This window comes from Phocoena phocoena, chromosome 11, assembly GCF_963924675.1.
Source record: "Phocoena phocoena chromosome 11, mPhoPho1.1, whole genome shotgun sequence".
Lineage (NCBI taxonomy): Eukaryota > Metazoa > Chordata > Mammalia > Artiodactyla > Phocoenidae > Phocoena > Phocoena phocoena.
In genome coordinates, this window is record NC_089229.1 from 41,626,611 (window position 1) to 41,914,968 (window position 288,358).

Sequence of the window (288,358 nt, forward strand, 5' to 3'; positions counted from 1 at the left end):
CAAACACAAACATACACACACAGAATTAGAGGTTGCTGGTTTTTGTTTTTTTTTAAAGAATACTACCACCACCTTCTATTTTTGCCAATTTCTAGTCTTGCCACCTGATTCCTAGTTGACCCAGATATAAACATATAGAATAATCTTTTCATATCACAGGTACCACTACCCATGTTTCATCAATTTCTTGAAGAGAACTGAGCAAAAAACCAAACACACATTTAAGAGTCAATATTTATTCTGATTGATATTTTACAAAATTTTGACAGATTTAATTTATGTAAGGAGAGCTAATTTATTAAACACTTTACAGGTTTTTCTTTCCACAGAGTAACACGTTAAGTAGCAAAATAATACTTGGCACAGTTATAAATAAAGAAAATATAAAAAATATCCATAGCTTAAGTATAATAATGATGCTGTTTTATGCCTATTAATATTTCAAATAAATTCCTGGGAACAACAAAATAAGGAAAAAATTCCAAAGAAGTAATTCATGTTTAGAGCTGAGAAATAAGTTCCTATTTGCTAAAAGTATGCAATGAAGCTGATACGAACTACTCCCCAAAGGGTCACCTTCATACACAACTTTAGAACGGGGTTAAACTGGTTCCACACACAGACCTACAAAATAATTAGACAGTACACAGAGGCATGGTTGGCTCCTGACCATCAGACCATTTCTGAGTTATAAATTTCACTGGTACTATGAGATGGCTAGTACTAAAGCATTAACATTGCTAATATTTTCCATGTATACATCTAGAGTTTTGTTTTTTTCTGTCTAACTGAAAGACATCTCCTTTGCACTAGAAAGAATATTGTACCATAAAGAAAGGACATGGTAGCAACACTCTCATCCAAACTCTGAGAAAACCACCATTGTATTTGACTGTTAATAAAAATGTATTCGATAAAAACTGCAACTGAGTCTTCACGTGAAGTGGCTCAAAATACAAAAAATTAAAATGAATTCTAGCCTTTTATAAATAACTTTGAATTTAAAAATTATCTAAAATTTCCCCCAATTAGTAGTCAAAACTAGCAGAGACATCTGTAAAGTTAACCAATTTTGTACATTCTATGACAAAATGGCACAATGCTATTGCCACCCCACACCCATCTCTTCCCTTTTCAAAAATAAAGTACGTATGCCAATTTTCTAATATTAAAACACTCAAGTACACTAAGAGTAATTTTTCTGATGTATGACTTATGCTCAAAGAAACTACTATATAAAAATGGTACTTGGAAATACTGAACATCAACTATATATATTTTCACTGCTCCTCTTACTAAGGCAAGGGGCGGGTATACCACTAGACTGCTTTAATACCTGTAATCTGCATTTTACAGAGAATACTAATTTTACCAAGCATCAGACATGCAGTGAACTTGCAGGGTATAATGCTTATCAACAGCGATATTGAACATCACTAGAAGCTCATTAATTATCTCCCTTTTCTTTTTGGTTGGATAAAATGAAATGAGCAGCTTTAAATACACTAACACATAGAGACACAAAGAGAAAACTATTTGATAAATTATTTATATGCAGATACGCAATCTTTACACTGGTCTAGGATCTGTCATTGGTCGGACCACCCTTTTCCCACCCTCCCCTAGCCCATTTCCTCTCACAGGTTTCCCACAGGTTGCTCGAACCACAGTTTGCTATAGCGCTTAAGAGGACTAAACCTGTAAACAATAGTTATGGAAGCAGTGACCAACAGTTCACCATGAGAGTATGGAAATGCTGCAACAAAAATTGATCAGTGCATCATGTTTGACAATTCGAAAATCTTTCTGAAATTGTTTCAGACAGCATTAACAAATTTCAAAACATTCAATATTGGGAAAATTGAAACAATCTTAGGGATAAAATTCTTTCTGATAGGTCTTTCTTTAAAAACCAGAATATACCATTAGCTTTTCTTTTATTCACATGTGCTATATGTACAGAGATCATGCTCCATCTTTAGCTAGACTCCATTATTTTGTCTAGACTTTATTTTGCAGTATAGCCATTTATTTCTATTATTGAGAATTTTGCATTAACTTATTTGTTCTGTCTTTTCTTGAAAATAGCTCAACCCTTAAAAAACTGGACTATGTGCACATCAAATTAAATTCTAATTTATGCTTTACTGGATAGTGTGTGCCAGTATACATACTATGAGGTGTATCATGCACTTAGTAGGGCTTTTAAGTTGAACAAAATAACATGACTTACTATACTCATGCAAGTGCTTTATTATCAGACCATAAAACCTTAGAGCAAGGTTACTAAAAATTATTTCACTGAACTAGAAATATATCAGCATTGCCAACAGCTGATAGCAATAAAATATTGTTAGCACATTTTTTGGTGAATATTATTTTCTTGTGTCTTTGAAGACATATTACAGTAGATCCCTAATAAAACCACATGATTTTCATCACAGTATTTACATGTACATTCTAACACGTACATAATACTAGTCTGAAGCAATTTAAGACAACTTTCTTGGAATTAAATGCAATACTAGATTGCATCATAAAATTTAGCTGTATACCATAAATTTAATTTTAGCTAGAATCAAGCATTTCTGATCAGTATACCATGTCTGTCAACAGAATAAGTTCACTCTTTTTTCATGAAAAATGTTATGAGAACAAAACCAAAAAGTTGAGTATTTTGTGAATTCCCATATTAAGAACCATTAACATTCTTTTTAAGACCTTTATTCTTCCCAGAAGTGGCAGTGTGTTCTGTCCATGTTTACTTTTGTTAATAAAAGTGTTGAAAAAAAAGACTAAAATTCACAGTTAGCCCTACATATAGCATGCTATTTGTTCAAAGGATGTGGATTTGAGTGTGAGAGAGACACGGACAGACACAATTTTCAGGCACCACTCAGCAATATGCTTCATAGGATAAAGATGCTGCTACACGAGCTGGTACCCAGATCCTGATATTTGGTCATATTCTATGGTATACTGCCTGGTCCAGTCCACAATAACAGGACGAAAGAGGCCACAGCATCGAAATTCAAAGAAGTCTATAATATTCCTTACACATCCATGGCTAAACACCACCCCCAACAAAAAAGAAAAAGAAAAAGAAAAAAAAGTCTATTAGTACAATAATTTAATATGAGTTTAATATCATTTTAATGTTAAATATATTTTTTTCGAAACTTAAGAACTCAGGTTTCCTGCTAGAAAGAACCTGCTTATAACTCTACAAAATATGTATGCATTCATGTTTCTTCACGGCTCTGATTTTTCTCTTTTGCTAATACAATGGGTTACACAATTATATATTAAAGTTATTCAAATTTGCATTTCTTTCATTCCTGTGTAACACGCAATTTTTGATAAAACCTTTCCTTGACTGGTGGCTCTCTGGCAAGGAGACAAACTATATCCAAAATTGAGAGAGTAAAAGACAAAATAATATCAATAGCATAAACTTGACAGTGTACCCAAGAATAGCAATTTAAAAAAAGAAATATCAAGGAAAGTTCCCAAAATTTTAGAACTTCAAGAATACCTTTGGAAAAGCAGTTTTACACCTTACACAATTATTGTGCCTATGGGAGAATTCTCAAAACTACTCAACCGACTCTATTATTTTTGCTTTTATTTAAAGGTTTACATGCTTTCCACAAACATGCAACAATTAATAGCACCACAAAAGCTTGATGGCAGTAGATAAGCAGCTTGAGTAAAACTCAAAGTTTTAAATATTTCTATTATTAGGAAACTACTGTTTCTTAACTTTGAAGTGAATGCAAATTAAAAAGTATATATATAAATAAAAGAACAGAACAGTCTCTTCAATAAATGGTGTTGGGAAAACTGGATAGCCACATGCAAAATAATTAAACTGGACCACTATCTTATACCATACACAAAAATTAACTCAAAATGGATTAGACTTGAATGTAAGAACTGAAACCAGAAAACACAAGTGGTAAGCTCCTTGACATCAGTCTTGGTGATGAATTTGTGAATCTGATACCAAAAGCAAAGGCAACAAAAGCAAAAATAAATAAATGAGACTACATCAGACTAAAAAGGTTCTGAACAGCAAAGGAAACCCATCAACAAAATGAAAAGGCAACCTACTGAATGGGAGAAAGTATTTGCAAATCATACATCTGATAAGGGGTTAATATCCAAAATCTATAAAGAACTCACACAACTCAAGAGCAAAAAAGCAAACAATCCAACTAAAAAATAGGCAGATGATCTGAATAGACATTTTTCTAAGGAAGCCATACAGATGGCCAACAGACACGAGGAGATGCTCAACGTCACTAATTTTTAAGGAAATGCAAATCAAAACCACAATGAGATATCACCTCATACCTGTTTGAATGGCTATTATCAAAAAGACAAGAAAAGCAAGTGTCGGTGAGGATGTGTAGAAAAGGGAATTCTTGTGCACTGTTGGTGGGAATGTAAATTGGTGCAGCCGCTGTGGAAAACAGTATGGAGGTTCCTCAAAACATTAAAAATAGAACTACCATATGATCCAGCAATTCCACTTCTGGGTATTTATCCAAAGAAAATGAAAACGCTAACTTGAAAAGATATCTGCACCCCATGTTCATTACCGCATTATTTACAACAGGCAAGATATGGAAACAACCTAAGTGTCCATCGACAGATGAATAGATTGAAATAATGCGACACACACACACACACACACACACACACACACTGAAATAAAATTCAGCCATTGTAAAGAAGAAGGAAATATAGCCACTTGTGATAACATGGATGGACCGTGAGGGCATTATAAGTGAAATAAGTCAGACAAAGAAAGACAAATACCACATAATCTCACTTACATGGAATCTGAACAACCAAACTCAAGCTCACAGATACAGAGAACAGACTGGTAGAGGGCAGAGGCTGGGGGTGGGGCTGGGCGAAATAGGCGAGGGGGGTTCAAAACGTACAAACTTGCGGTTCTAAAATAAGTAAGCCCTGGGGATGCAGTATACAGCATGGTGACTATAGTTAATATTGTACTTCATATTTGAAAATGGCTAAGAGAATAGATCTTAAAAGTTCTCATGACAAGGAAAAAAAATTTGCAATTATGTATGGTGACAGACATTAACTAGATTTTAGCAGTGATCATTTTGCAGTGTATACAAGTATCAAACCATTATGTTGTATACCTGAAACTAATATAATGTCATATGTCAATTATACTTCAATTAAAAAAAAGAAAAAAGAAAACTAGGTGTGTGGAAATTTTTGTGTCATTCAGAGGGCAAATAAAGTAAGTAATTTGCACCAAAAAGTAGTTGCCCTAGCGTCTGGGAAATTTCCCTAAATAATGAATTTTAATCAACTGTATTTTTTAAAATCTTATTTCAATTTTCTGGATACATTCATTTTTGAATGAAAATTTATAAATTGATGGAAAGGTTAAAGAACAAATACTAAACGTTAGTAGGTCAATAAAGTTTGAATTGTATAATTAAGGAAAAAATGAATATCACAAATTTATATACAGTTAATGTGATAAATACTAAAGTTATGGTGAACTAACCAATGTTTCATCTGGCAGAAATCTTGGTATTCGGTATGTTTTATAAGCTATTTTACACATTGTTAAGTAAAATAAATATTCCCTGTTTCATGTATTATTGCCATTCTTAAAGAAAATACTTCTCTTTGATGTACTCACTAGATATTTGCTGAGTTTAGTTAGTAAGGAACTTTATATGTCAAGAGAAAATATTAAATTCATAGATATGTACGTACTTGAATGGGCTTTCAATAGATGTTGTTGTGACTTTAAAGTGCTTGTATCTTCTGGCATTCATTCTTTCATTTGTAGTAATACCTAAACATGATATCTAAGAGGCAAGAGAAAGCAAACCATTAACTCTCTGAATATTTAATATAAAACAAGTTAATTCTCAAGAGGATCAGGATGGAGTCTGTTTCTGGCTTTCCATCAGGAGATCATCAAGCGGGTTTACACAGTACCATCTGACTCTGTGGGAAGTAGCTGGTTAAACAGGGAAAATATTTAAAAACAGGTCACCTGGCACTGTGTATGTGCAGGCATGGACATTATGTACATACTACCTCTCCATCAGCCCCTTTAAGAAGGAGCTTTTTTAAAAATCCTAATGAAAAAAACTCTTGAATAAATACTGATATTTGTAGGTAATAAAATATTAAAACACACACAAAATTAAGGGAACCATCAGTCTAAGCTCACACTTATATCCAACTGGATGTATGTAAACCAGGAAAGAGAAAAAGTTTTGATGACAGTAGTACTGAAAGTTAAAAGTTCATAATATAAGAAGAGGGAGGAGAGGTGGAGAGAAAGAGTGAAGAAGAAAGGAACAGCAAACTGAAAATTTTAACTCTTGAAAAAATTTTAATTACTGAAAAGTAGGAATGGTTACAGAGAGAGAATACATTGTTAACTTTTAAGCTAGGAGTGAATTTTTAAAAGTTCTCTGCACACTAAAGAACAAATAATGCACTTGCACATACCTGATACATCTGACACATGAGTAATACAGCCACCCACATGAAATGAAAAACACTGTTCAGAAACATCCAAAACATCCAGGGTGAACATGTGGCAATTTGAGTAATATATGTCCAAAATCCATCCTTGGTATAACTGGTCTCACAGTGGAGTCCCCAGTCTAAAATCAGAGCAGAAGAACGCAAATTTACTCAATAATCATTCAAGCACCTCGTGTGGACATTTGTGGTAGGCACCACTTAGAAAACACGATCCAAGAATTTAAATGATGACTTTCAATGCAAGTATTTTCATACTCTTAAATAATCCCCTTGTACATTAGTGAAAAAACATATCAAAAGCAGAAATAGAAAAAGCAGCAGGCAATCCTAAAAACCAACAAACCTGTACTGTAACGATATACAGTTTTTATTTGATTGGTATTGCATACATACAATATGTAAAAAAACAATTCCTTTATACAAAGATAGGATGATACAGATATGTGAGACTTCTTTGGAGGGGAGGAACATAACACAAGATCACCTTGGTGAGGGGGGCTTTTTCCAAAACAAAATCTACTCTTTGAGAGCTGCTGCCATAAAGAACTGATGTTATTAGTAGGACTATGCTCTCTCTCTCAGGTGTGTTGGGCTGCCAGAAATTAGGTAAAGATCTCTGACAAAATCGTTCTCTCTGTTAATCCCTATTTGAGGAAGTAACCTCTTTTTTCATTAGGGCAATAACAGAGATTATTCTTAATATCTGTGGGAGTAGGAGGACTAGGAAATCATCCAAGACTTATTTTTAAGTCAGTATCTAATACATCTTTGTGCTAAATACCACCAAGCCCTGAAGGACAGTAACTAATATTTTCATTTAAATTCTTTCCAAATTATGTTCTCAGTGCAATAAAACCCCATCATTTCTTCTAAGATACTATACCCATATGATCACTGAATGACAACTTATTCTTAACCTTTTAAATATTCTCTAATAGGCAATAATTATACCTTACTCTTCAAAATATTTCAAGTTCTGTGCAAACTTAACTATATTTTCCCAGCTGTTTGGTAAGAAAGAGCAACTAGCACAATCACAAAATCTATAAACTACTAGAGTAAAGCAAGCATGTGATGTGAAAAATGTTGGTGTTTTTTACCCAGAAGCTTTTCAAAGCCTATTAAAAGATAATTAGCTGATAATTCTGTTTCTTATACTCTATGTTGAACATGTTTGACAGTTCTATATCTATTTTTTCTTTATGCTTCATTGTAGTGAGGTGCCCCAAACCATAATTTTTAGTTAAAACACATTTGTCTTTATCATATTTTTTGTTAATATGGTAAAGCATGAGTACACAAACACGTGTTTTAAGAAGATAAAAAACTAATTGTACTCACAAGAAATACAACCATAAATCATCCAGCAGATCATAAAAAGCAAGAAGAATAGGTAGCCCATAAAGTATCTATGGTTGCCTGCACCTAAAGAACAAAACAGAAGCAATTTTTTTTAGCTAAGAAAAAACAACTGGAAATATACCTAGGGGTGAGGTAGGGGTGGCGAAATTCCATGAAAAGTGAGATACACCTTGGACAATAATCACATACATTATTTATTTTACAAAATGTTCTTCAAGAAAATAAATGTTTTAATAAAATTGTTAAAATAAAAGAATGCTTATAATGACACACAAAGATGTAGTGACTGCAATGATATTCATTCAAAAGAGTCTTAATGAACCAAATAAATCACAAGTTTGAGCTTTAATTCTACTATTTGCCTTGAGGTTTAAATAATCCTATTTTATCTTTAGTTTTATAAACTTTAAAATCCTACTTTTTAAAGGCTTCTCCCCAACACAGTCATACAATCTTTGTAATGTTTCCCTGCTGTCCTCTCATAGAATCTCCAGGGCCACGTCTCAGACCACTTAGTTCATTTCCTCAGACTATGCCATTCTTGAACACTGAGATATGTAGAGTTCTTATCTGTCATCCTTCTCTGCCTCTGTACATAACAACCTTTAGATATTTTTTATTGCCTTACTTTCTTTAGTTTAACTAAAAAACAACACAATCTGCCTCTTTACTGATTTCACTGTTATCCAATGGAGAAAATAGGAAAGAGTAGGCACCAGAGAGAACTGATAGAGAAATTATATCAATCTTTTCTAGACACTGATTTTATGATGTCTTTTCCCCTCTCTCTTACAACTGAGTTGATGTTTTGCCACTCAGAAAATAATTGGGGGAACAAGGGGTATTGTAGGGTGCTAGAATGAACCTTCTACACCTACTTTAATATTGTACTTCATTAGTTACCTAGAGTAATTTAAATGAACAATATATTTAGAAATTACTCATAAAACTTACCTACACAGTTGCCCACCCATGGACAATGATGGTCGAATTTTGCAATACAGCGGTTGCACACACCACAATGTTTGGACCTCACTGGTTTCCGTATCTGTTAACAGGCATGTTAAAAGATTATGAAAGGCACTATACCTAAGAGAGGAAAGCCGAACATTTTATTTTCTCAAAATACAATATGAAAAAAACCCGGTATTTTTTGAAAAGGATTATACCAAGGTTTCCAAAGGAATAGAACCAAACAAAAATCACTTTTGTTTAATAAAATTTCAACTGCAACAACAAAGATGAAGAGGATAAGTCTACTCTAAAATATAAATTCGGGGCAGAATTTATATTTTATAAATTTTTATTAAAATTTTTATAGAAAAATTTTTTATAGAAAATTATTTTATAAACATTTTTATATAAAAATTTTATATAAATATTTATAAAAATATAAAGATGGGGCAGAACCATCAACTCACAAAAATAATTAAGAATCAAAGATCAACTTGCTGTTGCAATGAATGGTACTATATTTAATTCACAGCCCTCAAATTCCTCACATATCACTCTTCAGGCTTCTTAATGAAAATGTATTGCAATTAATGGTCATAATACTGGTTGTTGCTTAATAAAATGAAATTGGTTCCTTACTAAAAGGAAGGTCAATTTAGAAGTGAATAAAAGAGAGCTTTAAAAATTCGCATCATTAATAAAATGTCTTCCCAGAGTTTACAAATCCAGCAAAAAATCCCAGTAAGTGTACACGTCTTTCTTTTAGTGAAAGAAATCTGAGATCTCAGATTAAGGTACAGCACTTCCTCTGCTGAACTGCACGACCTTATCTAAGAAAGTACAACACGCTTAAGAAGTTTAGGCAGTCCCTGTTTGTTTTAAAAAACATAAAATACATTCTTCAGGTCTTCACAGGCAATAAAAAACTCATGTTTATGATGTTTTAAGTGTTATGAAATGTTTTTCTCTACATTACTCTAAAGCAACCAAGTGAATACAAGAACTCATTGGCGATCTTCAAAGAGCTGCTAGTCCCAATGCTGGATACATGACAAGAGCTACAGTTATTAACCCTTGCTAGAAACAAAATTTGTAATATCCTTTATTTGTGTTTCAATAAAAGCACTAACATTTCCCCAACAGTTTGCATAAATTACACACTATTCTGAGGTACTAAGAAAAAGGCATAGGTGCACTATGTGGTTCTTACATGTATTAAAAAATCTGTGGACTCAAGAAAAGGCTAAGTCATTCTTCACCACAGATATGAGACTAAACCTATTAGCAGAAAGAAGTAGGATATATCAAACAAATTTTATCCTTACTTCCAACTCTCAGCTAAGTCTCCTCTTTGGGCAACAGCTGTCAATGAATTCTGCACAAAAACTGACACAAGGCTCCTATACACAACAGTTGCCGTAGTTCACTTACAGAGCAATTCATTTCTGGAAAATTCTGATCTACATGTGTCTGTGTATTTTTCAAAGTAAAGATACCCATATAATGACAAAATACCTCTGTCAATTTGAATCATTTTATAATAGAACAAGCTCTTTATTTTACAATAACAAATTATCTATCCAGAATTATGCAGCTTATAACATAATATATAATAAAATGTTTATGCTATGATGAGAGAAAGTCTTGTTCTTACCATCAGATATTTACTTAATAATGAAACTGTATTGAGCAACTCTATATAAAGAACCTGTTTGCTGACTGCAAGACTGATGCCCTCACAATGAAAAAAGAAATGGTTAGAAAATGTGTTTTCCACTTGGGATATTCTTTCTACAATCATAATTTGGCTATATCTGATAAAAATGGGGGTACTTTTAGATAGAAAAGATTATGTTTCAATAGATGTTAAATTCTAGTTTTGTTAATTGAGGTCAGTATTTACCGTCTAAAACTCTCTTCCCAAATAGCTCTTTGTTACTATGTTATGTTATTGTAAAGCTTAACTGTTATGTTAACTTAACTATGTTATGTTATTGTAAAGCTTAGCTTAACTTATTAAGAAGATATCCTAAGCTTGTTTCTGAAGCTGATCACTGTAATCTATCTTTGGATGAAGATCAGGTGCCCCATGATCTATAACCAAGGGGTTATGCATACTGGAATAAGCACCATTTAAAGGACTGTCTCCAACCTAGATGAAAGGCTTCTTATCAGGTATTCTCAAGTACCTCATGCACAAGGAAACTGAAGAGAATCAACTCTTAAATTCATATTTCCCAATTAAGAAGGGCCTCTGCATTGAACTGTCTATAGAAAAGACTGCTGACCCCAAATGACAACCACACCAGGATAAGAAAACAACAGCAGTGGTAGGCAGCTGACCCAAGAATCTGTATCAGTCCTGAAGAACCATCCAACTAATTTAATTGAACTGTTTACCAAATGTTAGTCTTCCTATCAAAATGGAAAGTTATTGTTTTACTTCTGACCATACTTTTAACCCCAATGTTCAGGATGGAAAGAAAATTCTCTAGTGAAGTTGTCTAACTATTCATGACATGTATCACTGCTTGCTTTGAGTGTACTGCTAAAAGCACACGCACAATGTTTGAAAGACAATTTGGTATAATTGATTAAATGCATAGCCTATAAAGTGTTAAAAAAACAACAACCTGTTTGCTATATGGCAAGGATATCAGCAATGTATACCTGACTTTGTGGAACAGAATTATATTTTCACAGAATAGTAGAGTATAAAAATGTCCTAAATGTTAAGAATACAATTCTGTAAATTACCTATTGTAAAGCACAGAAACAAAAGCCTTTTTAAAGCATGCTTGAAAATACAAAAGAATCAGTCAGTACCCTAAAGTTGTTACCAAGAGTAAAGCAGTATATATTTCGAACATCCAAAATCATAACTGTTAGGTCAAAGAAACAAACAACCAAACAACTGTTTGGTTAAGTGAAACAACTTAAAAGAATCTGTAGAAGTAGAGCTTAGTTTCAAAAACTCATTCCAGAATCCTAAACTAAGTCAATTATTTTATTATTATTCAACTGTTAAGATATTAGTTCAGTTGTAGTGTATAACTTAAAAGTATAAAAGGGCATTTAGTTTCAAGCATGATTTGGGGATATTTCCATTTCCATGTAGAGAAATATGGTTTAACCACTGCGGCAGTCTGTATATTTTCCACAAGAACTAATTATACAAATTAAGCAGAAAATCATTAAAACACAAAACAGTATTATTCTATAGAAATTAGATGTCTATAGTAATAAAACAATGTCAGTATCACTATATCTGATTCCATAAGTAAATGCCATTTAATTTCATATATAGCTTTATCTATGACCTGGTTGAATATGACAATGTTTAATATCAATGATAAAATAGTGCTCTAAGTTGAATAAACACTCTAATACAGATGGATAACTGCTCTAATTGAACCAGTTTAGAGGCCATGTTGTCTTAAAAGTTATCTAATAATTTCCCACTGTGACCTTTAAATATAAGAATAAATTTTCTTAAAATATAATTAGGATAACAGTATATTAGGGAATCATAGTAAACTTTTGACTTTAAATACTTTTATTACTTAGTTTTTTATTTGTTGAATTACATTTTAAGAGAGAAAAAGAGAATAAGAATGAATACAAATGAATGGCACCACTGAATCATAAGTGTAGTTAAGGTCTACCATCGGGGGAATAAGCACATTGGAAAGGAGACATCTTTTCACCATCTTTCCTCCTGTACCATGATCTAAAAGGCATTTTGCAGGGGTGGGTCAAGAAATGTGCTCAGTGAAAGAAACTGTCCTGGTTTCCCAAACTCTCTACGCTATTCCACTGGTAGGGGAAGAGGGGAGAGGGAAGAATAAAGAAAAATATATTACCAAACAGGTACTGCAGAATATACTGAGGTCCAGACTTCCTGTCTCTGCAAGTTCAACTATTGTCTGTGAATTAAAAAAAAAAAAATTATTCAAAACAGAACAATACCAACTATTGTGCCATCAATATGAGTATCAATACACACTACTAAATATAAAATAGATAACCAACAAGGACCAACTGCATAGCACAGGGAACTATACTCAATATTTTGTAATAACCTATAAGGGAAAAGAATATGAAACAGAAAAAAAATATATATGTATAACTGAATCACTGTGCTGTACACCTGAAACTAACACGACACTGAAAATCAACTATACTTCAATAAAAATAAATATATGAGTATCAGCAAACACAATGCTCATTTTTAATTAACCAATGTTTTCAGCTAAAGATAATAAAATCTCTTTGCTTACTCCTGCTATTTCATTATAATATGAATACAGGAATTTTATTTCTTGGATATATGAAAAAGCAACCCTAAATTTAGTTACGGGAATATTTCTCTGAGAATAAAACTAAATGACCTATCCTAAGAACTAGTCTGTATAAGGTTTTGATGATTAAGGGACGAATGTAAACCTAAGTCCAATAAAGAACTGAATCTTCAGAACTGGATTATGACTAAGAAAACCTGGCAAATCAATAACCAGTAATGTCTAAAGAATACTGGAATATAAGGGTAGCACTCTTTATGCAGCCTAGAAAGGGGAAGATTAGACCGTAAGAACCTACTAGTGTTTTAATCCATGTGGATAGGAAATAATTCATCAGGATTTGTTCTGTTTTCAGAGACTGGATTAAATAGCTCTTAAAATGATCTAATTGCTTCTAATCCAATTCTCTACTTACCGTGACATCTTTGGATTATAAATTCAGTTTCCTACGTACCTCAGCTATAGATGAGGGGTGCCCTGGATCATATATACAAACATTTCAGTTATTAGAACAATATATCTACACTATCAACCAGTTTAGTGGCCTTCTAATTTACAGTCATTTAACAAACATTTACTGAATGCATATTTATTTGCTGAAGGTTTACAGAGATGTGTAAACTACTGTTATTTGTCCCTCAAAACAATCATAATCCTTATAAAGGAGAGAAACATGAAATTTTAAAATGTCATGGAACTGTAAGGACTGGCATCACAAGAACACCAAAGGTGAGCACCAACTACACATAATCTCAGTTTGGTTTGAAATTTCTAGCTTCCTTTTTTGTACTCTATTATCTGCTAAAAATACTGATAATCTGGCAATAAAACACAAGTGACTAGTTAGATTGTATCTTGCTACCTTTTTCTTTTGTTCCTCTGTAGCTTTAATAATCCCTGGATCTGATTTCCAAGATTTTCCAAAATGGTAGAAAAGTGCAATACTATTGACAAGGAATGGAAGATGGATAAATAAAAAGTTGAGATGTACCTAAAGTTAAGGAATCTAAAGAAGCAATGAAAACTAGTTATTATTATAGGTAAACTTATAATCTGTAAAATTTTATCACACATACACACAAAAACCTCCAAAAAAATACAAGATGGTTTATTTATTACATCAAAATAGATTACATCTATATATGTTAGTCTATCTATTACATCAAAATAAGTACATTTCCCATTCTGCTCATAAATAAGTGTAAAAACTAAAAATGTGAATTTTTTATGAACTTTAAATCATGTAGGGTTATCTGACACTTTTGAAAAGTCAGTGAATACATTATTTTTAAATGATCATTATTTCTTTTAACAAAAATGAAGGGACTTCTCATGTTCAAAGTAATTAGCATATTATATTTTATCTATATGCATTAAAATCTACCAAACACTTAGATATCACACCCATCTATTTAAAAGACTGTTTTTACATTCTCTCCGTTGCCATTTTTGCCCACATTCAAGGTGGCCTTAATTTTAGAAAAGGTACTTATAAACCTGCTTAAAACAGAAAAAGCTTCTATGTTTACATTTTTCTACCTAATGAAAATATAAGAAATGTACTAGGCACTTATAAGTGAAGAATCAAAGACTATTTTCAATAACACTGGGAGAAATAAATCAATGTTGCTAGAGCAACACATTTTTGGGACACAAAACATACCATTTTCAAGATTTTACGTAGGTACAAAAGCTATCCACAAAATTTCTCACGAGAATGGTGTCTTCCCTGTACCAGAGAAGAAAGGAAAGGCCTCATCACCAAAGCCTGGGAAGGACACTGACAGACAGGGACCTGTGTTTCACATACTGACTGCACTAACCCTTCTCTTCCACTAGTCTCCCCACACAGCTCCTAGTCACATCCCCATAACTGACTGCCCCTAGCTCAAACCCTCTGGCTTGTCATTTCTTCACAAATGTATCGTTTCTTTGCTAAAAGGCATAAAGATTCCTACTCTGGTCACTTCTTCAGGTCTTCATTATTTATGAAGGCCCCCATGTACATGTAAAAAAAAAAAAAACCAAAAGATTTAATAAAATGTTAGGCTGGGAATTCCCTGGTGGTCCAGCGGTTAGGACTCCTCACTCTCACTGCCGAGGGCCTGGGTTCGATCCCTGGTGAGGAAACTAAGATCCCACAAGCCACAGGGTGCGGCCAAAAACAAAGATTTTATGTAGTACAAGTATCATACAAACATTCTGTAAGACATTTGGACATTATCATGTATACACACTCTATATTTCTTATGAAGCACAGGTAAGAAAGAATAGCTTCGGGCTTCCCTGGTGGCGCAGTGGTTGAGAGTCTGCCTGCCGATGCAAGGGACACGGGTTCGTGCCCCGGTCCGGGAAGATCCCACATGCCGCGGAGTGGCTAGGCCCGTGAGCCATGGCCGCTGGGCCTGCGCGTCCTGAGCCTGTGCTCCGCAACAGGAGAGGCCACAACAGTGAAAGGCCCGCGTACCACAAAAAAAAAAAAAAAAGAAAAAAGAAAGAAAGAACAGCTTCATGAATGAAACAATCCTATATTTGTTTGGTAAATATGAAAACACTAAACAACCACTTAAAATACAAGAGGAAAAAAAGGAAGAAAGAGTAGTTAATATCACCTGCCATATATAAAAGTGATTTCTCTTTCTCCAGTCCCCTATTTATTCCCAACTTTCACCATCCTTATTCCCCAAAATCCATGGGTACAGCCAGAAGAGAATAAACAGAAAGTCAAATTTTCAGCTCTTCCAACAGCAAAATTCGCCTAAGAATAAAGCTGGATAAATGTATGTGCAATGAATGCCGAACCGTGGCATTTTTCAGGGCAGTATCTTATTATAACAGTTTCAAAAAGTGCTAACATATAAGTATATATAGGTCAGGTTCTTACAGCCTGGATTAAATTTGCAGAGAGCTAACTAGCAGCTTAGTAAATGACTACAGGTTTGAAAGGGATATTCAGGAATTAAATATCAGATGAACTTAAAGAATTTCTTTGCTTTCTTAAAGGGAAAGAGATTAGATATCTTCAAATGGTAGTTTAAACTTAGCTTTAGCAATAGATCAGTGCAGTTAATTTAAAGCATTTAACAGAAATAATTTTTGGGTATGGCTGTTTTTTGTAAACCTTTTTTCCTAATGAAAGTTAGAAAACATTAAAAAGCATAGACAAAAACAGTAACTCCACAACCCAGAGATAACTCCTTTTATTTTTGGTATTCTGCACTTTTAATCATAATTGAGATCATTGTGTATTTATTAACATTAATAAAATAACACTTATTTGTCACTGACTACAAGCCATTTATTTAGGCTGCACAAAAACCCTATGATAAAGCCTGCTGCTATACCCATGATAAAACTGAGGCAGAGGTTAATTAAGCAGTCTAAGATTAAAGAATGGATTAGAGGTGGAGCTGGTATTACAAGCTAGGCTCTTACTACCTATGCTATTCTGCCTCTCCAAAGTGCTCTGCAGTTTACCCTGGGTCATTAAATATTATGGGAACAATATCTTTGGGTATGAACATTTTTATTGCTTGATATATATTTTTGTTTGTTTGTTTGTTTGTTTGTTTTGTTTTTGCGGTACTTGGGCCTCTCACTGTTGTGGCCTCTCCCGTTGCGGAGCACAGGCTCCGGACGCGCAGGCTCAGCGGCCATGGCTCACGGGCCCAGCCGCTCCGCGGCATGTGGGATCTTCCCGGACCGGGGCACGAACCCGCGTCCCCTGCATCGGCAGGCGGACTCTCAACCACTGCGCCACCAGGGAAGCCCCTTGATATATATTTTTATACCACCAGATTATTTACAGAAAGATACACCAATTTACAACCCCACTAGCAATACACATTTGTTGATCACTATGTTTGCACTAGCATTGAGTAAAGGAAAAGAGCTGCAAATTTAGAAGCAAGAGAAGCACTATTTTATTCTTAATTTGTATTTGTTTTTATGCTTAAACAGTCCTCCAATTAGAAATAAAACAAATACTTGTCATCAACGTTTTCATTTAAATGTTTATGGAATCTTCTTTTTCCATTTAACTCTTTAATCTACTTGGATGTTATTTTGATGCCTGCTGTGAACTACAGCTCTAACTTACCATAATACCCCCAAAATGAACCAAAAACAGTCAATCAAACCAACCAAGTGATCTGCAAAATGCAAGCAACAACTTTGGAAAGAGGACAAGCCACACTATACCATAAAGTTCAAACTAGGGGTCAAGGAAAGAAGATGATTCTGGTGAGACAGGCCACCTGGGGTAGTTTAATCCCACCTCCATCTGTATTAGTAGTATGGGAAATGTGGATGAAAAGACAAAGTCAGAATTCTTATCAATCCCACCCTGGACTTCTGCTATGGACTGAATCATGTCTCCCCTCTTCCAAATTCATATGTTGAAGCCCTAACTTATAATGTGACTGTACCTGGAGATAGGCTCTTTAGGAGATAATTAGGTTAAATGAGGTCATAAGGGTGGGGCCCTAACCCAACAGGACTGTGGCTGTATAAGAAGAGGAAAGAAGAGATCTCTCTCACTCTCTTCCTGCCATGTGAGGACACAGGGAGAAAGTGACTGTCTGTAAGTCGGGAAGAGAGCCCTCACCTGAACACAACCGTGCAGGCATCCTGATCCAGAACTGTGAGAAAATTAATTTTTGTTGTTTAAGCCACCCACTCTAGGATATTCTGAAATAGCAAAGATCTAAATATCAGAAAGAAGTCATTTTTCTCTAAATTATTCTATAGCTTAAATAGAATTTCAATCAAAATTGCATTAGGCTTCCCATGGAACTTAAGGAGCTGATTTTTAAAAATTTAAGCAGAAGTGCGAAGGGCTAAAAAGAGGTAAGATATTACTGAGAAACAAAAAGTTGGGAAACTTGGCCTACCAGATATCATGAGTTAAGAATAAAGCTACAGTAATATGATAATACAGTACTGGTAAGGCACACAGATCAATAAACCGAATAGAATACAGGAAACTTGATAAATATCGAGGTTGGTACTGCAACTGAGTGAGGAAAGAGTGTGTTGGAGCAATGAGTTCTCTAATGAGCAAAAAGGAAGACACTGACCTCTCCCGTCACATCATTCGTTATACACAGTAGTCAAACACATGTGAACTAAGAACTTTTTTAAGAGTATCTTCAATGACTTCACAGAAACCTGCACATGTGCACAAAAAAAAGATATACAAGAATACTTATAGCAGTATTGTTGGAATTCACAGGTGATGACTGGATACCTAAAGATAGGGATTAAAAAGCTTAGAAAATATGAGAAGGAAACTAGCAGAGATACATGTAAAACTGAAGAAGTCCTAAGAGTAAACTACAGGAAAAAATGCTCAAGAGGAAAATGCATAGGAAAGAATGGCGAAAATGATAATTCTGCACTGTTTTCATTTTTACATATGTAATGATCCAGGTTCCATAAGTTTCTCACATCCACCTTTGGTTTAAGAAGCTTAAGACCTGATTGAAAAATAATTATTTTTAGATATAAAATTCCTAATAAGTTATTTCAAAAGTGTTGCCAATACAATAAACAGTAGACTCTACTGTTCACCACAGTGAATTTTAGAGTTGTTTGATTATTATAAAAGAAGTATGGTCAATGAACAAAATTTTCAAATAAATAAAAGCACAAGAAAATCACTCACAAATCTCACACCCAGAAATAACCACAGCTAAAATTACATGTACTCACTTCCGGCTCTTTTGCACGTTTTAAAATTAGAATCTCTCTGTAAATACAATTTAGTATTTTTTCATTTGTTATATTCTAATTATAAGCCCATATCACTAAGTCTTAGAAAAGCATTTTAATGGCTATTTTATCCTGTACCATATGTCACATAACTGAAAAATCTTTCCTCCTATTCAGGTTGGACATTTAGGTTATTTCCATTTTTTCCCTATTATATTGTAAATGGTACTATGATAAATATCCTTGTAAATAAATCTTTGATCTTATCTCTTATTATTTACTTATAAATAATTAAGAGATCAAAGGCCCTTTCTACAGGTTGCTAAATTGCTTTCTAAGAAGGTTTAGGAACTTAAAAATTATGTTCAGAGTAGAAAATAGGGCATTTGAAGACATACTGTATCAGGTCAAAGAGCTGGGTTCTATATCAGACTCTCGATAATTACCTAGCTATGTAACTCTGAGCAAGACATACAACTTCTCTGAACCTCAATTTTTCCATCAGTTAGAAAACAGCATTACGATTTGTGTGATTTATTTTTTTAATCTGAAAGGATTGTTCTGAGAACCAAGTAAAACAACATATCTGAAAGAACTATAAACCAGAAAGTCACTAAACAAATATAACATGTATATGGGGTAATACTTACCTAATGAATAGTAAAAAAGAAAAATAATTTATTATAACAAATGGTTTACATCAATATAATACTCATTACCACCACAAAAACACTTAAGTTGGGTAACATATTATGAGAACTAAAATAACTTTTATATAGTTGATCCTCATGCCTACTAGCTACAATTTATTTGTAACTCCAAAATCAATATTGACAGTGCTTTTGCAGTCATTTGTACGTGCAAAGCAGCAAGAAATATGAGTTGCCCTATGCACACATTCCCCGCTGAGTTACATGAGGCAATACTCTGCCTTCTTGTTTAGCATTTGTGTGCTTCTTTTGGTGATTTTGCTGTTTAAAATGGTCTCCAAGTGCTTAAGTGCCATCTGATGTTCCTAGGCACAAGTCTTTGTACACAGACTATATAAAACTCTCTGGCATAAAGTTTTCATTATTTGGTACTTTACTAATTATCCTGTTTTTCTCTACTTACATCCAAACAGATTAATAAGAGTACAGCAACAGTCTAAAATTATTTTGAGATGTGAATCTGACTTTTTTCCTTGAACATAAAATTTACTGTCCAATTTAGGAAGCAAAGTTAGAAAATATGTCTGGAATACTGAAGTCATTTCAGAGGTCAGTGCTTTTTTATAAATTTAAAATAATGAGGTACTGAAAAAGAGCAGATATGTTTTACGCATTAAATGTTCCAATAAGATAGTTCTAATGCTTAATAAATCCCTGAAGAACAATTTTTATATCAAAGTATAATACAAGCCTAGAATGAGCTAGTGAAAACTGCCACATGGAAAAATTTCAGTAGACACTATGCTAAGAAAGTATTTAAAAGTACTACACTTTCTAAAAGTAATCCTACAATGCTGTGAAAATATAAGAATTAGAAGTGTAGTTACAATTCTGAGGCTCCATTTCACAAAGAAAATTAGCATATTTTGCTTTTGTCTAATACACAAGACAACTTAAAAAGAATGCAATATTAAACCATGTAACACTGTGAAGTGAAACCAGCTATTAATTAATATTGTTCAGAACAGTTAAAAGTCACTGAATAATTCATACCATTTAAAATCTTATATACTTTTTATAGCAATGTCTTGAAAAATGATTAAGACATTTATGAAACATGTACCTTTAGTATAATAAAACAGACTGTCTTACTGGTTGACTTTTTTCTATTAAAAATATCAAAAATTGACATTGTCCTTATTTCTTGAGATGTGAATCTGACTTCTTGAGATGTGAGATCTGAATCTCACACATACACACACATTTACAATTTCAAATTATATTACTTTTTAAAAGTATAGTACATTGAAATAATATGCTGAAGTTAGCAACATTTGAAGATACAGCATTACATGTTTTTCATGAAGCAAAAGAGAAAACTGTTACCTATCACAGCAAAATATTAAGTTGTGATAATAAGAAAATATTTAGAGAAAATAATTTGACACTAAAACATGGAAATCACAGTTCAGTAGAAAGGTTCAGAGTAAGTGTTATAGAATAAAGACAAATATGTGTTTCTACCCTGCTTTATTAGAGACTAGCTGTGTGACCTTGGGCAAGAATAACAGCTTACCCTATTTAAGCCTAAATTGTCTCATCTATAAAATGGAGACAACAGTACTAACGTATAGGATGTATACTAAATGGAGCACAAAGTATTTAAGAAAATGCCCTTTAAAAAATCAATAAATGGTCACTATTATTATTATTACTGATATTATTAAAAGCAGCTTTGAAAAGCAATTTATTAAATATGAAACATTTAAAAACAATACATTAGTTCATACTTATTTTTCTAGGAATACTGTTTTACTGTAGCACGTTGTGAGTAGTTCAGCTCTTATGTTAAATTATTATTAAGCTAAGACCTTTATAACCAAAGGATATCATTCCAAAACCAGAAGAACCACGTCACATACATCCAGAATTTGGTTGCCAAATATATTCCAAGGGGCAATGCACTATGCATCGAATGATCAAAAAAGGATCTGTAAAACACAAGAAGTTTTATCGAATTTGAACTCCATATTTCATTGTAAAAAAGAATATTTATTTATTTAAATGAAAATCACATATATTCTGTATAGTATACTCTTAACAAAACCCAGAAATCCAGGATGCTTAAGTATCCATACTGTTTTCATAATATTCAATAAGAAATGAGTGCACAGCTGAATGACTCAGCAAGAGTCTTAAGCTACTTTTAATTCATCAGAATTAAAATTATATTCTATGTACTTTTCAACTTTAGAATTTCACTGTATTCCTATTCTCTTAAATCAATAACTCACTTTAGTATATACAGTAACTCTATCACCCAGCATATTACCCACCAAAGACATAATTTTAACAAATGAGCGCAAAGCAATCCCCAAGTTTTTCTCTACGTTTCATCATTACTTCTCCTTACCTACACATTCCCACTAAGCTTTCAGCACATCTTCTCAAAGAGAATGAACTGGCTAACTTGGAGGAATTAAAGGTCATTGTTTACAGAATTCAGGAAAAATAAATACTGATAAATTTTATTAAACATAAGCAGGATCAACCATCCATGTACACTAAGTAGGGAGTATTGGTGAATTCCTACCACACTACCCCTTGGAATGCCTAGAAACACTAAAATGAGATTAATTACCTAGAATTAAGCCTCTTCCTGAGAGTTACCACATTAGTGCATTACCAGCCATTCTCATCTCTCTCTGAATTATTTTCAGAACTCTCTTTTGAAATTCTGGTGAAAACAAGGTACTAAAGGAATAGAAATTAGGTGGGAAGTTCTGGATCATAAATGCCTGCCTAGTTTGCTGGATGGGCCACTTTAGGGGAATAGGATCTAGGGATAAGAAGAAAAGGGCATGATCACAATGTTTAAATAAAAAAGGAGAAAGAGAAAATTTTAAAACAAAACAAAACTGAGCATTACTTCATATGCTTAGACTCTACCTTGCGCTAAAATCAAACCTCTTTCTTGCACACTGCCTATGATCAAAGAAAATATAATTCCTATGGAAAGGTAAGCTCAAGCATTATAGCTACCCAGAAATAAGCAATGTATATTACATTTAGAGTTCAACAAACTTGAGTCTACTTCTATTGAAATGTCTTAAAGCTGCATTTTAGCCTTCAAAATTATATGTTAGACCTTGTCACTGGAAGTACCTTTAGAGTCATTTTTAACAACAATGTTAAAAATGTTAAAGATTTCAGATATAAATCTGCCAAAAATTCTTTAACATTAAATTAAGATCAAACAAGTTATATAAAGGCAGTGTTCTAAATATACAAAACATTAATTTTATATAGCCAGGTCCAAACTATATTCTTACATGTCCAGTTAAAAATATAGCTAAAAACAACACACTTACTTTGAAAGAAACTGTACTGTAGCCCAAACGCCACCATACATTAGCCCTTTAATGAGCCAAGAATCAATATTTAGGTCTGCTATAAACCCAACCAGCCAAATAACTAGGAAAGGAGTTCCCAGCATTACTTTCTGCCGAAATTCCTGTACAGAAAAAAAAAAAGAGAGAAACTTTTGCATGTTTCAAGTAACCTCAATGTGAATCACTGTTACCTGTGTGAAAACATAGAACAGGGGTGAAATTATTCATTCAAATATATCTACTATGTACAGATACTATTTAAGGTGCTAGTCTCTGTTTTCTAGAAAGAGGTATTAAATAAACAATTTAAAAGTTCTTGGTTAAAACTGTAGAAAATGAGAATAGAAGTTATAGGACTGGGTCTAGATAGTCAGATACAGAAGACAGCAGTACCACCTGCCAACACGTGGACAGGCTAGAAAACAGTTCATGAAAATACCACCCCATTTTAACAAAAGCATTGATAACTAAGGAGACAAGGGCAACCAGAATGACTGAAGTGGACAACAGCTATATCAGATAAGGAAACCTGAGTATGCTTAGCCTGGAGAAGATATTAATAATACATATAAACAGTATATTAAAACCTTAAAGTAAGATAAAGAATAAAATCAAACAATCTACAGGGTCCCAGAGACCATAGAATGGAGACGATGTGCCTCTGAACACATATCAAAGCAGAGTGCTTAATATTTCAGACGTAGTACCATTTCACTTTTGTACTGGTCTGTTAGAAATACTCATAAGTATAAAACCTGCCTGCTTCCCTGGTATCTTCAAAGCAACACAAAGTCTACTGCCACTCCTACATAACAGTCCTTCACAAACTTACAAGCAGCTGTTAAGTCTCTCGAGTTATCTTAAGTGACAAAGCTATATAAGATATTCCAGCTGTGATCCAACAAAGTTCAGAGTGTAAATATTACTCTCATCGTTGAATATTTACCTTTCTGAAGGCCAAGAATATATTATATTATGCCTCTTTTATTTTTAGCACACCTTTCATACCATTGGCTTCTACTGAAATAAATACTTTTTCATACAAATGACCATGTCTTCCCCAATGCAGCCACTGTAATTCATTTTCTGAACTAATTGTGTAATTTTAACTTAGACTTATAATTAAACATACTGACTTCAGAGTTTAATTTTATGCTGTAGTGAAATAACACCCTTCCAGTTTGTTTCTTCATCTCTATTATGTGTGAATTCCATATCAAGACATTAGAGAAAGTTTACAACTGGGAGGAGAGAGTGTATGACTAAAGGTGGGTATTGGTGGGAGAGAAGGTGGACATGTGCCATTTGAAAAAGTATTTTCTAAAATTATCTTTAACTTGGTTTGTTTTTAGTCAAGACACTTGTTCTCCCTCAGCGATGGCCATTTTTTCATTATTAATGGCCACACTTTTTCATTATTAAAAATTAAGACAATTTACATACAGTGAAATTCACCCTTTTTTGTGTACAGTTCTCAGTTTTGATGAATATACACAGTTGTGTAACAAGCATGAATATCAAGACACAGAACAGTCCCATCAAGCCCTGAAATACCCTCTGCCACCAGGCCCAAGCCCTGGCAACCACTAGTCTGATATCTGTCTTTTTACTTTTTCCTTTGCAGGAATGTCACATAAAAGGAGTCATACTGAATGCAGTCTTTTAAATCTGGCTTCTTTCACTTAGCAAATGCATTTGACATTCATCCATATTGTTACGTGTATTAGTAGTAAGTTCCTTTTTAATGCTGAGTAGTATTACATTACAGGATGTGTCACAGTCTGGTTATCCATTCCCCAGCTGAGGGATTAAGCTTGTTTCCAGTTTCTGACTGTAAATAAAGACATCATAAGTGTTCACATATAATTTTTTGTGTGAATATAGGCTCATTTCACCTGGTTAAATACTGATGTGTGTGATTTCTGGATTTATTTCAAGTTGTCATTTAATATACACATTATAATACTGTAAAGATGTAATGGTGATGCGCTGCATTTGTAAACATGAAAAATCTATTTTCTTGTATATTTCATTACAGAACGTTTCTAATATATAGTAAATTTGAAAGTATTTTATAGTGAATATCTGCATATCCACCACCCAGATTCTACAATTCAGTAATCTATTTTTTATTTTGAAATAATTGTAGATGCACATGCAGTTTTTTTTGTTGTTGGTTTTTTTTTTTTGCGGTACATGGGCCTCTCACTGTTGTGGCCTCACCCGTTGCAGAGCACAGGCTCCGGACGCGCAGGCTCAGCGGCCATGGCTCACGGGCCCAGCTGCTCCGCGGCATGCGGGATCTTCCCGAACAGGGGCACGAACCCGTGTCCCCTGCATCGGCAGGCGGACTCTCAACCACTGCGCCACCAGGGAAGCCCCACGTGCAGTTTTTTAAATCCATTTTTTAAACTGATGTACAGTTAATTTACAATGTTGTGTTAGCTTCAGGTGTACAGCAAAGTGACTCAGTCTTACATATAAAAGAATATATATACATATTCTTTTACAGATTCTTTTCCATTATAGGTTATTACAAGACATTGAATACAGTTCCCTGTGCTATATAGTAGGTCCTTGCTGTTTATCTGTTTTATACTTAGTAGTGTGTATATGTTAATCCCAAACTCCTAATTTATCTCCCCCTACCCCCTGTTAACCCTTCTGGTAACCATAAGTTTGTTTTCTATGTCTGTGAGTCTATTTCTGTTTTGCAAATAAGTTCATTTATATCATTTTTTAAGATTCCACATATAAGTGATATCATATGATATTTGTCTCTGACTTACTTCACTTAATATGACTTCTAGGTCCATCCATGTTGCAGCAAATGGCATTATTTCACTCTTTTTTATGGCTGAGTAATATTCCATTGTGTATATATACCACATCTTCTTTAGGTTGCTTCCATGTCTTGGCTATTGTAAACAGTGCTACTATGAAAATTGGGGTGCATGTATCTTTTCAGATTAGAGTTTTATCCAGATATATGTCCAGGAGTGGGATTCTTGGATCATATGGTAATTCTATTTTCAGTTTTGTAAGGAACCTCCATACTGTTCTCCACAGTAGCTGCACCAATTTACATTCTCACCAACAGTGTAGGAGGGTTCCTTTTTCTCCATACCCTCTCCAGCATTTATTGTTTGTAGACTTTTTATTGATGGCTATTCTGGTGTGAGGTGATACCGCATTGTAGTTTTGATTTGCATTTCTCTAATGATTAGCTATGTTGAGCATCTTTTCATGTGCCTGATGGCCATGTGTATGTCTTATTTGGAGAAATGTCTATTTAGGTCTTCTGCCCATTTTTTCATTGGGTTGTCTGTTTTTTTGATATTAAGCTGTATGAGTTGTTTGTATATTTTGGAAATTAATCGCTTCTCGGTAGCATCACTTGCAAATATTTTCTCCAATTCTGCAGGTTGTCTTTTTTTGTTTATGGTTTCCTTTGCAAAAGCTTTTAAGTTTAATTAGGTCTCAATTGTTTATTTTTGTATTTCCACTACTCTAGGAGACAGAGCCAAAAAAATATTGCTATGATTTATGTCAAAGAGTGTTCGGCATATGTTCTGCTCTAGGAGTACTATAGTATCCAGTTTTACATTTAGGTCTTTAATCCATTTTGAGTTTATTTTTTGATATGGTGTTAGAGAATGCTTGTTCTTTTTACCTGTAGGCATCCAGTTTTCCCAGCACCACTTACTGAAGAGACTGTCCTTTCTCCATTGCATATTCTTGCCTCCTTTGTCGTAGATTAATTGACCATAAGTGTATGGGTTTATTTCTGAGCTTTCTATCTTGTTCCATTGATCTATACAATCTGCTTTTGTGCCAATACCATACTGTTTTGATTACTGTAGCTGTTTTTTTTTTTATACAGCAGGTTCTTATTAGTTATCCATATTTACATATTAGTGTATATATGTCAATCCCAATCTCCCAATTCATCACAGCACCACCACCACCAGCCTCCGCCACTTTCCCCCTTGGTGTCCATACGTTTGTTCCCTACATATGTCTCAATTACTACCCTGCAAACCGGTTCATCCATACCATTTCTCTAGGTTCCACATATATGTGTTAATATACAATATCTGTTTTTCTCTTTCTGATTTACTTCACTCTGTATGACAGTCTCTAGATTCATCCATGTCCCAACAAATGACCCAATTCATTCTTTTTTATGGCTGAGTAATATTCAATTGTATATATTTACCACATCTTCTTTACTATTCGTCTCTTGATGGGCATTTAGGTTGCTTCCACGAACTGGCTGCTGTAAATAGTGCTGCAATGAACACTGGGGTGCACGTGTCTTTTTGAATTATTGTTTTCTCTGGGTATACACTCAGTAGTGGGATTGCTGGGTCATATGGTAATTCTATTTTTAGTTTTTGAAGGAACCTCCATACTGTTCTCTATAGTGGTTTATCAATTTACATTCCCACCAACAGTGCAAGAGGTTTCCCTTTTCTCCACACCCTCTCCAGCATCTGTTGTTTGTAGATTTTCTGATGATGGCCATTCTAACTGGGGTGAGGTGATACCTCATTGTAGTTTTGATTTGCATTTCTCTAATAATTAGTGATGTTGAGCAGCTTTTCATGTGCTTCTTGGCCATCTGTATGTCTTCTTTGGAGAAATGTCTATTTAGGTCTTCTGCCCTTTTCTGATTGGGTTGTTTTTTTAATATTGAGCTGCATGAGCTGTTCATATATTTTGGAGATTAATGCTTTGTCTGTTTGCAAATATTTTCTCCCATTCTGAGGGATGTCTTTTCGTCTTGCTTGTAGTCTCTATTGCTTTGCCAAAGCTTTTAAGTTTCATTAGGGCCCATTTGTTTATTTTTCTTTTTATTTCCATTACTCTAAGAGGTGGATCAACAAAGATCTTGCTGTGATTTATGTCAAAGAGTGTTCTTCCTATGTTTTCCTCTAAGAGTTTTATAGTGTCCAGTCTTACATTGAGGTCTCTAATCCATTTTGAGTTTATTTTTGTGTATGGTGTTAGGGAGTGTTCTAATTTCATTCTTTTACATGTGGCTGTCCACTTTTCCCAGCACCATTTATTGAAGAGACTGTATTTTCTCCATTGTATATCCTTGCCTCCTTTGTCATAGATCAGTTGACCATAGGTGCATGGGTTTATCTCTGGGCTTTCTATCCTGTTCCGTTGAACTATATTTCTGTTTTTGTGCCAGTACCATATTGTCTTGATTACTGCAGCTTTGTAGTACAGTCTGAAGTCAGGGAGTCTGATTCCTCCAGCTCCGTTTTTTTCCCTCAAGACTGCTTTGGCTATTCGGGGCCTTTTGTGTCTCCATACAAATTTTAAGATTTTTTCTTCTAGTTCTGTAAAAGTGCCATTGGTAATCTGATAGGGATTGCATTGAATCTCTAGATTGCTTTGGGTAGTAGAGTCATTTTCACAATATTGATTCTTCCAATCCAAGAACATGGTATATCTCTCCATCTGTTTGTATCATCTTTAATTTCTTTCATAAGTGTCTTATAGTTTTCTGCATACAGGTCTTCTGTCTCCCTAGGTAGATTTATTCCTAGGTATTTTATTCTTTTTGTTGCAGTGGTAAATGGGAGTGTTTCCTTAATTTCTCTTTCAGATTTTTCATCATTAGTGTATAGGAATGCAAGAGATTTCTGTGCGTTAATTTTGTATCCTGCAACTTTACCAGATTCATTAACTAGCTCTAGTAGTTTTCTGGTGGCCTCTTTAGGATTCTCTATGTATAGTATCATGTCATCTGCAAACAGTGACAGTTTTACTTCTTTTCCAATTTGGATTCCTTTTATTTCTTTTTCTTCTCTGATTGCCATGGCTAGGACTTCCAAAACTATGTTGAATAATAGTGGTGAGAGTGGACATCCTTGTCTTGTTCCTGATCTCAAAGGAAATGCTTACAGTTTTTCACCATTGAGACAGATGTTTGCTGTGGGTTTGTTGTATATGGCCTTTATTATGTTGAGGTTGACTCCCTGTATGCCCACTTTCTGGAGAGTTTTTATCATAAATGGGTGTTGAATTTTGTCAAAAGCTTTTTCTGCATCTAGTGAGATAATCATATGGTTTTTAGTCTTCAGTTTGTTAATATGGTGTATCACATTGATTGATTTGCATATACTGAAGATTCCTTGCAATCTTGGGATAAACCCCACTTGATCATGGTGTATGATCCTTTTAATGTGTTGTTGGATTCTGTTTGCTAGTATTTTGTTGAGGATTTTGGCATCTATATTCATCAGTGATATTGGTCTGTAATTTTCTTTTTTTGTAGTATCTTTGTCTGGTCTTGGTATCAGGGTGATGATGGCCTCACAAAATGAGTTTGGGAGTGTTTCTTACTCTGCAAATTTTTGGAAGAGTTTGGGAAGGACGGATGTTAGCTCTTCTCTAAATGTTTCACAGAATTCACCTGTGAAGCCATCTGGTCCGGGCTTTTGTTTGTTGGAAGATTTTTAATCACAGTTTCAATTTCATTACTTGTGTTTGGTCTGTTCATATTTGCTTTTTCTTCCTGGTTCAGTCTTGGAAGGATATACCTTTCTAAGAATTTGTCCATTTCTTCCAAGCTGTCCATTTTGTTGGCATAGAGCTGCTTGTAGTAGTCTCTTAGGATGCTTTGTATTTCTGTGGTGGCTGTTGTAAGTTCTCCTTTTTCCTTTCTAATTTTATTGATTTGAGTCCTCTCCCTCTTTTTCTTGATGAGTGTGGCTAATGGTTTATCAATTTTGCTTATCTTCTCAAAGAACCAGCTTTTAGTTTTATTGATCTTTGCTATTGTTTTCTTTGTTTCTATTCCATTTATTTCTGCTCTGATCTTTATAAATTCTTTCCCTCTACTAACTTTGGGTTTTGTTTGTTCTTCTTTCTCTAGTTCCTTTAGGTGTAAGGTTAGATTTTTTATTTGAGATGTTTCTTGTTTCTTGAGGTAGGCTTGTATTGCTATAAACTTCCCTCTTAGAACTGCTTTTGCTGCATCCCAAGGGCTTTGGATCATCGTGTTTTCATTGTCATTTGTCTCTAGGTATTTTTTGATTTCCTCTTTGATTTCTTCAGTGATCTCTTGGTTATTTAGTAATGTATTGCTTAGCCTCCATGTGTTTGTGCTTTTTACGTTTTTTTCTCCCTCTAATTGACTTCTAATCTCATAGTGTTGTGGTCAGAAAAGATGCTTGATATGATTTCAATTTTCTTAAATTTACTGAGGCTTGATTTGTGACCCAAGATGTGATCTATCCTGGAGAATGTTCCGTGTGCACTTGAGAAGAAAGTGTAATCTGCTGTTTTTGGATGGAATGTCCTATAAATATCAATTAAATCTATCTGGTCTATTGTGTCATTGAAAGCTTCTGTTTCCTTATTAATTTTCTGTTTGGATGACATGTCCATTGGTGTGAGGTGTTAAAGTCCCCCACTAGTGTTGTGTTACTGCTGATTCCCTCTTTTAGAGCTGTTAGCAGTTACTTTATGTATTGAGGTACTCCTATGTTGGGTGCATATAATTGTTATATCTTCTTCTTGGATTGATCCCTTGATCATTATGTAGTGTCCTTCTTTCCCTCTTGTAACATTCTTTATTTTAAAGTTTATTTTACCTGATATGAATATTGGAACTCCAGCTTTCTTTTGATTTCCATTTGCATGGAGTAGCTTTTTCCATCCCCTCACTTTCAGTCTGTATGTGTCCCTAGGTCTGAAGTGGGTCTCTTGTAGACAGCATATATATGCATCTTGTTTTTATATCCATTCAGTGACCCTGTGTCTTTTGGTTGGAGCATTTAATCCATTCACGTTTAAGGTAATTGTCGATACTTATGTTCCTATGACCATTTTCTTAATTGTTTTGGGTTTGTTTTTGTAGGTCCTTTCCTTCTCTTGTGTTTCCCACTTAGAGAAGTTCCTTTAACATTTGTTGTAGAGCTGGTTTGGTGGTGCTGAATTCTCTTAGCTTTTGCTTGTCTGTAAAGCTTTTGATTTCTCCATCGAATCTGAATGAGATCCTTGCCGGGTAGAGTAATCTTGCTTGTAGGTTCTTCCCTTTCATCACTTTAAATATGTCATGCCACTCCCTTCTGGCTTGGAGAGTTTCTGCTGAGAAATCAGCTGTTAATCTTATGGGCATTCCCTTGTATGTTATTTGCCATTTTTCCCTTGCTGCTTTCAATAATTTTTCTTTGTCTTTAATTTTTGCAAATTTGGTTACTATGTGTCTCAGCGTGTTTCTCATTGGGTTTATCCTGTATGGGACTCTCTGTGCCTCCTGGACTTGGGTGGCTATTTCCTTTCTCATGTTAGGAAAGTTTTTGACTATAATCTTTTCAAATATTTTCTCCGGTCCTTTCTCTCTCTTCTCCTTCTGGGACCCCCTATAATGCAAATTTGTTATGCTTAATATTGTCCCAGAGGTCTCTTAGGCTGTCTTCATTTCTTTTCATTCTTTGTTCTTTATTCTCTTCTGCAGCAGTGAATTCCACCATTCTGTCTTCCAGGTCACTTATCCGTTCTTCTGCCTCAGTTATTCTGCTATTGATTCCTTCTAGTGTAGTTTTCATTTCAGTTATTGTATTGTTCATCTCTGTTTGTTTGTTCTTTAATTCTTCTAGATCTTTGTTAAACATTTCGTGCATCTTCTCAATCTTTGCCTCCATTCTTTTTCTGAGGTCCTGGATCATCTTCACTATCATTATTCTGAATTTTTTTCCTGGAAGGTTGCCTATGTCCAATTTATTTAGTTTTTTTTTCTGGGGTTTTATCTTGTTCCTTCATCTGGTACATAGCCCTCTGCCTTTTCATCTTGTCTCTCTTTCTGTGAATGTGGTTTTTGTTCCACAGTCTCCAGGATTGTAGTTCTTCTTGCTTCTGCTGTCTGCCCTCTAAGGCTTCTTGACTGGAATTTTCTTCTTTTGATTGTAATGGTGCAGTCATCGGAGAAAGGCAGAAGGCAGACTGGAACATCTAAGGCAGCAACACTAACATTTTTCTGGCCTTTTAAAAGTATTTACAAAGAGGCTTTCAGAAGATGCTTAGAACACATAACTGCAGTGCTGAAAAGATGAAGAAATCGCAAAATTTTCTCCGCTTTTGCATCTCTTTTCTTAACTCCTGGGAATCACGAATGTTTGTCCAGTGTATTTCAGCTGTGATTTACTGAAGCCTCTCACCACAGCAATGGGTTAACCCCGAACTTTGTCTCAGAAGCTCTCTCTTTTCCCTTGTTGACGTTCCCGGCTTGGTTGGAATCTCCGATTACTGTAGCTTTGCAGTATAGTCTGAAGTCAGGGAGCATGATTCCTCCAGCTCCATTTTTCTTTCTGAAGATTGTTTTGGCTATTCTGGGTCTTTTGTGGTTCCATACAAATTTAAAAATATTTTGTTCTAGTTCTGTGAAAAATGCCATTGGTAATTTGATAGAGATTGTGTTGAAACTGTAGACTGCCTTGGATAGTATGGTCATTTTAACAATATTGATTCTTCCAATCCAAGAACATGGTATACCTTTCCATCTGTTTGTGACATCTTCAATTTCTTTCATTAGCATCTTACAGTTTTTAGAGTACAGGTGTTTTGCCTCCTTAGGTAGGTTTACTCCTAGGTATTTTATTCTTTTTTGATGTGATGGTAAATGGGATTGTTCCCTTAATTTCTATTTTTGATATTTCGCTGATAGTGCATAGAAATGAAATAGATTTCTGTATATTAATTTCGTATCCAGTAATCTTATTGAATTCACTGATGAGTGCTAGTAGTTCTCTGGTAACGTCTTTAGGGTTTTCTATGTATAGCATAATGTCATCTGAAAACAGTGACAATTTTACTTCTTCTTTTCCAATTTGGGTTCATTTTATTTCTTTTTCTTCTCTGATTGCTGTGGCTAGGAATTCCAAAACCATGTTGAATTAAAGTGGCAAGAGTAGGCATCCTTGTCTTGTTCCCAACCTTAGAAGGTATGCTTTCAGCTTTTCACCATTGAGAATGATGTTAGCTGTGGATCACGCAGTTTTAATAAAAAATGTGGACAGATCCCAAGTACTCATTACCCAAAGTTCCCAAATGGCTAATATCTTGCAAAAGCGTAGTATAATGTCACAACCAGGATATTGACACTGACACAATTAAGATACAGAATATTTCCATCACTACAAGGAATATTTCCATCCTTTTATAGCAATTTCCCTCATACCCTACTCCTCACTGCCATATTAACCTCTGCCAACTACTAATGTGTTCTACATTTCCATAATTTTGTCATTTCAAGCATTTTATATAAATGGAATTATACAGTATGTAACCTAATAGGATTGGCTTTTCACTCATAATAAAATTCTCCAAATATTCATTGGGTTATTGTACGTACCATTAGTTCATTCCTTTTTATTGCTGAGGAATACTCCACGGTATGAATGTGTCAGTTTGTTTAATCATTCACCCACTGAAGGACATTGGGGTTGTTTCTATTTTGGGTTATTATGAACAAAGCTGCTATAAACATTCACATACAAATTTTTGTGTGAATATAAGGTTCCATTTCTCTGGGATAAATGCTTAAGAGTACAGTTTCTGGGTTGTATGGTATTGCATGTTAAGCTTTTTAAAAGAAAATTCCAAACTGTTCTCCAGGTTGCTGTACTTTTTTACATATCCTTCAGCAGCAGATGAGTTTCTCAGCATCCTCATCAGCATTTGGTGTTGTTGCAACTTTTTATTTAGTTACTCTGACAGGTATAAAATAGTAAGTCACTGTGGTTTCAATTTGCATTTCCCTAATGACTAAAATGATGTTGAAGATCCTTTCACCTGCTTATCTGCCATTTTTATATCTTTTTTGGTGAAAATATCTCTTGTTTAGCCTATTTACTAATTGTATTGATTTTGCACTGCTGAGTTTTGAAAGTTCTTAATATATTTTGGAAACTAGTCCTTTGTTGGAAATGTAGCTTGTAAATACTTTCTCCCAGTCTGTAGTATGCCTTTTCATTCTAATCACAGGGTCATTCATAGAATGTAAGTTTAAAATTTTGATCCAAATCCAAATGATCAATTTTTACCTTATGGATCATACTTTTTGTGTCAAATCTCTTTGCCTAGTCCTAGATTTTTACAGTTTTTTTTTTTTTTTTTTGCAGTACATGGGCCTCTCACTGTTGTGGCCTCTCCCTTTGTGGAGCACAGGCTCAGTGGCCATGGCTCACGGGCCCAGCCGCCCCGCGGCATGTGGGATCTTCCTGGACCGGGGCACGAACCCATGTCCCCTGCATCGGCAGGCGGACTCCCAACCACTGCGCCACCAGGGAAGCCCGATTTTTACAGTTTTACATTTAAATCTTGAACAGTTTTGAGTTAATTTTTTAATACAGTGTGAGGTTTGAGCAGAGGTTTATTTTTTTTGCCTATGCATGTCCAAATGCTCCAATATCAATTGGTGAAAAGGCTGTCTTTCCTCCATTGAATTGCTTTTACACATCTGTCAAATGTCCGTGGGCATACCTCTGTGGTTCTACTTCTGGGCTCTCTATTTTGTTCCACTGATCACTTTATTCCTCCAGCAATACTACACAGTCTTGATTACTGAAGCTATACAGTAGGTCTTAAAACTGCAGAGAGTGATTCTTCTTTTTCAAAATAGTTTTAGCTATTCTAAGTCTACTGCCTTTCCATATAAATTTTGGAATAATCTTGTATATACTAATAAAAAAATTTTGCTGGAATTATTTAATTACATTAAACCTGTATATTAATTTGGGGACAACTGACATATTTACTAAGTTGTCTTCCAGTTCATGAACGCAGTATGTCTCTCCACTTATTTAGGTCATCCTTGATTTCCTTCATTGGCATTTAAAATGTTTCAGCATACAAGTACTTTACAACTATTTACAGAGCAACTCTCTAGGAAAATGACCTTTAGACTAGCAGAAAGGATTTTCCATAACTAAAGGCGGAACCACAATGAGATGGGTAGGAGGGGTGGAGACACGGTATAATCAGGGCTCACACCCCCAGGATCAGTGACCCACAAACGGAAGGAATATCACAATTGTGGAGGCCTTTCCTCTATGAGGGAGAAGGGGTCTGAGCCCCCTGTGGGACTCCTCAGCCAACGGGTCCTGCACTAGGAAGTAAAGCTCCCAGAATTCCTGGCTTTGGAAACCAGCAGCGCCCATGTTCAGGAGAGCTGGAGGGCTACAGGAAACAGAGACTCTGCTCTTAAAGGACACTGGAAAAATCTGAGATGCTCCAAGTCTCAGCACAAAGAGGCAGCAGTTAGAAGCCTGGAACAGATCTACTTGCTGATCTTGGAGAGTCCTCTGGAGAGGCAGGAGGCAAATGAGAGACCCCTGCTGATACAAAAGCTGGTAGCAGCCATTCTGGGAAACTTCTTCTACCCCAATAACACTAGGGTGGGCAAGCACCCTTTTAGAATCCTCCCTCTAGCCTATTAGTACCCAGAAACTGGCCCACCCTCCAGCTGGGTGGCACCAGCTCTGAGCACTGCCCCCCCTACCATCTGGGGCCACCCAAACAGCCAATCAATCAGCATGATATACTACATTAACAAACTGAAGAATAAAAACCATATGATTATCTCAGTAGATACATAAAAAGCTTTTGACAAAATTCAACATCCATTTATGATAAAAACTCTCAACAAAGTGGGTATAAAGGAAACATACCTCAACATAAAAAAGGCCATATATGACAACCCCACAGTTAACATCATACTCAGTGGTGAAAAGCTGAAAGCATTTCCTTTAAGATCAGGAACAAGACAAGGATGCACACTCTTCTACTTTTATTCAACACAGTATTAGAAGTCCTAGCCACAGCAATGAGATAAGAAAAAGAAATAAAGGGAATCCAAATTGGAAAGGAAGAAGTAAAACTGTCACTGTTTGCAGATGACATGACACTAGATACAGAAAATCCAGAAGACACCACCAAAAAACTACTAGAACTAATAAGTGAATTCAGTGAAATTGCAGGATACAAAATTAATAAAATAAACTCTGTTGTAATAACAAACCATTAAAAAGAAAAATTAAGAAGACAATCCCATTTACAAGTGCATCAAAAAAAATACAATACCTAGGAATAAATCTAACCAGAGAGGTAAAAGATTTGTACTCTGAAAACTATAAGACATTGATGAAAGAAACTGAAGACGACACAACAAATGGTAAAACATACCATTCTCAAAGACTGGAAGAATTAATATTGTTAAAATGACCACACTACCCAAGGCAATCTACAGATTCAGTGTGGTCCCTATCAAAATACCAATGGCATTTTTCACAGAACTAAAACAAGTAATTCTACAATTTGTATGGAAACATGAAAGACCCTGAATAGCCAAAGCAATCTTGAGAAAGAACAAACTGAAGTATCACAATCTGTGATTTCAAACTATATTGCAAAGTTAACAGTAATCAAAACAGTATGACACTGGCACAAAAACAGACACACAGATCAATGGAACAGAATGCAGAGCCCCAAAATAAACCCATGCTTATATGATCAATTAATCTACAACAAAGGAAGCAAGAATATAAAATGAGGGGAAAAAAACCTTTTCATTAAATGGTGTTGGGAAAACTGGACAGCTACATGTAAAAGAATCACACTGGACTAGTTTCTCACATCACACACAAAAATAAACTCAAAATGGATTAAAGACTTAAATGTAAAACCTGAAACATATAACTCCTAGAAGAAAACAGGCAGCATGCTCTTTGACATCAGTCTCAGCAATATTTTTTTGGCTCTGTCTCCTCAATCAAGGGAAACAAAACCAAAAGTAAACAAATGGGATTGCATGAAACTAAAAAGTTTTTCCACAGTAAAGGAAACTAACAACAACAAACCAAAAGGGCAGCTCACTGAATGGGAGAAGATATCTGCATATAATGCACCTGATAAGGGGTTAATATCCAAAATATACAAAGAACTCATATAACTCAACATCAAAAAACCAAACAACTCAATTATAAAGTGGGCAGAAGACCTGGAATAGACATTTTTTCAAAGAAGATATACAAATAGCCAACAGACACATGAAAAAAAGATGCTCAACATCACTAATCAGGGAAATGCAAATCAAAACCAAAACAGGATACCACCTCAGACCTGTGAGAATGGCTATCATCAAAAAAGACAAGAAATAACAAATGTTGGCAAGGATGTGAAGAAAAGGGAATCCTTGTGCGCTACTGGTAGAACTGTAAATTGGTACAGGCCCTCTGGAAAACAGTATGGAGGGTCTTCAAAAAATTAAAAATAGAACTGACACATGACCCAGCAATTTCACTTCTGGGTATTTACCCAAAGAAACAAAAAGACTAATTAGAAAATATATATACACCTCAATGTTCACTGCAGTATCATTTACAATAATGTAAATGGGCATTAGCAACTTAAATGCCCATTGATAGAGATGAATAGATACAGAAAATGTGATCTATATATACAATGGAATATTACTCAGCCATAAAAAAGAATGAAATCTTGCCATTTGTGACAACATGAATGGATCGAGAGGTATTATGCTAGGTGAAATAAGTCAGAGAAAGACAAATACCATATGGTCTCACTTATATGGGGAATAAAAAAACAAACCAAAAACAAACTCAGATACAAAGAACAGGTGGTTGCCAGAGGGGAGGGCGTTGGGGGTGAAAGAGATGAAGGGGATTAAGAGGTACAAACCTCCAGTTATAAAATAAATAAGCCATGGGATGTAATATATAGCATAAGGAATATGGTCAATAATATTGTAATAAATTTGTATAGGGACAAATGGTTACTAGACTCAATGTGGTGATCATTTCATAACTTATACAAATGTGAAATCACTACGTAGTACATCTGAAACTGACATAATATTGGACATCAACTACATTTCAATTTTAAAAAGTTATGTTTACACTATACTGTAGTCTATTAAGCATGCAATAGCATTATATCTAAAAAATCACTGTACACACTTTAAGTAAAAAATACTTTATTGCTAAAAAATGCTAACCATCATCTGAGCCTTCATCAAGTCATAATCTTTTTGCTGGTGGAGGGTTTGAAATATTGGGAGAATTACCAAAACGTGACATGGAGATACGAAGTAAAAAAATGCTGTTGGAAAGATGGCACTAACAAGACTTACTAGATGCAGATTGCCACAAACCTTCACTTTGCAAAAACAAACAAACAAACAAAAACAAAATATCTGTGAAATGCAATAAAATGAGGTACGCCTATAGTTTTCCTTTTTGTACTGTCTTTGCCTGCTTTTGGTATCATATGTCATTTCCATTCTGCTACTTGCCCATATAAGTAACTTGCCAATATTCTTGTATGTGAAGTGAGTTTCTTACAGACAGCATATAGTTGAGTCACACTTTGTAATCCACACTGCCAATATCTGTCTTTTAATTGGTATATTTAGACCATTTACAGTTACTCTAATTATTGATATGTTAGGGCTGAAATCTATAATTTTATTTTTTGTTTTTTTGTTTGTTCTGTGTCTTTGTTTCTGGTTTCTTTTTCCTGACTTCTTGTGGGTTACTGAAAAGCTTTTTAGAATTTTATTTTATCTATGGTGTTTTTGAGTATATCTCTCTGAATAGCTTTTTTAGTGGGTACTCTAAGTATTATATAAATATAACTTATCACAGTATACTAGTGTCATCATTTTACCAATTCAAGTGAGATGTGGAAACCTTACCTCCATTAATGTCCCTCTACCCTCCCCTGTTTACATTATAAATTGTCTCAAATATGTTTTCTACATACATTTAGATCCACATCAAACAGTATTATAATTTTGCTTCAACTGTCAAACATAATTTGGAAGACGTAGGATAAGAAGGAAAGTCTACTGTATTGACCCATAATTTTGCTTACCATGATCTTATGTTCCAAGGTTCTTTCTTTTATCATTTTCCTTCTGTCTTAAGAACTTCTCTTAGCCATTTTTTTAGGGCAGGTCTGCTGGCCACAAATTCTCTTACTTTTCCTTTATCTGAAAATGTGTTGACTTCTCCTTCATTGCTGAAAGATATTTTCACTGGATAAAGGATTCTGGATTGAAAGTTCTTTCCATCCAGCACGTGAAAAATGTGGCAGCTCCTTATGCCTCTACGGTTTCTGATGAGAAATCCAGTGTTCTTGAATAGTTTTACCCCTACTGGTAAGGGGACTTCAAGATTTTTATTTCGTAGTCTTTAGTTTCCAGAAGTTTGACTATGAGTGTTTGGTTTGGATTTGAGTTTATTCTGTTTAGGGTTTGCTCCACTTTTAATCTGCAGGTCTGTCTTTTGCCAAATTTGGGGGGTTTTTGGCCATCATATGTTTGAGAACTTTTTCAGCTCCACCCGCTTTTCTTCTTCTGGTACTCCAATCATATCAGTGTTAGATATTCTGTTATAACCACAGGTCCCTAAAGTTCTGTTCTGTTTTGCTTGTTTTTCTCAGTTTATTTCCTTTTGTTGTTGAAAACAGGTAATTTTTATCGTCTATCTTCAAGGTCATTGATTCTTTCCTCTGTCTCCTCTCTTCTGCTGTTGAGCTCATCCACTGACTTTTTTTTTATTTTGGCTATCATAATTTTCCGTTTTAAAATTTCCATTTGGTTCTTCTTTATTCTATTTCTATAGTTCTATTTCTTCGCTGAGACTCTATTTTTCAGTTGTTTCAAGCATGTTCGTAAGTATTCACTAAAGATTTTTTATGATGATTGTTAAATTCTTTTGTCAGATAATTCCAACATCTCTGTCATCACACTGGTTTTTACTGATCCTCTTTTCATTCAGTTAGATCTTATCGATTCTTGGTTTGATATGTGATTTTTGTTTGAAACCTAGACATTTTGGGTATTATGAGACACTGGATCTTATTTAAACCTTTTCTTTTATGTGGATTCCTCTGATGTAGGCAGGGGGAGGGAAGTGAGACACCTTCTCATTACTGGCAGGTGAGGTGAAAGTCCAAGATCCCAAGGAGGCCTTCACTGACACCTGAGGAGGGGTTTCCTCATTATGGACAGGCAAAGGTGGGACTTTCAGCTCTCCACTATACCTCTACTGGTATCTCCTTGACTGGGAGGGTTACAAGTGCCTCATTACTGTTTCCTATGTGGTCTCCACTGATAACAGCAGGGGATGGGACCTCATTAAGAGCTAGTGGGGATGGAAGTCCCAACTCTCCACTCCACCTTCCCTGACACCACCCCAGGAGAGTTGGGGCACATCATTATAGCCTGGTAAGGGTGAAGTCTAGGCCTTTGCTGTTGTGAGTCAAGGTGGAGCCATGTTTTTTTCTGTTGTGTTTGGCTGTAGTAGAAAGTTATTTTCTAAAAGTTTCTATCATGCTAAATAAGCTGCCTCTTTTGTGGTCCTGTGGCTAAAAAGCAGGTTTTTGGGGAGCATTTTTTTGTCTGTCCCGTTCATGATTCTGGGTTGTTGGCTTTGTCAGTTCCTCTTCTGGGAAATATGAGGCAAAAAAAAAAAGGCAGGGAACTCACCACCATGTCATTCTTTGGATCCTTAGCTCCCTACCTGCTCTGCCACCTTGTCTCCATCTTCAGTCTTCCTATATTTGTTTTGTACATAATGTCCAGGTTTTTTAGTTGCACTTGGCAGGAAGGAATAGGGAAAAAAATATATCTACTCCATCTTCCCAGATTTATTCTCAAATAATCAATAAACAACATTAAAAAGTAATACATGTGAGATTTCCACTGTTAACAAAAGGGATCGTGGGTTTCTAAATTCTGAGAAACACTGATTTAGAGATTTCCTTCTAACTCATTAATAAGCAAGTAACACTTATTTAACCATAAATCTGCCTAAAATCTTCTAATCTTAAAAATCAAACAGCTCTTAAAATAGTTTTCTAAAATCAAGACTCCTTTCATATCTGTCTACTATCACTGTCCAAAAATATCTTTTTTTTCCTTTTGGGATGACTTATTTTTAGTAAAAAGCTATCGAGTCCTGGGTGTTTTCTTGCTTAGTTTTAAATACAGAACATACTTCACAGGCTAGCAAACCAAGTCATGTTCATAATTTAAATTTTTCTAATGTGAGATGGAAAGAGAACAGTCTACACAAATATTTAATTACACAAAGCCCCAATCCATCATATATTTTTATCTAGTGACCTTTTTAGAATGCACAATATATTTAAAGCTACTAATGCAAAAAAACAAAACCCAAAAAACCAGGAATATGCAATTTCTGATCACAATAATATACACAAATGTTAATAAAATTGTGCTAAACTTTTAATGAGGCAATCTTTTTAAAAGAAACCATATCCAAACACATAACCCTGATATATAGTTCATTATTGCTATAATAAATAACTTTATATATTAATAAACATCTTGAATTTACAAAGTCATTTTCATCTGACAATACATTAAAAAAATACCCTTTAGCATATTTACACTAAGCAAAATGAACATATAAAGACAATGGGATTTTCCAGAGTAATAAAAGACATTTTTACTAGTAGCCTAGTTATTATGAGAAATTAGCCACTTTTTACTCTGTTGAGCAAAACTGCTCTAAATTCTAGAGGACAGAGCAACATCAAAGTAAATAAATAATTAACTATTTTTAATATATCTAATAGTGAAATGAAAAGTTGACATGACATGCAAAAACTGCTCCTTAGTCTCAAATATGGGACTGAAAATAGACATGTTTATAAACTATAAATATAATTCTTCTGAAGACTAAGTAATGGACCAGTGAACTTTTCAGCTCATTAAGGAAGTCTGAACTCCTACAAATAAATGAGACATGCTTTCAAGTCTATTTCCCTTTACCCAAAACTTATTTTGTTCCAGTAACAGATAGATCAATGTTAACTTTATACAAACAGTATTACCACTAGAGCAGCCTAAATAGGACATATATGATATCTAAGGCTTAATGCCATTCAAGTTGTGACTACTGACATGTTAGCAAATACCTTGTCAATTATTTTGGTATACAAAAAAACTGTCAGCTAATTTTTCCTTTTAAGGAAATAAATTTTTAAGAAATACAGACCTGCCTTTCAGGAAAATGTTCTTAGTTTTGAAATCATACAATTAGGCAACTGAGCCAATAGTCATACAGTTAAAAACTGAAGGTTTTATGGAAGATCTAAAATGAACTCTCTAAAAAGAAGTGAATAATATGTTTCTCCCTCTCTAATAAAAGTTATGACATATTATAAAAGAATGAAAAGCTTAAATTAACTATAGCTAGAGTTGTGAGTAGTTTTTAAAAAGATATACATATATTAGGACTAAGATTTTTCACAATTTATTACTACACTAAAAAATACACTTAAACAGGAAAAACTTTTATTATCTCTCTATTACTTAACAAAGGCCAGCTGAATTAATGCATTAAACCTTATGTTAGTAGCCTATGGAAATCTAAACAATTTCACATATACCATCTTTCTTAAACTTTGGTATCTACATTTATTTACTTGGGTGAAATAATGTTTTAAAAATTACACTGGCCAATGCCAAGATTAAAGGCTGTAAATGTAAATACTCATGCTAAGAAAATATGCTTATGAATCTTACTATATATTGAAAATCTTCAGTCATGAATTTACCTTATCAGCTTTCAACTTTCTAAGGAAAGATGGATTGTCATATCCCTTTGCTTGCCTTGCCTCTTGCAAATGGTTGATCATCCACACATTTTTTCTCTGCTTTGCCAAATCAAGTGCTGATTCACCCTGGTAATATAAGCAGAAGAAATTCACATTAAAAAAAATGAAAGGAAAAGCAGAATATTTTGGTTACTAACTTTTAAAGCACTTCCACAAAAATAAATTGACTGCAGTATTAGTTCATTAACATTGTTTTTACATTTGGCAAAGTCAATTACTAAAAGACTCTAAATCATATATTACTTATACCTTCCCATTCAAGGTACAATCAGAAAATGTATTTACACCTCTTATTCTACAGATTCTATATTTGCTTGCATTTTAACTTAGAGAGTAATCAAAAAGTAGGTATTTTAGCACCTGCTGGATCAGAGGCTACCATTAAGTTTATCCAGTTATTTCATATTCTTTAAGGGTTTCATTAGTAATAGTTATTGCTACAAACCATCCTGCTGTAATACCAAACTGCCAGAAATCTCTCAGTTTAATTTCAGTGATGAACGAAGTTTAAAGAAAAGAACAGGGAAGAAAAAGAAAAGTCAACTTCCACTCCTACTGTTATACTGGTATTCTTGATCATGTTAAATTCATTCACCCATCCAGAAATTTCCAAAGAGAACACGGGTAGTAACAAAAAATGGTTAATCTTACGTTATAGACTTGTAGCTCCCTTTAACTGCAAGAAGAAGAATTCCAAAGAGTATAACAGAACTAAAATGTTTTAAAGGCAGTAAGAAACAAGAAATGAGTGTCCCCAATTCTAGATCTATGCTTCTTTTTGCCTTTATTAATTTAAAATCTTATTTCTCCTTTTGCAAGTTAGATACCTACATTTTTATTCTATTTAATATTCTCCACTCTTTATCTCCTTCCTTAAACAGAAAAGTAAAATTAATAATTTTGTTTACCAAAATTTCAAGAATTATGGATGAATATTCAAAATTACTTTAAAAAAAGAAAAAAACATGTTAAAATTTTATTTTAAAAAACTGGATGAAAATAAAGAAATAAGGAGTCTTGGGTTCCTTACTTATGAGGGATAATTATTAATCAAGTATGGAGTACAATTTAATTTAAAAAAAAACACTGAAAAATAAAAAGAACCAAACAACAAAATAAACACACCACTACCACCAAGAGCAACAACAATAACAACACAACAATAAAAACAAAAAGCCTAACCAATCCTTTAATAAAAAGATCAATAGTATTTAATAAGAAATGGGCTAATCTAGGTGGGTCTTCCACAAATAGGGATATTTGTTTTAAAATATCTCCTTACCTATTCCAAAATTCTATGTCACCTAGGTTGTCAGAACCAGCTAATTAATCCAAACTAAAAGATTACCTGAAAAAAGCAATCCCTTGGGTAACAACTCCCAGAGAATATCCTGCAGTTGCCTCGGTCCAGCTGAGCATCCCTTCCACTAGAGGGCCATGTGACACCTAAGGATTGCCTAGATAAAAAGATGGAGGGAGCTTTAAGCAATCTTTCAACTACTCCTCTAGTCATCTGACTACTTTTATACAGTTCTTTTATTCAGCTGGTAAAATAAACAAGCAATTAATTTAAAGAATTATACTAAAACCAGGGTTCAAAATCAAGTCTATATTTAAACACTCCATGTGTCAGCCAAAAATAGTAAATTATAATAACAACAGCAGTAATAACAAGAATCATGGAGTATTTATAGACTATATAACTAACTGGTAATAAAAGAAATTCTTCAGGGGTTTGGTGTGATAAACATTATGGAACGTGGCAGGTGGAAGATCACTTTTTGCCTAAGTGAGGTGGAAATTCATTATTAAAATTAAGGAAAATTATTCCTTGGAGACCATCTAGGTGGGGTACTTAAGAGATATTTTCTGAAAATAGTTTTTTACCTCTTTTCAAGAAACCATATAAGCGTTTTTCAATATATTAATTAACAAAGCTCAGTAATTCTATATTTTGCACAAGCTAAAAGTTATGTCCTTTGATAACTTTAGAAAGAAAAATCATAAATGCGTAGGCAGCACTTGGATTAATTGCCCTCCCCAAACTCAATTCATCTAAACTTATCAACCAAAAACATGTGCAAGGGGGTGAAATATTCTTTAAATTCACAAATGAGATGCTACCATGAAAAGGGATTACTGCATAGGTCATTTTTCTTAAAGTCTTAGTATCCCAAATCATTCCCCCTCCTCACTGTTATTACTTCAGAAGATATGAATTTATTCTACGTAACCAGTATCTGGGGCCATGGTTTTTCAACTCATTTAAGTCATGTCTGATGAAAAGCCATTGACTCTCTCCCCAGAAAAGTGCTGATACTTTATTTATAACAATTTCAGAAGTCCATGGACCCACCCCCTAACCAAAATCCACTGCTGGGTCCCAGATTAAGAATCTCTAATCAAGGGTTTATGGCCATTCCTAATCCTTCTAAGGATCAAAGTAGTCATTTTAAAGTCACCTATCATTTAATATTTATTGTCTGCAAGATAAGTTCTTATTTTGATAAAATAATCATTTGTTTATATATTAAAAGAATTGAATCCCTTACTCAAATAACTAATTTACAAGGATATCAAGACAGATTTCTAAGAAACTTAAGCTTAATTTTATTTAGGAAATAGCTATTTTAGAAGAAATAGGGCCAATTAATAAATATTATAACTAAATATAATTTTTCATATTCTTTAAAGAATGTAACTTTTACTAGCTATTAAAGCCATATCCAGATTTACAGGCTCCATCTTGGTACAATTTATGGTTATCAACCAGATTTTCTTTCTCAAGACTTAAAATGAAAAATGGAAAAATACACAGCTATGAATCGACTTTATCAAATTCTAGGACAAAAAATCTAGGTTGGTTGTTTTTTATTTATTAATGAATTTTTCACTTTCAAAATTAAGTTTACTTAATTAGCTTGACATTCCACATAGCTAAAACGCACCACCTCAAATTATACATGACTGAAACAGAACCAATTTCTATTGCCTTCACTCCCAAAAAAGTCTGTTTCCTTCCATCTTCACAACTTCAATACATATCACAAGACACTCAGTTATTCAAACCAAAACCTAAGTCATCGATGTTTTTTTCTTTCACTTTCATTTCTAATCTACCTTTTCTTTTCTACTCTAAACTATCATTTCCAAATCCATTCATTTCACTCCATCACTACTTCTACAATCATAGGCTAAACTAACATCATCACTTGCCTGATTTATTATGAGAGCCTAACTGATCTTCATCTATCCCTTCCATTTTCTTTCTTTTTTTTTTTTTTTGCGGTACGCGGGCCTCTCACTGTTGTGGCCTCTCCCGTTGCTGAGCACAGGCTCCGGACGCACAGGCTCTGCGGCCATGGCTCACGGCCCCAGCCGATCTGCGGCATGTGGGATCTTCCCGGACTGGGGCACAAACCCGTGTCCCCTGCATCGGCAGGCAGACTCTCAACCACTGCGCCACCAGGGAAGCCCCTTTCCATTTTCTTAATTCTTCAATACATTCCCCAAATACCAAAGTAATTTTTAAAAAAATATTAAAAACACAAAGATTATATAACCATTCTACATAAATGCAACTATTTCTCATGACTGAGAATACAATTAAAGTTCCTTATCATGGCCTTGTACCTGTCTCTCTCTCTCACTGTCTCACTGCTTGGTCAAAGCTGTCATTTCTACACCTCTAACATGGTAAGCTTATTCCTGGCCTTGGGCCTTGCATGTGTAGGTTCCTCTACATCAGGGGTCCCCAACCCCCAGACCAGTACTGGTCTGTGGCCTGTTAGGAACCTGGCCGCACAGCAGGTAGTGAGCGGCAGGCAAGCGAGTCAAGTTTCATCTGTATTTACAGCCGCTCTCCATCGCTTGCATTACCGCCTGAGCTCCGCCTCCTGTCAGCATTATGGTGAGTTGTAGCACTATTTCATTATATATTACAATGTAATAATGATAATAATAATAAAGTGCACAATAAACGTAATGCACTTGAATTACATTTACTGCCCCCCACCCCACTCCGTGGAAAAATTGTCTTCCACAAAACTGTTCCCTGGTGCCAAAAAGGTTGGGGACCACTGTTCTACGTGGAAAGGTTTTTCCCATGTATCTTTGCATAACTGATCCCTTATCTGACAAGTCTGAAAGTAAATGTCATCTCAGAGGCATTCACAAATCACTCTCACCTGATGTGGCCCCCTTACCCCTCGTCATGACCACATTTGCCTATGTGTATGTGTTTTTAATTTATTTATTGTCCATTTCCTCAATACAGTATAAGTTCTGAGAGAATAGGGACTTCATCTATCTTAAACACTGACTCCCCAGCATTAAACAAATATCTGTTGAATGAATGAATGGTTTCCACTAGAAGGTGATGACTAGACTTCAGTATATTAGGAATCAGCCAGATTCCAGTAGAAAAGGTATTTGATACTTATTTCGTCCTTTTAATTACATTAAAAGTACATTTTTAAACAAAAATCTACTTTTTCACCAGTGTGGTTAAAAAAGATTATTTTTACTCTGAGAGTATAAATGTTCCCTGAGCAACTGAAGCAACTCCTTAGACTTTATTTCCTTTAAAAACAATGTCACTCTAAATAAGTCAAACAGAGAAAAACAAATACCATATATATCACTTATATGTGGGATCTAAAAAAAAAAATAAACAAACAACAACAACAACAAAACTCGAGCTCATAAATACAGAGAACAGATTGGTGATTGCCAGAGGTAGGCAGTGCACTGTGGGGAGTGAGGAAGATTAGTGAAGGGGGTCAAAGGTACAAACTTCCAGTTCTAAAAGAAATAAGTCACGGGGATGTAATGTACATAATGGCAACTATAGTTAATAATACTATAGTGCAGGTACTTCCCTGGTGGTCCAGTGGGTAAGACTCCATGCTCCCAATGCAGGGGGCCCCAGTTCGATCCCTGGTCGGGAAACTAAATGCCGCATGCATGCCGTAATTAGGAGTTCGTATGCCGCAATTAAGAAGAGTCCGCATGCTGCAACTAAGAGTCCTCATGCCGCAACTAAGAAGCCTGCATGCTGCAACTAAGAGAGTCCGCATGCCGCAACTAAGAGGGTCTGTATGCCGCAACAAAGATCCCGCATGCCGTAACTAAGACCCGGTGCAGCCAAAATTTTAAAAAAATATTAAAAAAATAATAATAATACTATAGTGCATATTCAGAAGTTGCTAAGAGCAAAGCTTGAGGGTTTGCATCACAAGAAAAAAGAAAATTTTGTGACTGTGTATGATGATGGATGTTGACTAGACTTGTTGGTCATTTTGCAATGTGTACAGATGTCAAATCATTATGTTGTACACCTGAAAGTTGTATAATGTTATATACCAATTATACCTCATAAAAAGTTAAAAAAAAATGTTACTCCAGAGCTAGCAAGGAATTATATTTAAAATAACTCCTTTTTGTTAATGGCCAACCTTGATGATACAGTCAGATAAAATTAAAACATTAATAAAAAGAAAGTTAACAAAAAAAATAGATGTATTTCAGTAAAAGTTCTATAGGTATAATAATTAGCTCAATTATTTGACACGATAGACTCTGGAAGGTCGTCACATGAACTGTACTAGTTAAGGAAGCTGCATTCCAGTTTATCCCATCTTGGTACCAAATAATTCATGTGCTGAGCCTATAAAACATTAAAAATACAAGGTTTGAACCATTTAAATCAGTTCAACTATCTCCATTCTTACCATTACCTTTCTGTTGAAATTCATTATAGATTATTTCTTTTACTGAGACTAATCAAAAGTTTATACAATGGTTAATGTGGAGTACAAGTTGAAAAGACATTAAACTTACAAACCACACCTCAAATACTTAAAGTTCATGAATGAAGAGAAGTTATCTAAAATTTTATATGGTAAGAAAAGATATTTTTAAATGCTCTGAAAATATACACTACTAGTGTATATTTGAAACTACTACTAGTTTCAAATTCCAAAACTGTGCAGTCATCTTGTCATAATTCTTTGGTACAAATGTAATTTCAATATATTTATATGACTTTTGGCAAACTCTATAGAGACTCACTATTTGCTGTAGTGAAATTGGTTCTATTTTTTCAAAAATATAACACTAAATACTAGAAATGTATTCCTGGGGCATGACTCACTTTAGGAATGGCTATCTAGTAGCTAAGAGATGAAAAAATAACACTCTAAAGCAATTCAGTTAATAAAACATAAGGTCAACTCATTAATTTTTTCTCATGGGGATATTGGTCAGGTTTAGTCAAACTCCTCCTTTCTTATACTTTAGGCCTTGGGGTCAGCCTAATTTACCAATCACAGTGTTATGAACTTTTCAGAACTTCCTATTTAAAAATGTTTGGAAAAGCAAAAATTTCTGTCTATGATTTCAGAAGTGGCAGAGAGTTATGCTAGCATAGTCATGAAAACCAGCTTAGAGTTAAAGCTCAAGACTACACAAATCTTCAGTCAGTCAACAAATACTTAGAGCGCCCATCACATGTCAGGCACTATGGTAAGTTGACTTTCCTCTTTCCATACATTTACTAGCAGATACTAGACCATTCTGATCACTTTGGGTAAAAACGTGAAGACTTGAAATTTTAAAAAAAGAAAAAAATACATGGTTTTCTCAATTTCTTACAGTTTCCAATAAGATATTTGATATTTACTTTTAACTAATTAGACTCATTTCTAAAAATCTGTTATAATCGTAAATAAATTTAAACTATTTTATTTTAGTAATTTAACCTTCTCTTCTTAGAGTAATCAAATAGAGGAAGAACTATTCATTGCAACATAAAAAGATGCCCTGATCCAGCAGGAGATAACCTACTTTTTGATTGGCATTTTAGATTATTATATGACTCGAACTCCTTTCATATTTAATTAGCACATATTCCTTACAAATTTAAGAAGCATGACTCAGAAAATACTACGGTCTATAGTCAAAATGAAAGAAAATTTGTCAATGGGCACAAAGATATTTATGAATGCACATTATTAAAAGATGATGTTTAAAACTTTAAAGTCATTTCACAGAAAGAGTCTGTTGCTGAAGACATGGTGGATTCTGAAGCTTTAAAAATGAGAATGGTTAACCAAAATTTAAGACTACCAATAGCATTTTCTTGCAGGTATTCATAAAATATTTATAAATTCCTAAATGCTCAGAGTGTAAATGTTAATTGTGCTTTGCTCTTAGATAATTTTGTATAATTTTTTGGTATATTTTTCCTGGATTAGTCCAGCATTTGGGGGAGAGGAGTTCTCCTATAAACATCATGAAGGTGATTATCAAATTTAAAGGTCTTGAACTTTAAAAAAATGAGACAATCAATGACCAAGTCAAAAAATTACTAAAAGTTATTATGCATACTTGTGATATAAACTTGTGCTTCTCTGCAATGATCTTCTTAAAGAAACCAGAAAACTATTCAGCTATAAAAACAGATTATGTAATTTAATTTCCAAAAGTCAGTAAGAATTCACTAATGAAAGGGCCACCAAAATCTGAAAATTACTCCAATACTAAAAAGACGAAAGTAAATAAACCAGTCTTTCAAAACAAATTCTTGCATGGAAGGGTTGAGCTTAAATGAGAAGTTTCTTCCATCTCTGAAAGTCTGTTAAAAAACCTATATTTTATCAAGGAATTCCCATCTTGGTAACCACATTTCACAAAGCACAATCAATACAGGCTAGTTTTACCTTGATATTCTGGGCATCGACATTAGCTCCAGCTTCCAGAAGAAGACTAATGACTGTGGTATTCCCTGCTAGTACTGCCCAATGCAGAGCAGTGTTTTTGTGATACTTGTCACCAAGGTTAACTGAAACATTGAATGTTAAAAGCAATCTAGTTGGATCCACACTGAAAAGGAAAAAAAAACACAACAACAACAACAACCCTAATTTCAATTATAGAAATCATTACAGATACTAAACTGATTGTGGTTGCATTCCATCTTGGAACACTTCTATTCTAACCTATTTTCAACAACTTTATAATGAGTAATGAGACAACATTCTTAATATGAAGTTTTAAATACATGCAACACCATATAACCTAAACTACTTGGAAGAGAGAGCACACTTCGTCCTGACATTTATTATTTTTCACCTAGGGATTAATGCCATTAATATCTATATAATTAAACAATTAAAAATTTAAATCTAGATTGTTCCAAAAATGATTTAAGGCAACTTACTAATTAGTATGTTAAACTTGCCAATATGCAAATCACATAAAAATGAGTCACTTTTTAAAAAGAAGGTAACGTCTTCCATTCTTGGAAATTGTTAAAAGAAGAATACCTTAAGGATACTACAATTACCAACATAAAGGTAAACACAGAAACTCAAAACATCCAAAAAGGTAATTTATGTTATATACTATGTATTTATTATAAGAATTTTAAATATTAGTAAGTATAACATTAATTGCTTTTTCTCATCACTTATTTTACATTTTATTATGCTGAAAATTATCTGAATAAGTATTTTATAAATGGTTACATACCTATGTGTTCTATAAGCTGCCCACATTAAAGGCGTCATCCCATTCTGATCCATCATATCTACATCCTGATAGAGTAAAAAGAAAGTCAGACAGTAAAAACTTTTAAGTTCCTGCCAAATTTCCTGAGAAAAATATAATTTACACATTACAGGAGAAGCCAGCGTAATAACAGTACTCAATCGAGGGTGATTTATGAAACTTTTTCTTTCTTAACTTTAAAATAAAACTATTATCACTGAATATTTTAATTAATGTGGATATAAGTATCTAATTGACATATATTAAGTATATATTCAATATTTAATTAACTTCTATTTCTCGTTTTCCCTTTTAAGATGCTTCACTCAGCCTTTCAATGTTTTCATTTAAAGACCTTAACATACTCTTGATCTTTCACCCACGAAGGATCGATTAAATAAATGACTTATGTCTCTGAAAAACTTATTTATACTAATTCATGATAGGAGGAAATAATAAAACCCTGTTTATTCCTAGGCATCTTAAAACAAAGAATAAATCCAATAGACTTCAACAGATTCAAAAAAGTTTGTTTGCTTTTTATCACTATCACTACGCATAAATATTTTTAGAATTAACTAATTCTACAAAGTTTGTGGTGAAAAAGCAAGGTAATAAAGCAATTCTCTGTCTTACTTCCCACGATTTTCACTTTTTTTAGCTCATTATTTTGGTCTTTACCTCCACATGTTTAAAATAAGATACCTGAATTGCTACTTTTTGATTTTTCAGTTTTAGGCATTATCCTAAATATGCATATTTTACATATCCTCAATATGTAAAATAGCAAATTCTCTCTTTCTTCTCACTGCCCCATCACAAATATGCACCTTTCCTATTCTTTCCTCTGAAAAGATCTACTGTAATTCTGGTTCTATAAATATTCGATATTTACATTATTATAAATATATATGAATACTATTCCCAACAAAGTATGTAGTAAACTATGATTACTTTCCTCTCCTACCCAACTTTTTTGCTTTCCTTGGTACTGCATTTTTTCTCGCTTTTGCTTAGTTTTCTTTTTCTTTCTTTTTAGCAAATTAGAATTAAAACTACTACCTGTTCAACCAAAACTCTTCTCAAGTTATCTAAATCTCCTTTCAAGACAGGCTGATGTATCAGGGATTCTATCAGTTTCACTTCCCTAAAATTCCTTCTCCTGATCCACTCCAATTTGCCTGAGGCACCTGTCTCATTAACTAGAACAGGACTTCTTTGAAGACAGAAATTATTTTAAATTCATCTTTGTATTCTCAGTGCCCAGAAGAGTAGATAATCAAAAAACATTTGTTAAATGAAAAGACACGTTTCTATCTACTCTTCTAGGCTTGGGAAAGGCATGGGCTTTAGAATAAGACAGACATGATTTTGAATTCCTAGCTCTACCACTTAATAACTATAAACTGGCAAAATTACATTAATTCTCTGACCCTCAGCTTTCCCACCTACAAATGTGAATACAAATAATGGCTTCATAAGACCCCTGTGAGGATTAAATGGAATAATGTGTGTAAAGCAAACTAATTCCATAGCCTGGAACATAACAGATATTCAATAAATATTAAGTTTCCTCTTCTTCCCTTCCCCATCTCCCATTCCTGGATTACATTAAACCAGCAGATCTTATCCAAGTTATGTTATCTAATTTACCAGTCAGTGGAGAGAGGACAGAGTTATAGTAAGTACACTATAAAACACTTCTTAACTCTGTGTAGCAGTTCTCTGTAAGCTACTCTTACTGACAGGAGTATGTCTCAAATATCCAAATGTATTGAGGCAGAAAAAATGCTGAGAACCACCACATTGACAAGTGACAACACATATCCTTGGACATCACTAGTTTTAGTCTCTTTCATGAAAACTGTAGTCAAATGTTATGCCTTATCACTACACATCTATTTCTAAATTTATTTTACGTGTTGTTGGGAACATCTCATGTAACCTCACTCAATAGTTACATTATACATGTTGATTTTTTTCCACTAAAAATCTTAAAAAAAAATCTTCTCTGAAGAAATGACATACTTCCTTGTTTCGTATACGAGAGTTAAGTTCTGTCACTTATTTTACTTCCTTCACTGCCCTGGTTTGAAGAAAGCTCGACTAAATTTGATGTCCAATTAAAGCAAACATTTAAATTCTTATGTTTAAGTTTCTTCTTCCTTTTTAGTTGTAAGTCTTTTCATATCTTTTTTAAAAAGTGACAGTATTTTAAATATTAATAAGTAAAATAAAAAATGTAAAATTATGCCACATCTCTAGAGTACTAAAAGAAAAATGAAATTCAACCTTTTCTTTCTTTGGGTCGGGATTTAAAACTTGGTACTTCTTTTCCAAGTTCAGCCTGGACGTATGAGTATTCTCTTATTAGGAAGAATTAACAAGCCCAGATCAAAAGGTTATGGTAATTCCATGATCAACAGGGCTCCATTACTTAGCATTTTCCCCTTTTTTTTCCTGAAAATCATCCAAAAGAATTGGTAGTGAGCACTGAATATATTTAACAGAATAACTAACATGAAACAATTGTGAAGAATAGAATGACAAACTGAATGGAAATGTTACAGGCCCTAAGAATGTAAATTTGATAAAATTAACCAAAAATGGGGGGAAAATGGAAAAAGGCTGAAAAGAAAGTATAATGAGTACCTAATCTGTAATGGCTATGAGTCAAAGGATATTATTTAAAGCTGAAAAATCAGGTAATAGAAATTTATCAGAACAAGTTAACACTAAGAAAAACAGTATAATTGACTAATGTCAATGTAAGACAGGGAAGAGAACGAAGAAATTAGAAATATACTAATTTTATTACTGCTTATAATTGGGAACTAATCAGAACTAATAAAAATTGAGCAAACATCTGATTAAAGTGAGGGAGAAAAAGAGAACTGTGTGACTGAGGAAAGAATTACCAAGCAGAAGAAAAGAGCAGCACAGAGGCCCTAAGACAGAAGCTTATCAGAGTTGTTCAACGAACAGCAAGAAGACGGGTGTGGTTAAAGCAGTAGTGAGGGGGAGATGACAGAAGATGAAATCAGAGGTATCCAGGGCTAGACCACACATGGTTCAATAGGCCAGAGAAGGACTTTGGTATCCATTTCAAGTATAATGTAATGCACATTAGAGTGGTTTTCTTTTACAATATTTTAGCATATAGATTGAAAAACAGTCTGGAAAAATATATACTAAACTGTTAAAGGAAGTGATCTCAGTGGGGAGAGGAGGTAAAGGAAGAGGTGGGATTTCATTCTCTAAGTCATACTCTTCTATTATGTTTGAATATTTTACAATAAGTATGTGTTACTTTTCTAAGCAGGAAAAAAAACTCTGACTCATGAAAAAGAAAACTACTTGTCAGACGTTTATTAACATTATCATGCATTTACTGCACAAAAGGTACTGTGACAAAAATCTCTGCCCTTGAAGAATTTTATAGCCTACATATTATGTCAGAGTTAAAATGATTACTGAAACATCCAAACTCCAAAATCAATAAGCTAACAAAAATAGTGAAAACTTTACACCACTTTTCCTACCCAGTTAAAAACTGGGAGAAAAAAAGTGAACATGTATTGTAAACTTATATCTGTAATACAGAAGGCCACTGAAGACAATGCCACGTGCAATAGCGCCATCTACTGCTTCAACTGCCAGTCTGGAAGGAACCGTAGGAGAATAAAGATGATCCCTTGTGGTAGCTGGTCTCCAAAGATGGCCCCTAATAAACCTCCATTCCCAGTATTCACGCCCTTGTGCTCCCTCAATGAACATGCGCTGGCACTGTTACTTGCTTTAACTGACAGAATGAAGCAGAAATGCTGTTATGCCAATTCAAAAAGTCAGACAGCTTCTGCTCTTGCTCTTTTGGGCACTCTGAGCCACCATGTAAGAAGTCTGGCTTCCCTGCTAGAGAGACCACATGGAGGGGTATCTTGGAGAAGAAATTCTAAGACTGCATGGGGAAAAAGAGAGAGGCCTAGCTGTCAACTGAGCCCAGGCTTTTAGCCATTTCTATCAAGATATAAGGTATGCAAGTGAGCCATCCTCCAGCCCAGTTGAGCCCCCAGACGACTGCAGCCCCCTGCCATTATCACAAGAGGAACCACCCAGCCAAGCCCAGTCAACCCACAGAATTGTGAAATACAATGGTTGGTTGTGTTCTAAAGCCATTATATTTAGGGGGTAGTCTGTTTACACAGTAATGGATAATAAACTCCCCCTTCCAGCAATTAATTTAACCACTCTATGCCTCTTTTCCTTAGCAATAGTGTACAACACACAACTGTCACTGACTGGCACTGCCAACAGCAAATACCTTAAAGGATTCATAAAATAAATACTATTCAAATTCTAAATCTAATATTTTAAATTGAAATAACAAATATATGTTAATAGCACTGAATTAAAATCATTTGTCTTTCTCTTATAAGTTCCTTAGCTATAAAACTAATGTTTAAGTACGAGAGAAAACTCATGAAAGAAAAACTGAGTGACATTACTTTTAATAAAATACATGTTATTGAAACAAATGAAAATCATGGTACACAGAAACTGACAATATTTAATATGATTATAGTCACTACATATTCAGGAGAAATCAGGAAGAATCACTTAAATCATGAGAATTTTTCTGACATGTAAGAAGCAGTATATTATATAGCAGAAACAGAGAAAATGACTTAAGGAATGTATCCCCCTTGAGAGGGACTTAATACAGAAAATAACCAGTAATATGTTCAAAAAAGTTTAAATAAATTCAGATGATATATTCGAAAGACGTAATTAAGGGGAAAAAATAGATACTTAAATTTTCTCCCTTACTTTCTGGAATTCATCTCTGTCACTACTGGAAATTAAAAAAACCCACCTTAATGGATCATTATCTAGATCATAACTGGTTTTCATATTTTTATGTTAACTACATTAAACAGCTCAATATCAAACTAACTATATATTTATTTATTCTCTTCATCCATCAGAAAGTACTATTTAAATATCACTAGACTGTTACACTTGTTAACACCAATAATATTAGGTATTTAAACCATGAAGAACGTCTGATTAAAATCTACCCCATTGTGACTTTTTTTTACCTGTCCTTTTGCTATGAGATAAGCAACAATTGAGGTATGTCCAAACTGGGCAGCCAGATGAATACAGCTACATCCTTCTCCATCAATTAATGAAGGATCTGCACCATATTTCATTAGTTGCACGACCATAGATAGATGGCCTTGTCTAAAATGTAAAAGAATAAACACTTATATATATAAAGTTATTTCAAACAAGAAACTCTGGAAAGATCTTTTTTTAAAAAAATAGGGTAATGGTGGAAAAGATTACACAAATCTTATTTTATGTTATTTTAAAATAGGTATATGTCAAGACACATTTAGGATTTTATGTTCTTAAGTCTTAACTGGTATAAACGGTTTTTGAAAATTTATAGATACTCATAACTTCTTTAAATATGTAATAAATAGTTACTATATTCTATTAATCCTATTCCAATATGACCTTAATTGTCCCATGAACTAGATACATCTTTCACTGTAAACATATGTAGGCTGCAAAAGTATTCCAAAGTTTAACACCATCTTATAATTAACTGGATTAATATCAGCATGGTTAATTCCTTAAGGACACTTTGGACAATAAACTTTGCTTCCAATGCAGGTAACACTGGACAGCAACACATTAGCACATTATTGATATTAATTACTGGCATAACAAGTTCTCCCATTCATTTCCTCATATTCTTTTTAAAGCTACTTAGTTATAGATTGCTAAAGGAACCAAAGGGGAAAAAAAAATCCAGAATTAAATTTAAACCTTGTGGCCCAGTGCAATGGAGTTGAATTTAGGTCTCCTCCAAGTTGATCCACAATAGCACCTTTCGAAATATAGTATCTGTAAGACAAAATTTTAAATAATTAAGACAACTTTCATTTTCAATTTTAAGAAACTGTATGAAAAATAAAGAAATGTTTTTCATTTTAGATCTCATGCTAGTTTATGCCTTTGACAATAAACAATCTTTTGTGAGTTTTTAAAATACATTAGCAGAATTTTACATCAAACATATCTTTTACTTCCACAAGTAAAAGAAAAGTAATTTTTTAAATTACAATAAAGAATAGCAAAGCCAAATAACAATCATATAAAAAAGAAGGCAGTCAGAAAACCACAAAGATTTGGATCCTACAGCAGCATCAGGTAGGATTTTGGAATTACAACAGCTGTAGAGCAGGCCAGACACATAGCCTACCATGGGTAGAAGCTCAGCTTTTTAAGCTCAGCTTTACTTTCCTCACAAGATTACTATAGATTAAATCAAACAACATATGTGAAAGAGTTTTATACACTGTAAAGTATAACATAAAGGTTCTTTATGATGCCTTATTTGTTATGCTTTTAAAGCTGTGTTGCTTTAAAAAGAAACAGCAACCTCATTTCTTACTATATTCATGTCATAACATCTTGATATTCTCTGAAATGAACAGGACCTAGCTGCTTATATAATGCTTGCTTTGGAACTGATCAATGCAATGAATCTTGAATACAAATGATTTCAAGGCATTTGATGGCAAATGTTTGACATATGTATATTATTGAGGTTCTTAAACTATTCTAAGTGATTACTGCTTTAGATCACTAATGCATTCACTCTTAATGCTCATAGTTCCAAACATTTAATATATTCAGTACTTACAAGCTTGATTCAGATATTTTCTGCTTTATACATTTAAGTTGGTGCTTTTAAAGCATTATGCAATGAAGGGCCCAATTCCACTCTATCATACAGTTTGAAGTAACTTAAAATATTTCTAGACTAAAATATTTCCAGTCCAAAACATCAGACAGTCTGAACACAAACATTCAAATGCTCCTAAACTGTTTCTTAAGGTACCCAGTAGACATTAATGCAATAATTGAAAATGATTTTTTGAGCCCAAAAAGAAGTACAGCACAGCCAAAGAACAGCTTTGATAGGAAATATTTTCTTTAAAATTCCAACTAGAAAGTTTTTTAAAGCAATTTTATTACCTTCTCTATAGTTAATATATCTGTGTTCCTGAGACGTATTTTTACTCACATTTCAAATCCTTACTAGGACTATGGCAATGAGTGATTTCCAAACTAGTTCTAAAGTACAACTTTTTTTTAACAAGGATAGGGGAAATTTTTTTTCTGCATGATAAAGAAGAGTAACTTCTATCGCCTTTTCATTGTAAACCTCTGGAAGAAAAATACTATATTTTTATAACATGTTATTTTTTGGTAGCTTTAAGACCCTAGTTCAAACTATAAAATTCTGAGAAGATTGTATAATTCTTATTTTTAAACTCAAGCCTCCTTGCAATACTATAAGATGGTTATTATCAAGAAATGTACTTGCGGGTACTAATGATCCCTAGATTTTGAGAAGAGAATATCAATGAACAAGAGATAGCAACAAATACTTGAAAGATGAAAAGCAAAGAGCTAAAACCCAAATGTCTCCAGAGGAGAACACCAATGAGAAGCAAACCAGAATATGTTATAAAACCCTAGAAAGGCTAAGGGATTAAAGGCAATAGTCACCTCGAAAGAAAGTAATAAGAAGCTGGACTGTAAACAGAAACACTGGTTCAAAGTCAATATAAGCTGCTGAAAAACTGTTGTTTTCTAACTTATATTCTCACTGAAAGTGAGTGTTTATTTAGCATCACAATAGGCATTTTAGTGACAGGGAAGCAATCAAGCAGCTGACAAAGCTAGACTAGTTTTCTTTGTGCACTGTCATCTTAAAATGTGACTACTTAAATTTTTAATATTATTATAGTGATAATTCAAACTCTTCTATTAAAGTTCAGATTCATTCTAATGTCTCTAAACTTCTCATGCTCCTGTTGATTTTAACATTCAACCATTCAGTATTTGCCAAAAGGTGTATTCAGTGCATCTTTCTAGAGAAATTTAAGACTCAAGGAATTAACATCACAGAAACACATGGGACACTGAAAACGTTGCAATGAAAGTTTACATGCTAAAAGGACATTGGGGAGGTTCCTAAGTCCCACAACTTCCAATCAGCTTTGTTTTGTCTCTTCTAAATATGAATGGTCAAACATGACCAGATAGTTGAGGAAAGCTTCAAACATGGAAGGAGACCAAAATAAACAGAAGCAGCCCAAAATAGACAATATATAGAGAAGAAGAACTTAAAAAACTAAAGTTATAATAATAGCCTCCAAAAAATAAGAGAAGGTAATATACTCATAAGAACAAAACATTTTTTTAAAGTGGGGTGGGGGGTAGAGATCAAGAGAGAATGCTTCAAATTGAAAATGCCATAGATAAAATTAGAAATTCAAAAGAAGGATTACAAGATAAATTAAGAACATCTCCCTAAAGCACAATAGCTATAAAAGGACCATATCAATGCACAATAATGTAAACTTTCACAAAGTGGGGAATAAAGAATAAAAGCTTATATGTCGCCAGGGAAGAAGAATAAGCCACACACACACTGTGCTCTCAGAAATTATAAGCTACATATTTTTTAACAAAGCCCCATATTCGTTAACAACACCTTGACTTGAAATCAAACTGAAATCAGAGACTACAAGCATTATTAGCTGTTGTTAACAAAGAATCTTGAAGTAACAGGAGACTGCTGAAGACCAAAGCCTGCACTAATCCTTTTTATTTCATTATATCAGGGTAAAATCTAAGAAATAGTTAAAAGACTTCCACTTGAAAACACTAGGAATATAAGAAATCCAGGCCAGGTGAAGGTCTCCTCCTTTCCAAATTATACTTACTTTAATATCTTACCAGCACGAAAAGTGACCCAACTAACTTTGCTTGAAGCAAGCTCCTATAATACGTCCTGATGGAACATAACTGTTACAAGGGACACTTCTCCATGGGTCTCTGGTGGCTCCCATATGTCTTGCTGAGTATATGAGAAGACTGCAAGGTCCTGACCACTCTTTACACAGGCCATTTCTGAGTTCTGTTTGCATCAAGCAACCTTGAGAGATGAGGTAATGCCTCCCTCTGGGACAAAGAGCGACTTTGCTTCCCATGTACTATAAAAGCAATGAATATCCACTGTCTGTGCTGCATCGACCATATCAAGCCACTCCCATAGGACCTAGGGAGCTATGCAAATACGATGTTCATGCTATTTGCTGTGCTATGAATAATAAAGTCCTTGGTCTCTACCTGAGTCATATATCTTCTGCCAGCATCCATGAAATAGTAATATGCTGTAGCTTCTAAGAAGGGTGTAATTCTAGACTGAAAAGTAAAAAATTAATCTTGAGGCTATAAATACCAGTTACTATAGAAAACTGCATTTACTCACCATTATCTTTGTTTTAGGAAAGTAACTTGCTAAATTATGAATTGTAAGAAATTAAATTTACCCCCCTGATTGGGAGATTGTGATTGACATATATACAGTACTACGTACAAAATAGATAACTAATGAGAACATGCTATATAGCACAGGGAACTCTACTCAATGCTCTATGGTGACCTAAATGGGAAGGAAATCCAAAAAAGAGGGGATATATGTATACATAAGGCTGATTCACTTCGCTGTACAGCAGAAACTAACACAACGTTGTAAAGCAACTATGCCCCAATTAAAAAAAAGAAATTAAGTTTACCCCTCTGAAGACATAATATACACAGACACTGTAGTTATTAACCCATTCTATAGTTAGTGACTTTATTCCGTAACCTCACTTGCCCATAAGTGGTGGAACAATCCATAAGGCAGGCAACATCAAGACTTTTTGTCTGCATTTCTCTTTTTAGAGTTTCTTATTTATTTTTAAACACAAGACAAATGTGAATTTTTTGATCAACAGAATGAGATCAAATATATCTTAACTATAACACTTGAAGCAAAAAAATAATAAAGTAATGCTTTAAAATTCTGAGAAAACTAAGCTTAATCTAGAAGTCTACACTCAGCCAAACAACCAATAAGGTTTGAGGGCAGAAGAGATAGTAACTTCAAAAGATTTACCTCCCAAGCACCCTCTCTCTCTCAGAAAGTTTCTGAAAAACAAGCTCTACTAAAACCAGAGAGTAAACCAACAGAGAGAAAAACCTAAGATCCAGGAAACTGAAACTAACACTGGAGCAAAGGGATTTCCCAGAATGATTGCAAAGGTAGGTCTCAAGACAATTGTTGTGCGTAGCTCTCAAGAGCAAACAGTCTGGGCTGGAACAGAAAGATGGAGAAATTCAGGAATGATTTCATCCTCCCTACTCCACCAAAAAAGGAACCAATAAATTATTTGATACTGTTTGCATACACAGATGGGTTTTACAGTTCTGTCTGAGTATGGGAACAATTAGTTCCAATATACATAAAGTTAAACAAATGAAAAATGAAAGCAACTATTACTTCTGACAAAAATAAAAATTCTACAGGAAAAAAACAGATATCATAGAACACTTCTGGGCTCATCAGTGATAATTTACATATGCACAACAATTTAAACTTTGCATAGTAATTTAACTAAAACTATAAAGAGGACAGAGGAAGAAGTATTAGTGGTGAGGTGCCCTAGGACATCTAGTTATCCCAAAAGAGAAAGTCAAAATATAATAACTGATAAATCAAGAAACAGCACAAAAATTGGCAATATTTATTAAAATTCAAAATTCATCCTCCTTACTTTCCTTCTCCTAAGAATTCTACAGATATATAAGAACATAAGCAAAATGGTATGTGAACAAGGTATTATTTACAACACTGTATAAAATAGTAAAAACACTAGAATCAATCTAAATGTCCACCAATAGGTAAACCATTAAATAAACTAAGTCCATACAATCAAACATTATACAGCTTTTTAAAAAGAATGATGTAGCTCTAGTTGCACTGAGATGAAAAAATTTAAAGATACATAAATTAAATGAAAAGAGCAGAAAAGCATTTGCTATCATTTGTGTAAAGAAAATAACTTTCTAGATAAAAGTAACAACATAAAAATGTAATATACAAGAGTAAGTACTGAAAGAAACAGCTAAAGTACTAAAGATAGTTACTTCTTAGGTACAGGACCCAGGGGGTGGGGGGGGGGGACTGCTGTTTTCATTCTAAGTCTTTAAGTACTATTTGATTTTTAAAAATTGTTTATGTACTATTTTGATTAAAGTAACAGTAATTTAAAAAAATACAGATACTACAGAAGGCTAGATAATTTGAACCAACCCTCCAATTAAAGAAAACTAAAAACAAGCTCAACAAAATAAAGAAATATTTCCTAAAAGCAAATATTTCCTAAGAAGATTACGAGCATTTATCTGGCTAAGATTCAGGAGATTAAAACTGGGAGAAATTAGAAAACTGTTTGGGCACCATCTACCCTAGAGACAATTTGCTGATACAGAAGAGTTGGCCAAGAGGCAAGCTAAGCAGACAAAAGCAAAATAAGGGCTGGGACCCCAAAAAGCTGCACTGTAGGAGTAATTAAGAAACAGAAGTAAACCTGGCTCTAGCATGGTCTTCAGCCACCTGAGTGATCCAGAAAATCTAAAGGCTTAAATTAAAGTTGGGCTTAGCAGAAACAAATGGTATCTTCTCATCTTAGGCCTCAAATTATTCAACAAATAAGTTTTCAAGCATAATGTCTATTATACATTCGAAGATAGTCAGGCACACAAAGGAATAATATAACAGATACAGACCCACACAGACTCCCAATGCTATCTTCTCAGACACAGTTTATATAATAACTATATTTTCAAGTATAAGACAAGATGGAAAAGTACAGCAACAAATGAATCAAATAATGCAAGTTTAAGAAAAAATTAAAATTCTAGAACTACAACATAAACAAAATTGGAACTCATTGAATTGATTTAACAGCAGATTACACATAGAGAATAAATGAACTGGAAGTCAGAAGTTTCCAGAATGAAGCAGAGAAGAAAAGGACAGTACACACAGAAGAGAGGATAAGAGACACAGCATACAATGAAAAGGTCAAACATACATTTAACTGGCGTTCCAGGAGAGCAAAAAGAGAATGGGGCAGAAGCAATGTTTGAAGAAATAATGGCTGAGATTTTCCAGAACTGATGAAAACATTAATCCACAGAATCAAGAATTTCTTGCAATCTTATTCAGGGTAAATAAAAGAAATCCACACCTAGAAACATCATCATGAAACTGCAGAAAACTAGAAACAAAGAAAAAAAATCTTAAAAGCGGCCAGAAAAAAGAAAGAAAAAAAAGCCTTTAAAAGTGTAATACTTAGACTGACTTCTCAATAGTAACAGAAGCCAGAAAACAGCGGGATGATATTCTCAATGGGTAAAAAACAAAAATAAAATTAAAAGAGCGGCCAACCTAGATTTCTATACCATGTGAAACTTTCCTTCACAAATGAAGATGAAATAAAAACATTTTCTGACAAACAAAACAGAACTTAGACATCAAGAGACCCATACTGCAGGCAGAGGAAAGGTTAGAAATACAAGAAGGGAAAAAAGGAGCAAATAAAATGGAAATACGCTCTCTGGAAGAAAGTGATTCATGAATTTCAATGCGTTAGTTATTACTTGTTTAATCTTTCTTTAGTACTCTAAGTGCAAATTCTTTTACCTGATATTAACATCCTATTTGTCTCTAGACTCTGTACGCTGTACTTAAAAGGCACACCTGCAAGCAGTTCATTTCAGATTCATGTCTCTATCTAAAAATCTTATATCCAAATTGCCAGAGACTATTTTAGCCAGATTTACTAATACTTCCTTATCATCGTGACTCCTGCTTATCTAACCACCTCTTATTATTACTGAACAAGCAGATGAACAGTAAGTAATAAAAATAATTTATACTGAGTATATAAAGTATTCATTTATGCTGGTGTGAAATTAGTTTATTATTACCTGCTATTATTAACTTCTCTTTCCTTTTGTAGCTTTTACCTGTAGAATTCATATTTAGAATGTAAGCTATAAGTTAGACTGCCTGAGTTAAAGTCCAGACTCCAACCGTTATCAGTTGTATGTCACTGGTAGCATATTTAACCTCTTTATGCTTCAGTTTCCACATCATTAGGACAGCAGTAAAAATTGTTATTTTTCACACAGGGTTACTTCAAGATTTAAGGAAATATACATGGAAAAGCACTCAGCATAGTATCTGTCACATAATAAGCATTCGATATATGTTAAAAACAATTTTTTTCAGGAAAAAAGTACACAGAATCTATATTTTAAAAGCTATGAATTTTAGAAATTATATATTTTATAATTATTTCTAATAATTTTATAGTAATAACTAATTACTTAAAAATATAGAAATGCTTACTTGACTAAATCTATTCTGTTATTGATGGCAGCCCAATGGAGGAGCGTAACATTTTCTTTGTCTGGTTGCCGTACATCATAACCTGCTTCCACCAATTCTCGGCAGCGTTCATATATTCCATATCTTGAAAAGAAAGAAAACGTGATTGTTACCACTATTTGACAAGAAATTTAAAGATGAAAATAGCATTTCCAGAAGAAACTAATGCTCCATTTTGAAACCTGGAAATTAAAATGGCTTTCTCAATATAAAATGTTACTTTAAAGATATCAATATTCCAACAGTTTTCATTACTAACCCATTTTATAATTAAACATTTTTCATCTATAAGAATGTAATAACTCATGAAGTGGAAGAGAAAAGGATAACATAAATAAAATGTCTATCAGCTATTTGTTTTTCTTAATATCACCACCTATTCTACAAAACACTTAAGGCATCTTATAAAAATACATACAGCTATGTTAAAAAATATTAAATCATAAAGAAGCAGTAACAAAGAGTTTATTAATGATTTAGAACAGCATTGAGAAAAAAGGATGTCTTACAACCTCAGGATTCTTTATTTACAAATTTAGCCTCAAAATTCCTAAGGCAAATAAGAAAGGAAGTGTAGGGGTGGGGGCAGGGCAGGTGCAGGAGTCCTGTGCGTTCAAGCCAATGAGACATAAGAGAAAGTCTACTGGGAGAATTCGAGGAAAGACGTTCATGCTTAATAAAGGAGAAAGGTGCATGCAGAGAGCTTGACCTTTACCTCCCTTTCTGTTTTTGGTCATTCTGTGGCAGCATATATATTTTTTAAAACTTTGTATTATGGAAATTTTCAAGCATAAGCAAAAATGAAAAGAACAGTACAACAAACCACCAAGAATCCATCATGGAGCCTCAAAAACCATCAACTTCATCCTAAACAAAATACTGGATCCTTGGAAATACGAGACACAAAAACAAATTAAATGAGCTTTAACTATATTTGTAATTTCTTAAAGTGGTCTCCAAAATGGGGAGGTATACCACAGGGTGAGGTTGGGGGAAAGGTGGCCTAATAAAGGAACATTAGAAGCCAATATCAAAACTGTATTCGTGTCTTAGCTAATAGAGAAAGAAATTAAGCTGCACTAATATTTAATACAGCCTTCAATGCTGCCCTGCAATGGCTCTGTACTACATGTGTACACGTACACACACACACACACACACGCACGCACAAGGTAAATCAACCTAAGGGAAGAGCAAGAGTTCCAAAATTCACAGGAGATGACAGAAGTTCCTTCAGCTCTTTGTTCTTTGTCAGAAGATTGTTTACATGTGCCCAGTTAAGTGAACTAGGCATACTACCTTAAAGAGCAGAATCTACCTCACACTTTGAATGAGACAAGAGATGATAAAAATCTTTTTAACTATACTGAGAATCGCTGGTTACTTTCCTAACATTTAAAGTGAGTAAGCATTTTCCTTTTAACAAAAAAGACAAGTGTTTCAAATCTGCTGGCTTTTTTGGGGAGCGGAGCACAGGTAGCGATGGCAAAGAACTGTGACTGGTATGCTATCAACCATATACAGTTGACCCTTGGACAACATGGGGGTTACGGGCGCCAACCCTCCCGCCGTCAAAAATCCACATAAAACTTTACGGCTGGCCCTCCATATCTGCAGTTCCGCATCTGTGGATTAGACCAACTGCAGACTGTTTAATACTATAGTATGTATTTGTTGAAAAAAATTCGCATTTAAGTGTATCCAAGCTGTTCAAACTTGTGCTGTTCAGTGGTCCACTGTATTCTTAAGAAAGGTAAAGACAGTCTGTTCCCCTTCAAGGCAAAGAGGTTATTTCAGACACAGTGAGAAACTTAACTACTTTCATTTCAGAAAAACACCTACTATAAAGAGAATATTTTTTTTAAATTGTATGTTTGGGGCTTCACTGGTGGCGTAGTGGTTGAGAGTCCGCCTGCCGATGCAGGGGACACGGGTTCGCGCCCTGGTCTGGGAAGATCCCACGTGCCGCGGACCAGCTGGGCCTGTGAGCCATGGCCGCTGAGCCTGCGCGTCCGGAGCCTGTGCTCCACAACGGGAGAATGTTTCTATCATTATGCAATATAGTTTCTGAAAGATCTTATACAACAACTGTAAAAACATTCTTATGTGGGCACACTAAAACAATTTTCTAACATGTGTGAACGCATTTGCTGTAATTACAAAAATGTCAAAACCTGATTAGTTTGCAAAAACTATCATCAGAAAATGTACATTTACAAGGTAAAGTTTAGTAAAATCTTTACTTAGTGAATAGTACTGAAAAGTAATTACTGTAACTTAATAAATGCAGCATGTGTTGTAATTCTTCCATTAGGGAATCATGTATCTTTGTGAGATTTATCTTTTTTTCAGCCAAAAAATCATGAAAACAAAGTATCTAAATAAAATAAATTTAGGATCAGATTTCCATACCACTGTAACATAAAATATTAAACTATCTAAAATAATAATGAGGAAGCATATTTAATTATACTACTCTTACTGTAAATAAGGTTAATTAATGAAAGACGTTAAAGTAAGACCTAAAGAAATATATACCCTAATTTCCCCCAAAATTATCTGCAAATTTAATGAAATTCTAATTAAAACCCCAAATGAATATCTCATGAATGTCCCAAGTAGAGCCCTAAAATTCATTTGTGAGAGTAAAAGACCAAGAATAGCTGAGACAATTTTGAAGACTACGAAATAATTAAAACAATGTGGTACTATACAAGATTAAATGGAAGAAAAAAAGAGTATTTAGAAATGGACCGCAGAGTGACATCACCATCATGGTGGAAGAAGACATTCATCGTTTTGTGCCCCCTCCAACAATAATAATTCAGCCTCTATCCATGGACCTCTGTGGGCACTATGGGATCCAGCACCATCGGCCAAGAGAGCTGGGAGAGTCTCACCCACCCATGCATTGGGTACCAGGCATACAGACCTATTCCTAGCTGTGGACCCTGCAGTGGCCCACGAACTGGCTCCAGCCCCTCTCAGCCACCATCTGGTAGCCCCAGTCCCCACTGTCTTTCACAGTCACCACAGATGACAGAGCCTTTCTGGAAGTGCAGGTTTCCAGAGAAGGTCCAGCACATTGTTACAGGAAAAAAATATGAGTTTGGATACACTGAAGAGGAGTACTTAATCATGAGCTGCATGACTAGGGGCGGGAAGGGGCTGGGAGAATGGCAGATGGGACTCTTGGAGGACATTAAAGGGACACAGGTCTCACTAACTTCTTTGCAGACTCCATCAAAATACATAAAGAACTTTTACAAACTAATTATAGAAAGACAAAAGAACTCAAAATAGGTATATTTAAAATGGTTAATTCACACAGGAAGAAACCCAAATGGCCAATAAACATAGAAAATATATTCAATATCATTTGTAATCAGAGAAAGGCCAATCAAAAGAGAGAAAAACCATTTCACAGCTATCAAACTGACAATGACTAGTAAGTGTGACAAAACTAGAACTGAGCAAAAATGCAGTGGAAAAAGAACTCATTTCCTGCAAATGGAGGTATAAATTGGCACAGCCACTTTGGAAAACCATTTGGCAAGAACTGGTAAAGCTGAAAAAGAACACACTGAACAAGCCAGAAGTTCCACTTGAGTTGTCTACCCTAGAAGAACTTTTGTTTATGTGCACAGGGGAACAGGTAAGTGAGACATTCACTGATGCGATGCTTGAAATAATGAAATAGTAGAAACGATTTCAAGTATACCTCAATAAGGAATGATAGAATACTACAAAGCAGTTAAACAGGACAGATTAGGTCCTAATTTACCAACACTGATAAATCACAAAAGCTACATAGTTTTTTTGTTTGTTTTTAAAAAGCAAACTGCAAAAGGATATGTAGTGTAGAATACAACTGATGTAAATGTTAAGCATACATTACAATAGCATATTTTGTTTACAGATGTTTGTAGACATGTACAGGAATGTTCATGAGAATGATTCACAGCAATTTCAAGAGAGGTTTCCTTGAGGAGATAAGGAAGAGAGCATGCTGAGCAACCTGCAGCAATTACAGCAAAATGTTAGCATCTGCTTAATCTGACAGTTATATTCTTCTCTATACTTATCTGTAGGATTGAAATGTTTTAAAATTTAAATAAATGTTTTAAAAGGTAGAAATTACAGACAGCACACATAGATACTTTTCAAGAAAAAGCATAATTAGAAGGGTATTTGAGGAATAAAGAAAGGTGGTTGTTTTTTTTCTTAACATGAAAGATGCTGCAGTGTATTTGCTGATGGAAACCATGCATTAGGGTGAGACACATTAATGACAAAGGAGAGAAAGAATATATTAATAGGAGCAAAGTCTCAAAAGGAAAAACTAATGTAGAGCAGTATAATTTGTTTGCTAAATATAGTTGGGACAATGTGCTTTGATTTTTGACTACATACAACATTTAGGAAAGTAGGGTGACAGTGGACTAAGGACTTCCAAAAGTTTGCCTCTCCACAAAAGTAATGAAAAAACTGGCAGTATCAACGTTTTCAGAACTCTGGAAAAGTTAACAAAAGGCTTTCAGCAATCCAAGGGATCTTTAGTCAAGAAAAACAGCTGAATTTCAGGAAGAACAGAGGACTGTGGTGTTTTAAAATACCACAGTCCCATCCTCTGCTCCCCAGCAGCGTTGAAAAATAAGTTGTATTCCTGGTACTGATAGCAGAGTGAGCAGAATAGGAATGGAGTTCCTTCAAAGCCTCATTCTCAAAGAGGAGTCATTATTTCACCTATATGGTGGTTCCCTGGAAGAGTCTACTTGAAAGGCTTATCTATTAGACCTCACCCAAACTCATTAAAACCTCCTTTCTAACAAAAAAAAAAAAAAAAACCTCCTTTCTGGGATGTTTGTCAAATGTTTTAACGTAACAGTTGTTTGAGAGGATGGAAAGCAGTTGGGACAAACAACAGACAAATCAAAAAGCTTAAGCAAAAGCTGAGGAATGAGATATCCACAGGGGCTTGAAAAGCTCAGACACATTCCTGGGAAGCTAGAAGGCCATGCACATGTTCAACAAAGACTGGAGAAGGCCCTAAGCTCTCACTTCTGATTGACCTTGAGGTTCTTTGCAAGCAGAAAGTGAAGGCTAAGGCAGAGCTGTAAGCTGCCTGGCTGAGTGCTGAGTGTCTCAACTTGCACTTGCACGAAGAGTTCCTTGACAAAGATCAAGACTTACTGGTTCTAGGGATTTAAGAAGTCTCTGACCACTAACTAACCAAGTAGAGACTTCACTGGGCACACATGACAAAGATACAGACTTTATAGAATTAGTTCAGAAATGTTACAAACAACAACAAACCCTGCAGAACCTGATACCCAGAACTGCCATGTTACATTATTTGAACAGTCCAGTTTTCAACAAAAAATTATAAGACATGCAGAAGAGCAAAAAAGTATAACCCATGGGGAGCAGGGGGTAGCAATTAATAGAAACTGTTCCTGAAGAATCGCAGACATTGGACTTACTAGACAAAGACTTTAAATCAGCTATTTTAAATCTGTACAAAGAACTAAAGGAAAGTATGAAAACAATGTCTCACCAAGTACAGAATTATCAAATAGAGAATATCAAAAAGAGAAAGAAATGTAAATTTCCCTTAAAATACAGATGTCAAAGAAGAAAACAACTGCAACAAAAAACTTACTGTGTAGCCTTAACTATGTCCCACGTGCTGTAATCATCAATATGAGTTTTCCGCCCAAGGGGTTCACCATATCCATGGCTATAATGGCTTTGAGGTTTGATTTCCTGTTGAAGAAAAAGAATTACATAGAGATAAGAATTGAGAAATGAAGTATGAAAATATTTCAGTATTTTACTATTGCTTTTGTGCTGATGTTTGTTATTTAAAAGTTTAACCTTATGCTGAAGTCTGTACCCTTTGGAGAAAAAGCATGTTCAAACAGATCTACCCCTTACACACAGTCTCAAAACAGAAAAGCTACAAAACTGTAAATCAGTGACAAATCAGTAACTGAAATTCATCTTTAGCTCTACAGAACTCTACTTCTTCATCAAATCAACTCTCATTCTCTCAGACCAATTTTTCTACTGTTCCAGCATAACCCCCTAGCGCTAACACTCTACTTCAAAACTTTCATCACATGCCAAATAAAGACTAAGGTCCTAAAAAAGGAACCCAGGTGTATTATTCTCAGATATCACCTTTTCTTATACTCCTTCATGCTGAGGGCTTGTTAAGGCATCTACTATTAGGTGAATAACGAACAACAGGGCATTCTAATAAAATATAAATCTGCTTGAGTAGTTCTAAAAATGTCAACACCCTTAAAGAAACTAATGTTTATATAAAAATTTAATTAAACAGCTTTATAGAATATTACATCCATTTAAAACTTATATGCTATGTGCAATTTTCTATTTAAAATACAAAATTTGTTATGCATAGTCAGCTTCCTCAATATAGCACTAAGATACAATTACTTCTTTTATATGAAAACAGAAAAATTGAGCATGTTTGGTTCTACTACCATCCGTCCAAATTTCTATGATTCTGATATTTTTCTCTTACAGGCACACACACATAAATGAAAGGATAAGGCATAACAAGATATTTGGAGAGAATTAAATCCTTACAACAATTCATTCTCTCTTAGCCACTGATATTTAATAATACAAATTTATGGTATTTCATTGGAGAAAAAAGTCTATTATCTTTAGCTCACTCTAGCCATTTAATCTATGTGGAAAATTCCAATACTGATTGGTTTGAACCATACATTTAGAAGACTATCAACAATATTACTGAATATTTTCAACAATAGGGAATTTAAAAGTTTCACAAAAGCAAATTCAGCTTAGTATATAACCTTTCCTTATGAAAATGCCACCACCAATATTAAAATACCACCGTAATAATCATAAATCCACATTTGCAGAAGAAAGAAAATAGACATCAGTCTTAAGCCGAGATTCACAACATGTTACACATACTGCATATAATTTACTAAGTGATTTTTTTGAGAGATTGTTCTTGGACTCCATTAAAATAGAACTGGTTGGGCTTCCCTGGTGGCGCAGTGGTTGAGAGTCCACCTAACGATGTAGGGGACACGGGTTCGTGCCCCGGTCCGGGAGGATCCCACATGCCGCGGGGCAGCTGGGCCCATGAGCCATGGCCACTGAGCCTGTGCTCCGCAGCGGGAGAGGCCACAGCAGTGAGAGGCCCACATACCGAAAAAAAAAAAAAAAAAAATAGAACTGGTTAAATATGAACACAAGCAGGTATAGTATATTGGGTGTATACAACACTCTGAATAATTGATGAAGCTAACCAATACATAAGACTTACCCAATTTAATTTTTTAAAACTGTTCTATTTAATTTCTCCACTGAACTCCAGTTCTCAACTTCTCTATGCTCTATATTCAGTGGAGCAAGTTAAAAGAAAGACATTTCTCAGATCAGTAGCACTTCCTTTTTTTCTATATTTTTTCTGATATTATTCTCCCCTACCATAAGGAAAATAACCTTTTAAACTTTCAATTCTAACTTTTTCTATAGGTCCATAAGACATCTGAAGGAAAATAAAAACCTGGCCATAGTTTACAAGCAGAATGGAATAAAATGTCCAACAAAACATGTACTGAAAGTCTGCTATAAACAAAGTCCTCTACAATGTACTGGGACCCCAAGCCAGGACAGGATAAAGCTAGTGCAAAGTTTAAGAGAGTGCCAAAAAACTCAATTATCAAGATTTTTAAAATCTTTTAAAAATCAAAACAAAACAAATCCTAAACATAAAGATTTAAAATATAGACAGCACTAGTATTGCTCATTTTCCTTTTGTGTCAGGCTCCACTGTGGCTTGAAGCAGTACTGCAAACCAATATGCAAATAACAAATATGGTCTCTTGCCCTCAAGGTCTTTATACTCCAAAATGGAAGGACAAAGTAGATAAGAAACATAAGTCAAAGATTAGAAGCAAGAGCTAAGTTAAAACTTAAATAAAGATAACATGAGGGCCAAAAAGTAATAATATAACTTTAAAAACTATTTCAATATAAAAATCTGCTAGGGCAAACTGCTATTATTTTTTACTAAGGACAAATAGGTTGCTTTTAGAGGCAAATAACAAATATTCATTAAATTAAAAAAAATCTCTTTTTAAAGCTTACTACTGTAATGCTTTCATGTGATTTTAGTTTTATTTTTATCCCCAGAGACCTATTATATATAATGATTAAACTGTATTCTCAGTTTATCTACCGTCCATTTTGCCCCACTGACAGTGCCAAATGTGATCTTCCAATGTACTAGAAATCAGACTTTTTTCCAGTAACATTTAAAAATTAAATGCATTTGTTTTATCACAATTATATGGTTTTTATTTGTTTACTTCTACTTTTTAGTAAAGGAAATATGATTTTTTTTAAAGATGGCTTTACATATATCCTTAGAGTAATTTTCAAGAGGTACAGTTATTCCCACTAAAAAGGTAGAGGAAATGGTGTTTAAGCAAATCTCCAACCTGTTGTACTATTTTTTTTTTTTAATTAATAACACGGGGCTTCCCTGGTAGCGCAGTGGTTGAGAGTCCGCCTGCCGATGTAGGGGACACAGGCTCGTGCCCTGGTCCGGGAAGATCCCACATGCCCCGCGGAGCGGCTGGGCCCGTGAGCCACGGCCGCTGAGCCTGCACGTCCGGAGCCTGTGTTCCGCAACAGGAGAGGCCACAACAGTGAGAGGCCCGCGTACCGCAAAAAAAAAAAAATTAATAACACGGGCTTAAATTCTTTTTCTCACTTTTAATCACATTGGAAACTGATTCACCTCTAGAACTAGTACCCTGCCAATCTGACAAATGACAACACTCTCTATCAAGATAACCACCACTATCACTAGGCCTAGGAATAACAGTTGTGATTTTTAAACTTTAAAAACATAAAATAAAAAATAGCGTGTTAATGTAAATAAATGTATCCTATAAATGTATAGATTATATTAATTTTTTAATTATAAATTTGCTATTATACATCAGATAAATTTTCAACGTATAAATATTTAATGACACTAAAATCCTATAATTTTTCCTTGATTTTAATGGGAACCAAGATGCAATTTAATTGATATCTCTGCCAAGGAAAGTAATACTAATTAAAAAATACATACGTAGGTCATTGTAACTTTTAAGAATGCAGTAATTCCATTAGAAGCAGCATGGTATAATAGAAAAAGTCCTTGACTGAGAGGCTAATGAATTGAAAGTCTGCCATTCTCTTACCTAGGCTACAACCCGGCAAGGCAATTAACTATGGTAGGATTCAGGTCCCTCATCTGTAAAAAGAGGAGGATGAATAAGATCAGCTTAGAGTTCTACCCAGGTGCCTCAAGGACCAACATCAGGGCATCAAAGAGCTTGATAGTTTCAGCTCCACTCAATTCACTCCCTTCTTAAACAAAGCACTTTGTTATTTAGCCTCTTTTTAGATACTGGGGCTTTACATAATATTTCTTTAATAATAAAAAAAAAGATTTAGCTCCTTTTTAAAAGTTTAAAAACCACTAGATTAGAAGTCCTCCAAGATCCCTTCTAAGGCTAACATACAATGATTTTATATATTGGAATAAAGAAATTACAGCCACTGGAAGGATCCTTAAGGTACCTAAATTGACAGCCAAAGGTTTTTATAGCCCTAGGAGCTGCTGAAGAGAACTAGAAGGAGAGAAAGCACCTCCAAAACCCGCTGCTCAAGTAGCAGACAGGAAGGAGAAGAGCTGGGACAAGCTCAGCTGCCATACACTGCTGCTAAGAGAAATCAATACGATAAAACTCAAACTTATACGGCAGATACAGGCAAACTCTGGATGGCATATCAAGATGCGTGTTTATAATATGTGTTTATTCACATGCCTGGATGGAATTATATAACCAATAAACTAGTGAGCAAGTGTCTGTGTGCAATCTAGTTAATACAATCTAGTTAACTTTTAAAAAATACTAGACCTATTAATCTTTAGTTTACATTCATTTAAAACAAAGAGGGGGCTTCCCTGGTGGCGCAGTGGTTGAGAGCCCGCCTGCCGATGCAGGGGACACGGGTTCGTGACCCGGTCCGGGAAGATCCCACATGCCGCGGAGCGGCTGGGCCCGTGAGCCGTGGCCGCTGAGCCTGCGCATCCGGAGCCTGTGCTCCGCAACGGGAGAGGCCACAACAGTGAGAGGCCCGCGTACCGCAAAAAAAAAAAAAAAAAAAAAAAAAAAAAAAAAAAAAAAAAAAAAAAGAGGGAGGCAGCACTGATCAAAGAATCCTCTATGGCAGGGGTCTCCAAGCCCCGGGCTGCGGACTGCTACGGAACTGGGCCACACAGGAGGTGGAGAGCGGTGGGCGAGGGAGTGAAGCTCCATCTGCCACCCCCATCGCTGCATTACTGCCTGAACCATCCCCCCACCAGGCCATGGAAAAACTGTCTTCCACGAAACCGGTCCCCGGTGCCAAAAAGGTTGGGGACCCCTGCTCTATGGCACAGTACTTTATTACCAACCAAATATAGATGTTTAATAAGAGCTCTATAAGAAAAGGTGCTCCAAGAATCGGTTCTATGGTAGAGTATATCTGAAAGAACAAACATGCAAGAGTAAGTTCAGGAATATTCAGAAAGAAGGGTAAGAGCAGGGACTTGCCCTGCCATTAATTACAATACATCAGAAAGCAAAGTAAAGAAAAAATAGGAGTACTGCAGTGATAAATAGGGTAGTGGAATAGAGCTTGAAGAATGAGAATTAGAATCAGGAGGGAAAGACATATTATTCAGTAAATGGTATAAATGGACAACTGGCTAGCCATCTGGGATAAAAAAAAAATTCAACAGGCTCCAACACAGAAGAGTGATGTGCTTGGTAGAAAGACGCTAACAAATACAGCCAAGGATATAGTTTCTTTAATGGCATATGATGCTGAAACTTGTCTGAAAAAGCAGGGCCACACAAAGCAGAATTCAGAGCAGCATGCTCCCAGGTGGAAGCTTCCCAGGTCAGCAACACATCCCATGAGAACATACAGGTAGATGCCTATACTATTCTCCTGGTGAGAGAAGCATGCACCCTCCTGTTCTGGGGAGCCTTTGTGCCACTCTGGACTCTCCTGACTGTTCTGGAGACTCTGACCGTATGTCTGGTGCTCACCAGGTCTAAGTAACTTGTTCAAAACAGCTCTAGGACTTACCTGAATGTTTAATGAAAGACCAGTTAGAGTGAAGATCAATTTCCCAGGCTTCCTAGAGAAGTGACTACCTGGCAGGACCAGGCCTCAGTCAAGGACTCTTCCTATAAGATTGCCATCTCACTCCTTATATTAGATAACTTCCAGTCAGGTCAAAGATTTAAATATAAGAATATAAGTAATAACAGTCCTAATGTTTTAAAAAAAAAAGCTCTGAGAAAAGCATGAGTAATAACACATTGAAAAATGGGCAAAGAATATGAAGATAATTCAAAGAGGGCAAAATACAATGGCAAATATAGGTATGAAAAGATGCTGTAATTCTCAATATAAATGCATTTCCAAACAGAGAGAGAGAGAGCACAAAGTCAATTCAATAAAATCCTAGGGCACATACATGTTACCTACAAGACACATGTGACCTGCCTGCCTTTGGTGCATTAACCCATAAATATACACAGGTGAATTAGCAAACCAGTAGGGCTTAACCATATGCCTGTAACTTGCACTGTGCAAATGTCTGCTGTCAGGTATCATTCTAACAGGTTGGACTCTAAATAAAGAAGCTAATTGTATTTAATTATATAATTTTGAGCTTCTCAAATTTAATTCCATTAAATGTATATGATGAAACTAAAACAATATAAAGTGTTGTTGACAAAAAGAAAGAAAAAAAGTCTCTATACATAATTGACTCATTTTTAAGTCCTAGCCAAAACTGATGAGCCAAATGTGAGACCTTCTTAAAACCTAGGTAGTAATGAACTAAATTCTAGGAATACCATAAGGATTTTTAAAAAGGAATATATAATGAGAGGACAGCATAAGCATTAAACATATAACTAAATGAACAATGAAAGATAAGGAAAAGCAGTAGCCACTACAAAATTATAAAATAACTTTCTTTTAAAACGTATTTAATTAATAGTGTCAGCAAAGGGCACTACACTCAAGGCAGAATTTCTTACTAATCTATTTGATGTACCCTCTTTAAGGGAAGATTGGACAAAAATGATTTGGTGATATAATGGAAAGATTTCAAATCAATTTTTTCAGTAAGTAAGAAGTCTCTGCTATATTATATGCTCTGCTGTGGTCCCCAATCCCTGGCTAACAGTATGTGATTTTTGCTTTTAAAAAAGAGAGGCCAGCTTGAGGCATAGGTAGGTTCTCTTTATGCTGTAGGACCACCACTGTCTCAATCCAAACTATCAAAGTCACTTTGCTTGCTTCCAACAAATTTTAGACTAGGAAAATGTTCATCACCTTCTAGCTTCACTAAAAACTGGTTTCACTTCATTTCCTTCTAGTATTAATCTATATGTATATACATACTTGTAACAATATACATAAATCTGGCACACTTTTTTTCCTTCCACAGACATTTGATGAACAAATGCCTATATGTATATTTTTCTCCCTCTCCTTAAAAAAAAAGAAAAAGAAAGAAAAGAAAAAACTTTATTTTTAGGATTATTTTTATTTAGGATAGTTTAAGATTTACAAAACCAGTACACAGTTCCCATATTCCACACACCCAGTTTTCACTATTATTAACATCTAACATTAGTATGGTACATTTGTTGTTATTCAATCAATATTAATACATTATTAACTGAGATCTATACTTTATTCAGATTGCCTTAGTTTTTAGGTAATGTCCTTTTTCTGTTCCAGGATTCCATCCAGGGTATCGCATTACATTTAAATGGTCATGGCTCCCCAGGCTCTTCTTCGCTATGACAATTCCTCAAACTTATTTTTGATGACTTTGACAGTTTTGAGAACTAGTCAGATACTTTGTAGAATGACCCTCAACTGGGATTTGTCAGGGGTTTTTTTTCACTATTAGACTAGAGTATGTGTTTTTAGGAAGAAGTGTTATTTTTTAATTTAACCTAATTTTGCAAATTTCCTTCAATACTGCTATACAATCTTTATTTGCCCAAATATTTATATATCTTTAGTCTGTAATCACAGTATTCATATATTTTATATTCTTCCCTTTTACATTTCCTCTTAGAATGGCTATTATTAAAACGACAAGATATAACAGATGTTGGAGAGGATGTGAAAAAAAGGGAACCCTTGTACACTGTTGGTGGGACTGTAAATTGGAATAGTCACTATGGAAAATAGTATGGGGATTCCTCAAAAAATTAAGAATAGAACTACCATATGACCTAGCTATTTCACTTCTGGGTATTTATCCAAAGAACACAAAAACACTAATTCAAAAAGACATCTGCACTCTTATGTTCACTGCAGCATTATTTACAATAGCTGAGACACGGAAACAACCTAGGTGTCCATCGATGGATAAAGGGATGAAGAAGATGTGATATATTCGTACACAATGGAATACTACTCAGCCATTAAAAAGAATGAAATCCTGACATTTGCAACAACATGTATAGACCTTGAGGGTATTATGCCAAGTAAAATAAGTCAGGAGAAAGACAAATACTGTATGATTTCACTCGCGTGTGGAATCTAGAAAAACAAAACAAAATAAAACAAAAAAAACTCATAGATACAGAGAACAGATTAGTGTTTACCTAAGAGAAGGAGATTGGGGGGAGGTGAGCAAGGGGTGAAGGGGGTCAACTGTATGGTGATAGATTATAACTAGACTCCTGGTTTGTAGTGTATACAGATGTTGAATTACAATGCTGTACACCTTAAACTTATATAATAATTTTAAGAAACAAACCAAGAAAAAGGATAACTTAAAAAAAAAAGAATAAATGGATGGATTTTTCCTCACTACAACAAAATACTTCCTTTAACTCATTTAACATTTCTTCTTTTTAACCCATTATTGACCAGGGGATTTTTGTAGAGACTAACGCCTGTGGCCTTAATACATTTCTGGTCAAAAATGTGTTAACTGGAGTAAATTCCTAGAGAGAGATTCTTAAAGGGTATGAATATTCTTATGGCTCTTGATACAATATCTAAATTGTTTTTTGCAAAGGGACTATATTTATAATCCCATCACCAATATCTGATTAACCATTTCTCCATAAACTCACTGACTCTAGGTGTTGTTTTTAAATTATCCCTTAATTTAAATAGAGTAGATAATACTTGAACTCTCAACCTTAAATATATTTTCCTATTCTATTTCATCTTTTGAGAATTACCTGTTCCTATCCTTTGGCCATTTTATTCTATTTCGGTCCTGAAATTTGTTTGTTTAATGTATTTGAATCTGATTTTTATGTACAGTGAAGATTAGATACTAACCTTTTCATACTGATCTAAACACTTCTGTTCCATTGTTAGAGCTGTTATCTATGCTTTTGATATATTTCAAGGATTATACTTTTATAATCACGTACATTTTTTTCCTTGGTCCTGACTTTTATATTTAAATACTACCATAGCACTTGGAGGAAGACAGGGTCGCCGCTGCAGCGGAACCTCGGGCCACCCACTCCTGCTCCTAACTTACCGCTGTTCGCTCTCGCCAAGGAACAAGTCAGTCAGGAAGCTGTGCCACAGCCATCCATGGCTTTTAAAGATAACAGAAAGACTCCAGTGGAGCCCGAGGTGGCGATTCACCGCATTAGAATCACCCTCACCAGCCACAACGTGAAGTCTTTGGAGAAGGGATGTGCTGACCTGATCAGAGGTGCGGAGGAAAAGAATCTCAAAGCGAAAAGGACCAGTTCAGATGCCTAAAAGACTCTGAGAATAACTACAAGGAAAACTCCTTGTCGTGACGGTTCTAAGACTTGGGATTTTTTTCCAGATGAGGATCCACAAGGGACTCATTGACCTGCACAGTCCTTCTGAGATTGTCAAGCAGATCACTTCCATCAGTATTGAGCCAGGAGTCGAGGCTGAAGTCACCAGTGCAGATGCTTAAATCAACATTTTTAATAAATTGATAATCAGTTGTTAAAAAAAAATACTACCATAATCATTAGTGCTACCCATCAAATATTTCCAGTTCTTTTCCCAAGCACATGGTAGTTTTGTACGTCCTTGGCCCCTGGAAAATTAAGTAAGTCCAAGTGATTGACTTTTTTCTTTAACCAAGAGAATATGAATAAAAGAGACATGTTGCTGTCAGAGAATAGGTTTTAAAAGCCAGTATGCAATTCCTCACTCTCACTTCTCATCGGCCATGGAAACTGGCAATGTTCCAGAGAGCAGATAATCAATCAGTCTGGGTCCCAGAGCAGCCATAATGCATGTGTAGCAAACCACTGACACGTATGCCACTAAGATTTTAGGGTTGCTACTGCAGCAAAACCTAGCTTATCCTGACTACTATAACTCTGAGAGTTATTCTAGTAAGTAGTATGCAGACAGGGACCTATATAAATCATTTTCATTGCATTTTGGAGCTGGTTATAAGTAGTATATGGGAGTACTACTAATGTTCAGATTTACCTTGTATCTAGCCACATTGTTAAAATTATAATCTCTAATTTTTTATGATCTCTTTGAATAGTCTAAGAATACAATCAAATCTGAAAATAAGTGTTGTCTTTCCTTTCATGGCATTGGCAGAAACATCAAATGCAATTTTACAAAAAAAATAATGACAGTACATCCTTATTTCCTTATTTTTTTTCCATTTTAAACAGGCAATGCCCTTACTGTTTCTCCATTATTTATAAAGTTGTTAAGTCATCCTTATTCAAATCCATTCCAGAGAATGAATAACATTGCATTTAGATACAAATGTCCACTTGACCACCTTTTTCTGTCTTGCCTCTACAATATCCTCTTAAAAGGTCTGCCTACACTGCTGTTCCAATCACTCCCCTGCTTAAAATCCTTAAAATCATGCATATAGAGTAAATGAAGAACATTTCAGCAGTCATACAAAATCGCATGGTCTGGCCCCACCTTACTTTTTCCAGCTTTAATATTCATCATTTCCTTCCAAGCATCATACATGTTTATTTATACCAGCCATTCCAAGTACAGTCATGTACTTTAAAAACCTCAGTACCATTTTGCTCATGTTAGCTATTCTACTCAGAAGGCACACCCCATCTCAGGTTTGAAAGACTTTTACTAATCCTTTAATTCACACTTCAAAAGTCACAATAGTCTTCCTTGTTTCCTTCAGGTAGAGTCAACTGTCCTGTTATCTGTGTTCTCACTACTACACAAACAAATTATTATAGTACTGTGTGATGGTATATGTGTTAGTTCCCTATTGATCCTGTAATAGATTTCTACAAGCTTAGTGCTTTAAAAGGACACATATTTATTACATTACAGTTCTGGAGATCGGAAGATCAAAATCAAACATCAATATCACAAAGGGTCAGCAGAGCCATGCTCTCTAAAGAGGCTCTAGGGGAGAAGCCATTCTTTGCCTCTTCTAGCTCTGGTGGCTTCTGGCATACCTTGGCTTGTGGTGACATCAGTCCAATATTTGAGGCCAGCATCTTCAAATCTCCCTGGTCTGCTTCATAAGGGCTATTCCTTCTGTATGTGTGTTCAAATCTCTGTCTGCCTCCCTCTTATAAGGATACGTGTAATTGCAATTAGGGTCCACCTGGATATCCAGAATGACCTCCCCCATCACAAGACCCTTAATTTAATCATCCCTGTAAAGATTCTTTTTCCCTTATAAGGTAACACTTACAGGACAAGTTCCAGGGTTTAAGATTTGATATCTTTGGGAAGCCATTATTCTGCTTACCAGAAGATGCGAATAAAGGTGGAAAAGTGAGAAGTAAAGAGGCAAAGTTAATATTACATAGGCTAGGTGCTGTTTGTAGTTTTCTCTCAGCTATCAAACATCCTCAGTCATTGGCAGTATCTACTGTTGCCTCTCTCATGTGGGGCATTTTGAGAATTCTGCAATACTCTCTCCTTGACCAAACTGCAGTCAGACTCCTCTGATCATTCTTCTCAAATGGGCCTTGACCTTGGCTCCCACCCTTACTGGGACTGCATAGTCCAGCTTTAGCAAGAATCCTGCTAAGTCAGTTTAGAGAATTTCCTGTCCTTGCTATCTGACCACCCTGGCTTGCCCTCAGCAAGAATCCTATTAAGTTGGTTTAGCAAGAATCTCCCTATCCTTGATGTCTCCTCTTAGTATTTTCCCTCCACTGATCACCCCCACCTCATTCTGCCTGTTGGCTATAAATTTCCAATTGTCCTTGCTGTACTCAGAACTGAGCCCAGTTGTACACTGAGGTGAGGGCTCCTTTCCCCTATTGCAATGGTTCCTGGATGAAATCCATTTTTACCATTTTAACTACTGTCATCTCTGGTTTTCTTTGACAGAACCTCCCTCTGTAACATTCTCTGGTGCAGAAGAGACATTCTTCAGCTTACCTCTAAAAAGTCCTCAGCTCCTATGTCACTGGTATAACTTTGAGGTTGCTTCTGCCCAGCAGGCAATTCTCTTTGGTAAGTTTCTTTCAAGCCTGTCTAGCCTCTAAAGTGTTTGGCTGGCCCGAAGGAAACACCTTTAATTCAACATCACTGGACACACAGAGGATGTTGTGTGTCCTGGCTCTTCCACTGTACGGCTATTTTATATATCGCTTACCTTTACACCTCCCCAGTAAAGCAGCAGCTGCCCCCAGTCTCTGGGCCATCAGTAATTCCAGGGGACCCAAATCACACTTTTCCAAGAATTCTCTAACACTCCACTCAGATAGCATCCTAGGGAGGCCTATTTTCCACAACCCAGCAGACTTTCAGCCAGAGAAGTATTTTTCCTCCTGAAAAGTTCTCCAATCTTTCAGAGAAATTGTTTGCAACCCACATGGAAGACAATATAAACACTACAGCACTCCCTCTTGGGTTGATAACTCTTCCAAGAATCCTTTGCTCCCACTTAAGTCTCTCTTTATCTTGTACAGACTAGAGGTGATAGAGTTCCAGTACAAATCACAGCCACTTTCCAGCAGGTTCAGCACCTCCGCTTGCACTGCAGGCCTCCTTTGTCAACTACTGTCCTCAATTTTGAGCTCCAAGAAAAATGCTTAGGTGACAAGAAAAAAATCCCACTTCACATCCTATTATACAAAACTGTATCTTAAAATACTTAGTATTTTTCACTTAACATTATGTTTTTTGGGATTTACCTACGCTGAAACATGTAGTTCTTGTTTATTTAATGAAATTATTAGACAGTATTCCATTACATGAATAAACCACATACATTCCCCTATTAAGAGACTTTTTTGCTACTATAAACCACACTGCAATGAACAATCTTATACAGGTCTCATCTGTAAAAGTTTCTCTAGGGTAAGCACCTAGTATTGGAACTTCTGGATTAAGAGATTTTGAGTATCTTCTACTTTACTGTCATTAATATGCTTTCCAAGGTGTCAGCACCAACTTATACTCTCACTAGCAATGTATGAGTTTTTCACTATACTTAGATTTACCAGACTTAATTTTGGAGGAATCTGGTGGGTACTAAATTATATCTTGTTTTGACCTGCATTTCCCGGAAGCAAATTGAAAAAAGTTAATTTAGGTAGATCAACTGTATCAATGCTGCTGAAAAGTCAACAAGGATGAGGACCACAAGTTAACCACTGGATACAGCAATATAGATTTCGTGTTGCTTTGCACATGCCAGACTAGAACTGATTAAAGAAAAGATGGAAGGAAAGAAACTGGGAACAGCAAGTACAGGCAAATCTCTTGAGGAGTTTTGATACAAAGAGCAAAGAAATAGGGCAGTAGGCAGAAGAGAAGTGGAATCGAGGAAAACATGATGTGCATCTTGAGACTTATTTTTCAGGATGGGAGAAATGACTGATAGTAGAAATGATCTGGTAGAGTCAAAAATTGATGAGGTAGAAGTGTGAGTAGAGAACTGCTGGAGAGATGCCTTCAGTGGGCATGAGAGGACAGAAATTAAGCATAACCAAACATATACAGTATTTTTATGCTAAAAAACACAGAACACTGATGAAAGAAATCAAAGAAGATCTAAATAAATAGACAGACATATCATATTTATGGATTAGAAGACTAAAAATGGTTAAGATGTCAATTCTCCCCACATTGACAGATGAGTTTAGTGCCATTCCTATCAAAATCCCAGAGAGACTTTTTGTGTATATAGACAAGGTTATTCTAAACTACATAATGATCAAGGGATCAATCCAAGAAGATATAACAATTATAAGTATTTATGCACCCAACACAGGAGCACCTCAATACATAAGGCAAATGCTAACAACCATAAACGGGGAAATTGACATTAACACAATAATAGTAGGGGACTTTAACACCCCACTTACACCAATGGACAGATCAGCCAAACAGAAAATAAATGAAGAAACACAAGATTTAAATGACACAATGGACCAGATAGATTTAACTGATATTATAGGACATTCCACCTGAAAGTAGCAGAATACACTTCCTTCTCAAGTCCACACAGAACACTCTCCAGGATAGATCACATCTTGGGTCACAAATCAAGCCTCGAAAAATTCAAGAAGACTGAAATCATATCAAGCGTCTTTTCTGAGATTATAATCGTTATGAGATTAGAAATCAATTACAGGGGGAAAAAACTGTAAAAAACACAAATACATGGAGGCTAAACAGGGTGCTACTAAATAATCAAGAGATCACTGAAGAAATCAAAAAATACACAGAAAAATGACAAAAATACAAATGACCCACAACCTATGGGATGCAGCAGAAGCAGTTTTAAGAGGGAAGTTTATAGCAATTCGATCCCACCTCAAGAAACAAGAAAAATCTCAAATTAACAATCTAACACCTAAAGCAAACAGAGAAAGAAGAACAAAGAAAACCCAAAGTCAGTAGTAGGAAAGAAATCATAAAGATCAGAGCAGAAATAAATGAAATAGAAACGAAGAAAACAATAGCAAAGATCAATAAAAGTAAAAGTTGGTTCTTTGAGAAGATAAACAAAATTGATAAACCCTTAGCCAGAATTAACAAGAAAAAAACGGAGAGAACGCAAATCAGTAAAATTAGAAATGAAAAAGGAGAGATCACAACTGACACCACAGAAATACAACAGATTATAAGAGACTACTACAAGCAACTATATGCCAATAAAATGGACAACCTCAAAGAAATGTGCAAATTCTTGGAAAGGTACAATTTTCCAAGAATTAGAATATATAAACAGACCTGTCACAAGGAATGAAATTGAAACTGTAATTAAAAATCTTCCAACAAACAAAAGTCCAGGACCAGATGGCTTCACAGGCAAATTCTATCAAACATTTAGAGAAGAGCTAACACTATCCTCCTCAAACTCTTCCAAAAAATTACAGAGGGAGAAACACTCCCGAATTCGTTCTACGAGGCCACCATCACCCTGATACCAAAACCAGACAAAGATATCACAAAAAAAGAAAATTACAGGGGACGGGCGGGGGCTGGGAGCTGAGGCTCGGGCTTTGGAGTTTAGATCCCAGAGAGAGGACTGGGGTTGGCCGCGTAAACAAAGCCTTAAGGGGTTAGTGCACCACGGCTGGCTAGCCGGGAGGGAGTCGGAAACGTCTGGAGATGCCGAAGAGACAAGAGACTTTTTCTTGCCGCTTTGTTTCCTAGTGCTAGAGGAGAGGGGATTAAGAGCGCTGCTTAAAGGAGCTCCAGAGATGGGCTCGAGCCGCAGCTATCAGCGCTGACCCTAGAGACGGGCATGAGACGCTAAGGCTGCTGCTGCCGCCACCAAGAAGCCTGTGTGCGAGCACAGGTCACTATCCCCACCTCCCCTCCCCGGAGCCTGTGCAGCCCGCCACTGCCAGGGTCCCGTGATCCAGGGACAACTTCCCCGGGAGAATGCACGGCGCACCTCAGGCTGGTGCGACGTCACGCTGGCCTCTGCCGCCGCAGGCTCGCCCCGCATTCCGTGCCCCTCCTTCCCCCCCGGCCTGAGTGAGCCAGAGCCCCCGAATCAGCGGCTCCTTTAACCCTGTCCTGTCTGAGTGAAGAAGAGACATCCTCCTGCGACCTACACACAGAGGCGGGGCCAAACCCAAAGCTGAACCCCGGGAGCTGTGCGAACAAAGAAGAGAAAGGGAAATTTCTCCCAGCAGCCTCAGGACCAGCGGATTAAAGCTCCACAATCCACTTGAGGTACCCTGCATCTGTGGAATACCTGAATAGACAACAAATCATCCCAAATTGAGGAGGTGGACTTTGGTAGCAGGATAGATTATTTTTTCCCCTTTTCCTCTTTTTGTGAGCGTGTATGTGTATGCTTCTGTGTGAGATTTTGTCTGTATAGCTTTGCTTTCACCATTTGTCCTAGGGTTCTGTCCATCCTTTTTTTTGTTTGTTTTTTGACTTCTAAAAATTTTTTTCTTAATAATTATTTTTTATTTTAATAACTTTATTTTATTTTTATCATTTTTCTTTCTTTCCTTTTTTCCTTCTTCCTTCCTTCCTTTCCTTCCCTCCCTCCCTACCTGCCTACCCCCGCCCCTCTCTTTCTTTCTTTATATTTTTTCTCCCTTTTATTCTGAGCCGTGTGGAGGACAGTCTCCTGGTCCTCCAGCCAGGCGTCAGGGCTGTGCCACTAACGGGAGAGCCAACTTCAGGACACTGGTCCACAAGAGATGCCCCAGCTCCACGTAATATCAAACGGCAAAAATCTCCCAGAGATCTCCATCTCAACACCAAGACCCAGCTTCACTCAACGACCAGCAAGCTACAGTGCTAGATACCCTATGCCAAACAACTAGCAAGACAGGTACCCAGCCCCATCCATTAGCAGAGAGGTTGCCTAAACCATAATAAGGCCACAGACACCCCAAAACACACCACCAGACGTACACCTGCCCACCAGAAAGACAAGATCCAGCCTCATTCACCAGAACACAGGCACTAGTCCCCTCCACCAGGAAGCCTACACAACCCACTGAAACAACCTTAGCCACTGGGGACAGACACCAAAAACAACCGGAACTACGAACCTGCAGCCTGTGAAAAGGGGACCCCAAACACAGTAAGATAAGCAAAATGAAAAGACAGAAAAACACACAGCAGATGAAGGAGCAAGTTAAAACCCACCAGACCTAACAAATGAAGAGGAAACAGACAGTCTACCTGAAAGAGAATTCAGAATAATGATAGTAAAGATGATCCAAAACCTTGGGAATAGAATAGAGAAAATGCAAGAAACATTTAACAAGGACCTAGAAAAACTAAAGAGGAAAGAAGAAATGATGAACAACACAAAAAATGAAATTAAAAATACTCTAGAAGGGATCAATAGCAGAATAACTGAGGCAGAAGAACGGATAAGTGACCTGGAAGATAAAATAGTGGAAATAATTACTGAACAGCAGAATAAAGAAAAAAGAATGAAAAGAAGTAAGAACAGTCTCAGAGACCTCTGGGACAACATGAAACACACCAACATTTGAATTATAGGGGTCCCAGAAGAAGAAGAGAAAAAGAAAGGGACTGAGAAAATATTTGAAGAGATTATAGTTGAAAACTTCCCTAATATGGGAAAGGAAATAGTTAATAAAGTCCAGGAAGCATGAGAGTCCCATACAGGACAAATCCAAGGAGAAACATGCCAAGACACATATTAATCAAACTATCAAAAATTAAATACAAAGAAAACATATTAAAAGCAGCAAGGGAAAAACAACAAATAACACACAAGGGAATCCCCATAAGGCTAACAGCTGATCTTTCAGCAGAAACACTGCAAGCCAGAAGGCAGTGTCAGGACATATTTTAAGTGATGAAGGAGAAAAACCTACAACCAAGATTACTCTACCCAGCAGGGATCTCATTCAGATTTGATGGAGAAATTAAAACCTTTACAAACAAGGAAAAGCTGGGAGTTCAGCACCACCAAACCAGCTTTACAATAAATGCTAAAGGAACTTCTCTAGGCAAGAAACACAAGAGAAGGAAAAGACCTACAATAACAAATCCCAAACAATTAAGAAAATGGGAATAGGAACATACATATTGATAATTACCTTAAATGTAAAAGGATTAAATGCTCCCCCCAAAAGACACAGACTGGCTGAATGTATACAAAAATAAGACCCATATATATGCTGTCTACAAGAGACCCACTTCAGACCCTAGGGACACATACAGACTGAAAGTGAGGGGATGGAAAAAGATATTCCATGCAAATGAAAATCAAAAGAAAGCTGGAGTAGCAATTCTCATATCAGACAAAATAGACTTTAAAATAGAGACGATTACAAGAGACAAAGGAGGACACTACATAATGATCAAGAGATTGATCCAAGAAGAAGATATAACAATTGTAAATATTTATGCACCCAACATAGGAGCACCTCAATACATAAGGCAAATGCTAACAGCCATAAAAGGGGAAATCAACAGTAACACGATCATAGTAGGGGACTTTAACACCTCACTTTCACCAATGGACAAATCATCCAAAATGAAAATAAATAAGGAAACACAAGCTTTAAATAATACATTAAACAAGATAAACTTAATTGATATTTATAGGATATTCCATCCAAAAACAACAGAATACACATTTTTCTCAAGTGCTCATGGAACATTCTCCAGGATAGATCATATCTTGGGTCACAAATCTTGCCTCGGTAAATTTAAGAAAATTGAAATTGTATCAAGTATCTTTTCCGACCACAACACTATGAGACTAGATATCAATTACAGGAAAAGATCTGTAAGAAATGCAAACACATGGAGGCTAAATAATACACTACTTAATAATGAAGTGATCACGGAAGAAATCAAAGAGGAAACCAAAAAATACCTAGAAACAAATAACAAAGGAGACATAACGACCCACAAAACCTATGGGATGCAGCAAAAGCAGTTCTAAGAGGGAAGTTTATAGCAATACAATCCTACCTTAAGAAACAAGAAACATCTCAAATAAACAACCTAACGTTGCACCGAAAGCAATTAGAGAAAGAAGAACAAAAAACCCCCAAAGTTAGCAGAAGGAAACAAATCTTACAGATCAGAACAGAGATAAGTGAAAAAGAAATGAAGGAAACGATAGCAAAGACCAATAAAACTAAAACCTGGTGCTTTGAGAAGATAAACAAAATTGATAAACCATTAGCCAGGCTCATCAAGAAAAAAAGGGAGAAGATCAAATCAATAGAATTAGAAATGAAAAAGGAGAAGTAACAACTGACACTGCAGAAATACAAAGGATTATGAGAGATTACTACAAGCAACCCTATGCCAATAAAATGGACAACCTGGAAGAAATCAACAAATTCTTAGAAATGCACAACCTGCCAAGACTGAACCAGGAAGAAATAGAAAATATGAACAGCCCAATCACAAGCACTGAAAATGAAACTGTGATTAAAAATCTTCCAACAAACAAAAACCCAGGACCAGATGGCTTCACAGGCGAATTCTATCAAACACTTACATAAGAGCTAACACCTATCCTTCTCAAACTCTTCCAAAATATAGCAGAGGGAGGAACACTCCCAAACTCATTCTACGAGGCCACCATCACCCTAATACCAAAACCAGAAAAAGAAGTCACAAAGAAAGAAAACTACAGGCGAATATCACTAATGAATATAGATGCAAAAATCCTCAACCAAATACTAGCAAACAGAACCCAACAGCACATTAAAAGGATCATACACCATGATCAAGTGGGGTTTATTCCAGGAATGCAAGGATTCTTCAATATATGCAAATAAATCAAAGTGATACACCATGCTAACAAATTGAAGGAGAAAAACCATATGATCATCTCAATAGATGCAGAGAAAGCTTTTGACAAAATTCAACACCCATTACGATAAAAACCCTGCAGAAAGTAGGCACAGAGGGAACTTTCCACAACATAATAAAGCCCATATATGACAAACCCACAGCCAACATCGTCCTCAATGGCGAAAAACTGAAACCATTCCCACTAAGATCAGCAACAAGACAAGGCTGCCCACTCTCACCACTCTTATTCAACACAGTTTTGGAAGTTTTAGCCACAGCAATCAGAGAAGAAAAAGAAATAAAAGGAATCCAAATTGGAAAAGAAGTAAAACTGTCACTGTGCAGATGACATGATACTATACATAGAGAATCCTAAAGATGCCACCAGAAAACTACTAGAGCTAATCAATGAATTTGGTAAAGTAGCAGGATACAAAATTAATGCACAGAAATCTCTGGCATTCTTATACACTAGTGATGAAAAATCCAAAAGACAAATTAAGAAAACACTCCCATTTACCACTGCAACAAGAAGAATAAAGTATCTAGGAATAAACCTACCTAAGGAGACAAGAGACCAGTATGCAGAAAATTATAAGACACTGATGAAAGAAATTAATGATGATACAAATAGATGGAGAGATATACCATGTTCTTGGATTGGAAGAATCAACATTATGGAAATGACTATACTACCCAAAGCAATCTACAGATTTAGTGCAATCCCTATCAAACTACCACTGGCATTTTTCACAGAACGAGAACAAAAAATTTCACAATTTGTATGGGAACACAAAAGACTCCGAATAGCCAAAGCAATTTTGAGAAAGAAAAATGGAGCTGGAGGAATCAGGCTCCCTGACTTCAGACTCTACTACAAAGCTACAGTAATCAAGACAGTATGCTACTGGCACAAAAACAGATATATAGATCAATGGAACACGACAGAAAGCCCAGAGATAAACCCACGCACATATGGTCCCCTTATCTTTGATAAAGGAGGCAGGAATATACAGTGGAAAAAAGACAGCCTCTTCAATAAGTCGACAGGTACATGTAAAAGTATGAAATTAGAACACTCCCTAACACTATACATAAAAATAAGCTCAAAATGGATTAAAGACCTAAATGTAAGGCCAGACACTATCAAACTCTTAGAGGAAAACATAGGCAGAACACTCTATGACGTAAATCACAGCAAGATCCTTTTGGACCCACCTCCTAGAGAAATGGAAATAAAAACAAAAATAAACAAATGGGAACTAATGAAACTTCAAAGCTTTTGCACAGCAAAGGAAACCATAAACAAGACCAAAAGACAAGCGTCAGAATGGGAGAAAATATTTGCAAATGAAGAAACTGACAAAGGATTAATTTCCAAAATTTACAAGCAGCTCATGCAGCTCAATAACAAAAAAACAAACAACTCAATCCAAAAATGGGCAGAAGACCTAAAGAGACATTTCTCCAAAGAAGATATACAGACTGTCAACAAACACATGAAAGAATGCTCAACATCATTAATCATTAGAGAAATGCAAATCAAAACTACAATGAGATATCATCTCACACCAGTCAGAATGGCCATCATCAAAAAATCTAGAAACAATAAACGCTGGAGAGGGTGTAGAGAAAAGGGAACACTCTTGCACTGTTGATGGGAATGTGAATTGGCACAGCCACTATGGAGAACAGTATGGAGGTTCCTTAAAAAACTACAAATAGGACTACCATATGACCCAGCAATCCCACTACTGGGCATACACCCTGAGAAAACCATAATTCAAAAAGAGTCATGTACCAAAATGTTCATTGCAGCTCGGTTTACAATAGCCCGGAGATGGAAACAACCTAAGTGCCCATCATCAGATGAATGGATAAAGAAGATGTGGCACATATATACAATGGAATATTACTCAGCCATAAAAAGAAACGAAATTGAGCTATTTGTAATGAGGTGGATAGACCTAGAGTCTGTCATACAGAGTGAAGTAAGTCAGAAAGAGAAAGACAAATACCATATGCTAACACATATATATGGAATGTAAGAAAAAAAAATGTCATGAAGAACCTAGGGGTAAGACAGGAATAAAGACACAGACCTACTAGAGAATGGACTTGAGGATATGGGGAGGGGGAAGGGTGAGCTGTGACAAAGCGAGAGAGAGGCATGGACATATATACACTACCAAATGTAAGGTAGATAGCTAACTGGAAGCAGCCGCATAGCACAAGGAGATCGCTCTGTGCTTTGTGACCACCTGGAGGGGTGGGATAGGGAGGGTGGGAGGGAGGGAGATGCAAGAGGGAAGAGATATGGGGACATATGAATATGTATAACTGATTCACTTTGTTATAAAGCAGAAACTAACACACCATTGTGAAGCAATTATATCCCAATAAAGATGTTAAAAAAAAAAAAAAGACCATGAGACAACCCTCAGAATGGGAGAAAATATTTGCAAATGAAGCAACTGACAAAGGATTAATCTCCAAAATTTACATGCAGCTCATGCAGCTCAATAACAAAAAAACAAACAACCCCATCCAAAAATGGGCTGAAGACCTGAATAGACATTTCTCCAAAGAAGATATACAGATTGCCAACAAACACATGAAAGAATGCTCAACATCATTAATCATTAGAGAAATGCAAATCAAAACTACAACGAGATATCATCTCACACTGGTCAGAATGGCCATCATCAAAAAATCTAGGAACAATAAATGCTGGAGAGGGTGTGGAGAAAAGGGAACACTCTTGCACTGTTGGTGGGAATGTAAATTGATACAGCAACTATGAAGAACAGTATGGAGGTTCCTTAAAAAACTACACATAGAACTACCATACGACCCAGCAATACCACTACTGGGCATATACCCTGAGAAAACCATAATTCAAAAAGAGTCATGTACCAAAATGTTCATTGCAGCTCTATTTACAATAGCCCGAAGATGGAAACAACCTAAGTGCCCATCATCGGATGAATGGATAAAGAAGATGTGGCACATATATACAATGGACTATTACTCAGCCAGAAAAAGAAAGGAAATTGAGTTATTTGTAGTGAGGTGGATGGACCTGGGGTCTGTCATACAGAGTGAAGTAAGTCAGAAAGAGAAAAAAAAATACCGTATGCTAACACATACATATGGAATCTAAGAAAAAAAAAAAGGTCATGAAGAACCTAGGGTTAAGACAGGAATAAATATACAGACCTACTAGAGCATGGACTTGAGTATATGGGGAGGGGGAAGGGTAATCTGTGACAAAGCAAGAAAGAGGCATGGACATATATACACTAGCAAATGTAAGGTAGATAGCTAGTGGGAAGTAGCCACATAGCACAGGGAGATCAGGTAGGTGGTTTGTGACCACCTAGAGGGGTGGGACAGGGAGGGTGGGAGGGAGGGAGATGCAAGAGGGAAGAGATATGGGAACATATGTATACGTATAACTGATTCACTTTGTTATAAAGCAGAAACTAACACACCATTGTAAAGCAATTATACACCAAAAAAGATATTTAAAAAAAAAGAAAATTAAAGACTGTTATCAATGATGAACACAGACCCAAAATTCCTCAACAAAATACTAGCAAACAGAATCCAACAACACATTGAAAAGATTATACACCATGATCAAGTGGGATTTGTCCCAGGAATGCAAGGATTCTTCGATATACACAAATCAATTAATGTGATACACCACATTAACAAATTGAAGAATAAAAACCATATGATCATCTCAATAGATGCAGAAAAAGCTTCTGACAAATTCAACACCCATTTATGATAAAAACTCTCCAGAAAGTGGGCATAGAGGGAACCTACCTCAACATAATAAAGGCCATACATGACAAACCCACAGCAAACATCATTCTCAGTGGTGAAAAAACTGAAAGCATTTCCTCTAAGATCAGGAACAAGACAAGGATATCCACTCTCATCACTCTTATTCAACATAGTTTGGAAGTCCTAGCCATGGCAATCAGAGAAGAAAAAGAAATAAAAGGAATACAAATTGGAAAAGAAGAAGTAAATCTGTCACTGTTTGCAGATGAAATGATACTATACACAGAATATCCTAAAGATGCCACCAGAAAACTACTAGAGCTAATCAATGAATCTGGTAAACTTACAGGATACATTCTCTTGCATTCCTATACACTAAAAACGAAAGATCAGAAAGAGAAATTAGGGAAACAATCCCCTTTACCACTGCAACAAAAAGAGTAAAATACCTAGAATAAGCCTACTTAAGGAGGCAAAAGACCTGTACTCCGAAAACTATAAAACACTGATTAAAGAAGTCAAAGATGACACAAAGAGATGGAGAGATATACCATGTTCTTGGATTGGAAGAATCAATACTGTGAAAATGACTATACTATCCTAAGCAATGTACAGAGTCAATGCAATCCCTATCAAATTGACAATTGCATTCTTCACAGAAGGAGAACAAAAAATTTTACAATTTGTATGGAAACACAAAGGACCCTGAATAGCCAAAGCAATCTTGAGAAAGAAAAATGGAGCTGGAGGAATCAGGCTTCCTGACTTCAAACTATACTACAAAGCTACAATAATCAAGACAGTATGATACTGGCACAACAACAGCAATATAGATCAATGGTACAGGATAGAAAGCCCAGAGGTAAACCCATGTACATATGGTCACCTAATTTATGACAAAGGAGGCAAGAACATAAAATGGAGAAAAGACAGCCTCTTCAATAAGTGGTGCTGGGAACACTATACAGCTACATGTAAAGGAATGAAATTAGAACACTCCCTAACACCATACACAAAAATAAACTCAAAATGGATTAAAGACCTAAATGTAAGAACGGATACTATAAAACTCTTAGAGGAAAAACACTCTTTGACATAGACCACATCAAGAACTTTTTTGACCCACCTCCTACAGTAATGAAAATAAAAACAATAACAAACAAGTGAGACCCAATGAAACTTAAAAGCTTTTGCACAGCAAAGGAAACCATAAACAAGATGAAAAGACAACCCTCAGAATGGGAGAAAATATTTGCAAACGAAGTAACGGACAAAGGATTAATCTCCAAAATATACAAACAGCTCATGGAGCTCAATGTCAGAAAAAACAACCCAATCAAAAAATGGGCAGGGCTTCCCTGGTGGCACAGTGGTTAAGAATCTGCCTGCCAATGCAGGGACACAGGTTCAAGCCCTGGTCTGGGAAGATCGCACATGCTGCAGAGCAACTAAGCCCATGCACCACAACTACTGAGCCTGCACTGTAGAGGCTGCAAGCCACAACTACTGAGCCTATGTGCCACAACTAGTGAAGCCTGTGCGCCTAGAGCCCGAGCTCCACAAGAGAAGCCACCGCAATGAGAAGCCCACACACTGCAACAAAGAGTAGCCCCCACTCACAATAACTAGAGAAAGCCCGTGCACAGCAACAAAGACGCAATGCAGCCAAAAATAAATTAATAAAATAAATAAATTTATTTTAAAACAAAATGGGTGGAAGACCTAAACAGACATCTCTCCAAGGAGGACAGACAAATGGCCAAGGGGCATATAAATGGATGCTCAACATCACTAATTATTACAGAAATGGAAATCAAAACTACCATGAGGTATCACCTCACACCAGTCAGAAGGGCCATCATCAAAAGATCTACAAACAATAAATGCTGGTGAGGATGTGAAGAAAAGAGAACCCTCTTGTACTGTTGATGGGAATGTAAATTGATATAGCCACTATGGAGAACAGTATGGAGGTTCCTTAAAAAAGTAAAAAGAGAACTACCATGTGACCCAGCAATCCCACTCCTGGGCATATACCCTGAGAAAACCATAACTCAAAAGGACATATGTACCCCAATGTTCATTGCAGCACTATTTACAATAGCCAGGACATGAAAACAACCTAAATATCCAATGACAGATGAATGGATAAAGAAGATGTGGTACATATATACAATGGAATATTACTCAGCCATAAAAAGAAATGAAATTGGGTCATTTGTAGAGATGTGGATGGACCTAGAGTTTGTCATATAGAGTGAAGTAAGCCAGAAAGAGAAAAACAAGTATCATATATTAACACATATATGTGGACTCTAAAAAAATGGTACAGATGAACCTATTTGCAGGGCAGGAATAGAGACACAGAGGTAGAGAACGGACATGTGAACACTGGGAGGAAAGGGAGTGTGGGACGAATTGGGAGATTAGGACTGCATATATACACTACCATATGTAAAATAGATAGCTAGTGGGAACATGCTATAAAGCACAGGAAGCTCAGCTCGGTGCTCTCTGACGACCTAGATGGGTGGGGTGGCGGGTGGGAGGTCCAAGAGGGAGGGGATATAGGTATACATACAGCTGATACACTTTATTGTACAGCAAAAACTAACACAACATTGTAAAGCAGTTATACTCCAATAAAAATATTATTTTAAATAAACACTAAAAATAAATAAAATTTATATGCGAAAGCAACTAAAACAGGCAAAATAATTTTAAAAAAAAAGAACTGTAGGAAGGAGTCTACTCAGTTTCAAGACCTATTATATAGCTCCAACAATCAAGATTGTGTCGTACTGGCTGAGAGATAGACACACAGATCAATGAAACAGAAGACAGAACCCAGAAATAAAAACATACAAATATGCTCACCCGATCTTTGACAACATGTAAAAGCAATTCAATGGAGGAACGATAAGCTTTTCAACAAATAGGGCTGGAGTAGTTGGACATTTAAAGGGGGAGAAAAAATGAAGTTCAACCTAATTCTCACAATTTATACAAAAAGTAATTCAAAATTGATCCTGAACTTAAACTTAAATGTTACATGTAAAACCATAAACTGTTTAAAAAAGAAAAAGGCAAAAAACTCTTGGATCTATAGCTAGGCAAAGAGATCTTAAACTTGACATAAAAAGCACAATCCATGAAAGAAAAAAATTTATAAACTGAAATTGATCAAAATTTAAATTTATGCTCTGAGAAAGACCCTGTTATGAGGATGAACAGACAAGCTACAGACTGGGAGAAAATATTTGCAAACCACAACAAAAGACTAGTGTCTAGGGTATTAAAAACAAAAATGAAAACACAAACTTCTCAAAACTCGACAGTAAAATAAACAATCCATTTTTTTAAAGTTGGCAAAAGACACTGTTATGGGCTGAATTGTGTCCCCCCAAATCCATCTGTTGAAGCCCTAACTTCTAGTACCTCAGAATGTGAACGTATTTGGAGCTAGGCCCTTTACAGAGGGAATCAAGTTAAAATGAAGTCATCAGGGTGGGCCCTAATCCAGTGTGACTGGTGTCCTTAGAGGAAGAGAAAATTTGGACACACAGACACTAGAGATGCATATACACAATGGAAAAACCATGTTGAGGACACAGCAAGAGGGCTGCCATCTGTTAAGCAGAGTAAGACCTCAGAAGAAACCAAACCTGCCATCACGTTGTTCTTGGATTCCTAGCCTCCAGAACTGTGAGAAAATAAATTTCCATTATTTAAGCCACTCCATATGTGGTATTTTGTTATGGCAGCCCTGGCAAACTAATACAGACACAAAGAGACATTTAACCCAGGAGGATATATAGATGGCAAATTAACACATGAAAACAAAGTCAGCATCATTAGCCATTAGGGAAATGTAAATTAATAACACAATGACTTATCATCACATACCTATTAAAATGGGCTAAGGAGATGCAGAGAGATCAGATTACTCATATACAGCTGGTTGTAAAGTAAAATGTACAGCCACTCCAGAAAACAGCTTGACAGTTTCTTAAAAATATTAACACACAACTATCATATGACCCAGTAACTGCACTCCTGGGCATTTATCCTACAGAAACGAAACTTATGTTTACACAAAGACCTTTACACAAATATTTAAAGCAGCTTTATTTATAATAACCAAGAATTGGAAACAACACAGATGTCCATCAATGGGTAAATAGTTAAACAAACTGTGGTACATCCAACGTACTACCTAGTAATAAAAAGGAATGAACTACTGATACATGCTAAAACCTGGATGAATCTCCGAAGTATTACGCTGAATGAAAAAAGCCAGTCCCACAGGGTACACTCAACATGATTCCAGTTAAAAAACATTCTTTTTTTTTTTTTTTTTAACATCTTTATTGGGGTATAATTGCTTTACAATGGTGTGTTAGCTTCTGCTTTACAACAAAGTGAATCAGCTATACATATACATATGTTCCCATAAGTCTTCCCTCTTGCATCTCCCTCCCTCCCACTCTCCCCATCCCACCCCTCCAGGCCGTCACAAAGCTCCGAGCTAATATCCCTGTGCCTTGCGGCTGCTTCCCCCCAGCTATCTACCTTACTACGTTTGTTAGTGTGTATATGTCCATGACTCTCTCTCGCCCTGTCAAAACTCACCCTTCCCCCTCCCCATATCCTCAAGTCCGTTCTCCAGTAGGTCTGCGCCTCTATTCCTGTCTTATCCCTAGGTTCTTCATGGCATTTTTTTCCCTTAAATTCCATATATATGTGTTAGCATACGGTATTTGTCTTTTTCTTTCTGACTTACTTCACTCTGTGTGACAGACTCTAGGTCTATCCATCTCATTACAAATAACTCAATTTCATTTCTTTTTAAGGCTGAGTAATATTCCATTGTGTATATGTGCCACATCTTCTTTATCCATTCATCCGATGATGGGCACTTAGGTTCTTTCCATCTCCGGGCTATTGTAAATAGAGCTGCAATGAACATTTTGGTACATGACTCTTTTTGAATTTTGGTTTTCTCAGGGTATATGCCCAGTAGTGGGATTGCTGGGTCATATGGTAATTCTATTTGTAGTTTTTTAAGGAACCTCCATACTGTTCTCCATAGTGGCTGAACCAATTCACATTCCCACCAGCAGTGCAAGAGTGTCCCCTTTTCTCCACACCCTCTCCAGCATTTATTGTTTCTAGATTTTTTGATGATAGCCATTCTGACTGGTGTGAGATGATATCTCATTGTAGTTTTGATTTGCATTTCTCTAATGATTAATGATGTTGAGCATTCTTTCATGTGCTTGTTGGCATTCCGTATATCTTCTTTGGAGAAATGTCTATTTAGGTCTTCTGACCATTTTTGGATGGGGTTGTTTGTTTTTTTGTTATTGAGCTGCATGAGCTGCTTGTAAATTTTAGAGATTAATCCTTTGTCAGTTGCTTCATTTGCAAATGTTTTCTCCCATTCTGAGGGTTGTCTTTTGGTCTTGGTTATGGTTTCCTTTGCTGTGCAAAAGCTTTGAAGTTTCATTAGGTCCCATTTATTTATTTTTGTTTTTATTTCCATTACTCTAGGAGGTGGGTCAGAAAGGATCTTGCTGTGATTTATGTCATAGAATGTTCTTCCTATGTTTTCCTCTAAGAGTTTGATAGTTTCTGGCCTTACATTTAGGTCTTTAATCCATTTTGAGCTTATTTTTGTGTATGGTGTTAGGGAGTGATCTAATCTCATACTTTTACATGTACCTGTCCAGTTTTCCCAGCACCATTTATTGAAGAGGCTGTCCTTTCTCCACTGTACATTCCTGCCTCCTTTATCAAAGATAAGGTGTCTGTATGTGCGTGGGTTTATCTCTGGGCTTTCTATCCTGTTCCACTGATCTATCTTTCTGTTTTTGTGCCAGTACCATACTGTCTTGATTACTGTTGCTTTGTAATATAGTCTGAAGTCAGGGAGCCTGATTCCTCCAGCTCCTTTTTTCGTTCTCAAGATTGCTTTGGCTATTCGGGGTCTTTTGTGTTTCCATACAAATTGCGAAATTTTTTGTTCTAGTTCTGTGAAAAATGCCAGTGGTAGTTTGATGGGGATTGCATTGAATCTGTAGATTGCTTTGGGTAGTAGAGTCATTTTCACAATGTTGATTCTTCCTATCCAAGAACACGGTATATCTCTCCATGTATTTGTATCATCTTTAATTTCTTTCATCAGTGTCTTATAATTTTCTGCATACAGGTCTTTCATATCCTTAGGTAGGTTTATTCCTAGATATTTTATTCTTTTTGTTGCAATGGTAAATGGGAGTGCTTTCTTGATTTCACTTTCAGATTTTTCATCATTAGTATACAGGAATGCCAGAGATTTCTGTGCATTCATTTTGTATCCTGCTACTTTACCAAATTCATTGATTAGCTCTAGTAGTTTTCTGGTAGCATCTTTAGGATTCTCTATGTATAGTATCATGTCATCTGCAAACAGTGACAGCTTTACTTCTTCTTTTCCGATTTGGATTCCTTTTATTTCCTTTTCTTCTCTGATTGCTGTGGCTAAAACTTCCAAAACTATGTTGAATAAGAGTGGTGAGAGTGGGCAACCTTGTCTTGTTCCTGATCTTAGTGGAAATGCTTTCAGTTTTTCACCATTGAGGATGATGTTTGCTGTGGGCTTCTCATATATGGCCTTTATTATGTTGAGGAAAGTTCCCTCTATGCCTACTTTCTGGAGGGTTTTTATCATAAATGGGTGTTGAATTTTGTCGAAAGCTTTCTCTGCATCTACTGAGATGATCATGTGGTTTTTCTCCTTCAATTTGTTAATATGGTTTATCACATTGATAGATTTGCGTATATTGAAGAATCCTTGCATTCCTGGAATAAACCCCACTTGATCATGGTGTATGATCCTTTTAATGTGCTGTTGGGTTCTGTTTGCTAGTATTTTGTTGAGGATTTTTGCATCTATGTTCATCAGTGATATTGGCCTGTAGTTTTCTTTCTTTGTGACATCCTTGTCTGGTTTTGGTATCAAGGTGATGGTGGCCTCATAGAAGGAATTTGGGAGTGTTCCTCCCTCTGCTATATTTTGGAAGAGTTCGAGAAGGATAGGTGTTAGCTCTTCTCTAAACGTTTGATAGAATTCACCTGTGAAGCCATCTGGTCCTGGGCTTTTGTTTGTTGGAAGATTTTTAATCACAGTTTCAATTTCAGTGCTTGTGATGGGTCTGTTCATATTTTCTATTTCTTCCTGATTCAGTCTTGGCAGGTTATGCATTTCTAAGAATTTGTCCATTTCTTCCAGATTGTCCATTTTATTGTCATAAAGTTGCTTGTAGTAATCTCTCATGATTTTTTTTATTTCTGCCGTGTCAGTTGTTACTTCTCCTTTTTCATTTCTAATTCTATTGATTTGAGTCTTCTCCCTCTTTTTCTTGATGAGTCTGGCTAGTGGTTTATCTATTTTGTTTATCTTCTCAAAGAAGCAGCTTTTAGTTTTATTGATCTTTGCTATTGTTTCCTTCATTTCTTTTTCATTTATTTCTGATCTGATTTTTATGATTTCTTTCCTTCTGCTAGCTTTGGGGTTTTTTTGTTCTTCTTTCTCTAATTGCTTGAGGTGCAAGGTTACGTTGTTTATTCGAGATGTTTCCTGCTTCTTAAGGTGGGCTTGTATTGCTATAAACTTCCCCCTTAGAACTGCTTTTGCTGCATCCCATAGGTTTTGGGTCGTTGTGTCTCCATTGTCATTTGTTTCTAGGTATTTTTTTATTTCCTCTTTGATTTCTTCAGTGATCACTTCATTATTAAGTAGTGTATTGTTTAGCCTCCATGTGTTTGTATTTTTTAAAGATCTTTTCCTGTAATTGATATCTAGTCTCATGGCGTTGTGGTCGGAAAAGATACTTGATACAATTTCAGTTTTCTTAAATTTACCAAGGCTTGATTTGTGACCCAAGATATGATCTATCCTGGAGAATGTTCCATGAGCACTTGAGAAAAATGTGTATTCTGTTGTTTTTGGATGGAGTGTCCTATAAATATCAATTAAGATCATCTTGTTTAATGTATCATTTAAAGCTTGTGTTTCCTTATTTATTTTCATTTTGGATGATCTGTCCATGGGTGAAAGTGGGGTGTTAAAGTCCCCTACTATGAATGTGTTACTGTCGATCTCCCCTTTTATGGCTGTTAGTATTTGCCTTATGTATTGAGGTGCTCCTATGTTGGGTGCATAAATATTTACAATTGTTATATCTTCTTCTTGGATCGATCCCTTGATCATTATGTAGTGTCCTTCTTTGTCCCTTTTAATAGTCCTTATTTTAAAGTCTATTTTGTCTGATATGAGAATTGCTACTCCAGCTTTCTTTTGGTTTCCATTTGCATGGAATATCTTTTTCCATCCCCTTACTTTCAGTCTGTATGTGTCTCTAGGTCTGAAGTGGGTCTCTTGTAGACAGCATATATAAGGGTCTTGTTTTTGTATCCATTCAGCCAATCTGTGTCTTTTGGTGGGAGCATTTAGTCCATTTACATTTAAGGTAATTATCGATATGTATGTTCCTATTGCCATTTTCTATATTGTTTTGGGTTCGTTACTATAGGTCGTTTCCTTCTCTTGTGTTTCTTGTCTAGAGAAGTTCCTTTAGCATTTGTTGTAAAGCTGGTTTGGTGGTGCTGAACTCTCTCAGCTTTTGCTTGTCTGTAAAGGTTTTAATTTCTCCATCAAATCTGAATGAGATCCTTGCTGGGTAGAGTAGTCTTGGCTGCAGGTTCTTCTCCTTCATCACTTTCAGTATGTCCTGCCACTCCCTTCTGGCTTGTAGGGTTTCTGCTGAAAGATCAGCTGTTAACCTTATGGGGATTCCCTTGTGTGTTATTTGTTGTTTTTCCCTTGCTGCTTTTAATATGCTTTCTTTGTATTTAATTTTTGACAGTTTGATTAATATGTGTCTTGGCGTGTTTCTCCTTGTATTTATCCTGTATGGGACTCTCTGTGCTTCCTGGACTTGATTAACTATTTCCTTTCCCATATTAGGGAAGTTTTCAACTATAATCTCTTCAAATATTTTCTCAGTCCCTTTCTTTCTTTCTTCTTCTTCTGGAACCCCTATAATTCGAATGTTGGTGTGTTTCATGTTGTCCCAGAGGTCTCTGAGACTGTCCTCAGTTCTTTTCATTCTTTTTTCTTTATTCTGCTCTGCAGTAGTTATTTCCACTACTTTATCTTCCAGGTCACTTATCCGTTCTTCTGCCTCAGTTATTCTGCTATTGATCCTATCTAGAGTACTTTTTATTTCATTTATTGCGTTGTTCATCGTTGCTTGTTTCATCTTTAGTTCTTGTAGGTCCTTGTTAACTGTTTCTTGCATTTTGTCCATTCTACTTCCAAGATTTCTGATCATCCTTACTATCATTATTCTGAATTCTTTTTCAGGTAGATTGCCTATTTCCTCTTCATTTGTTAGGTCTGGTGGGTTTTTATCTTGCTCCTTCATCTGCTGTGTGTTTTTCTGTCTTCTCATTTTGCTTATCTTACTGTGTTTGGGGTCTCCTTTTTGCAGGCTGCACGTTCGTAGTTCCCGTTGTTTTTGATGTCTGTCTCCAGTGGCTAAGGTTGTTTCAGTGGGTTGTGTAGGCTTCCTGGTGGAGGGGACTAGTGCCTGTGTTGTGCTGGATGAGGCTGGATCTTGTCTCTCTAGTGGGCAAGTTCACGTCTGGTGGTGTGTTTTGGGGTGTCTGTGGCCTTGTTATGATTTTAGGCAGCCTCTCTGTTAATGGGTGGGGTTGTGTTCCTGTTTTGCTAGTTGTTTGGCATAGGTTGTCCAGCACTGTAGCTTACTGGTCGTTGAGTGAAGCTGGGTGCTGGTGTTAAGATGGAGGTCTCTGGGAGATTTCCACCGTTTAATATTATGTGGAGCTGGGAGGTCTCTTGTTGACCAGTGTCCTGAAGTTGGCTCTCCTACCTCAGAGGCAGAGCCCTGACTCCTGGGCTGGAGCACCAAGAGCCTTTCATCCACACGGCTCAGAATAAAAGGGAGAAAAAGTAGAGAGAATTGGTAGAAGTATGAGGAAAGAAAGAGGGAAAGGAGGAAAGGAAGGAAGGAAGAAAGAAGCAAAGAAGGAAAGAAAGGAGGGAGGGAGGGAGGAAGGAAGGAAGGAGGGAAAGAAGGAAAAAAGACAGAAAGAAAGAAGATACAGTAAAAATAAAATAAAGTATAATATAGTTATTGAATTAAAAAATATTTAGAAAAAAAAAAAAGGGACGGATAGAACCTTAGGACAAATGTTGGGAGCAAAGCTATACAGAGAAAATCTTACACAGAAGCATACACATACACCTTCACAAAAAGAGGTAAAGGGGGAAAAATCATAAATCTTGCTCTCAGAGACCACCTCCTCAGTTTGGGGTGATTCGTTGTCTAAAGGAGGGAAGGAAGGAAGGAAAGAAAGAAAGAACGAAGGTAAAGTATAATAAATTTATTACAATTAAAATTAATTATTAAGAAAAAAATTTTAAAAAAAAACCATGGCCGGATAGAGCCCTAGGACAAATGGTGGAAGCAAGAGTATACAGACAAGATCTCACACAGAAGCATACACGTACACATTCACAAAAAGAGGAAAAGGGGAAAAAATCATAGATCTCGCTCCTAAATTCCCCCTCTTCAATTTGGGATCATTCCTTGTCTATTCAGGTATTCCACAGATGCAGGGTATATCAAGTTGATTGTGGAGCTTTAACCCGCTGCTCCTGTGGCTGCTGGGAGAGATTTCCCTTTCTCTTCTTTGTTCTCACAGCTCACAGGAGCTCAGCCTTGGATTTGGCCCTGCCCCTGTGTGTAAGTCGCTGGAGGGCGTCTGTTTTTTGCTCCGACAGGACGGGGTTAAAGGAGCCGCTGATTCGGGGGCTCCAGCTCACTCAGGCCGGGGGTTGGGGGATGGGGGAAGGAGGGGCACTGCGTGCGGGGCGGGCCTGCGGCGGCAGAGGCGGCGCAACGTTGCGGCAGAGGCCGGCGTGACGTTGCACCAGCCTGAGGCCCGCCGTGCGCTGTCCCGGGGAAGTTGTCCCTGGATCCCGGGAACCTGGCAGTGGCGGGCTGCACAGGCTCCGCGGAAGAGGTGTGTGGAGAGTGACCTGTGCTCGCACACAGGCCCCTTGGTGGCGGCAGCAGCAGCCCCAGCGTCTCCCGCCCGTCTCTGGGGTCCGCGGTCTCAGCCGCGGCTCGCACCCGTCTCTGGGGTTTGTGCTTTCAGCCGTGGCTCGCGCCCGCCTCTGGGGTTCTCGCTTTTAGCCGCGGCTCGCGCCCGTCTCTGGAGATCCTTTAAGCAGCGCTCTTAAACCCCTCTCCTCGCGCACCAGGAAACAAAGAGGGAAGAAAAAGTCTCTTGCCTCTTCGGCAGGTGCAGGCTTTTCCCCGAACTCCCTCCCGGCTAGTCGTGGTGCACTAACCCCTTCAGGCTATGTTCAAGCTGCCAACCCCAGTCCTCTCCCTGAGCTCTGTCCAAAACCGAAACCCGAGCCTCAGCTCGCAGCCCCGCCCGCCCCGGCGGGTGAGCAGACAAGCCTCTCGGGTTGGTGAGTGCCGGTCAGCCGGTCAGCACCGATCTTCTGTGCAGGAATCTCCCCGCTTTGCCCTCCGCACCCGTCGCTGTGCACTACTCTGCGGTCCCGAAACTGCCCCCTGCGCCTCCCGCAGTCTCCGCCCGCGGAGGGGCTTCCTAGTGTGTGGAAACTTTTCCTCCTTCACAGCTCCCTCCCACTGGTGCAGGTGCCGTCCTTATTCTTTCGTCTCTGTTTTTTCTTTTGCCCTACCCAGGTACGTGGGGAGTTTCTTGCCTTTTGGGAGGTCTGAGGTCTTCCGCCAGCCTTCAGTAGGTGTTCTGTAGGAGTTGTTCCACGTGTGGATGTATTTCTGGTGTATCCGTGGGGAGGAAGGCGATCTCCGCGTCTTACTCTTCCACCATCTTCCCCAGGATCTGTCTTAGTCTTTTTGATGATTCAGAGACGTATGTTGGAACATCCATAGTGACACCATTTTTAGACAGCAAAAACCTGTGTTTAGTCACGTCCGGAATCAGCTGACTCTTCACTAGGGCGACTACTCTCATCCACATTTCTCATCCTGCAACAGGCTGGCCAGGGCATGTTCCCATGGTGACAACAGAGGCCTGTTAGAATCCTTTCCAAGAGGCTCTAAGACTGTCCTTCTTTGTTGAAGACACAAATTTTAGCTTCTAGATTATACCAGAGACTTGAGGCAAACACCTTAAACTTATACAGTGATGTACATCAATTACTTCTCAATGTAACTGCAGCTTCATCTCCTTTTTGCTTTGCTGAGTGTCAGTATTTAACTCTTCCATGCCCATCTGTTTGTGTTGCTCAAGTTCATCAATTTTTAAGATTGTTCTTTTAAGTTGCAGAAATCAGGATCATAGCTTTGAAGGTCTGCTTGAGCGCTGAAGCACCTTCCAGTCACCGTTCGGACCTCACGCAAACGACCCACTGCTCTTCCGGCCACTTCTTAAAATTACAAAATTATAGAAATGGGAGAATAGATTGGTATGGGTATACAAAGGCAATATAAAAGATCTTTGTGGTGACAGAAATATTCTGTAACTTCACTGATTCAATATCAATCTCCTGGATGTGGTATTATAATTTTGCAAGGTGTTACCATTGGGAAAATATGGGTAAAGGGTACACAGGATCTCTCTGCATTTTTTCTTACAATTACATGTGAATCTACAATTATCTCCATATAAAAGATTTTAATTCAAAGAAAGTCATCAACTTAAACATTTAAAATATGTGCAACTTATAAATACAATATGTCTCAATAAAAAGTTATGTAGTAAAAAATACTTTTAAAAGACATAAATTTTTAAAAAACTGTCCAGACCAGCGTTATCCCACAACTTTCTGCAATTACTGATATATTCTATATTTCTGTGCTGTCTAAAACAGTAGTCACTAGCCACACATGGCTAATAAACACTTAAAATGTGACTAATATGACAGAAAACTCAATTTTTTATTTTATTCATTTTAATAAATTTAAATAGCCACATGTCATTGGTGGCTACCATATTGGACAAGGCAGGTCTAGACATTACAAAGAACGGGAAAGATCATCATACGCTAAGATGAAACTATGGCCAAAGTGTATTCAGAAAAAATGTAAATTGTATAACATTGTATGATACCATTTGTGTGACAAAAACAAGGAAATAAATGTATAGAAGCGTGTATATGAAATATACATTTATATATGCTTTTACCTTCTACTACATAGCCTTCTGTACTATTTAAATTTTTTTTGACAATAATTCTGTGCTGCTTTCTTTTAAAAGCCAAAAGCCCATGTTGGAATTTAAATTTCTGATACCTTGAAAATTCATATACTATTCAACAATACAAAATAAATCACATGTTAGCATATTTCAGAAAGTTTAAGTTTTTATTTGGTCTGCTAGATTCTAGTTTGTCAATTTTTTTCCCCAAGTGTGGCCTTTTTTTGGACTTAGTAACATACAATTACCCACAGGAAAAAGGAGACAAATAAGGAAAAAACAAGTATAAATAATGGGAACTTATGAAATCAAGTTAATTAACTTCTTACATAAACAGCTGTAAGATCTGGATATTTATATCAAGTGTTCTATCAGAAAGCAAAATTTCCTTAGAAAATAATGTCTACAGTTTATTCATGATCATAGTTACAGAATTATGAATGAAGATTAATGAGTATTTATAATCACAGTGAAGGGAGATAAAATCTCCAAGGTAGAAACAGATTTAACAATCTGTTACAATTCTCTCATAACCTTGAACGGCAGAAAGAAAGGAAAGATTATAAAACAGATGATGGCTAACTCTATGTGTCAAGTGCCGTTCTAAACTTTATGTAGAGGCAGGATTCCTCAGAATCAAAGATGCTGTTGATTGTAAGATGCACATAGTACTGTAGTATTTACTACTGAAAAAAATCCGTGCATAAGTGGATCCACACAGTTCAAACATGTGTTGTTCAAGGATCAACTGTACATGACATTATGGTAAAGGGAAAACTATGGAGACAGCAAAAAGATCAGTGCTTGCCAAAGTTAGCAGAGAGGGAGGGATGAGTAGGTGGAACACAAAGGATTTTTAGGATAGTGAAACTATTCTGTATGATACCGTAATAGTGGATACATGTCATTATACCTTTGTCAAAACCCATATTAAAACCCAAAAGTGAACCCTAAGGTAAAGTACAGCCTTAGGGTGATAATGATGTGTCAACACAGGTTCATCAACTGTAACAAATGTGCCACCTCCGGGGCAAGTTGTTGACACAGGGTATATGGGAATTCTCTGTACTTTCTGCTCAATGTTGCTGTGAACCTCAAACTACTCTAAAAAATAGTCTATTAAAAATATTTTTTCCAATAAATGAGGACTTTTGCCATCACAGCTAACTATTCAATCAACTCTGTATCATCACTATCACAATACAAAATGGGCAACTGGATTCAAGCAGTTTGAACCTGGATTCTAATTCAGTTCTGCCACTTACCAGCAAGTTACTTACCCTCTCTATGCCTCAATCCTCTCATTTGTAAAAAAGGTATTAAGAAAGGTGTGAGAATTAAATGAATGAATATACAAGCAAAACTGTTTAGGACAGTGGCTAGTTCAGTTATAATTTGGTAACTGTTAGCAATTACCATTGTGATTAACCATCAGATTGAGGAGATAACATGAAAAGCACACAATACAATGCCTCATACCTTAAATGTAAAATTAGCTACTTTCCTCTTCCTTGTGTAAAAAAAAAAAGTAATAAAACTCTTCCCACACATCAAGTGCGTATCAGAGAGAGGAGGATGAAGTATGGGATTATCAGAATCACCTCTGAAAGTTTTTCAAAACATACATACCACAAACCCAAATACTAAATTAGAAACTGTGAGAGGTGTATATGGAAACACGTGTATTCTAACAAAGTTCTCCATAAGGTTCTAACACACACACACACACACACACACACACACACACACACACACACACATTCTTACTTTACCCAACCCATCTACCATGCAAATCTAGTTCTGATGAAGTTATTGCACACCAGTGGTTAATGCGATTTAATGCACTGAAATATCATATATTTTAACATAAATTTCTTGGAGTTCCTATGTATTATCTAGATCAGGGCTGGCAAACAGAGTCCACAGTTCAAATCTGGCCCAGCACCTGATTTTATATATAAAGTTTTATTGAAACACAGCACACCCATTCATTTCCATATTGTCTACAGCTGCTTTCATACAACCACCACAGAGCTGAGTAGTTGCTACAGAGACTACATGGCCCACAAACTGGAAAATTCTTACTATCTGGCCTTTACAGAGAAAGTTTCCCAACCTTGGTCTAGATTATTCATGCAGCATGCTATTCAGTAGCTCAACTAGAACATTTACTGTTAACAATGAGTGCAGTGTAATTACAGCATCTCGAAGTACGTAAAAAACTAGAAGACTGGAACAAAGCAAACAGTTCTTCACACTAAGAGTACAGAGGACAGAAACAGTTTCCCTGCTAGCATTCCTGCTTTAAGGAAACTGTTCCTCCTCCAACTCCAAGCAAGATGGCTTGGCAAAGTTCAGACCCTCTCCCGTGGTCATAGGAGTGGACACACTGCCTCTTTCCAATGTGAAATAAGGAAAGACAAGCAGTCCCTCTCTAATGGTCAGCTGAGATTTGATATATCAACGCTGGCATCCATGTCCCCACTACACAAAGGAAAGAAGCTACTCTGCATTAGGAGAAAATGAAGCTGAAGGGCAGAGATGAGGAGAGAGAGAAGATTGTCTTGGTGACATTCTCAGCTCAGGTTCCAGTTATCCTTGAGCCCAACTGCACTCCTGCCATCCTGAGTTTGGGTTATGTGGACCAGTAAATTCCCCTTTTTGCCCAAGTAGATTTTTAAAAGGTTGGTGACATCTGCAATCCAAGGATTCTAACTAACACGACAAGCAACTTCTTCAGCTCACAAAAGGGTTTGTTCATTCGTTCATTTGTTCATTTATTTTAATGATAATGGGGATAGTTTTAGTCACCAGTTCTGTTCATCCTTCATTAAATCCTTCATAAATTAACAGATGTTCATAATACACACACACACACACACACACACACACACACACACACACACATGTTAAAAAACTGAATGAGGGTACAGTAACATCTCAATCAGTAATTAACAGTATTTTTCACTTGATTTTTCCTAGTATAAAACAACTGATAAAAAACACAGGTTATCTGATATATATACAAAGAAACCCCTTCAGGTACATTTAGCCCTATCATTTCCATCTCCTCAACAATAATTATCAGTAATCAGAAAGATGAGCCTAGGACACTATAATATTCTGAGTTATCAAAGAAAGATTCTATCATATTTAGTATGTATTAACCCTAGAAAGTAGAGTAATTCATTTGGAAAATTTTCAACACGATTTGAGACAAAAATCAAAAATATTCTGTTAGCCGTCTATAATTCAGGAAATTAAGTTCTTCATAATATCTCATTTAAAGAAGGCTCAAGTTTCACTCTACTTTCAAATTAGCTGCCTGTAGCTCTATTTTAAGGAGAATTTAACAGAAGATATCATCCTACAAATGGATAATTATTGCACTGGGTGAGAATTTTACTTGCATATTTTATAAATAAAATACTGCCTTGAATCAACTTTTTAAATTCCAATGCTTAAACTATTTGATATTTTATTCTTGAATTATCTATCTGTAATACAATCCAATCATAAAATAATATTAGAAATAGATGATGCTTTGAAAGAGAATTTCACATAACCCTGATATTGAAATAACATCTCTCTGGATTATGTGGCTGTTGGGAGTTCTGTTAAAATCACACTACATCAAGACACTTTAAATGACTAACCAACCCTAACTACCCTAATACACCCTTAGGATACTCTCTAGAGGAAAGGAGGTCCACAATGCATTTTAAATTTTTAACAAAATACATACATACACACACACACACACACACACACACACACACACACACACGTTCATCTATCCTGAGGGATCTGAAGGCCTCCAATTCATCTTTTGTTATTTTACAATGCCTTATTCTGTATTCCTCATTACTCTATGGCCTATCAAAGCATCAAGACCATACTGAGATGCTCAACAAACACTCTTCATATCAAAGCACACATCTTTAAGAACATTAAATAGTGCAAAAAAGGCTTATAATAAAGAGTACTCTGCCTGTCCTCTCCTCAAACCCCAATTTTCTTTATCTTAGCTACCTAGACAGTTGCCTCAATATCTAATATATGTATACTACTATTGCTTGAGATATTAATAACTAATCATAACATTAATATCTAACATGTATTGTGTTACTAAGTGCCAGACACAGAACTTTATATATATTCTCTCATTTCATCTTCACGACAGCTTCATGAGGTAGGAGCTATTATATTCCCATTTTAGTCTGGAAAATTGGAACACAGTTCAATAACTTGCCCAGAGTCACAAAGCTAGTAAGTACAAAACTAGGATCTGAACTCAAGTAGCCAAACACCAGCACTCTCACTTTTAACCTGCATCCTCTTATATTTACCCACTCCACAGTCCCCTCTTAATAAATACTTTTGGGATAGGTCTCACAAATTAAATAAAAATAGGGATCGAAACAAAACAAAGATGTCAAAACAGTAAAATGGCATTTCTCACAATCAAATATAATTTTTTGGTTCTACACGTCAGTAATTTTCAACTCTGGCTTTGCCACAATCCATGAGGTCACCCATTAGTGGCATTTTCATTTTTATATATTGACTCAGTAGTTACTATGCTTAGGGTATAGTATTTTTAAATCTAAATTACAAGTATATGGCCTATAGCATTTTTGCTGAATAAAAAAGGCATCAGATCCTAAAGACTGACAGAAAGACATATTTTGAAGGGAAAGAGTGTGCCAGCAATCTATCAGAAAAAGAAAAGTAATTTTCAAAGTAACTTTCCATCTGCTTTATGAAAACAAATGAGTTAATTTATATATCTGTACACATGTGTATCTCTATATAATCGGGCAAAAAAAATTAGTAATGGAAAAAGGCAAAATCACTTTCACTGAAGAAAAGTTTCAAAAAATAGATTCTGTAAAATCTGTAAAGACAGGAGATGTAGTAGTTCTTCAGTTTAATATTCTAAACAAAGAAAAAATGAGACATGAATATGGACAAATTTACTGTGAAGCAAAAAAGTTACCATTAAAAAAAAAATGAGACATTAGAGAAAAGGCAGTAGTTTGAAATTGAGAAAAAAAGGAAGCAAGCAAGGGATGAAAGCCCCAGGTAATCTAGGCAATCCAGTTCAAAGCTCTGAGTCAGACCTTGCTGAGACAGAGAGCCCTTATAAATACTCTGGCTGAAGGGAGTATTGTGGCCTCATTCTATGAAAGAGCAGAGAAGGCTTACTGAGTACGTACTAGTGAGTGAAATGGAAGGCTGGTGACAACAAGCCAGCTGGACCTGTAGACCAACATATGGTCTTTATCTCTGCTGAAGTTTTACTTCTAACCATTCTAGATAACAGGAATCCGAACCTACTTACAGGCTACACTTCTCATTTCAGCACTTATTTGTATTCTGATATCTTTCCAACTGGATCATTAACTTCTGGAGAGCAGAAGCTATTCTATTTATTCTATTTTCATCCATATAACCTAGTACAGTGCTATGCATCTAGCAGATAGATGCTCAAGCCTATCAATCTTGAAAAATCACAACATACAACAGAGCATTAGAGTTTAAAGAAATCTGAAGAGAGCGTCCAGTCTAGCCTCTTTATCTTAAAAGCAAAGAAACTAAGTGTAGTTTAAATGTCCACTAGCCTAAAATGGAAGAGCTGGGATTAGCACCCTAATCCCCTGATACTCAGTTTATCTTTTTCCAAATAGCCTCTAATTTCTTCCATTAAAATAAAACAATCTTATTTCATCAGAAAATAAAGTCAACAGCATCAGTACTCACTATATGTCAGAGCCCTTTACATTTGCTTGGCAGTCTGCATGCCCAGGTCTGTGATGACTGTTTTACAAACAATATTCTAGTTAATACTCACAACGACTCTAAGAGGTAGGTACTATTATCCTAATTTCACAAAAGCGTAAAATGTAATTTGACCATGATGATAGTAAGTGGCAGAACCTAGATTCTCCATTTGTCACCAGTCTTGGCTCTTGACCAGTATCCTATACTGTTTCTCACTGTATTTACCACAAATATACTGAAGTCTCAAGATAAACAAATGTTTAAGTGACTGACTAAATGAATGGATTATTTAATTAATTGAAAAGTAAGGTTCTCTCATAGCAAATATCTCTAAAAAGAAGGGTTCGTTGTTAATCTAATTACATAATTCCCTAAGAAAAGTTTTAACAGTGAGCAGTCTGCATACTAACAGGAGATTTAAGGATAGCTAATTTCTTTATCCCACAAATAATTCATCTATTCAACAAATAGTGAGAAACTATTTTTGTGACACAGTGTTAAATTTGAACATAAAAAGTAAAATAAACTTGTTCCTACAAGATCCTATTCCACTAAATTAAAACCCACACAAGTTTCTACACCAGTCATCAAAATCAAAATAAATATATAACACCACCCTCCTTTTGGTGGAGAAAGGAGTAACATTAACTGAGCACATACAATGTGCCAGTTCTTAAACCTCAACAAAGAGTCTCACCTAATCCCTTAAAGCCAAGTGAACTAGGCAGCATCTCCATTTTCTGATGCACAAATTGAGGTTTTAAGAGATTAAGAACCTGTCTCAGGTTACCTGGCTAATTACTACAAATCCAGAATTGGAACCCAAGTTTGACCAAAAGTCTATGTTCTCTCCAAAAACGAGTAAATGGTACTATTATTTGCTCACCAACGCAAAAAAGGTTTGTTAGGTTTCTTTCCAAGGGAGTAGGAAGACACCGCTTACTTTAACAACAAAAATGAATATATTATCTCACTTAATCCTTAGCTTATTCGTTATTATTATTTCATCCCATTATTATAAATCATGAAGCCAAAACTCAGGGAAGTAGCTTGCCCAAGAATGCACAGCAAGAAAGCAGAACTATACCAGGTCTGTACCAGGTGCGAATGCAAAACTAACCACAGCAAAAATTCAGAAAGACCTTAGGCCTGGTAGTTATGAGCTTAAGACTCAAAACACCTAAACTAAGTGGACCTTGTGTTTGTCAAGCAAAAAGGAATGGTAGATATCATCTACTTCAACTTCCACTTTCAATGATGAGGAAGTTGATTTTCTAGTAATAGTCTATTAAATGGCAACCTGAAAACTGGTCTCTAAATTCCAAGCCTACAGGCCATTACAATATACCAAGCAATTTCTGGATTTGTTGCCTGTTGAAATTATTCCTAAAGTACCAAACAATGAACTATTTCACAAAGCAAAGGTTTATGAAGAGAGAAGAGTTATGTTATAGAATCAATATTTAAGTATTTAAAATACTTTCACAGGAGTAGATGAATAGAAATATTCCTTAGCAACATTTTCAATGCATCATCTGAAAACTTTGTCTATTTCTTGATATATTTTTAGGGCCTAAAGTGTGAGCTAAAAGAGAGATGTCTCCGATGCCAATTCTGAGAATTTTTTTTTACCACTTTGGTCAAAAAAAAAAAAAAGTTTAGTTTTACTGTAGAACTCTGTTTGTCAGAAATCCAAAGTAGCCTTTTCATTGAGAGTGGCCCAGGTATATTCCTAAGGAACTGTGCCACTGTTTTTGACAAGTCAAAGTGATGAATGAGAAGGTGATGAGTATTAACATATAACATGGGTAAGTGCTTGTATTTATATTATACTAAGTAATATAAGCATGGTATAATCCCAACTCCAGAAATAAACGGAATCATTCTAATACAAGATAACCAGGTAGAGACTTCCATGTTTGTTCACCCTACAACACAAAGATTGTCTTCAACCCTTAAGCTCATAAAAACCACAGGAGTTCTTCAGCAAGCTTTGCTGCTGCCCTCCGCACATCACTGTGGATCATTAAAAACAAGAATGCATCAAGAATTGCTTCCAGGCCTGAACTACCACTAGCTCGGCTATAAACTAACAGAATGCTACTGATCTTGGAGAGGGGCACTGTTTACTTACAGGTGAAGATACTCATGTGATGGGAAACGTGTTGCACTGTCCTCCTCTGGCTCCCGCCCCCCCCCCGAAAAAACACGGTACTTTGACAAGCTAATGTGAGCGTGGGTCTATTCCCAAAAGTTTTGACCTCTCTTTTAATCGCTTAAGGACAAACGCTCAAAGGAGGACATCCGACACAAGGGGCCCCGAGGTGCTGCCTACTGCATCACGGGAAGGACATCACTTTGGCCAAAAAACTGTGTTCGTCCCCTACACTCCCCCACAGTGAGCCAAATGGGAGAAATAGATAACCGTCATTCACTCTGGCGAAGGAAAAGAGAAGAAATCAAACCCACACGCGCTTCCTTCTCGCCCCGAGAGGCTTGGAGCAGGACTAGAGCTTAACGTGCGGTTCCAAACAAGCACCAGGCCCCCGCCGCCAGTGCACCCGCGAGTAGCGCGGCGACAGAGTAGAACCGTCAACATCTCCACCTCTGTCCTCCAGGCACAGCCAGGGACGGCGTCCCAGAGCCCGCCCCGGCCGGGCCCGCCCCGCTATCTCCTCCCCCGTTATCCGCTCACAGCCGCGCTCGGGCCTGGATTTGCCTCCCCGCCCTCCCCAACTTCCGCGCGTTCCACTACCCCGAACACGCAGGCCACCGCCCCCTGCAAGTCCGGGGGAGAAAGGTTGGAGGATCGCAGGGCTAGGAATGGGCTCGGCGCCGTTTCTCACCTCTGGATGGAGAAGGGGCACGCAGCCCGCTTCGGTCTCGTACTCATCCGGGCCGTCCGCCATCTTGGTGTTAAATCCCTCCTCCCGCTGCATGCCGGGAGAAAGCGTTTCACCCTCGCAGGGTTCGGGCAAGGCGGAGGGCGAGCGCGAGGGCGAGCTCGAGCCCCGACGGAGGCAACGCGGCCGCCTCCTCCTCCTCCTTCCCTTTCCCCCGTGACGCCCCCTCTGCCCCCTCCCCCCTCGGGGGCGCACGGGTCGCTGCGCGCGTGCGCGCGTGCCGGGCCGGCCCGAGCGGGAGCGCGCTCTGCTGCACTGCGCCGGGGCAGGCGGGCGGAAGGCTCTGGGCGTGGGCGCTGCCACTCGCAAGCGGGCCCGCGCCCCAGGCAGCTGTGCGCCTCTGGCTACCCCGGGGAGTCGGCTGCTGGGCATCCGGGTAGTTAACGTGAGAAACCAAGCGGCGGCACGAGAACGAAAGCAGGGCTCCGGAGAGGCGCAGCCGAGATTCGGGATCCCCGGCAGTCGGGGCGGCGAAGCCCGCAAACCCCACTGTCCCGATACGAGACCCCCGGGACCGCTTCTCAGAGACCCGGAGTGGAACCATCACTTCGCTCCAGGTACTAGGTTTTGGGCTCTCAGGCTTGAATCCAAATGTGCATCGCTCCAGAAGACGAAACACGCACCCCTTTCTCCGCATTCAAAAAGGCCATCCCGCAATTTATGCCTCCGGGGGGCGCCCGGGAAAACACGGATAAAGCTTGGGATTTCCTCCTGGAGAAGCCTGTTAAAAATGATCGCAACCTGCCCTCATTGGTCTTGAATTAAGAGTAACCACGTTAAGAACGTACGCCCTCAAAGCCCGCACGCCCCCATCTGCTACATTTTAATGTAATCCAGGAATTCAGAACCGAAGTCATTTAAGCTGAATTCGCTGAAATGAGAACCAGATAAAACGACTAAAGCCATTATTAAACGGATACTAGGGCTGCATGGGGGGTGGAGGGGATTGCTTTCTAGAAATGTGCTGATGCGACTGTTATAGAAAGCATTTATCTTTGTTTTTAGCTATTAAAAATCGAAAATCCAATCTGCTCAGAGGACGATGTAGCAAAAATCGTGGAACATCTAGTAGAGATCCTGATACTAACCTGTCTCGTGTTAAAGCCAAACTGGAAGAAGCCTGCAATCCAATAACATCAGATTTATTTGTAAATCAAAAGGAAGGGCACTCCAGAGGAAGCTTGGATACCACTGGAAAAGGGAGGAGAAAGAGTCTTTTGTAAAGTTTAGGTTCCCGCCAAAGGACTCTAGGTCTAGGGAGAGCAGGGATCAGTTCTGGATTGGATGCTGTTTCTGAGGCGGGATTAGGAAAAGAGGATTAACCAGGGATTGGATGCTGTCGTGAGGAGAGGGCCCGTTCAGTAATTGGGTAGTCTAGTAATAAACGAAAATAGTAAAGTGGATCTGGGCATCACTGGCAAGAGAACAGTATCACTCAAGGAGGGGTAGATATGGCATTTGACAGATGCTGCATCGCAGGGGGGAAAAAGTAGCTTCCCTGTTAACTTTGTGGCTGGCTATGTCTGTGTTCCAGCACTGTTGCTTTTTCTCAGACTGAAATGAGAAAAAGCATTTTTCTCAGACTGAAATGAGAAAAAGCAACATTTTCATTCTTTTGGTCCTGGCCCAAACCAAGAATTTTGGTTTTGACTCTTCCACCCAGTATGCAGAACTAGTCAGAATTAGGGTTCTGCCTTTGGAGCTCCAAACTGCTTTCAGACACCTTTTAACATGGACAGAAATAATTTTCACTTCAACAATTCAGTCTTCATCTTGCCCCTCCTTACCCTATGTCACTGGTGTAGATAAAATCAAATTAGAGAATTATGGGGAATATGTGGAATTTGACATGTTTTTAATTTAGGGATGTGGTGCTGTTACCGACCCCGTGTCCTTGGACCCTTTAATCAATAGAAATTGATAAGAGGCCAGATAAGAAATTCAGGTAAGGCTTTTACTGGGACTTGTGCTGCATGCAGCACGAGGGAATGAAACCAAGTAACAGGTGCCCTTGCTTGCTCCAAGGAGGGCAGGCTGGTTCCTTCAATGGGATGACTGGTAGGGGCCTATTGGTGGGTTGGGCTGGAGGTGGGGTGCTTAGGTGGTCTGGCCAGCCCCTTGGTGCTACTGTGTGCAGGGATTTGGGGAAATACCATGCCTTTGCTCCCCACACCTCCAAAACGGCAGCTAGTTTATGACCTTTTTGTATCTTATTGTTGATAATTGCCCTAACTGCATGCGTGTAGTTATTTTAAGTCCCTTATAGTTTCTTTGTCGTCTGCCTTCTTTTAACCAGCTGTTGATTTTTGTGTGTGTGTGTGTGTGGTTGTACATATAGATCAAGTAACACCCTAGTGGATGCTCATTTAACTTGCCCTGAGACACACCATGGTCTATTAGTCATTATAACAGAGCCCTGTGGGTGAAGATATTCTGGTTGCCATTCTGGCCTTGCATTATCACAATTATGTACACTTCCTTCTGTTGGTCAGGTACTACCATCTGGCCTCTGCTATTTTGTGTTCTTATCAATCGAATTAATATTAAGGAGCCCAGTCCCATAGCAGCATCTGTCACCTACAGTGGATAAATACCACTGAGCTTCTCAAAGATGCCAGTGGTACCCTCACCACTGTATTTCTTACTGCCTTGGAGATAGGTGTGTCCACTGGGCTCTTACAAGAGACATAGTCAGATGGTGGGTTCTCAGGTATAATATTATACATTTGTTCTTACATTCTAACCTCCCAGAGCCTTCTGACACCTTCCTCAAGGAAGTCAAGGCACTTCTAGAATCTCTCCTTCATTTGCTATAGGCCTTCATCCTATCTAAGCTTTAAGGAGCCATCCCAGCAATATATTAGAACTAGCTCCATGTGTCCTTGCTATGTCATGAAACTCCAGGTGTTTTTCAATGTTAGTTAATTCTCTTCTGTCCACACTTGCCTTCACTGGTCCAACACTTTCAGGATTCACTCCTCAGTTCCTTCAGGTAAATAAATATTAACCAGGTCTTACAGATCTTTGTTTATGTGTCTATTGCTTCATACAGGTTTTTGCAGGGGCTCCAGAAAAGGTAGGCTATTCTTAAGCAGAGCAGAGGAAGCTACTTGTACCAACACAGATTTCAGAAGACATTTTGACATTTCTCAGGCTTGTTCATCTAAATGCTACTGTTGCAAGTCTCAGGTTTCCAGTTATTCCCTTTTAGGTCCCTGCCTTTGGCATAGAAGACTTGTCAAGACAGTATTTCAGTCTCCTTTGTAGCTATGCTACCTTACAACTCAATCCTGGGTCTGATTGTGAGCACAGTTTGCTCTGTGGATACAAAAGATAAACACCTCTTTAAATACTGCCTTGGATGCTTTCTGGTTTTCACAGCCTGCCTAGACTTGAAAGTTGGTAACTTGAGCCTGTCCCTTCTTTTTTTTTCTTTCTTTCTTCTTTTTCTTTTTTTTTAAGTTTTCATGAGCCCTTAACAAAAATAAGCCAATCCACAGGTCTTATAATTACCATTGCCTTCCAGCTGTTCAAGGGTTATCCTTAGTTCATAAGCAAATGCTTGACCTTCTACCTATAATTCATCCCAGTCATCTACCAGTAAAAATCTTAGTGATGCTGATTCAGGCCAGGGGTTATCACCACCCACACTTTGCACCAAAAGTGCAAGTGTCTGGCGAGGGATTCAGTTCCAGAATCCTTTTCTGGGTGTCTGCTTTCTAGGTCTACTCCTGAGATCAAATGTCTTATCTTGGGTTCCCTCGAAAGGTAGAGTCTGAGACAAGGGTTTAGATGCCGTTGGTTTGCTTTGGAAGTAATTCCAAGAGACAGGAGTGTGAGTATGGAGAAGAATGGTAAATAGAAGGAAAGAAAGCCAATCCAAGCATGCATTTTTGAGCTGGTCACCACTGTGGGTACCAAGAGCTTTGTCCTGATGAGAGCCTTTGAAGAGCTGTGTAATTGTGCCTCAGAATTGTCAGAACTGACTGACACAGAATCAGTTGATGATTGATTCACTGGCTCTACCCCTCAGTGGTTTCTCCAGTGAGTGTCAGCACTTTCCAGTCTGTGCCTGTGCCAGAATAGCTGGATGGGCTTCTGCAGGCATCCCAGGTGGTGGTGGCAGAGAATTCCTACTGCAAAGTAGGAGATGCTCCATGCAATTGAGGCAAGGCTGTGGCAGAGCATAGTTGGCTGCAACAGCAATGGTTGGAGCAAAAAGGTAAGCCAAGAAAATATGAAGAATGAATAAAACATGTCTACGCACATGTACATCTGACTTGTGATAATCAGACTACGTCAAAGTTATTTCTCTGCGTGCCTGTCACCACTCCTAGATGCTAAGTACTTTAAAAATAGGGACATGGAATAAATTGGCATTATGTGTCTCCTGAAATGATGCATTGAGAAGAACACAATGTCGCTTCTGTGTTATTCCTACCAAAAGTCATATCCTGAATCTAATTGTGAATAAACATCTGACAAACCCAAACTAAGGGACATTCTACAAAATTTATGGCCTGTACTCCTAAAAAAATGTCAATGTCATGAAAGACAAAGGAAGAGTGAGGAATTATTCCAAATTAAATAAAAATTGAATGCAACGTATGATCCAGAATTTTGTTTTCCTATAGCAGATACTTATTGGAACAATTGCCAAAATTTGAATACAATCCATATAGTAGACAATCCTTTTGCATCAATGCTAATTTCCTTATTTTAATCATTGTTCTATGGTTATATAAAAGAATGTTCTTGTTTTTAGGAAATATATGCTGAAGTATTTAAGAATAATGGAACATCATGGCTGAAAGTCTCCAAGAGAAATGATAATAAAATGTAAATATTTGAGGAATCTGAGTGAAGGATTTGTAGAAATTCTTTATTCACTTATTGCAACAAAGGTCTGAAATTATGTCAAAATAAAAAATTTTAATTTTAAACAAAATAAATGGATATATATTTATTCACATATATGCATATATGTGCATGTGCAATTAATTAATTAATTATCAAGCACCTAGTACAATGCCTGCTGTCATATAGTAGGTTTTCAGTAAATGTAGAAATCAGGAGAGGAGTGCTCTGAAACAAACCAAGGACAGGTTTCTAGGTGATCTAGCACTTCCTTTTCCCATGATGATAATTCAGGGCACTGTGGTTAGGATTTGAGCTCTTTCACTCTAAGCTATCATATAGTTACCAAGTACAAACTGTACTTTAAAAGTGTACCTTGATTTAACATTTAAGGAGGAAGTTATACTGATTCTCTACAATCTTTTTTAGAGGACAGAATCAGAAAGAATACTTCCTAACTCAACCAAGTGGGATTTATCCCAGCCACACAGGCTGATTCAATGGAAATCAATTAACATAATCCATCACATCAATAGGCTAAAAAAGAAAAATAAAATGATCATATCAATAGATGCGGAAGAAGCATTTGACAAAATCTAATACCCATTCATCATAAAAACTCTCAGTAAATTAGAAATAAATGGGAACATCCTCAACTTGATTTTAAAAATGAAAAACAGGGGCTTCCCTGGTGGTGCAGTGGTTGAGAGTCCACCTGCCGCTGCAGGGGACGCGGGTTCGTGACCCGCTCCGGGAGGATCCCATATGCCGCGGAGCGGCTGGGCCCGTGAGCCGTGGCCACTGAGCTTGTGCTCTGCAACGGGAGAGGCCACAACAGTGAGAGGCCCACGTACCGCGCAAAAAAAAAAAAAAAAAAAAAATGAAAAACAAATATCTACAGCTAACATCACACTTAGTGGTGAGAAACTAGAAGCTTTCCCACTAAAATCAGGAATAAGGCAAGGATATTCCCTCTCATTGCTCCTTTCAGCACCATACTGGAAGTACTAGTTAATGCCATAAGAGAAGAAAATTTAATAAAAGGTATACAGATTGAGAAGGAAGAAATTAAACTGTCTTTGTTTGCAGATGGTGTGATCATCTATGTAGAAAATCTAAGAGATGTGACAAAAAAAATCCTGGAGCTAATAATTGATTATAGCAAGTTTGCAGGATACAAGATTAATACACATAAGTCAATTGCTTTCCTGTATACTAGCAGTGAACAAGTGGAATTTGAAATTAAGAACACAATGCAATTTACAAAAATGAAATAACTGGTATAAATCTAACAAAATATGTACAGGATCTGTATGAGGAAAACTGCAAAACTCTTAAGAACCAAATTAAAGAACTAAATAAATGGAGAGGTATTCCATGTTCATAGATAGGAAGAGTCAATATTGTTCTTCCCAGCTTGATATATAAATCCAAGGCAATCCCAATCAAAATCCCAGAAAGTTATTCTGTGGATATTGACAAAATGATTCTAAAGCATATATGGAGAGGCAAAAAACAGAATAGTCAACAAATATTGAAAGAAAATAACAAAGGTCAAGGATGACACTACCCAATTTAAGACTAACTATACAGCTATAGTAATCAGGACAGTGTGTTATTGGTGAAAGACTAGACAAATAGATCAATGGAACAAAATAGAAAGCCCAGAAATAGACCCTGGTATAGATAGTGAACTTATCTGACAAATGAGATAAGGCATTACAATAGAGCAAAGATAGTGTTTTCAACAAATGGTGCTGGAACAACTGGACATCCACATGCACACAAAAAAAGTGACTCTAGACATAGACCTTAAACCCTTCACAAAGATTAACTCAAAATGGATGACAGATCTAAATGCAAACTATAAAAACTTCTAGAAGATACTATAGGAAAAAACCTAGATGACCTTGCTTATGGTGATGACTTTCTAGATACAACACCAAAGGGATGATCCATGAAAGAAATAATGGATAAGCTAGGCTTATTAAAACTTAAAAGCTTCTGCTCTGCAAAAAACAATGTCACAAGCATGAGAGTACAAGCCACAGACTGGGAGAAAATATTTGCAAAAGACACATCTGTTAAAGGACTTATCCAAATTATACAAAGAACGCTTAAAATTCAACAATAAGAAAACAAACAACCTGATTAAAAATAGGCCACAGTCTGAACAGACACATTACCAGAGAAGATATACAGATGACAAATAAGCTTATGAAAAGCTGCTCCACAACACATGTCATCAGGGAAACGCAAATTAAAACGAGACTCCACTATATACCTATTAAAAAGGTCAAAATCTGGAACACTGACAACACCTAATGCTGGCCATGATGTGGAGGAGCAGCAGGAACTCTCATGCATTGCTGGTGGGAATGCAAAATGGGACAGCCACTTTGGAAGGCAGTTTGGCAGCTTCATCCGAAATGAACTATACTCATACCATAAGATCCAGCAATCATGCTTGTTGGTAGTTACCCAAAGGAGTTGAAATTTTATGTCCACACATAAAAACCTGCATATGGATGTTTATAGAAGCTTTATTCTTTACTGCCAAAACTTGGAAGGAACCAAGGTGTCCTTCAGTAGGTGAATGGACAAATTGTGGTACATACAATGGAGTATTATTCAGGGTCAAAAAAAAATGAGCCAACAAGCCATTAAACGACATGGAGGAAACTTAAATGCATATTACTCAGTGAAAGAAGTCTTTTTTTTTTTTTTGCGGTACGCGGGCCTCTCAACTGTTGTGGCCTCTCCTGTTGCGGAGCACAGGCTCCCGACGCGCAGGCTCAGCGGCCATGGCTCACGGGCCCACACACTCCGCGGAATGTGGGATCTTCCCAGGCCGGGGCACGAACCCGTGTCCCCCGCATCGGCAGACGGACTCCCAACCACCACGCCACCAGGGAAGCCCAAAGAAGCCAATTTTAAAAGGCTACTTATTGGCAACTATACTGCAATAAAAATTAATTTTAAAATAACAAAATAAAATAAAAAATAAAGGCTACATATTGTATGATTCTAAATATATGACATTCTGGAAAAGGCAAAACTATGGAGACAATAAAAAGATCGGTGGTTGTCCAGGGTTCGGGGGTGGGTACAGGTGAGGAAAGAGTAGGCAAAGCCCAGGGAATGTTTAGGGCATTGAAAATTCTCTATGATACTATAATGGAGGATACATGTCATTAACATTTGTCCAAACCCATAGAACGTACAACGCCAAGAATGAACTGTACTGTAAACTATGGACTTTGGCTGATAATGATGTGTCAATGTAGGTTCATTAATTGTAACAAATGTACCACTCTAATGGGGAATGTTGGTAATGGGGGAGGCTACGCATGTGTGAAGGCAGGGGGTACATGAGAAATCTGTGTACCTTTCCCTCAATTTTGTTGTGAACCTAAAATTGCTCTTTAAATATAAAAAAAAGTGCATTGAGTCAATGAACAATTAGGATTAGGTAGCCATTAATAAAAATATAAAGATTACATTCTTGGGCAAGTACAAATGAAATAAATGAAATATGAAATGTGACTTTGTGAAAAGGTAAAAAATTACATATATTCCAGAATTTACTATAGTGATTATATGTAGAAAGAGAACAAAAATAGTCCAAGAAAAGAAGGAATTAGTTTAAGTAAAGGGGATAAAGATGCATTCTCTGGAAATGACCTTAATAATAAATTTTTATAAAATGAAAAGAAGGGCTTCCCTAGTGGCGCAGTGGTTGAGAGTCCGCCTGCCGATGCAGGGGACACGGGTTCGTGCCCCGGTCTGGGAAGATCCCACATGCCGCGGAGCAGCTGGGCCCGTGAGCCATGGCCGCTGAGTCTGTGCATCCGGAGCCTGTGCTCCGCAACGGGAGAGGCCACAACAGTGAGAGGCCCGTGTACCGCCAAAAAATAAAAAATAAAAAATAAATAAAAAAAATAGGGATGATGTCTTATCCATCTTTATATTCTCAGCCATCTCTTCTACCTTGTAGGGAGAGCCTGCCTGAGAAGGAGCCCAAGCAGAGAAAAGCAGGCAAGAGCTGGAGGATAAGGCACAGCCCTTTAGAATCAGCCGTGAACTCACTGACACTAGAACATTGTTAATCTCTCAACTTTCTTTTACATAAACCGGTGAATTCTCCTTTAGCCTGAACTAGTTTGAGTCAGGCTCCTGCATTTGCAACCAAAAACAACCACCACCAAACAAACTAAAACTAAAGCAGTTGGTTTGTCCTACTCAGGGGCTTCCCTATGTTGGAGGTCTACTTACCTTGAATCGAAACAAAGATAAATAGGTCCTTTGCTTAATCTTTGTGTGGCAAACAGTATTCGAATTCACACCAGTGCTGGTGATTTTCTCCTTTGCATTTGACTACTGCTCCTGTTTCTTTCCCAGCTGCACTTGAGATCTGGGCCAACCCCAGCTTTTTAATTTCACACATGGCATAATCATGTAGTTTCTTACCTGCTTCTTACATAACCTCTGAAAAGCTGTTTTCTGTGCTATTGGCACTGAGCCAGCCCATCCTCTATGACTTTTATATTTTTGAGCCTCATGGTTACAATAAAACATGTCATTGTGCAGCTTTTAAAAGAGTATGTGAATGTCTGAGACTATCATTCCTGGGTATGGCGAATGCAAGTAGACACAGATGGACTGGAGAGCTTTTCCCCAAAGTAAAAACCATTATTTCATTATACATGACCCTGGTACCAATATAATTCTAATTTTAATTATAAGCTTTAAAATTTTCAGAGTTTCTTAATATGAAACGCAAAACCATGTACTCTTTCTTAGAAATTATTTGCAATATAAAAATCCAGTCTCAAAAAGAATATAACTCAGAGAAGAAGAAATATGAATGGTTAATACATGTATGAGAAGTGCTAGATCTCATCCACGATTAAAGAAATGCATATCAAAATAACAATGCTGTACCATGTTTCACTAACAGATTGGCAAAGATTTAAAACAGATGCTCTCAGACACATGCTGTTGGTAAGAACACAGGCTGGCATAACCTTTTTGGATGGCATTTTTGTGGTATCTATGTAAATATCAAGTACATCTAATCTTTGGCCCAGCAATTCCATTTCTAGAAAGTTGCCTTCCAGATACATCACATAAGCATGCAAGAATATACATTACAAAGTCACTTATTGTAACAATGTTTGTAATAGTGAAAATCTAAAATCATTTAAATTGTATTTCAATAGATAAACAGTTAAGTGCATCATAGTACATCTGTACTGTGAAATATCTGGATGACATGGACAGATTGTTACGTGGAAAAAGCTAAATATAAGAGTGTGTGTGCATGTGTGTGTGTGTGTGTGCGTGTGTGTGTGTACACACAGTCATAAGCTCATTTGTGGGGAACAACTGTACATGCTTAAAAATCTGGAATGACACATATCAAACGGTGTGACTTCTGGGAAGTGGAATTTGAGAGCAAAAAATAGGATAATTTCTTTTTATTTCTTAACTCTATTTGCACAGCAAGCATACACTACTTTTTATAATAAAAAAGATTTTAAAATCCAGTCACAATTTTGCATTACTACACAATCCAAAAAACAACAAAAAATACAGTTAAACTCTGTTATAAAATTAAACGGTAATTAAACCATGCCTCTGTGCCAGTCATAGTAGGTGGTATTTTAGGATGCTAAGCAATTGAAATATGAGAGGAAAGTAAATAAAAGTGTGTAAAACTGAAATTTAAAGGTCACTTTTTAATCTACACAGATAATATAAGTACTAATACAAATGAACTACTGAATTCAATTTTATGAGAGCAATTTATTGCATGGAATTATATTTTCAGTAGCCAACAGTGAAGTTACTGCTATCATTTGTCCTCAAGTTCATGTGTCCTCCTACTGCCCTGCCATTGCCATGTCCGGTAGGGCAGTAGGAATTATTTTGCAGGATCAGGGTTGTGGAATTTTCCCTACTTCCTATCCCTGCCCTAGAGAAAGCCAAGTGTTTTGGAATTATGGCCAGGGGCTCTGATATTATGGTATGCCTACAGAGGAAGGCACCAAGTGTTATAGTTGGGGGCAGTTGTTCTTCCCCTGCTTTGTAAGCAGAGCTATGAGAAGTTTAGGAGTTGCTAGAATTTGCTTATGAATAGAGGATTGAACTAAGTGTCCCCAGCTACACCCCTGGGAGGAAACTGGGTAGATAACACAGGAAAGAAAAGGAAGGAAACACTGAGATACTGAGACAAGGTTGCTAGACCAACCCTATCATGGCCTTGCTAAATGGGGCTGGATTTAACAATTTTGTATTAAAGTGTTTCCGTATCTGTTTTCCTATCATGCTAAAAGCACCTGGGTACAACTGGAACAATGATGGCACATAGTAGGTACTTACTAAATATAGATTTGAATAAATAAATGAATCAATGAATAAACATCCAAGACAGAAGAAAGACTCATTAGAGAGTGGCTTCATTAGAGAGCTCCCTAAAGGTAAGGGAGGAAAAAGCAGGTGACGAATGAGAGGGAATGGCAGAAAAGCATGCCGGGAAGAATTAGAAAGGGAATCTTGAGCTCTCTCAATAGTGCAGTATACTTGGGAGGCCTTATTATCCTTGCGTAACATAGGATAACCCAGAGAAATACACAAGCCAACTTAGATAGCTTAAAGCTAAGATAGAATGCCCAGATTTTCGCCAAATAAGAAGGGTCCCAGTGTTTGCAGTAAAGGAGAAATTTGGAGAGTTCCACCCTTGGTAAAACTCCCTTAGAGTTTGTGTAAAATAACTCATGTGATTTGTCTGCTCAGATTCTATTATTCCATACCAATTATGGATTCTATATCATCTATTATCGCAAACCACTGAGCCCCACCTCAACTCCAGAGGCAAATCATATCTAGGAAACTTCAGGACATCCAGGCACTTTCTGGCACACCCAGGAGCAGTATTACTGCAGTGCTACTACTACAAATATTAATACTCTTACTACCACCATACCATCCCCACCATGATCACCATCATTATCTGAGTGAAATCATCCAATAATAAATCATAACCCTAAAACGTGTCTGGGATCCTAAACAATCAGAATGGCATTTCCTTTCCTCTTCTGGGTGGGGTAACCAGGAGAGAGGTGGGCAGAGAAAGGAGAAATATTCCCTGTAGTTATATCTCTATCTCTGTAGCTATGTCTGTATGATAAGAAATATACTAGGAAAACTTTGAGATTTGAGAGGAGACCTTCAGGAACCAGATAGGTTCTGGAGCTTCAGAAATTCAAACTGGGACTCAGTACCTTCAGGATTTTTTTTCTTGTTCACTCCATCTCTCATGTTTACTTACTTCTGCTTGGATTCGTTCTTTCATTTAACAGATGGGCTATTTCCACTGGCAGAAAAACATATCTGCCAGCAGTCTTGGGCTAATATCATCCCAGTTATCTTTCCCAGAAGAGGATATATTTTTTCAGCTTCATTTTGAATATTTCCAGGGAAAACTCTGAGTGACTTGAGCCATTTACGTATCCCTGGACCAATCATTTTGGTCAAGAGGATAGTTTACTCTGATTGGTCCTGCCTGTGTTGCATGTCCACCTTTAGGCCAGGGAATGGGATCCTGTGATTGGCAGCTTCCCAAAACCATATGGGATACATAGTTGGGGGGTGATGCCTTGTACCTGAAGAAGGGGAAGACGTTATTGAAAGAAGGGAAAAGAGATGCTTCAGAGGTCCACAAAAGATAGATCAAAAATAACCAGTTAGCTAGATGGGAAACTAGCTAGTTAGATGACTATATAGATGACAGTTACATGTATTAGTGATCATTATAGGATCTAATATTTGTTCTCACTTTTTCCCAAAAGATGTATTTCTTTATTTTCTCTCCTGTTCAATTATTCAAATGTATTATAAAATCGTTGTCATATAACAAAAAAAGAAAAGAAAAACCTGCTGATATCTTAATTAGAACTGATGACACCTAGACATTTTTCCATTAGACTTGCCATCCAAGTGTACAGCATAGTTTTCCACTTATTCAATCTTCTAAAAAAAATTTGTAGATCATTTATATAATGTAGGTGGGAGATTATTAGCATGATAGTTGACACCAGAACAGTCTCTGATTAGGAAAATCCCTTAATAAAGTGAAGGTAGCGCCGCCACGCTCTGTCCCTGAACTGCACATCTCCAGGGAACCCCATTTACACGAACTGAAATGTAAGCAGCCCTGGAGTTATGCAATGAAGCAGATCTGGGATGAATGTGAGAGTGGACAGGAGCCAAAGCAATGAGAAGAGTGTTTAAACTTCTCTGCATGAGAACATTTTGAGTTAGCTCAAATTTTGATTGAGAGAGAGAACAGAAAAGAAGAGAAAAAAGGATGAGAAAGGTGGCAGGACAAAGAGAGAAGCTTATGCGATGGTGGAAGGATGAGTGGTACATGAGTGAGGAAGCCAGTAAGAAAACCTTGACAGCAGTATAAAGAAGGGCCATTTCAGAACAGGAATGGTCTACAAACAATTTTCAGTTGTTTGAAGTGGGATATGCAGGCTGCTGTCTTCAGTAAAATTTCTGCTACTTGATACAATCTTTTTCTACAAGATGATTCTGGAATGGGTAAGGGGAACAGAAAGCATGGGCTATGACCCAGCTTGTGTCACTGTCACAGCAGAGATTTAAAAAAATACACACAAACATGCAGAGAACAGAGGAATTAAAGGCATGGAAATGGGGGGTTTGAGTAAATCATATCTGGAACTCAGGATTATAGAGTGACTGCCCTCCTGCTGACACCTAAATTGCATTCATAATGGCTCTGTACCACTCATTAGCGTTCTATTAAGTATTCTGTGGTTATTTCTTGCCTTTAGAAATGGGACCCTATATTCCATAATATTTTCCTGCCAGTTTTTGCAGTTTACTATAATCTATCTATGTATGTATGTATGTATCTGTCTATCTAAGAATATATGAAATAGGGGCTTCTCTGGTGGCGCAGTGGTTGAGAGTCCGCCTGCCGATGCAGGGGACATGGGTTCGTGCTCCGGTCCAGGAAGATCCCACATGCCGCGGAGCAGCTGGGCCCGTGAGCCATGGCTGCTGAGCCTGCGCATCTGGAGCCTGTGCTCCACAGCAGGAGAGGCCACAACAGTGAGAGGCCCATGTACCGCAAAAAAAAAAAAAAAAAAAAAAAAAAAATATATATATATATATATGAAATACGTGTAACATATATATATATGAACTAAAGTAAAAATTTTTAAATATGTTAGGCCTTTCCTGCTAATCTGGCTTTTATCTGATATAATTTCCCTTTAGACCAAAGAATTTCTTTTACAATTTCTGGTAGTTTAGGTCAGCTGTCAACAAACTCTCTCATCTTTGATCTATCTAAAAATGTCTTCATTTTGTATTTCTTTTTAAGGAATCATTTGGGTATATTGTAGGTTGACTTTTTTCTTTCAGCACTTTAAAGATGTTGTAGTTTGACTGTAATATACATATGTGTGCTTTCTTTGTGTTTATCTTGCTTATAGTTTGCTGTGCTTCTTGGTTCTGTGAGTTGATAACTTTAAAAATTTTTGGAGAAGTGTTAGAAAACCCCCCACTATCTCAGCTCTCCTTCTTGGGCTCCAATTACATGCTTTAAATAATTGGTAATATTCCAAAGGGCTCGATTGTTGTAATTTTTTTTAACATCTTTATTGGAGTATAATTGCTTTACATTGTTGTGTTACTTTCTGCTGTATAACAAAGTGAAGCAGCTATGTGCATACATATATCCCCATATCCCCTCCCTCTTGCGTCTCCCTCCACCCTCCTTATCCCACCTCTCTAGGTGGTCGTAAAGCACCCAGCTGATCTCCCTGTGCTATGTGGCTGCTTCCCACTACCTATCTATTTTACATTTGGTAGTGTATATATGTCAATGTTACTCTCTCACTTCGTCCCAGCTTACCCCTCCACCTCCCTGTGTCCTCAAGTCCATTCTCTATGTCTGTGTCTTTAGTCCTGTCCTGCCCCTAGGTTCATCAAAACCATTTTTTTTAAAGATTCCATATATATGTGTTAGCATACAGCACTTGTTTTTCTCGTTCTGACTTACTTCACTTTCTATGACAGATTCTAGGTCCATCCACCTCACTACAAATAACTCAATTTTGTTTCTTTTTATGGCTGAGTAATATTCCATTGTATATATGTGCCACATCTTCTTTATCCATTCATCTGTCAATGGACACTTAGGTTGCTTCCAAGTCCTGGCTATTGTAAATAGTGCTGCAATGAATATTGTCGTACATGACTGTTTTTGAATTATGGTTTTCTCAGGGTATATGCCCAGGAGTGGGATTGCTGGGTCACATGGTAGTTCTATTCTTAGTTTTTTAAGGAACCTCCATACTGTTCTCCATAGCGGCTTATCAATTTGCATTCACACCAACAGTGCAAGAGGGTACCCTTTTCTCCACACCATCTCCAGCATTTATTGTTTGTGGATTTTTTGATAATGGCCATTCTGACAGGTGTGAGGTTATACCTCATTGTAGTTCTGATTTGCATTTCTCTAATGATTAGTGATGTTGAGCATTCTTTCATGTGTTTGTTGGCAATCTGTATCTCTTCTTTGGAGAAATGTCTATTTAGGTCTTCTAACAAACAAATGTTTGTTTTTTTGATATTGAGCTGTGTGAGCTGCTTGTATATTTTGGAGATTAATCCTTTGTCAGTTGCTTTGTTTGTAAACATTTTCTCCCATTCTGAGGGTTGTCTGTTCATCTTATTTATGGTTTCCTTTGCTGGATAAAGCTTTGAAGTTTCATTAGGTCCCATTTGTTTATTTTTGTTTTTATTTCCATTTCTCTAGGAGGTGGGTCAAAAAGGATCTTGCTGTGATTGATGTCAAAGAGTGTTCTTCCTATGTTTTCCTCTAAGAGTTTTACAGTGTCTGACCTTACATTTAGGTCTTTAATCCATTTTCAGTTTATTTTTGTGTACGATGTTAGGAAGCATTCTAATTTCATTCTTTTACATGTAGCTTTCCAGTGTTCCCAGCACCATTTATTGAAGAGGCAGTGTTTTCTCCACTGTATGTTCTTGCCACCTTTGTCATAGATTAGTTGGCCATAGATGCATGGGTTTATCTCTGGGCTTTCTATCCTGTTCCATTGATCTATATTTCTGTTTTTGTGCCAGTACCATACTGTCTTGATTACTGTAGCTTTGTAGTATAGTCTGAAGTCAGGGAGCCTCATTCCTCCAGCTCCATTTCTCTTTCTCAAGATTGTTTTGGCTATTCGGGGTCTTCGTGTTTCCATACAAATTGTAAAATTTTTTGTTCTAGTCCTGTTAAAAACGCCATTGGTAGTTGGATAGGGATTGCACTGAACCTGTACATTGCTTTGGGTAGTATAGTCATTTTCACAATATTGATTCTTCCAATCCAAGAACATGGTATATCTCTCTCTGTCTGTTTGTGTCATCTTTAATTTCTTTCATCAGTGTCTTATAGTTTTCTGCATACAGGTCTTCTGTCTCCCTAGGTAGATTTATTCCTAGGTATTTTATTCTTTTTGTTGCAGTGGTAAATGGGAGTGTTTCCTTAATTTGTCTTTCAGATTTTTCGTCATTAGTATATAAGAATGCAAGAGATTTCTGTGCATTAATTTGTGTCCTGTTACTTTACCAAACTCATTGATTAGCTCTAGTAGTTTTCTGGTAGCATCTTTAAGATTCTCTATGTATAGTATTATGTCATCAGCAAACAGTGGCAGTTTTACTTCTTTTCCAATTTGGATTCCTTTTATTTCTTTTTCTTCTCTGATTGCTGTGGCTAAAACTTCCAAAACTATGTGGAATAATAGTTGTAAGAGTGGGCAACCTTGCCTTCTTCCTGATCTTAGAGGAAATGTTTTTCAACATTGAGAATGATGTTTGCTGTGAATTTGTCATATATGGCCTTTATTATGTTGAAGTAGCTTCCCTCTATGCCTACTTTCTGGAGGGTTTTTATCATAAATGGGTGTTGAATTTTGTCAGAAGCTTTTTCTGCATCTATTGAGATTATCGTATGGTTTTTATCCTTCAGTTCGTTAATACGGTGTATCACATTGATTGATTTGCATATACTGAAGAAACCTTGCATTCCTTGAATAAACCCCACTTGGTCATGGTGTATGATCCTTTTAGTGTGCTGTTGGATTCTGTTTGCTAGTATTTTGTTGAGAATTTTTGCATCTATGTTCATCAGTGATATTGGCCTGTAGTTTTCTTTCTTTCTGACATCTTTGTCTGGTTTTGGTATCAGGGTGATAGTGGCTTCGTAGAATGAGTTTGGGAGTGTTCTTCCCTCTGCTATATTTTGGAAGAGTTTGAGAACGATAGGCATTCGTTGTTCTCTAAATGTTTGATAGAATTCACCTGTGAAGCCATCTGGTCCTGGGCTTTTGTTTGTTGGAAGATTTTTAATCACAGTCTCAATTTCAGTGCTTGTGTTTGGTCTGTTTATATTTTCTATTTCTTCCTGGGTCAGTTTAGGAAGGTTGTGCGTGCTTAAGAATTTGTCCATTTCTTCCAGGTTGTCCATTTTATTGGCATAGAGTTGCTTATAATAATCTCTAATGATCCTTTGTATTTCTGCAGTGTCAGTTCTTACTTCTCCTTTTTCATTTCTAATTCTATTGATTTGAGTCCTCTCTCATTTTTTCTTGATAAGTCTGGCTAACAGTTTATCAATTTTGTTTATCTTCTCAAAGAACCAGCTTTTAGTTTTATTGATCTTTGCTATCATTTCCTTCATTTCTTTTTCACTTATTTCTGTTCTGATCTGTATGATTTCTTTCCTTCTGCTAACTTTGGGGTTTTTTTGTTCTTCTTTCTCTAATTGCTTTAGGTGTAAGGTTAGGTTGTTTATCTGAGATGTTTCTTGTTTCTTGAGGTAGGTTGTATTGCTATAAACTTCCCCCTTAGAACTGCTTTTGCTGCATCCCATAGGTTTTGGGTCATCGTGTTTTCATTGTCATTTGTTTATAGGTATTTTTTGATTTCCTCTTTGATTTCTTGAATGACCTCTTGGTTATTAAGTAATGTATTGTTTAGCCTCCATGATTTTGTATTTTTTACAGATTTTTTTCCTGTAATTGATATATAGTCTCATAGCGTTGTGGTCAGAAAAGATACTTCATACAATTTCAATTTTTTTAAATTTACCAAGGCTCGATTTGGGGCCCAAGATATGATCTATCCTGGAGAATGTTCCATGAGCCCTTTAAAAGAAAGTGTATTCTGTTGCTTTTGGATGGAATGCCCTATAAATATCAGTTGAGTCCATCTTGTTTAATGTGTCATTTAAAGCTTGTGTTTCCTTATTTATTTTCACTTTTGATGATCTGTCCATTGGTGAAAGTGGGGTGTTAAAGTCCCCTACTATGATTGTGTTACTGTCAATTTCCCTTTTTATGGCTGTTAGCATTTGCCTTATGTATTGAGGTGCCTCTATGTTGGGTGCCTAAATATTTACAATTGTTATATCACCTTCTCGGATTGATCCCTTGATCATTATGTAATGTCCTTCTTTGTGTCTTATAATAGTCTTTGTTTTAAAGTCTGATATAAGAATTGCCACTCCAGCTTTCTTTTGATTTCCGTTTGTGTGGAATATCTTTTTCCATCCCCTCACTTTCAGTCTGTATGTTTCCCTAGGTCTGAAGTGGGTCCATTTTACAGCATATGTATGGGTCTTGCTTTTGTATCCATTCAGCAAGTCTATGTCTTTTGCTTGGAGCATTTAATCCATTTTCATTTAAGGTAATTATCAATATGTATCTTCCTATGACCATTTTCTTACTTGTTTTGGGTTTGTTACTGTAGGCCTTTTCCGTCTCTTGTGTTCCCTACCTATAGAAGTTCCTTTAGCATTTGTCGTAAAGCTGGTTTGGTGGTGCTGAATTCTCTTAACTTTTGCTTGTCTGTAAAGGTTTTAATTTCTCCGTCAAATCTGAATGAGATCCTTGCTGGGTTGTGTAATCTTGGTTGTACGTTTTTCCTTTTATCACTTTAAATATGTCCTGCCACTCCCTTCTGGCTTGCAGAGTTTCTGCTGAAAAATCAGCTGTTAACCTTATGGGGATTCCTTTGTATGTTATTTGTTGCGTTTCCCTTGCTGCTTTTCATAATTTTTCTTTGTCCTTAATTTTTGATAGTTTGATTAATATGTGTCTCTGTGTGTTTCCCTTTGGGTTTATCCTGTATGGTACTCTCTGTGCTTTCTGGACTTGATTGAGGAAGTTTCCCATGTTAGGGAAGTTTTCGACTATAATCTCTTCAAATATTTTCTCAGACCCTTTCTTTTTCTCTTCTTCTTGTGGGACAGCTATAATTCGAATGTTGGTGCGTTTAATGTTGTCCCAGAGGTCTCTGAGACTGTCCTCAATTCTTTTTATTCTTTTATCTTTATTCTGCTCCCTGGCAGTTATTTCCACCATTTTTATCTTCCAGCTCACTTATCTGTTGTTCTGCCTCAGTTAATCAGCTTTTGATTCCTTCTAGAGTATTTTTAATTTCAGTACTTGTGTTGTTCATCACTCTTTGTTTGCTCTTTAGTTCTGCTAGATCCTTGTTAAATGTTTCTTGTATTTTCTCCATTCTGTTTCCGAGATTTTGGATATCTTTACTATCATTACTCTGAATTCTTTTTCAGGTAGGTTGCCTATTTCGTCTTCATTTATTTGGTCTTGTTGGTTTTTACCTTGCTCCTTTGTCTGTAACATATTTGTTTGTTGTTTTCACCTCTTTGCTGAAATTCTCCTTTTGTTCACACATGCTGTTGACTTTTTCCATTATATATATAATTACACACACACACTATATGTGTGTGTATAATCTTGTATGTATGTATCTAATCTGTGTACCAGAGGCCTCTCTGGTTGGCTTATTTTAAGATGACAATCCACTTGCTATCAGTGGGAAAGAATAGCACTTAAGCCTAAAGACATCCAATTGGGTCACCACATGTCTAGAGAAAGTGCTTTGATTCAAATATGAGGGAAATATCTTATTTTCAAATAAGAAAAAAACAAAGTCTGTTTTCTTTTATTGGTAGATATCATCATGAGATTATAGAGAGGCATTCTGACATAATGTTTAAGTGGAAGAGTTTGAATTCAGGCAAACTGGGGTTAAATTCCTAGCTCTGTTGTTTATAAGTTCTTCAGTCTTATGCAGATTAGGAACTCCTCTAAGTCCCAGTTCCTTATCTGTAAAATGTGCATAATTTTAAACAAACCTTCTGCATAGAGTTTCTGTGAGGTTTAAATGTGATCAAACATGGACAGTAATCAGTACAGGAGCTAGCACGTAGAGGCCCTCAGTTAACACAAGCCATTTTCTTTCCCTTACACATTGCCTCGCCCCTACCTCCTCCTCTCCAGGCTGAAATGCAGAAGAACAGAGAACCAGTTTTGTCCTGGTCATTGATATATCTCTAGCATCCATCCTATCTCAGGCACTCAATAAATATTTGTTGAAAGAACAAATTAATAAAGCTCTTCTCTGAGTTAGGTAATCCAAAACATGGGGCTCACCAAGGATCAGACTTGCCTTAAACAATATTTTCATAAGCCATCCAGAAAAGGGAGTGTTTTGTCAAATCTATTAGGCTTCAGTAGACTCTAAAAATGGTAGTGAAATTCCTGGCTCATACATACGTGCTTCAGAGAAAATTTTCAAGGCTATCATGGGGGCAAAGGAGCGGCAGTGTAACATTATTGACCCATAGAAGTGGTAGTTTTTGAACATTTTCTTCATTCCATGAATGAGGACTGAGAATCACTAAGTTCTTGCTTAAAGATATGAGATCAATGTACTGCTTTAGCCAAAAATGGAAATGAAAATGTCATCAGGAAAATCAACAAAGTGTACATTAGTTTATCTCTGTGCGTAGCAAGGTTGATCCTTGTCTGAAAAGCAAGTCTAATTCTGCGATAACAAACGCTAAAGAATCAGGTAGACACTATTTCTTGAAACTAACCCACCAACGTAGAATAATTAGAAGTATGTCTCTGTTTCATAAGGGTTTCTAGGAAGCATTTGAAGGAATGTAGAGCATATGCTCACTGGTAAAGGAGTTAGTCATTTTATAAAATGCTTAAAAATCACTTTATTTTTAGAATGTTCCCTTTTGTCATTGACATCTTAATGTACTGTAATTTGAAATGTTTGCATGTCGAGTGAGCAGAGCACAAGCACTTCACAGCAGTGAGAATAATTGCTACTTAAATGTGTTATAAATCAATATATAATGCAAGGATGCACAATAATGGCTCACACCATTTACTGTACTTTAATGGTAATAAAACACAGTTTAAAAAACACTAGAGGTGCTGAATGGAATACTCATTTTAAGTATATTCTCTAGTTCTTGTATTCATTAACTATTTGCTAATGAATTAACTAATTTTTTAACTCACACTAGTGAAATTCATGATTTTAAAGATGTGTATGTATAAAGTTCACACTTTTTAGAGAATTTCAGGGAGAATATAATTTGCTCTGTATAAATATGAATCAAAATTTGTGATCAAAAAGGAATCAAAAGAAAGACTGAACCATATTGTTTCTAAATGTAAACATCTCTGTATATCTTTAAAAGCAACAATTTTACACACAGTTGAAATCTTTCTAATACAATGATCAAGTACAAAAATTCTATAAGTAAAAGAGTTTCTTTAATATCTGAGACCTGATCAGAACAAGAAAGTTCCAAAATTAGAGGAGAAAAGAAGACAGAATGTTAGGTGAAGTGATTTTTCTTGATTTCTAAGTCCAAAGCTTACTAGTTTATAGAAAAGATTTAGAAAATGTTTGAAATAGGGACTTCTATGGTAGCGCAGTGGTTAAGACTCCATGCTCCCAATGCAGGAGGCCTGGGTTCCATCCCTGCCCAAGGAACTATATCCCCCATGCATCCTGCAACTAAGGAGCCCACCTGCCACAACTAAGATCCAGCGCAACCAAATAAATACATAAATATTAAAAAAAAGAAAGAAAGAAAATGTTTGAAATAAATAAACCTTTTCTCAGGATGGACTTTTCTTTCTTTCCTCTGTCTCCTCCTGGAGTCTGGCACATTAGACTGTGAAAAGCTAAAAAGACAAATACCCTTTTATAAATAACGTGGAAGGTGTTAATCTAGATAATGCAGTTTGATTATTCTGCAGATAACCTCTAAAGGCACCCAGCATGCAGTGTTCTCTGGCCTCCATCCAGCACCTTTGGTCCAACTGCTCAATGATGTCACTAAGGAAGGCTCCAGCTCTTTTCACCTTTTTGCTCTCATGTTTGATATGTCATGTCTTCCTCATGGTAACAAAATAGCTGCCTCAGTTCCAAACATCCCAGTCTCAAACAACAAAGTAAAAAAGCAAGGAAGAAAGAAGAGCTGAGCACTTCTCCTATGTATCTCTCTTTTTATGAAGAAGGAAAATCTTTTCTAGAAGCACCCTAACTTTTCTTCTTTTTTCTCAATGACCACAACTGTGTCACATGCCCCCCTTAAACCAATCACAACAAAAAGGAATGGATATTCCCACTGAGTTAGAACACTCACAAGTTGTCCCCTGGGACTAAGGAGGGACCCACTTTTCCTGAGTATACTGCTACCAAATCTCTGAACAAAACTGGATTTCTGTTAGGAAGGAATAAAGGCAAGATGGTTGTTTAGTCAGTAACCAATAGTGCCCATCACAACACAAAGACAGGTATTTACAACTGAAAGCTGATTTATTCATTTACACTTAGAAGTATTATTGTCAAGAGAACTGAGCCCTTGAATTCTCTGGCCAATGTATTCTTTCCTTACAGAAAACAAAAATTTCAAGTGAAGTTAAGTTATAATGAGACAGCTACTAGCTGAGTATAGAATCAGAAGAATAGTTATTTCTCTATGCTCAGGTTAACTCCTCTGCCTGCAGTGTCTTTTCCCTTTTTTAACTCCCACGTACTTTTAAAAGTTCAACTTAAGCATCATCCCCTTTAGAAAGATTTCTTTGTTACCCCCACTTTCTCCACCTGCACTTCCCACCCCCAAGCTGAAATGCATGCCTCTCTTCTGTATCACCATGGCATACTGTGCATAGCTGTATCATTACTCCTACTCTATTGTATTGTACTTACCAATTTATGTGTCCTCTCTCTAAATGTGAGTTTAGAGAAGCAGAAACTGGGCTGGCTTGTTTCTAGAGATGTAGTGGTTAGCACAGAGCTTAGAATGTGGATATCGAGAGAGAGATTTGTGGTAGGCAGAATAATCGCCACCCCACAAAGATGTCCAAATCCTAATCCCTGAAACTTGTTGTGATGGTTAATTTTATGTGTCAAATTCAAGAGTATTTTTGAATGATTTTAACATTTACATGCATGAATACAGATTGCCTTCCATAATGTGGGTGCGTCTCATCCAATCAGCTGAAGGTTTGAATAGAGCAAAAAGACTAGCCTTCCCGAGCAAGAGAAAATTCTCCAACAGACTGCCTTCAGACTTTATCTGCACCATCCACTCTCCTGGGTCTTGAGCCTGTTGGCCCATACTGCAGATTTTGGACATGCCAGCCTCCAAAATCACATGAGCCAACTCCTTATCATAAGGTATATATCCCTATCTATCTATCTATTATCTATCTCTATAGATAGATATATAGGTATATATCTCCTATTGGTCTGTTTCTCTGGAGAACCCTGACTAATACACCTGTGAATATATTATCTTACATGGCAAAAGGGAGTTTGCACATGTGATTAAATGAAGGATCTTGAGATGGGAATATTATAAGATTATCTGGGATTATCCAGTAGGCCCAATGTAATCACAGGGTCTTTATAAGAAAGAGGCAGAAGTGTTACAGTCAGAGAAGAAGATGTACTGACAGAAGCAGAGGTCCAACTGATGTAATTGCTAGCTGGAGGCCACAAACCAAGGACAGTTTCTAGATGCTGGGAAAAAAACAATCTTCCCCTAGAGCTTCAGAAGGAATTCAGCTCTGTCAACACCTTGATTTTAGCCCAGTGAGCTCCATTTTGGAACTCTGACCTTCATAACTATAAGATAATAAATTTATATTGTTTTAAGTCAGTGAGTCTGTGGTAATTTGTTAACAGCAGCATAGGAAACTAATACAGTGATAAAGAAATTGGGGGGGGTGTTGAAAAAATGACTTAAGTATTTAATGTATTAAGCTATTATAATAATAACTAGCATTTAATCATTGCTTGCTATAGCCTAAGCATTTTTACACATTCAATCTTGATCCAAATAATCAAACAAAGATCAAGATATTATTATACTTATTTACAGATAAGAAAACCAAAGTTCAGAAAGATTGAATAATTTTATGAAAGTATCATGCCAATAACTGATATAAATGTATTGGAAATCAAGGCACATTCCTCTAAATCCCAGGGCTCCCAAGGTATCCTGAGACATGCAACTGTACAATAGACTAAGAGAGCACCAAAGATGGCTTCAGAGCCTTTTAGCCTCCCCCAATCTGCTTCAGAACCCCTAAAGCAACTTAAATAACAGTAATATTGAAGTGAAAACAGTGTGCTTCTTTGCAAATGGAGTTTCAAGACAGGTGTCTGCCTTCTCACAGTGGAGGGAGTACTCTCTGTAAGTCTCTCCCACAGGGAACGCTGGAGCCGCTTGCAGTCAGTCCACAGTTGAGTCCTGTATGTAGGCTCCCACTCTCCATGGACTGAGACAGACTAAGTACTGGGGACCTGGCTTGCTTTATCATCATACTTTTGTCTGCTTATTAATTCCTCTCTTTTGAAAATATTGATGCAATCAGTTAGACCCTAAACAGGGTTCCCTAGGCAATAAATCTGTCTTTTATGATTTTGCATATCTGTAAGAGCATTCATTTCTTATAGATTTTATGTTTATGATTAACTGAAACTCTATGTCCAAGTTTATGAGTTTCACCTCACCATTGCCCCAATGTGTTGCTAATAATAGTGCTAATAGTAGTGAACATTTATGTCAGTGCACACTTATTTAGAAAATCTTTTTAATGAGCAAACACTTATAAAGTCCTTGCATTGTAAAATACCAATTGAAATAACTCATAAACTTTAGAAAATGTTCTAAAAATGTAAATAGATTCATTCCCAGGTTTATTTTTGAGTTGTGTCTTAATATAGAAAAGCCACTGGGAAATATTTAACACAATAATAGTGATTACTTTTCTATACTTATGGATAAAATTGAAGACTCTGTTTCCTTCCTTTGCTTTTGTTTTTTAAAGAAAAGTCAAACTTTCATTATTTTTTAATTTTGGAAAATATTAAAATTTTTTATAGCTGACATTTAAAAGAATTGACTGAATGTAATTATTTGTAAAATTGATGGGTACTTTTTTGGAACATGTTAATTAGAAAAGATTTCTAATATGGATAGAACATTTCTAATATGGATAATTTGGAGTTTGTATAAACCAGTGTTCATGGTCTCATTGCTACTACCTATGACTTCACGTTCAGAGCATTTTTTTTTAATTTGAGAATTAAATATAAAACCACACAAAGAGTTTACTTAGTGTACATGCATAAAATATAGGTATCTTTGCCAGTCTTTTTGTAAGTATGTTAATTAATTTACTCCAAAATCTCAAGTAGAATCATAAGGAAGACTGTAATTAAGAAAAGTTCCCAGGGCTTCCCTGGTGGCGCAGTGGTTGAGAGTCCGCCTGCCGATGCAGGGGACACGGCTTTGTGTCCCGGTCTGGGAGGATCCTACATGCCGTGGAGCGGCTGGGCCTGTGAGCCATGGCCGCTGAGCCTGTGCGTCTGGAGCCTGTGCTCTGCAATAGGAGAGGCCACAACAGTGAGAGAGAGGCCCGTGTACTGCAAAAAAAAAAAAAAAAAAAAAAAGAAAGAAAAGTTCCCTTCTTATTTTTTGGAAGAAATTAATACAGTCGAGATTTCTTTAAAATGCCCGTTTGGAATAAATGTCACATCAAAAACCTACCGTGTGTAAAACTTCAAAAAAAACAAATAAAAGCTGAAATCCTCTTGATGAGCTTTTCATTTTCTCTCTGCCAAGCCAGTCTTCAACCCTGACTCCTCCCTTTCCTTAATTTTGCACTTCCTTTTTTTTTTCATAAATTTATTTGTTTTTGGCTGCGTTGGGTCTTCGTTGCTGTGCGGGCTTTCTCTAGTTGCGGCGAGTGGGGGCTAGTCTTCGTTGTGGTACACGGGCTTCTCATTGTGGTGGCTTCTCATTGTGGTTGCTTCCCTTTGTTGTGGAGCACGGGCTCTGAGTGCGCGGGCTTCAGTAGTTGTGGCACATAGGCTCAGTAGTTGTGGCGCACGGGCTTAGGTGCTCTGCGGCATGTGGGAATCTTCCCAGACCAGGGCTCGAACCCGTGTCCCCTACATTGGCAGGCAGATTCTTAACCACTGTGCCACCAGGGAAGCCCTGCACTTCCTTTTATGAAACCAACCACTGGGTCATTTTGTCACCCATCCCAGTCCCTGAGAGCTAAAGGATCCTTGCCTTGATTTATCTCCGTGTCTGTTTCAAAAGCACATGGTATCTGACAGAGATGTTCCACAGCTGTGCTTTAAGAGATATGCAGTGTTCAACCACCCTGAAGTGGCTCTGACTTGACCACAGGAACACATGCAAGGATGAGACCTGGAGGCGTCGAAATTCACCTTTGCTTCATCACCATGCTAAGATCTCTGCCAGAGGCAAAGATCTGTGTACTCTGGTAGGTGCAGTTCTGCCGTGTGCAGAGTTGCATGGAAGACCGAACACACCCCAGCTGCCCTCAGCTGACCCTGGAAATCTCTGCCCCTTTCCTAGACCCCTGATAACTTGTCAGCCTCCTACCTCTTAAAATTCCCTTACTCCCCTCCCCTCGGGGAAAAAGTGTTTTTATAGCATGAGCTCTCTCTTCATTCCTTGATGAATGAATAAAGTTTCTGCTCTGATATACTGAAACAGTTTCCTTCGATTGGCATTTTCGACTCCAATCAAAGGACCCACTGAGGGGGTCACCGACTCGTTGGTGATCGGTAACGCTGTTAATTCCATATCCTTAGTACTGAATGTTTCTACCTATAGGTCTCCATCTCTAGTGCAGCTCTCTTAGTTTTGGCCACCTTCATCTCTTTGCTTGGTTTACTGCTGCAGCCTCCTAACCACAGTCATCCTCTACAATTTCGACAGACCAAATTATTCTTTGTAAAATGAAAAGCTAGTTGTACCACTCTGCTGTATAATCCTTCAACAGCTTTTCGTTGTTCTCAGAATAGAGTTCAAACCTCAAAGGTTGGGACATGAGGCCTTAGGTGACTTGGACCCTGCTTAGGTCTTCATCTCTATAGTCACTTAACAATAAGAACTTGAAGAGCAAAGAATGCAGCTTTATTGTTTTTCCTTAATCTTTATGTTCTCATTGCCAGCTCAGTGCCTGGTAGAGAGTAGATGCTCAATTAATATTTGTTAAGGAGTTTCTGGCCTGGTTCTGTAGTTTGAAACATATGCTCTCAATCTATTGATGCTTATACGAAGTGGACAAGTTTCCTGAATTCTCCATCAGCTCTTTCAGACCCATCTTTATTCTTGTTTCCCAAACCTTCACTAGCATTTGCTTTCTCACACTATGTCACAATGCTTTCTTGACTTTTGTACTTAATAATATTAGACCATAATCAAGGGTTACTTCCCAGAGTACTGCCTAAGGAAACCCCTCTCCATCATCAACTGAAAAACCAACTTTCCTTATGTTGCATCAGTAGAGTGTATATAAAAATTAGTATATTTTTCTAATAATTAGTGATGTTGAACATTTTTTCATGTGCCTCTTGGCCATCTGTATGTTTTCTTTGGAGAAATGCCTATTTAGGTTTTCTGCTCATTTTTTGATTGGGTTGTTTGTTTTGATGATATTAAGCCGCACGAGCTGTTTGTAAATTTTGGAGACTAATCCGTTGTCGGTCAAATCATTTGCAAATATTTTATTCCATTCTGTGAGTTGTCTTTCATTTTGTTTATGGTTTCCTTTGCTGTGCAAAAGCTTTTGAGTTTAATTAGGTCCCATTTATTTTTGTTTTTATTTTCATTACTCTGGGAGATGGATCACTAATTATTAGAGAAATGCCAATCAAAACTACCATGAGATATCACCTCACACCGGTAAGAATGGCTACCATCAAAAAATCCACAAACAATAAAGTGTGGGGGGGAGGGATAGTTAGGGAGTTTGGGATTGACATGTACACACTGCTATATTTCAAATGGATAACCAACAAGGACCTACTGTATAGCACAGGGAACTGCTCAGTATTCTGTAATGACTTAGTTGGGAAAAGAATCTGAAAAGGGATAGATAAATGTATATGTATAACTGAATCACTTTTTTGTACACCTGAAACTAACATAGCATTGTTAATCAACTATACTCCAATATACAATAAAAGTTTTAAAAAAAATTAGTATATTTTATTTTCAATCAACTTTGCTATTTAATTCAATTTTGCTATCCTGATATAAAGAAATAGCATTTTAAGTATATTTGCAAAACCCCAGAAAGTTATTTTAACATTTAGCTTCTGCATAAATAAGCTCATAAATACTATTAAATCAGGGAGGATTTTTAGTTTTAAGTCAAGCTTTCCTAGTCATTTTGGTTTTAGCTCTGAGCTACTTAGTTAACCATTCAGCTGTTCCCTAAACCTCTCATCACTAACCATTCTCCTTTTCCTACTTCTATAAGTAGTCCAAGAAATATACCAGTTATGAATCTGATAGTACTCAATTTTATCATGAAACAAATTTCATTACTTAACATTGGGATTCACTGGATGAAAGGTGGAGATTAACATAATTTAAGTGATGAGATAAACATGTTAAGCCATTAATGTAGAGAAATTATATAATTAGCATCTTTGACTATATTATCATTAAATGATTATTACATTTTAAATAATTAATACATTAATACATACTTCTATCCGTCTACTCATCTGTTTTTTGCTGAAAATTTCTTCTTGAATCATTTCAAATTATTTCTTGAGAATCTACTATGTGCCAGGTTCTGGTCAAGGCAGTGGAGATACAGGGCCTGGTTCCTAGTAGGCAGGATCTCTACCCTGATGGAGTTTATATTCAATGGGTAGAGACAGACAGGGAACAAGGAAACAAAGTGTACAAAAATTAGTTTCAGAAGTTGCTAGCTACTATAAAGTAAATACAATATGATAATGTGATAGAAAGGTAGAGGGGGAGAAGCCAACTTTAGCTAGGGTGATTCAGGAAATAAAGGCTGTCAATGTTGAGATCTCAACAATGAGAAAGAGCTATGGAAAGATCTGGAGGAACAGTGGTCTGCACAGGAGAGACAAGTACAAGGGCCCTGACATGGGAATAAACATGCATATTTCAGAAAAAGAAAAGACCAGTATGACATTTTATTTATTGAATCTGCGCCTGGGCAAGGGATAATGATGGCTTGAACTAGAGTTTTCACATTGAAGATATTAAGTGGTTGAATTTGGTATGTATTCTGGAGTTCCAACCAACAAGACTTATGTGGTGGTATGAGGACAGGAGAGGTGCTTAGGTTTTCGACTTAAATAACTGAGTAAATGGTAATGCCATTTCCTGAAATGGAGAATATCAAAGGGAGTTCTCTTCAGAATTTATTTGTTCTATTTGGAATTCAAGAACTATATAATACATTCAAGAAGAATTCTCAAGTAGGAAGTTGAATATATGAATATGGAACTCAAGAGAGGCCAGGGGTAGAGTTTACACCAAACATTTCTCTGCTGCCAGCTATTTTGTTCTGTACCAACTTAAAGTTCATGAGAACTGTGGCCAACTGCATCAATATGATACAGCTGGAAGGCTTAAGAACTGAGACCACCTGTGTCAACATGACTTAGTTATTTGTTCCAGGAAACTTTGCCCAGAGAAGATAAAACCACAAGTCGATCGACAACTTCACTGTTCGCTTCAGGAAATCACTGCAAATCAGTTTATCTGAGACAACAGTCTCCCTTATCAAACCATGGTTTGTTTATCAAGACTCACTTCAAGACTCTCACCTCACTACGTCCACCAACCCTGAAGTGTTATTTCACAAACTTGCCCAATCTCAATCTCTCCCCACTTTGAAATACCTGCCATAATACCCTTGAGCCCAGACCTCCCAAATTCTATATAATTTTTCTCTGATTCCTCCCTCTTGATTCCGCTAAGATACTGTTCTCCCTGACTGCAGTGACTTCAAATGAACTGAGTTTTGTTTTGTTAACAGTTTGATTGTATTTTGGAGTTCAAGATTCTTTACTGTTTTTGCTCTCCTGACTTTAGAGTAAGTGTTAGTCCTATAAATAACTGTTTACCCACCTGCTCTGAGACTCACAATTAGTAAAATGAGATTTTTGAAGTTAGGAAGACCCTTAGACATTTATTCTAATCAATTTATTTTACAAACAGGAAAACTGAAGCCCGAGCAATTGGGACTTATCTAGTGTCACAAAATGTAGCTACTAGATCTAAGATTTATAACTCCCAGCCTGGCAGTCTTCATGGAAGAACACACAAGCTCATGTTGAGCAAGATGAAATAAACTTTTTATTTTTAAAATTTTATTATCTACAAACTTCCTATCGGGGAGAGAGCAGTTTGGCTGCTTTGTTTTCTTTTTTTATTATTAATTTTTATTGGAGTATGGTTGCTTTACAATGTTGTGTTAGCCTCCATTGCACACCAAAATGAATCAGCCATATACAATGCTTTTGTACCACTTGCCTAGCTGGCTTAGACACCAAGTGCACGCACTCATAAAGATATTAGTAAATCTTAATTTACATTTACCAAAAATTCAGATTTTGAAAGTTTATTAATTAGCAAAAAGATATGGAAACATCAGCTTCCAAATCATACAATTACGGATGTAGCTGCAGTTTTCTTCTAATCTAAATATAGAAGAAAAGAACAAAGACAAAAACAAACATACACACACACACACACACACAAACCCAACTCACCTAGTCAACTATATATCCTTCTCAAAGGGCAGGATTTGACAGGTAAAACATTCAAGAAATTAGTGTCTTTGAAGAAGCTGAAATATACAAATTTGTTATGGGTACACTTTCCCAATTTTGACTGAAATCTGGTAAACACTGTGGAAACTCTCAAACATTTTCCATCATAATATTGTATCAATGCAATGGATACTGATGGCATTCTCTTCTCCTTATCCCTTTATTTCAGAAATTGTCTCTGCCCACTTCATCCATGTTATGTCAGCAGGAGCTGCCCCATAATGACTCCATGCCTCTATGGCTTCATGACTCCATGCCTTTGCCATAATTGATTGGACACCTGGACTGTGTAGGGCCAATGGACCAATGGACTGGAGACTAAGAGAGTTAAGTTCACCTCTTAGTGCCTGGATTGTAAACTTACAAAACTCAGGAGTTGCTGTTAGCTGTGTTCTGCCATTTGCCCCAAAGAGCAAAGGAGGCCACATTTCTGCTTGGATGTTCTGTAGTGTCTCTGAGCCCAAGTACTAAGTGTGGGTAAAGATATTCAAGCTGATATTCACTTATCCACCCTAATTACAAAATTAATACCAGATGCTTAAAAAGAATTTAAAAAAAGAAGGAAATGAGACAGAAACACTGCCAAATACCTGCCCCATCCTTCATGCCCTGGAACCAAGGCAGTAAATTATCATTTGTACATTTTCCATGTGCCAGGCACTACTGTAAGCACTTTATATGCATTGTCCTATTTAGTCCTTACTACAAAGCTGTGAGAAAAGTACTTTTACTATCCTCATTTTATAGGTAAGAAAAGGGAGGTACAGGATGTAAGGCCAACTGGCCCGAGGCAGGGGAACACAATCAGATTCACAGGTTGCATCGGAAGGAAATTCTCCAGACCACCCAGTTCCAGAAACTGCCCTGGAGACATTCCAGACCACCCAGTTCCAGAAACTGACCTAGGGACTTTGAACCCAGCCCAGCCTTCCCGCCTTTCGAGGGGCGGGACTAACGGTCCCCCAGGATACCCGAAAAGACCACCAAATAAGGAATACCCTGCGCCCTCCCAGATTCACCACACCCCTTTCCCTTCTTCCCCTATAAAATCTTGCCCAACCCTCGCCCGGGCGCGACTTCTCTGGCCCCCTTTCTCTCGGACCAGTGAACCTCGCCCGGGAGCGCTCCCTAATAAAGCTCACTTGAAGCTTTCCTCTCTTTCGTGGTGCCGTTTGTTAAGACCCGACCTTACACAGAATGTTGAGTGATAGGACCAGTGCTCAAACCTAAGCAGTCTGACTCTAGAACCTGGAATCATAAACATGAGGTTATGCTGCCCTTCCATAAGAAAAACATGGTCAACTTTGTATTGTAAATAGCTTTCCCTGGGGAGATAGACAATAAATAAATAAAGTAAAATATATGGAATGTCAGGTGATGTTGACAAGTACTATGGAGAAATGAAAAGCAAAGGATAGGACAGGGAGGGCCAGAGAGTAGGGCTTGGGGGCAGTTGTAATTTACATAAGGGGGTCAGGGAAGGCTTCAGTGAGAAATGATGTTTGAACAAAGGCCTGAAAGAAGGCAGAGAGCAAGCCCTGCAGATGTGTGAGCACAGAGCCTCCAGGCAGAGAGATCAGGAGTGCAAAGATCTCTAAGTGAGCGTGTGCTTAGCATATTCAAAGGCGAGCAAGGAGGTAGGAGTGGTCAGGAAGTGGAAGTGGGCCAAGAGGTCCAGATTCTGCTGGGTGGTCAGGGACAGATTACATATGGCCTGAGAGCCCCTCTAAAGGCTCTGACTTTAAAAGAGATGGACAGTCATTGCAGGGTTTTGAGCAAAGGAGTCACATGATCTGACTTGTGTTTTATAAAGATTGTCCTTTGTTGAAAATAGACTGTAGGGGGTAAGTGCAATAGTAAAGAGCTTAGTTGGGAAGACATAATCCAGGCAAGAGACAATGGCAGCTTGAAACAGGGTGGTGGCAGCAGCAGTGTTGAGACGGGTTGGGAGTCTTGACACACTTTGAAATTAGAGCCAATAAGATTTGCTGATGGACTGAATGTAAGAGAAAGGGGTGAGGGTGAGGATGAAGGATGACTCTAGATTTGACCTGAGCAATGTGAAAGATGAAGTTTCTGAAATGCAGCAGGACCCTGTGGGGCTCCCGGGCACAGAAGACTTTCTGTGTCCCCTGTTTCTTGTTTATAGGGAATAGGCTTCAGCCTCCATGACCTTCCCTGAGTTCCAAAGGGCAGGTTCAAACAGTTGCTAATCAGGGAAGGGAGGGGATGCAGAGACAAGGGAGGAGGAGCCAGGAAACAATCATGCAGCCTGATCCTAACCAGCAGCCCAGCCCTTGAACCTTTGCTGTAAAACCCCTCACCAAATCCCCTGGGGTGGGGACACACAGTTTTGAGGGCATGAACTCTCTGTGTCCCTCTTTGCCTGGCAAAGCAATAAAGCTATTCTTTTCTACTTCACCCAAAACTCTGTCTCTGAGATCTGATTCAGCACCGGTGCAGACAGTTTTTGGCATCGTTTCCTTCTGCCAAGATTGGTAAATCTGTGGGAGGAATAGGTTTAGAAGGTGGTAGGAGAAGATCAGAATCTCAGTTTTGGACATTTAGATTTCCAAGGCGAGATATGGAGGAGGCAGTTAGATATGCAAATCTGGAGTTCAAGGGAGTAGCCTAGGTTGAAGAAATAAGTTTAGGAGTCTTCAGTGAAGGGACTCTACATAAAGCCTTGAGACTAGGTGAAATCACCCAATGTTACCCGAAAACTGGGTTTGCCTCTTGGTGGGCATTGAGCCAAAAGACACAACCAAGCCAAAGATTGGTAGAAGGAAGGATTTATTACTTGCAGCAAGTAAGGAGAAGGATCCTTCCCAAAGTGTCTCCCTAAACAGTAAAATTTGGGAAGTTTTAAGCCAACGTTACATGCATATTCATGAAAGTACTTGAGCAGAGGAGAATTCAGCATAGAATTGGGGCAAAGGTCAACAGAGTTTTAGTTGACTGATGCCAGGAGAGTCAGAAAAGTTCAACATCATAATCCCTTGGGTTCCAGTTGACCTGGTGGTTGAGTCCCTGCGGGGTTTTAAATTCTGCAAAACAGCTTAAAAAAGTGCTTCAGGCTAATCTTTACCATTGAAACAGAACTGGAAGTTTACAACTGATTTTTCAGTTTTGCTATTGTTATTTCTCTTGCCTGATAACAGTCATTTTTTCGTTCATTCCCTTAAAATGATTATTATTGAGACCTGTTTAAGGGCAAGCACTGTAGCCAGGCTTAGATCACAAAACGGTTTAGGCCAAAAGTGGCTTCACTTATGTCAAGAAATACATGCTAGGTTCTCTTTCTTCAGGGACCCCCTACCTTATCTGCTTACACTAAGAGTGAGTATCGATAGAGAAGAAATCTGAGAACTGATGGAATCTGGGATATTCCATCTGAAAGAAGGCATTAAAACTAAGAAAGTTAAAAAAAATTGCAAGAGATTATAGGGAGAGACCACATTATTTTTCAAAGGTATAGAGCTTCAAGGTTGACACCTGCATAGCTGGGGCGGTTCTCCCTACCAGGATGAGGCACTTTTATAAACACAGAAACAGGGACTGTTGTGGTTGTACGGACATCTGCACTGTTTCATTCCAACTTCCTCCTCCAGGATTTAAAAAAAAAAGAAGAAAGAAAGAATTCAATAAAATACTGAAACCACAGACAGGAACATCTGTGGCTGGAACAGTTTGGGTTGCATAAATAAGGCCATGAGATAGAGTCTTTGTCTTTCCCATAAGTAAATATCACTTGGACTTAACACTATCAATTAAGCAAATTACAGCAAGAAGGGACTGGAAAGCGTTCACTCTCTATGATCTTCTTCAGAATGGTTTCAGTATAGGACTGACTATACAAGATACATATATATTGGTGTGGGGTGCAGAAGATGGATTTAAATGGGTAATTAGAAAGTGAGAAAGTGGAACTAGAAAATATAGACTTCGTCTTTGCAGCATAGCACAGGGACATCGGCTCGGTGCTTTGCTATGACCTAGAGGGGTGGTATAGGGAGGGTGGGAGGGAGGCTCAAGAGGGAGGGGATATGGGGACATGTGTATGCATATGGCTGATTTGCTTTGCTGTGCAACAGAAACTAACACAGTGTTGTGAAGTAATTATACTCTAATAAAGATCTATTAAAAACAAAAAGCTTATCTATGTGTTAAGAATAATTTTCAAGAAAAGGTAAAATCAAGACTCTCAAATAGATGTAAAGTGAAGACACGTCAAAGATTATTTTTACATATTTTTAATGAGGAAATTATAAAAATGTTACAACCAATTTGAAATCAGAGAACCACAAATTTATATGGAATAAAAGAATATTGAAGTGAATTTAACAAACGACTGCAAAACTTATTGCATTCCATAGGGATGGGGGAGGGTACTTGGGAAGAGATTGGTTGTCTGTCCACCAGAGACAAGTTATTTGCTGATCTATAGACAAGAATTAGTCACACAGCAAGGTTATACAGAGGCTAGGAAGCCAAGTCAAGAAACTCCACCAGGGTTCACCTAAAGTACTCATAAATTTGAAGACCTTCCCCTGAGACTGGAGGATAAGAAGGATGGAAAGTACAGATATAGAAAAGTAGTGGTTTTGGAAAAAACTAGAGGTAGTTGACATATGATGGCCTCAGTCTTAATAATGAAATCACGATGCCATTGTTATTAAAAATCATAAATCATTTAGAAGGCAGAGAATTTGGTATAAAACAGCAATTGAACTCTTTTAACTCTGAGTTTCCTGGTAGCAAAGACAAACATGGAAATGTAGCAATAATGTAATTCCGACTGGCACACAAAAGAAGAATGCAAGTTTTTCTGGAAAGATGGGTTTGACTGCTGAGGGTAAGGAGATTGCGAGCTATATGAGGAAAGAGGGGGAAGCTCTGGAAGTCCCTAAGCAGAATGGGAGATGGAATTCACTAAGGACAAATAAAAGAAGTTTTAAACTGTGCTGTGGGACTGCAGGGGTTAGAGACATATGTGCACCTGGAGTAACTCTGGAATATAAATCAACTCCTCGGAGAAAACCAGACCACTGCAATTAAGTGAATATCACAATAAAGTGAGTCACACAAATCTTTTGGTTTCCCAGTGCATATAAAAGTTATATTTACACTATGCTGTAGGCCATTAAGTGTGCAATAGCATTATATCTAAAAGAAGAATGTATATACCTGAATTTAAAAATACTTTATTGCTAAAAAATGCTAACCAACATCTGAACCTTTAGCTAGTCTTGATCTTTTTGCTGGTGGAAGGTCTTGCCTGGATGTTGCTGCCTGCTGACTGATCAGAGCGGTGGCCGCTGAAGGGTGGGGAGACAATTTCTTGAAATAAGACAAGTATGAGGTTTGCCACATGGATTGGCTCTTCCTTTCATGAATGATTTCTCTGTAGCATCAATGCTGTTTGAGAGCAGTTTACCCACAGTAGAACTTCTTTCAAAATTAACAGTCAATCCTCTCACACCCTGCCACTGCTTTATCAAATAAGTTTATGTAATATTCTAAATCTTTTGTTGTCCTTTCTACAATCATCACAGAATCTTGACCAGAGTAAATTCTATCTGAAAAAACCACTTTCTTTGTTCATGCATAAGAAGCAACTTCTCACCCATTAAAGTTTTATCATGAGGTTGCAACAATTCAGTCCAATCTTCAGGCTCCACTTCTAATTCTAGTTTTCCTGCTATTTCCACCACATCTACAGTTACTTCCTTCACTGAAGTCTTGAACCCCTCAAAGTCATCAATGAGGGTTGGAATCAACTTCTTGCAAATTCCTGTTAATGTTGATATTTTGACCTCTTCCATGAATCACAAATGTTCTTAATGGCTTCTAGAATGATGAATCTTTTCTGGAAGTTTTTCAATTTACTTTGCCCAGATCTATCAGAGGAATCACTATCTACGGCAACTAGAGCCTGAGGAAATTCATTTCTTAAAGAGTAAGACTTGAAAGTTGAACTTACTCCTTGATTCGTGGGTTGCAAAATGGATGTTGTATTAGTAGTCATGAAAACAACGTTAATCTCACTGTATATCTCCATCAGAGCTCTTGGGTGACCAGGTGCATTGTCAGTAAGCAGTAATATTTTGATATTCTGAGCAGTAGGTCTCAAGAGTGGGCTTAAAATATTCAGTAAATCATGTTGTAAACAGATGTGCTATCATCCAGGCTTTGTTGTTCCATTTATGGAGCCCAGTTAGAGTAGATTCAGCATAATTCTTAAGGGCCCTAGGATTTGGGGAATGGTAAATAAGCATTGGCTTCAACTTGAAGTCACCAGCTGCATTAGCCTCAGCCTGTCCTTTGATGCTTTGATGCCAGGCATTGACTTCTCCTCTCTAGCTATGGAAGTCCTAAATGGCATCATCTTCCAATATAAGACTGTTTTGTCTACACTGAAAATATATTGTTTAGTGTAACCACCTTCATGATGATCTTAGCTAGATGTTCTGGATAACTTGCTGCAACTTCTACATCAGCACTTCCTGCTTCACCTTGCACTTTTATGTTGTGGAGGTGGTGTTTTTCCTTAAACCTCAAGAATCAACCTCTGCTAGCTTCAAGCTTTTCTTAGGCAGCTTCATCACCTCTCTCAGCCTTCATAGAATTGAAGAGAGTTAGTGACTTGTTCTGGATTAGGCTTTGGCTTAAGGAAATGTTGTGGCTGATTTATCTTTTTTATCCAGACCACTAAAACTTTCTCCATATCAGCAGTAAGACTGTTTCCCTTTCTTATTATTTGTAAGTTCACTGGAGCAGCACTTTTAATTTCTTTCAAGAACTTTTCCTTTGCATTCACAAGTCGGCTGTTAGGTGCAAGAGGGCCAGCTTTCAGCCTGTCTTGGCTTTCACCACGCCTTCCTCACTAAGCTTAATCATTTCTAACTTTTGATTTAAAGTGAGAGATGTGTATACCTCTTCCTTTCACTTGAACATTAGAGGCAGTTGTGGTGTTATTATTGGCCTAATTTCAATATTGTTGTGTCTCATGGAAGAGGGAGGCCTGAGGAGAGGGAGAGAGATGGGGGAACAGCCAGTTGGTGGAGCAGTCAGAATATACACAACATTTATTAAACTTGCCATCTGATATGGGCACGGTTTTTGGCATTCTCCAAAACAATTACAGTAGCAACATCAAAGATCACTGATAACAGATCACCATAACAAATATAATAATAATGAAAAAGTTTGAAATGTCAGATTACCAAAATGTGACACAGAGACAAGAAGTGAGCAAGTGTTGTTGAAAAAAATGGCTTCAATGGACTTGCTTGCCACAAACCTTCAATCTGTAAAAAATGCATTATCTGCAAAGTACAATAAAGTGAAGCAAAATAAAAGCACAGTGCAATAAAATGAGGTATGCCTGTAGTTGTATGGACACCAAGATTTATCAAAGCAATATAGTGAGGATACAGAGCCAGGTCATAAAGGGAAAAGGTACAATCAGAGTCTGGGGGAATTCATTTGTAGGCTCCCTTATGCTCTCACAAGGGATCACACAGGTCATGCTCTTCTCCCAACAAACAAAATGCAGCAATGTGTGTGCAATGTTTCTGCCTGGGGAAGCCTATTAAAGATTCAGCACCCAGAGATTTTATGGGGAGCTGGTCACACAGGTACCCTCTGCCTAGTGCCTACTAAAATTCCAGTTTCCCTGGAGGAAAGCAGGTGTTCAACATATGCATATTATTTGTACAAACAGTCTAGGTATAGTGAGCCACTCTTATCAATTAGGGAAAGTTTTATATCAGTGTAGGGAAATGTTTATCACCCAAGTTCCCAGATTCCATCCAAGGGCCAATCTTTCAAGCTGGCCTATATAAGGATAGTTGTCTCAGGCCTGCCATGTTAACTCTTTTCTGCATAGTGAGAAAACAAGAGAGCCGGAAAGAGGTGCCCAAGACAGAGACCACTATGTCTTGCAATCTAACATTGGCAGTGACATTCCATCACCTCTGTTACATTCTGTTTGTTAGAAGCTAGTTACTACATTCAGCCCACACTCAAGGGGAGAGAATTTCATACAGGTGTGAATACCAGTAGCTAGAGATCATTGAGAACCATCTTAGAGGCTGCCTACCACACTGGCTTACTTTTTATTCCTTGAACACCCCCAGGATTATTTCTGCCTCAGAGCCTTTAAATGTAATGCTTCCCATTTCTGGCATTCTCTTCCCCCACTTCATTCAAGTTTCAGTTTAAATGTCCCTTCCTGAGGGTCACCTTCCCTGTATCAATTTAAAAGAGCACACACACTTTCCTAACAATTTTCATCCTTTTATCCTATGTTTTTCTTTATAACAGTTACTATTATCCGCAATTATGTATTTATTTGTTGACACAGTTGTGCAAATTGCATGACAGTAATAATCTTGTCTGTTTCGTTCACTGTTTATACAAAGATATAGGAATACCTGGCACACAATAAATGCTTAAAATTCATTAAATGAATAAATGAGCAGAATTCCAAATTACCCAAAAGTTCTATTTTTCAGTGGAAATAAATATGATTTATACATCAGTCTCTTATGAGTTTGTTTAGTTTGAGTCTACATCCAAGAGCATGATCAATTTCAGCTAAGTGCAATATTATGTTCCTAGAGTTGAGGACCAATCCTGGACCAAACTACCTCACTGAGACAATGCCACCCTAGAGATCTGTCCAATCCCTAAGCTGGTACTTTTCTTTTATCAATAAGCTCATGATGTACCTCCTCCACAAATATTTACTAAGGGTCCACCTGTGCCCAGCACTATGCCTGAAAATAATCCAGTTGTGAACAAGACAACTTCTGCCTTCAAGAAGCTTAGAGTCTAGTAAAGAGTCTTGGATTAATCAAGATGTAATTCAGAATATAAATAGACCATTTCAAAAAGATATATCAATAAAGGCAATTAAATATATTTAATATATTAAATATATAATATTATATATTTTATATATTATATAATATTATATATAATATTATATATTTTATATATTAAATATAGCTCTTAAATGTGAAGCAAAATCACTAAAACTGCATTATAACATTCAATACTTAGATGAAATTAATAACACACTATTGATAACTGCTACTAATAGCCACATTTATTGTGTATTCTCTGCTAGTCACCATGCTGTGAGGATAGGTGTAGAATCTAAATCAACCATAGCTCTTAATAGCTAGTAACCAAAGCTAACTAAATGGGTTACTCTATGAAAGAATTTAAATCAAGGGCTATTGGTTGCTCACGGAATTGCCTGAAAACTTGAAGAATCAAGCTTTCAGCTAAATTTCTAGGAGTAATATCACAGAATTGGACTGATGAGAAACTGCTGTCACTGTTACAAAGCACTAGAGACTGTAGTTGGCACTGAGGCCACTTCCACACTGGAGCCAGTTTTCATGCAGCCCATGCTGCCCACACCAACGTCAGTGCTGTCTCAGAACCCTGACTGGTGGCCACTGCTGCAAACACTGCCACTGCTGCTGTGCCTCTAGAGAGATCTCCCAGCCCCTTCCCGCCTGTGCCGTTAGCTCCTGCACCAAAACTTAACAACAGCTGAATGAAGAAACCCAAGGTTACATGCTTATGCTCTCAGGGCAGGGAAACCCAGGATACCATGTACCGAGCACTTCGAACACTTAAAGGGTGAGGCCTTCTTTGTTCTACCCAAAACACATAAACAGGAACGTCTATAACAGAAAGAGTTTAGATGCTGAGAAGCCTGAAAGAATGACAGAATTTCATTCGATACTCACAACAACTCTGGACATGGGTACTATTTTCCAAATATCAGAGTTGAGGATATACCTTACTCAAGGTCACACAGTTAATGAGTGGCAATGTTGGGGCTAAAACTCAGGTATGTTTGGCTCCAAGGCCATATTCTTAACCAAAACTCTATGCTCCCATTTCTCTGGAGGAGTAGTTATTTCCTGGAAGTGTTCTTTAAAAAAGAAAAAAATTGAGACTGGTTTGCTTTACATAAACAGAATATTCCACTGGTAAATCCAAATGTAATCATCTCTTAAGCCTTGTACTTATTAGCAATAAAAATTCCCCAAACAGGGTGTTCCCTGGTGGGCCAGAGGTAAAGAATCAGCCTCGCAATGCAAGGGATGCAGGTTTGATCCCTGGTCAGGGAACTAAGATCCCACATGCCGCGGGGCGACTAAGCCTGCACACCACAACTACTGAGCTCGAGTGCCTCAACTAGAGCCCACATGCCACAAACTACAGAGCCCACATGCTCTGGAGGCTGCGCACCACAACTAGAGAGAGAAAAAACCCGCACACCACAGAGAGAAGCACACGCCCCAATGACAGATCCTGCATGCCTCAACGAAGATCCCACGTGCCTCAAACTAAGACCTGACACAGCCAAAAATAAATAAAATAAAATAAATAAATACATCTTAAAAAAAATTCCCTAAACATATGTTATCTTCTTGTATGTGATGGTAATGTCACTGACAAACCACAGTACATATTTCTTTGCCATTAATTTCTAGTAGTGATGACAGATTCTTACTGGATTATATACACAGGATTATCCACACTCCACTACAGCAAAAGGCATTTGTAAAACCAATAGTTGATGCTACTACAATTATGATTACAATGTAGCCATGATTTGTGACCTACATTGTGTTTGAGCTTATAGCTTAATGTTACCCTTTAAGCAACTCAGTTTCTCAGTTACAGCAATCTAATGTAACCTAGTGCCTTTGTATACCAGGCACTGGGCTGCATCAGGGATTCTGCGATGAACAAGCTACAGAAGTTACAGTCTAGGAAGGGGACATGGGTCAGCATGGATAGACACCTCCACCTGAGCTCAGGCCCTTTTCATGTCTTGCCCAGTACAGTAGTCTGTAGCACCTGTTTCCTGGACTTTTGCTGCCCATTTTTCAGGGAGCAACAACTCGAATGAACTTTTAAAAACTTAAGTCTTATTACGCTCCCCTCCTCCTGCCTTGGTCCCTAACGTGGTTTCCAATTGCCCTTTGAACAACACCCAAATGCCTTACCATGGCTATAGGGACCTAGGTGGTCCAGCCCCTGCCTACTTCTCCAAACTCAACAAATGCTCTCTCATCAGTTACTTGGGTCCAGGCATGGTGGTCCACTTCCTGATCCTTGAAGTGCAAAACATAGGGTTGCCCCTGCCATTCCCTCTAACGGGAATGTTCTGTCCCCCTGACTTGCCTGTGGGTGCCTCTCCTTCTTGTCATATGCTTGAGGTCTCTGGTCATATACTGTCTCTTCAGAGAGGCCTTCTCTGGCCCGTCACCACCATAGCATCACCAACAACCTTGTTTCTTTTTTTTTTTTTTAATATTCATTTATTTATTCGGTTGTGCTGGGTCTTCTTTTTTTTTAAAGTCTTTATTGAATTTGTTACAATACTCGTTCTGTTTTATGTTTTGGTGTTTTGGTTTTTTGGCCATGAGGCATGTGGGATCTTAGCTCCCTGACCAGGGATTGAACCTGCAACCTCTGCATTGGAAGGCGAAGTCTCAACCACCGGACTGTCAGGGAAGTCCCTACACTGGGTCTTAGTTGCGGCAGGTGGGCTCCTTAGTTGCAGCAGGTGGGCTCCTTAGTTGCGGCATGCAAACTAGTAGTCATGTCACACGTGTGGGATGTAGTTGCCTGAGCAGGGATCGAACCCGGGCCCCGTGCATTGGGAGCACGGAGTCTTAACCGCTGTGCCACCAGGGAAGTCCCAGCACTCCTGTTTCTGATAACCCTGTTCTACTTTCTTTGTAGCATGTTCCACTTTTTGAAATTATGTGTTAATTTGTTCACTTATTTTGTTTTAGTCAACTAGAAGATAAGCTCTGTGGTGAGGACCTTACGCGTCTTCTTCACAAATGCAGTCTGTCCTCTGCATCTGTTGGTTTTGCATGGCAGATACAGAGTACTGACTGCAATCGTTATTCCATGCCATTTTGTACAAGGAATTTGAGCATCGCAGATTTTGATATCCGCAGAGGCTCCTGGAGCCAATCTCCCATGGACACCAAGGGACGGCTGTATTTCCTGGGTGTATAGAATGGTGCCTGACTCATCATATGCACTCAAAAAATATTTTCTGAATAGATGAAACATGGACTGCAGTAATCTCTTCTTTCCCTGCCTTCAATATTCCTCAACCTGATCCATCCACCATACTCCACTAAAGTTTTTCTAAAGCATTAAAGTTGATCACATTGCTTCCCCTATGAATGGCCTATAATAACTTAAACAATGAGGTAAAAACTACAGAAAATGGCTTGGGAGATAGTTTTTATATGGTGGTATTATTATTATTATTATTTTGCGGTACGCGGGCCTTGGCGGTACGTTGTGGCCTCTCCCGTTGCGGAGCACAGGCTCCGGACGCACGGGCTCAGCGGCCATGGCTCACGGGCCCAGCCGCTCCGCGGCATGTGGGATCTTCCCGGATTGGGGCACGAACCCGCATCCCCTGCAGCGGCAGGCGGACTCTCAACCACTGCACCACCAGGGAAGCCCTATGGTATTATTTATACACATATGAGTGTGAGTGTGTGTGTGTGTGTGTATACTATAGTACTTTATTAAACTTATTTACTTTCATGTCCTTCTTATCTCTACTAATCTAGTAAGTACCTCGTCAGATTTATTTTTGTTTCTAGAGAACTCAATGGAATACCCAATACTAATGAACTTACCGATGAAATTCACTCATTCGTTCATCAATTCATTTCAACATTCAAGAAATAGTTGTTAAACTACAGGCTCCACTATGAATTAGCTCTATGCTCTTGTCACTGGAGATATAGCAGTGAATCAAAGTCCCTGTTCTCATGAAGTTTATATTCTGGTAGGGAGACTGGACGTAAAACAATATATAAGTAAATATATATTATATAATATAATGTTGAGTAGTGCTAAATGCCTTGAATGAAATGAAATTCATGTATTCTGAGGGAATTTTCCTTTACAAAACAATCAGATCTCACATGAAAAATGGAACTTGCTGGCTTTACAGGCCATGAGAGGAGGGAAAAGACCATGGACTAAAATAAGATTGACAAGTCCCCAGTATAGGAAGGACAGATAGATATCCTGAAAGCAAATTCCAACCATCACCACAGTAGAGAAGCCCTGGACTAGCAACAATGTAGGGATTCTTAAGGTAAACTGAGACCCCCCCCCAAAAGGGAACTTGTGTGGTGCCAGGTCAGTAACATCCCTGGATCCCAGCAAAACATCACAAGTCCTCTCTGAAGAAAAGCATCCCCAGTGTATACCCTGATATTAACTCACAATAATATGATATGAATATTATGACTCAGCATGAGTAAGAGTCAGCTGAAACTACAAACACATTAGACCCAAGGACTATATATATTGAATATAAGACATAGAACATAAAAGCCATATATGAAATATTGAAGAAATAAGAAAGGAATCACAAAATTAAGCAAGAAATAAGTCTATAAGAGTTATTTGAAAAAAGAACCAAGTAGATATGAAACATATAATTGTTGCAATAAAAACTCAATGAATGAGTTAACTAGCAGATTACACATAGCAGGAAAATATTTAGTAAACTGGAAGATAGATTTGAAAAATGCAGCATAGGAGATGTAAAAAATGAGAGGGTAGGAAATATACAATGTAGAATAGGAAAGTCTGATTGAAAGTTCAGAAGATGAGAATAAAGAGGATAAAGGAAGCTGATATTTTAAGAGATAATGGCTGAGAAGTTTCCAGAAAATGAAAGATATAATTGTACAGATACAGAATGCACAGTGTAAAGTTAACAGGATAAAGTAAAAATCCATATGTAACAAAACAACAATATCAAGGACAAAAAGAATATCTTAAAAGTACTAAGAGGCAAAAGATAGATAACCTACAAATAAATGACAATTAAACTGACAGCAGACATCTCAACAATTAAACAAAAGCCAAAACACAACAGAATAAGATCTTTGGAATATTGTGAGAAAATGATTATTACCTTAGAAATATGCACCCAGAAAAACTATCCTTCAAGAATGAGGCTGAAATAAAGACAAAGATAATAAAAACTGGGAGAGGATTTATTTCCAACAGACCTACACCAAAGGAATTTTTAAAGGATATTCTTTAGAAAGAAGATCCCAGAAGGAAAATCTGGGATGCAAGTTGGAATGGAAAACAAAGAAACTATTAACATCTAGATAAATCTAATATTGTCTGTAAAAAACAAATATTATCAAATATGTAGAGTTTTTATTTTTAAGGGCAAAAGTGAACAAAAAAATCATGAAAGTCAGAAGGGAGGTGATCAGAGTTATGTTGTTCTAAGATTCTTGCCTTTCCCCAAATGTTAACCTTCTACATACTCATAGCATGATGATCAAAACAAAGAAATTAACATTGATACACTACTAACCTGATATACAGATGTTATTCAATTTTCACCAATTATCCTGGTAATTTCTTTTCTAGTCCAGGATCGCGCATTGCATGGGTGGGCGTGCAACTGCTTCAACCAATAAAATATCATGGAAATGATGCTATGCAACAACTGGATCGAACATAGATTCCACCTCTCAATGGAAAGTGTTAAAGAATTTATAGCCATATATATGTGTGTGTGTGTGTGTGTGTGTGTGTGTGTGTGTGTGTGTGTATACGGTGTTTTTTTGGCCATGCCATGCAGCTTACGGGATCTTAGCTCCCTGACCAGGGATCAAACCCACGCCCTCGGCAGTGGAAGCGTGGAGTCCTAACCACTGGACCACCATGGAATTCCCACAACCATATTTTTAAACTACCCCAAAGAAGAAGGACCAAGAATAGCTAAGACACTCCTGAAAAAAGAATAACCAACTGGGGAAATTTTTATTATCAGATATCAAGATTATTATAAAACCATCAATTAAGACAAAGTGCTACTGGTGTAGGAATAGACAACCAGGAATAAAATGAAGATCCTGAAATTATACCCATGCATGTATATGTTCTTGACATATTACAAGGGTGGTATTGTATTTCAGTGAGAAATGGACAAAATCTTCAATGAGCTGTACTGAGATGATTGGTAATCCAAATGGCAGAAATATTATGGGATCACAACACATATACAAGTCGATTATAGCTTAAAAACTTTGAGGGTGAAGGGCACAACCTTAAGAGTGTTTAAGGCATTGGATAAAAAATATTCTCATGACATCTCAGTCCCTGTCTCTTCGGCAGAGGGCCGTCTGCATTGTAGTCCTTAAGTTTTCCTGAGTCATCTATATATTCTTATAATAAACCCCACTACCTTTTTGTTTTTGCTACACCTGGCTGTACATGGTTTCTGCCACTGACACAAGGTGTTTAAGGTGAACTGGCAAAAAGGAGAAGCCAAACATTTATCCAGCACTTATTTCATGCCCTGCATCATCTAAGTGCCTCATGTACATTAACTCATTTGATTTTCACAAACAAGCCAATGAGATAGTCACTGATTATCCTCTTACAGATGGACATACGGAGAGGCAAGAGAAGTTAAGAAACGTACTCAAGTTCACAGGGTTAATAAGTAGCAGAGATAAGATTTTAATCTGGGTGTTCTGGCTCCAGATCCTAACAAAGGAACTGGAATTTGAACTCAGGCTTTCTGGTTCCATATTTGTAACGTCCATGTAGTGCTGTGAAGACCAGAGTACATATAACAATCATTTTCTTTGCTCCATTGTTTTATCTGTGGCCAGGCCAGCCCCAGCTCCTGAGGTACTGCAGAGCCTCACAGAGGGACCCTCTTCTGGCACAGACTTGGCAAAGGCAGTTCTGGGACCAGATCCCACCTCTGCTGTGTGCACATTTGGGCTCATAAATTCCAGCACCAAACTCGGAAGAGAGACCATTTTTCCCTGCCTCCTCCTCTGCCTCAAACACCCACAGCAGAGTTCACTGCAGAGGGCAGGAGACACAATTTGCTTCCTGTCTGTGTCTGGTCTCTCCCACTACCAGAGAGACAGATGGCTTTAGGTCTGGAAGTCACAATTAAGTGGCTTTAGGCAATTTGGTTCAAGGAAATCACTATTGGTTGAGTTCTTGCCACAAGTTAGGCACTCTGCAAGGTGTGGCACACTTGGACTTTTGTACCCTCTGGATTTTGCATATCCTATAAAAAACAAGATTCTTTTCATCTGCCACCTTTGGAGGCTCTATTTTTTTCAGGGGCCACCTCCCAGGCTTTACTTGTGATCTTGTACCCTGCAGTTGGTGCGGGCTGTCCTAAGAAGCTGTCCCTGAGAGAGCTACCTGAAGACCAGCTGAGACATTGTTTGTTTTGGTTTGTTTCTAAGCGACATATATGGAGTTTTTGAATATAGTAAAATTTCTGAATGTGAACTAACAGTTCCTAGAAATTGTTTATAATTTCACTTTTGGCAGGGAGGGGGCAGTCAGTGGGTGAGCAGAACTAGAAAAGACCTCCTGCTTCTCTAGTTCCTACAGCGCATAAGCATCTGAAATGTGTTCATGTTCTTTTATTGAAGAAACAGCCATCCACTCCTCTCACCTTCCTACCAGACCAAATGTTGCGGTAACATTTGTTCTGCCTGAGGATAATCTCCAAAAGTGGCTCCTTTCCAACAAAATTTTAAAGGTAACATGTTAATCTGACAAAGGGGCCACTTCTGTGTCACTCTGGCCTCCTCCACCACACTTAGAACAATACCTTGGCCACAACGGGCCATCTCATGCAGTAGGTCATCACAGCTTTAGAGCAGATGTGTTGAGAAATTAGTTATCATATGCAGTTGAGTTGCACAGCCTAGGATGTTTAATCCCTGCACCGGGGCTACTTTAAAATTTAAAAGAGAGGCATTAAGAAAAATATATCCAAAACTTAGAAATAAGGCAAAGGAAAGGTGGCATGTCTTTTCAATGTTAAACATTTTAACAGGGCCATCCAACAGTTATTTAAGTATCTAAGGGAATCCAGCTTTGCTCTGCTCACCATCTGGTATTGATTAAAATCCCAGATTTTGTGAAGTTGCATCTTAACTTGTAGATTTTTTTTCCTCTAGGAGAGATGTAAATGATTTCTGTCTAGTGGAAGGATTATCTCATATTTATGATTTTATTTTATTAACCAGTTTTATATTTAACCTACCAAATCTTATTCCAAAATGTTTTTTCCTAATGTCTTTAAATACCCATTTACTCAAATGGTCTTTGAATCAGCTTTACCATCTTACTGATTCCTTCATTAATGATTTGAATAAATCTTTGACACATGTCTATTCTATGTATGAAAGATGAATTTTTAAATTTTTGAAAATTATACTTTGCCCAAGAAAGTAAAGAGATGGAAGGCTTTTTTTTCTGACAGGAGTATTGGGTCTGGTTTGGGGAGCACAGCTTGGACTCCCATCATTTCCTACACAAATCACAGGGCTCCAGGTCCAAGCACTATGTGTCATCACTGCCTGAGCTGGCTAAAAAGTCCCACCCAGCTGGGAGAATGCTACCCAGGTCAGTAGTGCACCTGGAGGAGAGTGAAGGTGCAGGGGCGAGAGGCAGTGGAAGCAGCAGCAGCCTACAACCCCCAGAGATTAGAGCAGAGGGGAGAGGGAGGGACCAAAAGGGAAAAGGAAGCAGAAAAAGAATGGAGAAGGAGAAAGAAGACAAGGTAGGGAAACAAAATAAGTTTCCCAGGGCCAACAAAGGCCTAGGGGTGGTACAAATGACTGGAATCCAAGCTCTCTGAAGGGAATTGAGAAACCCTGAAAATAAGCATCATAAGGACTCAATAAGAGAAAATATCCTGTTCTTTTAGGTGAGCCAACCAAGGTAAGGAGAAGCATAAAAGAAATGTATTTTGAGTATGACTGATCAAGACTCAGAAGACAGAAGTCATGGTGAAAGGAATATCAGAAATCCGTGAGTAGCTGAACATGAACTCACATGTTTTGTGAATCCAGATATAATTTTATCCACAGCATGCACATTAATTAGTAATCTCTTTTTGAGCACTCTTTCCCCTCCCCACTACAGCAGTTTGAAATAGCTCAAAAGCTTCAGGGAAAAATTACGTTTTCAAAACAAAACAAAACCTGAGTAAGAGTGAACTATACCATCTGTCTAGTCACTAAATCGACACTAAGACAAGACCACCTAGAGGGGTGGGATAGGGCCGGTGGGAGGGAGGGAGACGCAAGAGGGAAGAGATATGGGAACATATGTATATGTATAACTGATTCACTTTGTCATAAAGCAGAAACTAACACACCATTGTAAAGCAATTATACTCCAATAAAGATGTAAAAAAAAAAGAAGAGGTGATGGACATCTGGGTTTACTTGCCTGGGGGCAGGGGAGGGAAGAGGGCAGAAGGCATCAGAAGGTGAAGCGAACACTGCTCTTGGGTCTCCTGAGCACATTCTCCCAAAGTGACTTATATTCACCAGTGATTAGGATGCCAAAAATCCCTTCTTAGACTGTGATGGAAAATTGTTGGAATAAGCCTTGTCAACATAAGGAGAAAAAGAGTCAGTGGGAGGAGCCCTTTTTATTATGCTCACTACCCGCCACCCCAAGTGTCAGCAATTCCTTTTCCCTCTGATGATGGACCTTTATTAAGTCTCTGCTTACTAAAGGGTAAAAAAGGAAACTGTATATGAAAGAATTGACACCACAAAAGAAATGTTTATTGGCTTAAACAGACCAAGAAAAAGACTAAGGTATCAAACTCACCAAAAAAATAGAACAGTGCTTCAAAGGCATTGTTTAATTACAATTAAGTTAGTAAAAGGATGGAAATCAAACCTGGACAGAAGGACCTTTGTCTACAGAGGAATGCCCTTGCTATCACTGAATTCAATACCCAGGTAATAAAATTTCCATCCAGTAAACATTTTTCTACATAGGAAGCAGCTCTAATTCTATTTGAGGAATATAGATGGGTGATGAAATTCAGAGACCATTATCTCTTCTGCTGATTTAAAAGATTCAGATTCCCCCATCTGGTAAAGCATCCAGCACAGTCCTTCATAATCCTCAGGGGTGGGGGAGAGAGGTGGGGAAGCAAAGCTTCAAAACAGGTAAAGCTGCTTTCATGCATTGTTGCCATGAAGGGAATTATGTATTCAGCTCTAAATGCTGAAATCATTAATACGGTGCTTTTCTTCCTCACCAGGAATGAGGCAAACCAACAATTTAAATCATTATTTACTTCTTTTCCAGCTAAGGGTCCTCGTTGTCCTGATCAGCTAAGCGAAGCATGGAATATCGCCTTGGAAGGAAGATGTGGCAGAAGTGCTAGTGGTTAAATGCCCACAGATGCTGGGCTCTGAGAGCTCACAGCTGATTGCACAGTCACTGTTTATAATTTATGGCTGGCATCTGTTGCCATTTGGCACAATGCTAATGGGCTACCCCTGGGAGTTAGAGCCCATGCTCTCTGGATAACTCACTTTTCAAATCACCTAAGTAAAGTAATTTTTATTTGCCAGCATGAATTATGCCACCAGTGAAAGTCATGAATTCATGTTGTTAAAACAATGCAGATTACTCTAACTTCTGTATCATTCAGATCAGTGTCAGTGTCAGGCTGCTGTCAAGAGCCAGATACCTACGGCTTTGCCTACAAAGACAGCAGGTAATCATCTCAGTGGGGAGCTAAGTCAGCACCACCCACCCAAAGGGTCCATTAGCATAAAAAAAAGGATGTTGAAATATGCTTGTGTCATGCCTCCCTGGCCTTTATGGGCTCACCTAAGCCAACTATTTGTTTTCTTATTATGCCTGGACACTCCCATTTAATGGTGTAAACTTTGCTTCCTTTTTTTCTTCTCACCCAATACAGGAGAGGCTTTCTATTTCCCTTTCTTATCCGACACGAACTGTCCACATATCACATCCTTCTCTTTTGCCACACGCGTGCGCACGCGCTTGCGCTTTCCTATGGTTAGAATGGCAAAGGGGCTGTCCACAGGGAAGGCAACCAGATTACGGAAAAGGGAGAACACATCAGAAGGAATTTCTTAAATCTTTATTGCACTAAGTGTTCCTCTTCTGGACAACCATTCTGTGCTCAAATAGCAAAGAGATGGGCTTCGGGGTTTCTAATGAAACTTGTAATTTACAGCTAGGTTAAGAGGGAGGAGTTGTGTCTCAGAGGTGATGTCAAAAAATGAGGAGTGCGAGCTTCCCTGGTGGCGCAGTGGTTGAGAGTCCGTGGGCCGATGCAGGGAACACGGGTTCGTGCCCCAGTCTGGGAGGATTCCACATGCTGCGGAGCGGCTAGGCCCCTGAGCCATGGCCGCTGAGCCTGTGCGTCCGGAGCCTGTGCTCCGCAAAGGGAGAGGCCACAACAGTGAGAGGCCCGTGTAACGCAAAAAAAAAAAAAAAAAAAATGAGGCGTGTAATATAATATGTACCTTGTCCTTCCTTAACTTGGTGTTGGAAGATGTCCCACTTTGAAGCCAAATGGAACTCAGACATCTCAGGGCTCTTCTGGTGAACCACAGGGGTGCGGCTTCAAGAATTTGCAAGAGTGAAGGGGGAGCCCTCTAGAGAGAAGCACTCCCTGAGAAAGGGAAGAGACATCAAAGCTGTGGGGGGGGGGGCAATTTTGAGTATTATGTGGTGTCTTTGCCATCAGATAAGGCCCCACAGACTCACATTCCACCCAGGGTGTGGGAATGGCTAGCAGAGAGTAACTCTAAGTGAAAACGTTTCGTTCACAAAGATAACGTGAGATAACTGCCCTGTATTGGTAGGCTCCTAAAAGAAGAAAGGGAGAATTCCACACGCTGTTGGCATGGCCAGGGCTTCCCTGTACTGGATGCATCAACTGTGAGGAGGCAGGAATGCCCAGCAAGCACAGCCACAGAAGTGACTGCAGTGTCTTGCAGACCAGTTCTATCTAGAGAATGAGGTTGACATGCTCAGTGGAGAAGGATTGGGGTAAGAGGATGAAAACAAAATGACCTTTGCTGTAGGTTAACTGACGAGTCTTGTTTGAGGAACATGTGGGAGAGACACCCTGGGGACCTTCATAAATACTTGGGCTGGGGAGGGCCCTTTGCAGATCTCAGAACACTGAGATCCTGTATTAGCAGGCGAGAGCGAGAGCCAGTGAAACCGGGGTGACATTCGATTCTTGTCCTAAGTGAGGTTTTACTTACTGAGGGTCTAACCAAGTAAAGAGACACTTAACTATTCCTGCTTCAAAGGACAGAGACCAGTGTTACCGGGGCCAGCTCCTGAAGCGCTGTGGCACCAGGAGTAGCAAAACTGGAATGTGCTGTAGCTTTGGGGAGCTGCTGACCCGCCAAAGATGTCACTGAGAATATTGCCAGGCCTACTGGTAATATTATCACTCCACTGAAGGAAGTAAACTACAGTTATTAGTTTACAAACAATTTTTGTTGAAAAATTCTTTTAACATTTAATTTCTATAGCTCTTTATAGGCTTATTTCTTTGAGACTTGGTTCATCCTTGGTGTTTAGCATGGGCATCTTCAAAGAGCTCATATCTGGATCAGTTCTCCATTCTTGTTTATGCATGGCATTTTGTGTATGCTTAATTTAAAATCTTATTTTGGGGACTTCCCTGGTGGCACAGCGGTTAAGAATCTGCCTGCCAGTGCAGGGGACATGGGTTCAAGCCCTGGTCTGGGAAGATCCCACATACCGCAGAGCAACTAAGCCCGTGTGCCACAACTACTGAGCCTGTGCTCTAGAGCCCGCGAGACACAACTACTGAAGCCCACACGCCTAGAGCCCATGCTCCGCAACAAAGAGAAGCCACTGCAATGAGAAGCCCGCGCACCATAAGGAAGGGTAGCCCCTGCTTGCTGCACCTAGAGAAAGCCCGCGTGCAGCAACGAAGACCCAACGCAGCCAAAAATAAATAAATAAAATTTTTAAAAAATCTTATTTTGTATTGAAATAATTGGTATATATTCTTGTGTCCCTCCGTGAGGCTATAAGTTCCTCAAGGACAGGGATCACGTCTGATATTTACATTATTTGAACTGAACCCTTCATAGCCTTCATCATTGAAAGAGTAAGCTCTTATCATTGCCCTCCCCTTGACAAAAAGATCTCAGATCAAATTTTTTATGAATATTCTACCATGGCTAAGACTGGCAGTTGTCATCCAAAATGTATTTTTCTCTTTGTCGAGAGTAAGAAAAATCTTAGGTTGGCACAGACAACCCCATAAAAACTACATTTCCCAGATTCCTTTGCAACTAGGTGTGTAGTCATGTAATAAAATTTTGGCCATTAGGATGTGAGCTAACTGTTGAGCGTGATTCCCAGTTTGTGCCAGGAAAGGGGAGGAGAGAACATTCTTTCCTCCATCTCCGGTGTCAGGGATATGGTGATGATGATGCACCATCTCTGCTCTTAAAGACAAAGCTCACCCTCTAGATATGGTTGAGAAAACAGCTAAAAGAAGCCTAGGACCTGACAATGCAGTCATCGTAACAGCCCTGTACTGCTCATGCCTGAACTATTATGTGAGAGAGAAATAAACTTCTATATCGTTCAAATCATTGAATATACAAGGATACCACTTTATTTGGTGTGTGGTATACATAAAAATATTTATTCCTCCTTTTATTGATCAGACCTTGCAAATGCTCTTGGCACAGAATAATAGGAACAAGTTTAATATCAAACAACAAATAACCACATTGTCAGTAGCTGGTATGTGAAATTGGCAGGATCTCTTGTATAAACTATCAAATTTCTAATGTTTTAAATCTTTTCATTTGTTTGTAGTTGTGAAATGAGGGAAGAACCTTCCCTTTCAGCATTCCACAGCCCATGCATCTACCACTCAGATATCTAACTCAAAGAGAGCTAAAGTCAGATTCTCTTATTTCCTGTCTGATGCCCTGGGGTCACTCAAGTGTGGCTGCCTTCCTATCCCAACACACACTTACTCTTAAATTAACATATCACATGCTGAATCTGATAAACTGGAATGGGAAGCAAACTGTGCATTCTTTCGTAGTCACCTCTTGCTCTCCTCTCTCATTTTATCCTTCTCTCCTGACCCCTTCATCCTCTATCTCCCCCATTACAATTGCTTCCCACCACCAGCCACAACCACTGCCTTAGGCAGAAAGAGTTGCTCACAATATTCATGAGAGACTTTGGTACCCCCAGTGAGTTCTGAGGCCCCTGCTTACCCGAGACACTTTCCATACACTGAGTGGTACTGCCTGGGGGTCCTGATAAGCCTGGCCACTATGCTAGCCAAGTGGGCTGAGGCAGAGTTGTTGGGCCCTTAAAGACCAGAATGACCCTATTCTAAGGTAATAAGAAATTTGTAAAGATGAGGGACACGTTTGATAGAAAGTCCTTTAGAGAGAGCAGAAAGTCAAATGACTAGTTCTAATGGAAGAGGTGACATAGGAAAGAGACAACAGAACTCAAGGATCAAAAAAAGAATGAAAACAATTCAAGTTGGAGTTGGCATCAGAGTTCACAAGTCTCAGACCACTACAAGTTGTTTGCTGTAATGTGATAAAATCTATATTTTGTTGTTTTGGGTTTTGAACCTAAGGTACAGAGAATTGATTTACTCGTGGCATGCTGCCAACATCAGTCTGGGCAAGGGTTCCCTCTTATTTGGTTTTGTTTTCTTTTATCTTCTTCATTCTTGATTCCCACCTCCATTTCCCTCTCCATTGTAGGGACCCATTAGAATATATAAGCAATATATATCCTTGGATATAGAACACAGAAGGCAAATTGGGAGTTGGGCTCAGGCAAGGCCTGTCACCACAACTTGGTTGGAATTAGTGTTCACAAGTCTCAGACCATTTCAGGTTATTTGCTGGAATGTGGTAAAATGTAATCTATACTGTGTTGTTTTGGGTTTTGGATTTCAGGTGGGGAAAGCTGAGATACTCATGACATTGCTACCATCATCAGTCTTTGCAAGGGCCCTCTCTTATTTGCTTTTGTTTAATTTTCCTCCTTCATCCTTGATTCCCACCCTTATTCCCCTCTCCATCATAAGGACCCATCCTACTATATAAGCAAAATACACCCTTCTGCCATTCAGTAGGTGGCCTTTTTGTTTTGTTGATAGCTTCCTTTGCTGTACAAAAGCTTTTTAGTTTGATATAGTCCCATTTGTTTATCTTGCTTTTGTTTCCCTTGCCTGAGGAGACATATCAAAAAAAAAAAAAGAAAGAAAATTACTAAGATAGATGTCAAAGAGTGTACTGCTTATGTTTTCTTCTACAAGTTTTACGGTTTCAGGTCTTACATTTAAGTCTTTAAACCATTTCGAACTTATTTTTGTGCGTGGTATAAGAAAGTAGTCCAGTTTGGTTCTTTTGCATATAGCTGTCCAGTTTTCCCAACATGATTCATTGAAGAAGCTGTCTTTTCCCCATTGTATATTCTTGCCTCTTTTGTTGTAGATTAATTGCCCATATAAGAGTGGGTTCATTTCTGGGCTCTCTGGTTTGTTCCATTGATCTATGTGTCTGTTTTTGTGCCAGTACCATACTGGTTTGATTACTGTAGCTTTGCAGTAAGTTTGAAATTGGGGAGTATGATACCTCCATTTTGTTCATCTTTCTCAAAACTGTTTTGGTTATTCAAGGTCTTTTGTGTTTAAAAATGCCATTGATGGGCTTCCCTCCTGGCGCAGTGGTTGAGAGTCTGCCTGCTGACGCAGGGGACATGGATTGGTGCCCCGGTCCGGGAAGATCCCACATGCCGTGGAGCAGCTGGGTCCGTGAGCCATGGCCGCTGAGCCTGTGCATCTGGAGCCTGTGCTCCGCAACGGGAGAGGCCACAACAGTGAGAGGCCCATGTATCGCAAAAAAAAAAACAAATAAAATTAAAATGCCACTGAAAGCCCGTGCACCGCAATGAAGAGTAGCCCCTGCTCACCGCAACTAGAGAAAGCCCGTGCATAGCAACAATGGCCCAGTGCAGCCAAAAGTAAATAAATAAATTCATTTGAAAAAATTCCATTGATATTTAATAGGGATTGCATTGAATCTGTAGATTGCCTTGGGTAGTATGGTCATTTTAGCAATATTAATTCTTCCAATCCATGAGCACATTATATCTTTCCATCTGTTTGTGCCCTTTCAACTTCTTTCATCAGTACCTTGTAGTTTCCTGAGTATCAGTCTTTACCTCCTCAGATTTATTTCTAGGTATTTTTTTCTTTTTGATGTAATTATAAATGGGATTGTTTTCTTACTTTCTTTTTCTGATAGTTAACTGTTGATGTATAGAAATGCATTGGGTTTCTGTGTATTAATTTTGTATTCTGCAACTTTACCAAGTTCATTGATGAGTTCTAGTAGGTTTTTGGTGGTTTCTTTAGGATTTTCTACATGTAGTATTACATGTAGAATACTACATGTAGTTGTCTGCAAACAGTGACAGTTTTAATTCTTCCTTTCCAATCTGAATTCCTTTTATTTCTTTTCTTTATCTGATTGTGGTGGAAGTCCTAGCCACAGTAGAAGTGGAAGTCCTAGCTGATAGCCCTCAGGTTCTCCTGAAAGTAAGCCCCACTGGCCTTCAAATCCAAATGCTCTAGGGGCCCATCTTCCTGGTGCAGGACCCTCCAAAATGGGGAGCCCAATGTGGGACTCAGACCTCTCACTCCTTGGGGAGAACCTCTGCAATTGTAATCAATAGTTGCTCTGTAAAGAGCTGTAATTTTGGTTTGCCCATGGGAGGAGGTGAGCTCGAGTCTTCCTACTCTGCCATCTTGGCCATTCCTCTGGTTGTTTCAAACATCGTTTTCCAATTTTTGATCTGTATATGAACTTTGCCTATTATATCTTTTAAAAAAGAGTTTTTAATTTTAATGTATTTTCCATCCATTTCTTTTTTTAATCTTAGAGTTTGTGTTTCTGAGTGTTGGTTTAAGAAGTTCCTCCACACCCCAAAGCTAGAAGAATAATCTACATGTTTCTTTCTCCTTTTCCATTAGCCTTTTTAGATTTGCTTTTTCCATTTAAGACTTTAATCCAACTGGATTTCACCCTTGTATATGGTATAAACGTGCATTCTCAGTGGGGGTAATGGCACTCCTAAGAAAGTGAAATTGGTTCTTAGGGGGTAAAAAAACCCTTGGATAGTACAATTGTTTATAGCCCTTTAAGGGCCATAAACAGATATATTCTATATCCAGGGTATTAAAATTTTATTGGGAAAGGAGGAAAATTGGGAAAAAATTATACCTAAAAATTTTTCTTCAAAGGATAGTAATGAAAAAACTGGTTGAGAAACACTGGTATAGGCTAAGAATCCAGCATTACTTTTCTCCATAACATATTTCCCTAATCTATTAAATAATTTATCAGTTCTTTCTCTACATGCATGTATCAGTTGTCTGATACCTGGCAGTGAGGTTCCCCCCTTTCACTGCCCTTTTTCAAGATTGCTTTAATTATTCATAATATATTTAGTCATCTTACACATGTTAGAATAAATATGTTTAATTCATTTTTTTTAAGTTCTACTGGAATTTTAATTGGGATTGAATTTATTGATTAATTTTAGAGAATTGACATCTTTACACTGTTGCCTTCCATTTCATGAGTGTGGTATAACACTCCATTTATTTAGGCTTTTGTACCCTTAAAACTTTTCTCCATAGAGATCTTGTACATTGTTTATTTGGTTAAATTCAGTTGATAGTTTTGAATGGCATTATGAATGACATCACAGAATCTGTTCTATTTTTAGTTGACTATTGCTGATGCAGAGGAACACTACTGATTTCTGTGAGCAGATCTTGTTGTATCTGGCATTCTTACTGAATTCTCTTATGAGCTCTAAGCCTTTCTGTTGATTCAGTTGGGATTATCTTATCCGAAAAGAAAGAAAGAGAGGAGGAAGGAGAGAAGGAAAGGCAGAAGGGAGGAAGGAAGGAAGGAAAAGGATAAAAAAGAAAAACAAATTGTGTGCTTCCTCTGAAGTAGATAGGGAGAAACCAATAATCCCGTGACTTATCAATAGCAAGAGAAACAGTGAAGAGAACACTTGTGGATCACACTGCAATAATTAGCCGGTTTAGTTTAATGGCACAGGTAAATCTGCTTTGCATTTCAACAATCAGCTTATTCAATTCTGCCTAATAAATACCTATAATTACTGTTAACTTCCTAATTCATATGTCCTTTTTGTCATATAATTATGAATTTCAGGAATGTATTATGTTACAAAAGTGTACAACCACTTGTATGGCTTTATCTCAGCAAGCAGTGCAGTAATCTATGGCTTTCTTTGAGTAGTCATACTTAATAACCTCTGAACATTCTCACCAGTACTCACAATGGGAAGAAAATTTATGCACATGAATTAGAAGAGGAAAAAACCTCTTGAATAGTTTCCTAAGTGATGACCTATCAAAAGTGGCTAAGTCAAAGTGATCATTTTTGCCTGATGATCCAAGTTTATTGCTTAATAAGAGCTTCAGGAGATTAGTTGCATCAAAACGTACACACCTTTCCCTGAATTGAACAACATGTACAAAATAAAATTATGCTTCGTCATAATAAACTTGGACAGGTTTCCATGCAAACACACAACTGTAGAAGCTGGAAATTTCCCAAAATAGTCACAAGAAATCTAAATGTCTTTAAAGCAAGTTCCTGAAAATGATCAAATCAATCGGACTGAAAATTTCTTTACCACCTACAAAGCCCAAGGAATCACTTGGCCAATGAGTAATTTCTACCAGAATAAAATAAAATACTTTTATTACATATAAGCATATGTACTTTAAATACCATCAAATAGATTTCTACATAAAGCTTTTTGTAAGCTAAATGGATCTCAGAGGTAAGGTATACAGAAGAAACACTACATTAACTGTATTAAAGAGAACAGATTTCTCTGTATCTATTACGTGGGACAGATGGAAGGACAAATTTGTAACAGTGGGATAATCTTAGCTGCCCTTAGTAAAGTAGGCAGGACTCAAAGTAAAATATGATGGCTCAGCAAGGAGGGAGAAAATCATAACAAAAACATCTTTATGAAGGCTCTCCTGTGTAATTCTATTAAAAAATATAAGAAGAACATGAGATTTAAAGGAAACATTTTCAAACAAAGCAATAGAGTAGTGATTTAATGTAGGTCATCATTAAAGACAGCAGAGCTGTCAATAACATTGTTAATTCATTATACTTTGTACATATCTCTATGAAAACCCGAATTCACCCTATGTCATAATTATGAGCAATTAGCAGTCAGGAATTCTTTCTTCCTCTCCTGTTTTGTTTTGTTTTGTTTTAAATCTCCTGCACCCAATACAGTGCATAGGTACGTAGCAGGTGTTCAATCTTGGAAATGCTTTGTGTTTTAAAGTCACGTGATTATATGACTTTGCACTATTTCTAGATGTATTCATTATCATTGGATTTGTCTAACAGGCATCTGACTTATTCTGCTTGGGCCACAATGCCACAAATTAGTTCAGTCTAAACCAATTCTTCTAACCCCCAAGTTGGACTTTTAACTCTGCCATATGCTATTTGACAGTAGATTACCGAATACTGAAAATCTTGCCAAGCATACATTATGTTGTTGTATAATTACAGCTTTCTAGTACTCAGTATGGTATTATTAGCTCAAGCTGTAGCTCATTTAGTGTACATAATTACAGCACACTCAGCAGTGAACACTGACCTACAAAGGGGAGATTTCTGGTGCTATTTTTTATCTACTTCAATTGACAATAAATGTAGTTAGCGCTAGGACTCCAAATTTTGAGAAAGTTTGATATTCACGCTGCATTTGCAAGTAGCTTTGGAATATCTAACATCACGCTGATATTTTAGAGCTATTATTTCTACTAATGATGACTGAGTATTAGTATTATTTGAACAAAAGTTCAATTTTTTTGTTGTTCTTTCCCCTGGTGGGTGCCTGGGTAAACAAGGGGCAAAATGGTACAAAAGTGTGTAAGACTTAAAGAATCGTTCTGCTGGAGATTATAGCTTGTTAAGTTTTTATAATGCCTAGGGCATGTTCCCACCTCAGTAGATTACACTTTCTTGTCATCATTCCACTTATGTATTTTGCAGCTTCAAACACCTCTTTTTTTTTTTTTTTTTTTTTTTTTTTTTTTGTGGTACGCGGGCCTCTCACTGTTGTGGCCTCTCCCGTTGCGAAGCACAGGCTCCGGACGCGCAGGCTCAGCGGCCATAGCTCACGGGCCCAGCCGCTCCGCGGCATGTGGGATCCTCCCGGACCGGCGCACGAACCCGTGTCCCCTGCATTGGCAGGCGGACTCTCAACCACTGCGCCACCAGGGAAGCGCAAACACCCCCTTTTTAAGAGGCACAGTAGTTAGCCCTTAAGCACCTGGTGGTTGGAGGTGTGTTGTCATAGGGATCAGGATTGTCTTGGATAAGAGGTAGAAAGGTCTTAGGTGAACTTCAGGTGGGAGTGAGGAAGGCTGCAGTTGCCTGAGTATTTCCTCCCCCAGCTGGCTTCACATCTTATTGCTCCCTCGTCACTATTACACATCTCAACCAGGCTACGTTCATTGCCTTTGCCTATGTGTTCGTCTAGGATTTACTCGCATTACAAGAAAGGTTAAGGTATGACCAAAATATATGGCACTTAATTGAAACTCTCAATATCAATGATCAAAGAACTTTATTTTTTTAAAAAGAAAGTATCCTGAAGACTTTTTCTTACCTTTCCTTATAGGATTGTCATAAATAAGAGTTAATGGCCTTGCACATTATCTCACACTTGTAAAGCTCTTCAAACCTCAAGAAGAAATCTCTTTAAGTGTGCAGTATATATTCCATTTTATTCCAAAATACACATTTTAATTCAAAGAAATTACTTTTTAAGAAAGAACCGTCAGTTTTCAAACTGTTTGTAATTTACATTTGAAGAATGTATTTTAAAATATTATGAAGATGAAAGCTATGGCTGAGTCAGTATTAAGGAACTCTTTTCATCTCTCATGTGGAAAAATATACATGAAAAATTTTCATTTATGTGGTTGAAAGTTCATATGCTAATATAGGCCAGAGAATTAATTTTAATTCAAGAAAAATCTTTTTGGTACTATGTAAAAAGACACTTACCTGCATAATCAGCTAACAAACTTAGAGAGGGCGTTTATTTTATGTGAGCATTTTTCAGACTTTGGTTCAACCAATGACACATACATACACACATACGTTTCCTAACACTAAGCCATGTTATAATAATGTTCTACCTAAAACATCTTGACATTTTCCTCACATGGATGTTGCTTCCATTATAGAACTGAATGACCATTTTGAACCTGAGTGACTGGCTATATAAATAAAGTGGACCTCTCTTGATAAGTGCCAGTGAAGTACAGAAATGTTAGAGTTGGTCTCAGATTCTAGACATCATTTAGCCCAGCAATATCATTTACAAACAAACTAAGGCTCAGAGAACCAACCTGACTTGGAACACTCACAGTGTCTCTAAAGGTAAAATCCAAGAGATTGTGCAAAGGAAAACCTTTTAGTTTGAATAAACAAATCAATTAGTAATTTGCAAAAAGAATTACTCTCACAGCATTCATGTAGACACACACCATAGGGTGTCTAATAATCAAGGCCTACCATCTTGAAACGTTTAATGAAAATACTTGAGTTCGACATATCCACCTGAAATTCATTAGAAATCTCTTATAGGAAGTGTGTATATTAGATGCCATGAGTGGTTTTAAAAGTTAATGAAAGGAAGGATGGGAATTCCCTGGCGGCCCAGTGGGTAGGACTCGGCACTTTCACTGCCGTGGCCTGGGTTCAATCCCTGTCCCGGGGAACTAAGATCCCACAAGCCACACCAGTGCAGCCAAAAAAAAAAAAAAAGTTAAGAAAAGGAAGGAGGAAGGAAATGGGGGAGGGAGAAAAAAACAATGCCTATCCTCCAAAACTTATTTCTAGCTAGAAAGAAGGTATTGTTATTTAACACTAAGCCTCCGTAAGCATTTCTTTATTATGTTTGTCTCTGCCATTAAATGAAAAGCATTTCAAAGGCAGAGCACATATCTGATTGATCTCGCAGAGTGAGTACCTTCTGTTAATAGCATTTGCTCAGTAAATGCTTCTTGAATTGAAATGAATTGTCATTATTATGGTGCATCCAAACACCAATAATAGGATTAAACCTATCTTTTATATACCCTTTCAGACTCATTGATGTTCATCCAATAAATCTTTTGCATAAAGGATAATATTATGTTTTTTAAACAATAGCTTCCACAGGTAGGTTTCAAAATCCTTGAGGGAAAAGTACCTGATGAAAACATTCATCTTTTTAAAAAACTTCATTGACTATTTAAAATATCAGTATGGCATTTTTCTTGAAATGAATAATGACTGATTTAGAAACACACTCATTGGCACTCTCACTAGTCATTTAGTTGTGATCTTGAAGGTAAACTGGCAATCTCAGTTGAAGAAGAAGGTTTTGATTCTTTATTAAGTTACTCCAGGTTGAGAGGGGGAAATAAGTGAACGGCAAGAAAGGGTGTTATACGTTGAATGAGGTCCCTGAAGACAGATGATCAGTTGACAGGGATTTGGTCTATCTAAGGCAGAAAAGCCTGGAGTTTGGGTGTCATAGAGGAATCAGCCAGAAGGAAGGCCATAAGCAAAGGCACAGAGGTGAAAGGGTCAGTGTACATTTCTCTCTTTGTTCTAGAAACCCAGGTGCCACTTTTTTTTGTTTGTTTGTTTTGGTATGCGGGCCTCTCCCATTGCGGAGCACAGGCTCCGGACACACAGGCTCAGTGGCCATGGCCCACGGGCCCAGCCACTCCGCGGCATGTGGGATCTTCCCGGACCGGGGCACGAACCCGCGTCCCCTGCATTAGCAGGCAGACTCTCAACCACTGTGCCACCAGGGAAGCCCCCAGGTGCCATTTTGAGTACCAGTTCTGATCAGTGGTTTCTGTTTTGTTTGCTGTGCTTGAGTGCTTCTTGGCACCTTGCCTAATTCCGCCAAGTCACTTTAGAACTAAGGTCTTGCCGAATTCCACAAGTCACTTTAGAACTAACGTCTTGCTTGCCTCTTGCCAACCCCACTCCCACCCCCAAACAGCTGAAATCCTCCCACCATACCCCAGAACATGCTCACCAGCTAACTGACTTTCCCAAGTCATGTTAATATCCACCATACTGGTTTGCTATGAAAATAAATCCAATAATGTCTGTAAATTGTCCAGCTTGATGCCTGATGAATGTTTTTTCCATTCCCCTCTGAGCAGTGTCCTCTGCTATTTTGTGTTACTACTACCTTCACCCTCCACAACGCACCCAGACATATGAAGTGCTTTCTTGAAATACCAGCCATTTTCCGTTGGCCTTCTCTCTACTGCCTGTGCTCTGCATAGAATAGTATTGGTACCTGCATAGGCAGCTGGCTCTGCTCCTGTGTCGCAGGCTCCATCTCTCCAGTGGGAGGATCTCATTTCCCGTGCTGGCCCCTCCCAGGCTGCAGCTTCCTGAGGACTTGTCCTGAAATAGGATACTAGGAACTTTGAGTCTGGAAAAGAGAAAGCTTGGGGAAACAGAGCTGTTTTTTAATATTTGAAGACCTGACGCATCCACAAGCAATTAGACCAGAGTTTCTAAACATTTAATGCTCTTTGGTGGTCCAGTGAAGCTTATGAATGCTTTCTTAGAACAATACTTTTAAATGCACAAACTACAACACATAGGATTACAAGGAAACCAATTATATTGAAATACAATCAACAAAATTTATCTTTTTTTTTTTTGCGGTACGTGGGCCTCTCACTGTTGTGGCCTCTCCAGTTGAGGAGCACAGGCTCCAGACGTGCAGGCTCAGCGGCCATGGCTCATGGGCCCAGCCACTCTGCAGCATGTGGGATCTTTTCAGACCGGGGCACGAACCCGTGTCCCCTACATCGGCAGGCGGAGTCTCAACCACTGCGCCACCAGGGAAGCCCAACAAAATATTTTTTAAAACAAGTTTGTGGGACTTTCCTGGCAGTCCAGTGGTTAAGACTCCATACTTCCACTGCAGGGGGCACGGGTTCGGGGAACAAAGATCTGCATGCCGAAAAACAAACAAACAGGGCTTCCCTGGTGGCACAGTGGTTGAGGGTCCACCTGCTGATGCAGGGGACACGGGTTCGTGCCCCGGTCTGTGAAGATCCCACATGCTGCGGAGCGGCTAGGCCCGTGAGCCATGGCCGCTGGGCCTGTGCGTCCGGAGCCTGGGCTCCGAAATGGGAGAGGCCACAACAGTGAGAGGCCCGCGTACCACAAAAAAATAATAAATTAAATAAATAAATAAAACAAGTATGCAATACAGCAATGTATATGATTTTTTTTATTAGCACAATAAATAACAAGAAGTAGCAACAGGCTTAATAACCTCTGAAATTGCAAAGTTATGCTGTCAATGACATTTCAAGATTTCTGGAACAATTGGAATGTCATATGAAGATATGTGTGATTTCTGTTGTCGACAAAGTCATGGAGACTGTTAAGAACTACTGAGGTTTGTTGCCTCCGTACATAATTGAAGGACATCTAAATTTGGTTACAGATAAGTGAAAATAAAGATGTCATTTTTTTTCCCACCTAAGTTCACAGAGCCCTGAAATCTATGCAGAGATATCCTTGGCCCATGCCTTCCCCTCCCCACCCATGTAAGGACTGTGAAGATCCAATACTAGACTCATTCTGTGCCACCCAAAAGGGCAGAACTAGGCTCAGTGGCTTCATGAAATCTATAAAGACAGATTTCAGTTCAGCACAATAAAGAACCTCCTAACAATTAAAAGTCCTCAAAAAATAATAGGCCGCTTAGTGAAGTAATGAGTTTTTTTTCACTAAAAACTATTCAAAAGAGGTTGAATATGATTAAGTAAGGATTTCTGTATTGGAAATGAAATTGGGATCCCATTTACATAAAATATAATAGGAACAATATTTTCTAGAGATGGGCAATGCAGCAAGCTTGCTAACATTTGCCAGGCATGGTGCAAAGTGCTCTATGTTGGTCAACTCATGCAATTACAGCAGAATACTGGGAGGTAGGCATTATTCCCTGACTATCAGCTCAGTTTTGTGTGTGTGTGTGTGTGGTACGCGGGCCTCTCACTGCTGTGGCCTCTCCCATTGCGGAGCACAGGCTCCGGACACGCAGGCTCCGGACGCACAGGCTCAGCGGCCATGGCTCACGGGCCCAGCCGCTCCGCGGCATGTGGGATCTTCCCAGACCGGGGCATGAACCCGTGTCCCCTGCATCGGCAGGCAGACTCTCAACCACTGTGCCACCAGGGAAGCCCCAGCTCAGTTATTTTTAAATATCTCGACGAGGCCAAACATCTCAGAGGTAGAATTCAAATCAAGGTCTTTCAGACCCCAAAGGTTAGTAGTTTCCATCTGTAAAATGGAGTTCATAATACCTACTTAGAGGGTTGCTATGAAGACTTCAGAAATAATATATGCCAAGTACATATGTCAGATTATCAAAGATCTAATCTATTCTAAGTGCTTTACATGTATTAATTCATTCCATCTTCACAACAATTCTAAGAGGTAAATAATCTTATCATCCCCATTTTACAGATGAGAAAACAGAGGCACTAAGATGTTGAATAGTTTGCCAAAAGCTACACAACCAGTAACTGGATTTGAACCCTGGAAGTCTGACTCTAGAGTCCACGCTGGTAACCACTAGGCTACACTGCACCCCAACATGGTACTTGCGATTTGTTTTATGCATATTTAAGATTTCTCTCCCCAACTTCACAGTTACTGTGAAACTGAGTCTCCCTAAAAATTAGTTCCTCTGCCAATTTTATGATTAATCTCTCTATCCAAAACTTTATTTCCTTTCCTGTCCTGTACCTGTTCCCCCTCAAGATTGAGGAGTATCAAAAAAAAGGGAGGGATTGAAACCGAGCAGGAGCCTGTGGGAACTTCTTGGGTACAAAAGTCCCTCTGGGCCCTCTGTCTCTTATTTGTAGAAAAGAAAAAGGGCTCTAGTATCCTAGGTCTTCCCTGAGTTCCAAAGAGCAGGCTCAAGCAGTTAACGATCAAGACAAGAGTCACAGGACGCCTAGTTCCTCCTAAAGGGATATAGATGACAACCTGATACATATCTTTGAGTTGCTCTACAGAAACTAAGAACCTCCTCTCCCCCCACCTGGTAGAGGATGATGACTACAAGCTGACCGCAAGCACATAGACTCCAGAATGGTTGGAGGTGGAGATTCTCAAAACATCACCGTATGACCCCACCACCAACCAATCAGAAGAAGGTCCACGCACAAGCTCATCATGCATCCTATGACCCTTTCTCCTAACACTGTATTTTTTTTTTTTTTTTTTTTTTTTTTGCAGTATGCGGGCCTCTCACTGTTGTGACCTCTCCCGTTGCGGAGCACAGGCTCCGCACGCGCAGGCTCAGCGGCCATGGCTCACGGGCCCAGCCGCTCCGCGGCATGTGGGATCTTCCCAGCCTGGGGCACGAATCCGCGTCCCCTGCATTGGCGGGCGGATTCTCAACCACTGCGCCACCAGGGAAGCCCCTAACACTGTCTTTAAAATCCTTGCCTGAAAGCCATTGGGGAGTTGGGGTCTTTTGAGAATGAACCACCCATACACATTGCTTGGTGCCTGCAATAAACGCCATATTTTCTTCACCACAACTAGGTGTCAGCAAATTGGTTTTGCCGCACAGCGGGCGAGCGGACCCAAGTTTCATTCGGTAACAACTGTTCAAGGTAAAAGATGGAACTGCCTTAGTAAACCTAGGGTTGTCTGGGCATGTAAATTCAAACTAGGCCTGCAGTTCTGTGCGTCACTGCACAGCCCATAAATGTTGAAGATCTCTGACTGTCATCCTAACCTACATTTACTCCACATGCTCATATCTAAGCAGGGAAGAGAGAGAGTTTCTCACGTCTTCATTCTTATTCCTTCATTCTGTCAGGGCTGTTAGATGAGTCAAAAACAAATGACCTGGAGCCAAAGCAAAAAAAATCACAGATAGGCAGGACTCTTCCTATCTGACTCAGTATTTTGAGGGAGATCAGAAACATATATGTCAGCTTTACTTAAGTCCCTGTGTAAAATAAACAAGAATCATTCCAAAGGACCCTTCCATTTCATTGGTAGATTTCTTCCCTTTTGCCCTCCTACCATATATTCCTTGCTCTTTCACCTCCATCTGAGGGGCACAGCAAGGAAGACTAAAGAATGCGAAAATGTAAAAATTTCCAAATAATGAAATGAAAGAACAAGACTTTTGAGGAATCCATCCCTGTCGGTTTGACCCAAACCAACTTGTTCTGCTGCTGTTGCTTGCTTTTTTTTTTTTTTTTTGCCTGCTTTTTAAAATCATTAATACTATTATGTTACATTTTTAAACTCTGAGGACTTTTTCTTCATGGTTGGTCAGTGACAGTATAATCTGGGGAAGAAACAAGAACCACCCACTCTGAGGGAAGCTTTGTAAACTGCCTCTTTGATTCTTGCTAAGCTAGGTTTCTCTGTCCTACAGCTTGGAGTGTCCACCACTTTGGACTCCAGGGTGGTGATTCACAAGCTGAGATTTATGACTTGTTATTTTCAAAGAGACAAGCAAAAAGTATTTATTTCTGTCGTTTCTCTCAGGAAGTCATCTGAGTCACTCCCATGTCTCTCTTGGTATTTAAAAGACCATAGTTTTCTATGTCTGTGAGTCTGTTTCTGTTTCTTAAATAGATTCATTTGTATTATTTTTCTGATTCTACATATAAGTGATAACATATAATAGTTGTCTTTCTCTGTTTGACTTACTTCACTTAGTATGATATTCTCTAGGTCCATCCATGTCGCTGCAAATGGCATTATTTCATTCTTTTTTATGGCTGAGTAACGGGGAAAGTGGGGTAGGGGAGGGATAAGTTAGGTGTATGGGGTTAACAGATACACACTACTATATATGAAATAGATAAGCAACAAGGATTCACTGTATAGCATGGGGAACTATATTCAATATCTTGTAATAACCTATAATGGACAATAAAATAAAATCTGAAAATATATTATATAAAACTGAATCACTTTGCTGTCCAACTGAAACCAACACAATATTGTAAATCATCTATACTTCCATTTTTAAGAAGACTATAGTTTTGAGTAATCATATAGCAATCTTCATAAATGGATGTAGACTGACAGACGTAATGATTTAGATTTGGCTGAGATAATTGCACCAAACACTTACTGAGCCCACTACTTGCCAGGCAGTATGTTAACCATTTACACACTTTCTCTCATTTGATCTTAACAGACTCTGTGAGGTATTCATACCTATAGGCCCCATTTGATATGAATGAACAAAACAAACAAAGTGACTGAGCAATTTACCAAAGAGTCTGCTGCTGCTACGTGGTGGAACCGGAATTCAATCCATGTCTGTCAGATTCCAGAGCTCAAGTTCTTAACCCTCTGTTTTCAATTATCAGGGAACTTTCTCAATAACCCAGGCAGGCCACTGGCAAATACTGCTGAAATACTTGGTTTATAGCAATGCATTGAAGCCCTCTATCCACCTATTTAAAAAATGTAGTCCAAGCTACTTTTCTTGATACCCTCTGTGTCTTGAAATCCTTTCAGAATATGCTGTTTACAACAGCCACGACATGGAACCAACCTAAGTGTCCATTGACAGATGAGTGGATGAAGAAGATGTGGCACATATATACAATGGAATATTACTCGGCCGTAAAAAGGAATGAAATTGAGTTATTTGTAGTGAGGTGGACGGACCTAGAGTCTGTCATACAGAGTGAAGTCAGTCAGAAAGAGAAAAACAAATACTGTATGCCAACGCATATATAAGGAATCTAAAAAAAAAAAAGGTACTGATGAACCTAGTTGCAGGGCAGGAATAAAGAGGTAGACATAGAATGGACTTGATGACATGGGGTGGGAGGGCGAAGCGAGAGTAGCATCAACATATATACACTACTGAATGTAAAATAGTTGGCTGGTGGGAAGCAGCAGCATAGCACAGGGAGATTGGCTCGGTGCTTTGCTATGACCTAGAGGGGTGGGATAAGGAGGGTGGGAGGGAGACACAAGAGGTAGGGGATACGGGGACATATGTATGCGTATGGCTGATTCGCTTTGCTGTGCAACAGAAACTAACACAGTACTGTGAAGCAATTATACTCCAATAAAGATCTATTAAAAAAAAAGATAATATGCTGTTTATATTTACTAAGCACCCTCCATGTGCTGATTAGTGCAAGAAAAGGTATTTTTAGCAAGAAGAAAAGTCTTTTCTGGGGGTCAGTTTCATAAATGCAGCCACACCTGCTGCATTTATGAGTCTGGCTGAAGTCACCAGGGTGACGAGCTAAAGGGGGCTTTGTCTCGGTGACGCCTAAGACACACCCTACAATACACATCTCCAGGATCTCCTAAGAGGTGGGAGACCACTAGGTCAAGTCACTGGGGGGAAATCTGGATCCTACTAACCAGACTCAGATTGCTCACTGTTTGGAAAAGTGGCATTCACCCATGGACAATATTTTCCTTAAGGACCTCCTTCTGGAAAAATCCTTTTAGTGCCTCCAGCTGTTTCTTGACCTTCTGGTCAGGTCTTCACAATTCAAAAATAACCATTTATGGAACTGCCAGAAGTTACTCAGGTAATTTTTATTCGTTCAAGTCGAATACTTGCTCCCTTTTGCTTAAGCCACCTGTGGCTGCTTTGCCAAAGAATTTTTTTTATCAATAAACACTGGGTTTTACCTAATAAACTATTAGCAGTCAGAAGTCCAGAAATTTTACAGGATACTTGGTAGTAATTATTTTAGTAAGAAACATTTCACGGGAATTTATTCTTTAAAAGAAATATAGACTATAAACACTGGAATCTGCTAGAAAAAAAGGGGGAAACCTGAGGTTGGCTGAATTGGAGGATTTTCATGTTTTTATATTTCATTGCATTATTTTGACTTCAGTTTGCAAAGCCTTAGAAGTCTTTAGATAAACACAATTGAGAAGAAAGCCTTTTCTGTGAGCCAGAGAAATATTTTAGTATTTGTTCTGGTTTATTTTTAATTTCTTAGTTAGAAAAACTATGAAAGATGTTTTTAAAACAAGAAGTACTAATGACTGATAAGTGCCAAAAAAGTGTTCTAATTTTTGCAAAATTTGTAAAAGGTAAACTTCGATTTTCCACCTGTGAATTAAAAACGAGAGAGAGAGAGCACGCACCAGTGGTTTCAGTGGTGTGGTTCCTATTCCATGGGTGAGTTTAAATTGAAACAATCTTTCTGACAAATTGTTCACGAAATTGTATAAAATCCTTAAAAATGTTATTTCCTCATATCTTTTTAATCCAATAATATAGCTTCTAAAAGTCTATTCTAAGAAAACAGTTGCAGACGGAATTGAAGATTTACATACAAATGCATTGATCACAGCCATGTCAGAAGAGCAGGATCCCTAGCAGATGCTCCTGAGGTGTCTAACTGGTCTACTATGAACTTCAGGGCTGACAGCCATCTTGTGTAGTAATCTGAAGAACATTTTTGACATGGAGTTAAAGAAAAAACAACTTGGGAATCAAGGTTTTACTCTGACCCCCTTATCTACTAGCTGACTCTAGAAAATTACTTTCTTCATTTGTTATTTAACATTTTCATCTGCAGCATAACATACTCTTTAAGATCTCCAGACTCTGTGAATACCCAGCTCTACTATATACTAGCTAATTGAACTTGAGTAAATCTTTGTGCCTCAATTTTTCCATCTCTGAAATGGGGATATAATTGGTTCTTACCATTTAGAGTTAAGGACTCAATGAGATACTAAAGAGATACTAAAGGAGGTTCTCAAGGCTGAAGAGGGATGATAACATGAGTAACTTAGATCACCAGGAAAGAGAAGAAAGAAAGAAAGAAGAAAGAAAGAAAGAAAGAAAGAAAGAAAGAAAGAAAGAAAGAAAGAAAGAGAAAGGAAGGAAGGAAGGGAGGAAGGGAGGGAAAGAGAGAAAGAGGGAGGGAGGAAGGAAAGAAAGAAAAAGGAAGGAAGGAAGAGAGAGAGAAAGAAAGAGAAAAAGAAAGAAAGAAAGAGAAAGAAAGAAAGGGAGAGGGAAAGAAAAAGAGAGAGAAAGAGGGAGAAGAGAGGGAGGGAAGAAGGAAGGAAGGAAAGAAAGAAGGAAGAAAATAGTATTCATGTGTTATTTCAGATTATCAAGGGATATACTAGATAAAAGAAGTTATCTGTTGGGAAGTGGTAATCAGGACCAGGGGGAATAGACGAGGGACTGCCCTTTTTCATATAGGCTTAGTCATACTATTGGGCTATTTCAATCTGCATGCATGTATTATATTGATAAAAATTTAAACATTTAATTTGAAAAAACTATACGGCAGACCCATCACATTAAGGGGGAAAAAGTTTTAAAAACTGGTATGACAGAATAATACTCATTTTAAAAAGTTCTACGCAAATAGTTTTTACTATTATAATCAAGAAAATACTTTAAAAAATAAAGATCACTGATATGTTGGTTCTACATTGTGCACTTAAGTATCTGAAATTATTTCAATAATTAGTTCTTAAAAGCAACAATGTAAATAAATTTAAGAGCATGAATAGTAGGATTTCCCTGGTAGTCCAGTGGTTAATAATCTGCCTTCTAATGCAGGGGACACAGGTTTGATCCCTGGTCAGGGAACTAAGATCTCATGCTGTGGGACAACTAAGCCCATGCACCCCAACTACTGAGCACACGGGCCACAACTAGACAGCCTGTGTTCCGCAACTACAGAGCCCACCAGCTCTGGAGCCCGTGTGCCACAACTAGAGAGAAGCCCGCACTGCAGCAGAGGATCCCGCATGCCACAACGAAGATCCTACGTGCCGCAACTAAGACCCAATGCATCCAAAAATAAAATTAATTAATTAATTAAAAAAAAAAGAGCTCGAGTAGTTATATTAAGCTAGTTCAAATAGAAATGTCTGGGGACCACTGGGATGTAAATAATATGAGTAAGGTACCTATGTAAAATGCAGGGAACTCTGGATTTGGAGTTAAAAAAAAAAACTAGATTGGAGTTCTGGCTCTGCCGCCTGCTAACTTGCTAATGTTGGTTAAGTTCTTCAACATCAATGAGCCTTGGCTTCCCCCTGTAAAAAGGGGAAATAACTGAACTCACAGGATTATTGTTGAGATGAAGTGAAATAATATATGAAAGCCCTATAAACAGCTATATGAATATATGAATAGGTATATATTTTTAAACTCTTTAAATATTAGGTTTTAAAACAAAAAAGGTAACTATAGACAACCTATTAAAAGAAAAATTATAAGGGAGCATTTTAAATGTTTTTTAGAAAGTATACTTTAACATAAGGTGTAGTTGTAGATAAATTATTACCATCCCTAGCTGCTGGCTAGGACCCTAGCACGCTTGTAACAATCTTGTGTTTTTTAGCTTACAGTTTTAAAAATCTGATTATAAAAGTAACACATGCCTATTAATATATATCCTCAAATGTATCTTCCAAAAAATAACTTTTAATGGCCATAAAACATTCCATTAAGCAGCTGCACAGTAATTTAACATCTACTTATGGTTAAGACAGGTTGTTTCCAACTTCGCAGTATCATCATTAGCCTGCGCTCAATATGTTTCTACATAAATTGCTCAATATGCTCCTGAGTCATAACTGCCTATTTACTCATCTGTCTTCCCCAGTGGACAATAAGCTTTGTGAGAGACTATTCCTTTTTTGCCACTCTTACTTAGTGCCTAGTATTTCACCTGGCACATAGTATCTTACATATATAAATATGTGTTGTGGGAATAAACAAAAGAATTAATTAATGAATACTGGTATTTCCCCACAGAACTCAAGGGGTATTGCAGGGGAGCCCAACAAAATGAGGTAACTGGTATGAAAGTCCTTTGCGTGTTTTGAACTTTAGCATCTTTTAATCTCCTTCCTTTTACTGTTTTTATTGTTACCATAAATGAGCGCAATAAGAAAGATATGTTTGAGAGGCAGGTGTGGGCACTGGTGGGGCCTGGTATGGGAGAGAGGGGTGTGACACACCTCTTCCTCTCCTAGACATTGGCAAGCAGGCTCTAGTTAATTCTGCCTTGGCAAGGACAAAGCTTTCATCATAACGGAAACTTCTGATGGCAGGGCAGTTATGAAGCTGTTTCAAAGCAGGAAGAAAAAGAAAAAGGAATGACTGTGGGGGAGGGGAAATTATGGGAGGAAAACATTTTTTCTCGTTTTCTACCTAGAGTATGAGTTAGAAACACATAAGGGGGAGTTTATGAAAAGAAATACAGAATGCAGCATTGACTACCTCTGTATTCTTAAGTTCTATGCTTGAGGCCAACAAAAATGTGTAATTGCTAAAACCTGGATATAGTGTGCTGTCCCAGAGTAGCACATTGAAACCACTCTAGAGGTTAGACGGCCTTAGAGGCAGTGTGTATATTACAGGAGGAGTGCTATATGAGGGTAATTTCTGGTCTGAAAGGGCACAAAGGAACATTTTGGGTGATGGAAATAGTTCCTACCTATCTTGTTTGGAGTGGTGATTACATGGGTGTATACAATTCAAACTTAAATAACAAGAGTTGTTCTGGGACTTCCCTGGTGGCACAGTGGTTTAGAATCCACCCGCCAATGCAAGGGACATGGGTTCGATCCCTGGTCTGGGAGATCCCACATGCTGCGGAGCAACTAAGCCCGTGTGCCACAACTACTGAGCCTGTGCTCTAGAGCCCACAAGCTGCAACTACTGAGCCCTGGTGCCACAACTGCTGAAGCCCATGCACCTAGAGCCCTTGCTCTGCAACAAGAGAAGCCACCACAATGAGAAGCCCGTGCACCGCCTCATTGAAGAGTAGCCCCCACTCGCCACAACTACAGAAAGCCCACGGGCAGCAGCGAAGACTCAACACGGCCAAAAATAAATAAATAAATAGATAAATTTATATTAAAAAATTGCAAAGTAGCAAGTATACATAATTTTTTTAAAAAAGAGTTATTCTGGTTGCAAAAATAACATGTATTCATTGCATAAATTTTAGAAAATACAGATAAGCACAAAGAAGGAAATAAAAATTACCCGGACTTTAACTGCCCAGAGATAATCACCCTTAACATCCAGATCACTGTTATCTGGTTTTCCATTATCCCACCATCCCAGTTATGAGGTTACTGGAGAAAGCAATAGTTATCATGATATGGACATAATCAGCTAATGACCTGGCTGCTTATAAAGTTCATCCTCACCCAAACATCCTCAGCTTTACACTAGCTTCCATCCCCACCCATCCTGTCAAAGAGCTTGTCAGGCAGCTCTTCTCTGAATATTGGATGTAAACATCCACAAATGTAATGGAAAGCAAATCGAAAGTGGACTGTGAATTTTTTTAAAAACAAGGTATGTTTCATAAAGTCAGTGAACATAATGTTGGAAAACTGCTGGGTCACATAAAAGCCATGGAAAAGGGAGACATTAGACCTGATATGCATGTACTGAGAGAAAATAAGCAGGGATGCTGATAAGCACTTCAAAAGAGAATGATTTGATTATCAAAGACTAAAAGAAGCCTTTGGAAAATAATGAAGCCCTCAAATTATTTTGATTACAAAGTTATGATAGTACCACAAGTCAGACATAAAGTGGGGAAGAAGGCTGTATCATACTGTCACACAATTTTTGTCCAAAAGACAAGCAAAATATCGACATTTTAGAAGTTAATTCCCAATCAAACATATAAAAAACGATTTCCTGTAACCCAGCTGCTGAAATATTAATGTGCATAGGAATCACCTGAAAGTCTTGTTAAACTGCAGGTTATGATTCAGTTAAGATTGGAGGAGGGGGATTCTGCATTTCTAACGAGCTCCCACAAGTGCTGATACGGTAGTCTCTGGACCTTACTTTGAACACCAAGACTGTAAAACTGTGATTTAAGTAGATTCACTTTAAGTGGCCTTTATCCAATGCTCATTAGCTTTGAGCGTTAAGAAAGGCTTCCCTATCCTTCCAACTATTTCTAATTTAACTGTTCTAGATACATACAATACACAGTTCTCAAATTATAAACAAAATCACCTGGACAGCTTGTTTAACAATAGATTGTTGCCACACCCAGAGCTTCTCTCTTGGTGAATCTGGGGTGGGGTCTGAAAATTTGCCTTTCTAACTAGTTCCCGGGTGATGCTAATGCTGGTGGTCCTGGGACCATACTCTGTGAACCACTGGCTTAGAATGATTGCAAATAACTTCTAGGGGGTTGCTTAGAATACCTGAATTACACTTGTGTTACACTTGCAAAACAAACAGGACAATAGAAATTGTATGGATCATATGAACAAGCCCCAAACATGTGACTGTCTGAATGTTCCTGGTATTTACTGAACTCAGTCATCCAGCTCATTGCCCAAGGGTTCAGCTTGACTTTGTGTGTGTAGGTCAGTGGTCACCAACTGTTTTGACTCCAAAATTATTTTTATTATTAATGATTTTCTATCATTTTGTATAATATTAATTATAGTTCTAGAGAGAGCAATGAGACTACCTATGATAGATCTGCTTAGATTATCAATTGCTTTATCTCACTTCAGCTCACAAAGGATTACAAGTAGTGGCCCTGGCATCATCTTATTAATTGATTGTGCTTGCATTATTAGAATATGCAAAATATGCACACGTATCTATCAGTATAAACGGCTCAACACACACAGTTTCTTTGTGTGGATCCTTTCAGGCAACCCTCTTATTTTGAGAGGATTACTTAGTTAAAATCAGATAATACAACCTGTAAATCGACTTCCTGCATTTGTAACCTGCAATACAACATGTTAGGCAAAAAAGGAACGAACAATGTAAGGCTTCACTACAAATCCCTTTCCTCGGAGGAACTCCCATTCAGGATACTACAAACCTTTAATCACTACTCTTAGTATTGTTATGCTGCAGACCATGTAGTCACCTAACTGCATTTTCATCCAGCACGCAGGTTTGCTATTGGTCCAGAGTGATATCATAGGACAGTGCCAGATGCCCCAGGAGGAAATAGAGTAGTGGTTAAGCCCTCTGGCTCTAAAGCCAAATCCTGGCTCTACCACCTACCATACACTGTGGTCTCGAGCAAGTGACTAGATCACTCTGTGCCTCAGTTTTCTCATAGATAAAATGGGAGTAGTAATAATAGAAAATATTTCACAGTGTCATTGCAAAACTCAAATAAGTTAATATGGGTAAAGAGTTTTGAGTTTTGTCATTGCAAAACTCAAATAAGTTAATATGGGTAAAGAGTTAATATGGGTTTAGAGCAGTTCCTGGCACAAATTAAGAATGCAGTAAGCATTAGCTATTTTATTATGTCCTGAACACTGAACTGGAAGTCAGAAGACCTGGCTTCAAGCTCTAGCTTCTGTCACTGATTACTTTTATGACTTTAGACAAGCCATTTAACCTTTCTGAGCTTCATCTGAAGAATGGGCCTCGCAATCACTGCCTTGCTAAACTGACAGAGTTGTCTCAAATAAAATAGTACATGTAAAGGTGCTTCAAAAAACTGTAAAGCAGTATGCAAACATAAGAACCCTTCTTTATAATTTGATTTCTCTTATACCTTAATACATAAATATTATCTGAAATGTTTTATACTAAAGAAATATGATCAACGCAGGAATGTATTCTCAGTGAATATTTTCTTTTCCTTTTATAGCCACTCTTTTAGCAATTTATTTAAAATATTTTCTGAAATAGAAAATGAAACTCACTAGAACACAATTTCTGGAGTATTCTTTTCTCCACTAGAAAAAAAAAAAGAAAAAGTGAAACATCTGGCCATCTTCCTAGTCTTCTAGCACTATAGTGTGGTATAAAAAGTGTGGGCTTTGTGCAACACAATCAAAAAACGGGCAGAAGACCTTAATAGACATTTCTCCAAAGAAGATATACAGATGGCCAGTAGGCACATGAAAAGATGCTCAACATCACTAATGATTAGAGAAATGCAAATCAAAACTACAATGAGGTACCACCTCACACTGGTCAGAATGGCCATCATTAAAAAGTCTACAAGGGGCTTCCCTGGTGGCGCAGTGGTTGAGAGTCTGCCTGTCGATGCAGGGGACATGGGTTCGTGCCCCAGTCCAGGATCCCAAATGCCATGGAGTGGCTAGGCCCGTGAACCATGGCTGCTGAGCCTGCGTGTCTGGAGCCTGTGCTCCGCAATGGGAGAGGCCACAACAGTGAGAGGCCCGCATACGGCAAAAAAAAAAAAAGTCTACAAATAACAAATGCTGGAGAGGATGTGGAGAAAAGGGAACCTCCTATGCTGTTGGTGGGAATGTAAGCTGGTACAGCCACTATGGAAAGCAGTATGGAGGTTCTTCAGAAAACTAAAAATAGAATTATCATATGATCCAGCAATCCCGCTCCTGGGCATATATCCAGACAAAACTATAATTCAAAAAGATACATGCACCCCTATGTTCATAGCAACACTATTCACAATAGCCAAAACATGGTAACAACCTAAGTGTCCATCAACAGATAAATGGATAAAGAAGATGTGGTACATATATACAATGGAATACTACTCAGCCATAAAAAAGAATGAATTAATGCCACTTGCAGTAACATGGATGCAACTAGAGATTATCATACTAAGTGAAGTAAGTCAGAAAGAGAAAAACAAATATCATATGATATCACTTATATGTGGAATCTAAAATATGGCACAGGACTTCCCTGGCGGTGCAGTGGTTAAGAATCCACCTGCCAATGCAGGGGACACAAGTTTGATCCCTGGTCCGGGAAGATCCCACATGCCGCAGAGCAACTAAGCCCGTGTGCCACAACTACTGAGCCTGTGCTCTAGAACCTGTGAACCACAACTACTGAGCCTGCATGCTACAACTACTGAAGCCCATGTGGCTAGAGCCTATGCTCCACAACAAGAGAAGCCACTGAAATGAGAAACCCATGTGCTGCAATGAAGAGTAGCCCCTGCTCGCTGCAACTAGAGAAAGCCCACACACAGCAACAAAGACCCAAATGCAGCCAAAAATAAATAAATAGAATTTAAAAAAATTTAAAAAATAAAATAAAATATTGCACCTATCTACAAAACAAAAACAGACTCACAGACATAGAGAACAGATTTGCCAAGGAGGGAGGGCAGGACTGGGAGTGTGGGATTAGCAGATGTAAACTATTATATACAGAATGGATAAACAACAAGGTCCTACTGTAGAGCACAGGGAACTGTATTCAATATCTTGTGATAAACCATAATGGAAAAGAATATAAAAAAGAATGTCTCTACGTGTATAACTGAGTCACTTTACTGTACAGCAGAGACTGGCACAACACTGTAAATCAACTCTACTTCAATTTAAAAAATTAAATTTAAAAAAGTGTAGGCTTTGTGAACAGAAGGCCAACATAAGTCCCACAGGAGCTGTGTAACCTTGCACAAGTCACTTAAGTGCTCTAAGCTTCCATTTTATCACGGAGATAATGGTGGTTACCCAGCCCACCTCCCTGGGAAGGACCTGGAGGGTAATGAAATACAAATGCTCACAGATGCCATGGATTAGAGATAACACCAGGTAACATCAGTTATACGTCTAGCCTAAGAATTGGTGAGTTTTTTCTCTTTTTTTTTTGTAAAAGACCAAATAGTAAATATTTTAGGCTTTGCAGGTCATAAGCCTCTGTCACAACTACCCAACTCTGCCACTGTTGAATGAAAGCAACCATAAACAATATATAAGCAAATGGGTGTGGATGTGTTTTAATGAAACTTTATTTATGGACACTGAAGTTTGATTTTCACATAAATTTTACATGACATGCAATCTTCTTTTGATTTTTTTCAAACCATTAAATTTACCATTCTTAGCACAAAAACAAGCAGTGAGCTAAAACTGTCCTGCGGGCCATAGTTTGCCAACCCCTGGTCTAGCACAATGCTTAGCATGTAGCAGGTAATAGTAGGTAATATTAGGCATATACAGTTGCTTTATAAATTAAAAATCATTAGATATAATCTATTGGCAACTTTGCTTGTTCTCATGCCTTAAGGACCATCACCTCTCGTCCTATCATCACATCTGTGCTCTCTCAGGACCTAAGGATATAATTCATCTGGAATTGTGGACCTGGCATTATCTAAAGCATTGATTTGAACTCTAAGTCTTTTATGTATGCCTAATTTTAATTCCTTGTTTTCAATAAACTGTTAAGAATCTTTTTCTAAGTAAAAAAAAATAATACTCATTCTAAAATTTTCAGAAAATAGAAAAGTAGGAATAATGAGGAGGATCTCTCATAGTCATACCATCCAATCAGTGCCTGCTTAGTTATGTTTTCCACCTCCTCCTTTGAGTGCCATTTTCTTTTTTTACATCTTTATTGGAGTATAATTGCTTTTCAATGGTGTGTTAGTTTCTGCTGTATAACAAAGTGAATCAGTTATACGTATACGTACGTTCCCATATCTCTTCCCTCTTGAGTCTCCCTCCCTCCCATCCTCCCTATCCCACCCCTCTAGGTGGTCACAAAGCACTGAGCTGATCTCCCTGTGCTATGCGGCTGCTTCCCACTAGCTATCTACCTTACGTTTGGTAGTGTATATATGTCCGTGCCTCTCTCTCGCTTTATCACAGCTTACCCTTCCCCCTCCCCATATCCTCAAGTCCATTCTCTAGTAGGTCTGTGTCTTTTTTCCTGTCTTACCCCTAGGTTCTTCATTTTCTTTATTAAAAAAAAGAAGAAGAAGTAAAGCAACAGTTAAGTAGTTATACTTTCTCTGGCATCTGTCAGCATTACATCATTTTCTTACTCCAAACATAATGTTGTTGTTTTGGTTTTTTTTTGTTTTGCGGTACGTGGGCCTCTCACTGTTGTGGCCTCTCCCGTTGCGGAGCACAGGCTCCGGATGTGCAGGCTCAGCGGCCCAGCCACTCCGCAGCATGTGGGATCCTCCTGGACTGGGGCAAGAACCCGCGTCCCCTGCATCAGCAGGCGGACTCTCAACCACTGCGCCACCAGGGAAGCCCAATGTTGTTGCTTTTTTAACTGAATTGTTTTTGTTATCCTCCACTTCAGCTGGTTCTGGGCTTTCTCCTTCCTGAGTCTTTTCCTTCATATGTGTGGTGGTTGTGCATACCTCTTTCTATCATCAGCATATATCTCAACAGAGCCCATTCTTTTCAGACACACGTGTTTTGTTGTTTTTTTTTCTTCCTCATCAGCTTTATATGTGATTGTAATTTCTTGTAACCTATGTTTCCCTAGGCACACCAACCTATGGATCAAACGAAACCATATTAACAATAATAAACAGTATTTTTTCTGATTTCACCCTACCTCTCTATTGTGGGACTTCTAGCTACTCTCAAAGTATCATCCAATTGCCTTTAGGAAGCTCATAGGTGGTAGGACACATGCACTCATAAACAAGTCATGTCAGTTACCACTTGTGTCTGCCATGATTCTCTCCTACCCTGGCCCCCTTTGGTGATACCTGCTGCCAAAGCCTCTGCTTCCCATGAAGTTACTTGATAGTGCCCAACCACTGCCACAGCGGCAGGTGATATCCACGCTAGGGGTATTGTTTTCCAAAGCTACAAACAATTAAAATCTCTCCCGCTCTTAAGACTGGTTCCCACTGTTGCAGAGTGATGAGGCCTCTGTTGTTACCACAACCGTCAGGGCTGGTCTCCACTGCAGGCTTATTGAATGTTAAAGTTGGGGGTGGGACAGTTTTTAGAGTCCTTAAATCACTGAGGCCAGGCTGCACCAGAGCAGGATCAAGTCTTTTCTCCTTTGTGTGTTAGCATCAACAGATGAGCCACAGAATAGGTTTGTCTTGTGATCCTAGTATCTTACATAATTTATTGAAACAGAGCTTTCATTTCTTGTATTCCCCTCTCCCTAGGACTCTAACATGGCTTTATAGAGGCTGGGCCAGAAGCTAAATCAGAGAGACAGACACCATGCTGTACTGATTTTCCCGCCCATCTGGCCAGTTTTTGGTCCAAACTTAAGAGTCCTACTTTCTCTTCCTTTAGAATGAATTCTTTCTCAGGAGACTCCTTTTCCCCTCGTGCACAATAATGGAGGACTTGGGCCCTGATACTACACATGTAAGCATGTCTGAATGCCAGTGGTTATCAAAATTTAGATTCAAGCCAGAATTCTCCATTCCATCAGAATTCCACCCCTCAGGCACTCTCATTCTTCTTAATCTGTTGTCCATTTTAAATGATGTTGGTCATAAAAATCATAGTTATCTTTACTCTGGGCTTTTAGAAATCTGCTTTTCTGAAATCTCCCATATGCTTTGTAGTAGACATCTGTTGTTTTTGCAAGTCTCCTCAAGAACACTGCTCCATCAATTCTGCCTTCAGTCTCCTACATCATCGGTTTCCTCTCCCCACTGGATCATTCTATCAACATATAAATTTCTCTCCTAAAAAAAAAAAAACCTCGATATCTTCTTCTAGCTACTACCCCATTCCTCCGCTCCTTCTTATTGCAAAACACATAGAAATAAACTGCATTGTTGGTTTTAATATTTGTAGTCTCTAAATTCCTTTCTTCTCATTCTCTCTTGAACAGACCCCAATAGGGTTTTTTCACCTTTACACCACTTTTTTTTTTTTCGGTACACGGGCCTCTCACTGCTGTGGCCTCTCCCGTTGCGGAGCACAGGCTCCGGAGGCACAGGCTCAGCGGCCATGGCTCATGGGCCCAGCCGCTCCGCGGTATGTGGGATCTTCCCGGACCGGGGCACGAACCCACCTCCCCTACATCGGCAGGCGGACTCTCAACCACTGGGCCACCAGGGAAGCCCACCTTTACACCATTTAAGCTGCTTATGTCAAGGCCTCCATGTAGTTAAATCCAAAGGTCAATCCTTATTTTCACTTGACCTCCCTTCATTTGACAGATTGATCTCTTTCTCCTTGAAGCATTTTATTCCCTTTGCTTCCAGGATATCTCATTCTCTTAGATTGCCTCTTATCTAGACTGGCTGCTTCTCAGCCTCAGTCTCCTTTGCTGATTCCTTATCATTACCCTGACATCTAAACATTGAAGTAGCACCTGATTCTTGGAACTCTTATCTTCATACTCTCTCTCCTTAAGTGGTCTCATCCAGTCTCATGGTGTTAAATACCATCTATATACTAATAACTCTGCAGCCAGGGACTCTCACTTGAATCCCACACTCATAGGTTAACTGCCTATCAACATCTCCACTTTGAATCATGAAAGTATCTCAAATTTAATATGTCTACAATGGAACTCCTGTTCTCCTACAAACCTATTGCTCCTGCAGTTTTCTGCATTTCAGTTAATGGTAATTCCAGCCTTCCAATCATTCTAGTCAAAAATCTCAGTTATCCTTGATACTTTCTCTCATGTCTCCCTCCCCGCAGTTCACTGCCATCAAAATATTTCCAGCATCTGACCTCTTTAAACCAGGTCCACTGTTATCATTTTGTTCTAAACCATTAATACCTCTAATCTGGATTATTGCACTAATCTCTTACCTAATCTCCAGCTCTCTCCCTTTGATCAACACTTTTAAATGTCAACTAGATCATGTCACTACCCTGCTCAAGCTCTCCAGTGGCTTCGTAACTCGGAGTAAAATCAGAGTCAATAGCCTACAAGATGTTTTACAATCTTTGACCTCATCTACTCTCCCCTGGCTCACTGTGCCAGGTACAAACCCACACATACCCCTCTCTATGCAGATATCCACAGAGCTCATTCCCTCATCTTCTTTGGCTCAAATGAGGCCTTCTCTGCTAATCCTACATAAAATTGCAGCACCCGTTCTCCCCAGCAATCTCTATTCCGCTTCCCTGATATTTTCCTTCACAGCACATATAACCACCTGAAATATGACATAGTTTATTAATGTAGCTGTTTATTGTTTCTCTCCCTCACCCCAACTGGAACGCAAGGTCCAATAGAGCAAGAATTTTTGTCTATATTATTCACTGGAATATATACCTGGAATCTAAAATAGGTATACACATATTAGGCACTCAGTAAATAGTTGTTGAATGAATGAATGAATCCCAAGAACCTCCAATTCTTAGAGTGGACCCTTAATTTTCCTTCATGGAACTGTTCCTTTTCAGTCTATTTGTGCTGACTTTACCTCCTCAGTTTCAGACGTAGTATATTCCTGGTATATACCTATTCCCAGCCGCTGTACAGGTCACATAATTGGTTTAGGGATGGGCCCATAACACAAGCCTGTCTAATGATTCTCAAATTGACTTCTTGGAAACTATTGGGGAAGAGATGCTCTCTTTCTAATGAGGTTGCTAGCCTTGTAGGACATAAGCTCAGAGCTATTAAAGGTCATCTTGCCACTGTGAGGTGACCCTGTCTTGAGAATGAAGTCAGCACACAGGAAAGCAATTAATATCAAAAGAGAAATACTGGTTCCTGATGACTTCATTTGAAAACCTGCATCCAATTGTGCCTGAGTCAATTTCAGTTGGATTCCTGTCACTTACAACTAAAAGAATACTAATAAATTCAAACTCTACTCTCAGTGTCCAACTCTAATACGACACTACTTTTTCTTGATATTCTTGTAGCTTTTACATACTTCACTAACCAGTTTTTCCTTATTAGTAATAAGTAATTAACTTATTAGAGTATAAGTTCCCCTAATTGCTTCCTCAGTCTTCTGAGGAATAAAATTATCATGGAGGTAAGTAAAGAATTTTTCAAATTCTCTGATTTTGGTAAAATGGAACCTTGGAATAGTTTCAGTTCGTCTTCTGTAACTAGCCTCTGTACCAGTTTTATAGCTAGAATTTAGAAAGAACCATCTAGAACACCTGTAAAAATATCACTTGCCGTTTCCCGTTTTTATACCAAACAAAATTATTTTCATTATTTCTATCCTTGGGTTTCTTGATCTCCTTATAGGTGAACTTTATATTTATGAAGTCAGGAGACATTTATTAAATCCAAACTCCATGCCTGGTACTTTTCTAGGTGCTAGAATGTAATGGTAAATTTTATTTTGATATCTTGTCACATGGTAGGTGTTCAGTAGACCTTTGTTAAGTTAGTAAATAAGTGGATACATTGATAAGTAGAACTACTTGAATATTCATTGGATCTATTACCTTCCTGTTGATATATGTTAGTCCACTCTAACAAGTCTTGGCACTGATGATAATAATGACTTCAATTTACAAAGTAGTAACTGAAAATATATATAATATCTTCTTTATATTATCACTATTCCAGTCAGTAATCTTTAGGTGGATAGGAACAAAGACTGATTCAAGTTAAATTAAAGGGGCTTATTGTAAATAACAATGAAAAGGTTGTCCTATCAATTCAAAAATACCCATAAGTAATTGCTATAATAGGAAGTACCAGAGAGGAGTTCTGGATTTGAGACATTTGTGGGGACCTCAACAGCAGGAATTTATGAATTTGACTCTTTTGCATTATTGTTCATTATCATGACTCAGCGGTGTTCCACATGCCTCTCCTTTTTCTTGTACTCTGGTCAATTGGCCACTCTTGGTTTAAGCAGCCCATAGCCAGAGTCACAAAAGCATGGCATTAAATGGCAATTGGCACTCAGTTGTAGGAAAGACTATTGACAGTGGTGAAGACTGGGGTTAATTTAAGCCTTATTTAAAGGGGAGTAACAATTATTGCCATTTGGGCATATGGATCTATTCTTACCACAATATCTGACTTTTCACAAGAAGTTGGAAATCCTGAGTAAAATTTCTTAATTTTTGAAGGATGGCAAGGAAGGAAGGAAGGAAGGGAGAGAGGGAGAGAGGGAGGGAGGGAGGGAGGGAGGGAGAGAAAGACAGAGAGAGAGAAAGAAAGAAAGAATACCGCATGGGCAAACCCTGTGCAGGCTTGTGCAAAAAAAAGAGTTAACATAGCAGGACTAACTGCTTTTCCTTAGAAATGCCTCCTACCTACACGGTTGGCCCTTGGCTAGCATCTGGGAACTTGAATTTGGTTCCCAGCATTCTCAGAACTGATAAGAAGGACTCACTGGGCTAAACTGTTTGTACAAACAATATGGCTTATGCCGAGCACCTGCTTTCATTCTGGGAGTCTGGAATTTTGGTATGTGCCTGGCAGAGGCTGCCTACATGACCTGTCTCCCAAAAAAAACTTGGGCACCGAGTCTCCAATGAGCTTCTTGGTTGGCAGCATTTCACGTGTGTTGTCATCACTTATTGCTGGGGCAGTTGAGCCTGTCCTGTATGACTCCATGGGAGAGGACCCTTCAAAGCTTGTGTCTGGTTTACCTGGACTTTGCCCGATGTGATTTTTTTTTTCTTTTATAGGTTGCATTGTGTCTTCGCTTGCACGTGGGTTTTCTCTAGTTACTGAGAGCAGGGGCTACTCTGTTGCAGTGCGCGGGCTTCTCATTGTGGTGGCTTCTCTTGTTGCAGAGCACAGGCTCTAGGCACACGGGCTTCAGTAGTTGTGGCACACGGGCTTCAGTAGTTGCGACACATGGGCGTCAGGAGTTGGGGCTAGCGGGCTCTAGAGCACAGGCTCAGTAATTGTGGTGCACGGGCTTAGTTGCTCCGTGGCATGTGGGATCTTCCTGGACCAGGGCTCGAACCCGTGTCCCCAGCATTGGCAGGGGGATTCTTAACCACTGTGCCACCAGGGAAGCCCATCCCATATGATTTTTCCTTTGCTGATTTGGCTGTGTATCCTTTACCATAAAAAGTCATAGCCATGAGTATGACTATATGCTTAGTCCTGTAATTCCTCCTAGTGAATCCTCCTGGGGGTGGTCTTAAGGACCCCCAATACAAGGCCAAACAAAACATCTTTAAGCCAAATCCAACCTACAGGGTATTACTTTTCAACCTCTAATCTAAGGATGGTCATGGGCAGTACAGCTATCACCCCAAAACAGAGCATTTTTGCATGCTTTATGTCATTTAATCCATACAACACTATGAAATAAACATTTTTTTCCGTTGTGGAGCACAGGCTCTGGATGCGCAGGCTCAGCGGCCATGGCTCACGGGGCCAGCCACTCCACAGCATGTGGGATCTTCCCAGACTGGGACACGAACCCATGTCCCCTGCATCGGCAGGCGGACTCTCAACTACTGTGCCACCGGGGAAGTCCGAAATAAACATTTTTATAACCCCAATTTATACATGTGGAAACTGAGACTCAGGTTTTTTTTTTTTATACAGCAGGTCCTTATTAGTCATCAATTTTAAACACATCAGTGTATACATGTCAATCCCAATTGCCCAATTCAGCACACCACCATCCCCAGCCCCCCGCGGATTTCCACCCTTGGTGTCAATTTGTTAGTTCTCTACATCTGTGGCTCAACTTCTGCCCTGCAAACAGGTTCATCTGTACCATTTTTCTAGGTTCCACATACATGTGTTAATATACGATATTTGTTTTTCTCTTTCTGTCTTACTTCACTCTGTATGACAGTTTCTAGATCCATCCACACCTCAACAAATGACTCAATTTCATTCCTTTTTATGGCTGAGTAATATTCCATTGTATATATGTACCACATCTTCTTTATCCATTCATCTGTCGATGGGCATTTAGGCTGCTTCCATGACCTGGCTATTGTAAATAGTGCTAAAATAAATATTGGGGTGCATGTTTCTTTTTGAATTATGGCTTTCCCTGGGTATATGCCCAGTAGTGGGATTGCTGGATCATATGGTAATTCTATTTTTAATTTTGTAAAGAACCTCCATACTGTTCTCCATAGTTGCTGTATCAATTTACATTCCCACCAACAGTGCAAGAGGGTTCTCTTTTCTCCACACCCTCTCCAGCATTTGTTGTTTGTAGATTTTCTGATGATGCCCATTCTAACTGGTGTGAGGTGATAGCTCATTGTAGTTTTGATTTGCATTTCTCTAATAATTAGTGATGTTGAGCAGCTTTTCATGTGCTTCTTGGTCATCTGTATGTCTTCTTTGGAGAAATGTCTATTTAGGTCTTCTGGCCATTTTTGGATTGGGTTGTTTGTTTCTTTAATATTGAGTTGCATGAGCTGTTTATATATTTTGGAGATTAATCCTTTGTCTGTTGATTCATTTGCAAATATTTTCTCCCATTCTGAGGGTTGTCTTTTTGTCTTGTTTACGGTTTCCTTTGCTATGCAAAAGCTTTGAAGTTTCATTAAGTCCCATTTGTTTATTTTTGTTTTTATTTCCAGTACTCTAGGAGGTGGGTCAAAAAAGATCTTGCTGTGATTTATGTCAAAGAGTGTCCTTCCTATGTTTTCCTCTAAGAGTTTTATACTGTCCACTCTTACATTTAGGTCTCTAATCCATTTTGAGTTTATTTTTGTGTATGGTGTTAGGGAGTGTTCTAATCTTATTCTTTTACATGTAGCTGTCCAGTTTTCCCAGCACCACTTATTGAAGACACTGTCTTTTCTCCATTGTATATCCTTGCCTTCTTTGTCATAGATTAGTTGACCATAGGTGCGTGGGTCTATCTCTGGGCTTTCTATCCTGTTCCATTGATCTATATTTCTGTTTTTGTGCCAGTACCATACTTTCTTGATTACTGCAGCTTTGTAGTATAGTCTGAAGTCAGGGAGTCTGACTCCTCCAGCTGTTTTTTTCCCTCAAGACCTCTTTGGCTATTCCAGGTCTTTTGTGTCTCCATATAAATTTTAAGATTTTTTTGTTCTAATTCTGTAAAAAATGCCATTGGTAATTTGATAGGGATTGCATTGAATCTGTAGATTACTTTGGGTAGTATAATCATTTTCACAATATTGATTCTTCCAATCCAAGAACATGGTATATCTCTCCATCTGTTGGTATCATCTTTAATTTCTTTCATCAGTGTCTTATAGTTTTCTGCATACAGGTCTTTTGTCTCCCTAGGTAGGTTTATTCCTAGGTATTTTATTCTTTTAGTTGCAATGTTGAATGGGAGGGTTTCCTTAATTTCTCTTTCAGATTTTGCATCATTAGTGTATAGGAATGCAAGAGATTTCTGTGCATTAATTTTGTATCCTGCAACTTTACCAAATTCATTGATTAGCTCTAGGGGTTTTCTGGTGGCATTTTTAGGATTCTCTATGTATACTACCATGTCATCTGCAAACAGTGACAGTTTTACTTCTTCTTTTCCAATTTGGATTCCTTTTATTTCTTTTTCTTCTCTGATTGATGTGGCTAGGACTTCCAAGACTATGTTGAATAATAGTGGTGAGAGTGGACATCCTTGTCTCGTTCCTGATCTTAGAGGAAATGATTTCTGGTTTTCACCATTGAGAATGATGTTTGCTGTGGGTTTGTCATATATGGCCTTTATTATGTTGAGGTAGGTTCCCTGTATGCCCACTTTCTGGAGAGTTTTTGTTATAAATGGGTGTTGAATTTTGTCGAAAGCTTTTTGTGCATCTATTGAGATGATCATATGGTTTTTCTTCTTCAATTTGTTAATGTGGTGTATCACATTGATTGATTTGTGTATCTTGAAGAATCCTTGCATTCCTGGGATAAATCACACTTGATCATGGTGTATGATCCTTTCAATGTGTTGTTGGATTGTTTGCTAGTATTTTCTTGAGGAATTTTGCATCTATATTCATCAGTGATATTGGTCTGTAATTTTCTTTTTTTGTAGTATCTTTGTCTGGTTTTGGTATCAGGGTGATGGTGGCCTCATAGAATGAGTGTGGGAGTGTTCCTTCCTCTGCAATTTTTTGGAAGAGTCTGAGAAGTATGGGTGTTAGTTCTTCTCTAAATGTTTCATAGAATTCACCTGTGAAGTCATCTGGTCCTGGACTTTTGTTTGTTGGAAGATTTTTAATCACAGTTTCAATTTCATTACTTGTGATTGGTCTGTTCATATTTTCTATTTCTTCCTGGTTCAGTCTTGAAAGGTTATACCTTTCTAAGAATTTGTCTATTTCTTCCAGGTTGTCCATTTTACTGGCATAAAGTTGCTTGTAGTGGTCTCTTACGATCCTTTATATTTCTGTGGTGTCTGTTGTAACCTTTCCGTTTTCATTTCTAATTTTATTGATTTGACTCGTCTCCCTCTTTTTCTTGATGAGTCTGGCTAATGGTTTATCAATTTTGTTTGTCTTCTCAAAGAACCAGCTTTTAGTTTTATTGATCTTGCCTATTGTTTTCTTTGTTTCTATTTCATTTATTTCTGCTCTGATCTTTATGATTTCTTTCCTTCTGCTAACTTTGGGTTTTGTTTGTTCTTCTTTCTCTAGTTCCTTTAGGTGTAAAGTTAGATTGTTTATTTGAGATATTTCTTGTTTCTTGAGGTAGGCTTGTATAGCTATAAACTTCCCTCTTAGAACTGCTTTTGCTGCATCCCATAGGTTTTGGATCGTCGTGTTTTCATTGTCATTTGTCTCTAGGTATTTTTTGATTTCCTCTTTGATTTCTTCAGTGATCTCTTGGTTATTTAGTAATGTATTGTTTAGCCTCCATGTTTTGTGTTTTTTACAGTTTTTTCCCTGTAATTCATTTCTAATTTCATAGCATTGTTGTCAGAAAAGATGTTTGATATGATTTCAATTTTCTTAAATTCACTGAGGCTTGATTTGTGACCCAAGATGTGATCTATCCTGGAGAATGTTCCGTGCGCACTTGAGAAGAAAGTGTAATGTGTTGTTTTTGGATGGAATGTCCTATAAATATCAATTAAATCTATCTGGTCCATTGTGTCATTTAAAGCTTCTGTTTCCTTATTAATTTTCTGTTTGGATGATCTGTCCATTGGTGTAAGTGAGGTGTTAAAGTCCCCTACTCTTATTGTGTTACTGCTGATTTCCTCTTTTATAGCTGTTAGCAGTTGTCTTATGTATTGAGGTGCTCCTATGTTGGGTGCATATATATTTATAATTGTTATATCTTCTTCTTGGATTGATCCCTTGATCATTGTGTAGTGTCCTTCCTTGTCTCTTGTAACCTTTATTTTAAAATGTATTCTATTTGATACGAGTATAGCTACTCCAGCTTTCTTTTGATTTCTATTTGCATGGAATATCTTTTTCCATCCCCTCACTTTCAGTCTGTATGTGTCCCTAGGTCTGAAGTGGGTCTCTTGTAGACAGCACATATATGGGTCTTGTTTTTGTATCCATTCAGGAAACCTGTGTCTTTTGGTTGGAGCATTTAAGCTATTCACGTTTAAGGTAATTATCGATATGTATGTTCCTATGACCATTTTCTTAATTGTTTTGGGTTTGTTTGTGTAGGTCCTTTTCTTCTCTTGTATTTCCCACTTATAGAAGTTCCTTTAGCATTTGTTGTAGAGCTGATTTGGTGGTGCTGAATTCTCTTAGCTTTTGCTTGTCTGTGAAGCTTTTGATTTCTCCATCGAATCTGAATGAGATCCTTGCCGGGTAGAGTAATCTTGGTTGTAGGTTCTTCCCTTTCATCACTTTAAGTATATCATTTTTATCATTATACACTTAAGTGTATCACTCCCTTCTGGCTTGTAGAGTTTCTGCTGGGAAATCAGCTATTAACCTTATGGGAGTTCCCTTGTATGTTATTTGTCATTTTTCCCTTGCTGTTTTCAATAATTTTTCTTTGTCTTTAATTTTTGCCAATTTGATTACTATGTGTCTCGACGTGTTTCTCCTTGGGTTTATCCTGTATGGGGCTCGCTGTGTTTCCTGGATTTGGGTGGCTATTTCCTTTCCCATGTTAGGGAAGTTTTCGACTATAATCTCTTCAAATATTTTCTCTCGTCCTTTCTCTCTCTCTTCTCCTTCTGGGACCCTTATTATGTGAGTGTTGTGTTTAATGTTTTCCCAGAGGTCTCTTAGGCTGTCTTCATTTCTTTTCCTTCTTTGTTCTTTATTCTGTTCTGCAGCAGTGAATTCCACCATTCTGTCTTCCAGGTCACTTATCCGTTCTTCTGCCTCAGTTATTCTGCTATTGATTCCTTCTAGTGTATTTTTCATTTCAGTTATTGTATTGTTCATCTCTGTTTGTTTGTTCTTTAATTCTTCTAGGTTTTTTTAAACATTTCTTGCATCTTCTCGATCTTTGCCTCCATTCTTTTTCCAAGGTCCTGGATCATCTTCACTATCATTATTCTGAATTCTTTTTCTGGAAGGTTGCCTATCTCCACTTCATTTAGTTGTTTTCCTGGGGTTTTATCTTGTTCCTTCATCTGGTACATAGCTCTCTGCTTTTTCATCTTGTCTATCTTTCTGTGAATGTGGTTTTTGTTCCACAGGCTGCAGGATTGTACTTCTTCTTGCTTCTGCTCTCTGCCCTCTCTGGCATCACTTTTATATCCATTTTACACGGAGGAAACCAAGGCACAAAAAGGTTCAGTACAACTTTTAGTTGTACTTCAAGCAATGAACAGTTTAGAGAGATAAGACATATTCAGATATAAACAACCAGTCACACTCTTTCCCCATACATTCTCCCAAAGACTCCTTTTCTTCTGAATATTTATTTCTGCCTTTTGTTTCAGTTGGCATCCAAGCTACTCTAATGCCACCTTTTGACCAGCAGAGGGAACCCTCTGACTCAGTACCTTCCCTATAATCTTACTCTCCTTCTAGGAGTCCTATGTTAGTGGAATTCTGTCCTACATTCCATTTTTTCCAATTTTTTAAAAAAAATTATTTGCCTGCATTGGGTCTTAGTTGTGGCTTGTGGGATCTAGTTCCCTGACCAGGGATCAAACCCTGGCCCCCTGCATTGAGAGTGCAGAGTCTCAGCCACTGGATGACCAGGGAAGTCCCTTCCTAGTTTTAAAATGTCCATTTTATTCTATATAACACTTAAAGCTGTCATTTACATCTGAGGAAGAGACGATTACGAAATTGATCTATGTAAGTAAAACACTTACTCTGAGAAATGTTGTCCATACATTGTAAAATTTCAAACTGTTGAGTCTATACACTGAATGGATTTCTTTGCTACAGAGAATCCAAGTGGAATGAGGAATGGAGATGGGTAAAAAGTTTTCTTGAAGGAAAAAATGATGACACTCTGTATAGATTTAGCTTTCTGCACTTTCTGACGTCACTCTCTTCTCCTGCATTGTCCGATGTCCATAGTGTTAGGTTGTCTCTAAGCTACTGCATGATAAGGATATTTTTGTATGAGTCTTCATTCAGTACATCAAGTTCTATGATGGCTTCATCAAAAGTCATTTTAGCCAGTGTGTAGGCAAGCTCTGGGTTATTTAGGATCTCAGAGTAAAGTATAGAAAAGCTCAGAACCAGTCCAAGGTGGATTGAGCGTGTAGATTACATCTCTTTCATGTTTATATCTAATGCCTTTTGGTAAGCTCCTTGGGAATTGTCTATAGTTTGTTTTTGATCATCAACTTAGGCAAAAGAGATACTGGAAGTAGTCTCAATTTTCAGATAAAAGACTACTTTCTGGATTAGCTGCACTGGCTATTATGTACTTATCCAACAATCTCAGGTCAGTGATACAGATGGATCTCAGTTCAGACTCTACTTTTTCCTGATAGTTCTTAATCAGCTTCAATTTCTTGTCAGAGGTGTTGGTTTTCTGGTCAAAGCTCAAGATGACTCTGCAGGTGGACCTGGGGCCTCAAGGATGTTCATGTAGACCTCCCAGAGTAGGTTACATTCTCATTAGTTAGCTCTAGTGGGTCTTCATCTTTCTTTTCAGTCAGAGCTGTGGTTTTGTCAGAGTAACCAAAGTTTCAGCTGGGTGTCCAGAGGGCTCACGTGCATCCATCCACTGCACACAAAGAGAGTAATGGCTGTGCTACTGCTCATACCAGTTGCCAAAGTGGTAACCCTGATGGGGCTGGAACTCTGGCTTCACTCTTCGCCTGTACCAGTAAGAATTATTTTGTTGAGCCCTGTCAAAACCTGCAAAACTCTCCGTCCAGTCATTAGACAAGAATAAACTACAAGATAGGTTAACTTTGAGACTTCCATGATCCTAATTCCCTAAGGACACCAAGTGAGACAGAAAGGATGGCACAGCTGTCAGGTGCTCTGAGCTTGGGTCTTCAATGTTTTCCCTCTACTACCCTCCAAGTAGTTTCTAAGAAGAAAAAATAATAATAAATTTCTCCTTTATTCAAGCTTTCCTCCTCCTGTCCCATTATTTTTGGCAATGGCAGAGCTGAAGTACCCTGGTCCCACAATTTCATTGGTGTCCCCCTCCCCAATTCTTTGATGTTGACCTTTGACATTCCCTCAGTCTGATTGATATACAGTGCTTTGCAAAATCAGCTTTAAGGTTTCTCTTCTAACCAGTCTGCAGCCTCTAATTTACCCTAAATAGAATTTCTGGACATGCCATTACCTCCTGGAGACTTTTAGCAGGGAATGACTCAAAGCAGGAAGTCTGCTATCTTTTCTGAACCCCACTCATCCTTTGAAGCCCTCATTCCCCTAAACTGGGTAGGATTAGTGGTGCCTCAGTCTCATCTCCATAGTTTGCATTTGTCCAGGAGCAACAGAACCTGGCTTCTCGGCTAGCTTACTTCTAGTGATGCTCTTTGCGGATAAAGTTCTTTACAGTTTGTGTATGAGGCTAGGGCCTTTCTTAGTCTCAGTGTAGATGGAGTCTCCTTCTCTAACTAGCTTCTTTCAGTTCCTTTTAGAGGGTATAGGAATGGGAAGAACATTTTTTAAAGTATGCTTTTATTGCAACCTCCTTTACTCTTTAATTTTACAAAATGAAGAAATTGAGGGCTGGAGAGGTAAAATGACCTGGTTAGATTCACATAGCCAGACAGTAGAGAGCAGAAGACTGAACCCAGGGCTCCTGATCCACAGACTAATGCCTATTTTTCCTGTTTTCTTGAAAAACAATATTCCAACAGTTTTTAAAACACTGCCTTTTCATTTAAAAATATTTGCTATTTCAACTACATTATGAATTCAGTCAGTGGCCTCCCCTCAGAAGTGAATTATTATTTAAATCAAGTTTTCTATGGGAAAATGCATTTCTAAATCTAAATATTTAATTTCCTTATTGTCTTAGTCAATTTGGGCAGTTAAAATACCATAGACTAGGTGGCTTAAACAACAGACATTTATTTTTCACATTTCTAGAGGCTGGGAAGTTCAAGATCAAGGTGCTGGCAGATTTGGTATCTAGAAAGGTCCCTCTTCTTGATTTTCAGATGGTTGCCTTCTTGTTGTATCCTCATATGGGGAGGCTAGTAGCTCTCTGATCTCTTCGTATAAGGACACTAATCCCATCATGAGAACCCCACCTCATTACCTCATCTAAACCTAATTACCTCCCAAAGGCCCCATCTCCAATGCCGTCACATTGGGGATTAGGGCTTCAACATATGGATTTTGGAGGGAACACAAACATTCAGTCAACAGCACTTATAAATCTTTGAGACAGCATGTAATACCTTGTAAAGATTTAAAGACACTAGATGAATATTGTAAAATTCTTAGGTGGAAATGAAGCAATTCCGGCCTTCTCTGAAGGGATATCCATGTACAACAGGTGAGGGAATGTCATGGTAGCCCGTAAGGCTGGAAGAAGAATATCTCCCTCCACCATCAGCCCACAGTTTTAGTTCAGTGTTCAGATTCATAATTTGAGTAATTCAAATTACTTGTATCTTTAATATGCTCTTTTAATTATGCTCTCCTTGTTTCTACATTGTTGTAGCACCTACCTTCTGTCAGGAGTGGTATTAAACTTACAAATAAATTATTGTCAGGCCATTTAAGAGCATTAAGTTATATGAGTGCTAATTAATAATGACAAAAACAAAAGTTCACAAGCTGGGTAACATTTCCCCAATTATTTTCTGTGGAGGTAGAAAAAAATCCCATCTTCAAACAATTTGGGGGGACTTCCCTGGTGGTCCAGTGGTTGAGAATCTGCCTTCCAATGCAGGGGATGCAGGTTCAATCCCTTGTCGGGGAGCTAAGGTCCCACATGCCACGGGGCAACTAAGCCTGTGCACCACAACAAAGGATCCCGCGTGCCGCAACTAAGACCCAATGTAACCAAATAAGTAAATAAAAAAATATTTTTTAAAAACCACTTTGGGTTTTTCCATGGAGCTAGTAATTTTCAGAGCTACCATTTACTGAGCACTTACTTGTGGCAGCCGCTGCCCTGAGACTACTTGAAGAAGGAGAGATGACCATCCAGCTCCTAGGTGCTTTAGTCCACCTTGCTCCCTGCTCCGATCTGCTGCTACAGCTTCAGTCACTGTCTGATGTCACTAGCATGAGAGTCCTTCAGGCTGACTCACAGAAACCTTAAGAAATAATAAAATGATTGTTGGTTTACCCCATTAAGTTGGTGTGGTTTTTTACAGAGCAATTATAACTGAAACAGGTATGTAAGTATTACTGGAAGAAATAAGCAGGAACTGGGAAGACCTGGGAGGGAAAGAACTGACAATGACAGAAGTTTGCACATTGGAAGTTTTTAAAGCTCTAATTACATACAGAGAATTGACGTGTGTGTGTGCGCACACGCACACACATGTTCTTGAGTGTGTTTGCCAGGTTGGGAGGTGGGTATCAATCTGCATGCCTTACTTTTGGAACTTTGGAAAAATAGGTTACCTAAAAATTCTATTTTCATGAGGACCTAAATGTGTACAAGAAGAAAGTATAGAGATTTGGAATTGATATGCCTATGGTACCCTACCCACTCCATGAGGAGCCTTGGACTGGTGTTTGGAACAAGTGTACTGGAACCTCTCTCCTATCCTCAGTCCTATGCTTCATCCCCATCCCATGTCCATTCTTCAGTAAATATACTACACTGACTGATTCCAGGCTCAAGAAAGAGACAGCCTGGTTTTGAATTCTGGCTTTCTCATCTACTAGCAACGTGGCCTTGAGAATCCAACAAATGGAAAATTGTTTTTATAAAGGAAAAAATCAAGGGAATTGTCCAGAGCCTACATGCCCAGGCAAATGAGGGACTGGTTATGAGAAGCTTCAATGAGTGAGAGACTAAAAGAATATAAATATATAGGAGGTTACAAGCTGCCGTAAAATAACTTCATTCTGAACCCAAAAGTTAACTTAGAAAAACAATGAAGGAAAGAAATCTCACTTCCTAAGAAATCAGGAAAAGTAAAGAGAGTTCTCTATATGGATTGGAAGACAATGAAGAAATTAGAGCTTGTGAATCGGATTACCTTTGTGTATATAATGTGTAAGCCAAGATTTCCCCACATATATTACAATATTTTGTGCTTTAATTGCCTGGCAGAAATGTGATAGGTAGGTGACTCAGTATGGACCAAGAGTAATGAAGAAGAGAGAAAGCAAAGCCCATTTTTTTGCACAAACATGGCAAAAAAACCAAACATTTGAGGAAACCCTAGGCATCTTTAGTTTAAGGGATACCCTGGCCTAATTTCATCAAAGATACAAGGTTCCAATTCACCAGCAACTTGTTAGTCCCCTTCCTCACTTTGTGTTGCCCAGACCTGGGCTATGTATCAAACAACCCTGGAACAGCAGATCTCTAAAATCCGGGAGACACCACTCAAGCACACCAGATAAGATTAATATTATTTGGACATGCAACAAAAGGTGGGTTTGTTTTCCTCACAAAATGATTCTACAGAGCATTTTCTGCTCCCCTAGGAGACCTCAGATACCAAATTATTTTTTCTTCAAGTAGCACTTATGCACAGCCCCTAGGATCCTGATAAGCAGTAAGTTTACATTACAGAAATGAAAACCCTCATCTTTTAATATTGTTTGGCAAATAATAGGAAATAAAGACCCATGGGATTCAAATATTTTCCCCAGTATTAAAATAAACTGGATGTTAGTGATAAGAATGGGTTTAAAATAGGAAGTAGTTGCAACCCTGACTAGTCCCAGTTAATGAGACAAAAGCTCTCACCTATTTGTTTGAGTGAGAAAAGTCAGAGGTGTGCTATTTATTTGTGCACAAAGGGAGAAAAAAGGACATTCTAAAACTCTTCTCCTGGCTTAACAAAGAAACATCATAAATACTTAGTTACCTTTTAAAAAGTAGAGATGTCAGTTTTAAAATAATTACTAGGGAGCAAATTATTAAGATAACCAATTAGAACTGCAGGCTGGTGAAGGTCACAGGGAACTTTTCAAAGGACACAGCAGCAATTTCTCCTCAAGTCTGGCTGTCTTTAAAAGATTCCTTTGTATAAGTATTTTGTTAAGCCAGTTTTATAATAACAGAAAACAGCACAAGTTTATATATTTTTACAGGTGTCTCCAGACTGAACAGGAAAGTAAGACTGGTACTTTTGCGAACATCCTAGATTCAACCCTTTATTAGAAATACCTTGGGAATTCCCTGGTGGTCCAGTGGTTAGAACTCCATGCTTTCACTGCTGAGGACGCAAGTTCAATCCTTAGTCAGGGAACTAAGATTCCGCAAGCCACATGTAGTGGCCAAACAAACAAACATACAAACAGAAACCCTAATCCTAACCTTCATGTTATTGAACAGTGTCTGCTTGTCTGTAAGAGAAGAAAAAACCTCTTTTCCTCTTTGCTTTTCTGAAAAATCAGGGGCAGTTAGAGAGAAAATGGCAAGGCCTAAAACTTACTTTTAAAAAGCATGTTTGTTAGAATCTTTGGTGGCAATTGATAGAGAGCCAACTAAGCTACACAAAAGGGGAAGAAAGGAACTTGCTGTGAGGAATTAAATTGTCTCACAGAACCCAAGGGCAGAGATGTAGCAGGACCCTGATAGTCAACTGGAACCAGGGCTCAAGCACCACTGGGAAATCAGGAGAGGCTCTCCATCCTAGGTCTCTGCTTCCCCTTCAGATCTCCATTTTTCTTTGCTCCTGCATACTGGCTATCTCTGTTCTCCAGACCATGGGGCAGAAAATATCACCATCAACAACTCCCTCCCTAGAATTTAAGACAGTTGAAATCTTCGGTCCCAGTTCCAAATCTCCAGGGAATAAGTCTCATTGGCTTACTTTGGTCCCCAGGATGAGAGAGGGGAAGAGTGTTCAAGTTTAGGAAGAATATATCTTTATATGGATTGAGAATGTAAGCCCCTAATTTCCAGAATATGGAGAAAGAGGGCAGTTCCCAGGACTCTGGAGGATGCCTCTCCAACTCATAGGCAAATTCTTGAAAAATGATTCTATCCCAGGTGATTGCATTTATATATTTCATAGGTAAAGTCACCCTATTATATTGTAAATATAATGTACTCTGTATCAATACATTTCAGGTTCATTATCAGCACCTGTTTGTGACAGTTGGTGTTTTCAGGATAGCACTGACAGCACTGAAATGTTTCCATTTCAACTAATTTATTTGGAAGAAACAAGTTCATATGCTAAATGTAATTCTGAGTTGAACAAAATCTCCACTAAAAAGTTAAAAGTGTGTTTTCAAGCTTATAAGCACTGAGAAGCTATGGCCTTATCTTGTTTTATGAGAAGAGCCAAGGAGAGAACCAGGGGAGAAGAAGCACTTTTCAATTTACCCAAGGATGAGTCTGGATATTTGATTTTTACCCAAATGATCTATTTTCTTCTACCTATTTTATCATAGTACTCTCTTTTGTTAAGTTTGCAAATATGAAATAAAAGTCATTTAGGAAACATTCAGTAAAAAGTTGCTGTTGCCTATGCTTTCCATCTCTGGGGGAGTTTGGAATTTCTACCAGAAGATAGAGAATTGGAAAAATTTTGATTACTCAAGATAATGCCCATTTATTCTTTCAGTCAACAAATACCTATTAAGTTCTTGCTATTGTCTGGTTCTTGGTATACAGTAATCAACAAAATAGACAAATTCTTTCCCCTTCTACAGACTATATTCTAGTGAGAAAGATTGTCAATAAAAAGTGCATAAATTTATGTCAGGTGGTCATAAGCAACATAAAGGAAAATAAAAGCAGTATAAAGGGAGAGAGTGATAGAAGTGCTAGTTTAAATAGAGTGAATGTTCAAGGAAGCCTCTTTGAAAAGGTGACACTTGACAAAAATCTAAAAAAAAAAAAAAATGAAGGGAGTAAGCCATGCTAATATTTGGGAGATAATGGGTTTTGAAGCTCTGAGTTTTGGTTGATTCCCAGTCTCCAAAAAGCTTCTTAAAGTGATCGAGTGACTCTTCCTACCGGACGATCCTAGTTCAAGCAGTGAGTGCACTGATTCCTGTGCCCTCCACCAGCCCTGACACTGCAGGCTCTGGTTCTTCACCATAACGAGTCTCTTGCTCATCTTTGGCCACAAAACACCAACAACAATGCTAAGCGCCTCAGCTCTTTACAAGACTTTCCAGAGAATGTCTCAACTCTTTCAGCCAAACTTGGGTGGTCATCCTAAGAGTAGCTGCGGTGGGGGGATGTGTATGTGCATGCAGGGACTTTTCTTCTCATCCCTACATCTCCATCAGCTGCCCAGATAAGCCGTACAAATAAATATACAATCTAAGTTATAGTATACTTTTAGATAAGCAACTTCGAAATAAGTCCCCAAAGTGAATTCCCTTCCCCCCAACCCCCCATATATTCAAACACACACAAGTACACAAAAGACAGTACTGCTCCCGATGCCCCCAGATGGAAGTTCTGGCACCAACATTGACTGCCATCATATAGTTACAGCTCATTTAGCTCTCACTAGCTAGCCTTCCTTACTGTGTTTACAGTCCCGGTGTTGTTGCAAGCTGGGTTCCCCAGGAACTGACTTGAAGACTGAGTGAGTGTGCATGATGTTTGTTAAGGAGTACCTTGGGATTAGCACCTGTGTAATGGAAGAGAAGGGAAGGGAAGGAAGCTGGAGTGGACAGAGGGAGAAGTCGAATTGTGATGCAGTCCTGATGACAGCCTTGGCTGATGCCACAGGGAGCTCTGGAGCTGGAATGACTCTCCAGAGCTGTCCCAGGTTGGGCCAAGATGGCTAGACCTTTATGTTCCCACATCAGTCAGTTATTTTGAGGAAGCCCAGGCCACAAAGAAAGGCCATGCATACATGTTCCAGCCAAAAGCCCCTGCTGAGGTCCCGGCCAACAGCCCACATCCTTTTACACGCATGTGGATGAGGAAGCCTCAAGATGACTCCAGCCCCAGCCAGTCTGACTGCAACCCCAGGAGACTAGGCTTAGCCGGACCCAGTCAGCCCCCAACACTGTGAGAGATAATAATAAAATATAAACAATTATTCCATGCAACTGAGTTGAGGCACGTTTGTTACATAGCCGTAGATAGCCAAAACATTGAAGAATCCTCCCAAGGGGCTGAAGCAGATTTATCTCAACATTTTCTAATCAGAAGCACTTAATATTATTGTCTTCAGATCTAACCATCATATCAAATTTCCTATCACAGTTTCTCTCAAGAGATTTTATATTCTTCAAAATCGGATCTTAAGATCTGCCTTTCATCTCCCTGAGGTAGAAAAGCAGATAATTTTCCTGTAGTAGGTGGCATGTAGGTTATGACCCTGAGGACAATGAAGTAACAACTTATTTTCTGTTGGGAGCATCTGCACTACACCACAGAACCAAGTAGTTGTATCCCAAGTAGTGGGATTTTGTAGTTTATTGCTTTGCCTTTTATCTGCTCACATTTACTAGTTCATTCTGAGACTTTACTACAATAAGTAAAAAGTAAATTACTTTAAAGGAAAATAAGTCAATAGTTAAAGAAAAAATTATTATTTAAGCCATTGAAGGATTTAAAAAGGAGAATAACGGGCTTCCCTGGTGGCGCGGTGGTTGGGAGTCCGCCTGCCGATGCAGGGGACACAGGTTCGTGCCCCGGACCGGGAAGATCCCACATTCCGTGGAGTGGCTGGGCCCGAGAGCCATGGCCGCTGAGGCTGCGCGTCAAGAGCCTGTGCTCCGCAACGGGAGAGGCCACAACAGGGAGAGGCCCTGTACCGCAAAAAAAAAAAAAAAAAAAAAAAAAAAAAAAAAAAAAAAGAGGAGAATAACATGTTCTGATTTACATATTAAAAACAATGCTGTTTCTGTTATGTGGAGGAAAGAAGAAAGAAGATGAGTTAGGAGGCTATAGATAGATAAGATAGATAAGAATCAGTAGAATTTGATGCCAGATTAGATATGGAAGATAACAAAAGTGAAATTATCAAGGATGATTTCCAGGTTTCTGGAATGAGCAGCTGGAAAAAAAGGCTGAAAGAGAAGTGGAATTGGAGGCGAGGAAAAGATCAAAAGTTCAGTTTTAGCCAAGTTCAGAGGTTTCCGTGAATGAAAATATCAGGAAAGATCAGTTGGATAATACCCTCTGGAACCCCAAACAGAGGGGAAAAATAAGAGTATAATCCAAGTTGCAAATGTGCTCCTGCATGTATTGCTGTTTATCCAAATGTGCTCGTTATTTCCTTTAGCATCTTCAAAAATTATTGTTCAGCCTTGCAGAAATGCAGATGTGCCTTATTTGTAAAGTTGCCGTGAAATGTCTGCCATCTGGTGGACAGTCATGGAGAGTGCTATAAATTTACTTCAACCAAAGGAATAGAAATGCTTTTACTGCCAAGTAGCACAAATCTTTTTAATGTCACTGTCTTACTAATAAACAGTCACATCTTTATCTATATTTCTCATTAGGGAAAATTGGTTGCTATGTTTAAACCTAAATCACATCAAAGTGTGCAGCACTGAAAAGGTTTATAAAAGGAATCTTTCGTTTTATAAAGTATTAGAACCAACATTAAGTATAATTCCCCAAATTGGATATTCTAGGAACTACATCAGAAAAGATGGAGTCTTTGGCCTCTCTGACAGAAAATAAATTAATATTTATTTTTTCCCTCAGGAACAGCCAGTGGGTGCTGGAGCTGGCTTACCCAGGCTCTTGAGAGCCAATTGTGCACATCTCTCCACAACTGTACGTTCTGTGATTTCAGGTTGGTAGCTTGAAGTTGGCCATGGTGCAAGTACTCATACCAAAAAAGTCAACAAAGACTTCAAATCAGAATTTCGTCTTTGTTTCTGTTTTCAGAAAGCCAGTTTATTGGCACACTATACATATATCACTTTTCTCTCTTGATTCCACCAATTTTTAACAAAAGCATTCCATGGAGCATTTGTTTTAAATTTTTTATTTTATTTAAATACACATTTCCAAATTTGGGAGACCATGGAATGTTTTAGGAAATATTATTTGAGTTTTATACTTTTCTTTTAATTGGAGGAGCCCAGAGTGAATTTTTAGGTTATTTATGATTAAAATTATTAAATAAAAATATTATATCTCACATCACTGAAGTCCTAGTAGGACCATTACCAGTTCTGGCGTTTGGATTTCTTGAAATAATGATTGTCAGCTAATAGGTGCAATGAATGACCATATAGTTCCAAAATTGGGACCAGAAATCTAAAAGTTCTAAGTACATATCAATGGAGGAATATGTGCTTTGAGACTGTCCTGGTCTATTTTTAGAGAGATGGACTTGAGAGGGATATGTTCTTATTGTATTTGTCTGATGACTCAGAAATAGTCCCTCTGATGTTGTCTGAGGGCAGTATGATCAGTTTACCGTTGCCTCTAGTTACATTGCCTTAAAAAGGCTTAAACCATAATGCAAGGGAATTCTTTTTTTAAAATCCAGATCTCATGTTAACACATAAGGACAAGTCCTAGACATAGAACTATTGGATCAGGGTCTTTATGTTCAGTCCTTCACCATGCCATATTCTAAAATAGGATTTTCAGATCTTATGGGTTCTATAAACTTCCTTGTAGACAGCTATCTTTGTATCTCCTACACCCAGCATAAAACTTCAAAAAATATTTGTTCATTTTTTACAAAGTTATAAAGGTAAAAATAAATGCAATTATTTATTTAATGCCTGTTTTCCCCAGGGGACTGCGAGTTCCATGGGGTCAGGGATCATATCTGTCTTGCAAATACTGTATCCTCAGTGTCTGGCATATGGTAGGGAATTCATAAATATTTATTGAGTGAACAAATAGAATATAGATGTTAGTGATGATATTAGGTACTGGATCTAATACAGGTGTATTTAAATTTGTGTTGCAGGTATTCTGGCTTACCCAAAATGCCATTCTGTTTTTTATAGGTGATTATATAAAGGAGATTAGGGGGCTTTACTCAACCATCTCATGATACTCAGATTAATTATTCTGATTGTTAAGGGTCTGAATTTAATACAGTAAGGAAATTTTCCTGGTTTCTAGGATTCTTGTCAAACACTAGTCAAGGGAAGAACAATTCACTTGTACTGTTTTGGGGGTCACTCTTCCCGAGTTACTTAGTCATTATGCTTTCCTCCCCTTGAGACAGGAAGGGGGCAAGGGCACAACCTTTGAAAGAAAGACATAGCCTGAGAACAAGACATAAACTGATTAGAACCAAATAGGTCCCAGACTTCCACTAGACCTTGAGCCTCAGTACACGCTCAATGTAACACATCAACAAGCTAAATGACAGTTACAGGCACCATGACAGTTCCAAGGCCAACCACAAAAGGTCAAAAGTGGGTGGTGGCCCAATTCCTGGAAATCCCCACCCCTTCCCCCAAATAGCTGGAATACTCCTCCCACTCATTAGCCTATGAAATTACCCACCCCTATAAAAACTGACAACTCCATATCATGGTGCCTTTCTCACCTTCTGAGATGGCTCACACTCTGTGTTTCTCCCTGAATGAATCTTCTTTCTCTTTACTGTGGCTCATTCTTGAATTCTTTCTTGCACAAAGCCAAGAACCCACACTTGGTGGCCATCTCGGGACTCACCTGAGACCTGGGACATGGCCATCCTCTCGTGCCCCACTCTCTTTCCTGCAACACCCTTTCCTTTTCGCAAAATGAGGGAACCTGAAGTAAAGGCACAAAACCATGTCTTAGGCAAGATTATGTTGGTTTTACTTGTAAATAGTTTCTCCCTTCTTAAGAACCAAATGCTTCTTAAATAGGTTATAGTCAAAATTTATAATCTTCCTGGTCAACATCCCCTACCATCTGAACTTTGAAAATCTAGTTAAATTTGTCTCCTTCCAGTTTCTCTTCATGCTGTTGGCAGACCCATCTCTTTTGTGCGACATGGTCGTGTCATGCTTTTGCTTTCTTCATGTCTTCAAAGCTCTTTTTCACTTATATTAATACAATGATGTCAGGTCTAGAAACTCCACCTCATGTCTGAGACTTTCCATGAGACTTTCTTGGAAACTCTCTCAAATTAAGCACTGGTATATATACCTTTGTAATACAAAATGTCACCCACTCAACCCTGGGATAAAGGGATTAACAGTCAGTAGGGTCCTCAGCTCAGTTCAATGGCAAAAAGTGTCATGGGGGGATTCCCTGGTGGTCCAGTGGTTAGGACTCTGTGCTTCCATTGCAACGGGCACGAATTTGATCCCTGGTCAGAGAACTAAGCCCCCACAAGCCGTGTGGCGTAGCCAAAAACAAACAAACAAAACCAATCCCCCAAAAAAGTGTCATGGGTCTTTATTTATGTGGGATCCATGCTCAGTTTGGACTCCAAGCAGGAAAATCTTTCTTATCACAACTCAATGGCCAGAGAAACACATGATCAATTCCTACAGGGAGAGTGCAAACCCAGAACACTGAGGCTAGAGACACCAAACTGCAGAATCGTCTAGTCATTTTCAGCTTCAGCATGTAAAGATTCTTACGTACCAGTACAATGAGAATGATAACAGTTTATTCCTTGGGATTTTCTTTTCAATATATAGAGTAAACAAAATGAGGTGTGGAAATATTTTGTAAAATGCAAAAGGGAAAGGGACTTACATTCATGGAACACTCATCAAGTGCCAGGCCGTGCATGTAACAAATGTAGCACAGGCGTGTATTTCTTGGTTCTCTGCTCATTACACTCTGGGGGAGCATTCAACCATAATGTTAATTTCCAAGACCAGGCATCCTCTATCTTCCCTTATGTAGAGAAAGACCTCCATACTTGAATGCTCAGACTTGCTGTTAAGGTCATTCTCTGCTATTTGTCTAAATTTAAACTGGTTTCACATAATTCAAAAAAAATACATGCACCCCCATGTTCAGTGCAGCACTATTTACAAGAGCCAGGACATGGAAGCAACCTAAATGTCCATCAACAGAGGAATGGATAAAGATGTGGTACATATATACAATGGAATATTACTCAGCCATAAAAAAGGACAAAATAATGCCATTTGCAGCAACATGGATGGAACTAGAGATTGTCATACTGAGTGAAATAAGTCAGACAGAGAATGACAAATATCATATGATATCGCTTATATGTGGAATCTAAAAAAATGGTACAAATGAAACAATCTCCCCCCCGATAACAAATGTTTTGTTATTTACAAAACAGAAATAGAGTCACAGATGTAAAAAACAAACTTATGCTTATCAGGGGGAAAGAGAGGGGCGATAAACTGAGATTGGGATTGACATATACACACTACTATATACAAAACAGATAACTAATAAGGACCTACTGTGTAGCACAGGGAACTCTACTCAATACCCTGTAATACCTATATGGGAAAAGAACCTAAAAAAGAGTGGATATATGTTTATGTAAAACTGATTCACTTTGCTGTACAGCAGAAACTAACACAACATAGTAAATCAACTATACTCCAATAAAAATTTTTTAAAAAAGTGGTTTCAGAGGAACTTACCTAGCTCTTTATTATTTTTTAATGCCAGTATTTACTATAGCTACATTTAAAACTATTATATCTGCTCTTCTTAAGTTGTGGTATTTCAGTTAAATTAATTTTGTTACTTAATAGTGCTCTCAGTCTTAAGTAAGGGACAGGAATTATCATTCTAATGGGGAAAGTAGTTGCCCATTACAGTAGTTGAAAGAGAGTGCCTCAGTGGAGAAAAGACAGTCTGTTTGATAAATGGTGTTGGTAAAATTGGATATTCACATGTAAAATAATGAAAATAGACTCCTATCTTACACCACTTACAAAAATTAACTGAAAATGAATTGAAGACTTAAACATGGGACCTGAACCATGCAACTCCTAGAAGAAAACACAGGAAAAAAGTTCCTTGACATGGGTCTTGGCAATGATTTTTTGGATATGTCACCAAAAGCAAAAATAAACAAGTTGGACGACATAAAACTAAATAGCTTCTTCATAGTAAAAGAAACAATCAACAAAGTAAAAAGGCAACCGTGGAATGGGAAAAAAATATTTGCAAACCAGATATCTGATAAGGGGTTATTATCCAAAATATATGAAGAACTCATACAACCCAATAGCCAAAAATCTCCCCCAAAACAAAAAAACCATAATGAAAAAAAACTAAATAATCCAATTAAAAGATGGGCAAAAGACCTGAATAGACATTTTTCCAAAAAAAGATATACAAAAGGCCAATAGGTACATTGAAAGATGTTCAACATCACTAGTCATTAGGGAAATGCAAATTAAAACCACAATGTGATATCACCTTATGCCTGTTAAAGTAGCCATCACCCAAAAGATAAGAGGTAAAAATGCTGGTGAGGATGTGGAGAAAAGGGAACCCTTGTGCACTGTTGGTGAGATACTAAACAAGTACAGACACAAGGAAAACAGTATGGAGGATCCTCAAAAAATTAAAAATAGAACTACAATACAATCCAGCTATTCCATTTCTGGGAATATATCCAAAGGAAACAAAAGCACTAACTCAAGAAGATATCTGCATCGCCATGTTCATAGCAGCATTATTTACAATAGCTGAGACATGGAAAAAACCTAAGTGTCTATACATAAGTGCACGGATAAAGAAGTTGCAGTATATACATACAAAAGAATATTATTCAGCCATTAAAAAATGAGGGAGCCCTGCCATCTGCAACAGCATGGATGGACCTTGAGGGCATTATGCTAAATGAAATAAGTCAGACAGAAAAAGACCAATACTATATGATCTCACTTAAATGAAGAATCTTGAAAAACAAAACAAAACACTAAAGTCATAGAAAAAGAGGTCAGATTTGCAGTTACGGGCACGGGGGCGGTTCAGGGGAGGAGGAATTGGAGGAAGGTTGTCAAAAGGTACAAACTTCTACAACCTAAATGTCCATCGATAGATGAAAGGTTAAAGAATATGTGGTATGTATACATACAATGGAATATTAGCCACAAAAAGTATGAAATAACGTCATTTTCAGCAACATGGATGCATTTAGAGATTATCATACTAAGTGAAGTAAGTCAAAGACAAATATCATATGATATCACTTATATGTGGAATCTAAAAAAATGATACAAATGAACTTATTTACAAAACAGAAACAGACATAGAATAACAAACTTACAGTTACCTAAGGGGAAAGGGGGAAGAGAGGGATAAATCAGGAATTTAGGAGTAACATATACACACTACTATATACAAAGTAGATAAAAAACAAGGACCTACTGTATAGCACAGGGAACTGTACTCAATATTTTGTAATAACCTATATGGGAGAATAACCCGAAAAATAAAAGTTTTGTATATATATAAAAACTGAATATATATATATAAAACTGAATAACTTTGCTGTACACCTGAAACTAACACAACATTGTAAATCAACTATACTTCAATTAAAAAAATAAATAAAAATTTTTAAAAAGGTACAAACTTCCAGTTACAAGATAAGTAAGTACTAGGGCTGTAATGTACAGCATGATAACTACAGTTAACACTGCTGTATGATATATAGAAAAGTTGTTGAGAGTAAATATTAAAAGTTCTCATCACAAGGAAAATTTTTTTTCTTTCTTTTTTATCTATATGATATGATGGATGCTAACTAAACATTACCACAATATATGTAAGTCAAACCATTTTGCTGTATACCTTAAACTTATTCAGTGATGTATGTCAATTATATCTCAATAAAACTGGAAGGAAAATAAAAAGGGAGAGCCCCCTGAGCAGTAGCCTTTCCTAAGACAGATCTCCTAAGACGGCATTAATGAACCTCTGGATACAATCATAAAGACCAATAGTCCATGCTAAAAGGCACTATTCACTTTTCATTCTGTGAAAAGGAAAAGGGAGGAAAGGCACATAAATACTTTAGTTATACAGAGTAGATGAAACAAGGACTTTGAAACCGCACAGAACCTGGTTTCAAATGTCATTCCATCACTTCCTATTTGAACTTGGAAAAGTTACTTAACATCTTTGTACCTTGATTTCTCTTATGAAAATCCAGATAATAATATCTAAGTGCTGTTGCCAGGATTAACTGACATACAATTTAGCATAATAAATAACACATACAAATCGTTTAATAAATATATATCACTTTAAAAGTGCTATCTTTGTGATATATGGACCACAGAAAAGCTACAGATTCCCGCTAGATTTGTCTAGAGAGAAACTACAGCGAATTAAAATACTGACTGCATTTTTCATTTTCCCCTTTACGTTTATATTGCAAAGAGACAGTATAAAGCCAGTCCAGCTATAACCACAATCTTCTATTTGTTAGGCTCCAGTTCTTGTAAGTGCTATAAAATTAGTTAGTTCCCCCTTGAGTATAGCCATTTATATGCCTAACAGGTAAAGAACTGAGCTCAGCGTCTTGCCTCACACAAACCGTTCCTTTTTTTGACTTCCTGATTTCTTTGAATAGCATCACCATTCTCCCAGTAACTCATGCTTGAAACTCTAGTCATTTTTGACAAGCACTTCTCCCTCACCACCACCTATTGAACTTACTTCCTCATTGTTCTCAAAATCTATCTCCACTCATCTCCATTTCTAGGGCCACCACCCTAGTTCAGGTCTCCAACCTGTTTTACTGGCCTCAAGTGTCTTTTTGCCACCAAATTCTTTTCATCTATAGTTGCCAAACAAATCTTAAGCAAATAATGCTTTACTGAGACTGTTTCACCCCATTACCTCTGCCTCTGCTGAAACATCTCTGGTAGTTCCCCATTGCTTACCAAATGAACTTCAGGCAGTCAGTACCTCCATGAGATGACCCTATACTAAATTTTTGGCCTTGTCTTTAATTACTCTACTATCTGCATCCTCCTTGCCTTTCCCCAAGCAAGGAGGAAGACTTTTTTACCTCCATAAAGCTATTACTATTTATTATACTTTGAAAAACCTACACTTTCATTTCATCTGTTCAAATTATGTCACCCTTTAAGGCCAAAAGCAAATGTCATCTCTCTAACAAATGAAATAGTAGATTTGCAGAAAATTCATTTTAAAATTAATGAACTTATTTAATTCATTGATTAAATGAATTAATCAATGAATGTATAAATGAAATAAAAAATGAATGAATAAAATTCTACCCTGAAGGGCTAGGTTGATTCCTGGAATGAGATCAAGAATTAAAATGGAATCATTAGAAGATTAGTGTAGGGTTTGATTAGGCAGATAAAAATAGAGGCAAGAAATCTTTACTTTGGCAAGAAGAATGGAGGGTTAGAAATGGGGAATTGAGCTGGAACCAAGAACGGAATATGATGGGTCATGCTTATTAGCAAGCAGAAAAAGTTGATGAGAGAGAAGTTAGGCCAGGATTGGTTATAACAGCACAGACTCTACTCAGAAGGGCAAATTGTGTGAAAAATGGATTGCCACCACCACCAGAGTTTAGATTTGTTCTTGATCTGTGGTTCTCAAAATGTGATCTGCAGACTCCATGGAGTCCCCGGGAAGCTATCTGCAAGGTCAAAAATATTTTCACAGTAATACTAAGACATAATTTGCCTCCCTCACTGTGTTGATATTTGTACTATGATACAAAGGCAATGGTGGGTAAAATTGCTAGTTCCTTAACAGAAATCAAAGCAGTGATACCAAACTGTACTAGTAGTCATTGTATTCTTCATTGCTATATACAGCCGGCCCTCTGTATTCCCGCAGATTCAACCAACCATGAACTGAAATTATTTTTTTAATTTTTTCTTTTGAAAAGTTCCAAAAAAGCAAAACTTGAATTTGCTGCTCCAGAAAATATTTACATAGCATTTATGAACTATTTACATTGTATTAGGTGTCATAAGTAATCTAGAGATGATTTAAATTATACAGGAGAATATTCCATAGATTGTATGCAAATACTGTGCCATTTAGTATGAGACATGAGCACCGTAGTATTTCGGCAACTGCAGGGGATCCTGAAACCAATCCCCCGTGGATACCAAGGGATGACTGTACTCACAGGAAAAAAAAGAGAGAATTTAAGATTATGCTTGATAAAATAGTAATAATTATTAATTTTATCAAATCTGAACCCTTGATCACGTCTTTTTAAAAGTTATGTGAGGCAAAATGCATAAAGCATTTCTGCTGCATACCAAAGAACAATGGTTGTCTCGAGGAAAAGGATTTATGTGATTGAGCTGTGAGCTGAACAAGCCACTCTTTATATGGAACACCATTTTTGCTTGAAAGACTGACAGACAGACAACCTATAGTCATTCAGACTTGGGTATCTGGCAGACATTGTCTCAAAATTTAATGAAGTCTGTATTTCAATGAAAACAACTTACAGCATTTTTGGTTAAGAATAAAATTTGAGATTTCAAAAATTAGAATTTTGGAAAACTTACATCCACCCTGTGAGTTTGACAATTTCCTAATTCTTAAGGACTTTTCTGATGAGTAGTTATAATAATGAATGTTGAGTTTTTGATATTTCAAAATGATACGTGTCAGGATTTGGAAGATATGCATAACTCAGTGAACCACTATTTTCCAAATGACCAATGAATGACATTACAAAACAATGTGGGACTAAAAGATCCATTCAAAGTTCAAGACACACCGTAATACACCAATGGATTTTAACGTTACAGTACACAAATGTTCATTCATATAGTTTCAGGTTCCACATTGCTACTAACCTTTAAGAAACTATCACTTTTAAGGTTTTGGTGGTGTGAAAGCAAAGAATTATACTCACAATTAACTTTTTAAAGAACTATTAAATACTTTTCCAATTACATATGTGTGCAAGGCTGGATTTTCTTCACTTATTTCAACCAAAAAAACATATCAGAACATAGGGAATACAGAAGTAGACATAAGAATTGAACTGTCTTCTATTAAGCCAGACATTAAAGAGATCTGCAAAAATGTAAAACCAATACCACTTTTATCACTAAATTATTTTGGAAAATACAGTTAATTTTCATGAAATATATGTTATTTATCTTAAAATATAATGGGCTTATTGTTTTTTTTAAAGGAATCACTAAACCTTAAAAATTACTAGTTTTAATATCTAATATGGTAAATATCAACAGATATAAACAAAAGCTCTTTGGAATTCTCCATAATTTTTAAAGGTGTAAATGGGTTTTGAGACCAAATGCTTAAGAACTGCTGTCCTCAGCAGCCCCACCCCAGGACCTTATTAGGTCTGTTGGAAAACAGAAGTTAGGGGATGGTAGCTCCTCTACGTAAATGGCTATAATTCCTTGGTCCAGAAATTGTTCAAATCTATCTTGTGTTGAAGTAGCAGAAAAATCTGAGAGTCTGATGAAGTTAAGATTACCCACATCCCCTGGTTTACTGATGTCTGATCTAAACTTTAGCTTTATTTGGTTAGAATTCTGATGCCCCCATCCCAAGGTAGCCTCTAGAAGACAGTCTAGAGCATTGGCTTAATGGCACTAGAATCCCCAGTCTAGCTGCAATCAGAAAAAGTTAGCAGAGGAAGGCACCCTGACCTTTTGATCTCTTTGTGGTTTTAACAAAAGGTTGTAGTGTTATTTCTCTAGAGCAGGCTTTCTGGACAGTGTTCAGAAGCCATCTCCTAACAATATTTTTTACCATCTGGGGAAGATGAAGATTTTCAAAATCATCAAGTCCTGATCCCTTTTAAAAAATTAATTAATTTTTAGTTTTGGCTGAGTTGGGTCTTTGTTGCTACGTGCGAGCTGCGGGTGGACTTTCTCTAGTTGCAGAGAGCGGGGGCTACTCTTCGTTGCAGTGCGCAGGCTTCTCATTGCGGTGTCTTCTCTTGTTACAGAGCACGGGCTCTAGGCGCGCGGGCTCAGTAGTTGTGGCTCATGGGCTCTAGAGCACAGGCTCAGTAGTTGTGGCGCATGGGCTTAGTTGCTCCGTGGCATGTGGGATCTTCCCAGACCAGGGCTCGAATCCGTGTCCCCTGCATTGGCAGGCAGATTCTTAACCACTGCGCCACCAGGGAAGCCCATCCTGATCCCTTTTTATTTAACAGTATTGCCCCTAAATTCTCTCTCTCTCTCTTTGACATTTTGCATTTTGCTATATGTATCAAGAATAAAAGTGTCACCTTCAACATTTTGCTTAGAAATCACTGTAACTATATAACAAAGTTCCATCACTTACAAGTTTTGCTTTCAACATAACTGCAGCAGACAATTTCACTAAGCTTTTTTTGTCACTACATAACAAGTATTCTCCTTCCTCTAGTTTCCAATAACATGCTCCTCACTTCCTTCTGAGAACTTCATAGCAGTGTCCTCAGTGTCCATATTTCTACTGATAGTCATGGTGATTCTAGTCATGGTGCTTAAATTTCTCTATTATGCTCTTCAACATTCTTCCAGCCTCTACCCATCACTCAGTTCCAAAACCACAGACATATTTTCAGGTACCTGTTAAAACAGCACTCTACTTCTAGGTACCAAAATATGTATTAGTTTTCTATTTCTGCGTAACGAATCCCATAAACTTATCAGCTTATAACAACACATATTTATTATCTCTGTTTCTGTGGGTCAGGAGTTCAGGCACAGCTTAGTTGGAGTTTCCACTGTTGGGTCCCCCATTGAATGTGTTGACTGTGTTGTGTTCCCGTCTGGAGGCTCAAATGAAGAATCATCTTCTTCCAAACTCTCAGGTTGTTGGCAGAATTCATTTCCTTGCAGCTGTAGGACTGAGAGCTTCAGACATTTTTGCTGGCTGTCAGCCAGAGGCTGTCCTCCACTTCTAGAGGCCATGTGAGTTCCTTGCCACATGGTTCTCTCCATAGGCAGTTCATAACATAGCAGCTTGCTTCTTCAAAGACAGCAGCAAAGTGACAAAGGGCAATTCTGCTAATAAGATGAATTCTTACATAATGTAACATAATGATGGGAGTGATGTATCCCATAACATCTGCCATACAATGTAATTATGGGAGTAACACCCTATAACTTTTGCCATATTCTCTTGGTTGGAAGCAATTCACAGGCTCCACCTACATTCAGGGATAGGAGCTTAAAGAAGGGCATTAAAAGGCAGGGATCATTGGTAGTTACCTTAGGGTCGATCTGCCACAATGAACAATGAGGGGTGGAAACTAGTAGATAAATGCTTCCCTCTTCTTCACTCAGGCAGACAATTCTAGATGAATTCTAGACAACTATTCAAAGATCCTAGAAAAATGAACCCTAGTTGCCTACAGAAATGTCTAGACTGATCATCTAGTCTTGAATTGGCTTTCCTCCCTTCCATGTTTTAGTTTCCCAGTCTTTCACTCATTTGCTGGGATCTCTTTCCAAAATCAACTACCTGCACGTAAGTCATTGTCATAGACTAATTTCTGGGAGGAAGCTGGGTTAAGGTAGAAGGAGTAAATAAACCTGTATAGATGGTACATTACAAAATAGGAGGGATATTAAGCAGGAGATCCTCCTTCCCACAGAAGAATTATGAAACTCCTTCCACAACCCCATATAATTTCTCTGGACTATCTTTAGTAAAGCAATGCTAAAACTTCACAAAAGAAAGCACAAGAGAGTTTTCTAAGATACAGTATCTAAACTCCCTTCTCCACAAAGCCAGAACTTACCCTGGATGCTAGACTGGGCTAGACTAGCAAGTGGAGCTTAATTACCTTCTGTTGTAGAGAGAGAGTTTTATCAAGTATGAACCTGGCAAAGCTTAACAGCACAAAAAGAATGACAGAAGTATTTAAATATAGAGAAGAAAACTATTAAAGAACATTTATTACCAAAAAAGGACTAGTTTTCTTTAGTGCCTGTCTTCTGAAGTGGTGCCTGCCTTCTGAAGTGGTGCCTGTCTTCTGAAGTGGTGACTACCATTCACTCTACTTTGGCCAAGTCATTCGTCAAACCAGTGACTGTCGGGTCATATGTTTGGGAAGGGTATGGATAGAATTACAAAAAGGGGACCCATGACACTCGGGGTAAGAGTTATGAGGAAGAAAAACCAATGAGGTACTTACAAAAAGGACTTGAGCCAGAATCATATGGACACCATGTCTAGCACAGTGAATTACTGTAATCTTCACATAAAACTTTGAAAATAGTTGCCTTAAGATTATACTGTCTGCATGATCAGAGTTCTCATTTCCTTTTCTTAAAATATGGGTTAGGACTCTTTGAAATGTCTAAAGATAGGTGACTACCGTTGGTTGAGTATACTGTATGAACAGGCCCAGCACTGAGCTAATTGCTTTGCATGCAATTTCACAACATCTTTTTGAGCATAGAAGCTATTATTATTCTTTCCCCTAAGTATGGGGAAACTGTTAACTTCAGGATATTGAGTAATTTGCCCAAGGTCATAACAGCTAGTGAATGACAAAGCCAAGACCCAAAACTCATGTCCGCTTACTCTAAAGTTAAGGGCTTTAACCACTGTATCACACTGCTGTCTCAGGTTTCAATATAGGAAATCTCAATGTTTTAAAAATATTTTAAAAGAATTTAAGTTTTTCCATATCTCATTTTAGCCACTTAAACGAATGAGCTTAAAATTTCTGTTTTTCTCTGAAAAATGCAAACTAATCTATGGTGACAGAAAACACACATCAGCACTTGAGGATAGAAGAAGGCTGGGAGGGGCAGGAGGAAGGAGGAAGGAAATACAAAGTGGCATGAAAAATCTTTTGGGAGTGATAAATATGTTTGTTATCTTGATTATAATGATAGTTCCATGTCTGTATACATGTGTCAAAACTTATCAAATTATACTTTAAATACGTGCAGTTTACTGTATATCAATTATACGTCAAATTGCAGATGAGGAAGTCAGTATCAAGAAGTTAAAGTGTCTTGCCCAAGATTAGCCAGAGAGATGGTAGTAGAGACAATAAAAATACAGCTTCTAAGATTCTTGAACAAGTGCTTTTTGCATCTCAATTTGAGGTTATTCGCATCTGGTTTCAAAAAGGATTTGAAGAGACATAAAATATGACATGAAAGAAAGAAGAGGATCATGCTTAAGAAAACCTATGGGCTAACTTACTTATCTCAGTTGAGACTGGAAATCCACTGTGAATTCATTTGATGAAAAAGTTCAATGCATCTCTTTAGAAGTTTGTCATCATATGCAATTTATTGAGAAATACATATTTTTAGGAAGTCTAAAGTTTGTGTGACCAGCAGGAGGCAACTAAATACTTAAGAAACAGCATCTTGTACAGGAGAACAAATTAAAATTGGAGACTGTTAGCATTCTCAGCTGTGTAGGAGAACTAAATTCCTTTTAAAATGATAATTAACACCTAGCCACATATTCTCGTAACACTGAATTTGTGAAGATAGTTAGAACACTCCCCTAAGTAGACAGACTATAAAACCACATACTAAGGCCTATATGTAGCAGATCGTTTGGGCTGTTTTTTTCCATCTACAAGGTTCTTTGCAAAAATCTATGTATTTTATAATAGAGTTTTTAAAAACTTCTTGTATTATAGAAAATATGGGGAATTCCCTGGCGGTCCAGTGGTTAGGACTTGGCGCTTTCACTGCTGGGGCCCAGGTTCAATCCCTGGTTGGGGAACTAAGATCCCGAAAGCTGCATGGTGTGGCCAAAAAAAGAAAATAAAAGAAAATATAATAAACATTGACTTATTTCTGTAAGTTATTCTAGAATTCTGCTATTTTACTTGACATTTTTTTGCAGTATTATCTCACTGTAATTTTTTTAAAATTTTTATTGGAGTATAGTTGCTTTACAATGTTCTGTTAGTTTCTACTGTTCAGCAAAGTCAATCAACAATATGTGTACATAGATCCCCTCTTTTTTGGATTTCCTTCCCATTTAGTCACCACAGAGCACTGAGTAGAGTTCCCTGTGCTACATAGTAGGTTCTCATTAGTTATCTATTTTATACATAGTATCAATCGTGTATATATGTCAATCCCAATCTCCCAATTCATCCTACCCCCCTTTCTCCCTTGGTATACATACGTTTGTTCTCTGTGTTTGTGTCTCTATTTCTGCTTTGTAAATAAGATCGTCTATACCAATCTTTTTCAGATTCCACATATATGTGTTAATATATGATATTTGTTTTCTCTTTCTGACTTAACTCCACTCTATATGAATCTCTGTGTCAAATCACATCTCTGCAAATGACCTAATTTCATTCCTTTTTATGGCAAGTAATATTCCATTGTATACACGTACCACATCTTCTTTATCCATTCCTCTGTTGATGGACATTTAGGTTGCTTCCATGTCCTGGCTATTGTAAACAGTGCTTCAATGAACATTGTGGTATATGTCTCTTTTTGAGTTATGGTTTTCTCAGGGTATATGCCCAGTAGTGGGATTGCTGGGTCGTATGGTAGTTCTATTTTTAGTTTTTTAAGGAACCTCCATACTGTTCTCCATAGTGGCTGTAACAATTTACATACCCACCAACAATGCAAGAGGGTTCCCTTTTCTCCACACCCTCTCCAGCATTTATTGTTTGTAGATTTTGTGATGGTGGCCATTCTGACTGGTGTGAGGTGATAGCTCATTGTAGTTTTGATTTGCATTTCTCTAATAATTCGTGATGTTGAGCATTTTTTCATGTGTTTGCGTTGGTCATCTGTATGTCTTCTTTGGAGAAATGTCTATTTAGGTCTTCAGTCCATTTTTTTGATTGGGTTGTTTGTTTTTTTGTTCTGTTCTTTTTTTTTTTATATGGGTTGTTTGTTTTTTTGATGTTGAGCTGCATGAGTTGCTTGTATATTTTAGAGATTAATCCTTTGTCGTTTGCTTCATTTGCAAATATTGTCTCCCATTCTGAGGGTTGTCTTTTCATCTTGTTTGTGGTTTCCTTTTCTGTGCAAAAGCTTTTAAGTTTAATTAGGTCCCATTTGTTTTGTTTGTTTGTTTGTTTTTATTCTCATTAATCTAGGAGGTGGGTCAAAAAAGATCTTGCTGTGATTTATGTCAAAGAGTGTTCTGCCCATGTTTTCCTCTAAGAGTTTTATAATGCCTGGCCTTACACTTAGGTCTTTAATCCATTTTGAGTTAATTTTTGTGTATGGTGTTAGGAAGTATTCTAATCTCATTCTTTTACATGCAGCTGTCCATTTTTCCCAGCACCACTTATTGAAGAGGCTGTCTTTGCTCCATTGTATATTCTGGCCTCCTTTGTCATAGATTAGGTGACCATAGGTACATGGGTTTGTCTCTGGGCTTTCTATCCTGTTCCATTGATCTATATTTCTATTTTTGTGCCAGTACCATACTGTCTTGACTACTGTAGCCCTGAAGTATAGCACAGATGCAAAAATCCTCAACAAAATACTAGCAAACTGAGTCTAACACCACATTAAAAGGATTATACACCATGGTCAAGTGGGATTTATCCCAGTGATGCAAGGATTCTTCAATATATGTAAATCAATCAGTGTGATACACCATACTAACAAATTGAAGAATGAAAACCATACGATCATCTCAATAGATGCAGAGAAAGTTTCCAACAAAATTCAACACCCATTTATGATAAAAACTCTCCAGAAAGTGGGCATAGAGGGAACCTACCTCAACATAATAAATGCCATATATGTCAAACCCACAGCAAACATTATTCTCAATGGTAAAAAACTGAAAGCATTTCCTCTAAAATCAGGAACAAGACAAGGGTGCCCACTCTCACCACTATTATTCAACATAGCTTTGGAAGCCCTAGCCATGGCAATCAGAGAAGAAAAAGAAATGAAAGGAATACAAATTGGAAAAGAAGAAGTAAAACTGTCACTGGTTGCAGATGACATGATACTATACATAGAAAATCCTAAAGATGCCACCAGAAAGCTACTAGAGAAGAATTTAGTAAAGTCGCAGAATACAGAATTAATACACAGAAGTCTCTTGCATTCCTATACACTAACAATGAAAGATCAGAAAAAACATTAAGGAAACAATCCCATTTACCATTGCAACAAAAAGAATAAAATACCTAGGAATAAACCTACCTAAGGAGGCAAAAGACCTGTATGCAGAAAACTTTAAGATACTGATGAAAGACACCAAAGATGACACAAACAGATGGTGAGATATACCATGTTCCTGGATTGGAAGAATCAATATTGTGAAAATGACTATATTACCCATAGCAATCTACAGATTCAATGCAATCCCTATCAAATTACCAATGGCATTTTTCACAGAACTAGAACAAAAAATTTTACAATTTGTATGGAAACACAAAAGACCTCAAATAGCCAAAGCAATCTTGAGGAAAAAAAACCAAAAAACGAAATGGAGATGGAGGAATCAGGCTCCCTGCCTTCAGACTATACTATAGGGCTACAGTAATCAGGACAACACCTGACATTCTAAAATCAAAATATATAAAGTTTGCACAGGATCTTGTTTTATATATATATATAAGAGAGAGAGACAGAGAGATAGAGATAGAGACAGAGAGACAGAGACAGAGAGAGACAGAGAGAGAGAGATATTTTAAGAAATTGGTTCATGCAATTGTGAAGACTCAGAGAAGAGTTGCAGTTCAAGTCCAAAAACAGTCTGCTGTCAGAATTCCTTCTCACTTGGAGAAGGTCAGTCTTTGTTCTATTAAGGCCCTCAACTGATTGGATGAGGCCCACCCACATTATGGAGGGCAATCTGCTTTCCTCAAAGTCCACCAATTTAAATGTTAATCTCATCCAAAAACACCTTCACAGAAACATCCAGAATTAAGTTTGACAAAATATCTGGGCACGGTGGCCCAGTCAAGCTGACATATAATATTAAGCATCACAGTCATCCTATTTGTTTATATCTATAGGAATAGATCTATACAGTCAAAAAACCCAAACCTTCTCCAGATGGAACAGCAATGCCTGACACAAAGAGAGCATTCAGTAAATGTATGCTGATTTGAAACTGAATTTCAGTGAGTCGAATTAAATATCCCTAGCGATGGCTAGGTTCTGCCAAGCTTCCAGTGTGATGTTGGCGGATCATATAGGATAGATGCTAGGCACAAGCTCTGGAGTCAGATTATCCAGGTTCACGTAATGGTGCCTCTGCTTACTTTCTGTGTAATTTTGGATGAATTAGTTAACTTTGCTGAGTCTCCATTTCCTCATCTATACAAAGGGAATAGGAATAATAGCTATAAATGGTATACATTGCTAGTGTTAATCAACATTCAGTTCTCTTTCCCTTCTGGGTACTCAGTGGATTGACCATTTCTCAGCAACCCTGCAACTGGATGGGGCCATGTAACTCAATCTGGCCAATGAAATATTGTGGAATTGAAATCTATCAATTTCAGAATGAGGGCATGAAAGGCCCATATGAAATTCCCCAGTCTTTCTTCCCTGACTGGGGCAACCACAGAAGAAGACTCGACTCATGTTAAGATGATGGTTACACCACAAGGTTGAAAGAGCCTGGGTTATTGTGTCACCATGTGGAGGACAGTTGTCTGCAGCCAGAGCCAACTTTTTGGAACAAGAACTAAATCTGCATTCAGTTAAACCACTGACTTTTTTGTTTCAACTGCATTGTAACCTAGACTATTCTATTCTGTCTCACAGATGTGTTTTGATGATTCAATCAGATATTGTATGCGAATTGCTTGATTGATAAGTAATTAGCACTCAAATGTTATCATTATTATATTGAATGAAGAATCATATTGGCTTTGAATAAAACACTGCTCTTTTGTTGATCATTGTAACAATTCAAAACTTGAACAAATCTGAGTACCTGGGAATTTTTATTTAAAGTATTCCAACTCTTTAAACTTTTACTTAGAACAATGCCTAATACACAATAGGCATTCATGAATAAAGAACAAGTTCCTATTTCAGTGAACCTCTAATAAATGCTATCATTCTTTTCTGGGATCTTTTATTCCCTTATTGTCAGGCTGCTAAAATTTCATTTTACATTTCTTTTATGAGACCATAGTTCTTATTAAACAACCATTTTTGGATAGAGTTGTCCTATCAATAATGGGAATTAGGCAGTGATAGCTGCTTACATGTCTTAACTCTCTTCTGAATTCAGAACCAATTCACAGGGATCCAGACAGAGAAAACAAAACAAAGCAAAACAAAACACTTTCTTACTGATAAAGCTGTTTGGACAATATGACTTCAACATACAGCCACAACAAGGATTTTCAATACTCCTTCCCAAGTCCAAATGGGAGATGACATACCAAAAGAAAATTTAGGTTTGCAGGACAGATAAACCTAAGGCAGAGTCACTGTTTTATACTCAGTGAGGTCAACAGTAGGAAGAAGGAGAATTAGGCCTCATGCCTGCTCTAGAAGGTAAGCCTGGGCCCTGATTCATGTGAGTTTAGTTTATTACACAGAATGAGGAACAGATCAGAACATAATCTGTTGTGGGTAGGTAGATTTGAAAAATATGGCAAAAAAGGGAGTGGATCCTATTTTCATCTCCCCAAATCACCAATTATATAAAACACTCTTTTTACTTATAGAAGGTGACAGAAATAAAAATGGAAGTTACTCTTCACTAAAGTTCTCAAAGAAGCATGTTACTCTTTTAAGAGCCAGGTAAGGGAGCACCTAAACATATAAAACAAATATTAACAAATCTAAAGGGAGAAATAGAAAGCAATACAATAATAGTAGTGGACTTTAACAGCCTACTTTCATCAATGAATAGATGATCCAGACAGAAAATCAATAAAGAGACACTGGCCTTACATGACATGTTATATTAGATTGAGCTAATAGACATATATAGAACATTCCACCCAAAGGCAACAAAATGCCATTCGCCTAAAGCACACCTGGAACATTCTCCAGGATAGATTACATGCCAGACCACAAATAATAAATTTAAGAAGACTGAAATCATATCAAACATCTTTTCTAATCACAATGGTATGAAACTAGAAATCAATTACAGGTAGAAAACTGGAAATTTCACAAATATATGGGGATTAAACAACATGCTACTGAACAACCAATGGGTCAAAGAAGAAATCAAAAGAGAAATTAAAATATATCTTGAGAAAAATGGAAGTAGAAATAGAACATACTGAAACTTATGGAATGTAGGAAAAGCAGTTCTAAGAGGGAAGTTCATAGCAACAAATGTCTACATTAAGAAACAAGAAAGATCATATATATATATATATATATATATATATATATATATATATATATATAATTTTTGGTTGCACTGCATGTGGAATCTTAGTTCCCTGACCAGGGATCGAACCTGCACCCCTTGCATTGGAAGCACGGAGTCTTAACCACTAGATTGCCAGGGAAGTCCTGAAAGATCTCAAATAAATAATCTAACTTTACACCTCAAGGAACTGGAAAAAGAAAAACAAACTAAGCCCAAGATTAGTAGAAGGAAGGAAATAACAAAGATCAGAGCCGAAATAAATGATATAGAGACTAAAAAGACCATAGAAAAGATCAATGAAACTAAGAGGTGGTTTTTTTTAATGGAGATATAATTTACATATAACATTATATTAGTTTCAGGTGTACAACATAATGATTCGACATTTGGATATATTGCAAAATAACCACAATAACATCCATCACCACACACAGTTTCAATTTTTTTCTTGTGATGAGAACTTTTAAGATCTACTCTCTTAGCAACTTCCAAATATACAATAAAGTATGGTTAACTACAGTCACCATGCTGTACATTACATCCCCAGGACTTATTTATTTTATAACTAGAAGTTTGTACCTTTTGACCACCACCACACATTTTGCCCATCCCCACCCCCTGCATCTGGCAACTACCAATCTGCTCTATTTATGAGTTTGGGGTTTTTTTGTTTATTGTTTTTAATTTAATTTAATTTAATTTTTTAAATTTTTATTTATTTTTGGCTTCATTGGGTCTTCATTGCTGTGTGTGGGCTTTCTCTAGTTGCGGCAAGAGGCGGCTTCTCTTGTTGCAGGGAATGGACTCTAGGCGTGTGGGCTTCAGTAGTTGTGGCATGCAGGCTTCAGTAGTTGTGGCGCACGGGCTTAGTTGCTCCACGGCATGTGGGACCTTCCCAGACCAGGGCTCAAACCCGTGTCCCCTGCATTGGCAGGTGGATTCTTAACCACTACACCACCAGGGAAGTCCCTGTTTTTGTTTCTTAGATTCTACATGTGAGATCATATGGTATTTATCTTTCTCCACCTGACTTATTTCACTTAGCATAATGTCCTCAAGATCTATCCATGTTGCTGCAAATGTCAGAATTTCCTTCTTTTTTATGGCTGAATAATACATATATATTACATTTTCTTGATCTATTCATCTATCAGTGGGCACTTAGGTTGCTTCCATGTCTTGGCTATTGTAAATAATGCTGCAATAAACAAGTAAGTGCAGATATCACTTGAGTTTGTTTTTCATTTCTTTCAGATAAATACCCAGAAGTGAAACTGCTGGATAACATGGTAGCTCTATTTTTAATTTTTTGAGGACCCTCCATACTGTTTTCCATAGTAGCTGCATCAATTTACATTCCCACTAAAGGTGCACAAGGGTTTCCTTTTCTCCACATCCATGCCAACACTTGTTATTTCTTGGTTTTTTGATAATAGCCATTCTAACAGGTGTGAGGTGATATCTTATTATGGTTTTGACTTGTAGTTCCCTGACGATTACTGATGTTGAGCATCTTTTCATGTACATGTTGGCTATCAGTATGTTTTCTTTTTAAAAATGTCTATTCAGCTCCTCTCTCCAATCTCCATTTCTGAAGCCAGAATCTGAAAGTTATTATTGATCTTCCCTTCTTCTTCAACCCCTAAATCAAGCTAACATCAAAATTAAGCCTTTCTCCAATGAAAAAAGAAGAGGGCTCAGTAAGGAATTTGGGAGCAATTGAAGAAAGATAAACAGAGCAGAGAAAGACAAAGTTGCAAAGGAGACTCAGGAAGAGTCAGAAAGATAGGATGAAAACTAAGAGAATATGATAAGATAAAGACTAAAGAAGAGAATTTCTGCCCAAAGACAAACAAGAGACAAAGAAGTTGTGAATTAGCCATGACTGCTAAAGTGAAAAGGCTGTGTGGATCTGCTGCTAATGTAGCCCTCCCGAGCCATAGGTAAGATGCATGGGCCAAGGAAATCAGCAGGCAAAGAGAGGCTTTGAAGAAGTTACCAGCTAGGCTGGTGCCCTGGCAACCTCCCAAGCTGGAATGTACAGACTCGTGTTGATATGTGGGCTAAGTAGGAAATAGCGATTTTTTAAAAAAAATAAGTTTTTGTTATTATAAAAGCATTATATGCAACGTAGAAAGTTGGAACTATAAATAAGCAAAATAGGAAAATAAAAACAACCATAGTCCCTGTATAGATTTTACCACTGTTAACAGTTTATTGTATACCTTTATTTATCCCTATATATGCATACATATATATAAATATGCATTTTTTAAACAAAGTGGTATCACACTTGATGTGCAGTTTTGTAACTTAGTTACCTTTTTAAAATTAACAAGCTCTACCTTTACCTTTCCAAGTCAATACATTTTCATCTTATCTAAAACTCAAATTCAGATTTCCTCATTAGTCTCCAAAATATCTTTACTTTGAGAATAATAATTAAAAGTAAAGAATTATTATTTATTTTTCATTTCCTGTAGGAACTGTATTTCAGGGTAACCAAAGTGTTCCAAGTAATAAAGGAAAGCTCTAGTTTACTAAAGAATGTTAGAATATAGTAGGAATGATGAAATTAGAATTAATTTTGCAATTCTTATTGAAATTATTGGCTCATGTAAGGGTTTTTAATGGGTTAAAGGATGAGCTTCATATTTGAAGGGGAAGTGGACATCTCTATACTATCAAAGTAATGTCATACAAATTACTTCCTAGTCACAAGTTTATAAAGTAGAGATAAGACTGCCATATCATTAATTCAGTTATCAGTCTAAGCATCAATAATTGTCATCAGTCAAATAGCATGAAAGATGCTGTATAAAAATATACTACATCACCTACAAGTATTCTAGCCCAAAATGTTTATCTTGAATTGATCAAGTCTTCACACTTAATATCTTTTAAAGAAAGAGTTCAAAAAGCCATTTTTACAACTATCAAAAATCATGTTCTCGTTTGCTAAGTGACTGGGAAGGCAGAAAAATAAGGAAATGTATGCATTGTGCTTAGAGATAAATTTTGTTTTACTATGATTCACTGTACTTAAGAAATAAGCTTGGCAAGAGGTGACTGGCTTAGAGTGTTGACTCCATGTATGGTAAGTAGAGGTCTGGTTGGAAGTCGTACTTGAATGGAAAACACAACTCTGAAATTGAGTCAACCTCCTGGTTGCTAACAAAGTGGCTTTCATTCTTACATTATATGTGAGATCCTGATATTTGAATTGGGGATCGTCCAGATTCTTAAATAAAACTGCTCGCATGGCCTGAGGTTATGCTCGTCTATGTATTTTTTGTAATTCTCAGAATTAGGACAGTTGATGTAAAAGGTTTGGTATCAACAGAAAGTTGGTAGCGTGTGTAGTCTGTGTATTATTTTCTTCCAACTGAGTAGAGTGAAAATACAGTTAGAAATATTATGTAGAATGCAGTATTTCCAAAAGGTAGTAATCATAACAGTTTATATTTCTTGAATTCTATAATTCCTATAACAATATGGTAAAATAGATTTTTCTTTTAAACTCCACATTAGAGATGAGGAAAAGAGCCTTGGTGAGGTCACACAGCTAATAAATGATATGGTTGGGATTAAAACTGAGATCTGTCTGACTTTATATAGAGTTGGAGCTCAACCCCTCTACACTACACTACTTCAGTGAGTCAAATTTGTATTAATAAACTTTGTAATATTGATTGAAGTGATTTTTGAGATTTTTCTGGACCTAACAGTAATACTAACTCATAACAGTTTCTAAATTAAAACTACTAACCTAATGGGAACATTTATGCATGAAATGAAAGTATCAATACTTAGTTCTTATCAAATATTAGCACTAAAGAAATAAAACATTAACAGAATACTTTTGATATTTTTTCAGATGTCAGTGCTATTCAAGGAAAAGCCTAAACTTTTACTTGACATTTTTTGCTACTTTTTATGAATTTGACAGTTGTGCATTTGGAATCCGTTCAAATTCTATTTGTAGTTAAATCATGTGAATGCCAAGATCAGTACATCTGCTTCGTAGCATCTCTAGAGTAATCTGTATTTGCAAAATGCCTTATATAAATTTAAACATGTTAACATGCTCAATCAGATTTATTTACCACAGGTTATATGATGTTAGACTTTTCACAGTAGTTTAAAAAAGGTTTGGAGCAAATAATAGGTAGCATGAGTTGCTTTTGATTTGAATACTTTTACTCAAAATAATCATAGACATGATAAGGAGGAAATGATTATTATATTTGGTTAAGGGTAGAAAATAAGTAATAATTGTAGAGTACATTTCCATTAGCCTGACCTATAGGTAGAGAAAAGAAAGTAACATGTTTTGAAGGTCTTTTTTTTTTTTTTTATTAAGCAGGGGCACAGTTATAGTTGAGAGTATGTGTCCCTAAGAAATGAGACATTTAAAAAAACATAATCACATATCATTATTATAATCAGTAATTCCTTAATATCATGTAACACACAGTCAGTATTAAAATTTCCCTGATATCCCACTAATTTTTTTTATAAAAGTTGTTTGTTTGAATCAATCTAAAAAAGGTCCATACATTGCATTTTGTTGATATGTCTGATGAGTCTATTTTAATCCATAACAGTGCCCGCCTTTTATTTCTTGCCTTTATTTGTGAATAAAGGTCATTATCTTCTAGAATTTTCCCTGTTCTTAGTTTAGATTCTTGTATTTATATAGTGTACTACTTTTGTAATAAGGAAGGTGGGGAGAGTTAGAATGCAAATGATGTCAGGTCCAAGACTATTGGCTGACAGCAATAGGAAGTTAGGGGGAAGTAATCAACAATGAGGGACCACCGGGATGAAGTCTTTGGCCATCTCTGGAAAGGAGTTGACATTCAAAGACAAAGTCTTAAATGGAGCTGTGCCAACTCCAGTCCATTTCCAGGAGGGGGTTACAGAGATTAGTGGTTAAAGGAAAGGACTTGGGGAACGTGAGTGGGAGCCTGGCTGTAGCTGTACATGTAATAATACTAGGCAAAAGTAAAGCTCGCACAGGAATTGACTGAAAACAACTAGGGAAGAATATCAACAAGGCCCAGAACAGAGGGATAAACCTGACCTGAACGCACTAGGTGGATGTTACTGGAACACAGAGTAGGTGCCTTTTTTCTCCCCCTTGTCACCTCTGGGTACCAATGTTCTAGGAGGGTAGAAGAGACACCCAATACCTAGGATATCTGGTAGCAGGCATCTAGATAAGTAGGATCTGTCCTTGTTGGGAGGGGTAGGTAGATGGCTGCTACCTGATAATGTTGGAGTATGGCACCTTCACTGCCAGCAGAGACCAGCAGAAAGGACAGTTTTGAAACACTGTTAGTTTATAGGGCGGGGCCTCTTGTCCGCTTCGCATCCATTTCAGTAAAGAGGTGGAGTAACCTATAGATTCTTAACAATTTTTTTTCTTTGTGAATAGGATGGGCCTCAGTCCCAGTAGAACTGATAACTTATTAAATTGAAGAATTAGGTAGAATTTGGTTCAAACAAATTGAATTACTTGTGACCTCTCAGAAAGTTTATAGATATATAAATACAGGTTGAACAAAGTTAACTGGAATAATCTATACTAGTAATATATAATCTTTTATACGTTAAAAGATACAAAGAAATAAAAGTCATTTGAACATTCTGCAGTGAAATAATAGTTTTTATCAACGAAGTATTATAGAAGTATATTTTGAATATTATCATGAGGTTGAGGGCAAGAAAGATAGTAAAGCTTTGGTTAAATAAAGTTATAATTTCTTTGCATTACAGTTACCACAATTTTAGAAATTTAAGGGATTATGTGTTCTATGTTTCCCATGTTTACATAATTGTGATAACAGCCTTTTATACACTCTCCTAAAATTGAAATGAAAAACATATTTACAACCTGGAAAGCATAGTCTAGGTAGCCATCAGAAAGAAATGGCTTCTTTTAAAAATTTATTTGGAGTTTAGGGTGCCCTCTAAGCCTAATTAAAACTCAGGAGTCAATCCTTACACCTGAGCATAAATTTATAACTATTTCCAGAGATGATGTTAAAAGTCAGCATGCACCTAACTTTGAATAGGCAATGTGGGTGGAAAGAGTAGGCAGAGCTTTTCACTAAGACTTAATTGTCCTTAACCTGTGAATACATAATTACATAATTCATTATGATGAATTTTCATGTGGGAAAGTTCTGTGGTGGGAATCATTAATTCTTCATAGTTATGTGAAAAAAGTATATAATTCTGTTTTTTATTATTCTAAATCATGATCTCCTAAATATACATTAATGCCTTAGTCTGATTATTAATGAAATATCTTCATTGGTACATTACGCAAATTTGAACTAAGAATGTCATTATGAAGAAAAACACTTAAAATGCTACACCAGTACAGTTATTTAAAAAGAGAAGACCAACAAAATATTCACACAGTTTTGCCTATATGGATGAGAACAGCGGAAAAAAGTGGAAATGTTTAGTGTTTTTGCTTTTAAGGGCATATATTAGATGGAGATAATAACACAAATGGGTGACATACTTGGTCTGATGAGGTCTGTTTAATAGTAGGTGTAAAGTGAGAATCTGGTTAGACTTATTCTGCTGTTAGGCATCTGAAAGATTATATTGTTTCTTTTAAAAATATAGAAATAGGACTTCCCCGATGGTGCAGTGGTTAAGAATCCACCTGCCAATGCAGGGGACATGGGTTCGAGCCCTGGTCCGGAAAGATCCCACATGCCGCGGAGCAACTAAGCCCGTGTACCACAACTACTGAGCCTGTGCTTTAGAGCCCACGAGCCACAAATACTGAAGCCTGCGTGCCTAGAGCCCATGCTCTGCAACAAGAGAAGCCACTGCAATGAGAAGCCTGCGCACCACAACGAAGACCCAATGCAGCCAAAAATAAATAAATAAATAAATTTATTTTTTAAAAAAATATACATATATATATATATATATATATATATATATATATATAGGGTTTCCCTGGTGGCACAGTGGTTGAGAGTCTGCCTACCAATGCAGGGGACATGGGTTCGTGCCCCAGTCCCGGAAGATCCCACATGCCGTGGAGCGGCTGGGCCTGTGAGCCATGGCCGCTAAGCCTGTGTGTCCAGAGCCTGTGGCCCGCAACAGGAGAGGCCACAACAGTGAGAGGCCCGCGTACCGCAAAAACAAAAACAAAAACAAAAACAAACCCATATATATATATATATATATATAGAAATAATTTTAACAATTCTTATTGTTTTGCATAGTCAATAGTTTTTAGATTTATGTAAATATTTGCCACTTTCAATGCTTTTCCTTTAGTCTCAGCCCTCAAACCTCCCATTTAGGATCATTTTATTTTTGTCTGAAGAAAGAAAATTTCTTTAGACTTTGTTAGTGAGAATCTATTAGCAGGGAACTCTGCTTTTGCCTGAAAATGCCTTTATTTTTGCCTCTTTCTTGAAATATCTTTTCACTGGGTATTGAATTCTAGGCTGACAGTCATTTTCTTTTAGCCCATTGAATATATTATTTCATTGTCTTTTGGTTTCTATTGTTACTGATGAAAAGTCACTTATCACTTTTGAGGATAATCTGTAGTTTTTTCCTCTACTATTTTTAAGGTTTTCTCTTTTGTTTTTATTTTCCTAGACTTTCACTATAATGTATTTAAGTGTGGATTTATTATTCTTTAACTTGCTTGGGATTTGAGAGACTTCCTAAGTCTGTGGATTAGAGTCTTTCATAAGTTCTGTAAAGTTCTCATCCACTATTTTGTCAAATATTGCCTCTGGCCCATTTTCTCTTTCCTATTCTTCTGGAACTATAATTAGAATTATTTTAGATCTTCTCACAATGTCTTCCATGTCACTTAGAGTCTCTTTTATATTTTTCTTTTTCTGTTGCATTTGGGATAATTTTTTCATCTTTATCTCCCAGTTCACTAGATTGTATTTCTGCTGTGTCAAATAGACTATTAAACTTGCCCACTGAATTTTAAATTTTAATAATTTATTTTTAAAAATTCATTAAGTTTAATTTTTTCAAGTATCTTCAGTCATTCTTGTTTTCTGTATGTATTTTCAAGCTTGTTTTTTATTCCTTTATTCATATTTTATAGTCTGTGGCTGGTAATTTCAGTATCTGTAGCCCTTTTTAATCTGTTTCTGCTGTCTTATATTTCTACTGTTTCTCACTAATGGTGTTTTTCTTCTGTGCTTGTTATTCTTTAAAATGTGAGCTGCTAATTTTCCTCAGAATTTTATTTATAACCATTCTTTAAGGCTTAAGATGAAGGTGCATTCCTTCAGAGAGGATTGGCATTTGCTTCTGCCAGGTGTCTGAGAGCACAATAATTCAAAATTATTCTTAATTAACTTATCAGCTTAAGGTGGTTTGGGATCACCCAGATAGTATGAATTCAAGTTACGTTTTTGTGTGACAGCTGGATTGAGTCCAAATTCTGAGATATGATTTTGCTTTCCCCTTGATCATAGGTGCTAACATTTAAGACAGTAAATTTTCTTTGTAGACTTGGAGATGGGTGTGTATGCTAGCAAGGGGCAAATTTATTTCTAACATCTTTATTCTGAATGAATAATCCTTGGAACCAAAGCTTTCTCCCCCCACGCCCCACTCTGTGTAGGGCAGGTCATGGGTTTTGTCTAAGACCACGAAAACGTCATGTTAACTGGGTTTGGCAAATGCCCATGGGGTAAAGGCTGGCTTTAGGATCTGCTCAACTCTCTAGGTTTCTGTCTTCATTTAATTTTCTTGACCTAATAATCTCTTACTTTATTGCCAGTTAATCAATATATTTAATAAGGTTAAAAAATATTTTTCCAGGTATTTATTTGTTTTCAGTGTGATCACTGACTGAGGTACCTAGTCCATGATATTGCCAGAAACAAAGCCTATATTCTTCTTTAAAGTTTATTATCCAAATTTTCCTGGACGGATATTTGGTTAAGATAAATAATAGTAAACAAAAATGCTTAAAATCAATATGCAAATGTTTTGCAAGCAAATCTGTAGATTTTATAAAGAGTTTCTTTTTAATATAAATTTTAGTTGAATGTTTATCAAATATGTGGTTGACTGTTTTATAGATGTGTATTATTTTGTTTTATTAAATAGAAGTTTGAATACTGTTCTACAGTGCATTTAGCCTTTGAACCACTAATCTGCTGGCTCATATTCACTTTAGGTGATCTGCCAGGTTATACTATATAACAATTTCAAAAATCTCTGTAATTTAAAACAACAAATATTTATGTTTTACTCTTGTTTCGTGTTAGTAGCTGCAGGTCAGTTGCTGCAGTACTGTTCCAGGGTAAAGGTCAGTTTCAGGTCTGCTCCACATATTTTCTTATTCTGAGACCCTATTTGTAACATGCTTTTCTCATGGTAGGCAGCACAAGACTAACAGATTGCCCTGAATGTTGCACTAAAACTTAAAGATGTTAGCATGTGTCACATCTGCTCACAAACAATTGGCTAGAGCAAGTCGTTATGACCAAGAATAATAAAACAATCTACCATAGTCTTCAAAATTATGTTAAATACCTTATTTATGTTTGAGGTTGCTCTCAATCCAGTCTTCTTAGAACAAATGAGGATTTTAACCTAAAATCCTCATCAGCAATCTTTGGCAATGTAAGTGTCTAAACGGAAGGCTAAAGGAAAAAAAACAAAAAACAAAAAACCCTTAAGCCAAATTTCTTACATTCTAGGTCAGAGTTTTCTGTGGGAAAGATTATCACTCCTGTCAGTGCTTAAACTGATTTGGAAAAAAGAACTTTTCATTCTTAGAAATGTATAATTAATTAAACACCAGGCAAAGAGATGAATTTTCACTGGAGTTTAAATTGGATAGTTATAATAAAAAGTATTAGTTTAATATGCTATTCTTAAAATCATTTAAGAGTAGCAAACTTGCAGGGCCTCTCTTCACATAACAAATGGAAGTTATTGAATATTTTTCAGTTACAGTGCAAGATCACATATTATAATTTCTACTTATGTTGTGATTACATTGAAAATGCTAGACTGAATGATTATTTCCTGGAATCACAGAATACCAGATTTGAAAGGACCTGAAAAGCATATATTTTTCAACTGTAGTGTACTGATATGCCATTTTGCTGCAATCAATTGTGAGGCATGTTAAAATCATTAGTTATTCATGACAAGTAACTATTAATAGCAACAGTTAAAATACAGAATATTATTAAAGATATACTTGAAACCCAGCAGAGACCTATGGGGTCTTCCCAGGGACAGATCCCCGAGTCCCCTGCCCCACTCTTGTTTATAGAAAAGCTTTTGCCTCCTAGGCCTTCCCCAAGTTCCAAACAGCAAATTTAATCTGAGAAATGAGAAAATGCAGAAACAAAGGAAAACAGTCAAGCACAACAAAATAATAATTGTTTAGCCATAAAACAAAGTCAAGGGCCTTTAGTTCTTCCTCAAGGGCTATAGATAATATCCTGAGCCATACCCTTGAGTTGTTTTGCAGAAACTAAAGTGTGTACCAGGCGAAAGAAGTTAACTGCTGACCACCAGCACACAGACCCCAGACTGGCTGGAACCAAAAGGATGATGTGTTGACTCCCAAAATACCACCCTGTTACCTCACCACCAACCAGTCAGAAGGATGTCCACAAGCTGATCAGGCACCCTGAGACCCTCTCCCTCACCTTGCCTTTAAAAACCCTTCCCTGAAAGCCATTGTGAAAGATATACTTGGGTCTTTTCAGCATGAGCTCCTCCTTCTCTTTGCTTGGTCCCATATTGGGCGACTTGCAGTAAACTCTGTACTTTCCTTCACCACAACTTGGTGTTAATGAGTGGCTTTACTGTGTGCCAGCGAGGGCACCCAAGTTTGATTCTGCAATATACTTACATTTGTCTTCCTATAATATCTTCACTTTCACTTACTTGCATTCTGATTTTGTGTGTGTGTGTGTGTGTGTGTGTGTGTGTGTGTGTGTTTCTGAAAGGAGTTATAGCTAGTTTGAAAAGAATTTGCATAATCCTGGGTACACCATGGCTACTTGTTTCAAATGTGAACATCATCCCCTGTAAATAAAGATTGAGTATCATTCCTTAAAGAGCATGTAGTCAACTTCCTACTTTTATTAGAACTTGAAATACAGAGAGTAATTTATCTAGCCACATATTTAGTTAGCTAAGTCTATAACCTAGGCCTCCGTGATTCCAGTACAGTGCTTTCCATTTCAATAAATGACCATATGTCTTCGTCAGACAGTATAAGAAAGTGGAGTTGAGGCATTAGAAGATTAGGCAAGGCAATTCATCTACTTCTAATCTTTAGTCTTAGTTCCCAAAGGAAAGGAAAAGCACCAGAGAAACGGAGCCCAGATGGTATATTTTGCATGTTATCTATGCTCTAGGAACATTCTTTTTGAAATCTATTTGATCGCAACTCACAATAAGAAATACAGTTTAAATCACAACACAGGACATACGCACCCTCCCCCATAACTGAAACAGAAGTTTCACAAAGAATTCTTCCCCTTATTATATATGCACTCTGATCTTTCATTTTTGATTCCAGTCTAGCCTATTTCACTAAAAAATAAATTGACTTTTGAGCCAGTTTGAAAACCCCTGCCCTAGAAAATAGAAGGCAGGCTTCAATCTGCTGACAAACTCCAAAATTACTAGCTTTGCTGAAATTGTGTCATTCACAGAATACTAAACCTCCTTCATATGTATTTGAACTACAAGTACAATCTCTCAAACTTCAGAACAGAGCCTATAGAATCTTTTCCTCACTGGAACACCAGTTCATTACAATATCTCATAGATTCTAAGACTCAATTGTTTTTCATATTTTAACATCTCTGAGTTCAAGATGTGTCTTTAAAAAATCAGTGGCATGGCATAGTTTAATTGGCAGTATTTCTTTTCTTTCTTGGGTAACATGAAATAACGGTAAGACTTAAAGTTCATGATTTCTTAGAGTTTCTATGAAATAGCTTAGTTCATAAGGATTATATAGGCCGAACTCTATTGCTTATTCATTTCAAAGTATCCAGCTGATCAGAATACTTCTTGCCGTCTTAAGAAAATGTAATGAGGAGATGACAATCACTTAAGAAAAAAACTTAGTTCTGGGTTAGAAGGAAAAATGAGTTACAAACTGAGTTTGGTTATTATATAAAGCTTTTTCATGTGCCTTCATTGTTAGCAGAATTTGATTATGATCTTTCTGCTTTTCTACCTACCTTATTTTTGTATTGTTACTGTCTTTCTTTTGGTCACTCCCATTTTACTCTTCCTCTCAATAACAGGGTTGGGGGGAGCGTTCTTTGGACTACCGTTAAAAAGGAAGGCAAAAAGTTATGTCCAAAGTTAAGGTACCTGAAAAAAAAATCAAGAATTAGGCTTTATTTTTTAAAATGGAACGAACTGTCCAATTCCTGTGTAGCTGTTTAAACTGCCACCAACCTAACGCATAGTAAAACTTAATGACTGTAAAACTGGCACAAAGGATCCTGAACAGGACTAGGAACCAAGATAAAATTTCTAGGCTATTTGCATCCCAGCGTGAAGGAAATGCACCATCCTCTCCTCAAAAATAAAAAGCTCTCATGAAGAAACCACTACATTAAATGTCACAATTAACGTGCTACTAGAAATAGGAACAAGTAGTTACTGCTTTCCAAGCCAGACACCACGATGCCTTCTGCTTTTCTTTGTTTGACTAAAACTCTAGTCAAGCCCCAGGCTGGGGAGGCGTGGGCCCCCGCGCCCTACCCGGGAGCTCTCCGGTGCAGCCTCCTTAGATGAGGCAGGGCCCTGCACGACCGGTCCCGCAGACCTCGCCTCAACAGGCGCGGGGCGGGCGGCGGTAGGTTCGCCTCCCGAGACCGCCCCAAGGGGTGCAGAGGCGGTTCGGCGGCGTTCAGACTCTGCCTAAACCAGGTGTTGACAGTTGCTCCAGCCCGGTTGTCTCCGGCCAGGCAGAGGAGGGTTCTCCAAGGCCGCCTCCGCGCGTCGTCACGTGACGGGAAGGGGGTGCGACCGGAGCCCGCTAGTAGGGGGCGGGGCCTCGAATGTGAAGGATCTCGGAGGCTCTGGATGCCCAAAGAGGTGGCGGCTCGGCCGATGACAGCATTAGGCTGCGACGCGTTCCCGGCCGGGCGGTGGTGGTAGCGGCAGCCCGAGCGGCTGAAGCGTTAGCTTTCGCCGGGGCGGTAGCCGCCGCCGGTAGCCCGCAGACGGAGGAAAAGTGGGGGCCCGCCCTGGCTGGTAGACCGCAGGGCCGGAGTTCCCGCCCTCCTAGCGGGCCGAACGGGCAGTGCCTCCGTGGCGGCCAGGCAGCGCTCTTGGTCTGAGCTCGCGCCCCAGCTGCCGCCGGCGACAGCGGCCGAGAGAAGTTGGGGTTCGATTAGACGCGTGCAGGGCCCCAGAGGAACCGGCCGCCTGCGCCCCGCCTCTCCGGGGGCTCCACACCGGTGAGTGTCGAGCCGGTCCCCGAGTTGGGGGGCGGCGGGTTCGCACCCCTACGGGCGACTGCACCCCTTGACTCCCACGTTCTGAGCTGGGGCGGACGGGCACTCCGGGCCCCCGCGCCGGGGAGTTTTTCTTTGGCTCCTTTGTCCCCTTTTGGAGTGGGAAATTCCAAAGGCTGGCGGGGATGGAGTGTTTTGGGGCCCACGGTAAGTGCGTCTGCAACCTTCCAAAGCCGCGGCAGGGGCAGGGGCCGGTACGAGCTTTTTGTTGGCCCTGAGTGTGTGCCTCCTCCCGAAGTTTGACTGGGCGGACGGCAGGGTCTCGCCGGAAGCCCCGGCGCCCTGGAGAGCTGGCGCTTTGTCACTTGGTGCCGTTAAGGCGAGGCTCCCGTTTTCCTGTGACAGCCCCAGAGGAGGCTGTGCCGCGCATCGCAGACCTCACCCGCCCTTGCAGAACCGAGGGCCATGGTGGTATTCCTCTAAACCTCAGTTCCTGTGGCCTTCTTGTAGAGTAGGAGGAAGGCGAAGCCTTTGCTGTACTTTTAAATGTAATGTTTCTGAGCCCCTTCTCAAGAATGGAATCAGGTTCCAAGGAGCTTCACAAAGAGCGTGCGTTTGGTTCATTGAGGCATCCGCTCACGACCGGCCGAGGCGAAGCAACAGTATATGCAGATTTTCCATTCACAAAAGTCATTTAACACCCTTCTTTATGAGAGACATGTGCGGTTGGGGAACATACTTAATTTCATTTTATCTAAATGCTGCCTGAAATAATAGGTAACTTGGGTTCCTACTTAAACAGATGGGGAAATTTACCCAACTGATGATATATGCATGTTTACTTTAAATAATTTAAAAGTTTTTGCCTTTCTGATGCTGGAAGACGTAAATGACTTCTAAGTAGTATTAGAATGTACTGTGTATGGTAGGGTTATTCGTTTTTAATTAACTTCCCCTGAAAGTTAACCTCAAATTAGTGCCACTTTAGGTCTTTTCAAATAACCATTTAAAAGGTGTTTTTTTGGTTTTTTTTAGTCCCTCCCTTAGGATTCCAAGGATTGTGGAGGAACATGGGTGGAATGCTTGTTAGGTTTCCTCCTTGTCCCATCAAGTGTCATCTAAACTTGATGATGCTGAGAGACTAGGATCAATTTCTGTGCTTGCTAGATAGAACCTGTTTTGCAGTGAAATTATTAAGATCATGCTAGTTTTATGAAACAGGTTGGGGAAGGAAGAGTAAAGGCATGCAATTTGTCCTCTATTAAAAGTGCAGAGAATTTCAAATATTTGTTACCCCTTTTTTGATAGTAATTATGTATAGAATGACTACAATATGCCTGTTTAAAGTAATGGGAAAGGGAATAGATGAAACATAAGAACTACCTTTTAGGTCTTTAATTATGGAGCTTAAGTTGTTGTGGTCAAATTCCATCTGAACCATTTGAGCTACAATACATTGTACACAGGTGCTTGGAAGTGCCTGTTTAATTAAAAATGGTCATGGTTTATTTCTCTTTCATTGAATCATAATATTTGTTGTAGCTGTGATCTATGAAAAGGTGCTGCTACAATTTTTTCAGTTAGAATATTATTACATTTTAGAGGCAATCAAATATGTTTCTTACAAAACATTTATGGCACCTATAAATTTGGCAATACCTAGTTTTTAGGTTTCTTTTGAATTGAAAAGCCTTAAAATAACTTTGGAGTAAGTACACATACTGTTTGTAATGAAATTATGTTTTAGTTTTGATTTAAGAAAAAAGTGGTAAAATTAACAAAATTTGCATTATAAAAAGGTCTTTCTTTTTAAAGGACTAATTGCATAATTTAACTAGTGAGAGCCCTTAGTACATTTAAACTTGGTTTACAAATAATCCTTCAAGAGCATGTTACTTGAATTGAAGCATGAATGACAAAATAAAGAATTGATACTTAGATGTAGTTTTCTAATATTATTTTGGAAAATCCTTATCCTAATAATACTTGAAGTTTTATATTTTAATATCTGTGTTATCCAAAGCTGAACACATTTATAGTGATGATTTTGGAGCATTGGGGGATTTAAAAGTAGAAGACGTAGGTGCTATCTTATTCTTATGAATATGACCTACAAATAATACGTAAATACAACTTGAATTAAAAAGTCTGTACATACTTCATTAATGAAGGTGCCTGCGTGCAAGGAGATTGAAGTATAGTTTCCTTGTGGTTAGGACACAGGAAGAGATATCTGGACTAATGTGTGAAGATTTCAAGTCAATATTTTCTTTCAGGAAATCCCTGAAAGATTTTAGATCTTCCTTCCACCTTGGTCCCCACCCTCTCATATATCCTCTCAAAGGCATGAAGTTGAAGGTCTCATCCGGAACACATGATAGAAGGGATTTTTCCTCCCTGAAAAATGTTATCAAGTTTGCAAGGAGAGAGCTTTCTTCAGAGACCTTGTAGGAAAGGAGTTCTTGTTCTGAAACATCAAATTCTTCTACCCTATGTTATTCTTACTTTTATTAAAATTGGAAACAATGTAAGCTCTCCATGATAGCAAGGACCATTGACTTTCCAAATGCTTAATAGTCATCGAATAAAAAAATGTAGTTCCAGATGTACAACTGGAGAACAAAGAGGAGTATGTGATAATGTAGTTCAAATTAGATACAAGCAGTGAGGTGACAAAGAAATGATGTTGGCTTGGCAGGTGGGAAGCAGGTCATTTAATCTGGGGAACTTTCTTGGAGGAGGTGATTCTTCATTTAAGTCTTCTGAAAGCTGTATATCTGATGATAAGCAGGTGTTCTAAGAGGGATAGACAGCATGAACCAAAGCATTTAAATTGGACTGGGTAGTCATGTCAGATTAAACACAGTGAGTCTTTTTTGGTAACATTCTGAAGAATTTTTCTTCTTCCCTCATAACTGTTACCTCTCCCAGGTAAAAAGATTGGCACACTTTATAAGAGCTAAATTTTAGAGTAGTTGAGTTTTGGAAGAGACAATGGTACAGTGAAAGCAAGAGCATTGATCTGGGGGTTAGAAAATTTGAATTGGATTTCTGGTTGCATTTTATACAAGCAGGTGTCCTTAGGCAAATCACTGGGCCTTAGTTTTCTCATTTGTAAAAGGAGGATAATCCTTATCCCACAAGGTTGTTGGGGGAATGAGATTACATAATGTATATGAAAGTGCATATTTCAATATTAACACATAGGAGAAATCAAACATCAAATTATTTTAAAACATTTTTTTGTCTTTAGATCTTTAAAAAATATTTTGGTGAATTTATCACGAACTCTAAATCTACTTGACCTTTGCATTGATCTATGGTGTTAACCTTTAAATTTATCAGTATCAAAATTCTAGATGCTTAGTTTTCTTTCAATCAGGCATAATGCTTTCTGATATAAATGAGGCTTAATTGTGTTACTTCTTAATGTTATAAACCGCAAGGAATGGTAGATACCTCGAATTTGTAAAGCTTTAAGGGATATGTGTTACTGAAAAATCTGAGCCTTTAGGCTTTGTTCTCTACAGAATTTGCTTTTGAAGAAATTGCCCTTGCCTATCATGCAATCTGTGTATTCATTGTTGTGGAAAAAACAGAGCATTTTCCTGCTATTAAGGAAAAAAGTTACCAAAAATATCCTTTATATGTTTTTAGTGGTCTGAGTGACTGTAAACCATGAGGAATCTCTATCCGCTGTGCTTTACGTTAGAATTCAATATTTTGTGAGCAGGCTAATAGACTTTTGCATCAACCTATCTAAGCCTTTTGCTCCAGTAGCTGTTTGTCCTTTTATGAATCTCAAAATTTCGTTATACTTTGTGAACTCTTTGCAGTGTTTAAATCCATGGAGCAGGCTGTCCTTTGTGTAACATTTGGGAGGGAATTGTTCTATAAAAAGACTAAAAAAGAGTATTGAATCTTCAAATGATAAGCTAGTTACCCGCCACCTTCCATATTCACAAAAGCCTGAAAAAAAAAGAGGAAATGTTTTTTGAGCTTCAAGACTCTTTTCAGATAAAAAGGAGAAACTGTTTGATTCAGGGTTGTTAAAAATATGATAGATTCAGAGGGAGATTGATAGTTCCTGAAGGTGTCCTAGTAGGAGTGGTTGGTCATAATAATAATAGCTTATACGTGTTGACTGCTAACTATGTATCAGGTACTTGACTTATATACTTGACAATGACCCCCCCAGATCAGACTATTTTCTTGTCCTTTTTTAAACCTCAAGCACTGAGAGATTAAGTAGTAGGCCGCAGAGCCAGGATTTGAGCTAAACCTGAGTCACAGGGAGGCTAAGCAGCAGGTGGTGGAGCTTACCAAAAGGATTTGAATTTGAGGTTTAACCTGACCTTTGACATCAGAACCTGTCCTTTTAACTGTCACATTATAATGCCTTGTATAGTTTATTTACAGTTGCCCCTTGTGACAGGTCTTGACCTTTATGATCTTTCTCAGTCTATCTTGACTTTATGATTTGATGAAAATACAGTTTGTAATAAGATGGCCTCAGTTTTTTTCATTTCATGTGTTTTGACTGACATCCTATGTTTTACTTGGAGTAAACCAAGTAATTCTTTATTGTTCATTCAGTTGCCATTTTCTCACTAGGAAATTCCAGACTAAACTGGAACTATAAGGACATATAGTACAGTAGATACAGTATTTTAAGGTGACTTGTTACAATTTTTAAAATTCATGCTTTTTTTTTAAAGAGTAAAACTGATGCACAGAATTGGTATGGATGATTTTTATGAGTGTTATTTGAGGGACACTAATCTGTATAATTAAAAGCTATCCTTTTGAAATGTCCACCATTAAAGTAACTTGTTTTTTGGCTGCTGGATGCCACTATTAGCAGGAGTAGTTTATCAGATTACATAGTTTCTTACAAAGAAGGCTCAGGCCCCTGTGAAAATTACAAAGTCTGTTTAAGTACTTTTGTTTTTCCAAAATGAAAAAATTTTTTAGTTAATTTAATTTGGCTGCATCGGGTCTTAGTTGCGGCGCACGGGCTTCTCTCTAGTTGTGGCACGCAGTTTCCAGAGTGCACCGGCTCAGTAGTTGCAGCTCAGGGGCTTAGTTGCCCCGAGACGTGGGATTTTAGCTCCCCAACCAGGGATCAAACCTGCGTCCCCTGCATTGGAAGGCAGATTCTTAACCACTGGACCACCAGGGAAGTCCTGTGTAAGTACTTTTTAATGGGGTTAGAGTATGGTAGATTTGGGGAGACAGCAGTTCAGTCTAAGTAACACTACATATTATTGGGTAAGAATAATGAGGTGGAATTCCTTGGTCATGAAGGCACAGGTACATTGTTCAAGTAGAGAGTAGGGTGAGGGACTTCTGAAGACAAGTTTTGCTTACTGTATAATTTTGCCTGTTGTTTTGACTATAATAACATTTAAGATCAGCGATCCAGAGGTAAAGAAAAACAGTGCTGTGTATCAGAGTGGGGAGTTTGTAATAGTTTCCTAGGCTCTTTCGCAAGATGTGGATGCTTTATAAATATTCACTGATGATCAGGGAAGGACTCTCTTACTACCTATTATTTTAGAAATCTAGGGAGGCAGACTAGCACAGGCTTTGGAGCCAGGCTGCTTACGTTCAGAACCTGCACAGCCACTTAACTAGCTTATTACCCTGTACTGGCCCTATGCTGACATGTGATGGCTTCAGGAGAAGAATATGGTATATTTAGGCAAAGCAAGGCCCAGAGATGCACCCTGTGATTTTCCTGTTCTTATGTGGTATGAAAGAGATCTGGAAGTTCTCACATAATCCTAGTGAAGGAAATAGAAGTTAACAGAATGAGAGCTAGCAAGCCTGTCATGAGGGTACTGTTGTGAGGGGAAGACCATGTTATAGACATTGTGGAGAGGGCGGCTGTGGCAGATTCAGCTCAATGCCCACCAGAATTTGTTCTCTCTCTTGCCTTAGTTCAGTTAACACTGGGAGGTGGCTGCCCAGACAGGAACACGTTTCTCAGTCATTCTCTCCTCTATCCCCATCCCCCTTCCCTGCATCTAAGTGGGACCAGAAGACGGCTTTTCACCAGGGGAATGTGAATGGAAGTGATGCACTGTCCCTTCTGAACTGAGGTGGGAGAAAAGCAGCTGTGTTTCTCCACCTTCTCTTTTCCAATCTAAGGGCCAGATGCAGAGGCTGGGCCTCTTCAGGTGTGATAATAAGATTGGGAAGATCTCTAGTCCCTCAGATTACCATGTGAAAGAAAGCTGTGCACCAAACAGGAGCACTCACAACGGACTGTATAATTTTAAGGAGACATTTTAGTTGTGTGAAGTCACTGATGTTTATTTGTTAAGCAGCTAGTGTGGCCTTAACCCAAGCATGGGCTGCTTAGAAGAGGTAGTTGAGGCCCTAAGAATATCCATACCAACAGGAGCTGAGGGGCCAGGTTAGGCGGTCACTGGACGCTGCTGCAGCATCCTCATCAGTATATGCCATTGCGACTCTTATCAAACCTCAGAGGCCCGTGAGGACCCAGAGGGCAGTCCATGGGTCCACATTCAGACCATCCGTAACATTCCCAGTGCCCGTGAAAGCTTTCCTCTACATCCGGATACCATGATAAGAATAAGGAACAGAGAAACTATAAACGTTTTTCTGTAAAAGTCTGAAGAGTTCCGGTAAAGCAGGGTTTCTCCAACTTGGCTTTATTGACATTTTGGCCTGGATAACTCTTTGTTGTGGTGAGGGCTGTCCCATGTATTGTAGACTGTAGAGCAGCATCCCTGTCCTCTACCTGTTAGATGCCAGTAGCACCTCCACTAAAGTACAACCAAATATGTCTCTAGACATTGCCAAATGTCCCTTGGGGGGCAGATCACCCCCAGCAGAGAACTGCTGCCTTAAAAACAGAGTTAACCTGAAAGAAACTTACCTTTAATTAATGGACTTTTTCTCCCCTTAGGAGATGGGTGGAGTTCATGGGGGAGGTTGGTTTACGAATGTGCAACAAAGGAAGCTATGCTGCTTTTATAAAACATACTAGTTTCTATTGAATGTCGATCTACACTTCTGCTAATTTATCAGTTTAGACATTGTCTGGATTTTCTGCTTTTTCTTTCTTCTTTCCTTTTCTTTCTAGACTGGTAGCTATACTTCTTCTTGCCTAGATAAACACATTTCCCCCATCCCCCCCCCAACCCCAGCTGTCACATCCATATGTCCATCACTAAATGACAAAACCCAAGATATGGTTTCGATACTATGACTATGTAAATATCATTTAATCCTAGGCCAGGTAGTATGCTCAGATTATGATTTCTTTTCTACAGATCCTATTAAGCAGCCCTTGGTCCACTTGAAGAAAAATACCTTGATACCATCAAGGTCCAGTGTATTTTATTTTATTTTATCAGTTGCTCAAAATCTAGCCATTGAATTAAAAACAATGGACATGACTTCCTATTTTCTTGGTGTTTCTAATTGCCCCCTTTTCTGGTATTGTATGCCTTTATCATAGTCTCTACCAACTCCTCATCATGCTACCTGTTGTATTGTGTCCCCTATTTATCTGGCGTAATTGTAATTCTGCTTCAATTTGGACTAGTTGCCTTTTAGGTCTCTTTCTGGAACTTCCTTTCACTGTCCTCTTGAATTGGGTCCATTCTATTATAGATCTTCCTTTTTTACTAAATTTATTTGATCTTTTTTTTGGAGTACAACTTCCAAAAAAAGTGTGTTTGAGAGGCAAGTTTTCTGAATTATTCTATGGATAAAAATATTTTCATTCTGTTCTCATATTTGACTGATAGTTTGGGCACAATATTGTAGGCTGCAAATAATTTTCCTTTGGGACCCTGAAAGCATTGCTTGGTTGTCTTTCAGTGCCAGGGATGCTGATTCGAAATCAGGTGTCATCTAATTCACTACCCTTTTAAGGGGATTTGTTCTTTATTCTGTCTGAAACCTTTAGGATCATCTCTGTTTTATCTTTCTGCTGCAAACTCATAATGAGCTGTACATGTTGTTTTGTTTTGTTTTGTCTATATTTGTTTTAGGCACTCAGTTGCCCTTATTATTTGAATCAGATTCTTCAGCTCTAAGAAATTCTCTCCTGTCTTTGATATTTTCTTCCCTCCATTTTCTTGTTTGCTTGTTTATTCTTCAGTAGGCAGATGTTTTCTGTCTTGGACTGGTCCTCATCTCATTTTTACTTTCATATTTTGTGATTCTCTTTGCTCTGTGTTCAGGGGATTTTTTTCCCTAGTTTTTTGGCTGATTTGTTGAGGGGAGGGTAATCCCTGAATTTTCTTGTTCTCTTTTTCTGCCATTCTTTTCTTGTTTTATGTTGTAGTACTCTCTTTAGTCTCAGAAAATGCAAAGTAGATTTTTAAAAGACATTTCGTGTTTCCTCAATTATTTCCTTTTCCCGTCTGGCCAGCTTTTATGTTTGTAATCTTTTTTTTTTTTTTTTCCGTACTTAGTTTTCCTTATATGCCTGGATTGGTTGTCTCTTCATGTTTCAGAAAGAAGGACCAGCTTCCTGGTCTGGATGTTCCCCTCCCACCCTGTTCCTTGGACTGTTTTCCCTATTAGGTGTTTTTTTTTTTTTTTGAGTAGGAATTCTGGGCACAGCACTTTAGGGCAGAACAGTATAGGGTGGGGCCTATATATTGACAAGCATTTTAGGGTAAGAGGGAGGGGAGCCAGCTTCCAGGCTGTGGGCCCTCTAAATGCCAGATAAAAAGGGTTTATTACTCTGTGCCAGCATCCCCTAGACAGTTATTCACTTTCTTTAGAGAAAAGCTGACTGTGCTTTTGCCAGGGAGTAAATGTCAGTTGTTTAGGTGCTGCTTGGAGATGGGGGATGGAAAATGTAGCCCCTTATACAGTCAGTCAGGTAATACATAATTCTCCTATTTTTAGCCCCACTATTATTCCCACCCTTTGCTGAACCGTTTACTTTGCAATCATGCTTCTCTGGGGGTTCTGTCAGATGTATTGGTTCCCAACGTTTTGCATCACTCTTAAAGGGTATGATGAGGCTGTGGCTCTCTCTGCTTGTGATATCAATCAATTTCACATCTACTTTCATCTTTCAGAAATTTATGGACTTCTCTCTCTACTCTGTCCCCACTTTTTGTGTGTGTCTTATTTTTAATTTAATTTTTATTTTATTATAATTAAAATTTTAATTTTTAATTTATTATATAAAGGTTACTTTCCATTTACAGTTATTACAAAATATTGGCAGTATTCCCCGTGTTGTACAGTACATCCTTGAGCCTATTTTATACCCAGTAGTTTGTACCTCCCATTCCACCACCCCTATGTTACCCCATCCCCGCTTTTAATTTCTTTGCTCTTATGGTTTTATTTTTTTTCTGTATGAATTGTTTTTGTTTCAATGGGAGATCTGAAGTAACTGGAGGGAAAATTTGTATTCAGTCCATCATCTTTTATTGGAGATCTTTCCTATTTTTTTTGTTAATGCAATGATCATAAAAATTGTGATCATGATACTGTGTTGAAATACAGTGATATTTCTTCACTATTGATTTGTATAGGTATTTTGTATCTTTATGCCAGTCAGTCCTAAAATTTGTCTGCTTTTGAATTCTTATTTGCTTCTTAGTTTTTCTGTTTCCTCTTCTGTTGTCATCTGCCCCAACTTGTACATGTCATTATGATTCTCTTGCCATTTCTAGTTTGTTCCTTGGAAACTGAATGAGACCATTTAGGATTGTGCATAAAATAGTGACTTTTCTCCAGAGAATGGCATGTCAGCTGTAAGCCCATGACTCTTGTGACATTTTGATTATTCATTACTTATTTTCTGTTTCTCAACTGTGTCCAGGCAGGTGAGGTGTTATTCTTTTTCATTTACTTCTCTGCCTTAATTGTGATATCTGCTTTGGTTCCTTAGTTATTGATCTTTTTCTCTATAACTTTTCTGTCTCTTCTACCTAGTTATCTTTGGCACTTTAAATGTTGAGCTTACATTGCCTAGCTGGTTCATGAAGGCTGTAATTTTCATCTCCTCCTCTCATTTTATACTCAAAAAAATTTCCCAGCACTGTTCTAAATTTTTTATACCTTATTCTCTTTTTTATTTCCCAGTCTCCTTTCCTGAATCTTTAGGAAAATTGATTGATTATAATTTATCCTGGGCAAATAAATTTAAATTTGTCTGTTTACTTCTCTCTCTTCCATGATATTGCTGCATTTCTCTGTTAATCTTGTTCAGGCCTTCTCTCATTAGACTTTGTAGCTCTTTCTTCTACAGCTATGGTTTTGACTGCTAGAAAGTGTGTCTTTTATGATTGGAGTTATAATTCTCTTGCAATCAGAAGTTTATGTAATCCAGATTTTTTAAATGCTGACTACTTTGAAGTTGAGATCCTGTCAGAAGGGCTGTGATTTGGAAGGCTTAAACCCCTAGATTTGGCCTGATTATGTAAGATACTGTGGAACCTACATAGTACATGCTTATTTGAAATTTAAAGTAGCTTAGAAAAGAAACTGGCTCTTGTGTAGTTTCTTTATTTGCCCACTGTAGGGGAAGTCAAAGGTGTAAATATTCCCTAACATTGATGTCTATTTACTGATTATTTTGTGAACTTTCTCCTATTCTGTGGAACTCTTGGTTTTACAATCCACAGGTTTGATTAGATCATGGTTATATGTCTTTTGCTTTGCCTTTTTCATGAATTCTAAGCATTTTTCCTTTTAGATACCTGTCATAATTACTATCCTTTTTGTCTGCCTCATTACGGTATCCTTTATTGCTTCTCTTAGGTTTATAGTTTTGGTACTTTTTCTCACTTTTCCTGAAATTTTAAAATAGAACCTTCAGCATTATATGGATAGTACTGTGACTGTTTTTCAAAGGTTTGATTACTTGGGAAATTATGGTTTTTATGTCTTTATTTTCCCAGGAATTTATGATTAGAGTGTAGGAATTTAAAAAAACAATACTCTGTCATTACTGAGGGAAAATTCCTCTGTGAAAACAGAGACTCATTTTAAGAGGTTGATTGCTTAACATATTTAGTGTTTTAACTAGCAAGGTCTTATTTGGTTATTTTGGGGCTTCTTCTTAATTTACAGTAGTAGTAATTAGCCTCTTCAAACTTATAAGTTGAAATTAACCAGTGATACATTTTGTGGCTATGAGACGAATAATGATTTTAATTAAATTCAGCAAATATATGCTTTTTTTTGGATTCTCCAAGAATTTTTTCATTGTCACCATATTGATCAGTTTTCTTTTAGGAACAGTCTTTGAATATGAGTTATTTCCATAGTTTCTCATTTTTGGTAGTCATTTTTAATTGAAGTATTAAAAATTGTGTTGATTCTCATAGATCCTTTTTGAATTGGCATGTGGAAGTGTAATTATGTGTCTTGGTTACTTACATGATAAATTAAAGATGATCAGTACTTTGGTTGTGGTAATTTATACCTTGGATTCAAAACCCAGAAGCATCTAGGCCAGAGTTAGGCTCTCAGACACTCATTTTTCTTTCATGCCCAAGATAAAAAGCCATCCTTAGCTGTATCAAAATATGAAGAAATTGCTTTTGGGATTGAATAAGAAAATCGGTAAAAAAATTCCTTGAGATTATCTTGAATTAACTTTAGATCTTGCATTTCAAGCTTTGATCCTTAATAAAGAGCCATCACCTTAAGTATGGGTATGAATTTACTTGTAGGAAACTGGGGTAAGTCTCTTGGTTGATTATAACCAGTTACCATAATTAATGAGAAACACATTCACTTTTTTCTAGTATCTTGATTTAAAGCTAGGTTCATATTTTCCTTAGAAAAGAACCTTTTAAGAAAATAGTGAAAATTTACGTAGAATGAGGTAGTTTTAGCTGTAATTTAAAATATCTAAGTTGAAAAACAAAGACTTAAAATCCAAGGGAGACATTTAATATATAGGACTAAATTATTAATACTTGATTGACAGGGAAATATTTCCAAATACTGTCCTTAAGAGACCTTGATTTATTACTGTCTCAGAAACACTCTTTGAGACCCTATGTCACAGGCTTGTGCAACCTAGCATTACAAACACCAACTGATTTAGTAAACATGCACTGGGAAAATAAGAAGCCTGCCAGAAGTATTGTCTTTCCTGCTAAATAACTTTGTGACCTTGGCAAACCACTTAGTCTCTGTGGGTCTTAATAAAATGGAGAGTTGGAACAGATAGCCTGTTAGGTTCTTTTGAGGATTCCTTGATGATGCTAGGGGGTAGAATTACAATCAGATGATATATTATGTAATATAGTCCTTCTAATAGCTCTGAAATAGATGGTATTATTCCCATTTTACAGATAGAATTATTGATGTTGTACAGACTCCATGTTCAAGTAACATGCTCAGTCATGTAGGTACTAAAGGGCCAAGCAAGAGGTTGAACCTTGGCCTATGTCATTCTGTAGCCATGTTCTTTTTGGTATACAGTACTACCTTTCCAAGCCATGTCGTTAGAGTAGACCACCAGATTTTAGTGTTAGAATTTGTTCCATTTCTTAATCTGTACTTCATAGTAAATGTGCTTTTGCATTATATCATTTGTTATTCAGGAAAACCAGAAGTCAGGGATCAGGCCTGTCTTTGAGTTGTGCCCAAAGTAGAAATGTGTGACCAGCTTTTAAATAAGCATATTAAAACTTATATGTCTAAGAGATGATTGATGTGTTCAAAGTTATCTTGAATTTATTTCAGTAATGTCACTGTTTTTCAGAAACACTTTTGAAACTATTTCGGCATTTCTTTAGTGCCTTCAGCCTCATTCTTTTACCTATATTCTGTGGTGGCGAATAACATCTCTTGAGAATGGATTTGATATTTGGGAAAAGTGGGAAGTGATTCTGAACAGGGTCTCACACTTAAAATTAGGGATCAAAATGAGAAATGTCATTTTTCGTTAAAAATAATCAGTGACCAAAAGGATGAAACCTATTATTCTTGTGTCATTTATATGGTAGCTAAGAAAGTGATTAGAGGAGAGGAGTTCGAGAATTGTTTTGTATGATGGCAAGTTGAAATGGTCTCTAAAAATGACTACTCTGAATGGAGATAACCTTTATTTGGATATAAATTCTGCTATATTAGTTAAAGTTACATCTTAAGATAGTTACACTTGTTCTCTGTTTGCGACTTAGGCCAGTGCTATGCTGATTTAGCATGCGCTTCAGAGAAAGAGTTGGTGAATGAATTATACATGACAGATATTTTTTCCATTTAAAGGAGATCAGAGTCTATATAACAAAAAAAACAGAATCTATATAACATTTGTTTGCATAATAATTTCTCAGTTACATTCATATTTATTACATAATTTGTGGTTATCTGTATTTAGGTTTAATTCCAGGCAGCTACCCCATCCCATTTCCTAGCATGAACTAAAACCACTTGTGTTGCTAAGCGTGAGTGTACTCTCTGATGCAGGTTTACATGTAAAATAACTTTTGTGCAAAAATTATACTAGGCTGCATTATAAACATATTTATATTACTGAATGGTTTTGTATATCAGTGCTGTACTCTACTGGTACAGATACTAAGCAATAATATACCTATATATCTTGTTGAAGAAGAACTTGTGATAGGAAGATTTCATTTTATCTTTTGAAGGCATTATTTTTCTTAATTTAAACTCCTAGATGGTAGAGTTTAATGAAGCTTCCTCATTTGTGAGTATTAAAGGATACTAAAAAATGCCTCTAGTCCCTTTTTAATAATACTTTTTCCTTTTGAGGTTTCAAAATAATTTAATGTTACAAGACCTTTAATTCAACAGATATTTGAGGGTAAGTCACTATGCAGGGGCAGAAAATTTAGTGGGAACTAGATAGACATGCGACTTCTTTGAGTTTGTGTGTGTGGGAAGGGTGGGGAACAGACAGTAAACTACTGATTGAACAATTCACTGTGTAATCACCATTGTGGACAGTGCTAAGAGGAGGAAATAGAGGGTGATAGAAGATTTTGCTGACCTAGTGGGTGGGGAGGGGAGCCAAGGAAGGTGACTTAAGCTAAGGGTAAAAAGAATAATATTTCTGGCAGAACATCTTGTTTAAATATCTTGGCACAGCAAGGAACTTGGCTTTTGCTAGGAATTGATTGAAATAGTCCCCTGTGACTGGAGTGTTTAAAAAAAAAAAAGAGTGATATCGTGGTGCAGTAGGCAAGGGCCAGGTTATGCGAGCCTTGATAGACCTTGTTAAGGATTTTGATTTTTGTCTTAAGGCGCCTTGGAAACCATTAGAATATTTTAAACAGAGAATCATGAAATGATCAAGTTTAGAATGATCACTCTAGGTGCTGTGTAAGAATGGTTTGGAGGGAACCAGAATAGATGCTGGGAAACTCATTAGGTCGTGTTGAAATTAAGGTACCTATGGCTTATCCAAGGGAGATTCCTGCAGGCCTGTGGGTCTCAAAGTGTGTCACCTGGGAACTTATTAGAAATGCAGATTCTTGGGTTCTACTGAGACCTATTAAATCAGAAGCTTTGGGGGTGGAGCTTAGTAATCTCTTTTTGAACAAGCCTTCCAGGTGATTCTGATGCTTCCTAAAGTTTTTGAACCTCTGCTGCAGGTCATTAGATATGTGGTTTTGGTGTAGGAGAAAGTTCTAGGTTGATGATATGAATAGGGAATAACTGCATGAAGATGGTAGTTGAAAATGAGAGGCGAGAAGAGGCCCTAATGGAATGAAACCTTGAGAGACTACTGTCCAAGTCCTGTACAGAGTGAGGCGAGCTAGTGAAAGAATCAGAAAAGGATTGGTTAGAGGAACTAGAAAATCAGGAGCATCTTTGCATAATGGCATTGGTGAAGGAAGCATTAAACTTGACAATGAAGGGTCTTTGTGTAAACAACTATAGTGGGAATGCAGAGGTAGGCACCAGATCTCAACGGGTTGAGAAGGAAGTGGAGAGAGGAGTGAAGAAAATACAATTTACTCACTTAAGACATCCCTTACTCTTTGGACAGATATTTAAAATTCCAAAATATGGGAGAATTAAACTAAATAACTTTGATGGGCAGCTAACCAGCATAAGATTCTATTGAGAACTGTATGATAAACTCTCATTGTTTGGACCTATTGATTTTGAAACTCATAATCTACATAGAGGACTGAGCTCAAGTTTATAATTGTCTTTACCACTTTGCAAGAAATGCTGTAGTATAATAATAAACTTATGGGAGGAATGTTTAGCCTACCAAGAATGCTGGGATTTTTTTTTTAACATGATTGAAACCACTTTAGCAGTATGCATTTATATGAAAGTAATTTTTAAATTATATATACTCTTATTTATTACAAAAGTATTAATTCATTTTCTATTACTATTATGTATTTAAAGGAAAACTTTTTTTTTTTTTTTTTTGCGGTACGCGGGCCTCTCCCTGTTGTGGCCTCTCCTGTTGCGGAGCACAGGCTCCGGATGCGCAGGCTTAGCGGCCATGGCTCATGGGCCCAGCCGCTCCGCAGCATGTGGGATCTTCCCGGACCAGGGCACGAACCCACGTCCCCTGCATCGGCAGGCGGACTCTCAACAACTGCGCCACTAGGGAAGCCCAGGAAAACTTTTTTTAATTAAAAATTTTTTTTTAATTGAAGTATAGTTGATTTACAATGTTGTGTTAGTTTCAGGTGTATAAAGGAAAATTCTTTAAATGCATTTTATAATTCAAATTCCAACTTTTAATTTCTTTAATTACCCCAACTTGTTAGAATTATTTTAACGTGTTAATGTTATGCTGTTCTTAAGGAAGACCACATTTAATGTGAAGTCAAATTAAGATAATTTCAAGGTCAGCCCCAATTACAAAATAATATCTTTCAAGTTGTGTGTGTGTGTGTGTGTGCGCGCGCACACACACATTGTGCATACACACAAGAGAGGGGAAGGGGAGGGGGAGACAAGTCATTTTGAGATGCATTTTCTCAGTGAAAAATTTTTGTTTAAATTTTTTAAAAAGCAAAAACGTGATTATTCCATCAACATATGCGGTCTGTAAAATTCAACAGTACAGAAACTCATAAACTTAGTTTCTGTTGCCACTAGACCCCGCTTTATGTCCCACATAGTCTACATATTACCAATTTGGTATTATTCTTCCAGATGTTCTTCCCTTTCTCCCTCCCTCCACCCACCCTCTCTCCCTTTCTCTCTCTCTCTGTATATATATATGTACGTGTATGTATAATTTTTTGAAAAATAGAACTGGGATTATAATGTAATGCTGTTTTGCAGTTTTTTCGCCAGGCAATACATATTACTTCTAAAAGGCTGAATCCTAGTAATTCCTCCCATTGAATTTATATTTTGTTCTTTGAACATTGAACTGAGACTTAAAGAAACTTGGGTTCTGGTCTCTTTTTGTTCCATGATCTTGGGCAAGTCACTTAATCCCTCTGTGTTTAGTTTCTTCATCTGTAAAATTTAGAGACAGTGAGTTATTGATTTGAAGATTTCTAATAGCTCTAAAGTTTATTTAGGAATGCTAGGATTTCAAAGAACAGACATTTCCTGGAATTTTATATAGAAAGTGATTATCTTAACACACCTGTGAATACTTAAAGGGTTAAGTTCTTGCCAAATTAAAAACACAATAGTGGGGGGAAAAAAGCATGTTAGAAACTAGATTCAAAAAGATGATTTCCTGGGCTTCCCTGGTGGTGCAGTAGTTGCCGATGCAGGGGACACGGGTTCGTGCCCCGGTCCGGGAAGATCCCACATGTCGCGGAGCGGCTGGGCCCGTGAGCCACGGCCGCTGGGCCCGTGAGCCACGGCCGCTGAGCCTGCGCATCCGGAGCCTGTGCTCTGCAGCGGGAGAGGCCACAACAGTGAGAGGCCCGCGTACCGCAAAAAAAAAGATGATTTCCTGTCATTTACTCGTGTCCTTAGTAGGCATACCTGCTGCTTTTAGGATAAGCACTGACCCCTAAAAAAAAAAAAAAAAGAAGAGCTTTCTCAGAGAGCTGCAAATTCACACCACTTTTTTTGCAGGGTGTGGGATATGGGTGGGTCTGTTGGGTCTTTGTTTGGTTTTACCCATCGATTGTTCATGGGAGATAAGACAACTGGGACTGCTCAGCGTTCTTTAAGGAATTGTGTCATCTCACATAAGTGGCTTAGAAAAGCCAGGGCACTAGGGATAGGAGCCATTGGTATGAGGCCAGGAGCTGTGCTTTCTGTTCTTTAGCTTTCTACTTTGCAATTATTTGCTAAGTAAAATTTTCACAAAAAACTTGAGAAGGCAAAGCAGTCTTAGTTTGAAGAATCTCTGAGTGAAGGTGTTTGGCTTTTGAATTAGCATTGCTCTGTTCTTATTATTAATATTATGTTTATTAAACGGTGGTTTTTATTTTCCTGCTTTCAATGTCTCAGGTTAATGATTTTATTTCCATTTCGTTTTTTTTTTTTTTTTTTTTTTTTTTTTTTTGCGGTACCCAGGCCTCTCACTGCTGTGGCCTCTCCCGCTGCGGAGCACAGGCTCTGGACACGCAGGCCCAGTGGCCATGGCTCACGGGCCCAGCCGCTCCGCGGCACGTGGGATCCTCCTGGACCGAGGCACGAACCCGTGTCTCTTGCATCGGCAGGCAGACTCTCAACCACTGCGCCATCAGGGAAGCCCTTGTTATTTTTTTAAATTGTTTTCATCTTTCTTTATCCATAGTGTTCTTTGTCCATTAAACTTTTAGGGCCTCTTTTCTTTTTTTTTTTTCATTTTAACATCTTTATTGGAGTATAATTGCTTTACAATGGGATGTTAGTTTCAGCTTCACAACAAAATGAATCAGTTATATATATACATATGTTCCCATATCTCTTCCCGCTTGCATCTCCCTATCCCACCCCTCCAGGCTGTCACAAAGCACCAGCACTGAGCTGATCTCCCCGTGCTCTGCGGGGGCCTCTTTTCTTATTCCTAATTGTTAGCTTGTATTTTTCTAATATTTTCTTGTCACCTTTAGAGATTTTGAATTTCTCTGCCCTTTTCATTTGATTTTTGTGCTTAAACTCTTTCTAAAAATTTAGCTATATTTTTTCCAAACAGGATTTTATTAAGGTAGAGACACAAATAAGTATAAAGAAGAAGACTTGAGAAAATGAATGACTCCAACAGTGGCTTGCCCAGGGAGAGCTTTAGTTTATTTTTATTGATACATGTATTCTTTTTTCTATATACCTGGCTGCTCGGTGGTATGGTTCTAATGTGGATAGCCCCAACTATACTTCACACTGTAAGCAAGAGATTCAGGATAACTTTTTTCCCCTCCACTTATCCAATAGTAGCTCTTAGGGCTTCTCGTAAGAGACTTTCTTATTCCTTTAAATTTTGAACCACTTCCTCGTAGCTTTAATCTGAGTAATGCAGATGCGCCATGGGCAAATTTCCCACCTCTAAATAAAATAAGTTTATTTACAGTGATAAAGCCTTTGAACTATACTTAAAAGGACTGCTCTCATGTTTCCTGTCATCCCTTTAATTATGTTGAAGGTGTTTGATATTAAAAGTTTCACATGAAATTGAACTATTTGTAGTGAGGTGGATGGACCTAGAGTCTGTCATACAAAGTGAAGTAAGTCAGAAAGAGAAAAACAAATACCGTATGCTAACAATATATATGGAATCTAAAAAAGAAATGGTTCTGAAGAACCTACGGGCAGGACAGGAATAAAGATGTAGAGAATGGACTTGAGGACATGGGGAGGGGAAGGGTAAGCTGGGATGAAGTGAGAGAGTAGCATTGACATATATACACTACCAAATGTAAACTAGATAGCTAGTGGGAAGCAGCCGCATAGCTCGGTGCTTTGTGACCACCTAGAGGGTTGGGATAAGGAGGGTGGGAGGGAGATGCAAGAGGGAGGGGATATGGGGATATATGTATACGTATAGCTGATTCACTTTGTTATACAGCAGAAACTAACACAACATTGTAAAGCAATTATACTCTAATAAAGATGTTAAAAAAAATAAAAAGTTTCACAATCCTCATTTTAAAAACAATAAACAATCTTTCACAGTGTCAGCCTCCGAGAATCTGCTTTTCAATAATAAACACAAGCAAAAAAAACTAAAAATAGAACGACCATATGGCCGAGCAATCCCACTACTGGGCATATACCCAAAAAATAAATAAATAAACACAAACAAACAAAAAAACAGTGGTGGATTTTAACTAATATTTTATTGCTAATCTTATTATTAAAAACTTTGTTTTCTAATTTATATTTCTTAAAATAGGAATTTCCTTTTTTAGTGTACATATAGGAAATGCTTTGAAAAGTATTTTATAGTATAAAATACTATTATCATGAAAAGTAACTTTTAAGGAAAAAAACATTTGTGATTCTGAATGATATAACATACCAATAATTTTTTTATGTCTTCATAAATACTTCAGCTATTACTTTGATGTATAACATATGGGCTCAGGAAAGCAAAGGTAGATAAGGTCATTCTTTATTCTCTATATGTTCTACTCTGGGCCAAGGCCTCTAACTGGATATTGCTCTGATGTAAGTGGAGCAGATAAAACCTTGTTTGTTAGCTGACTGTCACTATATAACATCCTTTCTCAGTAAGAGACTTCAGTTGATTCAATCCTGTAGCTTTGTTGTCCTCACCATAGCTACATTGCTGCACTTTGTTTAAAGGTCAGCATTGTTGCCCTTTAATATTACATTTCTCATCGTGCATCTCATTCTCATTCAGCATTTCTGAACGTTTCTCTTATTCTGGCAGCTAAATTAGCTCAAATTATTACTATTTTGGCTGTGTATTTCCAGATACAAAGCACTGAAAAAACACTTTAACATATATAAAATATAGAAAGGAGTTATTCTGCCATATATGTAAAATCTTAAGTATTTTAGTTTAAATGCCATAAGAATGCAAACCCTGCATTCTTTTGTTAAACATTTTAAAATGTATACATGTAAAAATACTTCAAAATTATAAATACCCAAGAATCTTAATCTTGGTCACATTAGGCCTCTTAAAATATAATTATAGCATTCTGATACCTTTTAAGTTGTATGCCGTGAGATAATTCTTGTAGTTGGTAGTTCTTTGGGGAGATTTGTTTGTATTGTTTTCCAAAATAACAGTCACTTACAGAGTTCAGAGTCTGGAAAATCTGAAGGCTTTCATAATTTCAGGAGCACAATGACAGCTACACAGCAAGTCCATATGTTGCTTAGCTATAATTACATTTTAATAATTACTTTTTCTTTGGAGGAAGAACTATGGCTAACCTCCAAGAGAATGAAGCTGATGATTGTAAGTATTCAGATTTTCTCAACTGAAAGAACTTTGTCTTTTTTATCCTATTTTAAATAGTTGAATATATTTATTTTGTATCATAGCATCAAGTGGATGAAGTTTCTATTCTGGGTCCTACTGTAAAATTTAAATGAATATTTGCATCAGATGGGAAGATTACCCTGGTTTTTTTGTTACTCCCGTATATGGACTTGCTGCCACAGGCATGCTAATTTTGCCATCTCCTACACGAAACTTGCTCCTTTCCGCCTCCATTCTTCTGCACATTACCATTCCCTCCACCTGCATCCTTTCATCCACTTCCTTTTCTGCTTTGAAAACTGGCATCTAAAATTATTTCGTCTAGAGACTTTTACTCCATGTAACTATCACTTATTTTCTTGGTTTCACCATAACACTTAACATGGGTAGATATAGATTCAACTATTCTGAGCTGTGTTTCTGTGATGTACCAGGTATAGTGTTATCTATCTCATTTAATTTTCATAGCTATCCTGTGAGTTATTCCCATTTTTCAGGTGAAATTAAATAAATTCCCTGTTATATTCCTAGTTTTAGCTATGCCATAATTTGAACTTTTTTTGTGATTTTTAAAAATATGGCTTTTTACAATGTCATTCTGCCTTTCTTTCTTTCTTTCCTTTCCTGCTGTCTACAATTTAACTCACCAACAGCACTTAAATTTTTTTTACATTCAGGTATAATTTGCATTGAATAAAATACACCCATTTAAAGAATATAGTCTGCATTTTGACAAATGTATACACCCATGTAACAACCACATTTTCATCAGTCCCCCAAATTCCTTCTGCCCTCTCCCACTAATGTCTCTTCTTCCCCACTCTCCCCCAGGCAATAACTCATCTGGGTTCTGTCCACTATAGATTTTTTGTTTGTTCTAGAATTTCACATAAATGGAGTCATAGAATATATGCTCTTGTCTGACTTCTTTTGCTCAGCATGTCTTTAAAATTGTTTCTTTTTATTGCTAGATTGTGTTCAGTTGTATAGAATGGAATATACCACAATTTTGTTTAACCATTCACCTGTTGATAGACAATTTGACCTGTTTCTAGACTTTGGCTATTAAAAATAAGGCTGCTATGAAAAATCCATGTATAGGTCTTTGAGCGGACATATTTCCATTTTTCCTCTGTAACTGTCTAGGAGTGGCTGTACCATTTTGCATTCCCACCAACAATATATGAGCGTTCCAGTTGCTCTCCATCCTCATCAACACTTATACTGTCAGTTTAAAATTTTTTAGCCATTATAGTTATTGTGTCATAGTGTCTTATAGTATTTCATTTGTATTTCACTGGTGACCAGTGGTATTGAACACCTTTTCATAGGTTTATTGGCCATTGTATCTTTTTTTTGGTAAATTAAAATTTTTTGTGTATTTAAAAATTGGTGTTTTCTTCTTCTTACTGACTTTTAAGACTTTTTTATATAGTCAGGATCTTAGTTCTTTGTCAGTTATATGTATTGTGCATATTTTTTCCCAGTCTGTGCCTTGCCTTTTCATTTTCTTAACTGTTTTTGGAGAGGGGAAGCTTTTAATTTTTATGAAGTTCAGTGTATCAATTTTTTCTTTCATGGTTTGTGCTTTAGGTCTCCTAAGAAATTTTTGCCTACCCCAAAGTTGTGAAGATTTTCTCTTGGGTTTTATTCTAGAAGTTTTATAGTGTTGGTTTCTATATTTAAGTCTATGTTTCATTTTGAGTTAATTTTTGTGTTTAATGTAAGAGCCAAGGTTTTTTCCTTTTACTTAATATCTAGTTTTTATTGAAAATATTTTTTATTTTTCCTTTGGATTTTCTCAGCACCTTTGTTGAAAAGTAATTGAACATGTACATGTGATCCATTTCTGGACTTCTTATTCTGTTTCATTGATATATATGTGGTATTCCAATATCATACTCTTTTACTTTATTTTTATAATTTTTAGAGGTAGTATAAATCCCCCAACCCAACATCATTTTGAAAATGAAAAAAAAATCTTTGCCTAATTTTTTTTTTTTTTTTGGTTGCATTGAGTCTTTGTTGCTGCGCGTGGTCTTTCTCTAGTTGTGGCGAGCTGGGGCTACTCTTCATTGCGGGGCGTGGGCTTCTTATTGCAGTGGCTTCTCTTGTTGTGGAGCACGGGCTCCAGGTGCACGGGCTTCAGTAGTTGTGGTTCACGGGATCTAGAGCGTAGGCTCAGTAGTTGTGGTGCGTGGGCTTAGTTGCTCCTCGGCATGTGGGATCTTCCCAGACCAGGGCTCAAGCCCATGTTCCCCGCACTGGTAGGCGGATTCTTTTTTTTTTCTTTTTAATCTTCACTTTTATTATTTATTTATTTTTAACACCTTTATTGGAGTATAATTGCTTTACAATGCTGTGTTAGTTTCTGCTTTATATCAAAGTGAATCAGCTATACATATATCCCTATATCTCCTCCCTCTTGTGTCTCCCTCCCATCCTCCCTATCCCACCACTCTAGGTGATCACAAAGCACCGAGCTGATCTTCCTGTGCTATGCAGCTGCTTCCCACTAGCTATTTTACATTTGGTAGTGTATATATATCCATGCCACTTTCTCACTTCATCCCAGCTTACCCTTCCCCCTCCTCGTGTCCTCACGTCCATCCTCTACGTCTGTGTCTTTATTCCTGTCCTGCCCCTAGGTTCTTCAGAACCTTTTTTTTCTTTTTTTCAGATTCCATATATATGTGTTAGCATATGGTATTTGTTATTCTCTTTCTGACTTCACTCTGTATGACAGACTCTCGGTCCTTCCACCTCACTACAAATAACTCAATTTCATTTCTTTTTATGGGTGAGTAATATTCCATTGTATATATGTACCACATCTTCTTTATCCACTCATCTGTCGATGGACACTTAGGTTGCTTTCATGTCCTGGCTATTGTAAATAGAGCGGCAGGCGGATTCTTAACCACTGTGCCACCAGGGAAGTCCATCCTTGCATGATTAACTCCCTTGCCCTCACTGCTTGTGTTTGTGTATGTGTCGTTGATTTTTGTTTTTCATTTGTTTTTGTTAGTTTCTGCTTTCAAAGATATTGCCATCAGCAGGGGCTATGTGCTTGGTATTTTCCAGGGCAGATATTGTTTGTATTACGGAAGATGTTAACTACTTTCAGCTGGCTGGAAGTAATGAGCAGTTGGGGTTCTTCCTCTGTCTCATTATCATTGACAGTAAGCAATTCTACATTCCATTGGTACATCTATATGATTTTTTTTTTTTGCGGTACGCGGGCCTCCACCGTTGTGGCCTCTCCTGTTGCGGAGCGCAGGCTCTGGACGCGCAGGCTTAGCGGCCATGGCTCACGGGCCCAGCCGCTTTGCAGCATGTGGGATCTTCCCGGACCGGGGCACGAACCCGTGTCCCCTGCATCGGCAGGCGGACTCTCAACCACTGCGCCACCAGGGAAGCCCCATCTATATGATTTTTGAGAAGGTCAGCAAATTGGGACTGCAGCAGCAGAAGTGTGTATCAGAAACCAAGTGTTTAGCAAATCTGACACTTGACAGGAAATGAAATTGTAACACTTTTTACTTTAAGATCATATATTTCTTTTCCTTCTTCTCCTGTCTCTTTTTAACAGAAATGTCCCAGCCTTGCCTAAAGCAATCTTTTGCATGAATATTTGAAGAACTCTGATGACAGTTGCCAGAACTATAGCGTGTGCTTAATGGAAACATGTTGAATTGAAGAAAATTGTTAGATAGATTGCATTTAATTTAGTTTCTGACTACATGTAAAAAGTGCTGGTTTAGTGAACATTGTTTTTGGTTTCAGAACAGTGCACACATGCTTTCATTTTTCTTAAACCACCTTGCCTCACTTAGGAGTAAAAATAATAGGAGACAAGGTAAATGTAACACATATTCAATTATGTACTGATTTTTTTTTGTCAAACCAATGATACACGTTAGGGCTTCCCTGGTGGTGCAGTGGTTGAGAGTCCGCCTGCTGATGCAGGGGACACGGGTTCGTGCCCCTGTCTGGGAAGATCCCACATGCCGCGGGGCAGCTGGGCCCGTGAGCCATGGCCGCTGAGCCTGCGCATCCGGAACCTGTGCTTCGCAACGGGAGAGGCCACAACGGTAAGAGGCCCGTGTACTGCAAAAAAAAAAAAAAAAAATACATGTTACATGTGTATATTGGGTTCTTCCAATTATATTGTGTACTTCACCAGACAGAGGTTTTGTCTTCTGTTTATTTTGTATCCATTTTCTTCACTTCTCACATACTGGAAATGTTGATGGATCTCACTTATGATTATTTTATTTTATTTTATTTGGCCATGCCACACAACTTATGGAATCTTAGTTCCCCAACCAGTGATAGAACCCGGCCCTCTGCAGTGAAAGCGCCAAATCCTAACCAATGGGCCACCAGGGAATTCCTTGGATTATGCATTTTAATTAACTTCTAGTGAATAATAAGTCCCAGGCCACAGTAGAAGTATGTGTGTATTTTTTCTTCCTACTGGAATCACATTTCTCCTATGAAAGATGTTTCTTAGCTTTGCACTTGACACAACTTAGAAGTTTAGAAACCAGGTAGGTGATGAGTTAGAGGTATGTTAATAGCTTTCCCTTTTTAAGTTGTTGTTATAGGTTGATTGTGGTCCAGGGCCTTAGATGGGTTTGTCATCACTTTGTGTGTTTGTTTCATAAAGACTGCAGTAGATTACAAGATGAGTCAGACAAATGGCAATGTCAGTCAGCTGCTTGAATAGATATTTTTAGATATGTTTCTCCTCTTAGTACTAATCATGCAGTTGACCACAAATCTTTCATTTGATAATGGGTGAGAAAATTTGAAGCGGGAGCTCCAGATGAAGCACCTTGGGTAGTAGGATGCGAACTAAAATTGAGGTAGAGATCACACTTCTGATTAAACACAATCTTTCCTCCTTATGATTCTGATAAAAACCTGATCTTGCATGATGTTTTTTTTTTTTTGCGGTACGCGGGCCTCTCACTGTTGTGGCCTCTCCTGCCGTGGAGCACAGGCTCTGGACACGCAGGCTCAGCGGCCATGGCTCACGGGCCCAGTCGCTCCGTGGCATGTAGGATCTTCCCGGACCGGGGCACAAACCCGTGTCCCCTGCATCGGCAGGCGGACTCTCAACCACTGCGCCACCAGGGAAGCCCTTGCATGATGTTTTTATGATAGATCTTATTTAATGAAGTTAAAGCACCTAGCCAGAAACACATAGGTGAATATTATGCTATTGTATTGCATATATGGTGTTTTATGTTCTAGGTCTGACATTGATTTCACTTCTGTAAATACATTTTAAAATACTTTGAAGTTAACTTCAAAGGTCGCTTATTTTGGTTACAAGTGGCTGAAGTAGTATCTATGTCCATTTAGGGTTCTTTGGCTAACTTAAATAAATCACTAGAATGATAAGCTCGTACTCTTGAAGTAAAAGCTGAAAAACTGAGTTTTAGAAAGAACAGACACTTGAGCAGCTCCAGAGATCTAGAGAGCAGGAAGCAATGGATAATCTTTATGGAGCCTCCATTAAGATAGTTCTTCGCTTTTCCGTTCATGTGATCATTCTGCTCATGATTCAGAGATTTCAGAGATTGAGACAGATAGGGACTGCTTGGTCTGGCTTGGGTTTATTGCCAGCTTTTTGTTAGGAGGGTGCGGGGCACCAATTGCATACTTTGGAAGAGGGATGTTTTCCTCAAAGGAAGATCAAGGTGTATTATCACAGGAAGGGGAAGTAGATATGGAAAGGTTAAAAAAAAACAATCTTATTACAGTTTCTAGGTTGATATAATATTTCTTTAATCTTATCATACAGTATTAACTGTTTCTTGGCTGAACTTGGGTTTGGGACCTTTCAGCATTTATAGGTTTGCTGTGATCATAAAACAGCACTTATTAAGAATGGTCTGCTTTGTACTTCAGTTGCTTTCCCCCGTCTTTAGTTCATACCCTTATTTGAATAAGTGATTTAAATTATCGAGTCAATTACTTTAAAAATATTTTTTTCCTTTATTCATTTAATGAATTCTTTTTTTTTCAGTGTTAGCTATGTACTAGGTACTATCATGATGCCAAGGTTTCAAAAATAAATAAGAGCTAACATGCTCCCCTCTACCCCCAAGCTTTATCAAGATATAATTGGCATATAATATTGTATACGTTTAAGGTATCCAATGTGATGATTTGATACATGTATATATTATGAAATATTTACCACAGAAAGGTTAGTTAATACACATCCCTTACCTCACATAATTACCATTTTTTTGCTGTTGTTATGGTAAGAACATTAAAGCTCTACTATCATAGCAACTTTCAAGTACACAATAAAGTGTCATTAACTATAGTCACCATGCTGTAAATTACATCTTCAGAACTTGTCTTATATCTGAAGTTTGTACATTCTCATCAACATCTTCCCATTTCTCCCTCCCTTCAGCCCCTGGCTACCACCATTCTACTCTCTGTTTCTATGAGTTCATTGTTTTTAGGTTTCACATATAAGTGAGATCACACAGGATTTGTCTTTTCTTGTCTGACTTATTTTACTTAGCCCTCAAGGTCCATCCATGTTGTTGCAAATGGCAGGATTTCCTTCTTTTTTTTATGGGCAAAATAATACTCCATTGTACATATATACCACATTTTCTTTAACCATTCATCTATTGATGGACTTTTAGATTGTTTACATGTCTTACCTATTATGAATAATGCCACAGATGAACATGGGAGAGCAGATATCTCTTCAAGATAATGATTTCGTCTTCTTCAGATATATATCCAGAAGTGGAATTGCTGGATAATATGGTCTCTCTGTTTTAATTTTGGGGGAACCTACACCAGAGTTCCCTTTTCTCCATATCCTCGCCAGCATTTGTTATTTCTTGCCTTTTTGATAATAGCCGTTTTAACTGGTGTGAGACAATATCTCATTGTGGTTTTCATTTGCATTTCCCTGACGATTAGTGATGTTGAGCACCTTTTCATGTACCTGTTGGCCATCTGTATGTCTTATTTAGAAAAATTGTTATGCAAGCCCTCTGCCTATTTTAAAATCAGATTGTTTTTCTGCTGTTGAGTTGTTTGAGTTTCTTATGTATTTTGGATATTAACCCCTAATCAAACAGATGGTTTGCAAGTATTTTTCCCCATTCCGTAGGTTGCCTTTCCACATTGTTGTTTCTTTTGCAGTGCAGAAGCTTTTTAGTTTTATGTAGTCCAACTTGTTTATTTTTGCTTCTGTTGCTTGTTCTTTTGTTGTCATATCAAAAATATCATTGGCAAGACTGATGTCAAGGAGCTTTTTCCTTTTGTTTTCTTCTAGGAGTTTTACAGTTTCAGGTCTTATGTTAAGTTTAATCCATTTTGAGTTGTTTTTTATGTATGGTGTAAGATAGGAGTCCAGTTTCACTCTTTTGCATTTTTGGCTCCCTTGTCAAATATTATTAGCTGACCATACATGTGTAGGTTTATTTCTGGGCTCTTGATTCTGTTCCATAGATCTATGCCTGTTTTTTTTATGCCAGTACCATATTGTTTTGATTACTATAGCTTTGCAGTATAGTTTGGAATGAAGTGTGATGCCTCTAGCTTTGTTCTTTCTGAAGATTGCTCTGGCTATTTGGGCTCTTTAGTGGTTCCATGTGAATTTTAGTATTGCTTTTTCTATTTCTGTGAAAAATGCCATTGGAATTTTGATTAGGATTGCATTGAATCTATAGATGGCGTTGTATACTAGGGACATTTTAACAATATTAGCTCTTCATGAGCATGGGATATCTTTCCATTTATTTGTGTCTTCAATTTCTTTCCTCAGTGTCTTACAGTTTTGTTTATAGATCTTTCATCTCCTTGGTTAAATTTATTCCTAAGTGTTTTTATTCGTTTTGATGCTGTTGTAAATAAGATTGTTTTCTTTATTTCTTTTTTAGATCATTCATTGTTAATGTATAGAAATGCAGCTGATTTTTGTATAGCAATTTTGTATCCTACAACTTTACTGAATTAATTTATTATGTCTAATGGTTTTTTTGGTGGTCTTTTGGATTTTCCATATACAAAATCATGTCATCAGCAAACAGACACTTCTGCTTTTTATTTTCCAATTGGGATGCCTTTTAATTCTTACCTGATTGCTCTATGACTAGTACTATGTTGAATAGGAGTGGTGAGAGTGGGCACCCTTGTCTTTTACTGATCTTAGAGGGAAAGTTATCAATCTTTCATTGTTGAGTATGATGTTAGCTGTGGGTTTGTCATATATGACCTTTATGTTGAGATATGTTCCTTCCGTACCCAATTTGTTGAGGGTTTTTTTTTTTTAATGATGAGAGGATGTTGAATTTTGTTAAATGCTTTTTCTGCATTTTTTGAGATGATCATATGATTTTTAACTCTCATTCTTTTAATGGGGTGTGTGACATTTATTGATTTGCATATGTTGAACTATCCTTGCATCCCAGGGATAAATCCCACTTGATCATGGTATGTGATCTTTTATTGTGCTTTTAAATTCTGTTTGCTACTATTTTGCTAAAAAGTTTTGCATCTTTAATCATCAATGATATTGGCTTATAGTTTTCTTTTTTTTGTGGAATCCTTATCTGCCTTTGGTATCAGAGTTATGCTAACCTCATAAATTGTGTTCCCTCCTTTCTAATTTTTGAGAAGAGTTTGAGAACAATTGGTATTAATTCCTTTTTTTTAAAAAAAAAGATGTATTTATTATTTATTTATTCTTTTAATTTTTGGCTGCATCAGGTCTTAGTTGCAGCATGCGGGATCTTGGTTGAGGCATGCGGTACCTTTTGTTGTGGCACGTGGGCTCTTCGTTGTGGTGCGCTGGCTTCTCTCTAGTGTGGCATGCGGGTTTTTTCTTCTCTAGTTGTGGTGTGCAGGCTCCAGGATGTGTGGGTTCTGTAGTTGTGGTGCATAGGCTTTAGTTGAGGCACTCGAGCTCAGTAGTTGTGGCATGCAGGCTTAGTTGCCCTGAGGCATGTGGGATATTAGTTCCCCAACCAGGAATCGAATCTGTGGCCCCTGCATTGTAAGGTGGAGTCTTTACCACTGGACCACCAGGGAAGTCCCAGTGTTAATTTTTTAAATGTTTTGTAGAATTAACCTGTGAAGGCATCTGGTGTTAGGCTTTTCTTTGTTGGGAGGTTTTTGATTATTGATTCACTCTCCTTTCTTGTTATTGTTCTGTTCAGATTTTCTGTTTCTTCATGATACAGACTTCCTAGGTTGTATGTTTCTAAGAATTTATTAATTTCTTCTGGATTGTTCAATTTGTTGTCATCTAATTGTTCATTGTAGTCCCTTATTGAGCCTTTGTATTTCTGTGGTATCGGTTGTATTGTCTCCTTTTTTATTTATAATTTTATTTGTCTTCTTTTTTCTTGGTAAGTCCAGCTAAAGGTTTGTCAATTTTGTTTATTTTTTTCAAAAGCCAACTCCTAGTTTCACTGTTTCTTTTGTACTGTTTTTCTGTTCTCTATTTGATCTATTTCTTCTCTGATCTTTAGTATCTTCTTTTTGCTAACTTTGGGCTTAGTTTTTGTTTTTTCTAGTTTCCTTGATGTGTAAAGTTAGGTTGTTTGAGATCTTTCTTGTTTCTTATCTATATAAACTTTTCTCTTAGCACTGCTTTTGCTGCATCCTATAGTTTGGTATGCTGTATTTCCATTTTCATTTATTTTAAGATACTTTTAAAATTTCCCTTTTGATTTCTTCTTTAACCCATTGATTCTTCAAGAGTCTGTTGTTTAATTTACACATATTTGTGATTTTTCCAGTTTTCCTCCTGTTATTGATTTCTAGTTTCATCCATTGTGGTTGGAAAATATACTTGATATGATTTCAGTCTTTTAAAATTTGCTAAGATGACCTAATATATGATTGATTCTGTAGAATGTTCCATATGTGCTTGAGAAAAATGTGTATTCTGTTGCTGTTGGATGGAGTGTTCTATATTTGTCTGTTAGGTTCATTTAGTCTAAAGTTTAGTTCCAGTCCAATATTTCCTTATTGATTTTCTGTCTGGATGATTTAATCCATTGTTGGGGGATTGAAGTCCTCTAATACTGTTGTACTGCTGTCTATTTCTTGCTTCAGATCATTTGTTTTTGCTTAATGTATTTAGCTGCTCTAATGTTGGGGGCATATATACTTACAAATGTTATATTCTCTTGATGAATTGACCCCTTTATCATTATATAAAGACCTTTGTCTCTTGTTATAGTTTTTAACTTAAAGTCTGTTTAGTCTGATGTAAGTATAGTTACCTGATCTCTTGGTTTTTATTTGTGTGGAATATCTTTTTCCATCCCTTCACTATTATTGTCTGTGTCTCTAAGGCTAAAGTGAGTCTCTTGTAGGCAATGTGTAGTTGGGTCTTATTTTAAAATCCATTCAGCCACTCTATGCCTTTTGATTGGAGCATTTAATCCATTTACATTTACAGTAATTATTGATAGGTAAGGACTTACTCTTGCCATCTTATTGTTTTCAGGCTGTTATGCAGTGCTTTGTTCCTTTGTTTCTCTCTTGTTGTCTTCCTTTGTGAATTGATGCTTTTCCATAGTGGTATACTTTGATTCCCTTCTCTTTATTTTGTGTGTATCTTCTATAGGTTTTTGTGTTGTGGTTACTTTGAGGCTTGCTTGAAACATTGTATAGATATAACAGTCAATTTTAAGCTGATAACAACTGAACTTTGATTTCATACAGAAACTCTGCTTTTTTATTCCCTTCTGCCATGTGTTATGTTTTTGATGTCATACTTTATATCTTTTAATATTGTTTATTCATTTAAAATTGTTGTAGCTGTATCTATTTTAAACACTTTTGTCCTTTAACCTTTATACTAAAGTGGTTTACACAGCACCATATTACAGTATTAGAATATTCTGAATCTAACTGTATACTTGCCTTTACCAGTGTGTTAATTTCATGTTACTAGTTAGTGTCCTTTAGTTTCAACTAGAAGAACTTCTTTCAGCATTTCTTTTTTTTTTTTGTGGTCTGCGGGCCTCTCACTATTGTGACCTCTCCCGTTGCGGAGCACAGGCTCCGGACGCGCAGCCCCAGCGGCCATGGCTCACGGGCCCAGCCGCTCTGCGGCATGTGGGATCTTCCCAGACCAGGGCACAAACCTGTGTCCCCTGCATCGGCAGGCAGACTCTCAACCACTGCGCCACCAGGGAAGCCCCCACAGCATTTCTTTTAAGACAGATGTAGTGATGATAAACACCCTCAGCTTTTGTTTGTTTGGGAAAGCCTTTATCTTGGCTTCATTTCTGAAGGACAGCTTTGCTGGGTAAAGTTTTCTTGGTTGGCAGTTTCTTTCTTTCAGTACTTTGAGTATATCATTACATTTTCTCTTGGCCTGCAAGGTCTCTGCTGAGAAATCTGCTGATAGACTTATGGGGGTTCCCTTGAATGCAAGAACATTTTTTTCTCTTGCTGTTTTTAAATTTTTTTCTTTGTCTTTTATTTTAGATCATTTTATTATAATGTGTCTTGGATTTTGGATTGAAATTTTGGGGTAACCTATTAGCTTTATGAACTTGGCATTCAAATCTCTCCCCAAGTTTGGGAAGTTCTCAGCCATTATTTCTTTAAATAAGCCTTCTACCCCTTTCCCCCTCTCTTTTCCTTCTGGAATTCCAATGATACATAGTTTCTTTTGATGGCATCTCATAAGACCCATAGGCTTTCTTCATTAGTAGGTTTTTTTTTTTCTTTTCTCCTCTAACTGACTAATATAAAAAGATCTGCCTATGAGCTCATTGATTCTTTCTTCTTCTTCTTGCTCTGGGCTGCTGTTGAAACTTTGTTGAATTCTTCAGTTTAGTCATTGTATTCTTCATCTCCAAAATTCTTTTGTTTCTTTTTAATGTCTTGGCTGGTGACTTCTCATCTTGTTTTTTTTTTTTTTTCCCCTAGGTTACAATATTTTATTTTATTTGTTTATTTTTCTTATTGAGGTATAGTTGATTTATAATATTATATTTGTTTCAGGTGTACAACATAGTGATTCAATATTTTTATAGATTATATTCCATTTAAAGTTATTACAAAGTGGTGGCTGTATTTCCCCTTGCTGTACAATATATCCATGTTACTTATGTCTCTTAATCCTCCCCTCACCACCATTCTCACTGGTGACCACTAGTTTGTTCTGTATATCTGTGTCTGTTTCTGTTTTGTAATATGCATTCATTTGTGTTTGTCTTTCTCTGACTTATTTCACTAAGCATAATACCCTCCAGGTCCATCCATGTTGTTGCAAATGGCACAATTTCTTCTTTATGGCTGAGAAAACATTCCATTGCGTATATATATACCACATCTTCTTTATCCATTCATCTGTTGATGGATACTTAGGTTGCTTCCATATCTTAGCTATTATAAATAATGTTGCTATGAACATTGGAGTGCAAGTACCTTTTTGAATTAGTGTTTTCATTTTCTTCGGATATATACCCAACAGTAGGATTGCTGGATCATAATGGTAGTTCTGTTTTCTGTTTTTTGAGGACTTCCATACTGTTTTCCATAGTTGCTGCACCAATTTACAGTCCCATCAACAGTGTACTAGGAATCCCTTTTCTCCACATCCTTGCCAGCATTTATTATTTGTAGACTTTTTGATCGTAGCCATTTTGACAAGTGTGAGGTGATATCTCGTGGTTTTGATTTGCATTTCTCTGATGATTAGAAATGCTGAACATATTTTCATGTGTCTTGGCCATTTGTATATCTTCTTTGGAAAAATGTCTGTTTAGATCTTCTGCCTATTTTTTTAATTGGGTGGTTTGGGGTTTTTTTCTTTGTTTTTTGTTTGTTTGTTTTTTGGTATTGAGTGTTCTCATCTTGTATTGTTTCCCTGACATTGTTAGATTTTTATTTGTGCTCTCCTGTAACTCTCCAATCATCTTTATGACAATTATTTTGAATTCTTTGTCAGGCAATTCCTGCATCTCCATTTCTTTGGGGCTAGTTACTGGAGGTTTATTGTATTCCTTTGGTGGATACATGTTTCACTTTTTCTTTATGGTCCCTGTAGCCTTGCGTAGGTATCTGTGCATTTGAAGAAGCAGTTACGCTTCATAACTTCATGGACTGACTTCAGTAAGGGAAGATTTTTCACCTGCAATTGGGGGTATGCTGGAGCATGCTGTGAACCCCAAGTCTAGTGGTCTGTGGCACCAGGGGTGGGGTCATGTGGCAGCACTGGGGCCTGAGGGGACATGGTGGCTGATTGGCTCAGGCTCTTGGGATCCACAGCCTCAAGAACTGTGTGGTCCTTGGTTAGCACTGCAAGGATCTGCTGAGGCTTCAAGGGCTTTTTGGGGTCCTTAGCAGTGCCTTCAGGCCCAGTGTCTAGGGTCTAGGGCAAGTAGTGGCAGTGGCTATAACTGATGGTATGCACATGCTCAGTTGCAGGGATCACCTAACTGCAAGTACCTTAGTCATGGCAGGTGAGGTTGCTGACACATATGTAGGTGGGGCCCAGGGTAGGCAGTAAGGGTTGGGATCATCTGTGGGTACACCAACACCTGGGAACACCTTGGCTGTCAGTAGACACTACCATGGCTGCAGGGTCTTGCCACAGGTGCATGACAGTGGAGACCAGTGATGGGGGTTGGGCTAGGAAGTGCAGGTGCACAGCTGGAGGGGCTAGCTGCAGGTGAGCACAGTGATGCAGGTCAGTGACAGAAAATAAAGTGTGATCTAGACCCATAAGCAGCTGCGGTGGCCCTGGCTGTTGGTGTGACTTTCCGTGGCTGCACTGTCTTCCCCAGGTATGCTCATGACCGTGGAAGCTGATGACAGGTGTCAGTGGCATGCAAGTGCACAGCTGGAGGGCTAGCCTGGAGCGTGCCCGTGGCGGTGGAGGTCAGCCATGGGAGTCTAGGCAGCATCTTGCAGTCATTCAGCCACAGGGGCTTGGGGTGGTATTTGGTGTGGGTCCTGGGCTCCTGTGGGGCAGGTGAGGGGAGGGAACGAGGAGGGACTCGGGCAACTGGTGTTGGTGAACACAAATAACTATGGGACAAAAGCTGGTGAAATCTGCAGGTGATCTGTGGCAGCTGTGCTTTCCGTTGGTTTTTTCAGTTGAGAAAGCTTCAAAATTCAGGTCCTTTGAAGAGCAGGTGGGACTGTGGTTATACCCACTTTGTGGCTGATCTTGGTAACCCCTGCTATTCTTCATTGTTCCTAGCCATCTCTGTATCTCAGCTTTGCTGGTCTCTGGCTGGGGTGAAATCAAAGCAGGTCCTTTGTGCACTGCCCGAAAAGGCTGGGGAATCTGGTTGCTTACTCTGATCTCCCTTTCCTGGCATGGGAACTCTTTCTAGCTGGGGAGTTTCCCTTTGGTGCTAAACAGTGCCAGCCTAGGAGATGGATGATAAAAATAAAACGAAGCTGTTTTCTTTCCCTTTTTGTGTGGTTGTTCCATTATGTTGTTGAAGTTTCTTACGTGGACTCCAGATCTTTCCTAGAGCTGTTTTTGTTCATGAATAACTGTCTAATTGTTGATCTTTGTGGGAGGACAGAGGCTGGGGGTCCTATGTTACCATTTTGATCCCTGAATCTTTTTTGGGTGGTAGTTGACTTCAGTGCATTCATTCAGTAATTAAGACTGGACTTGATGAGGTGTGATTTATATATAAAAAGATTCTTCAAATTGTTTAAAATCAGAAAAAATTCTGCTAATCACTCCTCTCAGTAGACATTTGCCAAAGTGCTCTTTGTGATTGTGGCTTGTGAATCACTAGTGATTTGACCTATCAATAATAACACATATAATACAAGGTGAAATGTTACAGGGTGTTGTATTGGATAAGATAGGGATGAAAAAACTGTTGGAAGACAGTCCCTCATGGTGTCTTGCAGTTCTGCATATCTTTCAAGTAAAGCCTTTTGTTCTGGACTATCGTTTCAAGGATGTTTGTATAGTGAATAGCCTAGGAAGACAGAGATGGTGTCTTCCTCTGGAGCAAAGGGCACACATGCTACCTGCCCATTATGCAGCCCATATAAAATATGGGCTTCCTAAGCTCAGAGCTCTTCTGTGCTGTAACCCACTACTTCTGAGGGCATCCATCTGGGCCCATCCACATTGCTCCCTTGGGATTTGGTGTGCATTAGATAACTAGATAACTAGAAAACATAGGAAAACTAATTGTAAACATTTAGGAGGCATCTCTAAACTGATGAATTTGCAAGTACGTTTAAGTTTTGTTTCATTTTAAAGAACTGACCATAGCGATCTCAGACAATGTGTTATAGCTGTGGTTTAGGCAAGGAAGATGATGCTCAGTTCTAATCTGCAGATCCATACTCAGTGAAAATGCCTTTCCGTTAAAGGATTGGAGAGAGAGAGACAGAGACAGAGAGAAAATATATTTCAGTTGTAATAAAATATGTAAGATAGATAAATATTGCTTTGATTACCTACCTGACCTGATTTTTTTTTTTTTTCTTGAGGAGCTATTTGTACTGATCATGTAGGGTAAAAGATTTCAGGTGAATTTGAAAAAACTTAGAAAACTGTAATGTACTTTATTGATTCGTTGTGATTATTGTAAGTTACCTCACATTCTTTTTTCCCCTTAATATATTACTCTGAAGGAAGGTCTAGTATGGCTCTTAAAGTTGAGATGGTACCTTACAATTTATATTCTTTTACATTGCAGTGATTATGTCAGCAGTAGTTACACAGTGGTAAAACTGCTGGCTGTTAAATTGTAGAATATTAGAGTTGCAAGAAGTCTTAGTAATGACCATTTTAGTTTCATAATCTTACTTATGAGGAAATTGAGCTCCAGAGATATAAAATAGTTTGTCTAAAGGTCCACAGCTAGTTCTCAAGAGAGGTGTGGACTTGAAATGAGGTTTACTAATATTCTGTATATCTCATCGTGCTACATCAGGATAGGGAAAGTGCATGCCTTGATAATGAACATAAGGATGAAACAGTTTGTGGCAATGTCTACCAGTATTTGGTATGGTGGTATGAGATGTGCCAGTACACTGCTGAACAGTTTTACTTTTTAGAGATATATTGTATGTTTTTAAAAAAATATTGATAGTAATTTGGAGCCTGGTTAACTTAGTTATGCCTGTTGCATTTGTGTAGGTAGCACTTATATTGTGCCCAACACAGTTCTGAGGACTTTCTATGTCAACACACTTAGTTCTTTTATAATCCTATGACTTAGGTACTATTATTATCATCACCCCTAATTTGCAGATGAAGAAACTGATGCAGAATAATTCGCCTGTGGTAAAACAGCTATTCAGTAGAGCTGAATTTTGAATCCAGAAAGTCTGACTCCAGAGTCTGTACTTGAAACCTGGAGTTCCCAAGTTTTAATGTGAAGTGTGTTAAAATGCAGAATCCCAGGCTGCACTCTTGGAGATTCTGATTTAATATGTACAGAGGGGCCTGGGTATTTGCATATTTAACAAGTGCTCAATATGCTTATGATGGGGGTGCTCCTCAGACCATACTTAGAGAAACACCGCTCTAAATCAAACATTAGCCTGTCTCTTGCTGCTGTTGTTGAGACTCTGCTTGTCCCCTGATGTTTCCTACTATCCCAATATACTATTAAATGCAAAGAAGAAAATAATGTGAAAATAATGACATTTTGAGGATTATCTATGTATCCATCCATCCATAATTTATCTATCTGTATCTCTTACAACATTGGTTCTGTCTACATATATAAATCAGTTTGAATGAAACTAGTTCTAAATCAAGTTTTAAAAATTCTGTATGATACCTTTTTGGACTAAATTTTTAGCCATTTGTTTCTATGCCCCATAGTCCCTTTCAGAAATAAATTTGTGATGACTCCAGGAGGAGAAAATCCTCTGTACTTTTTTACCGGATGCTTCTGTGATCAAAAGGTGTCATTCTTTTATAGTTCCAGTGTTGCAGTCAGAACTAATGTTTGTTGTGTGTTAGTCATTTTATTATGGGCTTTTAATGCGTGGAGGTATGTTTTGAGAATGTGATCTGACCTATGGCATCTTTCCATTAATTCAAGAATGTCTTGTGTTTCTTCTGAGTTTTACTCTACTTCTGTTAACTCTCTGTCATAAGTTTTACACAATTGTGATAAAAAAGTGGTGTCAGAGTACAGTGAATATTGAAGTCAGTGCAAAACTGATCAGTTGAAAGACACTATTTGGAATCTCATTTTTCTACCTGACATAAGTAAGGTATTATCTGTTTTTCAGTCTTACCTTTATCTAAATGTAGGTAGGGTACTTAGAAGGCACATGTTTTTGTTTTTTTATATTCTTTAAAAAATTTTTATGTTGGAATATAGTTGGCTTACAATGTTGTGTTAGTTTCAGGTGTACAGCAAAGTGATTTAGTTATACATGTACATGTATCTATTCTTTTCAGATTCTTTTCCCATATAGGTTATTACAGAATATTGAGTAGAGTTCCCTGTGCTATATAGTAGGTCCTTATTGATTACCTATCATATATATAGTAGTGTATCTATGTTAATCCCAACCTCCTAATTTATCCCTCCCAGAAGGCACATGTTTTTAGGTTAAAACTAAAATTCACATCCACTTAACAAAGCTGACTGGTCTCAGCTTAAAACATCATTTCCCATGAGAAGATTCACATGACCTCAGGTGGTCATGGACCGTGTATGTTTTGTGCACCTTGATTCTCCAGAAGGTAGCACGTGCCTGATGCCAATCAGGCAACTCATTAATTTGTATAAATTGAATGTCATCATGGAGCTTTGGATCTAAATGGGGGAGGCAGGTGGTAAACAAATATTTAGAAATACAGTGTGATCAGTTCCGTGCTAGAAGCACTTTGAGTGCACAGAGGAGGAAACAACTCTGCACTAGAGGAGAAATGGAGTCTATTTGCTGTTGTCTGTTCCTTTTTAGAACTAGTGTGAGAATGTATTTTTTAAGTTCATTCATTCATTTTCAAACATTTGGCATGTCTGTTTATGCCAGGAAGTTCATAACAAAGCTTTCTAAAACAAATGTCCTATATTTGGGGTCTTGCAGCCTTTTGTTTAAAGTTGTTGTCTCTGAGATGTTTTGTAGGAGGGTGTGTGGGAGGTAGAGAGGGGAAACTGTCATTCTTGTTTCTGGTGGTTATTAG

General features: G+C 37.6%; 1 protein-coding gene and 2 pseudogenes across 1 annotated transcript; 1 reads left to right on the forward strand and 2 right to left on the reverse strand.

Moving 5' to 3' along the window:
• Positions 1-2,274: 2,274 nt before the first annotated feature.
• On the reverse strand, positions 2,275-115,194 carry ZDHHC17 (zinc finger DHHC-type palmitoyltransferase 17). The gene is made up of 17 exons (XM_065886934.1): positions 115,102-115,194; positions 70,209-70,312; positions 64,508-64,630; positions 57,010-57,087; positions 56,271-56,415; positions 51,154-51,218; positions 50,343-50,505; positions 42,562-42,687; positions 22,909-23,051; positions 21,428-21,528; positions 14,038-14,162; positions 12,738-12,800; positions 8,875-8,968; positions 7,900-7,983; positions 6,520-6,677; positions 5,770-5,864; positions 2,275-3,067 (listed from the first exon to the last, which is right to left on the reverse strand). Exons 1-17 carry the CDS (start codon positions 115,192-115,194, stop codon positions 2,929-2,931), a joined length of 1,899 nt encoding a protein of 632 aa, XP_065743006.1. The 3' UTR covers positions 2,275-2,928.
• LOC136130975 (small ribosomal subunit protein uS10-like) lies at positions 79,262-79,622 on the forward strand (annotated as a pseudogene).
• A 50,774-nt stretch (positions 115,195-165,968) lies between the features above and the next one.
• Positions 165,969-219,179, reverse strand: LOC136131350 (14-3-3 protein theta-like; annotated as a pseudogene).
• Between the last annotated feature and the right edge of the window lie 69,179 nt (positions 219,180-288,358).

Coding starts and splice junctions, on each gene's coding strand:
- ZDHHC17 (XM_065886934.1), bottom strand. CDS start 115,194: ATGCAGCGGGAGGAGGGATTTAACACCAAGATGGCGGACGGCCCGGAT. Junction 50,506..51,153: donor GCAGCTTATAGAACACATAG/GTATGTAACCAT, acceptor TTTCCTTTTCAG/TGTGGATCCAACTAGATTGC. Junction 6,678..7,899: donor GATTTATGGTTGTATTTCTT/GTGAGTACAATT, acceptor CTCTGATTTTAG/ACTGGGGACTCCACTGTGAG.